This window comes from Muntiacus reevesi, chromosome 1 (assembly GCF_963930625.1).
Source record: "Muntiacus reevesi chromosome 1, mMunRee1.1, whole genome shotgun sequence".
NCBI classification, from domain to species: domain Eukaryota; kingdom Metazoa; phylum Chordata; class Mammalia; order Artiodactyla; family Cervidae; genus Muntiacus; species Muntiacus reevesi.
The window spans coordinates 270,732,997-270,946,193 of NC_089249.1; the positions used below are offsets into that span (position 1 = coordinate 270,732,997).

The 213,197-nt window shown below is 39.0% G+C and overlaps 4 protein-coding genes and 1 pseudogene across 5 annotated transcripts in view; 3 read left to right on the forward strand and 2 right to left on the reverse strand.

The window, feature by feature from the left end:
- FAM81B (family with sequence similarity 81 member B) overlaps positions 1 to 1,212 on the forward strand; it is a 52,882-nt gene extending 51,670 nt beyond the window's left edge. The window contains exon 10 of the mRNA XM_065936810.1: positions 1,079 to 1,212. Within this exon, the coding sequence (XP_065792882.1) occupies positions 1,079 to 1,212 (134 nt within the window). The remainder of the gene's footprint in view (positions 1 to 1,078) is intronic.
- Positions 1,213 to 12,085: 10,873 nt separating this feature from the next.
- On the reverse strand, positions 12,086 to 111,563 carry SKIC3 (SKI3 subunit of superkiller complex). 2 transcript variants are annotated; one of them, XM_065913319.1, is made up of 43 exons: positions 111,494 to 111,563; positions 106,385 to 106,457; positions 102,825 to 102,972; positions 101,229 to 101,319; positions 97,758 to 97,901; positions 96,615 to 96,706; positions 96,152 to 96,227; positions 95,494 to 95,634; positions 91,952 to 92,050; positions 91,733 to 91,841; positions 84,498 to 84,638; positions 83,449 to 83,550; positions 82,473 to 82,612; positions 80,449 to 80,535; positions 80,262 to 80,365; positions 79,370 to 79,496; positions 78,559 to 78,738; positions 78,120 to 78,244; positions 76,969 to 77,222; positions 75,509 to 75,611; positions 73,139 to 73,315; positions 72,906 to 73,050; positions 72,657 to 72,735; positions 72,513 to 72,574; positions 72,349 to 72,405; positions 70,100 to 70,168; positions 65,063 to 65,137; positions 64,304 to 64,445; positions 62,524 to 62,617; positions 59,276 to 59,353; positions 57,028 to 57,152; positions 55,715 to 55,838; positions 51,826 to 52,044; positions 50,826 to 50,898; positions 48,031 to 48,084; positions 47,743 to 47,854; positions 44,821 to 44,949; positions 40,638 to 40,759; positions 38,399 to 38,557; positions 30,717 to 30,869; positions 21,916 to 22,046; positions 19,761 to 19,884; positions 12,086 to 18,048 (listed from the first exon to the last, which is right to left on the reverse strand). In XM_065913319.1, exons 4-43 carry the CDS (start codon positions 101,316 to 101,318, stop codon positions 17,974 to 17,976), a joined length of 4,692 nt encoding a protein of 1,563 aa, XP_065769391.1. In that variant the 5' UTR covers position 101,319; positions 102,825 to 102,972; positions 106,385 to 106,457; positions 111,494 to 111,563; the 3' UTR covers positions 12,086 to 17,973. The 2 variants fall into 2 exon arrangements, with proteins under 2 accessions (XP_065769391.1, XP_065768608.1); XM_065912536.1 differs by lacking the exon at positions 102,825 to 102,972.
- Positions 111,564 to 111,763: 200 nt separating this feature from the next.
- Positions 111,764 to 171,156, forward strand: ARSK (arylsulfatase family member K). Its single transcript, XM_065936820.1, has 8 exons — positions 111,764 to 111,956; positions 120,130 to 120,259; positions 124,875 to 125,034; positions 144,983 to 145,265; positions 151,031 to 151,202; positions 154,679 to 154,903; positions 165,872 to 166,096; positions 168,286 to 171,156. Exons 1-8 carry the CDS (start codon positions 111,819 to 111,821, stop codon positions 168,573 to 168,575), a joined length of 1,623 nt encoding a protein of 540 aa, XP_065792892.1. The 5' UTR covers positions 111,764 to 111,818; the 3' UTR covers positions 168,576 to 171,156.
- On the reverse strand, positions 148,617 to 150,765 carry LOC136156363 (RNA N6-adenosine-methyltransferase METTL16-like; annotated as a pseudogene).
- Positions 171,157 to 189,751: 18,595 nt separating the features above from the next.
- On the forward strand, positions 189,752 to 191,059 carry GPR150 (G protein-coupled receptor 150). Its single transcript, XM_065936832.1, has one exon. The coding sequence runs from the start codon at positions 189,752 to 189,754 to the stop codon at positions 191,057 to 191,059; it is 1,308 nt and encodes a 435-aa protein (XP_065792904.1).
- Positions 191,060 to 213,197: the final 22,138 nt, after the last annotated feature.

Below are 213,197 nucleotides of genomic sequence, written 5' to 3' on the forward strand. Positions count from 1 at the left end.
GAGCCTGGACAGTTGTCAAACTGGAGAGAGACCTGACCTTTAGAAGTCAAGAGAGAGAAATGAAGGAGCAGAGTTCGGTATAATGACTGCTTTTCTTCTTAAGGAGGCTAATCTAATGGCAGCAGTGTCAAGCTGAGCTAACATCAAAGAGGATTAATTTGAAAGGCTCATCTAATTTGTCAGAAGGAAGGATGCGGGGATAGGTGTAGTGGAGCAGCCAACTGCCTCGAGTCACAATTTTGAGAATTACCAGAAATCAGAAGGTTCCTTTATGAGAAACAACCCCAATTTAACTGACCTAACTTTTAGGGTTCTGCTTGCTATTTACCCATTAAAAATGGAATTTACTCATTCTGTGAGTACAATCCCAGTATGAACTGAAGAGTAATTCGTAATCTATGTTTCTGCACTTTCCTAAGTGAGAGCCTAACAAATGGGGACTCCCAATTAATGGTTTGCTTTTATGCCTTTAACAAAAACGTGCTGAGAAATGACTGTGCGAAAGCCTCCAGTGAGTCAGCAATGGGCTGGACCCTGAGCAGCTTGAGGTCTGGTAGGCTGTGGTCCTGAGCGGCTGGGCTTGGATATCACAGACACAAAGTGCTCGGGGCAGGCGTGGGGGGACCACGTCCTTCAAACAGGTTGCTTTCAGAGAAGGGTTAAAGTCTCATCTGTGGCCTTTACCTTCAATTTTGTAACAAGAATAAAAAAAGAGATCATCCCAAATTTCTTGTCCAAGTGGACAGAAAGAAAATATTTTAACTTTCTATCTTCAAATATAGAATTATTTCATTATGCAATCTATGGGGATGGAGGGGAAGGACAGAATTGAAATTTTGCAATGGAGCCAGATACGAGTTGAAACACTGTTGCTAATGCATTCTGATGACATTATAAGAAAAAGATTATTATACATTTTTAGACCATTTTTATACCGGTCTTAATGGAATTTAATATGCTTTGTTAAACAATGATCGATTATGGCAGGACTGCTGACTAGTAACTTTCGTTAAAATTTTTTTTAAAGATCCAATGCCTTATTTAGCTTCAATATACCTATTTTCATATCCTCTTCCAGGATTTAAATCAATTCATGACTCTCTCAACTCCCTCCAACAAATACAGAAAACAAAGATGGATTTAGAAAAATATAAAGTACAGAAAGACCTAAAGAAATTGCAGCGTAAGATAGCGGAACTCCAGGAATCATAAACTTTCCAGTCATCTTCTCTTTCACCAGTCAGTGGAGTGGTTTCCTGGGAAATGTTGAGGGGAAAAATCTCTTTGAGATGTTTACTGCTTCTCTTTCTTACCACCTTTCTAAGGTGATGAATGTACCAGAAAACCCAATAAAGCAGGGAATTTTATGATGTCTTGATTAATTTATTAGTGAAAAAGTTAGGGAATTTCTTTCATACATGCCTTTATATTTTTATTTGTCCACAAATCTGCATGTTATTCCTATAGGCCTGGTGAAGTAGACCTGGTGTAATATATTAAAGAATGGCACAAACTATAGGAAATTAGAGACAACTTACTGGTCTAAAAAGAATAGCAACTATGCAGTTCCAGTCCATTTACATGCATGTAATCCTGCAGATGACACCACCCTTATGGCAGAAAGTGAAGAAGAACCAAAGAGCCTCATGATGGAAGTGAAAGAGGAGAGTAGAAAAGTTGGCTTAAAGCTTAACATTCAGAAAACTAAGATCATGGCATCCGGTCCCATCACTTCATGGCAAATAGATGGGGAAACAGTGGAAACAGTGGCTGACCTTATTTTTCTGGGCTCCAAAATCACTGCAGATGGTGATTGCAGCCATAAAATTAAAAGACACTTACTCCTTGAAAGGAAAGTTATGACCAACATAGACAGCATATTAAAAAGCAGATTTTACTTTGTTTACTTTGTCAACAAAGGTCCATCTAGTCAAGGCTATGGTTTTTCCAGTGGTCATGTATGGATGTGAGAATTGGACTGTAAAGAAAGCTGAGCACCAAAGAATTTATGCTTTTGAACTGTGGTGTTGGAGAAGACTCTTGAGAGTCCCTTGGACTGCAAGGAGATCCAACCAGTCCATCCTAAAGGAGATCAGTCCTGGGTGTTCATTTGAAGGACTGATGCTGAAGCTGAAACTCCAATACTTTGGCCACCTGATGCGAAGAGCTGACTCATTTGAAAAGATCCCGATGCTGGGAAAGATTGAGAGCAGGAGGAGAAGGGGATGACAGAGGATGAGATGGTTGGATGGCATCACTGAATCAATGGACGTGGGTTTGGGACTCCAGGAGTTGGTGGTGGACAGCCTGGCATGCTGCGCTTCATGGGGTTGCAAAGAGTCGGACATGACTGAATGACTGAACTGAATTGAACTGAATCCATTATTGGCCAAAATTTTATTTTTCAAAAAAACAGGAAATCTGGTTTTATATGAAACCATTTATAAGCATTAGCAACTAGTTCTTAAACTATGAGGGAAATGTCTCTGGGGCAGATACAGCCAAGTGAACTGTCAGACTGCAACTTCTAATTTAGAGATTTTAATTTTCTAACAGTCCCAATATCTATACCAAGTCTAACTTCTGTGTATTTAAAATACTGATTCATTGTACTCAATTTGTATCAGAATTATGAGCAAGTAAGAGTTAACCATCTAAAAAAAATTACAGTTTCCATGAAAATCATCCAACATAATTTTATCCTGCTGCTAAATTTAGAAGCACTGCAAAAATATGAATTCAGTTCAGTTCGGTTCAGTTGCTCAGTGGTGTCTGACTCTTTACAACCCCATGGACTGTATAGTTTATGGAATTCTCCAGACCAGAATATTGGAGTGGGTAGCCTTTCCCTTCTCCAGGGGATCTTCCCAACCCAGGCATCAAACCGGGTTCTCCTGCATTGCAGACAATTCTTTACCAACTGAGCTACCAGGGAAGCCTTAGGCAGAAGGTGCAGCCTAAGCAAAGGCCTGGAGGCCAAAAAAATGTGACCCAGGCCAGGAACTGAAGTTCAACACCGTCAGAACCTAAAGTGTGGAGGGGGGTGGAGGGGGAAGGGGGGTGAAGGTGAGCAGGAAAGAGCAAGTTGGAGGAGTTAGGGGAGTCGGGTGTCTGATCACAAAGGGTCATATAACTCATGCTGAGGAACTTGGGCCTTATCTTCAAAAAAAAGTCCTTTGAGGGATTTTGCATAGGAGAGTGACATGATAAGATTTGCATTTTAGTAAAACCCCTCTGGCTGTAGAGTACAGACTACAGACACAGTGGGAGAACAAATGTGGGTGAAAAGTAGGGAGATACTGCAGGAGAGTGAGAATGCTGAGCTCAGCTTTAAATTAACTGATTTGAAGATATGATGAGATGTCCCAAGGGCTTCCCTGATAGCTCGGTTGGTAAAGAATCCACCTGCAAAGCAGGAGACCCCAATTTGATTACCTGGGTCAGGAAGATCCGCTGGAGAAGGGATAGGCTACCCATTCCAGTATTCTTGGGCTTCCCTGGTGACTCAGCTGGCAAAGAATCCACCTGCAGTGCGGGAGACCTGGGTTTGATCCCTGGGTTGGGAAGATCCCCTGGAGAAGAGAAAGGCTCAGTTCAGTTCAGTTCAGTTGTTCAGTCATGTCCGACTCTTTGTGACTCCATGGACTGCAGCATGCCAGGCCTCCCTGTCCATCACCAACTCCCAGAGTTTACTCAAACTCATGTCCATTGAGTCAGTGATGCCATCCAACCATCTCATCCTCTGTGATCCCCTTCTCCTCCCACCTTCACTCTTTCCCAGCATCAGGGTCTTTTCAAATGAGTCAGTTCTTTGCATCAGGTGGCCAAAGTATTGGAGTTTCAGCTTCAGCATCAGTCCTTCCAATGAACACCCAGGACTGATCTTTTTTAGGATGGACTGGTTGGATCTCCTTACTGCCCAAGGGACTCTCAAGAGTCTTCTCCAACACCACAGTTCAAAAGCATCAATTCTTGGTGCTCAGCTTTCATTTTAGTCCAATTCTCACATCCATACATGACCACTGGAAAAACCATAGCCTTCACTAGATGGACCTTTGTTGGCAAAGTAATGTCTCTGCTTTTTAATATGCATTCTAGGGTGGTCATAACTTTTCTTCCAAGGAGTAAACGTCTTTTAATTTCATGACTGCAGTCACCATCTGCAGTGGTTTTGGAGCCAAATAAAGTAAAGTTGGCTCCCATTCTAGTATCTGGCCTGGAGAATTCCATGTACTGTATAGTCCATGGGGTAACAAAGAGTCCGACACAACTGAGTGACTTTCACTTTCACTTGAGTTGTCCTAAAGGAGGTGTCCAGTGATTAGTGAGACCTAAGGACCTGGAGCTTGAGACAAAGAATGGAACTGAGGATTTAACACAGAAATGGTTAGTGAAGATATGAGGGAGGAAGAAAGAGATTACCTAGTCTTGGGAGGGAGAGGTGGGCGTGGGAGGCGTGAAGATTACATGAGAAACTCAGATCATGAGAGAATCCAAGGACACCTCACACTTAAGGAACAGGCAGAAGAGGAAGCTTGGTGAGTGTAGGGAGCCAGCAGTGAGGTAGGAGAGGAAGCATCATAGTCTGAGGGTTTTGATCTTCCCTGGGAGTTCCTGCTAGCAGATGGTGCCAAGCATCAACTTGGGAGTTCTACTGGCAATGCTTCAGATCAGATCTCTCCTTGTCAATGAGGTCCCTGTCCTATGATGTAAATAGAAAGTTGGATGTATCACACAACTCAGTAGAGAAAGCATATACATGCTTTCCTGACTGCCCTTCCATATAAAATAAATGTGCTGCATCTTATCAGACACAAAGAGGGGGGTGAACCCTCCCACACGGAGGAAGGATTATCGTCTGGAAAAAAACAAGAGGCTGTTTCGGCCCCTACGCAGCTCGGCATTTCCCTCTTTAGGAGATTCGAGTCACACACATTTGTGGTAAAGTTCTGCTGTTTAAGATCTTCCCTTTATTATATAGTCATGAAACTTTCTAACTCTATAGACTAAATTTCCATAACCCCAGGTTCCCAGGTAGAGTTTTTCTTACCTCATTTTCAGATGATATTTATGAGATGTGAGGTAAAAATGATTGGTGTGCTCAGGCCCTCCTTTACAATCCCCAGAGATGGAAATGGAGAAAACAGGACAAAACAAAAATCCACACTTCTAATGCTGGGAAGTCTTGAGGGATCCTGAGGTCTGACACACCCGAGTTTAAAAGCAGCATCACAGCCACTATCTGTGCAGTGTTGGATATGCTCTCTAACTTTAGGGTCAGTTCACTCATCTTAACGTGGGAACAATACCACTGAGAATAAAAACAAACACACTGAGCCGTTACCAGGTATCAGAGATGGTTCCAAGCACTTTACCTGTATTAACTCATTTAATCCTCCAAACAGATGTGTGTTACTGAGGCATAGAGAGATGAAGCGATTTATGTTAAGTATGAAGTGCTGCCAGTATGAAGTCGAGCCAGAATTTGAACTCATCAGTGCAGAGAATTTGCTCTTAGACATCCTGCTATATTGTTTCTCTGAATATGTGTCTGCTCCATTGTAGGTATTACACGTGATAAAGGGAGTGATTAATAATAATGAACAGTCTTAAATCTTTATGGAAAAAAACAAGTTCCCAGTACTCTTTCAGGCAGCTCTGAATTGAATCAGTGTTGTTCCAAAAGGTCCCTATACTGCGTGCATTGCTTGTCCTCAGTCACTTCAGTCATGTCAGACTCTCCTGCGGGCCCATGGGCAATAGCCTGCCTGGCTCCTCTGTCCATGGGGTTTTCCAGGCAGGAGTACTGGGGTGGGTTGCCATGCCCTCCTCCAGGAGATCTTCCTGACCCAGGGATCAAACTCACATCTCCTGCATCACAGGCGGATTCTTTACCACTGAGCCACCAGTGAGACCCAGAGCCATATGCTATGTATATTGGTTTGCAATAAACCTAGCAGTGGACCAAAGCAGTAAGAAGTGCAAACTATAGATTTCTCCTGGAACAAAATTATACTGAGGAAGTTCTTCTACTTCAAAAGCACTTCTTATTGTTTCTGGGGATGGAGGCTAACAGCTACTTCTGTGGACACTACCTATAGGCGGGTAAGGTGCTGGTGCCAGTGAGCTGTGAAGCGTATTTCCTCCAGAAGTTCTGGCCATCAGAAGAAAACCCAAGAGCTATGAATGCCAGGTCAAAGTCATTAGTATCCAACTAACAGATGCTTCTCCAAAAACTGCCATGTACTATATTCACAGAGTGACATTCAGGGTTGGGCTTCAAGTGCCCAAGGCCTACACGGAAGGATAGGAATGATGCCGGATAAACCTACTCCTGCAGTCCAAAGCCACTCCTAAACCAAGGAACCTATCTAGTCTTTGTTCTTAAATTCCATTGCTTAGCACTTAAAGGCTTTTACATATTCACAACAGCACAGTCTTCACAACACAAAAGTCCTCAAAACAAACAAACACACACCCATGAGCCTTCACGGATACTTCTCGGCAAGGACTGGTTAATAACTAAGGAGAGCAAGGCTTTTCAAAGCCAAGGAGGTGCTAGGTACCTAAGACATACAAAGGTCAAAAGAAAGTTGATCAGTGTTCATAGCTATCCACCACTGCCTGAATTTGGGTCAAGTGAGTTAATAGGTCATTCTGAATAATAGTTCTTGGACAGAAAAGCCATCCAACCACATACAGAGCACTAACTCTGAGGCATTATAGGGCTGACCTCAGGCAATTTTGAAATATATTTGTTTCCACCTTACTGAAGCTGCTTTATGACAATATACATTTGATTTTTCAGCAGTGATTGTCTCTCCAATCTTCTTTCTACAACAAACTTCTGTTCCATCTGGCTTTTCCCTTATGCCTAGAGACCCTTGTGTCTCAAACATAAGAGAAATCAACACCACCAGGAATGTACATAAAAACAAACAAACAAACAAAAATCTCACATAACTCACTCTGCCAAGATATAACCTGCAGTTGTCTTTTTTCCATACCACCGAACTTCTTTACAGGCTAATCTCCAAACTTCTAAAAGCAGGAAATATTTTTAACATTAAAACTGTTTAGGGCTTCCCGAGTGGTCTAGTGGCTAAGAATCCACCTGCCAATGCGGGGACATGGGTTTGACCCTTAGTGGGGAAGATCCCACATGCTGCAGAGCAGCTAGGCCCAGGTGCCACAACTACTGAGTCCATACTCAGCAACTACTCAGTCCTCAGGCCTAGAGCCTCTGCTCTGCAACAAGAGAGGCCACCACAGGGAAAATCCATGCAACAAAAGGAGCTGCCACTCACTGCAAATGGAGGAACAAAGACCCAGTGCAGCCAAAAATAGATAAGTAAAAATAAATCTTAAAAAAAAAAAAAATAAAACATTTGTACACTATTTCCCCTTTCTTGAGCTATTAAATTAGACAAAACAATTAAGATTAAAACTTTTAAACCAGAACATAGTGGTTTTCCAAAATAACTCCCGATCTCCTGATACTAAAATATGCAGCATTTCTTCCCCACAGAGATTAAGCAATGGCCATATTTTATACAATCAAAGGGAAGGAAAGAGCATTAAAAAGGCAGGGTTGCAAACACTCTAGTTATTTAAGTCATCTGGAAGTCAGATGGACAATATCCTTGTTCTACTTAATGGGTGTCCATTGGAGTACAGAATGAAGCAGGGAAAAGGCTAACAGAGTTTTGCCAAGAAAATGCACTGGTCATAGCAAACACCCTCTTCCAACAATACAAGAGACGATTCCACACATGGACATCACCAGATGGTCAATACTGAAATCAGATTGATTATATTCTTTGCAGCCAAACATGGAGAAGCTCTATATAGTCAGCAAAAACAACACCAGAGGCTGACTGTGACTCAGATCATGAACTCTTTATGCAAAATTGAGACTTCAATTGAAGAAAGTAGGGAAAGCCACTAGGCCATTCAGGTATGGCCTAAATCAAATCCCTTATGATTTTACAGTGGAAGTGACTAATAGATTCAAGGGATTAGATTTGATAGAGTGCCTGAAGGACTATGGACAGGGATTTATGACATTATACAGGAGGCAGTGGTCAAGATCATCCCCAAGGGGAAAAAAATGCAAAAAGGCAAAATGGTTGTCTGAGGAGGCCTTACAAATAGCTGAGAAAAGAAGAGAAGTGAAAGGCAAAGGAGAAAAGGAAAGATATACCCATCTGGATGCAGAGTTCCAAAGAATAGCAAGGAGAGATAAGAGAGCCTTCCTCAGTGATCAATGCAAAAAATAGAGGAAAACAATAGAATGGGAAAGACTAGAGATCTCTTCAAGAAAATTAGATACCAAGTGAACATTTCATGCAAAGAGGGGAACAATAAAGGACAGAAATGGTACGGACCTAACAGAAACAGAATATATTAAGAACATGTGGCAAGAATACACAGAAGAACTATATAAAAAAGATCTTAATGACCCAGATAACTATGATGGCTTAAACTCACCATTCAAAAAACAAAGATCATGGCATCCGGTCCCATGACTTCATGGCAAATAGATGGGGAAACAATGGAAACAGTGACAGATTTCATTTTCTTGGGCTCCAAATTCACTGCAGATAGTGACCATAGCCATGAAATTAAAAGATGCTTGCTCCTTGGAAGAAAAGCTATGACCAACCTATATAGCATATTAAAAAGCAGAGACATTTCTTTGCCGACAAAGGTCCATCTAGTCAAAGCTATGGTTTTTCCAGTAGTCCTGTATGGATGTGAGAGCTGAGCACCGAAAAACTAATGCTTTTGAACTGTGGTGTTGGAGAAGACTCTTGAGAGTTCCTTGGACTGCAAGGAGATCCAACCAGTCCATTTCCTAAAGGAAACTGGCCCTGAATATTCACTGGAAGGACTGGTGCTGAAGCTGAAACTCTAATACTTTGGACACCTGATGGAAAGAACTGATCATTGGAAAAGACCCTGATGCTGGGAAAGATTGAAGGCGGGAGGAGAAAGAGAAGACAGAGTATGAGATGCTTGGATAGCATCACCGGCTCAATGGACATGAGTTTGAGCAAGCTCTGGGGGTTGGTGATGGACAGGGAAGCCTGGCGTGCTGCAGTCCATGGGGTTGCAAAGAGTCAGACATGACTGACTGAGAGACTTAACTGAACTGAACCACGATAGCGTGATCACTCACCCAGAGCCAGACATCCTGGAATGTGGTCAAGTGGGTCTTAGGAAGCATTACTATGAACAAAGCTAGTGGAGGGATGGAATTCCAACTAAGTTATTTTAAATCCTCAAAGATGATGTTGTTGAAGTGCTGCACTCAATATGCCAGCAAATTTGGAAAAATCAGCAGTGGAAAATCAGTAGTGGCTACAGGACTGGAAAAGGTCAGTTTTCATTCCAATCCTTAAGAAAGGCAATGCTAAAGAATGTTCAAACTACCGCACAGTTGCACTCATTTCACATGCTAGTAAAGTAATGCTAAAAATTCTCTGAGAGGCTTCAACAGTATGTGAACCATGAACTTCCAGATGTTCAAGCTGGTTTTAGAAAAGGCAGAGAAACCAGAGATCAAATTGCCAACATCCATTGGATCATAGAAAAAGCAAGAGAGTTACAGAAAAATATCCACTTCTGCTTTGGTGACTACACTAAAGCCTTTGACTGTATGAATCACAACAAATGGTGGAAAATTCTTCAACAGATGGGAATACCAAATCACCTTACCTGTCTCCTCTGAAATCTGTATGCAGGTTAAGAAGCAACAGTTAGAACCGGAAATGGAATGATGGACTTGTTCTAAATTGGGAAAGGAGTACACCAAGGCTGTATATTGTCACCCTGATTTTTTAACTTATATGTAGAGTACATCATGTGAAACGCCAGGCTGGATGAAGCAGAAGCTGGAATCAAGATTGCGGGGAGAAACATCAATAACCTCAGATATGCAGATGACACCACCCTTACGGCAGATAGCAAAGAGGAACTAAAGAGCCTCTTGATGAAAGTGAGAGAGAGAAAAAGTTGGCTTAAAACTCAACATTCAAAAAACGAAGATGATGGCATCCCGTCTCATCACTTCATGGCAAATAGATGGGGAGACAATGGAAACAGTAACAGAGTATTTTCTTGGGCTCCGAAACCACTGCAGATGGTGACTGCAGCCATGAAATTAAAAGATGCTTGCTCCTTCAAAGAGAAGTTATGACCAACCAAACAGCATATTAAAAAGCAGAGAGATTACTTAGCTGACAAAGGTCCATCTAGTCAAAGCTATGATTTTTCCAGTAAGGAGTGCAAAGAGATCCAACCAGTCAATCCTAAAGGAAACCATCCCTGAATATTCATTGGAAGGACTGATGCTGAAGCTGAAATTCCACTACTTTGGCCACCTGATGCGAAGAACTGACTCACTGGAAAAGACCCTGATGCTGGGGAAGACTGAAGGCAGAAAGAGAACAGGATGACAGAGGACGAGATTGTTGGATGGCATCGACTCAATGGCCATGAGTTTGAGCAAGCTCCGGGGGTTGGTGAGAAGACAGGGAACCTGGTATGTTGCAGTCCATGGGGCCACAAAGAGTTGGATATGACTGAGGGAGAGACTGAAAAACAAGTCGGAATAAAATATAACCTTTTTCGCCTGCACACACAATTCCATTCAAGTATTTATAGAAGCTGGCTTCCATTAAATCAAAGTAAAGATCTGCTCATGTACCTAGAACTGATTACCCAATTTTCTACAGTGAGGATCTTTGGAAAGGCTTCTACCTGAAGAAGGTTTGTAAGCGCTGGTGCCGGGGGTGTGGGGAGGGGCAGCAGGACCGCTCGCTGAACACCAGAGGTGCTGCTCGGCATGTGCTGCACGAAGCTGTTTACTTCAGTGTTCTGCTTTAGCTCACTCTGGACTTGGAAAACGTTGGTAGCCTTAGTATAATCGAATGCTTCCATTAGAAATCTAGCTCAAGGCCCTGAGCTAGATTAAAAATTAAAAGGTCAGGGACTTCCTTGGTGGTCCAGTGGTTAAGGCTCCATAGTTCCAATGCAGGGGGTGTGGGGTCGATCCTTTGATTAGGGAACTAAGATCCCACATGCCAAGTGATGTGGCCCAAAATAGAAATAAAATATCACTAATTGCTTAAAAAAATAAATAAAAGGTACAACTCAAGCTTTTGCATCACATGACCAGCCAAAAGTATTTCACTTCTCAAGGTCTGGAAGTAGGATATATAAAGCATTTTCTCAGACTTTCACTTTAAAAATAACAATAAAAAAAACTATCTCATGGAATGAATAAAACTGGGTTAGGAAGTTCTATAGATCTTCTTGGTGCTGAACTATGACATAAGCCTTACAGATTGTAAAATAGTTGGAACTAATGTACAGAACTAATTTTTTTATACTTTATTTGCTGCTGAATTCTGTGAAGTTTCAATTGTCGAAAATAAACTCACACAAATATGAAATGTAATGTTTCAGGTTGCAAGGTAATATGTAATGTAGTGTTTGTAAAATATATTAACTAGTGGTGTTTTGATTTGCATAATTTGTTAAAATGACTTCATTTTAACATCCACTGATGTAGATTAATAATCTAGGTTCAGATTTAAAGACTGATGGGAAAATGGCACATGTATACTTTTCAAGTTTTAGGAGTTTGCTATGTTTTAAAAAGAGTAATTTAACTTTAGGGGTTTTTAGAAAATGGGTTTTCTCACAGTCCATTGCTGGCAATTGGCAGTTCTAGTAACACCAGCACAGAGTATTAACTGTTAAACCTTTTTAACAGTGAGGTGAGTAACTGTGAATAAAGTTTTAGAGAGAAATTTAAAAAAAGAAATTTAAAAGAGAAATTAAAAAAAAAAAAAAAAGACTTATCCAGGCACATCCCTTCAACACTGAAACTGAGTTTGAAATATATTCCTTAGGTTTTGTGAGTATAATCCAGTGCAGTTTCTTTTAAAGAGAATTAAGAGAAGCATAATATGTAATCAGCTAGGTCGGTGACACTGTATTGTAAGTTGAATGTTGAGTGAGAATAGTTCAGATATTTATTACAGAAATAAACAGCCACACATTCCTAAGAGTCAAGTACTTTTCACAGTAACCATTTTTAATGACTCATTATCTTGTATCTGATGACCCCCCTTTTGGCAACAATTTAGATGATGATCCTCAACAGCAGTGACCTGGTGAAATTCCAATTCAAAGGTAGGAGTATTCCTTTTAACAGCAATCACAGTGAGCAATGTACTGATTTTCTACTGCTGCCCTAACAAACTACCACAAACTTGGCGACTGAAAAACATAAGTTTATTATCTTAGTTTTGTAAGTCAGAAGTCCATCATGGGTCTCACCAGGCTACAATCAAAGTATCAGCCGGGCCGCATCCCTTTCGGGAACTTGGCAGATAGCGTGTCCTGCCTTCCCCAGTTCCTGGAGGCTGCCCTTATTAACTTGGCTAGGGGACCCTTCTTCCGTCTTCACAGCGGCAATACTGAATCTCTCCAACCTCCCGCTGCCACGTCTCTCTGACAGGCTCTCTACTTTTAAGAACTCCTGTGAGTAAACTGGATTCACCAAGATAATCTAGGATAATCTCCCCATCTCAAGGTCCAAAACCTTAAGTCACCTCTGCGACGTATTCACAAATATCAGGGGTTGGGACACAGACACATTATTCTGCTGCCACAAACAGAAATAATAATAAGATAAACATTTTTTCATTACTTCTCTCCAGAATAAATATAACTTAAGGATTTTTGTCATAGAGATTATATATAGGGAAAGTATGTGGTAAATCATGAAGCCCAAATAAACCTGTGTACTTATTTCAAACTCATGATCATGACATAACAAATTATTTCAACAGTCCAGGGATATTATATATAATCCAACACCTTTTTTTCAGGGGACACTCCAGTTTCAATTATCCCTTTTCTGGCATCATTTCCCTTCATTAAAATAAACATATATTTCAATTCTAAGTTAAAATACAAGAAAAAAAGTTTTAACTATTTCATAACACTGTTAAAGAAATTCTAAATTTCTTCAAAACACTGTGAAATTTAAAAATAGCATTTATAAAAAATTAGAGTTGTATAAGTTGTTCAGGTAATCAGAATTTAAAATAAATACTGCTATTCAAAAAATTCCTAATCATCCAAAGAGAGGAAAAACTCATTATTATATACTATATAGACACCTAGACACTATGAATGGTCTTTAGGTCCAATAGTTCTAAGTGATCACATTTTCCAAACCAGAAGTTACGTGTATACTTTAAATAAAGGTATTTTCTGACTTTTTACTTTCATTGCTATTGTCCAGTCACTCAGTTGTGTCTGACTCTTTGCGACCCCATGGACTGCAGCACGCCAGGCCTCCCTATCCTTCACCATCCCCCGGAGTTTACTCAAACTCATGTCCATCGAGTTGGTGATGCCATCCAACCATCTCATCCTCTGTCACCCCCTTCTCCTCTTGCCCTCAATCTTTCCCATCATCAGGGTCTTTTCTAATGAAACAGCTCTTTACATCAGGTGGCCAAAGTATTGGAGCTTCAGCTTCAGCATCAGTCCTTCCAACGAGTATTCAAGATGGATTTCCTTTAGGATGGACTGGTTGGATCTCCTTGCAGTCCAAGGGACTCTCAAGAGTCTTCAACACCACAGTTTGAAAGCATCAATTCTTTGGTGCTCAGCCTTCTTTACGGACTTTCTAGTTTATCTGTATAAAAAGTACCAGGCTGGCTCGGTAGTGAAGAACCCACTTGCCAATGCAGGAGACGCAGGAGACACGCGTTTGATCCCTGGGTCGGGAAGATTCCCTGGAGAAGAGAATGGCTACCCACTTCAGTATTCTTGCCTGGAAAATTCCACAGACAGAGGAGCCTGGCGGGCTACAGTCCACGGGGCCACAAAGAGTTGGACAGGACTGAGCAGAGACTGAGCACACATGTAAAACAAATATATATCACTTAAAAGGAAAAGATCACTCTGCCTGTATCTGATACACAAATGTATCTTTCTAAAGTAAAAAAAAACAAAGGCAAAACAAAAACCTCTCCTGCAAATTGAAGGTCAGTTTATAATCTGCAGCTAAATGCTATGTCTTATAACAAGCAGTTTTGGAGTCTGAGAAGTTTTCTATCCAACAAAACTAAAGTTGGAAAAAGGAAGACCTGTCCAGAGACAAGGGTCAACTTTGCCAAAACAAAGTTTCCACATTTTTTAATGCACAAAAATTAAAATGAATCTGCAAGACACACTGATTCATAAATAAAATATGCTTCATTTTTGTTTTCCTATAAAATTTCCCTGAAGCAGATAACTAATTTTCTGTGGAGAAACCAAATATGTGTATCTTTTCATAGTTGTATATGACTTAATACTAAATATTTATTTACCTAACTAAAGTTTCATACTAGTTTAAATAACCACATCTATTAATTCCTGTAATATGCAATATGAATACTTTTGACCAATCCTTTTTTGTGTAGAGTCCCAGATTAAATGAAGCTTGTCAACTCATTTTGTAAAGTGAAAAAAGAGTAGAGTAAAACTAAGGTTGCTTTTTCAATCCTGATCAGAAATTAATGCAAGGGGCACTTTAAGAAATATGACAAGTGATCTCAAACAAACAGTCTGTGCTCCAAAAGTTTAGTCATAAGCTAAAATGACTTTCCAACCGGAAACGACTATCAGATGCCAAGCTAGTCTACATGCATCTAATCAATAATAATTAATAATTATTAATCAAGTTGACTAATAATAGCAAGTGGTAAATAAAAATTCACAGAAAATGCACTATACTTCCCAAAGAGATAAAAATAATGAAACACTTACTATGAATGCTAAATATTGATATGTCAGGAAATAGTTTTTAATGTACTCTAATTCAACTTACAAATAAACTCTGAAAAGAAATTTCAGCCACTTCTTTGAATCAGGTAACACCTGATTACCTCAAATTTTCTCTGCTTTAAGTATGCTGTTTAGCATCACTCTTCCTTACCAACTTGGATTAAGTAACAATGTTTAAAACACTTCACACAGGTCTGGCAAAAAGTTAGTTCTATAAATTATATGGTTAGGAATTATTTGAGGCTCACAGTAACTGGGGAGCAATTTGAAGAGAAGGCAACAAATAGAGAGGATGAATATACAGCTATGAAAAAAAGAGAGAGAGAGAGAGAGAATTACCTGAGATAGTATTAACTACAATACTTTCTTATTTTCTAAAAAATCTGAGCTTGAAGTTCCTGGAGGCCAGAACTAGGCAATGGAGTCAAAAGGTCACTCCTTGCTTATAGGCTTGGAGCAAAAGTTAGCCAAATCCACCCTGTAGGTGAAAGTGACCTTGTGGAGCAGTACCAGCCCAGAAAGCAAGTGGAAAACAAGAACTGACTCATCATGCTGCAATGAACACTGGGGTACACGTGTCTCTTTCAGATCTGGTTTCCTCGGTGTGTATGCCCAGAAGTGGGATTGCTGGGTCATATGGCAGTTCTTTTTCCAGTTTTTTAAGGAATCTCCACACTGTTCTCCATAGTGGCTGCACTATTTTGCATTCCCACCAGCAGTGTAAGAGGGTTCCCTTTTCTCCACAGCCTCTCCAGCATTTATTGCTTGTAGACTTTTGGATAGCAGCCATCCTGACTGGCGTGTAATGGTACCTCATTGTGGTTTTGATTTGCATTTCTCTGATAATGAGTGATGTTGAGCATCTTTTCACGTGTTTGTTAGCCATCTGTATGTCTTCACGCTGTTTACAATACCCAGGACAAGGCAGCAACCTAATGTCCATCGGCAGATGAATGGATAAGAAAGCTGTGGTACATATACACCATGGAGTATTACTCAGCTATTAAAAAGAATGCATTTGAATCAGTTCTAATGAGGTGGATGAAACTGGAGCCTATTTTACAGAATGAAGTAAGTCAGAAAGAAAAACACCAATATAGTATATTAACGCATATATATGGAATTTAGAAGGATGGTAACAATGACCCTATATGCAAGACAGCACAAGAGACACAGGTGTAAAGAACAGACTTTTGGACTCTGTGGGAGAAGGTGAGGGTGAGATGATTTGAGAGAACAGCATTGAAACATGTACATTATCATATGTGAAATAGATCGCCAGTCCAGGTTCGATGCATGACACAGGGTGTTCAGGGCCGGTGCACTGGGATGACCCGGGGGGATGGGATGGGGAGGGAGGTGGGTTCGGGATGGGGAACACATGTATACCCATGGCTGATTCATGTCAATGTATGGTAAAACCACTACAATATTGTAAAGTAATTAGCTTCCAATTAAAAAAAAAAAGAACTGACTCGTAAATGTGTAAGCAGACAGATGAGTCCACTGTGGGGGTGAAGGCTAATGTGCCCGGCCTGGGGCTGCACGGGCAGCCTCTCTAGCACAGCCCTGCCAAGCCTGAGGACCAGGCTGTTAAAAGGACGAATCAGTTTCACAGCTGTGAGGACAGGAAGACTTGGGCAGAGAACGGCAAGTGCTTGGTCTTATGAAAGAAGGAAGTAAAGGGCAGGATCATGGTTGCATTAATCTGGTGGTTCACGAGTGTCAATGGCCCAAGATTAGCATGTCTTAAGCATGCCTTTAAAATGCAGAGTCCTAGCCTCCATTGTTAAAATTCAGATTGAATAGGTCTCAATGATGATAATACTCAGCCAAATATAGGCAATCAACAGATTAACCTGTGGAGCAAAATTTAATTACAGAATATTATCAATTTGTACTATCTTACAAAGTAACACTGTGAAGCTGATGGTTCAGAAAAGCTACATATATAAATTATACCACCCATTTTCACACAATAAATAATTTATGTAAATAGATGAAACACTTTAAAACCACAGATCCAAAGCAAGTCACATACAGCTTCTTCAAATTAATATAAATGGTTTTTTGAAAAAATAAAATAGGAAACTGTACTTTCAAGTCTCCAAATTTGGAATTCTGAAATTATATCTGAATTGATACTATAAAGAAAACAAGACACCATTTTTGTTTTTATTTAAGAAAAGTTCATCTTTTTAGCATAAATGAAGGAATTGCATGATCGATTAAATATTGTCAGCATTGTTTTTGAAAAATTTCCACTCAGTTTTTAAATGCAGTCTTCCACTTGAGAGTTTTGAATTCTACAGACATATCCATTAGCAGTCTGTGCTGTGCTTAGTCACTCGGTCGTGTCCAGCTCTTTGCAACCCCAGGGACTGTAGCCCACCAGGCCCCTCTGTCTATGGAGGTTCTCCAGGCAAGAGTACTGCAGTGGGCGGCCATGCCCTCCTCTAGGGGATGTTCCCAACCCAGGGTGATCCCCTGGGTCTCCCACACTGCAGGCGGATTCTTTACTGTCTGAGCAACCAAGGAAGCCCAATTAGCAGTCCACGACTCACCTAACATTTATATTATGCTTCTTCAACAGAATCCAAGATGAACCACTAGTAAAACAGATGATAAGATTATCTGGATATTGGATGAATTGGTCTGCTGAACTCTAGAATTCACAGAAGGAATTAAAACTTTTAATTTGTTTTTTAACAAATAAAACTCTGCACTGTGCTAATCTCATTTTGCATATAATTTAGCAAATGGCTATTAAGGCTTTATTGTAAGGGATTACAAAAAAAAAGTCCTATTGTGCACCATGCAAGATACAGAAAATAATGATTCACAAATAACTAACGAACTACTGAGAGAATCATGGTTTTTCCTTTCATTATAGACTTCTTAAAATAAAAAATGTTTTCAAATTAAAGTTATATTAAGAGTTTATGGAAAATTACATCCCTAGCTTAAGAACTTAAACGTCTTTAGATTTTAAAAAGAAATGGATGATTGTAACTATAGCTTTTTAAACTGTTGCTTTGGGGGAAAGTCTTGATTCTTCCTTTCTCTATTTCTAATAGCTTTTTCTTTGCCTGCTTACTATAAAATGAAGCACTGCTATTGTGAGGACAATTTCTGATTCAGTTCCAACGCTCTTGCATCCCCGTGAGTTTTGGCATTGTTTACCAGCACCTGTGGGAAATCAGACAAGAACATTAGTATTCTCTTTATTAACAATACCTATATCTAGATTCATAGAAACGAAGTAAGCCATAGGGCAGTAGGCAACATCAAACTACACAAGAAGAACTGACTCTGTGCAACCTTTCAGTCATTTTTGCTGAAATAAATTTCAAAGCTAACATCACATAAACAGTATTTATTCAAATACTCAATAGAAGAGATGTCAACATTCTGACTGTTACCACTGACAGTGGTGCATAAAGTTAAAGGTTTTGATTGGAGGCTTCTTTTTTTTCACAACACTGTCACCTCTGAACCCATACCCCAAAGACCATTTTATGCACAGGGCTGTCCAAATGATACTGCTCTCCTTTAAAACCACAGCTTAAGATCAAGGCTTGAGGTTCTAAGTTAAATTAAGAACCTTTCCATAATTTTCACCAATGCCACAAACTAGAAGCTTTGATTTCTGTTGCTCATTCGATTACTAAAACATTTTTTGGTTGTTCATTTTCAAACACTGAGAAGGGTCTGAGATGTTGCTCTGTTTGCAAAGTAACAAGTTAGCCTGCCATACTTTCATAAATACTGCCGGACAGGGGACACGTGGGTCAGAGACAAATGTCTTTATCACTCAGGGTGTAGCAAACGACATAAGTATCATTATACCTGCCTCCATTCCCCTCACCCTCTAAGTCTCACAGGGGTGACGTGGATGGATGCACATGGTTCCCCCCCGCACACAGTAAGCTGCATCACAAGAGGGGAACCCTTAGCCTAGCAGACGTGACTCTTCTATAACTGGCGGTAAGCATGCCTACTCTGTGCTCTAGAGGGAGACACGTATCTCTTCTCCCAAGGCTGTGGGTGTTAAAAAAAAAAAAAGAAAAAGCTTCTCATTAGTTTTCATTGTGTTTTTAAAACCGTTGGCTGAAGTTGTAAGAATTTAGACCCAATACATGTCTTACATACTCTATCTTTTCAAAAAGAACCCACACACGCAGCTGGGCCTTAAACAGCATGTGTACTGGGGATGAAGACCCTCTATATGCTCAAAACTTCACATACAACTCATAGTCAAGCCACCCATGTAGGCCCCTGGTATCCGTAGATTCAACTAATCAAGGAACATGGAGTACTGTAGTATTCACTACTGAAAAAAATTCGAGTATAAGGGGAACCACACCATTTAACTGTGCATTCTTCAAGAGTCAACTGTGTATGTTTACATACTTAGAAACCAGAGCCGTCCTGTGACAACTGGAGCAGAAACTGCCAAGTGCATTTTATTGCAGAGACAACAAGAAGCAAACTAATTTTTCCAAAGATTGTATGAAAATCCCATTAACTTCTGCTACTTCCAAACCTCTCTATTGCCTCCTCTGCATTGGTTATAAGAAATACTACAACGAGAACCCAGAACCTTTGTCTATCTTTTCTTATGCTACCTAGCACTTCAGAAGAGTGTATTTCCTACACGTTAAATCGGTGGTTCTCAACTAGGGGTGATGACACCTGAGGTATTATTTGGCAATGTCTAGAAGACATTTTCAGCTGCTGCAAGCTGGGTGGAGGACACTGCTACTGGCAACCTGTGGTTAGGGATGCTGGATAGGCAAGCCGACCACTGGAGGCAACCTACAAAGCACAGGACAGCAACACTCGGCCCTCACACGACAAAGGGCCACGATGAAATCTTTTTAACAAAATCGGGGTCTTACATCAATGAGCTCGTAGTCATTTTTGGCATGTAAGTGTCTCAGAAGGTACCAACGTGCTGTTGAAACAATTGATTTGGGATACCCAGGCTGATACACAACTCTCTCCAAAAGTCGCCGTGTCTCTCTAGGAAAAAGATACTCACTTTTAGTCCAAAGCATATAAGCTAAGACACTTTATCTACTAGTCTCATACACACATTTATCTTCCTCATTCTCTTGCAGACGACCTGCTGATTACTTCATGAAAGTTTTATATGTGTAACAAAAAGGGTAATAATAAAGGCTAACATTTATTAACTATTTATTATGTGCTATGCGGGAGTACGCCAAGTGTTTTACACATGTGGTCACACTTGACATTTACATCCTTGTAAGGATGGGCGCTGCTATTACTCTCATTCTGCAGACAAATAGGCTCTTTTCAAAAAGAATGGGAAAATGACCTGTTTTATGAGCACTTCTGAGTGCTCTATTTCTAATCCTTCTTGAAAGCAGGCAGAGAAAAAATGATACAAATATAATATACACTGGAATAATTAGAAATACTTGACATCTACAATAGAGGCTAAGTGTCCAATATAAGGTTTTTAGCATATGCTTTCATGTACTAAACCTGTACAGTATGTGAACTTTTGTAATAACAGGCTGATTTAGAGTTGTGTTCTAATTTCTTCTTTCCAATTTTACTAATATTTATGACTCCAAAGATTTCTGTAAGGGTAGAAATAACACAAATTGTGGTAACTTCAGAACTGCTGAACAAGAAAATTTTGTAAGTAGCAAATGGTTAGAAGGAAGAGCTGAAGAACTTGTTCTTAATATGTGTTTACATAGGAATCAATAGTAAAGCAGTATGTTTATTTGAGCTGATTTTGGCTGATGCTCACAGAGATTACAAGGGGCTGGGGGTTAAGGCTCTCTAAGTCAGGACATCCAACCAGTTCACCCTAAAGGAAATCAGTCCGGAATATTCATTGGAAGGACTGATGCTGAAGCTGAAACTCCAATATCTTGGCCACCTGATGTGAACAACTGACTCATTTGAAAAGACCCCAATGCTGGGAAAGATTGAAGGCAGGAGAAGGGGACAACAGAGGATGAGATGGTTGGATGGCATCACCAACTCAATGGACATGAGTTTGAGTAAACTCTGGGAGTTGGTGATGCACAGGGAGGCCTGGCGTGCTGCAGTCCATGGGGTCGCAAAGAGTCGGACACGACTGAGTGACTGAACTGAACTGAAGTCATGTATACTGAGCTTCAGCAGAAAGAGTTCATTAGGAACTTCAAATTATAGCCTAAAACATTTCTTGGTGAAACTAGTCATATAAAAAAAACCAGCAAAATAAATATATAACAGAAATGAAGATGGGACTGTTAATTAGTCATAAGTCTTTAACTCTTCTTTCACTCCTACTTTGTGGTGTTGATGTGACCTTTGCCACATATTTGTGTGTTAAACTCTATGTCTACAATACCTATTTCTGTTCTAGTAATATATGCTCCTAAACAACTGTTTTACTTATGCTGTGTATTATGTGTGATATCCATTAGATATTACTCTCAGAATTTCAAAATATTCTTGCCTGTTTTTTCATCCATACAACGCTTAAGTGATTGTCTTCAAATTTATTTCTGACCTCATCCCCCCCTTCCAAAGAAAAGATCGCTAAAATTTCTACATTTAATTCTGTGAAGCTTCTGGATTTTCTAGGTATAAAAAACACATTATTTACAAGGTCTTTGCCTTTTCAATATTTATTACTTTTTTCATAGCTTATTGTGCTCTGCAAGAACTTATGTCAATCTAGCTTTGAACTTGAGCCTTTTGGATTTTGCTTGTTACTAGAATCCACATTTACACTGTTATCTCATCCTAAAACACTTAAGACCAAAAATACCAAGGCCTTCTTCACTTGAAAAGCTATCATGCAAATTTCTCATATTCTATATCTGTGTACCAAATTACTTTTTAAAAAAAATTGTAAGACTTTATTTTCTTCCTTATTGGGTTACTAGAATCAGCCTTTCCAAAGTAGAAATATATATATGAATAACATCAAAGTTTGTTAAATTCATTTTGAACTCTTGTTTCCTAGAAGGGGTAAAACTGAAGAAACATTTTAAGAAAAAGAGGAACAAAGATTCTTTATACCTTGCTCCCATTTTGCGTTTGAATTGTAACAAAGCTTGTAAAAGGACAGCCAGTGGACAAAAGCAAAGTTTCAAGGCCTCAGCTGTAGCCTCTTGAACCAAGGATGGCCAGTGATCATTGGAAACATTAGCCTATAAAAATAAAACACAAATATTAAATCATTGCACTCATTTAACATGCTAGGAAGGTAATGCTCAAAATCCTTCAAGTTAGGCTTCAGCAGTACACCCAGAACTTCCAGATGTAAAAGCTTGGTTTAGAAAAGGCCAGCGATCAAACAGCCACCATCCGCTGGATCACAGAGAAAGCAAGGGAATTCCAGAAAAACATCTACTTCATTGACTAAAATTTTTGACTCTGTGGATCACAACAAACTATGGGAAATTCTTAAAGAGATGGGAATACTAGACCACCATACCTGCCTCCTAAGAAACCTGTATGCAGGTCAAGAAGCATCAGTTACAACTGGACATGCAGCAATGGACTGGTTCAAAATTGGGAAAGGAGTACGTCAAGGCTGTATACTGTCATCTTGCTTATTAACTTATATGCAGAGTACATTATGCGAAATGCCAGGCTGGATGAGTCACAAATTAGAATCAAAATTGCCAGGAGAAATATCAGTAACTTCAAATATGCAGGGGCTTCCCTGGTGGCTCAGAGGGTAAAGTGTCTGCACAATGCGGGAGACCTAGGTTCAATACCTGAGTCAGGAAGATCCCCTGGACAAGGAAATGGCAACCCACTCCAGTATTCTTGCTTGGAAAATCCCATGGACGGAGAAGCCTGGTGGGCTACAGTCCTTGGGGTCACAAAGAGTTGGACACGACTGAGTGACTTCACTTTCACTTTCAGATATGCAGATGTTACCACTCTAATGGTAGAAAGCAAAGAGGAACTAAAGAGCCTCTTCATGAAGGTGAAAGAGGAGAGTGAAAAAGCTGGCTTAAAACTCAACGTTCAAAAAACTAAGAACACAGCAACCAGTCCCATCATTTCAAGGCAAATAGATGGGGTAAAAGTAGAAACAGGGACAGATTTTATTTTCTTGGGCTCCAAAATCCTTGTGGGTGGTGACTGCAGTCATGAAATTCAAAGACACTTGCTCATAGAAAGGAAAGCTATGACAAACCTAAACAGCATATTAAAAAGCAGAGGCATTACTTTGCCAACAAAGGTCTGTACAGTCACAGTTATGGTTTCCCAATAGTTATGTACAGATGTGAGAGTTGAACCATAAAGAATGCTAAGTTCTGAAGAACTGATGCTTTCAAATTCTGAGATTGGAAAAGACTCTTGAGAGACCCTTGGACTGCAAGGAGATCAAACTAGTCAATCCTAAAGGAAATCAACCCTGAATATTCATTGGAAGGACTGATGCTGAAGCTGAAACTCCAATATTTTGGCCACCTGATGTGAAGAGTTGACTTACTGGAAAAGACCCTGATGCTGGGAAAGACCAAAGGCAGGAGGAGAAGGGGACCACAGAGGATGGTAAGGTTGGATGGCATCACCAACTCAATGGACATGAGTTTGAGCAAACTCTGGGAGGTAATGAAGGATAGGGATGCATGGCATCTCAAAGAGTCATACGAAACTTAGAGACTAGACAACAACATTAAACCATTAGACATTTGACATGTTTACCTTAAAAAATACAATCAGCTCTTGCTTGTTGAGTGTCCAAGTTGCCACATAAATGCAACAGGGAATGAAATTCTACAAAATTATTAAGACCTGATTCCTGACCTTAGGGAACTACAAAACAAGGCCGACAGGGATTAAGGGAGGATTCAAGAAGGAGATACCATTTTTAAAACACTAAAATATTTGCTAAAAGAAAACACAGTATTCTATGGGTGAATGAAATCTATCAATTACTAAGCCTCTGGTCTACCAAATATACAAAACTTAATTATTTAACTGGTAATGATAAAGTTCTACATTTCAAAAATTACCTAAGGAAAGAAGAAAGCCTAAAGTGAAATACGTTAATAAAATCTCAATATAGGAAAAAAAAGTGCAAAGCCAATTAGAGATAAATAAAAGTCAGCAATTTTGAAAATTTTATTTAGAATTTCGTTATATGGGGAAAATGATAAGATTACTTCAGTTGCAAACTTTAGTTTCTTATAGTATGTACTGAGTCAGAAATAACATAGATAAGTATTTCCTAAGAAACAGTAACTAAAAATAAAACGGTGAACACTCTACTAAATTATACAAGAAGAAAATGCATTTAAAATCTTTTATTAAAAACCTCTGTAGTTCAGTCGCCCCATCATGTCTGACTTTTTGCAACCCCATGCACTATAGTTCCTTTCAAATGCTAAATTATTCTTTTCAAATGTTACAGCAATAAACTCTGAGTTCATACAGCCAATAGTAATTTGTGCAATCAAGGAAGGGGAAGTCATAGGGATAATGAATGTGAAAATAGAGACCAGAGGTTGTGAGACATTTTCCATAAAGATGGGACCAATGACAACTTGCCTCCATCTGGCAAAAAATGTAAGGCAAAGCCCATACTAATAAAATTATTCCTAGTACATTTTTTAAAAAACCAATAGCACAAAACTCTCACTGGGTGGTTTTACAATGCACTGTCTAAATTCCAAGAATTTATATAAAGTATTGTGTAAAGTTAGTGCATGTATGGGTTGCCCAAAAAATTCATTTGAGGTTTTCTATGCTATAAAATGAAAGCTAAGCACCGAAGAATTGATGCTTTTGAACTGTGGTGTTGGAGAAGACTCTCGAGAGTCCCTTGGACTGCAAGGAGATCCAACCAGTCCATCCTAAAGGAGATCAGTCCTGAGTGTTCACTGGAAGGACTGATGCTGAAGCTGAAACTCCAATACTTTGACCACCTGATGAGAAGAGCTGACTCATTTGAAAAGACCCTGATGCTGGGAAAGATTGAAGGCAGGCGGAGAAGGGGATGACAGAGGATGAGATGGTTGGATGGCATCACCAACTCAATGGGCATGAGTGAGTAAACTCTAGTAGCTGGTGATGGACAGGGAGGCCTGGTGTGCTGCAGTTCATGGGGTCGCAAAGAGTCGGACACAACTGAGCGACTGAACTGAACTGAACTGATGTTATGAAAAAATTCAAATGAACTTTTAGGTCAACCCAATGTTATTATATAATAGTTTCTGTATGTGCATACCATCTGTGATTAGTCGCTCAGTTGTGTCTGATTCTTTATTTTAATTTGTGTGTGTGTGCGTGCCTGACTCTTTTTAAGACCCTATGGATTGTAGCCCACCAGATTCCTCTGTCTGTGGGTTTTCCCAGCAAGGATACTGGAGTGGGTTGCCATTTCCTTCTCCAGGGGATCTTCCTGACTCAGGGATCGAACCTGCATCTCCTGCATTGGCAGGCATATTCTTTACTGCTAAATAACTAGGGAAGCCCTTCTATATGTAACCAGTATATTAAAGAATGTGATTGGAATAAACTTTTTAAAAAATATACAGAAATATTTCCCTGCACCAGATCTTAACTGCCACAGGCAGGATCTCTGATCTTTAGCTGTGGCATGTAAACTTAGTTGCAGCGTGTGGGATCTGGTTCCCTGACCAGGGATGCAACCCAGATCCCCTGCTTTGGGAGCATGAAGTCTTCACCACCGGATCACCAGGGAAGTCCCTAGGATGCACTTACTTATGTTTCCCATTATGGTTTTAAAAGTTATTATATGAGGGAAACTTTTCCTTATACATTAAGGATGTAAATTACAGTAGGTAATTTATTACCATGACTCTGAAGAACTATACACAGAAAAAGTGAAAGTGAAAGTGAAGTCACTCAGTTGTGTCCAAATCCTTTCAACCCCATGGACTGGCTCCTCTGTCCATGAGATACACAGAAGACCTATATCTTAATGGCCCAGATAACCACGATGGTTTGATCATTCACCTAGAGCCAGACATCATGGAGTGCGAAGTCAAGTGGACCTTAGGAAGCATCACAAAGAACAAAGCTAGTGGAGGTGATGGAATTCCAACTGAGCTATTTCAAATCCTCAAAGATGATGCTGTGTAAGTGCTGCACTCAATATGCCAGCAAATTTGGAAAATCAGAAGTGGCTACAGGACTGGAAATGGTCAGTTTTCATTCCAATCCCAAAGAAAGGCAATGCCAAAGAATGTTCAACCTACCACACAACTGCACTTGTTTCACACGCTAACAAAGTAATGTTGAAAATTCTCCAGAGAGGCTTCAACAGTATGTGAACCAAGAACTTCCAGATGTTTAAGCTGGATTTAGAAAAGGCAGAGGAGCCAGAGATCAAATTGCCAACATCCACTGGGTCATAGAAAAAGCAAGAGAATTACAGAAAAATATCCACTTCTGCTTCATTGACTACACTAAAGCCGTTGACCATTTGGATCACAACAAACTGTGGAAAATTCTTAAAGAGATGGGAATACCAGATCACCTTACCTGTCTCCTCTGAAATCTGTATGAAGGTCAAGAAGCAACAGTTAGAACTGGACATGGAACAATGGACTGGGGTTCCAATTTGGGGAAGGAGTACATCAAGGCTGTATATTGTCACCCTGATTTTTTAACTTATATGCAGAGTACATCATGCGAAATGCCAGACTGGATGAAGTGCAAGCTAGAATCAAGACTGCAGGGAGAAATATCAATAACCTCAGATATGCAGATGATACCACCCTTATGGCAGAAAGCAAAGAAGAACTAAAGAGCCTCTTGATGAAAGTGAAAGAGGAGAATGAAAAAGTTGGCTTAAAACTCAACATTCAAAAATCAAAGATCATGGCATCTAGTCCCATCACTTCATGGCAAACAGATGGGGAAAACAATGGAAACAGTGACAGACTTTATTGACTTGGGCTCCAAAATCACTGCAGATGGTGACTGCAGCTATGAAATTAAAAGACGCTTGCTCCTTGGAAGAATTGCTATGACAAACCTAGACAGCATATTAAAGAGCAGAGACATTATTTTGCCAACAGAGGTCTGTCTGGTCAAAGCTATGGTTTTTCCAGGGGTCATTTTCAACTCCATATAGAGCTGGACCATAAAGAAGGCTGAGCGCCGAAGAATTGATGCTTTTGAACTGTGGTGCTGGAGAAGGTGCTTGAGAGTCCCTTGGACTGCAAGGAGATCCAATCAGTGTATCCTAAAGGAGATCAGTCCTTTAGGATCAGTGTGTTCATTGGAAGGACTGATGCTGAAGGTGAAGCCCTAATACTGTGGCCACTTGATCCAAAGAATTGACTCACTGGGAAAGACCCTGATGCTGGTAAAGACTTAAGGCAGGAGAAGGGGATGACAGAGGATGGGATGGTTGGATGGCATCACTGACTCAATGGACACGGGTTTAAGCAAGCTCCGGGAGATGGTGAAGGACAAGGATGCCTGGCATGCTGGAGTTCATGGGGTCACAAAGAGCTGGACATGACTGAGGGACTGAAAAAGAAACATGACTCTGACATCCATTCACAGTCTTAATTAGAAAGTTCTCTTCTTTTCAAAACTTCAATTTTCATTTAAAGATAATATTTACACCCTACTCCCATTTCCTCAGCTCCTAGCTAGCGTGTGCGTACAGGCAGCAGCACATGGCTTGTTGCTCTGCCCAGCACTCCCACCTTTTCTTGCTAAATGTAGTTTCCGGCCTCAACTGAAATGTCAAAAGTTTGACGGGTATCATTGTAAGGTGAGGGCTTCCCTGGTGGCTCAGATGGTAATGAACCTGCCTGCAATGGAGACCAGGGTTTGATCCCTGGGTTGGGAAGATCCTCTGGAGAAGGAAATGGCAACCCACTCCAGTATTCTTGTCTGGAGAATCCCATGGACAGAGGAGATTGGAAGGCTATAAACCATGGGGTCACAAAGAGCTGGACAGGACTGAGTGGCTTTAAGAGTTCCTCCTCAATTGTAAGGTGATGTCTGATTCCTTAGGCGTGATAGACACTTAAAGATCTTTGCCTCTTCAACTGAATTTTCCTGGTTTTATCAGAGACTCCCCGCTTTGTGGGTAGTCTCTTACTGCAGAGCCAGCTCTGTAATCTGTGGGGTTCAATGCAAAAAATACAACATGCAGGGCCCTTTGTTAAAAAATGATTAAACATGTCAACATGGTGACTACAGAGCACTAAACCCAGCGGGAGGCCCGTGCACAGGACAGGACGCTCAGCTCCAGGACACTGGGCGAGTAGACTCTGCTCCACTCCCTCTCCTCACATGCTCCGGCAATCTGGAGACCTCCAGCTTCCTCTCTGCTGAGATTCCATCACTCCTCTAGGTGGCTCTGCACGTCAGGACCTAAGATAATTCCCGTCCAGTCCACCAGCTCAGGTGGCATCACCCATTCCTGGATCGAATGAACTCCAGGAGTGCTGCCCACCTCACATTGCAGCAACTCTTTCGTAAGACGGAGGGCATCTTGTAGCCAAGCATGCAATCCTAACTACCTTTGGGATTCACCCACTGCTGACCACTCTCTCCGAGAAGCAGGCAGTTTCCGAACCATGAGCAACTCTCTTCCCAGCAGGTGGAGAGCTGCAGTTTTCAAGGCACACATCAGACACCTATCCACATGCTTCTGAACACGTGCCTGCAGGACCTCCGAGGCCACACATCACAGCCTCCCTCTCTCTGGCGGCACCCCCTTCCTCGCCTGGGGGGCACCTGTGTGTGTGTGGAAATGTGCCAGGGAGATGATGGGAGAGGCAACAGCTTTCTCCAGGAAGATTTCTTCACAGTCCTCCAACTCTACTCCCCTAATCTTTGTACAGCTTCCCTATGGGTTAAGTCTTCTACCTGCTTCAGAAATCTGTATCTTGATTTGCTATCTCTCTTTGGAATCTAAAATATTTAATATCTTAGCAGAACCTTTCAGTTTAATAATCTATTCATATATTATCACACATAAAACAGCCTAATTTTCACATACACATCCTCCGTACACTGCCAGCTATTTACCAGGGAAATACAACATCTCCTTACAATAACTGTTGTGTATCAAATCTTATAACAAGCAAATCAAATGTGGACAGCACCTTGAAGTTTACAAAGGCATTTGTGTTACTTCGTTTGATATTCCTAACAAACCTAGGCAAAGTAGTTATTACCATCTCCACTATTACCAAAAAAGTTAGGAGGGGAGTTCTAGACAGCTTAATTGGCTGAAGTTTTCACAGGCAGAACCAAAGCTCCTAGAGAAAGCACTTTTTGTGGCGGCAGCAGTGGGGGGGTGGATGGAGGCAGGTACACATGGGTATTACTAAACTGTAATCTAATCTCACCATCTGAAAAATAGGATTCTTATGAATATTAATGAAGTTAATACATATAGAGCACTAGAACAGAACCCAGCACAGGCTAAGTGTTCTGTATGTTTGCTATTATTATTGCTGTTTTTATTTTATTCCAGGTCAGATTTAATTTCCCAGCTTGAACAACACACAAACAAAAAAAAAACCCACATCACTAAATAATTCTTATTAACAAAAAAATGATAAGTTAGACTAAAAGCGCTAAAGAATAAGTTAGACTAAAAGGGCTAAAAAAGAGTAAAAGGGTTACAACAAAGAATAAGTTAGACTTCTCCCCACGTTCCTGAATGTGCCACATGTTGCTTCCACAGCCCACCAGCTACCAATATCACAAAGACTTTTGTTAAATATAAATATGGGACAAACAAAACATCATCTTTAGTGGCCCACAATTACCATTAACCACCATTTCTTTCCAGCCAAATTATCTCAAATTTGACCACCACTATTACCTGCCCATTCATTCAAAACTACTGGTGCAAGAGCTCCTATGTGTAAGGCAGAGCATAAAGCAAAACACAAAGAAGAACAAAACATGGCCCCAACCTAAGGAGCTTTAAAATGTGCTCTAATAGTAATAGCACCAAAGCTAAACACACTTCCTAAATCGTGTATTTTTTTTGCCAAAATGCCCAGTGAAAGCAAGTAAATAAAGTTGGCAATGGACTACTATGGCATAAGCAACAGTTCATTCAGTCCTGTCTAGGAAAATTTAATTTTAAAAAAATGACAAATTAAATTTATCTTTTAATTACAGAAGCAATATGCGTATGATAAAAAATTCAAACACTAGCAAGGATAGAAAATGAAAAATTCTCCTCCACGATTCCTTAAAGATCCCCTAATACCATTCTCCAAAGTAACTACCATTAAGTTTCTTTTGTATCTTTCCATATCTATGTGCCTTTTAACATGCACATGTACACAGTCTTTACAGAAACATTCTCGAAACTATATACTACACAAATATACCCTCAAATAGGATAACATATACACTGTTCTAGAGTTTGCTCCTCCAGACACCCACTTAAATATTTACCTTAAAGAGTTTATATGATCTCTAGATTAATACACCTAACTTGGTATCAAGTCAAAAATTACTAGGAATCCCTCTTACAGAACATCAAATTGAACAGAGAAATAACTGAAATGCTAATTATTGGCATCTTTGTCACTAACGGGTAGCTGGGTGAATTCTAACTTAAGTCACCAAGAAACAAAAATGTATATAATGTCATAATTCAGGTTTTTAAGTTGCAATCTTTGTTTTCTCTTCCTAAATGATGGCAATGTCCTGCCAGAGTCTATGAGTTTATGTTTTGCTACTCTTATGCCCATTAAAACCCCAAAGTCTACAAGGAGCCCACAGCAGAAGGTGATGAAACGACAGGAACTGAATGGAATATCACTACGTAAAAAGCTTTTATCTTAAAGAAAAATAAAAGAAGCAGTTTTCCACAACATAACATAACGAGATCTTACCATGCAGACTTCCAGCGCGAGCAGCGCTAGCCGCAACAGGCTCGAGAGCTTCCCGCTCCAGCTGCCCTGCTGGGATGCCACTTGCAGACTCTTCCTGTAGCACATTTCTGCAGCGCCCATCATTCCCTGGGACTGATATATGTGCGCCAGCCACTGAGGAGCAGCAAGGGAGAAGGACCCAAAAGATTTTAGTTTTCTGCACAGTCCACTTCCAACAAATTCAATAAACTTTGATGGAGTTAAAAAGTTTAATTACTGACAAATTCTGTGCCCCCAAAACAAAAATCACAGGTTAAGAAAGGGGATGGCCCCATATAACCCAGCAATCCCACTCCTGGGCATATACCCTGAGAAAACATAATTCAAACAGACACATGTACCCCCATGTTCACTGCAGCACTATTTACAGTATCCAGGACACGGAAGCTACCTAGACGTCCATCAGCAGATGAACTGATAAAGAAGTTGTACACATACACAATGGGATATTACTCGGCCATAAAAGGGAACATATGTGAGTCAGTTCTAGTGAGGTAGATGAACCTACAGTCTGTCAGAGTGAAATAAGTCAGAAAGAGAAAAACAAATATCGTATTAATATATTAACACAGAAATATGGAATCGAGAAAAATGGTACTGTTGAACCACTTTGCAGGGCAGGAACAGAGAACAGACTTATGAACACGGTGGGGCAGAGGGAAGGAGATGGGGGATGAACTGAGAGAGTAGCACTGCAACATGTTTATTACAACATGTAAAACAGATAGCGAGTGGAAGTTGCCGTGTAACACAGGAAGCTCAACCTGGTGCTCTGTGACAATCGAGAAGGCTGGGAAGAGTTGGGAAGTGGGAGGGGGTTCAAGGGGGAGAGCACACATGGATGGCCATCTTGCCCATTCCATTAGCAACAGCTTGCTGGTCACATCTAGTCTGAAGGATTAAAAAGTTTCCCAAGATGGCAAGTCAGGAACAAAATCAAAACACAAAATGGTTGCTCACATGTGACAGATGCATCATGTAAACACGAACCAAAAGTTCGCATAACTGTATTAATTCCCAACAAGTAGACTTCAAGACAAGAGAGGTTAAGAGATAAACTGAGCTGTTTCATAATGATGAAAGAGTCAAAGGAAGATATAACACTTCTACATTTGTATATCCCAATCACATAGAATTTATGAAGCAAAAATAGACAGAAATTTAAGAAGAAATAGACAAATCCAAAATCAGAATCAGAGATTTGAACACACCTATCTCAGCAATGATAACAGAAACAGACAAAAAATAATAATAACTAAAGATATAGAAGATTTAAATATTTAACTAACCAGTTTGACTTAAATGACATGTTTAAGAAATTGAGATACTCTGTACAAATTTCTTGCAACTCACAAATGCTAAGGAAACAAGAAATCTTAAAAGTCCTCTACGTATTAAAGAAATTTAACATGGAATTTAAAAGACACAAACTTTCCCATAAAGGAAATTCTTGGTCTGAATAGCTTCAATAGTGAATTCTTCCAAACATTAAGGAAATAAATGTCCTTACATTTATTTTTATAATTATATATAATAATTTCTATATAATAATAATTTATATGTAATAATATATTATTGTATAATAATCATTTATTACATTTATTTATTATTATAACACAAGCTCTTTCAGAAAAATAAAGAAAAATGGAATAATAACAGAGATAGCAAAACCTAACAATGACCTTATGAGACTGAAAAATTACAGGCCAATCTCTCTCATGAATATAGGTGTACACATTATAAACAAACGTATTAACAAGCTGACTCCAGCAATATATAAAAGGAACAATACATCATGACCAAGTAGGGCTTCTTCTAAGAACGAAAGGTTGGTTTAATATTTTAAAATCCATGCAATCTACCATATTGACAGAATAAAGAAAAAGAACCATTCTCATAGATGGCCCCCCAAATCCACTCATTCACGATAAAAAACAAATCTCTCTTGACAAACTCAGAAAAGGAGTTCCTTAATCTGCAAGATAAATTGGACAGCCAATTTAGAATCATTGCATGCACGAATGCTGAGTTGCTTCAGTGGTGTCCAACTCTTTGCAATCCCATGGACTGCAGCCCACCAGGCCCCTCTGTCCACAGGGCTCTCCAGGCAAGAATACTGGAGTGGGTTGCCATGCTTCTCTCCAGGGGACCTTTCCAAGCCCAGGATTGAACCTGCATCTCTTACAACTTGTGCATTGGCAAGCAGGTTCTTTACCCTAGCACCACCTGGGAAGCCCTGAGAATCTGTTAAATGCCTATTAAAACCTAAAGCAAATATTGTAACTGAAATTATAAATGCTTTCTATCTGAGGTAGAGAATAAGATAAGTATGTTCCCTTATTACCACTTCTGTTTAACATTGTATATGAGACTCTAGACAGTGCAATGAGGCAAGAAAAATTTTAACTTAAAATTATTAGAAAAAGTAAAAATTATTCACAAAGGAAATATTGGTGTATACAGAAAACCCAAAAGCATTTCAAAAGAATAAGCTAGCAAGGCTGCTAGAAGGTCAAAATATAAAAAATAACTGTATTTCTATGATCTTTTTAAAATTTTAAAACACTGCTGAGAGAAATTCAGAACTTAAGTAATAAGGACTATAACAGCTCAGTTGGTAAAGAATCCACCTGCAATAAAGGAGACCTGGCTTCGATCCCTGGGTTGGGAAGATCCCCTGGAGAAGGAAATAGCAACCCACTCTAGCATTCGTGCGTGGAGAATCCTATGAACAGAAGAGCCTGGCAGGCTACAGTCCATGGGTTCGCAGGAATTGGACACAAATTAGCAACTACACCACCACCCCCATAACACGTGATGAATAGAGAAACTCAATAGTAATACTTTGTTAATTTTCCCAAATTAAACTATAGATTTATTTAAACTACAAATTTATTATTTATTTATTTAAACTATAGATTGTAATTCCAATCTAGACCTCAGTTGGACTTTTGTTTGGTGGGAGAGTAAGGGTAACTGGCAATTTACAGGTAAATGCAAAAGACCTAAAATGACTGAGATAAACTTGAAGGAAAACAAAAAAGTTGGAGGTCTTAATATTCCCTCCACACATCAAAACTAATTATAAAGCTACAAGCAACAGTAAACAAATAGATCAATGAAAAAGGAGAAAAAGAATAAAGAGCCCTAAAAACCACACACACCCAGTCACCTGATTTATGACAAAAGCATTATGACAATTCAGTGGATATAATGGTTTTTTCAAAGGATGGTACTAGGACAATTACACATCCATATAGGAAAAAAATGAACCTTGACTCTGCAACACTCACAAAATTAATCCACGATGGACCATAGACCTGTATGTGAAAGACAGAACAACAGTTTCTAAAGAAAAACAGAAAAAAATCTTCATGAACTAAAGTAGAACACCCCAGTAAAACACTAACCATTAAAAACTAATAAATTAGACTTCACTGAGATTAAGAACTACTCATCAAAAAATAACATTATAAAAATATTTGCAATACAGATATCCAAAAATGTGCTTGTAGCCAGAAAATATAATGAATTTCAACAATTCAGCAAGATAACAGCCCATTAAAAACTACAGTAAAGAAATGGTACTTTAAAAATAAGATACTCAAAGATCCAATAAACATATCAAAAGTGGCTCAACGGCATTTGTCATCAGGTAAATTCCACTTAGCTACCAGGGCTTCCCTGGTAACTCAGCTGGGAAGAATCCACGTGCAATGCAGGAGACCCTGGTTCAATTCCTGGGTCAGGAAGAACCAGAATAAGCTACCCACTCCAGTATTCTTGGGGTTCCCTGGTGGCTCAGACGGTAAAGAATCCACCTGGAATATAGGAGATCTGGGTTCGATCCCTGGGTTGGAAAGATTCCCTGGAGGAGTGCATGGCAACCCACTCCAGTATTCTTGCCTGGAGAATCCCCATGGACAGAAGAGCCTGGCAGACTACCATCCATAGGGTCACAAAGAGTCGGACACAACTGAGTGACTAAGCACACAAATTCCACTTAAAACCACTATAAGATGCTATTAATATTACCGACATATACACTGAAAAGGGAAAATAATAATCACCATCTAGCAATAGCAATATCAGCAATTGGAAGGTTTGTTATTTGCATGTGGAAACATACATTGCCAACTCATTTTAAAAAACACTGGACAGGATCTACTAAAGTGAATACATATTCACTATGAAAAGAAAAAGGGAAAGTGCTAGTAGCTCAGTCGTCTGACTCTCTGCAATCCCATGGACTATATAGCCTGCCAGGCTTCTCTGTTCATGAAATTATCACCCAACAAAAGGCATATCCCAGCAGTGATATAACAGCCAAAACCTGGAAGCACAGTTGACCTTTGAACAACATGGATGTAACTTACAGTCAGCCTCTGTATTTATGGTTGCAAGGACTGAACGAACCACGGACTACTGAAAAATAGCCATGTATAACTGGACCCATGCAGTTCAGACCCATGCTGTTCAAGGGTGAACTGTAATCCACATGTCTATCAACAGTAAAAGGGATCTTACAGTATATTATTATATTATATCTTACAGTATATTATTCATAAAAATAAGTGAAAAAAACTATGGCTACATGAAACAACTAAATGAATTTCAAGGACATGATGTTGAATGAAAGTAACCACATACAAAAGGATATTCCATATATATCAAGTTTGAAAACAGGCAAAGTTAGATAGAAGTGATATAAGTCATAATAGTGGCTCTGCTGCCCTCTTTTTTTGACATAGGGAGAGTCACAAAGGGAGAGGCATGGGGGAAGGCGCTAGACTGCAGAAGTCACAGAAATTATGATGCCCAAAGATGACAGAGGGCCAAACAGGATAGCAGTCAGATCTTAAATGGTCTGAAGTTATGGAGAAGCGGTAGCTAGGAGATCATGAACCGGAACTATTTCAACATGGAACAGAAACCTCAACTGAGGTTTCAGTTTTGTCTGGATCTAGCACAGGAGATAGTGGAGAACAGACAAGCCTGGCGCGCTACAGTCCACAGGGCTGCAGTGAGTCGGACACGACCTAGTGACGGAACAACAGAGCACAGGCTCTGAAGACAGCAGCTCACGAGCCATCGGACGGAACAGTTAGAGGGAGAGTTTGGCCATGGAATTTGGCATATTCTATAAAGCACGCATAGAAGTCTAATAGTGTGGAGGTGAACAGTATGTAAAGTAAGGACTGTGCTTAAGATCAATCAGTGATCTTCAGCATGATCTTATTTCAACAATGTACCGTTGCTTATATGGTACTTCCATTAAACTGCTGAACAGTGAATATTTACTGATAATTTTTTAAAAGACTTCTATAGTAATTATATTATCTAAAATTCCTCTCTCATGTTTCAGATGAAGACTCTGGAGCCTAAGTGGGTGTACCTGGACTAAAATCACATAACTAATTAGTAGTAGATTCAAGTTCAAAACTTTTTGTTATCGATTTGTGTTAATACCAGCAACCATGTCTAATCTTTGGCAGTAGAATACACATAAATGAAGACTCTGCAGATACAGCTATACACCTGGCCTTCATGCAAGGTACACTCCAAAACGGAAGTGTAATTGAGGTGCCTACTCAGTAGGGATGTGGGGCAGAATTTTGTTTCTAGAATCCCATTAATTCCTGTTGCCTTTTATGGTTTCCTGCAGGGGCTTTATATGTACAGGATTTAACGGCCAGTTAGAAATACCCAACCTTAAATCCAAGGCGTCTTCAGTCCTGTATTGCTAGAGAATAAAGCGAACACCATGTTTATCGTGTCTTGCAATATTCCTTTTCTCCCCAAAATCATACAGAATTGTGAAACTAATACATTTCTGGGTCAGATTAATTCAGAAACCAAGACAATTTGCCTTCAATTGTCAACAGAAGAAAACACCAGAGCATCTTAAGATATAACCTGACATTTGCTCAATATTCCACTATATCTAAAGCTAAGTTTGTTCAAACCTTGGTGAGGTAAAATCTTACCTTTAAAAGCATAAAGGTAAGGTCTAAAGTAGTGGCAGTGACCTCTAATAAATAATTATGTGGCTCTCTGTCCTTGTCTTTAGTTTATCCTGACAATCATTCTTCCTAGAATTAATTTATACGGGCTTTCCTGGTGGCTCAGTGGTAAAGAATCCACACGCCAATGCAGGAGACGTGGGTTTGATCCCAGGTCAGGAAGACCCCACAGAGAAGGAAATGGCAACCCACTCCAGTATTCTTGCCTGGGAACCCATGGACAGAGGAGATTGGCGGGCTACAGTTCATGGGGTCACAAGAGTTGGATACACTGAGCAACTAAACAACAATGGAGGATGTCACTAGGTTGCAGGAACTACTCTATACCTTGACATGCATGTGTACTCAGTTCCTAAGTTGGGCCCAACTCTTTACGACCCCACTGACCGTGGGCTCCTCTGTCCATGGGATTTCCCAGGCAAGGACACTAGAGTGGGTTGTCATTTCCTTCTCCAGGGGAACTTCTCAATCCAGGAATCAAACCCAAGTTTCCGGCATTGCCTGCATTGGCAAGGCCGATTCTTTACCACTGAGCTACCTGGGAAATCCCTACATTTTGATACAAGTAGTGGTTAAAAAGGTAAATATATATATAGAGAGAGAGAGTAAGATTTTTACACTCTAATCTTTGTGAATCATATCATAGTATAAAAGAATATTCTATCTCTTTAGACTTTACTTACTGCATAATTTATCCTTTAATTTTTCCCTTTTAGTTTGAACAAAGTGTTTTTCCCCTTGATAAAGAACATGAGATCATCAATATCCAGTTGACCTTAGAATTAAAGTATCTTAAGTCTCAAGGCAAATTTACTCTAAGAGGGGAAAAAAGCACCATCTTTCTTCAAGGATTAGAGTAAAAAGGAAGCTTAATGTGCATAATCCAACTATTTTACACCATTAGATAATCTTTTTAAGCAGGACATCAAAACATTCACAGAACAAAAGATCAAATGAAGAACTGTAGTAAAATAAACTTCTGTAAAACCTGTGTCAAAAAGTCCCTTTGATACCATCTCAGGGCACAGAAAGAACTGCTGAGTAATTATATATGCTTTTTGTATTTTAGTATCAATAAGAATAAAGTACATAATCATTATGTATTTGTCATTGTGGTAAGCAGAGCCACCTAAAAGGGCTGACAATTTATTGATTCAGGCATCAATCCTGAAAATAACTATTTCTGAAGGCACTGAAAACCCATTAAAATCTTAGATACAGGTTACCTTAGGAGCTAAGGAAAAACTACACACATCCCCCCTAAAGGGAGAGTTAAGCACCACAATGGCAACCTTACTATGTTTGTAACACTTAGCTCTCTTATATCAACTCCTTATAAAAGACAGTGTTTTCAACACTGTTTCAAACGGAGAATATTTATAACCAACGATTGTAAACGCTTTAAAGCCATGCAGCGGCAGATCCTTAATGAATAATCAACTTCTTGAGTTTCTCTAACTACTGTGGTTAATGAGAGATGTTAACCACATATTAACTATTGTGTGAAAATGGGAGAAACAGTGGGTTTAAAGGCAAGACAAAAACGGGGCACACCGCTGACCTCACTGAACATCACACAGCATTTTAATCAGGACTCACACAACAAAAGAGAAAATTTACCTGCCAAGCTGGAACAGAGGTTGAGTTGGACATGACTGTTTTTTGCAGCTCTTCAAGTACAGCATCTGGGAGAGGTTTTCGCGACTCCAGGAGTGGTTTACATTGAACTTGTCTCAAGAGTAAGATAACAGCTGGTTGATCAGGGTTACTTTTTAAATTCTAAAAATCAAACCCCAAACAGAAATACATGAGACAGGTTCTGAAATGTTAAATGTAAAAGGCAATTAAGCTATTCTCCATACTGGGGGGAAAAAAAAAACCACACCTGAATTTAACCTTTTCTTATTAAAAAATAACAGCAAAAGTTAAAAAAGAACACTGACCACCTTGGGAATATCAAACTCTATACTTAAACTCTAAACTCAGTAAAACTACAACTATAGTTTATAAATCATTTCAGTTAGAATGTCCCTTTGACTCGGTTTATTCTTAGGTGACAGCCTGAAAAATTTAGGTTCTGCATATAAATAGCTGAACTAAGAAAATATAAAATTAACAGTGAAGGTGAATATTATCCCTTATTTGGAAGAAACTGCATTATGTAAGAGGGGCTTCCCTGGTGACTCAACAGTAAATAATTCACCTGCAATGCCGGAGATTCAGGAGAAATGTGTTTGATCCCTGGGTCAGGGATCACATGTTTGATGCCCTGGAGGGCATGGCAACCCACTCCAGTATTCTTGCCTGGAGAATGCCGTGGACAGAGGAGCCTGGCGGGCTGCAGTCCATGGGGTTGCACAGACCTGAACATGACTGAAGCCACTGAGCATGCACCAACTACATACTATGTAAGAAGGAAAAAGCTATAATTTTTTCCTTTCTCAACATCTTAATAAAAATACACATTGTCCTTCCTCCAGGCACAGACTTCTTATACATATTTCCCTAAGCCATTTATTTACACCTTAAAACACATACATACAGACATAAAAGTATCATATGTGTGTATATATATTTTTATAAATGTATATGTTGTGTATGTATTATAATTAAATATAAAATAATTAATGTATATGTTGTGTATATTATAACTAAATATACAATACGTAATATATATCCACAATATACACATACAAGAAGTTAAGGGTAGTTCTCTAAGCAAGTTCTTCCACCATTGTTTTAGACATTTCTTTCTTTATTGTCTGTCTCTCAATAACCTAATTCTTTATCTTCTATTATTAGGTCATAGTTCTAAATGTCCTTATTTCTGAAAGGTAAGTGATTGCTTTCTTCTAAGTAAGAGACTGGAACCTTAAAATGACGAGGAAAGGTTCATAAAAGTATCCCTTACTCTGTCAGAGAGAGTACGAAGCAACTGCCAATTTACGCTCACTAAACATTCACTGTATTATACAGAGCTGTCCTGAACCTAGATGGAATTTCTTAAATAAAACAGATAATGTATGATTCTGCTCTTCAGAGAGTTCAAGGACCAAAGGGGTCTTCAAAGATCCATTCCTCTCTCTCTGTAAAATTCATAGTGATCTTTCAAAAAACATTTCTAGAAAGACAACACAATCTCCCAAGTAAGTATTTATGAAAAAAAAAAAGGTGTTTTCAGGAAAAGTGATGTCTAAAACTCTCCTTATTAAGTTATTTCTGAGTAGGTTTATAAAATTGATTTGTTCATTCAATAAGTATTTATTGAGCCTCTACTACGGGTCAGGCAAGGTCTAAGAAATTACTAACAGACACTACCATCCAGGTAGGTAAAAACTGACTACTCGATAATTTCAGTTTCTCACTTAACAACCCCCGCAGTCATTCTATGTGATGCAGAACTTTGGGAAAACGCAGGGATGCTGGAAAACATAGCATTCTAAGGAGAGTAACTAGAAATCAAAGAAAAATACTACTTCCATAAGAAATACCCCAAATAAATAAATTCAACTTTGAGTCTCAAGAGTCAGACACATGTGAGTTTAAACAGCAAGTCTATCAATTTCTACCTGTGAACTCTTATGCAAATTAGTTACCCTCTTTAAACCTTAGTTTTCTCTTTTGTATAAATGGGGATAATAATAAATACCTGCATCACAGGATTGTTGTGAAGGTCAAATACAAATTGCTAAATGTATTAACTAGCCTATAGTAAGTACTCAGTTAATACTGGGTATTATCTTCATCATCACCAGCTCCACCATCACAACCAAATGCTCTTTGAATAATGTGCACTCTATTTTTGAAGTTATTTTCCAAGTAGGATAAAAATGCATGAATCTCAATTCCATAAAAATACCTTTGTGCAGAGGGCTTCAGCTTCAGATATTCTTCCTGTGTCTATTAGACCAGTGACAGCTTGAGAGAGAGACCACCTTTCAAGAGACTGGTTGTAATTTTCATAGAATCCTTTGTCTTTAACTACAATAAAACAAGTCAATGTTACAATTTTTTTATGCAGTTTATAATGTGTTCTCTGAGAAGTAATTAATTATTAAGAATGATAATTAAACATACCATGCAATACAACTTTTACACATACCACTGGAATATCATAGACTATCTCAACATGAGACAGGTTTCTGAAAAATTTCATAGTAGGAATATTTGTGGCTGAATAACTTAAGACTTTTTATATTTCTGACTTATGTGTTAAAAAAAATCAGTCTTCAGTAAAACGGAAAATAATTCAATGAAAAAAGCAAAGATTTATTGCAGTATAATTGACATATGATAAACTGCACATATGCAAACTATAAATCTGATAACTTTTGACATAAGCATCCATCTGTGAACTATCACGACTATCAAGATAATAAACGCATCCACCATCATGAATAGCTTCCTCCTACTCCTTGGTAATCCTTCCTGTCCCCAAACCACCTCTCCTCCTTCCCTCTGCCCCCAGACAATCACTCATTATTTTCACTCACAATAGATCAGTTTGTATTATCTGAAATTTCATATAAATGAAATCATAAAGTATAAACTCTTTGGCATGTTTCATAGCATTTAACATGGTAAATTTTACATTCATTTTCAAATATTAAAGCAATTTGCATTCCTAGAATAAACCTCACTTGATCATGATGTAGCACTATCTTTTTTGTGTGTTACTGGATTTGAATTGTGAAAGTTTTGTTATAAATGTCTGCATCTGTTGTTCTGTAGTTTTCTTCTAATGCCTTTTTCTAGTTTCGGTATTCATGTAATGGTGACCTCATAGCAGAAGTGTCACCACCTTTTCAATTTTATGGAAGAGTTTGTATAGAACTGGTATTATTTTTTACTTCAACGTTTGGTAGAATTCTAACTGGCCCTGGAGTTTTCTATATAAGAAGATTTTTAACTATAAATTCAGTCTCTTTAATAGATATAAAGCTATTCAGTTTATTTCTTCTTAAGTGAGCTCTCTTGTCTTTTAAGGAATTTATCCATTTCATCAGCATTGCCAAATTTAGGGGCATAAAATTGTTCTTAAGACTCTCTTAAGAGCCTTTTTGGGCTTCCCCTGTGGCTCAGTTGGTAAAAGAATCTGCCTGCAATGTGGGAGACCTGGGTTCAATCCCTAGGTTAGGAAGATCCCCTGGAGAAGAGAAAGGCTACCCACTCCAGTGTTCTGGCCTGGAGAATTCCGTAGACTACAGTCCATGGGGTCGCAAAGAGTCAGACACAACTGAGCCACTTTCACTTTCACTATGAGCCTTTTAATAGCTACAGAGATGTATCCTCTCTCATTCCTGACAATTTTTTCCTGACACCTGGCTAGAGGTTTATCAATTTCATTGATCTTCTCAAAGAACTAGGTTGTGCTTTTGTTGATTTTCTGTTTTCTATTTCATAGATCGCTACTTTTTATTTTCCTTTATTCTGCTTACTTTGGTTTAATTTCCCTTTCTTCTTCCTACTTTCTCAAGGGAGAAGTTGATCATCAATTTGAGGCCCTTCTTATTTCCTCATGCAGACATTTAATGCTAAAGTGTTCACATAAGCAGTACTTTAGAAGCATCACAGAATTTTATGTATTGATTTTTCACTTTCATTCAGTTCAAAGTACTTTCTAAATTCCCTACTGCTTCATTCTTTGACTTGGATTATTTAGAAGTCTATCATTAAATTTTTGAATATTTGAGAATTTTCCAGATTATTATTGATTTTTAAATTAATTCAATTGTATTAAGATAACATACTCTGTATGATTTGAATTTTTTAAAATTCATTTATATTTGTTTAATGGCTCATAATACGATGTCGTGGTGAAAGTTGCTCAGTCATGTCTGATTCTTTGCAAATCCATGGACTACTATACAGTCCATGGAATTCTCCAGGCCACAATACTGGGAAGTGTAGCCGTTTCCTTCTTAAGGGGATCTTCCCAACCCAGGGATCGAACCCAAGTCTCCAGCATTGCAGGCAGATTCTTTACCAACTGAGCCACGAGGGAAGCCCCCATAATATGATATACACAGGCAAATCGTCTGTGTATAAAATACACCTTCTGCTATTGTTAGGAGTGCTTTCCTATAAATGACAACTGGGTCAAGCTGATTGATATTGTTCAAGCTTTTACTGTATCTTTACTAATTTCCTGTCCAATTTTTCTATCATTTATCAAAATTGTTGAATCTCTATAATTATGAATTTACTGATCTCTCTTTTCAGTTCTACAAGTTTATTTCAGTTCCATAAGTGTATTTTTCCATAATTTTTCACTTTTTTCTACCTATTTTATTGGGAAAAACCACATGGATTTTATGTGTTTTGAAGGTTTGTTACTTGGTGCCTAAACTGTCCTCTTGATAAACTGATTCTAATGTGAAATGTCCCTCCTTATTATCGGAAATATTCTTTACTCTGAAACCTTAATTTGTTTGAAATTTCTCCTTTCTTAAATATTTATTTACTTACTTGGCTGCATTGGGTCTTCGTTGCGACACTCCAGCTTTCTTCTGATTAGTGTTGGCATAGTGTACCTTTTACCATTCTCTAATTTGTTAGATCATTTTTGTCTTTTTCAAAAATCTTTTTTTAAATAGATATAGAGCTGATTTACAATGTTTCAGGTATACAAAGAAGTGATTCAGTTATACATATCTACATATGTGTGTATATACACACACACACACACACATAGGTGTGTATATATATATATAACATATATATTCTTTTTCAGATTCTTTTCCCTTATAGGTTATCACAAGATATTAAAGGGCTTCGTGGTGGCTCAGTGGTAAAGAACCTGTGTGCGATGCAGAAGATGCAGAGGACCCACGTCCGATCCCTGGGTGGGGAAGATCCCCCAGAGAAGGGCATGGCAGCCCACTCCAGTATTCTCGCCTGGAGAGTCCCATGGACAGAGGAGCCTGGTGGGCTACAGTCAACAGGGTCGCAAAAGGTCAGACATGACCGAGGTGACTGAGCACACACGCACAAGATATTAAATACAGCTAGCCTGTGTTATAAGGCAGGTCCTTGTTGCTTATCTGTTTTACAGATATTTTATAGACAGCATGAGCTTACTTTTGTCTTAAAATACAGGTCTATATTTTGCTATGTTTCCTTTAAGCAGTACATAGTTAGCTCTTGCTTTTTTATCCAATCTCTCAATCTGTGCATTTTAACGGGGGTACTTAGACCATTTATACTTAACTTGATTATTGATACAGTTGGGTTTAACTCTATTGTGCTGCTGTTTTCTCTGTATTCAATGTTCTCTTTTCTTCCTTTCTTGGATTATTTTTTATACCCCATTTTTTTGTACTTCGGTGGCTTATTACAAAGTTATAACTCTATATTTTTTAGTATCTGCTTTTAGGTTTTAGAGTATTTATTGTCAACCTGTCACCATCTAACTTTAAGTACACTTGGCCCTCTGTATCTGTAGATATGGAACCCATGGACAAGCAGAGTCAACTATTATACATCATTTTATATAAGAATTGCATATCAGTGGATTTTGATATCTGAGGGGAGTCATAGAACAAACCCCCCATGAATACGTACAGATGACTGCAATATTTTACCACTTATAGTATAAAACCTTTACAACAAAATACTTCTATTTTCTCCTCCTGGCCTCTGTGCTATTGTCACATGTGCTTTGAACAGCTAATTACATGTTAAAGAGATTTCCATCTTGTCTTTTGTGGATCTGTTTCACTGATTGATTTTTCTCCTCATCATGGGTAGTATTTGTCCGCCTGTTTGCATGCTTATCAAGTCTTATCTGGATACCAGACATTGTGAATTTTACCTTGCTGGATGCTGGATATTTCTGTTCCTATAAAATTCTTGAGCTTTGTTCTATATGCAGATAAACTCCTTAAAAATGATTTGATCATTTTGTCTTATTTTTAAGCTTTGTTAAATGAGAATATAATAGCCTTTCATGCAGGGCTAATTCTGCCTATTACCTTTTGGCAACATCCTTCTGAATACTTTACCTTAAATGTATCATGTATTAAATGCTTTTTCAAACTTACTTGAAGCAGAAACAGCAGATAACAGTGCCAAGTATAAATCCATCCTCTTTGGCTGAGTGCTGCTCACCAGGGCCAGTATATCATCGGCATGGCAAGCTGCCATCAGTCCAGCCCAGACGGCAGGATCACCTAGACATAGGAAATACAATCAGGAGGCTTGTTGATATCAACATGCTGCTGAAATCTACCAAACTGAAAGTAAGAGTTTATAAACACCAAAAAATAAAATAAGAAAATGTTATCTACAGAAAAGTTCTATTTTCTTAAAGAAAAACTAACTCATAAGACACATTACTATATTCATCCTTCAAGATCTTACGTTTTTTCCAAACACATCAGAGGGTAAGAAATATTCTATTAAACTCTTCTTCCACTGCTGGTTACATGAGCAGTGCCTAGAGTACTATGCTGTTGGGGAAAGGTTAGTTACAGTCACATTCACTGAATTCCAAGGACAAGTCTCAGTTGTGTTCATCACTCTGTACCTATACCAAAGGCTCAGTCATACGAAAAACAAGCTAACACAATTTCTCAGTTCTTAAGAAAAGTTTGAAGCAAAGGAAAACCTCAAGACAACTCCATTTTACCTATGTTCTAAAACCCAAACATGAAAGTAACTTTATCATTCCAAGTGAAGTAATTTTGATTATATATCCCTTCATTTATTTCATCTTTTTTTCCTTCCTTCACACCTTGATAGGAGTTTCAGGGCAGTGAGTTGAGAGGTAATAAAAGAGATTATGAGTACAGACTCTTTTCAAGAGTTAATTGTGAAAAGAGAAAGCTGAACTCAGATTTGGAATTTAGGTTTTTTAATTTGCTTGGTCTTTTATTTCACAAATCATATTTTACAGGTTAATATTTTCAGTTTGTTTAACTTTAAAGAAAGAACAGATAATTTTAAAATCCTACAAGAGGTTCGAGTTAACAATATAGTCATTTAAACATACTCTTTAGCTCTATATTTCAATTTTTTCTTATCTAACTGCCCCATCTAACATATACCTTCTATCAAATGTCTGAAGTAGATCTATTTCATTTATAGATGGTCAGTATTACTGTTAATTATACAAGAATCATTAGAAATGTTATGCAGACCAAAAATTTTTTTTAAAAATTAAGTAGTTACCTTGGTATTTCAAAATAGTTTCTGCCCAGATAATGACTACCTGATTTTAAATACATGGAACATATTCAAATCTCGAATAAGAAAATGGGGACCATTTCCTAGAATTGATGATGTGATCTGAATACTACACAATGAAAGGCCCATGACTGAGTCCTAGGCCTGGGTTTTAGGTCTAATGATGCCACTAATTAACAGTGCAGCCACCTTTCCTTGGAACACATACTCTTATAGAACAAGGCATCTAAATTAAAGGATGGCTCAGGTGCCCTCAGCTGTAATATTCTGCAATTTCAACTGAAGTGGACTCAATTTCTATATTGCTAAGATTAAATGAACAACTCATTTAAGGATCTCAGGGTATTCTATAGTTTAGATTTTGGGGGGAGGGATAGATATTAGTTGGAAGCAATTTCTCTTGCCACAATTCAGAATTGTTGTTTTCTCTTCTAGAAATAACCAGCAACTCAAATTCCTTATGAAACAAAGTGATATATATACATACAAATACGCATACATATACACACATATATACATATATTATACTCGAAAGCTAAAGTTTTTCATATACTTGGCTAAACATATCTTTTAATATCACAGAATCATTAGTCTAACAGACATTGGATTTCCTTCCATTCAATTCTAAATTCTTGGGATTACATTAAAATTTCTGAAAAGATTCCTTGGAGTACCATCTATCAAAACTTTGTTTAACTAAAGATCAATAGAGCCTAGGTATACAGCCACTACACATAACTACAATTACATTCACTTTCCTGGGCAATCTCACCTTTCTTAAGTGTATCTCACTTACATAAGCAAAGATTTACATCAATCATTCTAGATCCACAGTAAGAATTCTTGAGAGCAATTCTGTACCTAACAACTTGCTTGAGAACACTTTTAAAAATCAGACACTTACCTAACATGTAACACACACAAAACCAAATATTTAGGTTTCTTTTTATTCTATTTCAAAAATGAAAGAAAAAATAAACAAGGACAGGTCTGTCTACTTATTTTATAAAATAATCTCTGAAGTTTAGTTACAAGTCTTATAATTTATTGTGAAGATGACATAAAATCTGTTCTTTGTACAATCTGTTTCCCCACAGTCCCTGGCCAAAAGCAATAGCATTCTGATCAAGCAAATGTTTGAAGTGCTTTGGTGGAATATATTGTTTAAAGCTATGTTTTATATTAAAAACAGTATTATGTAAAAATACACCCCATAACCCTACTTTGCCAGACTTTCCAGTCCTCTAGAGCATTTTTCCAGTAGTAGCAATGGAAGAATGCTGATGCCGTTTACAGCAGTTCCTTGGGCCTTTGGTGATCAATGGTACACATATAATTTTGGTTAGAACTGAGAAGATGTTAGTTCAGGTGCGGTCAGCACCCTGTCAGTTCTAACAGTTACTAAAAAATACATATCTCCACTCTTCAAGAAACTACACATACAAGTAACTAAATATGTTTATTAAATAATTTAGTAGATATAGATAAACCTCATTAAACCTGACTAATGGGAAAACAGAAATAAAACTACTTCTTGAAAGTATATAATTCAGATTTTCAATAATGGTTAATGACCTATCTTTAAAGAGATTTTCCTCTGAGCCTGCTTCAATAACTAATTAGCTCTCAAGTATCAGTAACTGAATGCAGATAATCAACTAATATGCAAGATCTTAAAATATTTTAAAATTCTCTCATTTCATAAAAGTACAAACTTTGCTTCACAAATGCAAGATGGACAGTATCCTATGCAATGAAATGGATTATATTATATTCACCTGGAGAAAGGAAAGCTGCCTTCTGAATGGTCTTTAGTGCAGTATTTTTCTCATCTTCTGCTGAATTGCTTCCCATAGCCAACTGATTTACTGCAGTGTACAGTAATGCCTTCTACATAAGAGAAGAGTGTTAACCAATTCTCTTTACAGCTCCTTGACTTTCAAAGTGATGAAAAATAGTATTATACTGAATATGATGTGACTCCTGAGCTTAAGAAAAAAATTTACTCATTCATCAATAATATTATTTAACAAGTAAAACAGTCCCCTGAATTGGGGCAAACTAACCTTTCCATGATTTGAGTCCAGAATATGCGCCACATTTCCTGCCACTGCACCTCCCTATAATAGTAAACAAATGATTACTTAGATAAATGCATAAACTTTCATGAAAAAGTAAAAATTAAGACTGATAAAATCTTTACATTAAATCATTTGAAAGGTCTGGTTTTATCACATTTATATTAACTTTTAAACTTCCTGACAGTCGTATCCAACTCTTTGTGACCCCATGGACTGTAGCCCTCCAGGCTCCTCTGTCCATGGGATTCTCCAGGCAAGAATACTGGAGTGGGTTGCCATTTCTTTTTCTAGAGGATCTTTCCGACCCAGGGAGCAAACCCAGGTCTCCCGCATTGCAGGCAGACTCTTTACCCACTGAGCCACCAGGGAAGCCTTTAAGCTCCCTAAGTACCAACTTAATACCACTGTTTCAAAAAAACAGTTTAATATTTTTATAAAAGAAAATTTTTTCTACTGTGAGAATTTCAACTCTGCTCTTTTACAATTCTCATTAAAGGTCCAAGAATTACATGATTTCACAGGGGTAACAATTTTCTAATATATAAGACTGTGAAACAAAGATTCAGTGGAGATTCCACAAAACTTATTCTAAGATAAACTAATATAACTTCACTCCAAGAAAATATAGTATTTTTAAAACATCTACAGACCCTAGCAAAATGAGTAATTAAAAGTTCAGAGTATCATGAAACTCATCACTGCCTCAATAATCTACTCAATACTAAACATAAGGAAAATCTATGCAGCATCCTATGTTTCATAAAATTGGCTTGAAATTCTTAATTTTTAAAAATTCAATTTGATGTTTCACCTGGTAAAGAAAGTAAGTTGTAAGAATTATCTCATTTTAAATAAGAAGTATACTTCTAATGTATACTTCATTTTACATCATTAAGTATATCAAAAATATTTTTAAAACCATATTTAGCAAATAAAGAAAGCTAAAAATAAACTTTTAAAAAACATGTCAATATAAAACAAATAGAAGATGAATTAAAAAGAAGGTTGGTTCACATGTAAGGTCTGAAATGATCCATCACCACAACTACTAACTGTGATTTTGCTCAAGTTATTGAATCTTTATGTCTCAAGTACCCTCCTCTACAAAATGAACTTAATTCTAGCTACTTCATAATGCTGTTGAGATTAAATGACAAGACAGATAAAAATGCCAAGCACAGTAGTTGGCACATAAATGCTTCATTCCAGAGTCTAATAATGATGGTCTTTCAGGTTCTTGGAACAAAACATTCACTGAAAATAACAAACTGTAGGATAAAACTTTGCTACTCAAAGTGTGGCTTGTATACCAGCAGAACTGACATTCTCTGGGAGGCTGTCAGAAATGCAGAATATCAGGCCCCACCCCACAGCTACTCAATAAGGTTTAAACAAAATTATGGGGTAATTTAATTTCATGTTAAAGTTTAATAAGCATTTAAATAAAATATAAGAATCCTGTATTATTAAAAGCACTGGCTAGTTGACAAGATATTAAGGACTTTTCAAGCCAAAACTATAAGGGAAAACTGAAATCCACAGAGGCATAAGTGAAGGAAGTCAGTTTGCAGTTCCTAAGAACTTTTAATTTCCAGCTTGAAGGACTTGTGGGTGAGAAATCAGAGTCCAGGACTCACACAAGAAGCAAGTATATAGGAGGCCTGCATCAAAGTAAGCTGAGATTCCCCAACTCCTGGCCAAGGGGATACACATTCAGATTTACGGTGAATCAGAACTAGACCAGGATTCAAATGACCCTGAAAACCCAGGCACACAGTAGCCTGTACGGTCCAGAAAGTTCAAGCTATAAACTTCCTTTAAGGTGGTTCCAGATTGGTGGAGCTCCCAAGTAATGGCATTAAAAAGTACAACTTCTTTCTGTAGCAAGTTACCTTAATACTAGGCCTCAAATTATTTTCACAAACAATCTTCAAGTTTACACAGTCAATCAACAAACAAGGCCAGTATGGAAACCAATAAAAATAACAAACAAAAACAGATGTACATAGACTTCAGATGCTGGAATTACTAGATGTAGTAAGTGATCAAAAAATAGTAGCTACTACCAATATGTTTACTACCTAGTTATGTAAAGCATCAAAGGCCGTATTAACCACAGAAATTAACAAAATACTTTACTGACTCCTGAAAATATCTTGCTGTTACTAACTAACAGCAGTGAAAATCCCTTTTAAGGAACATCAATGATTTCATATTTAGACTTACATTTTTAAGACATAAGCACTGTTCTAGTTGTTATTTTCTTATCTTTAAGAAACTTTTAAATAAAACTATCCTGGGGTATTCCGAAACACAACAGCTAATGCTTCCAAACTAGGCACTGTGCTTAGTCGCTCAGTCGTGTCCGACTCTTCAAGACCCCGTGGACTGTAGCCCACCAGGCTCCTCTGTCCACGGGGATTCTCCAGGCAAGAATACGCCCTCTTCCAGGGGATCTTCCCAGCCCAGGGATCAAACCCAGGTCTCCCTCACTGCAGGTGGATTCTTTACTGTCTGAGCCACCAGGAACCCAACTTAATCTGTATATATTCAAACAGTCCACCTCCTTCTTTGTATGTTCCGTAACACCCCAGCAGCACAACAGTACGTGGAAGAAACTCAGTGTACTACTTGTTGAATAACTAGTGAAAAACTTCATTAAATAACAGAACTCCCTCGCTGTATTAATTATTTTCCAGAATGATAATAGTAATACTTTAAAATTACATACTACAGAATAAGCTACTTTACCTTTGGTCAGAATTTAGAACGTTACTCACCTTTGCATTTCGCTGAGTATACTGGGCAACCACTCGGGACAACAGGGACCAAAGAGCAGGGTCAGCTGGGTTACTGTAACGATCATCAAAAGCAGAGGGCTTAGAGACGGGAGTTACTTTAACCACCAAAAGTACCAAAAAAAAAAAAATCAACATCTTATTTAGTACCTAAGTTAAAAATCTTTTAAACATCTAAAACAAGTTCAAATTAATTGTCCACATGTAGTTGGAAGTGTCTGAATTTTTAGAAAGAATATTTTATCTCTTTATTAAAATAAGAAAGAAAAATCAGCAATGTGATGAATACAGAGCCATGAGATCCAATCAGGAAAGGTTAAAGAAATTTAATATGTCAAGTTCAAAGAAAACACAGAGATCAGAAAAATGGAAGGAAAATAAACTACAGATATAACACTTTACTGTTGAAAATAAAACAAATAACCACTATGACTAATGACAACAGTTTTCTAATTTCCAAATGTTGAATATATTACTGAATGCTGAGTGGCCAAAAAATTCCTAAAACCATTAAACTGAACAGAATCAAATAACAAACTGACAATATCACAAACTTGAGAGTTTGTAAGAATTTTCATGCAAAAAAGATTTGGGCTTTAATCTGAATAAAGGAAAATTTTCTGTTCTTTTTTTTATCAACTGAATTTTGTATTTAAATCACTAGACGTGAAAAAACTGTCAATTACCTGGTCCTATGTACAGTTTCATAAAATCACAACCTGGTTTCCAAATATACACAGTTACCTCACTGTATAATCTTAATCGGTAAGATCCCCTGGAGAAGGGCATGGCAACCCACTCCAGTGTTCTTGCCTGGAGAATGCCACGGACAGAGGCGCCTGGTGGGCTACAGTCTGTGGGGTCGCAGAGAGACACGACTGAAGCGACTTAGCACGCATGCACATAATCGTAATAAGGTCCAAAAGCAAAGACAATCTCATCGAGGACAACTGGACCCCAAGTCCACAAGTACAGAATTTACCTATGAACAGCTCTGGATGCTTGTCTCTGCACTGCCACGCTGCGGCCTTGCAGGGCATAGATGGCTGAAGTAAGAAGGCTCCTCTGATAAGCACTGTTCTGTCTGCTGTGCTTCAGCAGCTCATTGAGTGCAGCTTTTGACAGTGTAGCATCCTGCATTGCCAGTCCCAGAGCACACAGGGCCTGAAGGCTTTCCACTGTTGGTTCCTTTAAGATAGAGCTGTAAACATATTTTTAATTGCCTATTAGCCATGAGTACAATAGTCTGTAACTATTAGAACACACTCAACAGCAGGAAAAACAGTGTACTTAATAGATTCACCAAACTGGCCCAGCTTTATGATAAATATAAAACTAAGTTCCATGGTTTCTAGGAACCGTAATTTCCCTGAATTTCTGAAGCAGTTAGAAGGTACCAAGGGCCTTCACAGAGCATCAGTAGCCACATTTCTTTTCTGGTCTTTTCTTATCTACATTTAGAAACAAATACACAGTACAGTCCCTTTGGGTCCCACAGTTCTAGGTAAATAATTAAAATAATTTTGCTAAAATCTTTTGGTTTCAGTAAAATCCTAAAAGGTATGAATAATAAAGAAAAATCTTTAATTAAGATCTGATTTTTATCATTTGCAAAAACATTCTGTCTTACTGCTCTGTGGTATTTGAAACCAGAGCTAGTATATGTAAGTACAACTACAATCTATATCCGCCATATTCCAAGCGAGCATATTTATAATTGAAGGAGAATTTAAATTTTGTATGTAAGCATCCAATTTTTTTTTCCCTTCTTTAACTGTGAAATTTTATGGAGGTAAAAGTCACTAATGTTAGGAATCTTCATTAATTTACATGAAGAAAACGAGCTCTTTACAAACTCAATAGAACTTCTAATAATAATTATGAATATGTACGATAATAAAACAAAAGAATTTTGAAAACTCTGTTAAACAAAATTCATTAAAATATAATAGAAATACTTATAACATTACGAAATAACACACACCTACCACTATGTCTTTCTATTATTGGGGGTGGGAGGATAAATTGTTTAGAATCTGACTTTGACAAACAGGTACAAAATCATGAATTTTCATGGGAAGCTCTGGTGTAAACTTAAGCATCCACAGGAACTCTTTTTACCATAAGGGTTAATGGAGGCACCCGAATATGGAATAGTATCAATTAGTAAGTCATTTCCATCTATACAAATAATCCACACTGTAAGTTGGACAGCAAGGAGATCAAACCAGTCAATCTCAAAGGAAACCAATCCTGAATATTCATTGGAAGGACGGATGCTGAAGCTGAAACTCCAATACTTTAGCCACCCAATACAAAGAGCCGACTCATTGGAAAAGACCCTGATGCTGGGAAAGACTGAAGGCGGGAGGAGAAGGGGACGACAGAGGATGAGATGGTTGGATGACATCACCAATGCAATGGACATGGACTTGGGCAAACTCCGGGAGATGGTAAGGGACAGAGAGGACAGGTGTGCTGCAGTCCACGGGGTCACAAAGAGTCAGACTCAACTAGGCGACAGAACAACTAACAACAAAAGAAGACTTTCTAATCTGTGCCTTGGTTCAAAAGGGAAAATCCCTACCTATTCTAATATTTATTAATATACAAAATCTAAATTATTACTGGAATGACTACATCCCATTAGGCTCACATGTGCTGAATGCACAGTACCCACAAGCCGTCCTGTACCACATGCTATGGATTTTACATGTAAGTATTTATATCATAAATTCTATGATGCTGGTAATCACATTTTCCCCCCTTATATATTGAATTTATTCCTATTCCCCTTAAGCACCTAGGACACTGCTTAGTTCCCAACATATGAATGCCAAACAAGATCAACAAAGAAATGGAATCCTAATTTTTCACGGAATGGAAGTCAGAGAACAGAATCCAAGGGGCAAGAAAGGGAGCAATTTAAAAGATGACATGGAGAGAACCAAAAACAAAGAAAGAAACATAGATCATATAAACTACTTAGCCGTGGATTCAGTAACACACAAAAAGGGAGGTAAAGGCCTTCCCTCATAATAGAAGGAGAAAAGAATAAGATAATATTCTATTATTTTTCTCTACTTCCTCCAATGTTCAAAATGGTTTGGTTACTGTTTTAAACAGTAACCCAAGATTAATCTGAGTGACAGTCACTAAGTCATGTCCAACTCTTTGCAACCCCATGGACTATAGTCCATGGGATTCTCCAGGCCAAAATACTGGAGTGGGTAGCCATTCCCTTCTCCAGGGTATCTTCTCAACCCAGGGTTTGAACCCAGGTCTTCCGCATTGCGGGGAGATTCTTTACTGGCTGAGCCACCAGGGAAGCTCAAGATTAATCTAATCATATCTAATTTGGGGTTAATTTTGCTCTTGATAATTTGCAGTAATATATTAGCATCTATGATTCTTTTGGGGGCTTCTCAGGTGGCATTGGTGGTAAAGAACACACCTGCCAGTGCAGGAGACATAAGAGATGTGGGTTCAATCCCTGGGTCGGGAAAATCCCCTGGAGGGAGGGCATGGCAACCCATTCCAGTATTCTTGCCTGGACAATCCCACAGACAGAGGAGCCTGGTGAGCTACAGTCCATGGGGTCACGATGAGTTGGACATGACTGAAGCAACTTAGCATGCACATAATTCTTTCTCCTAAGCTATTTGCAAATTTGGGTCTTCTGAACATGAGTGTATCCGTGTAAAGTGACAAGATTTTTAAAATTCTGACTGGTTTTCTCAAGAGAAGCTAAGAGAAGAATGAATTGCTTACTTATTATACAAGAAAATTACTTTAATCAGGATGAGACAGAGGTATGACAATGAATAAACAAACAAAGCTTATCCTATAAGAAGTCATTCTGAACTAGTGACCATCTGATCAACTCTGTCCTCCTACTTGGCCACTTGATGTGAAGAACTGACTCATCTGAAAAGACCCTGATGCTAGGAAGGCTGGAGGAGAAGGGGACGACAGAGGATGAGATGATTGGATGGCATCACCGACTCAATGGACATGAGTTTGAGTAAACTCCGGGAGTTGGTGATGGACAGGGAAGCTTGGCATGGTGTGGTCCATGGAGTCGCAAAGAGTCGGACACGACTGAGCGACTAAACTGAGCTAAACTGAATCTTTGTAGGGAAGCATAATTTGAAGATGCATGGAGGCACTTTTTTGGTTTTCACAACAAATGAAGAGAGCAATTAGTGTGATGGGAAACAAGGATGTGACCTTCCTGCAAGGGGTGGAAGATTTCTGTACTATGAAGATCTGTACCACTAAAAACGCCAATAGAGCACTCACTGATAACCACTGTCTAATAGCATACATTAATCATCTACTGCTTTTTAAGGAATTAAGGTCAACTTTCTCAAAAGAATTTTCCAAAAGTCAAAAGTACCATATAAACAACCACAGATATCAGAGACTACTATTTTATTAAACTATCCCCAAAATACAGAAATAGTTACAAGTTATACTGGTATATATACTTTCTTTAGACTCAACTTTAAATTAACTTTATCAGGCTAACCTGAAAAGGGAAGAGGAAAAAAAATTTCTTTGGGAACCCACTGGGCTGAAAACAAGCCAGTTATGACTGCCTTCACTAAAATTTTATAATCCTAAGAGGACAGCTGATCAATTACTGTTTTAAGAAAATAAATGACACACACAGAGTACACGATGGTTTTGAAGAACTGAATGAATTCAGAATTAAGAATGAAGCCATGATCTCTACCTAACCAGACAGGTCAGATCCCTTTTGTTCACCAAAAAGTAACTAAAACATTAAAAACTTCACACTACTTCCAATTTTAACCCAGTACTTTTAAGTATCTGGTCATTTGAGTGTTGATGTCGTCGATACATACCATTTGAACAGCAATGTCTTGGCTACATCCATTTTTCCTTGTTTATATTCCGCTATTGCCAGAGCTGTCAGGATATGAGCTTTGTCTTGTTCTGATTCAACAATTGCCAAGGCTCTCTCATAGGCTGTTACACAGAATTGGAAACAAAAACAAAACAATATAAAAGCAATCCTGATTGACAAATGATGGGATTTTTCCTTTCCCAATCCTACTTTTTAAAAAGATCTAACTAAAATTACATCTTATTATTCCCTTGCTCTCAAGTGAGTAGGATAAAAATTTATAATAACCTAACTTGGTTTACCAACTGTTCCAAGGTGATTCTGGGAATACCATTAGGATTATTATGTGATATTTCTCAATTCTCATCTTTAGAATCTATAGACCAGTTTGAGTTACTATCTTCAAAAGAAATGGAGGCCTATAATCATTGAGATATCACCCAAATTCCCATGAAGAAACCAGTAACTCCATGAAGCAGCCCTTACAATGAGCTACGCACATGTAAACTGGGCCCATACAAAGGAAAAAGGACTCAAGGGACATTTTTGGGAGAAACCGAAATGATAATAAATTATCACTAACAATGGCTGAGGTCTTCATTTACCAGGAAAGTACACAGAAGCTCTGTGGAGTAGTAAATACTGGCTTTCAGTGAACGTGAAAGTCACTCAGTCGTATCCAACCCTTTGTGACCCCACGGACTATACAGTTCATGGAATTCTCCAGGCCAGAATACTGGAGTGGGTAGCCTTTCCTTTCTCCAGGGGATTTTCTCAACTTAGGGATCGAACCCCGGTCTCCTGAATTGCAGGCGGATTCTTTACTAGCTGAGCCACAAGGGAAGCCCAGGAATACTGGAGTGGGTAGCCTATCCCGACTCCAAGGGATCTCTCCGACCCAGGAATCAAACTGGGGTCTCCTGCATTGCAGACAGATTATTTACCAGCTGAGCTATCGGGGAAGGCCATTTACTTTCAAATGCTACCTTAAACATGTACCATAAGTGATCCTGGGTCTCAGTTTCCTCATCTAAATAATAAAGGTGACATTCAGTTCATAACACTATGAACTGAAAACTAGAAGGACTGAACTAAACTGAACTGAACTGAAAGGACTATTCATCATCATGTACTAAATGAAGGAACAGACAAAAAGTACCATTATCATGCCTCTTATCAGATTTTTAATGAACACTACAACTCTGACCACCATCTTAATATTACACCTTTCTGCGTATAAGCTCATTATGATTCAAATTCTCAGCTCTGGAAAAGTAGGACATATCCTTTAGCTTCACGCAACATACTTACCTTTGCTGCTCTCCTTGTACACACCCTTCATAAACAAAGCTAATGCGAAACCTATGATGTCTTCTAAATCCTCAAGGGGTGTTGACTTAAAAGCCTGGATAGCTTTATCATATTCACCAATGGAACTAAGAAGCAAAACATAACTTACTTTTAATATAAAAAATAATTTTGGCTTATATCATCAAAATTCAGAAATATAACTAAAGTTCTTTTAACAACTTAACCTACTTCATCTCTCAATGTTAAAGCTGCATAAAAGACTTACATTGAAATAGAAGGCATATCACTTATCTCAAACAGGATATACCAGAGGGATTTAACTTCACGCTTTACTTCTTTTAAATTATATGTGAAAATGAACAGTGCTGCTGAACTACAAATGGTCTTTTTTTTAAACAAACTTGAATTAAACTCTTAAGTTATAAAAATAATTTCCAGCTGACTTTTATAATAATTTTTAAGCTTAATACATTAGCTAAAAACTACCCTGTGACCATGGGTATACCATCTTTGAGAAGCTTACCAAGTCATAATTAAGCCTAACCTTTGTGTAAACTGGTTATCTACACATCTATTTTTTTTTGAAGGGCATACAGATATACTAAAATTCCACAGACAAAATGATACATTATCTTCTCTGTATTTAAAATGAATTAAAGTAAAAACTGCAATATATAATATTAAAGTAGAATGCCTTTTAATAATAACAACAACAAAAAAAAACCTTTTGTTTATTTAAAAATGAAGACATGTTGCCACCACCTGGAATAGACACACTGTACCTTTGAGACTCTTATTTCTGGTATCTATCACTATATTCAGAAGCTTGCTTCTATTTTTAACGTGTTTTTGGAAATCTTTTCATAAAATCCTTTTAATCTTGGAGGAGTGGCTGGGAGCTAAAAATATGGGCAATATTTGCTTCTAAAATTAATTTCATGAACATAAAAGAATTTAAAAATCAAACTCAAATTTTGACAAATATTTAATGAAGGGAAGCAGACTACCTTAGGTGTTTACGGATATACACATGTATTTTTAAAGTATTTTTTTAATGAACACTATCTTCAAATATTTGATTACTTTTGTAGAGAAAAGAATGAAATTAGAGAAAGACACAAGGGCTTCAACTTTATTTGTAACTTTTTTTCTTTTTAAGGAAATCTGAAGCCTATTAACAGAATTTTAAGATCTGTTAAATCTGAAGGGTAACTATTCACCAAATTATGCTCCATATTCTTACTGTATTTTGCATGTTTAATATATTTCATAATAAAAACAAAGTAAAAAGAAATCAGATGACCTAATTTTAATGGGAGGTATAAATTTTCTTCTAAAATAGTTACATTATATGAAACATCTAAGGAAAAAAAAACAGACACTTTGTTCCATACAGTTTCTAACAACAAAAATCTTGGAAGTGACTGAGTTCTATCAACTCCTGAACACAGTTTAAAGGAATTAAAAGGAAAAACAATCAAAACAGGGAAAATTTTCTATCTATAGATATGACTCAGTTACATGGTTATAAAATAACTGGCTACCTCTGATTTCTACTGTGTAGTTCCTTAAAAAGATGTAGATACTAATTCCAAAATACCCAACTATAATTCTAATAAATAACATGTTTCAAACAGGAACATTCAATTTTGGAGGCAGCTCTCAATTTGAGGTGAGCTCCTTAACTTGAGCCCAAAACCGTCCTGCCATTAACACTCCTATTGTCCAGACCTAGTTCTATCCACTGAAACAACTGGTTTCCCACCTTTTTAAAAAAACTTTTTTGAAGTCAGAAGTCACTGAGAATCTAAACAAAGTTATATTGCTCCCTCCCCAACCCCAAAATGCACGCACAAAAATTTTTGTGTACTATCTCAAAAGGGTTTCTGGACCCTTAATCCTACCCCAGTTTAAGAACAGACATCAAATCAGAATAAATCTAATCCACTTCCAATTAACTAGGCTCCTGCTATCAGAAAGAGTAACTACCTCTTCTGTCTAGTTCATAACCCTCAGCTCTGAACCTGCTCCTCACAAAGGACACCAAGGCTGGGTAATCATCACAGGAACAGGAAACTGTTAACACAGCCTGGGATAGCAGGAATGATGCACCCTGGGCAGATGTCATCACTGTACTCATGCACATTCGTCCCACTCTTCCGGAAACTGGTCATCACTCCATAGTTCCACAGCCGCCGCCAGAAAAATCTGACAGATTCACAAGATCAATGGGGAAAAATATGCTTACCATAACAATCTGCCATAATTTCTTACTGTAACATTATAAGCATCTCGGTCTTCTGCAGTCTGTAACAACAAAATTGCCCTTTAAAAAAAGGACAAAGCATTTAAAATTACCTATGTGCAATAGCATTCTTTCACTCTTCTTCCTTAACAACCTACAGATTTTTGTTTTCATTTAATTATTTAACTAGTTCCATAGTAGCTTATTTATATTTTATTAAATTGGTACCACAAAAGCACTTAATAGATTTTAGACGGTTAAGAAAATAATAAAGTGGCCTCTTAATATGTGAAATCACTTATCATACTTGAGTTTTATATATTCCAAAAAATTTAATCTAAATGTGGGAAACAACTGAGTTGATATTTTAAAGTTTTGACATGTTTGAAGTACATAGAATTTGATGTACATGGTACACTCTTAAAATTATTTATATACTAGTAGTTTGAGGTAGGGACTTAGGAAATTGAGTGCTTTCATGTGCCTTTACCTGTTACATACAGAAAGACATTCAGACAATCCTGAACTCAGAGAAGGGAATGAGTCATCAGGAGTCCTGAGAGGTTTAGAATAAATACGACGACGTGCTGACAGCCCACTTACCTTCTCATGCTCAGTCTCCTCTGGGCAAGCAGGAAAATGTCTCAACAACTAAAGGAGTTGGATACTTAATAATACTTTTTGTTTTTCTGTTTAAAGATTAGCCAGGGAGAAATATCCAAGAAAAGCTTTTAATGCCTCTGATACTACATGAAAAACACACAGTATTATAGAAATAGTAATAGTAAACTACCTGTCACAGTAAAAACTATACCTGAAGTTAAATTAATACCTAATTTGTAAGTTCAAGTCGCAAATACTTGTTTAAGGCAGAAAACAAAAATAAGTCAAAATGAGTGGTGTATATCCAGGTGATTGTGAAGTGAAGTGAAAGTCACTCAGTCGTGTCCAACTCTTTGTGATCCCATGGACTATACAGTCCATGGAATTCTTCCTTTTTTTTTTTTTATTTTTATTTTTATTAGTTGGAGGCTAATTACTTTACAATATTGTAGTGGTTTTTGCCATACATTGACATGAATCAGCCATGGAGTTACGTGTGTTCCCCATCCTGATTCCCCCCTCATCCCATCCCATCCCTCTGGGTCTTCCCAGTGCACCAGCCCTGAGCAATTGTCTCATGCACAGTCCATGGAATTCTCCAGGCCAGAATATTAGAGTGTAGCCTTTCCCTTCTCCAGAGGATCTTCCCAACCCTGGGATTGAACCCAGGCCTCCCAAATTGCAGGCGGATTTTTACCAACTGAGCTCTCGGGAAAGCCTAGGTGACTGTGGAGTTGCCATTTTAGGCGAAGATATAACCAGTGTCAGACTCGCAGTATTTGTAATTAAAACGTACACCAGAAACAGGAGCAAGCATTCTAAAGCTTCCTGGTTTCTCTGTTTTGGCTTCCCTGGTGGCTCTGACGGTAAAGAATTGACCTGCAATGCAGGAGACCCAGGGTCGATCCCTGGGTCAGGAAGATCCCCTGAAGAAGGGAATGGTTACCCCTCCATTTATGAGGGGCTTCCCAGGCGGCACTAGTGGTAAAGAACCCGCCTGCTAATGCAGGAGACCTAATGAGACGAGGGTTCCATCCCTAGGTCAGGAAAATCCCCTAGAGAAGGGCATGGCAACCCCCTCCAGTATTCTTGCCAGGATAATCCCATGGACAGAGAAGCCTGGTGGGCTTCAGTCCACAGGATGGCAAAGAGTTGGACATGACTGAAGCGACATAGCATTGCATATTTCTCTGTTTAAAAATCCTGCTCGTTGTATTCTATCAAATTTCCAGTTTCTTTATTGGTAAGTTACTGCAGTGGTGAAAGAAATAGTATTGTGGGTTTTCATACACCTCTCCTCCACACATACACCTCCCCCCACACACACACACGCTTCTCCCCACACACACGCCTCTCCCACACACACACACCTCCCCCCCACGCACACACCTCTCCCCACACACGCCTCTCTCCCACACACACGCCTTTCCCCCACACACCCCCCCACGCCTTTCCCCCACACATAACACACCTCCCCCCACACACATGCCTCTCCCCCACACACACCTTCCCCCACACATACACCTCCCCCCATACACACCTCCCCCCCATACACCTCTCCCCACACACACCTGGCAAAATAACTACAGCCTTCAGTACCATCTAGTGACCACTTCTGTGAACTACAGAGACAGCCACACAAGGATGGCAAAGCATTTGGGATACTTTGATTATTTTTTATATGACAGGTTTCTATTGATTTAGGGCAATGATATACCTCAGAAGTTAGGCATTCAGGTTTTTTCTTTAACTTTTCATCTAGTACCCACGAGATCAGCAGTTTTCTCATTCACAGATCAATGAATTTGTGGAGAAGAAAAACCTCAGGTTGATTTCCCTTCCCATCACTCTCCCTCGTGCACACTGTCCTGGTCCCCCCAACGTCAAGGCCGCTCCCACTTCAGAACACTTGCTCTTGCTGTTCCCTCTGCCTGGAATGCTCTTTCCCTGAGGACCAAATGACTTACGGCCACCTTCAACTAGGCCAGGCCTCCACTGCCTGCTCAGGAAACCTACCTTTTACACCTGTCTCAGACTCACTGTCTGCCCTCCACTGTCTGGCCTGTCACTCCTCTCTGGTTTTCTTTCTTAGCGATTGTTACTATCACAGATGTCCATTAGCTGACCATGTACCTCCGCCCACCAGAACGCGAGGTCCACGAGGACTGAGCCTGCGTTTAACTCACTGCCAAGTTGCCAGGGCCAAGGACGCTGCGTGACACGCGGCAGCAGTTCAGCAAATACTTACTGAATGAATAAATGCTACACAGTCAACATGAAGGTGCCTCAAACACACACAGAATTTCTTCTCATTTCTGAAACCTCACTTCTTATCTGAATAAATACATGTATTTAATAAAGCAAGACAAACTATAAATGGACAGACTTTTCTAAAACAAATCTGAGAGGGTTTTTTGTTTGGTTTTATTTTTTTTTCTTCTCTCTCAGGTTGAGCAACAGAAACCAAAACACAGTTGAAAATTTAGAATGGTAATTTTTCACCTTCAAAATGTAGTAATAATAAATAATGAAAGGTCAGGAAAGGAATCGGAATATTTTATTTGTACCTTCTTCAGGAAAGTGAGGCTGTATTTTAAAAAGGCCAGCGGACCGAGAACGACCACATTTAAATCTAAGGGAGCCTTTACCTTTGGTACGCGTTTGCTGCTTCCTTCTTCAGCTGCAGATGTTCATTTAAGTAACCCAACATTGTGAAAGCTGGAGCATAATTCTGAATTCTCTCTGGAAATCCAAAAACATCTTTTCTCAATATGTGCATAATGGTTGTATTTGTAAAAACATTACTTTTGTTTTTCAAGTTTTTCGATACTTTAAACAGTAGATTATTTCCTGAGGTCATGGGCATTGCTAGGAATAGAAGTTGAGTTTATCTTGACTGTAAAATACCAGTAATCATTCTATAACTCTTTTAAATTATTGAGTAATACCTATAGTTACACATAGCTTCTATTCATGCTTCAAAGTTTAAATACATTTTTATTCCCAAAGGTATAACAATTTGAAATCAGAGCTCATGTTAAAACTAATCATCTGAATTATAAGGAAATTCAGTTCTTTGGCTAATCGCATAAACCTTCCTTGATTAGATTTAGCAACAATTTATCTCGGTGGTTCTGTTCCAGTTTCTATGCACTTAAGAAAAAAAAAATCAGTGTTGTGCACTAGAAAGAGAGGATGATATGGGCACTTTCAATGCAGCATTTTGAAATTCCAATGGCAAAAAACATCATGTAACTATAAGGGAAGTGTACAAAGGAAAAAGAAATGCACCTGAACTATTAACTACTTAACTTGTGCTGGGAAGCAAGTCTTCAAATCTCTTATTGAACTGTTTAACAAAGTGGAGCACAATCACATCTTATGTGATAGATAGGTTCACAGTATAAGATGAAAATCACACAAAGTGATTCCTGAAAACTTTTTAAGTCATCTCACAAGAAGAAAGTAACCAAACTGAGTCAAAGTCAATGAGGAGATTCAGGCTCTTCATCCACACTCACGCTGAAGCCAACAGTCAGCGACAGATGATATCTCCATTTTTCTTATCCCCGCTTTCTCATCTTTCTGTTTCTAAATTAATATACTTTTTGGCCAAGCACATATAGTTGAATTTGCTAAATGAGTATATGACACAGCTCCATCAGAACTCAAAAACCTATCTATGTACAACTGTCAGAGAAAGTTCGTTGTTATAGGCATCTGAATTTTGCAGAAAGCTAAATGTTTCAGTTCAGTTCAGTCGCTCAGTCGTGTCCCACTCTCTGTGACCCCATGGACTGCAGCACGCCAGGCCTTCTTATTCATCGCCAACTCCCGGAGCTGACTCAAACTCATGTTCACTGAGTCGGTAATGCCATCTTCCAACCATCTCATCCTTTGTTGTCCCCTTCTCCTCCCACCTTCAATCTTTCCCAGCATCAGGGTCTTTTCAAACGAGTCAGTTCTTTGCATCAGGTGGCCAAAGTTTTGGAGTTTCAGCTTCAGCATCAGTTTACCTCTATTTGTAAATCTTTCACAAATGTTTCCCATTCTGTGAGGAAACCTATCAATAAAATTTCTGATCCTGCACTCTCTCAGAAAGGCTCTAAGAGGTATTCATTCAAGTCACTCATTTGGGCACACTGCTTAACACGCTCAGGTCTCAAAGGGCTGACGTTTACAAACAAACCGCCTACTCTTCAAGTGCCCCAGGCTCAGTGCAGGAAGGGTATTACCAGCCTGCGGATTACAATGACGACGCATTTCTTCTGGTTTTCAGTTTATCTGATTTCTTCATACTTGTTCATGGGAAGAAAAGGGTAAATTCATGTCTTAAGAACTAACATTTAATTTGGAATTAACTTTAAATTCTTTAAATTATCTCCACAATTATTCCTATATCTTGCCACTGTATAACAGGTGCCATACCCACGTATTTGCTCAAGACCACTTGTGCTGCTGGAACGGCATTCATCTGCAGGATGTTGTACTGGTACAGCTCCGTGTCTCTGTTGCTCTTATCCTGCAGTGTTGTGCAGACCCAATACGCATAACCTATTGCTCCCTCGGTCTGTAAGAAAAGCTAAAGTTAACCAGCAGGCACAGAGTAATAAATCTGCCAAGAAAAATTAAGAAACAAAACAATGTACTTCAATACAGTAAATATCAGATCTTCCTCTTCTAAGTCAGCTATTTAGTGCCTTTAAATAAAAGGTCACTATGATACAACACAACTAAGAATATATTTAAATCACTTGCCTCAAACCTAAGTAGAGGAAACAAGTGGGATAAATAAAGAGGAGAAAACAGGGTCCCTCCTGATGGTTTGGTGTGATTCTCAACATCATTCCCATAGGTCAAACAAATAATGACCAATCAAAAGATTTCCAAACGCTTTCATAAATAATCTAGAAATGTCAACTAAGTCTAGTGTTTATCTCAGTTTATTTTTTTTTTTTTGAGTCTGTTTCTATTCTGCCTGACTTACTGCATCTATTAGATCCCAAAGTCATTTTTTCATCATCTTTTGAAGTTCTTTAATGAGAGTTTATCTGTTTTTTTAAGAAAGAATGAAGAGTAGAGAAAACTGCTATCATCAACATCTGACATCACCATGTACTTGTTTTCTCAACAAGGGTAGTTAAAAGTTACTCATCAATGGATCCTGAAGAACATTCAAGTTCTTACGTGCATACTGAGTTCTGTGGTGTGCCTGAAGAGATCCATGGTGTCATAGCTTCCCACTGTCTCTGCAATTAGAGCCTATAAAAGAAAAGAGCAGGGCCTTAATACGTTCAAAAGGAATACTACTACTACTAATAAATGAGTTTTTGGAGGAACCAAACGTTTTTCTAGCTGTGCTTAAAAGCAAAGTTAATTTCTTTTTCAATCTTGACTACCACAGTCCATGCCTCAGAGGACCAGAATGACTTGTTAAGTGAGCCTTTAAGCTGATAGACGCTTGAAGAACTCCATCTGCAATCAGCCAGTGGTGGAATAATGCACATGAAATTCCTCAGAATCCTGATAACACGGTGCTACCTTCTCCCTTCACTACCCAGCGCACCCCTGCACCGGCCCATCTATTCACACAGGTACTTGGTTAATCACAGGGTCACCTCAGATTCAACTGAAAAGTATTTTAAAAAGGAGATTTCACCCCTAGAAATCTAGCTCCCATAGATCTGGGTAGAGTCTCAACATGTTTATTTTTAAAACTGCCTCAGGATTTCAAATAGTAAGATTCTTGACAGTTAAAATTACTTTCAAGCTCATCTATCTTTTATAAGAAAGCAGGGTTTTTTTAATTATCATGCATTAATAATCAAGAAATTAAAATTAAGCTTCACTTTATCAGTATCATTTTAATTAAATCTACTAGTTACCTCCTGAAACAAATTATTTGTAAGGCCAAAAATAATTTAAAGATAAAAATAAAATACTCAAGTGACTCTGATGAACAGCTAAGATCTACTGACCTCCATCAGTGCTACTCCAAGTGAAGTCCCTGGGCCGGCAGCATTGTCCTCACTTTGGGTAGTTAGAAATGCAAATTCTCGGGCCCCCAGGGCCCAAAATCTTACACAGAGATTACTGTGGTAATGCCACTGTTCTTAAATGCTACCACAGCTAATGGGAATAGGAATTTGCCTTTTCTAACTCTGGGAGCTTCACCCATTCAATTAACTAGAATCAGACCCAAAAGCCAAAGTACAATAGAAGATGCCTAATCACTGACTATGTATCACTGCTATGAATGAACGTAAAATTAAAGATATACATGCGTTAAACTATCCAGAATGTTTACCTTCTTCACGCTCTTCCTTGGGTTTTGAGTTTTAGGAATATGAGGCATAATAAAGGACAGAAATGGTGTGGACCTAACAGAAGCAGACAAAATGTGGTCCACTGGAGAAGGGAATGGCAAACCACTTCAGTATTCTTACCTTGAGAACCCCATGAACAGTATGAAAAGGCAAAAAGATACGACACTGAAGATGAACTCCCCAGGTCGGTAGGTGCCCAATATACTAATGGAGATCCGTGGAGAAATCAGAAAGAATGAAGGGATGGAGTCAAAGCAAAAACAACACCCACACCTAGTGGTGGGTGTGACTGATGATAAAAGCAAGGTCTGATGTTATAAAGAGCAATATTGCACAGGAACCTGGAATGTTAGGTTCATGAATCAAGGCAAATTGGAGGTGGTCAAACAGGAGACGGCAAGAGTGAACATCAACATTTTAGGAATCAGTGAACTAAAATGTACTGGAATGGGTGAATCTAACTCAGATGACCTTTGTATCTACTACTGTGGGCAAGAATCCCTTAGAAGAAATGGAGTAGCCATCACAGTCAACAGAAGAGTTCAAAATGTGGTACTTGGATGCAATCTCATAAACAACAGAATGATCTCTGTTCATTTCCAAGGCAAACCATTCAGTATCATGATAATCCAAGTCTATGCCCCAACCAGTAATGCTGAAGAAGCTGAACTTGAACAGTTTTATGAAGACTTACAAGACCTTTTAGAACTAACACCCAAAAAAGATGTGCTTTTCATTATATGGGACTGGAATGCAAAAGTAGGAAGTCAAGAAACACCTGAAGTAACAGGCAAATTTGACCTTGGAGTACAGAATGAAGCGGGACAAAGGCTAAAAGATTTGCCAAGAGAACACACTGGTCATAGCAAACACCCTTTTCCAACAACACAAGAGAAGACTCTACACATGGACATCATCAGTAGACCAACACCAAAATCAGATTGATTACATTCTTTGCAGCCAAAGATGGAGAAACTCTATACAATCAGCAAAAACAAGACTGGGAGCTGACTGTGGGAACTCCTTATTGCCAAATTCAGACTTAAATTGAAGAAAGTAGGGAAAACCACTAGACCATTCAGGTATGACCTATATCAAATTCATTATGATTATACAGTGGAAGTGACAAATAGATTTAAGGGACTAGATCTGATAGACAGAGAGCCTGATGAACTATGGTCGGAAGTTCATGACACTGTACAGGAGACAGGGAGTAAGACCATCTCCAACAAAAAGAAGTGCAAAAAAGCAACATGGCTGTCTGAGGAGGCCTTACAAATAGCTGTGAAGAGAAGAGAAGCGAAAAGCAAAGGAGAAAAGGAAAGATATTCCCATCTGAATGCAGAGTTCCAAAGAATAGTAAGGAGAGATAACAAAGCCTTCCTCAGTGATCAGTGCAAAGAAATAGAGGAAAACAATAGAATGGGAAAGACTAAATATCTCTTCAAGAAAATTAGAGATACCAAGGGAACATTTCATGCAAAGATGGGCTCAATAAAGGACAGAAATGGACCTAACAGAAGCAGAGATACTAAGAAGAGGTGGCAAGAATACACGGAACTGTACAAAAAAGACCTTAATGGCCCAGATAACCACAATAGCGTGATCACTCACCTAGAGCCAGACATCCTGGAATGTGAAGTCAAGCGGGCCTGAGGAAGCTATGAATAAAGTTAGTGGAGGTGACAGAATTCCAGTTGAGCTATTTCAGAGGTGACAGAATTCCAGTTGAGCTATTTCAAATCCTAAAAGATGATGTTGTGAAAGTGTGTTGCACTCAACATGCCAGCAAATCTGGAAAACTCAGAAGTGGCCACAGCACTGGAAAAGGTCACTTTTCATTCCAATTCCAATGAAAGGCAATGCCAAAGAATGCTCAAACTACCACACAATTGTATTCATCTCACATGCTAGTAAAATAATGCTCAAAATTCTCCAAGCCAGGCTTCAACTATACATGAACTATGAACTTCCAGATGTTCAAGCTGGTTTTAGAAAAGGCAAAGGAACCAGAGATCAAATTGCCAACATCCAATGGATCACTGAAAGAGCAAGAATGTTCCAGAAAAACATCTACTTCTGCTTTATTGACTTTCAAAACCTTTAACTGTGTGGATCACAATAAACTGTGGAAAATTCTAAAAGAGATGGGAATACCAGACCACCTGATCTGCCTCTTGAGAAATCTGTATACAGGTCAGGAAGCAACAGTTAGAACTGGACATGGAACAACAGGCTGGTTCCAAATAGGAAAAGGAGTATGTCAAGGCTGTATATTGTCACCCTGCTTATTTAATTTATATGCAGAGTACATCATGAGAAACGCTGGGCTGGATGAAGCACAAGCTGGAATCAAGACTGCTGGGAGAAATATCAATAACCTCAGATATGTAGATGACACTACCCTTATGGCAGAAAGTGAAGAAGAACTAAAAAGCCTCTTGATGAAACTGAAAGAGGAGAGTGAAAAAGTTGGCTTAAAGCTCAACATTCAGAAAACTAAGATCATGGCATCTGGTCCCATCACTTCATGGGAAATACATGGGGAAACAGTGGAAAACAGTGGCTGACTTTATTTTGGGGGGTTCCAAAATCACTGTAGATGGTGACTGCAGCCATGAAATTAAAAGACACTTACTCCTTGGAAGGAAACTTATAATCAACCTAGACAGAATATTAAAAAGCAGAAACATTACTTTGCCAACAAAGGTCCATATAGCCAAGGCTACGGTTTTTCCAGTAGTCATATATGGACGTGAGAGTTGGACTAAAAAGAAAGCTGAGCACTGAAGAATTGATGCTTTTGAACTGTGGTGTTGGAGAGGACTCTTGAGAGTCCCTCGGACTGCAAGGAGATCCAACCAGTCCATCCTAAAGGAGATCAGTCAGTCCTGAGTGTTTATTGGAAGGACTGATGTTGAAGCTAAATCTCCAATACTTTGGCTACCTGATGGGAAGAGCTGACTCATTTGAAAAGACTCTGATGCTGGGAAAGATTGAAGACAGGAGGAGAAGGGGTCGACAGAGGATGAGATGATTGGATGGCATCACCGACTCAACGGACATGAGTTTGGGTAAACTGGGAGTTGGTGATGGACAGGGAGGCCTGGCATGCTGTGGTTCATGAGGTCACAAAGAGTTGGACATGACTGAGCAACTGAACTAAATCACTGATTACTGATTTTATAATATGGGTGATGCTCCCATTCTTCCCTCAACTGAAAGACACAAAACCCAGGAGGCCACTCAGACCAATCCCCTTCTTCTCCAAGTAAGAAAAGGGAAATCCAGCAGTTGATAAGATAAACAATTAGTCAATGACAGACTCAGCCTAGTAACTTGATTCCCATTTGCAAGTACAAGGTGGGGAGGGACATTCATAAACAAGTAACAAATTAAATAGGAAGATTTTATATAAAATGAGAAAATCAAGATGATCTTTGCAAATGTTCATTTTTTTGGTAAATGTATGTTAACAGGATCCCAGATTTATTTTTTAGATATAATAATGTAAGAGTGACGGTGTTCAAAGCTTAATCATTATAAGCTGTATGACCTGGGGTATGATACTCAGAATCTGAGCTTCATATTCCACATACAAGGAGTCTAGCACGGTGACTGGCACAAAGTAAGCCCCCAAATGCTCTCATTATCAGTGTTGTTTATATTAACAGATATTTATACCACTTTCTGAAGGTTGGATGGCATCACTGACTCAATGGACATGAGTTTGAGTAAACTCCGGGAGTTGGTGATGGAAAGGGAGGCCTGGCGTGCTGCAGTCCATGGGGTAGCAAAGACATGACTGAGCAACTAAACTGAACTGAACTGATACCACTTTCTATTAAAAGGTTATTTGTATCACAGGTTATTAATAACTATATGTTATGTATCTTACTTGTCCAATCCAGCACATTAAATAAGATGGATCAAGGGATTGAGCCATTTTGAAAGCTTCATGAGCTTGCTAGAAAAAAAAGACAAAAGCAGTCAATTTATAAGTCTAATATTAAATCACTTATATTAAAAAAGCATAAGAGAATAAGAAAAGTCAGACTTGTAAACACAAATACAAATGAAACAGTGAACTAAAACTTCACGGTTTAAGCACAATCGGCACTTGCATGTGCAGCAACACTTAAAACAATGTCTTAAATACCCAGTCCTAAAAGAGTTCTGGAGGCTTCCCAGGTGGCTCAGTGGTAAAGAATCTGGATGCCAATGCAAGAGACATGGGTTTGATCCCTGGGTCAGGAAGATCCCCTGGAAGAGGAAGCAGCAACCCACTCCAGTACTCTTGTCTGGAGAATTACATGGACAGAGGAGTCAGGCACTCTGCAATCCATGGGGTTGCAAAGACTTGGACACAATTCAGCAACTGAGCATGCGCAAAACAGTTCTGGATACAACGGATTTCTCTACAGGCTTGGGAGTTCTGGTCCTCAATGAAAGGGCACCACAGGTGTCTACCTCTTGGTCTGCAAAATTTTCAGTCAATCACCCAACTATTTGCTAAGCCACAGGTTTAATGCAGGGCCTCCCAGGTGACTCAGACGGTAAAGTGTCTGCCTGCAGTGCAGGAGACCTGGATTCAATCCTTGGGTTGGGAAGATCCCCTGGAGAAGGAAATGGCAACCCACTGCAGTATTCTTGGTTAGAGAATCCTATGGACAGAGGAGCCTGGAGGGCTACAGTCCATGGGTCACAAAGACTCAGACACGACTGAGTGATTACCACAAAACAGGTTTAATGGAAATACTTAGAGAAGACTGTATCTATTCCCCTTGCCTTGAACTTAACTGGGAAGATAAAAACTATTACTAACAGCCAGTGAGGTCAGAGAACTGCTAGTGGGTGAAAAGGAATGGTCAACATAAATCTGCACTAAGCATTTAGGAAACTTTCAAGACACCCCACTTAGACACTTAAAATCACATCACATGTTTTTTTCTTCTTTCTGCTATGAAGAATAGATTATTATATGTTGCTTTACACTGTTTTCCCCATAATCTCTGCACGGCTGGATATCGCCTTTTCTTCCTTATGAGACTGTAGGCTCACAGGCAACACTACCATAAAACCACAGTCATAGCTTATTGACTAAAACTTTGCTTTGCTTAAATTTTTAAAAAATATTTTCACATATTTTAAGATTCAAATTAGTATTTTTCTTCACTTTATTTACAATCTTCCAAAGTAGTCTTTGCAGAGACTTCATGTATCCCTGAGAATATCATTGAAGCTATTTTAAAAGGATGATATTCAATATACTGGCTGAAACACAAAACAGTATAGGTGTGCTATTATCTACAGATTCATGGAAATTTCTGAAAGTGCAAGTCACTCAGTCATGTCCGACTCTTTGTGACCCCATGGCCTGTATAGCCCATGGAATTCTCCAGGCCAGAACACTGGAGTGGGTAGCCTTTCCCTTCTCCAGGGGAATCTTCCCAAGGTGGGGATCAAACCCAGGCCTCCCACATTGCAGGTGGATTCTTTACCGGCTGAGCCACCAGGGACGCCCAAGAAAACTGGAGTGTATAGCCTGTCCCTTCTCGAGCAGATCTTCCCGACCCAGGGATCGAACTGCAGTCTCCTGCACTGCAGGCGGATCCTTTACCAACTGAGCCGCCGGGGGAGCAAACGAGACCCGCAGACAGGCTCCTCATCACTGTAGCTCCAATTTCTCTAACATACAACTGTTTGAGTATAAACACCGTACATATAAAGGGATCAGTATGTTAAAGGTGAATCTAAATCACCAAAGCAAAGGTTAAATTTAAGTTTCTAGAGAGTACTAATCATTGCCCTTACTTCATCATCCCACCCTTAAGACATGTATGAAAGATAAAAAGAAAAACACCCAAATAATTCATAATAAAATTGTTTTAATCTCTAAATGAAAATACAATGTAATTATAAAACCAGAACTTTCTTGGGACATGGAAAGGAAAACAAATTTTACACATTCAATGTTCAATATAGTAAAGTAAATGCTATCCAACATCTAGCATATCAAGGAGAATGCTTCATAGATTAACAATGTGCAAAGTATTTCTCCACAAGAAGCTGAGTTATTATGAAGAGATCACACACAGAAAACATTCTTTACTTAGAATACAACAAAGCAGACAATATAGTATTTACCTCAATTTTTTCATTTGCAAGGTATAACACTCCCAAGTTGGTCCATGCAACTGCATTCTAAAAAACAAATAAAATTAGGTCCTTTATCTACATGGCAGTCTCAGAAAATTATTAACACTAAATTTCGATGTTCTTTTTCATAGACAGAGACACAGAACACTCACAATTTGTTCTGACTGGATTGATTTGATGAAACAGTGCTGAGCAAGGGCATAATTTCTAATACCTGAAAAATATAGACTTTGATAAAACTGAACTTTATTGTCTAAAACAATATAAAAATATTGAAGTGTTAATTCAATTCTTACCACTGTAACAGGAAACTACACCAAGAGCATTCCAGTATAAGTGATTATTACTGTCAAGTCTCACAGCTTTTTTCAGACACTGAAAAGTAAAATTAGATACATTTTTATTTCTTGAAATATCAGCATTTATGTACAGATGAATGTGAATTTATGTGAAAACATTCTGGTATCTACTTTATCAAAAGCACCTTTCAGAAAAGATCTTAATTTTTTTTTAAAAAGTTTATAAAAAATTTCTCAAAATCATACATGCATAGATTTCTCCAACAACTCTTGAAGGTCATCTGAGTTGCTGCCTGTGTCTGCTAGATGTTGTGCTTGGCGATAATAATTAACTCCAAGGTCACACCATGTATTAGATGTAGACATCAGTTTTAATGCACGACCGTAACATCTATGGAAATATAAAAGTGAATGTTATATTTTGTTATGACGTTTTAATTAAATTTGAATGTCATCAAATGACCATCTTTGTAAATTACCTTCCTCCAAGATGGAGGAGCTCCTTTTTCTTTAATACTTGTTTTCCTTCTTTCTGACCTAGAAGGACTCCTAAGACACTGACATTCACTTTAGATGGTGAGACAGCAGACAGACTGGTACAAGCGTCCCCAACTAGCTTCCAAAGGCAAGACACATCAGCTCGATGCTGCAGAGCCCTAAAAAAAGAAACTATGATGCTTAAAAATTATTTCCAAAAAGTATGGCATTTATCTCTTTCACTGCTACATACAATTAAAATAGGAAAAGTGTACATGGTTCCTTAATTAAATGCAGCAAATGCTTTACTGAATTTACTAACCATCTTATATCTTATTAGCTCCTTTTTAAGAAGAAAGGAAGAGGGGAAGGAGAATGAATTGTTTTAAGTGACAGAAACTGTGCAAACATTTCTTTGGTACTCTTTATCATTTTTCTTAGAAGCAGCAGAAATCCCATAAATAAATCAATAAATTATCCAGGACCAATTTACCTTTAATACTGGATCTTTTAAATTATGCTTTTTGTGTTTGTCTATTTAAACAAAAACCAAACCAGTAAAGTCCCTAACTCTCTCTTAGTTGATTATCATAAACTTAGGTTTTGCTTGATTGCCCTCAAATTTAAAAAAAAAGAACTAGCAAATGTATAACATAGCAAATATATTTGGTGATCCAAAGGAGTTTTACTTTCTGAGTTCAAGAATACCAAAAATCTAAATATGAAAGTGTGAAAAATCCCTATTTATTGAGGGAAGTTAAGACTCAGTGGACAAGCTCAAAAAATAAATAAAGATATTAATTATGGTGGCAAAGGGCACTTCTTTTTAAGAATAAGAAAATCTCAGCTATTCATTTCTCTGCACTTTTCTCAAATCTTATAAATAAAACACAGCAATTGCACAATTAAGCCAAGTCTCAGTAATCAGCCATCACAAACAGCTATGTTACTGGCAGATGGACAAGCAGATGAAACATTGTTCATAGCCTTTTCTACTCATGGAGTCCAGCCAAAAATCATTTTCCAATGTCTTTCTGAGAAACAAGATTAATTATTGCAGTCATCACTGAAAGCTCAATGTGAGGATCAGGAGGAAGGGCAACACTATTTGTAGCTCCTCTGCCTAAGCATCTTAGTGCAGTTTCCAAAATTGACAGCATGAAAGGTGAAAACAGAGAGGAAAAAAAAGAAGAGAATCACTGCAGTTTTAACAACCCAAACTCTTATCTCCTTTTAAGTTCAGTAAAAAATAAAATATCTGTAAAGTGAAATAACTTCTATTACCCTTACACAAGAATTGAAGTCATGTGAACATTCAAGTATAGAAGTAAATACAAACTCGGGGCTATCTATCACTTTAAAAGTTCTATATACCAAAACAAAACAAAACAAAAACCTTCTATATACCTACTTGTAATTAGTTGTGAGTGCTACATGGTATCCAGAACAAAATTCTCCACTCAGAAAGGCAGTATTTGGAGCTGAAGCATCACCACTCAAAGGCTCACATTTACCCTTAAACGCTAGTTCAAACAAATTACACCCTCTTCACAATACCATCCTCTATGGAAAGAGTTTTAAGTGTTATGAAAGACTTGAAAAGAAACTGCACAAATCAGAGGGAGAAAAAACAGTGAAGCTTTCACTTCAAATTTGGTTCATATTCAAAGCAAATCAATTCGAGAGCAAGGAAATCAATCAGACACAGAGAAGGCAAGTAGGAAAAGAAAGTGAAGCACACTAAAGATGTTTAAGAGCAACAAAACATAATTCTGCGTCTAACTTGTGTACCTTTTACAGCCATCTATTACAAATAACATTCCATTTAAATACTGACTATAGTTCCATAAAATAACCAGATTTGCTGAAACGTTTCTTCTTTCTTGTTATTAGATGCCACCTTTTTTCCTACACAGATTCTCTTCAGGAACAATCAGACTGCTACTTCACCTTTCGTCCTACCCACAAGTCTAACACAGGCTCTAACTACTGAACGTAAAGCCAGCTGTACACCTAAAGTGCCATTTACCAACCAGTTCTAATTAGATACTTGTACCTCTAGGTCTCCTGAAAGAGAACACGAACACAGTGGTACCCAAGCTGCTGCTCCACTAGCTGACTACTTCTTCCTTCCCACTCTTCTCTATGCATCCAGCATTCCAGCTGCTTAAAAGCAAGAAACTGTAGCTGATCCCCAGTGCAAAATCAATACAATATGCATGTTGCAGAATTAATTGGTTAGTCTGTCATTCTTTATGTTTGAGATTCTGAATAATGACTGCTATAGCTAATAGGATAAACAGAGAATGATTTTCTAAATTTGGCTTTATTATAATACTAAGAAAATAAACACAATAAATAATAATACTAACCGAGTAAAATATTCCAGTGCTTTCTCTATGTAGTCTACAGCTTTCCCATCAAGATAATCAACTAGAGCTGCTTTTGCCAATAGGAGGTGGCATTCACCCAAACCTAAAATCAGGTAAGTTTGCAGTTGTTAAAATAAGTAAAAGAAATACTGAAAATGAACATCAAATAAATTTATTGGTGTACTGTAACAGTCGCCCTCCAGAAGACAAAATTTAATGGCATTTTATAAAAAGTATCTTTAAGCATGGTCTTGCATACATTTATTGAAAAATTCAAATGGCAGGGTTCTGTTGGAGTAAACATGTGTCGAAAGGTAGTATCTATGGAACCTACAAATTTTCATGATTTTGAACAAATTACTTACCTCTTAAAATCTTATCTTTGAAAATGGGGATATCACTTAATAATATCTAATATGATGCTACTACCTGCTGTCACGTTATTATCATCTGGTGTCGTGAAACAAGATTTGATCTCTCTACATTCAAAACATTCATTGGGCTTCCCTTGTGGCTCGGCTGGTAAAGAATCCACTTGCAATGCGGGAGACCTGGGTTCAATCCCGTGGCTGGGAAGATCCCATAGAGAAGGGAAAGGCTACCCACTCCAGTATTCTGGCCTGGAGAATTCCATGGACTGTATAGTCCATGGGGTCACAAAGAGTCAGACATGAGTGAGCAACTTTCACGTTCATACTATAAAAATTAAATGAAATAGTAATTTCCTAAATTGCCTAGAAAACATTTAATAAATGTGAATTCTCCTTCTGTTAAGGAATTTCATTAAAAATTTTTTTTAAGGGTTTCATGGTCTAAGTTGCATGTCACTTATAACATACAGTACTTCTGAATTAAACTCCCCACTGATTCTTTAAAAAGGAAAAGGAAACGGAGGAAAGCAAATACAATGAACTCCAGTGCTTTTTTAATGGTTAGAAATAATCATTTAAAAAGTAATTAAATATGGGTGGTGGTGTTTTACTTGAAATTACAAAAAGAAGGAATAGATACCTATAAAGGAACTAAAATTAATTTAGATAATTACAAACAATGAAAATTGCCTCTAAAGTTCAAAAACTGAAAAAAATGAGGTTCTATAACTTACAAAGTAACTAAAACCTATTATGATATTCTGAGGGTATAGTGTACGAATTATCAAAATACAAGAGTAGGAAAATTCCTGTTTTAGAGATCTAATTTTTAGATCCAGTACCTATCATGCTATTTATCTAAAAGCTGTTATCTGTATCATATTATTATTTGTTAACTGTCACAAAACAAAATCTGACCTTTCTAGATTCAGACCTGTGTAACAAGCTATCCTATAAAAGGCTCTTACTGGACACATGTGACTGACCAAAGAAGTTCTTTTCAAGTTACTCAATACATTTAGAAATTTATTCAAGGATTTTATACTTTGGCATCACAAAAAGTCAAAGGAGCTATTAAAAAGCAATTACCTTTCAGAGCAGGCACATAATCTTCTTTCTTGTTAATGATCAGCTGGTACTGAGCTACCGCCTCCTTATATTTGCCAAGGGTTTGCTGTATTGCCGCCACCTTAAACACACTGTAGATGGACTCTGGGTTCAGCTCACTGGCTTTTGTGAAGGATTTCAAGGCTGTTGTATAGCCACCTCTGCTTAGGTATGCCTCTCCTAATGACTCCCAGCAATTGAAGTCCTTCGGGTCTGCCCTTAATGCTGCCTGTAAACTAAGAATTTCAAGCAAGAGTAAGAGAAGTAATAGTGATAAAACTACTTCCACACCTGAAAGGAAAATACGAAGTAATTTAGCTGAATCACACATATCCATGGTTTCCCTGATGGATAAAAGGGAAAACCTGTATTTATTTAAAGCAGGTATACCTGTTCCTTTTATGATGTGAATTTTTTAACAGTATGAAATTTTATTGTAATTTTGGAATGAATAAAAATATTTTTTTGAAGAAATGTCCACCAAAATTTCTTTTCCTTGACTGTGTGGGAAAACTCCAATTTCCTATCCTACCAGAACAGGTATACATCTCAACATCACAGTCTGTAAGCCCTCACCAAGAAATATGAGAGTTGAAAATGGGAATAACAGGCATACTTTTAATTTCAGATCAAATTCCATATCCATGAAAACTTTAAACGCCTGTATTCTAGGTACTAACATAAACCAGAAACAACCTTGATTCAAACACATTTTCTTTACACAGTTCAAACCAAACGACTACAAATGAGCTGCCCCAAATGCCCTTCGAGCTACTAATATCTCTCCTGCCCCAAAACAATGCTTGTCGGTGCGAGAAAAATAAAGATACTGACCTTGGCTTATTATCACTCCTTAAATTTATACTGAGAACCTACTATATACATGATACTATTAAGACTTTACTTGTGTGGACATCTCTCTCTCCTTAACACGAGGACATCAGTTAATCCAGTTTTGTAATTCCAGTGCATGCAGATAATAACAGCCAATAAATCATAAATAAATTTTGCTACTTCTTCGATTAAAATACAGTCTGGTGGACAGCAACTTGTCAGTTCATTTTGGATACAAATGGAATTTAATTTAAGGAAGCATTAGGCTAACAGAAGTTAAATATAGAAAGGTGCCTTACTCAGCCACTGCTTGGGAATGCTGACCAGCTTTCAGATAGTATAGGCCTCGCCTAAGCCAGGCCCACTTTGCCGTCCCAGCACTTGCCTTTTGAGTGACTGTTGTCAAGATAGCTAAAGCAGTTTCCTAACAAAAAGAAAAGACTAATGTTAGAGATATTAAATATTATAAAAAAGACTGAACATTTATGTAAACAGATATATTTTCATTTACCACTTCTGATTTTTTAAACTTAAACTGGTATATACTGAAACCACACTTTCAACATTAAGCAACTCAGTATCTGCCAAGAAAAATTTACTCAATTTATAAGCAGTGGCACAAAGACTTCTATAGCATCTAAAAATAAAAAATGACTTTCAAATACACATATAAAAATATTTCTACTTCTATACTCAGAATAAAATAAAAGACAAAAGTGTTTAAATTATTAGACATACCATCTCTTCAAGCTCAACACTTAAGTCAACTGCTGCAGCTCCAGATTCAGCATCGGTGTCATCTAATTCAAAAGCTTTCCTATAACATCCACGGGCCCTATTTTTATCACCTACTACATCTTTGTAATAATGACCTAAATAGCAGAAAACTTTGCCCATGTATGTATCCAGTTTGGCAGCCTTTGGGAAAAAAAAATTGATAATTACAGAATATTGAAGTTTGTTAGGATGGGTCCCTTTAAAAACACACACACACAAATACACAGATTAAAGCAAAATTAAATATACAATATGCCAAAACATCCTTTAACATAAGATTAAAAGCAGACATGAAGGCTAGCCATCACTACTTATAGAAAAGTAAGCACAAAAATACTATTTCTTTGCTTTAAAAAATGTGAAATTTAGTTATTATTTCATCAATTTGACTATATGAATCAAGACAGGGATGCAAAACTTGTAGATGTTACACACCTAAAATATAAGTTAAACATGAAGCAGTATGTAAGACTCATAAGCTGATAAAAGTAGACTAGGATTACCTAAAAGCAATATTGTTCTCCAAAGGTAATTATGTTTCATTTTCTATAACATGTGTTTCTTAAATAAGCAACTGTTACGTTTTTATGGTTTAATTTTCTCCTTGAAAACCCATACAACATTCTCACAAACCCGTAAGCGTGAGAGATGGAACACAAAACAAACAATTCAGTAAAGATGAATCTTAAGGAGCTAACTTATTTGATTATCAATATTCATGATTTTATAATGAATCCATTTCAACTAAGAACTAAATAATAGAATGTGCTACCTTTAAAAAGTGGGTAAGAGCCTTTGTTTTATCTTTTCTTGTTTCTTCACCCATGGACCAATATGTTAACCCAAGTTGGTAATGATATTCAGCAACTTCAGCATCTTTCTCAAGAGCTCGCTGAAAACTAAGTCACAAAAGGGAAAGATGGAATATTTAGACAGGGAGGTAGGTAGGTAGATAATTTAAAAAATTAGGAGACCCCTAACTGGAACACTGAAAGTGTGAGTGATTCAAGGATGCCAAATTTGAAAAAAAGCTGTGGCTTCCTTGGTGGCTCAGTCGGTAAAGAATCTGCCTGCAGTGCAAGAAATCAAGGTTCGATCCCTGGGTCCAGAAGGTCCCCTGGAGAAGAGAATGGCTACCCACTCCAGGATTCCTGCCTGGGAAATTCAATGGACAGGGGAGCCTGTGCATTGCTTCCTTAAGGAGTCCATGGGGTCACAATGAGTCAGACATGACTAAGCAATTAACACTGGGATTTAGGATTTAGATCATGAAGAAAAAAAAAAAAGATTTAAAGAACTTAAAACCAGTTATACATACTTATTGACCATTATGATTAGCTAATAAGATTTCAAAAATCCACCATGAAATTTTCCATAGTTACTGTGCTATATAAAAAAAAATACATTTTTTAAAAATAGTAAAGCTTACAAAGATCAAATTTATGCAAAACTAGATCTTTATCTGGACATGAATTTGAGCAAACTCCAGGAGAGAGTAGAGAAAAGAGGAGCCAACAATCCACGGGGTAACAGAGAGTTGGACACAGCTTAGCAACAACAAAAACAACAATGAAAAACTTTATCAAACTCCTTCAGTTTGAATTTTCAAGAAATAATAAATTAAGACATGTCTAGATTTATGGGCAATCTAAATATATCCTCACCATTTTTCTGCTTGTAGATAGTCCTTTTTGGTAAAATGAATCAAAGCCTCCAGGGCATGAGCTTCAGTTAAGTCAGGGTAAGAAGAGAGAAGGTCTTCCATAATCTATAAAGTATACATCTATCAATTCCATATCCAGACAAAAATAATTTTTAACTTAAAAACTCAGCTCAAATGAAAACACCAACCTTTGAAGCTTCATCTAATGAGCCCTTGTTCAGATAGGCCAAGCCTTTGAGAACCAAAAGTCCTGGGATATTATTTGCATCAGAAACCTAGAAAATAACTTAAAGAATTGATGTAAATCTCCCACAACACAATGCAGCAGAGTTTGCTTTAACTAAAGAATGACCAATATATAAAGACTCGGATAGAAGTCCTGATTTCTATCACTATTAACACTTTCATTCTTTGTAACCTTCTCATTAAAGAAAATTAGAGAATAGCATAATAAACCCACATCTACTTATCATTCAGTTTCAAAATTATTAACTCAAAGTCAATCCTTTACCATCTGTATGTCTACCCATTTTATCAAACTCCTGCTTAGATTACCCCCAAATTATAAATTTTCACCTGATACTTCAGTATCTGTATCTAATAAATAAGTTTATTTTTAATAACATACTACCATCATAACCATGTATGCAAAACCAACAATACATCTTTAACACCATCAAATAATTAGCCAGTGTTCAAATTTATCATTTGTCTCATAAAATATTTAAACAATTTGTTTTAATCAAATCTAAATAAGGTGCATACATTTCAACTGGTTGATATGTCTAAGACTCTTCTAATTTACAGAGTTCTCTTCCATCTCTTTTTTTTCTCCCTTACTATCGAAAATACAGGCCACTGTCATTGTTTCTCAGATATGGCATTTGATGAATGTATTCTCATGGTATTGACATGTTACCTGATCCCCTGTATCTTCTATAAATCAGTAGGTCTAGAAGATTGATCTGGTTAGGTTTGATGCTCTGGCAAGAATACTTCGTTGTGTACCTGCGCCTGATTATGTCTAGTTGTCTTTTTTCTCATGATGTTTTAATCCATTTCAGACTGCAAAATAGTAATTTTCCGATTCTATCATTCCTTCTTTACTTACTCAATGGCATAATTCAACAAAGAGAAGATTTTCCTCCTCTCATTATCTCTTTGATTATTCTGAGAACATTTCATAAGGGACACACAGGGTACTTCTTTCTTTCTAACTGGTTCCTTAGCATCCTTCAAAGATTCTCTTTATTGAGGATGTTTCATTGATTTTTTTTGCTATCAAAATTAACATAAGGATTTAAATATAAATGATATCTTTTAATCTACTGCAGTTACTAGTTCCCAAAGCATCCCCTCTTTAGTCAGCAAAAGTCAGTTCATGCTAGCTCCTGAACCCTTCTGAGATAATTCTAACAGCCTTTTATAGTTTCTTTGATTTCCTGCATTATAAGATGTTCTGGGCTCTTCTTGTTCATTTTCTGTCTCAGACTTGGATTCTACCAGTTCTCCCAGAAACTCGTTTTTTATTGTAAAAAAAAAAAAAGAAAAACTATGGAAAGACATTTCCAAAGCATTCACACAAAACACACTGTTGATGGAAGACAAGAAGACAAGTAGAAAACAAGAAAATAAGATACTAGGTCTTGAAGGATTCTGACAGCTGTTCTGATTTTAAAGAAATACTATGAAATGCAAAGCCCTTTGAAATATACAAAACAAGGAGTTTTTTTAATAAAAATTCAAAACTCTGCAATATACTGAGTGATATAATGTCAATTTTACAAAAAAACAGCCTTTATCTCAAAAATATCTTTAAAGGCACCATGAAGCTACTAGTGAGTGTCTTTAATAATTCTTGTCAATAATCTATGAAATATTATCTGAAGGGCAAAATTTAGAATTTCAAACTAATAATAATCAAGTAGTGACAACCCCAGAGGGCAAAAAGTGAAAAGGAGAATAAGAGCAAGAACGAGAAAGAAGCTGCACCATGTGAAAAACATTGTAAGCACTTAACCAAAAAGCAAACGAATAACCTGAGGCGTTTCCAAGCATGCAAATAACCTAGAGAACTGCAGATTCAGTGGATTCATACCTCTAACACAAAATTTTTCTAAGTAGCTATTTGTGGCAAGGAGAGAATCGTTGATGCCTGGTTGACCAGAAACTAAATGTTAATGACAAAAGGAGAATTCGATGATAAGACTACCTGATCGAGAGTACGAATTGCTTCCTCTGAAGATTCATAATCTGAGAGTTTAATCAAAGCCTCTGCTTTCAAACGAAGACAAAGATTCTTCTGATGCAGTCTGCCACCAGATACACCAAGGTTATCTATATTCTTCAGAGCTGACAAAAGGAAGGACATCTGAATGAAGACAACCAAACCACTTCACTTTTTTTTTTTCTTTTTAAGGGTAACATAACAGATTACAGATATAGTAAGAATAAAATGTTGAAACAATATACATGAAGAACAATTCAAAGCTAAATATGAATTCTTCCCTGAACTCTTTATGAAAATACCTGAATTTAAAACAGAACAGATCAGAATTTAAAACCTCTAGCTTCACATAACATATAATAAAACTGAACATCCTGAAACACAACAATGGCTGTCTATAACTGCTACATAACAGAGGTTAACCCTTAGCCAAAGCATCTATCACAAAAATAGCCCATTAAAGATAAGGGAAGGGTAAAGAAGCTGAATTAGGATGAACCATGGTAAATTATTTCTTAGCTGCAGAAGCAAGGTCACCAACTAGGTCAAGAGCAGTGAATCACTTCGCTGATTTCTGACACCCACACCTGACCTATGTGAACATATTCAAATAAGCTCTAAGATATCTCTCTCCTTGTCTATTATCCGCATTAGAGGAATCAAGAATCTACCCTGGAGTGAAAGTTGTAGGACACACCAGAAAATTCCCTATTGCAAAGAGAGAGCATCACCACACAAGCCTAAACTGACTTTATCAAAATTCCAAGTAACCTTGGAAAAATACTGTCAGTTTAAAAATAAATATAATAGTAGACATGCATACAGACTTGATGGGCTTTTTGTGACCTCCCCAATAAAATTTAAATTAGCTGTCAACTTAGAATACAAAATAAAGCACCACCATCGTTCTTTTAAGATGAGAAGCAGCAGGGCTGGCCACCCTTAAAGATGGCAGGAATACCTTGATTGCATGAAAGAACAGCTTCCTTAGGTTTATGCATTCTGACTTGGGCTTCTGCCAGATGATACCACCCAGTTGTGCAGAGGGGGCTTTCCTTTATCCCTAGGAAGAAAACAGCAATCACAAAGTCCAAGGTTTCCATTACTACTGAGGTGAAGAACCCCACCACCCACTCCCCACATCAGTCTCCTCCCCTCTCCCTTGTCACCCATATCTAACCAGTCACAAAGTCACACTGATTCCATGCCCATCACTTCAGTTAGGATCTCCATCACCCAGCCCAGATCAGTGCAAGTGCTTGCCTCTACTCAGATTCATTCTCTACACTGCAGCCAGAATATTTCTAAAACTACATATGGGATTATGAAATCCCTATACCTAAGAACTTCCAATGGCTCCCAGCTGGATAACACACAAACTCCTTAATGAGGTTTGCAAGGCCCCTTTCCAGCCTCAATTGTTGTTTTCATACTGCCTTTTCAAATCTCGCTGAATGACCAGGAGTTCCAGGAATACCAGCTCTTCTCTCACCTCAGCCTATTTCAACTCTTGGCCTAAAACACCCTTCCTACTGCCAGGTTTTTCACTTGTCACTCAGATTTCAATTTGAATGAAAGTTCACCCAGAAACATCATACTGGGTAAGACTAAATTAAAGCCTCCTAATGGCATCACCGACTCAATGGACATGAGTTTGAATAAACTCCGGGAGCTGGTGATGGACAGGGTGGCCTGGCGTGCTGCGATTCATGGGGTCACAAAGAGTTGGACACGACTGAGCGACTGAACTGCACTGAACTGAAGGATGGAGATAGTATGTTTCTTTTACAGATAAAAACAATAAGACACAAAGAGTTTAATGAACTTTCCTAAGGTCTTAAAATTTGTGAATGGCAGAGTTGGAATTCAAACTTAAGCAGACTCCAGAATATGTATGTACATTTTTTTTTTGCTTCTATCCTAAATATATATATTCCTTAAAGAAAGGCCCAAAGATAAATAGCTGCTGACACCTACACCGCACGTTTTACGCTGCAGCCATAAACTTACCTTCTGTTAAGTGCCTAACAGCATCTTCGTACTTTTTGTCTTGTAATGCTTTAATGCCTAAACCAATGAGACCTGCACCACTTTGGGGATCCATTTCCACTAGTCTACAACAATACTGTTCTCCCTCGTCAGTAAGACTTCCTGGAATTAAAAGAAAAAGTTATTAGCATACATATACCAATATGTGCCAAAACCTACGCACCATAAATCTTTTTAAGTTTTTGAAACCTTAAATCTCAAAAGCTGGCTTCTACATACATCTCCACATTCTGATTCCAGGAATTCAAAACTTAAATAGATCAACAAATCTAGAAAATATTAACATTTCATTTTTAAAAAATCATGTTCCTTCTTCTTCTTAAATATCAGAAGTAGAAACCACTTTATTCACAGCAGTATCAGTAAACCAAACGTGCTGTCATACTCAAGGGTTTCAAACAAGAAACCTACGGCTACTTGTCACAATGCTAAGACTCAGCCACCTGCCACCAGGTCTCCCTTTTCTATTCAGCAGTAACAATTTCGGTTGTTAGATGAAGGAATTCTTGTCAAAGGACAGACTCTTCACTAATTTCTCCTGGACAATGTGCTGCCAGAGACGTGACGCCCAAGGTGCTGGAAGCAATGGACTTGTCCAGCACACGGTACCCGGTACAAAGACTGAGTCACATTCTTCTCAGGCTTACAAGTTCAGCACTACATTTGTGCATTCTTTCAAAACTTCCTTCTCCTATGTAAGTTAACAGTTAAGCTTATGTAGTAATCATTCAATGTCTGCATTTTGAATTTATTTTGGTAAAAAAATTAGCTTAGAAAACATTGTAGGTTCTGTTATATTTCCATTTTCTCCAACCACAATCAATCTCAAGATTCCTGTTCCCAGAAAAGCAGAAAAACAGGGGGAAAAGATGGCTTGTTTTGAGAATAAATTGTGTATACCATTCACCACTTTAATAAATTGTTTAATCACATAAGAAAATTCTTAAAAAGTAATTTAGACAGTAATTTACAACTTGAAGCAATAAACAAGGGAATAAATAAAAACAGGTTAACTGAAAAAAGACCTGACGCCTATATATCTATGTAAAACAGACAGTCACAAACCCCATATGAAACCACAGTTTCAGCAACAGATATTAAAGGTGAATTCTTTGCATGATACCATTTAGCTTACATATTTACACAAAATTTTTAAAACCAAACATACAACAATGCATAACCCCTAAATATTTTACATATTAACTTAGAAGTCCAAGTTAGCGCCAAAGATTCACAGAATTCATAAAGGCTAAAAAATTAAAACTTCAATATTGTTTAGTGAAATGTGAGAACTGTGAGAAATGTGAGAATTAGAAGAAATATTACTTTGGTTAATAAGCCAGAAAAAAGAAGCCTGCTTCTAGACAAGAACTCCCCTTCTTTCAACATGTTCTATCGCTTCTATAAATATGAATTCCAAGAATAGACATGCCTACTTTCAAAAACCCTACATCCTCTAAAAGTAAACCACTGGGGTTCCCCACCCCCCCACTATTTTATCCACTGGTATTGTCTAAACTAGACATCAGAAGAACCAGCAGGACTTTTTAAAACCAAAAATGCTGAGCTCCACTCTCAAAGTTTCTGATTCAGTAGGTCTGCTATTCGATCTGAGAATCTGCATTTCAAACAAGTTCTCAGGTGATACTGATACTCCTGGTCCAGAGATCATACTTTAAGAACCATCAGTCTACAGTATTTGCCAGTACCATATGCCAACTGTATGATTAGCTTTTTGACAGGCATACCCTGCCTTTGCTGTCTCTGTAGCTAAACAGTCATTTCTGGAAGATAGGGACGAGTATGGTATCTTGCACATGGCAGACACTCATTAAACACTGTAATGATCTTTGTAAAATACCGTTATGGGGCTTTACTAGGGGCTCAGCGGTGAGGACTCCACCGGCCAGTGCTGGAGAGAGGAGTTCAGTCCTCGGGCTGGAAGATCCCCCGTGCCGCGGAGCAACGGGGCCCACAAGTCACAACTACTAAGCCTCTGCTCTAGGGCCCGGGAGACGCAACTGCTAAGCCCACAAGCCACAGCTGCTGAAGCCCAGGTGTCCTGGGGCCCATGCTCCGCAACAGGAGATGCCACCACCACGAGAGGCCCTCACACCGCGGCCGCGAAGAGGTCCCCACCCGCTGCAACCAGAGAAAAGCCCACACGGCAGCGAAAACCCAGCACAGCTAAACTAAAAGCCTTTCAAAAAATTAATACCGTTACAAACAGATATCCCAAAACGCTGAGTCTATGAATAGGTAAATGGCTGAGAACTACTATGGAAAATTAAAAACAGTCACCATGCTAAAAAAAGAAAATAAAATGGCTACTAAAATTTTATCTTCAATTTCTACTCAACTGAGTCAAAACTCTCTTACTCCATGAGAACACAATTCATGACAGGCTATCCTGGCTATTAAAACTGCCCTGATTACAGAAAACACACCTAGGATGAAAAGAAGACAAGCCAGTCAGGCATCTTTTCAACAATCATCCACATTTAGGGTAAATAAAAACTGCACACATATGAGTCAAGTGTGACTAGCAGATGAAAACAGTTTCCAAAAGGTCCAGGAACAACACGAAAACCTTTTAAAACAAGGTAAATTTGTCTAACGTATTCCCTTTGTTAACATCTGGGAGCACAATTATAGAAACAAAATGAGATTTGAGGAAACTATATTCATGTCAAGTCCTAAAGAACATACTCTCTACCTGTGATCAAGTGGCACTTAGAGGACTTCTCTACAGTGTTCACAAAAACCATCAACAGTAATAACACTAGTGATCCTGTGTAAAGAGACAAGGAATATTTCAGCTTCAACTCTCAATCCACTTCTCCACACTAATAATTATTACTGAAAATACTACCTAAACAAATGTTGAAGACAAAACCAGAGAGGACAGACTTCATTAATCTGAAGAAAAAATCATTTATTTAACTTACTTGCTCTTTTTAACATTTAAAAGATTCTAAGATTCCAGATTCAGTGTCTTTAAAAGTTTGGCAATACTACCTTTATTTATCAACAAGGCAAGCAAGAGGCACTCCCCTAGTGGTCCAGAGGTTAAGACTCCATGCCTTCAATGCAGGTGACCTGGGTTCAATCCCTGGTCAGAGAACTAGATCCCACATGCCACAACTAGAGATCCCTTACATTGCAACAAAACCCCCACACAGCCAAATAAAAAAGTAAACAGGGCAAGCTAGACATGGAGCTGATAAAAAATGTTCTGAAAGTGTTCAGAGCAGGTGCTAAGTAATAGCTATAAGAATTCTGTTTCCTAAAGTCTATCACAAAAAAAGGCAAGAGGTGTTTTTTTAATAACTATTTTATTTCTGACATCCCAAAGAAATCCATCAGTGCTATAAAACTTTTTTTTTTTTTTAAATAACCTAGCTTGGGAGGGAGAAAAACAGCATGTACTCATTTCTTTATTTCTACCTGGATTTTCTAATATTTCTAGAACACAAAATCTTAAACTCTCTTCTGTTTGAAGAACCAAATCTTTCTTATCTTCACGCATTTCAGCAATAAAGCAAAACAAAATAAATCAAAAAAGGTCATTTAGCATGAAATAACATTTCATCAGATGACGACTGTGAAAGCTATTCACTACTTGTTATGTGAAGCTTTATAAACGGAGTCATTTTGAAAACACATCTTCAAGCCTCGACATGCAAAGGAGCACAAAAGAGAATGGAATCTATTTGTCCTCAGTGGAAAAGAACCCAGTGATTAACTGCTGTGAAGTAGCAAATTCTGCAGGCACTGAAGTACTCTGGGGGAGGATAGATCAGCCTTTAGGCGGCCTTCCAGATTTTCAAAAGTTTTTAATATACAGAAAGTTTGGCTTTAAGGAGCAATGAAAATATGAAAAAGAAAGAAAGAAACCATTAAGCACAGCTTCCTACTGTCCTGCCTTAACTATTGAGCTCTCACCCCAGAATAATGCTGCACCTCCTGGATCTAGTGTCCAAGTCTGCACTGCTCCATTCCGCAAACCCTCACAACTAACATTCCAGCAGGAAAAGCAGCTGTCCCACGTGGGTAAATATCCACCAACCCACTCCCCTTTGCCAGGATATAGATTTCTCTTTCAATTCTGCAAATTACCCATCCTCAAAACCTCTTTGAGAATGATTTTTTTTCACATAAACCAACACCCTTTCTAATCAAACAGCATAACCCCTTTGCTGTCTCTTTACTAAAACACTTTGTCAAGTATTGAATTTATAGGCAAAAGTCTGCAGACTACTTTTTTTTAATTTTTTTTTTTTTTTAGTTTGTTTTAATTGAAGGATAATTGCTTTACATGCAAACTACCTGTTGATCCTACTTCTATAATTTTGGCTTTTGGAGATATAAAGGCATATTTACTCGACAAATCCACATTAGAGGGTTATATGGGCCTATTGAGAAAGCATTTAATCAGTCTTCAAAAAGAAATGTCAGAGTATCTTCACGTAAGCAGGGCAAGAATGAGGGAATGGCATAAGCCATTAATAGCCGAACAACAACAGAAACAAAAGGGTAAACTCCAGCCATGAATTTATCAATTACAATTGTAATTGCAGAAAAGTGGCTGGAGAGATGGACACCAGAGGCTACACAAGAAAGAAAACCAGTCTGCTTATCTTAGGAACACACTGGTCTCAAGTCAAAATTTGAAGAAACTGGGTGATTTAGAACTATGCTTCCTATTAGAGGAAAACAAAACAAAACAAAAAACCACACACACAATCTCTAAGCATGCTTCTTGTACTGAAAGTCTCTCAGCAGGCATCCTCCTCCTTGACCGCAAGGCAACGTCCAAGACAGTAACTAGCTCTTTCTTCTTGAAACTCTCCTTCCAGGTGACACCACTGAAATTCCCCTTCTCCTCTAAAAGTCTATTATCCCCTTCTCACGCTTCCTCCTCCCCTCCCTTAAATGAAGTCAGTAAGTCCCTGGATTGCTTCTCTTTATAACTGCTCACCACTCTTCCTACTCTTTTCCCATCATGTATTCTAAGTTTCAATTTGCTCACACTGATTAAAAGACAGCCCTACTAAAGGCCTCTTAATCATAAAACTAGTTGCTCTATCTCTCAAGACAGATCTCCCTTCTGAAATGCCTTCCTTGCCTTCTGGGCTGCTTTTTATCGAGGTCCCCCACCTTCCTCTCTGACCTCTTCACTTCTCTGTCCTCCATTTCCTTCTTCCCCTTCTTCCTCCCTTTCTATACAAGGCGCAGTTTACACCTTTCTGCCTTCAGGCATCCTCTGAAGTCGACCACTCCATTCCCTTTCATGTACAAGCAAATGGTGTCCAAGCCTTCAAACTAGCCTTTGTACTGATCTCTCATGGGCAAACCTTGATGAGCATTCCCCTCTGAACGCGCGTTAACCCCTCCTCTCATCAACTTACCTTTGTACAAACCATCATTCCATATTAGTGCAACTTTTCAGGAGAGCCGAAAATTAAAATTGATTTCTCCCTCCCTTCACCTCTAAAGAATCTCTTTTATCTTTTTCATTCACCTGTTACTTTCAGTTGCTATCATATTCCCAGTTCATTCATTCCTATAGTTAATTCGGTCTTAGTTGCACTTATTCCATCCAATCTAGACTATCTCCTGTACAGTAGATCCTGCATACCATGTTAAAGACTTTAACTTCATAAAGCTACTCACTACAACACTTCTGTGCTTTCCAGGTGGCACTAGCAGTAAAGAATTCGCCTGCCAATGTGGGGATGCAAGACATGCAGGTTTGATCCCTGGGTCAGGAAGATCCCCTGCAGGAGGAAATGGCAACCCACTCCAGTATTCTCACCTGAAAAACTCCACAGACAGAGGAGTCTGGCGAGCTACCATCCATGGTGTCACAAAGAGTCGACCACAACTGAGCATGCACAACACTTAACAACGTTTGCTTTTCTCACTCTAGAGGAAAGTGCTCTTCCATGTCTATCTTGGACTCAGTTAGGGTAAGGAAGAGGGGATCCATTTACTTCTCACCATAAAAAATCAAAGACTGAAGGTAAGAGTTCAGGACTTCAACTCAGACACGAGGGGGAAAAAATACAAGTTGCACTTATAAGGGGAAGTCAGAGTAGGAAGAGTCAAGAGAGGTGTAATGAGATCTCTGTAACAGGAATTTTCCCTCAGTTACCTTTAGCGGTAGTTTTCAACCATTTTTCAATTGTGGAACATGTGATGGTCAGTAATATACAACGCATTCCTAAGTATATACTCACTTAGCAACAATGTGAAAAAACTTAGCTTAGGAAAGCTCTGCGCTAACTCCCAATCACTACCACACTGGTGCTGGTACTGTTAACTCCATCCCAATGACTGACTTGGATGAACTTTATTTGTATCAGGTCAATACAGATATGGACAGGGGTGATATTCTATTTTTAAAGCACCTGTTCAGCACAGACCCTGGCAAAAAAGGACAGCAGCTGCTGTGAAGACCAATATAGTCAACACCCTGTAAACTGACAGGCACAAGACATCTGCAGCTTCAAGCTGTGGCAACTCCCAGCAGGCTAGCAGTCATCACCTCTCTCTTCCCCCAAAGAAAGTACACAACGAAGCAAGGGCGTGCAGCACACACTAAGACACACTCTCTGACTTGAATTTGCCCTGTTTTATTGACAAAGCAGATCATTCACAAGCTCCATTACTTTATCACATTTAACAATGTACGTGTGTGACACTGACATACGACATACCATCAACACTGAGAAAGCTCATCATTAACAAAACCTTCGGCAGGACATTCTTATCTACACCCTGTGTAATACAGCCTAAACTACTTAACCAAAACAGACCTTAGTCAGTCTTTCTACTACTGCAAATAAAACTACTCTTCCCCCAAACTGCACCTAGCTCCATACCTCTGCTCATCCCATGAGGAGTATCTTTCACCTCCTCCTGTTCGTCTAATTTCTACAGAAAATTCAAGACCTTCCAAAAGACCTTACTAATCAACACTGAACTCAGTGGCTCACAATTCCCTGGGTCACTGCACTTTCCTGTATTTCTCAGCCCTTTCATGTGCATAAACACTATGTACCACACTTCCTCTCATGTCCAGAAATACTGAATCAATACTTTACACATGACAGACAACAAAGCAATTTCTGATTGACAGCAACATTACTCTCACATCTCTAGGACACACAATATAATAAAGAAGAAATTACCTGATTCAATTAAATGTAAACAAAGCACTTCTAATGGATACTGCACAGTGGGGTAGATGTTTATCATTCCTTCACAGGCTTTCTTCAACCTAGCAGTCTCATGAGGAAACTTGAAAATAAAAAAAAGTAAAATAAACTGAGTAGCAGCAAAATATATTTATGAGTACTTTCCTAATTAGAATAGAAAAGTCATGCTAGAGACTTTAAAAATCAACTTACTTTGGATAAACACTGAATGAAATGTTTATAAAGCACTTGGTGATCTTCACTAGGAATCTTATCTGATAAGCTGAGTGCATTCTCAAAGGCAGTTAAAAGCTGAAACAAAGAAACAAAAAGGCTATCATCTGTAGTTTACTTAAGTGACAAATGTAACAAACAGTTGAACACAGAAGACTCACTTATACAAAGGACACCCTCAACTAGTAACTGCAAATATGTTTATTGTCTGGCCCTGACAATTTCGATGAGGGGAAAAAATGTATAATTAAGCGTGGAATACATTCCAACTTCAACTGGCCAGCAGACTGCACTGAACTAATAAGGGACAATTATAAATTGCTTAACAGCATTAATGAAACATTCTCATAAATGCCTGCCGCTCTCTACTAAGTAGCTGAGAGGTATAGTCTCATATGTCAGTGTAGCTTCTACTGCTCAGATCACTTTTAAAACATCTCTTCTGAAATCACCAGTACAGTCTTTGGAACATCTTTATAATAGCAAATTTTGAATCTCAAAAAAACAGTTTTTATGAAGTCATACTTTTGGTAAAAGAAAATCAGAGACACAACTGAACTATAATGAGATCACTTCTTTTATACAGTATTATTCACTGACTTTGAATAAAATTCCAAAAGAAGCCTTCTAAATGTTTCCTCAGCAAAAAGAGCAATACCTGAGTCCAAGGCAAGCACTTTTAAAGTGCTTCATTTGGTTACATAAGTTCTGCATTTTTCAAAATGAATTTCCATGACTGTATAATGAAAATTCGCAATACAGTTCACCATCTCAAATTCTCTTTGTAAAGCATGATATAAAGTCTATATAAATAAGTAAAATTTTACTGCTCTGATAAAGTTAACGATCTTAAAGAAAGAATAAAAAGCCTAAAAAATTCTAGCACACACAACAGGTTCAAACACATAGTAAAGAAATTAATACACATGTAAAATATATGACAAATATTTTTTCTGAACACAAATAAAGCAGAGTATCACTAGCATTCAGGGTGAAAAATAACTGTCCCCCCCCCCAATACTTTTATCCTATTTTTAACAGTTAGAAATTCTTAAAATGATAAGTATAATTAGTTCTCTTTCATGGAAGAGTACAATATGGATTTTTTTAAATTTTACTTATTTCAGCATGTCTCTGATACTCTGGTAACCTACACTATTTTAAAGAAATAATGAAGTCAAATATGAAGACATGGTTTAAGAGAAATCAATAAATCACCTAATTTTGTCACCATTCAATTTCTTTCTACAAGTAAATCTATACACCAATAAATCAATATATGCAGTGGAGATAAGATAGTCCCTTCAACAAGTGGTGCTGGGAAATCTGGACAGCTATGCACAAAATAATGAAATTAGAGTACTTCCTATACCATATACAAAAATAAACTCAAAAGGGATTAAAGACCTTAATGTAAGACCAGAAACTATAAACTCTTAGAGGAAAGCATAGGCAGAAGACTCTCTGACATAAATCACAGCAAAATACTTTATGACCCAGCTCCTAGAGTAATGGAAATAAAACAAAAATAAACAAATGGAACTTAATTAAACTTAAAAGCTTTTGCACAGCAAAGCAAACTATAAACAAGGTGAAAAGACAACCCTCAGAATTGGAGAAAATAATAGCAAATGAAACAACAACTGACAAAGGATTAATCTCCAATATACAAATGAATGAAAATCTTAATCTCATATTTTCATTCTTAGCACTTAGGACATTGCCTGACATAAAGTAATAGTCTCGCCATAAATACTTTCTGATTTAAAGGAACAAATGAGTGAGTGAACAAAAGAAGAAACATACAAAGAAATGAGCTTCCAACCTTAGGTAGACTCTATAATTGTTAACATTTTAAAATTCTATTCAATTTAACAAGTATACAATGAGTGCTTATTTACTATAAGAAATTAAGTTTACCTTTAAACTTATAAAAAATAGAATGATGAAAATATTTTTCATTTACAGTTCAAAACCAATGGTTGTTTTAGTCTTTTAAAAATTGTTTTCAATTACTTGAAAAGCTGCAGTTTAAAAAGGAATATTGCTAGGCATAAGTAATCTAAATACTAAATATAAAGTCTAAATATAATAGTCTATGACGGACAAGGGATTAGTCTCCAAAATACATTTAATACAAACACTTCATGCAGCTCAATAACAACAACAACAGAAAAAAACAAATAATCCCAGCAAAAACTGAGTGCAAGATCTAAACAGACATTTCTCCAAAGAAGACATATAAACAAGATGGCCAAGAGGCACATGAAAAGATGCTCAACATCACTAATTATTAGAAAAATGTAAATCAAAACTACGGTGAGGTATCACCTTACACCAGTCACAGCAGTCATCATCTAAAAGACTACAAACAATAAATGCTGGAGATGGTGTGGAGGAAAAGAAACCCTCCTACACTGTTGGTGGGAATGTAAAATGGTACAACCATATGGAAAACAGCATGGAGGTTCCTTAAAGAAATAAATACAGAACAAACATGTGATCTAGCAATCCCACTCCTGGGCATATACCTGGAGAAAACCATAATTCAAAAAGATACATGCACCCCAATGCTCAATACAGCACTATTTACAACAGCCAAAACACAGAAGCAACCTAAGCGTCCTTCGACAGAGGAGTGGATAAGGAAGATGCGTTATGCACATACACACAATGGACTATTACTCAGCCATGAAAAAGAATGAAATAATCCCATTTGCAACAACATGGATGGGTCCAAAGACTGCCATACTGAGTAGTCAGACACAGAAAGACAAATATCATATGATATCACTTATACGCTGAATCTATAAGAAACGGTACAGAAAAAGAGACAGATGTAGAAAACCACCTCACAGTTACGGGGGGGGCAATGTAGCAGGGGAGGGATAAATTGGGAAATTGGGACTGACATATACACAGTACTGTATATAAAATGACCTGCTGTATATAGCACAGGGAACTCTACTCAATGCTCTTTAATCACCTGTATGGGAAAAGAATCTAAGAGTAGGTACATGTCTATGAATAACTGATCCACGTAGCTATACACCTGAAACTAACACAACACTGTAAACTAATAATACTTCAATAAAAATTAAATATATAAATAAATAAAACACTCTAATTTTTAAACCTGAAAGCAATTTAGTACTCTTAGTTCAGAAATATGAAGAAAACATACCTTTAAGGTACAACTTTTTAGAAACAGCAGTTTTGTAAAAGTCAATTTCACAGTTTCTTTCTCAGTTATTAAGTAACTGATAAAGCGTGAATGCTTGTGAATACAAGGATACCCTGAATACCATTTTGATACCCTGAATACCATTTCCACTCTGTTCAGACTTAATTTGAAACTGCAGGCCTGTAATTCTGACTTTATCAGGAAGAGCCTCTATGAATCTAAGATGTCCAGTCTGACATACAGTGTTTTTCTATATTATATCATGTTTCCATTTTCTAAATTCAACTGAATGACCGATTTTCATGACACAAGCTGTGGGGAGCACATGGCTCAGTACCAATTGCTGGGTCTCATTATTCTGATCCTCAGTGCACTCAGCCAGCAACTGAGTCAACCTCCGCCACAGCTGATGAAGCTCCTGGCAGTCTGCTCCTTCTTCCTGCCGTGTCTTTATCAATTTGTGCCATGTCCGGGCCACCTATAAGGGAGATTTAAAATGGTTACTATACCTAAAATACTGAAACGCCATTAAAAACACTTATATCTAAAATAAAAACATTTTTATTCACTAATACATAAAAATTGCAAAAGCAGAGAGCTCCATCTATTATGAATTCCATGAAAAAACAGGGTGATTGGGCAAACCCACATAGTCCTTATATTAGAAGTACAACTGAGACACCAGAGTATATACAGGGATGACTGCGTGCCCCAGTCCTCATAACTTAAGGCATCAGCAAGGGGGACACTGCTAACGCATCACTAAATCCCTCGGATGATGCACTTTTACTTATTTTATTGATCCCTGACCAGTTTTGAAAAAGTTTGGAAATTCTGATACCTGAATTCCAAGTTAGTTTTCAAAGCACTGTCATTTGTTTTGATGCCGTACCATATGTTACTTTTTTAAATGTTTCCTTAAGCTAAATGACAGCTTCTTTTTAGTAATGGTTTTATTAAAAGAAATTTACTACCCAAGCAAATCATTAACCGACCTCTACGTGTTTCTTTTCTTGGTAATACAGATCCACCAGCTTCTTACAGACATCACACCACTTCTGTTTGTCAACACTTAGAACAGAAAAAGAGGATTTTGAATCTGATTAATGGAAAAAACTGAAGACTTAAAACAAAAAAAATTAAAATATCCCCAAAATAATACTAGGCACCGGAACATATCCTCTATTACACTACAGCAAAATTTCATAAAATGAGCCTCTCATAAAAAAAAAGGTTTAAGAAATATTATTGACTAAAAATAACATCAAAGTTCTCAAATTAGTCAACCCCCCTACTATTACTGTTTCAATCACAATTTAAGAGATTCTGCAACAATAGTTTGAAAGAAAAATGATTTCCAATTCCCAGTAAATGTCTGGAGTACTTCTATATCATTTTAATCACTTTCTTCTACTTCAAGCCTTTAAAGGAATGAGCCTTTCCCCACACATTGATTACCTTTCATACAGATCCAGGAGCTTTTGGTAAACACCAGGTAAGTCATCCTTAGCATTGATGTGATTACATTTCTCATACAAACTTGCTAACCCCTAAAAGAGGAAACAGCAGTGATTACTCTTCCAAAGACACCCACTGTGCTCACATTTATTTTGCTAAGTAAAGTGACAATCTGTAAAGATTATTTATGATAGAGATTATTATAGTTTATAAATGAAATAAGATGCCTGGGATTTGCCTCCAAATAATTGGAGGTAGGAGGGAGTGGGTGAAAGTACAGATGAAAAAACACTGGCCATGAGTAGGTTTTTATTGAAACTGGATGATGGGCATAGAGTGGTTCATGTCATCGTTCTCTTTACTTCTGAAAATATATTTCACAATAAAAACTAATTTTTTAATAATTACTATGCAATTTTAACCCCTAAGATGTTACCACACACTATTTTCACATGGTCAAAAGAAAGAAATCCAAGTACTCTGTGGAAACTACCATTTTTGCTTCAAATAAAGATAGACATCCTAAACCAAACAGTACACAATAAAAGCTGGCATCAGAGAGATGTTACCAGATAACCTACTCATGTTCTTGTTCATGTGAACCTGAGACAAATAGGTTCATGTTCTCCAGAGTCTTCTACCTCCTATTAATCACAGTTTCTAAGATGTGATTGAGATACAAAACAAAGTCATTAAACATGAAAAAGCTGGAGAAGCCAAGTAAAAAACAGAGACCATTAAATAAGAAAAAAGAATGTAACTCATATTCATAGATACAGAATTCAAATTTTTTCATATTATTTTTTTTAAAACACATTAATATACCATCTCCTCCCTCAGATAAGCATAAAGAATATTCTTGGTAAGTCTCTCATATGTATACATAATTAAGTTAGAGATTTATATAATCATGTTTCAATTTCTGTCCTAACATTTGGAAATAATCCTTTGGATTTAGACGTTAAATAGTAGCAAACAGCATCCTTGGCACCAACTAACTTTCAAGTTTACTGGATCAATAAATTTAATTTCTTCTCTCTTATACTGGGGAAATGGAGATCTAAGTGCTTATTGTAAAGCTGTCACCTGTATTTTGAAAAAAGTTATTTCCTATAACATAGTTTAAAAAAAATGTCTACATACCTGCCAAGCTAGTAGCTGGTCTGGCTCTAATTCAGCAGCTTTCTTGTAGGCACCCTGGGCCTGATCAGGCTGTTCTAGCTCGGCTGCAGCAACGCCAATAAAAACCCAGGCATTATAGTTATTCTTCTCTTGTTTTAACACTGTCTGGTTGAAAAAGTTAAAGGAGATGGTCGTTATGTTTTGGAAGCTCATGGACAAAGAATAATCAAAGACAGTCTACCTAATAGTCAGGAAATCTGGATCCACCACTAACTGGATGATCTTAAGAATACCACTTCACCACTCTGGTCCCCAGTTTCCTCAAGGGGAGGGGGAGTTGGACTGAACCAGTGACTGGGGGGGGCCTGAAATATGAGGCATGTTTTACAAAGATGCCCAAGTAATCCTCATGCCTCAGCCAAATGCCTCCCTCTGCCCCTTGAGAATAACACTAAGTATAAAAAGCACAGTTAAGACTATTCTTACCACCTCCACAGCACACTGCTACTAATCACTTACAAAATTATTTTCCATATTGTTTCACCTTATCCAACTCCTGTATTTTCCTTCCCTACAATAGCATCACCCCATATTAAACAGATAGATATTTTCATTGATATTATATGCTAGGAAAGTATTTTGACTCCAACGTGACTGCACCAAATATGTTCAAAAGTAATACTGGCGATGAATGTTTAAACAACACCTGTCAACTAGAATAAAAATTATATACAGAGTTACTCCTTACAGAAGTAACAACTATTTGCTAAGGTAAAACAGTTTGAAATAGAAAGCAAAGATGTTCCAGTGAAAGGAACACAAAACTACTAGCTAAAATGAAATTAGCTCTTAAGGTTTTACATACTCTAGAGAAAAGAGGAACACTTCTGAGTTGAAGCAGGCAGATTATTAGTCCTATGTGCGACCACATGACACTTCTAGCAATGTCACCAATATACAGCACAAGGTCCCTTCTCTCTCATAATGCTACCTCCCAGAAAACCAGCACCAATGAGGTAAGCGCCAAAGGTAAGCTCCACACGCTGAAGTCATATTAAACGCTCGTGTTCCCAACACCAAGGTCAACGACTGGCATACAACTGTGAGGCAAACGATAAATGCCATAGTCAACCCATAGTCAGTAAGGACCTGCTGTCTGCCTAATCACCGGGTTTTTCAAGATTGGAAACAGACTTTTTAATGAAAGAATTATAACAGTGCCGTGAAAGCAGGTATGGAATTCTGAGATAAGGAAAAAAGTACCTGACTCCAAACTCCATCGCACAAGTCAGACAAGGCTGCCTAAAGGCATGCTTATCCTGAGTTACAGGAGCACCAGCAGAGGTGATGAATCAGACCAAACACAGCAAATACACTAAGGGGCAACTTCTCTTAAAATTTCAACTTTCTAGGTTACTACAAGTTAAGTCATCACACATTTGCCACTGACTAGTTCCCCATCTTTGGCTTTCCAGCTGAGTCTCTGGTATAAATTATGAACTGCTTGGTGGAATTCATATGGGAATCAGAAAGAAGGTGGCTGTGGTACTTCTGTATATATTAACGGATTCACACCTGTGTTAGATCAGTCTAGTGCTGAAGGAAACAACCTCTCCCAGCCCCTCGCCACCTCCTCCTCCTTCTTACTGTGAGTCTGAACAGCCCATTCACCTTCTTCAATATGAGGGCGAGTTATGCTATGACCTCCACTCTGCTGAGCTCACTAGAAACCTAACCTCTCAAGGGCATTCTTCACCTCTTTAGACTCTCATTCTATATTGCTATCTATTTCCCCCAGGCTTACTCATTTCTCTCCCTCCCACTGTCCTGAACTCTTTTTCTCTTTTTCCATTTATTTTTATTAGTTGGAGGCTAATTACTTGACAATATTGTAGTGGTTTTTGCCATACACTGACATGACTCAGCCATGGATTTCCACGTGTTCCCCGTCCTGAACTCTTTAGTGCAATCGCTGAAACTCCCGATCTGAACAGTCAAGGTCCCTATGTTCAATCTTGCTTTGAACTGCGCCAAGTTCTGTTCCAACGAAACTGGGCTTCGGCCCCACAGATCTTACATGCTGCAGCTGATTTCTTTTCACGTACATCTCACATATCACAGGCCAGGAGATAAGACAAGGGTTTCCGTTGCTCACACTTGTCACCTGTAATATATTCGTCTTCTGCTCCCCGATTCCTTCAAAAATCCCAGGACCTTTGAAGATCAAACCAACAGCTATACTCTAGAAAATATCCTTCTTGTTGCTACCATCTACCAACCTTCTAGGTATCCTCTTTCCTTCAGTGAAAATAGAGTAATCCCTCCTCTCCATTTCAATTCCAGTAATCACTCTATCAATCATGCAGATGACCCAATGAATGTCAAGGCCTCTCAGTTACTTCGCCTCAGTACTCAGCCATCCAAAACCTGGGTTTCCAGCTTGTACCTCTCCTATCCTCCCAGTTCAATTACTGTAATGGTAACAATTCTCTAACCTCTATAATGACCAACTTTATTTTAACCTCCCCTCCTTCCAACTATCACCCTACTTCTCAGTTCTCACCTCTCAAGTCCCGGCTTACACTGTACTGCCCATCACTGTCATCACTCCCTTGCAAACATCCTCCACCCTTTGCCTCTCTTTCCCCTCAACTTTCTTACTACCTATATATAGAATTCATCATGTCCATCTCCAAGCCTAAGAAGGGTAACACGAAGGAAGAAACTACATAGCTCAGTACACCAATTTCACTTTAATAACATGAAATTTCAAAAGGACATTCATTAGTCTGGTAATCCTGCTAATCCTTACTAATAAATTTCTTCTCTCATGGCAAATGACAACTGTATCATACCTTCTTTTGTCTCAAACCTCCTACACAACTCCTCTTTCAGCCTCAGCTTATACCTAAGAAGACAGGAGCCATCAGAGGGGGACATTTATCTTCCCACCACCACCCCCCAATCTACAAACCTGATGGCTATGGATCTGCATCTATCTTCCCTCCTGTTTAGACAGAGGTGTCAAAGGCCCTCCTCTCAAGCTCTGAATCCCATCCTCACTCACTCCTGCTACCAGCCTGCATCTCTCCTGCACCTTCAGTTCCTGCTTCTGGACTCGAACATTTCCATCAGCACAGAAAGGAGCTTTAGAATCCTAATGCTCACAACCACACACCAAGCTGATTCTCCTGTCAACACACCATTAAAGAAGGAAAACTTTAAGATGCAACAGTGTTCCATAGGACAACCCATCAAAAGACAGCAGAGAGACATTCAGGTTTTGGGAACCTGCCTTTGATAAGTTACCAATACAGAGAAAGATGAAGTTAAGTGGCAGAAGCAGCTTATCCGGGCCCAACCACGCTAATGGTTCTACTAAACGGCCTGACCACTTTTGTATTTAGACAGGAATGATCCACATATTACAAATCAGTGATGCTGCCAGATGTGAACATTTCTATTGTGGAAGGGAAAAAAAGTATTAATTACCTTACAATGTTTCAAAGCTTCCTTGTATTCTTTGTTTCTGATCGCATCTCTAGCACTTTTCAGAGCAGTCTTTACTTCCTTGCTAGACATTCTGTCAAAACAAAAAACCTGTTTATACTTAAATGAAGGCAAAGGACTATGCAAAAGGACTATATACTAATTTCAGCCTGAATGAAACTACAATGATACCCGTCTAACTGTAACAGTTCCAACAAACTGAAGAAACTGAACCTCTGAAAAAGGCACATGTAATTCCTTCCACATGGAACATTCTTTCCTGTTAAAATAAACATATTTTATGATCAAAAAACAGAAAGTCAGATCATCTCTTCAGATTTTTACTCAAATGTCACTTCCTTAATGAAACCTTCCTTGGCCACACTATTTAAAATTTTAACACTTCCAACTCCCAACCACTCAAAACTCCCTTTTTCTTTAATACTGCATTTACTTTTCTTCAAAGCACTCATTACCATCTAATATATTATATACTTATTTATTATGTTTCCCAATCCCATCACAATATAAGCTCCATGTAGACAGGGAATTTTAATCTGTTGTTGTTGTTGTTTAACTGCAGTATCCTCAATACTTAGTATCTGACGAACTGTGTATATTAACAAATATTTGCTGAAATTGCACTGTATTTGAATTACATGCATTCTCCACATAGTAGGCTAAAACACAGATGATCTTATGGGCCAGAACCCAAAGCACACACCAATCTCAACAGAATTCTACACAAAGCAAGTACTAAAATAAAGCCAAGTCACAGAGTAAAAACATTAACAACACAAATAAATTTCAGTAACTATGATGTAAGTTTAAGAAAGCATTCTGTTTTGATGTTAATTTCTATAAAATATAAATCGGGATTTTAACTTTTTTCACAGTAAGGATTTCTTTAGGATGACAGCAGTATGGTATTCCTTATAATATAGTATTCTTTGAAGAGAAGTAAACGTAATGTTTATACTTAAATGAAGGCAAGGAATATTCAAGAAGACTGTATACTAATTACAGCAATAGATATTTCAATTTGTAGGCAAAATAGTCACTGAAGATATATTAGTTTACTCTTAAATAAACTAACATATCTTAAGATGTCACAATTTATTCCATTTACCAGTAAACCAGGCAAATTCAATCACAACTCAATCTTGAAAAAAGAAACATTTGTATTTTTTTTTTTGCCAACTCCATTGAACTCTAACCTCAAGAACGTAAAACAAAGCTATGTACATATTAGGTCATTATAGATCACTGATGCTCAAAGTAGCAAAATGAACCAAGAAGATGGCTCACTGACATGGTAGCTGACAGTTCTTTATGTCCAAACAGGCTGAGGCACAAGCTAAGATGAAAGAAATTTAAGAAGCCAGAGAAATAAAAAAAAAAAAAAAATTAAAAAAAAGAAATGTCTTTTAAATTTTAGATTAAATAATACAAAAATTAAAATGCTAAAATATCAATTTATCTACAGCCAAAATGAGATTCCCTAAATAGACAGAAAAGGGGCTTTTTGGGTAGTTACAATAATTAGACAATTAAAGCAACATATTTCATATGCTCTTACTTTGGATGCTGCTCTATTACCTGAAATTATATTGGCATAAATTTACAGATGTAAAACAGAAGGATTTTTATACAATCTGCAAATCTTGCTTGAAGCAACCAAGTCTCTATGCTGATGCTACAGTGTATTTCTCGCACCAAAGTTATCTCTGGTAGGTAAACCTGCAGACTGAACGAAGAGAATGACAGTGATGATGACAGCTGATCTGGACCAACAGAAAGGGATACAGAGACACCCAAGAAGAAAAAAACCAAGAGATACCCAGGTTAAAAAAGAACAAAAACAGTTCCAAGATAAGACCAAGCAAAGGCAAACAGAAGAAGGCAGCCTGCCCAGGACAAAGGTCACCATCCTCTCTATCTCCCCACATATGAGCAAAAGCACTCCTGAACAAAGCAGAAGCAGCCAGCACCGGCCCAACATGCAGCTCCCAAGCTACATCTGCATGTGACAGAAGACACAGAAAGGGGGGCCCTGCTCTAAAGAAAATCATCTCAGTCTAGAGAGACCTAAGGCATGTGAGTCACTGAGGAATCCAATTCTAAGCTAAGGCTAATGAGTGCAAGGACAACACGAGTGTAGAAGGCAGAAGTGTGATGTGAAGCAATCAACAGCTACGAGGTAGAGAAAGCATCTGAGAATGGAGGGAAGAAGGAAACTTACTCCAGTCAGAGGCACTGCGTTAGCAAAGTCGGAGGGATGGGAAGGAGTGCGGAACGTGCAGGAAACAATAAGGAAGCCAGACTGAAAGGAGGAGGAAGGACTTGCTGAAGAACAGAAGAAAATGAGGCTGGGTAGGTAGACCACCGGTTTACATAAGACTTTGAAAACGAGACAAATCTGGACTTAAATGGAGGAGCCAACATGGAGCTGTCAAATGCCTCGAAGTGGGTTATTTTTAAAAACCATATGAGACAAATTCTATTCTTCTCTTGGTTGCCAATTCAAATGTTCAATACCCTTCTATAGCCTGACATGTTTCCACAGGTAACAACGTCTACTCTTGCTGTACAAAAAAGGTATTGATGACCCAGATAACCATGATAGTGTGATCACTCACCTAGAGCCAGACATCCTGGAGTATGAAGTCAAGTGGGCTTTAGGAAGCATTACCACGAACAAAGCTAGTGGAGGTGATGGAATTCTAGTTGAGCTATTTCAAATCCTAGAAAGATGATGCTGTGAAAGCGCTGCCCTCAATATGCCAGCAAATTTGGAAAATTCAGCAGTGGCCACAGGACTGGAAAAGGTTAGTTTTCATTCCAATCCCAAAGAAGGGCAATACCAAAGAACATTCAAACTACCGCACAATTGCAGTCATCTCACATGCTAGCAAAGTAATGCTCAAAATTCTCCAAGCCAGGCTTCAATAGTATGTCAACCGTGAATCTCCAGATGTACAAGCTGGATTTAGAAAAGGCAGAGAAAACAGATCAAATTGCCAACATCTGTTGGATTATAGAAAAAACAAAGAAATTCCAGAAAAACATCTACTTCGTCTTCACTGACTACACTAAATCCTTTGACTGTGTGGATCACAACAAACAACGGAAAATTCTGAAAAAGATAGGAATACCAGACCACCTTACCTGTCTCCTGAAAAACCGGTAGGCAGGTCAAGAAACATCAGTTACAACTGGACATGCAACAATGAACTGGTTCCAAACTGGCAAAGGAGTACATCAAGGCTGTATATTGTCAATCTGCTTATTGAACTTACATGCAAAGTACATCATGCGAAATGCCAGGCTGGATGAAGCTCAAGTTGGAATTAAGATTGCCAGGAGAAATATCAATAACCTCAGATATGCAGATAATACCACCCTTATGGCAGAAAGTGAAGAGGAACTAAAGAGCCTATTGATGAAGGTAAAAGAGGAGAATGAAAAAGCTGGCTTAAAACTCAACATTCAAAAAACAAAGATCATGGCATCTGGTCCCATCACTTCATGGCAAATGATGAGGCAACAATGGAGACAGTGACAGACTTTATTTTCCTGAGCTCCAAAATCACTTTGGACAGTGACTGCAGTCATGAAATTAAAAGAGTCCTGGTCCTTGGAAGAAAAGCTATGATGAATCTAGACAGTGTATTAAAAAGCACAGACATCACTTTGCCGACAAAGGTCCATATAGTCAAAGCTATGGTTTTTCCAATAGTCCTGTATGGATGTGAGACTTGGACCATAAAGAAGGATGAGCACAGAAGAATTGATGCTTTCAAATTGTGGTGTTGGAGAAGACTCTTGGACAGTAAGGAGATCAAATTAGTCAATCCTAAAGGAAATCAATCCTGAATATTCACTGGAAGGACTGATGCTGAAGTTGAAGCTCCAATACATTGGCCATCTGATGTGAAAAGCTGACTCACTGGAAAAGACCCTGATGCTGGGAAAGACTGAGGGCAAAAGGAGAAGAGGGCGACAGAGGATGAGATGGTTGGATGGCATCATCAACTCAAAGGACATGAGTCTATGCAAATTCTGGGAGACAGTGAAGGACCGGGAAGCCTGGTGTGCTGCAGTCCATGGGGTCACAAAGTGCTGGACACAACTGAGCGACTGAACAACAAACTCGTTGCAGGGGAACCCTGTTCTCCTCCTATCCCTTGTTCATTCGATTTGGCATTTAGCATAACAAGCTAGCACTAACACCTTCTCTCTTCACCTAAAATATAGTGCATATATAAAAATAAATATTAGTTTCAGGAGATTATAATTTTCTGAAAGGCAAAATAATCTGCCTTTCTAGCCCTCTTTCTAGCCCTGAAAATGTCTTCCTCTTTTTTAGGAAGTGTTATGGAGAACAAAGAGGCTCATTCACTCATTTTCTTCACAAAGCTTTATACAGCACTAATCATCTACCCATTTCAGAGTAAAAACCTACTACTCACAAGGATTCCACATAACCTCATATTCCTCTGTTTGGGATACTTCCCTCTATTCCAAGCATTTCCAACACTTCAAAGAAAACCCCAGCCCTTTTGCAAGTGTCTTTAATATTTGTCCATAGCCCCACAAACTATCCTTATACCTCTCCTCCCATTTTTTATCCTCAATCTCAATGATAAGAAAAGTATTTATTTAGCACATTCTCACTCAAGGTTGTTTGTTTTTTTTTTTACTACCACTAAAATGGTTTTGATTCAACGTATCAAGCATAAAAAGCAACAACTGCACCTAATAAAAAGCTACAAAGTGACAACCATGCCAAAAGACAATGATATACCTCAAAACTAACATTTAGATAACACGTGGATGAACTGACATGTCCTACACACCCCAGTTAAAGCTATGGAAATTGAAGCCACATTCAGCTGTGCCAGATACAAACATTCCACAAAGCAAAAATAAGAAGAGAAAACAGTAACAATTAACAACAATGGAAGTTAAATACAAAAAGCAAAAAGAAATGATACCTTTAAATCTAACTGCAAAAGTCGAAAGGTGCTTTGTGATGACCTATAATCTGGGATAATAACCTGCATCATTTAATCTTCCTTCTCAAAATAATTGGTAGTATCAATCATTAAGCAAAAGTAGAGTACAACTATCTATGATTTAACATTCTAGATACTTACCTTTTACCTATTATCACTACCTCTATCTTCTTTGCAAACTGAGTTTCAGATTGCTCCTTAAATGTTTATCCATCTAGATTAAATAAAACATAAGACAGTTAGGCACATAAAAAAGATGACATACACCACCCACAACATGTTGAATTTTTTGACACATTAGATTGAGGTTAAATTTTCATAATTTATAATTTAAAACACGAGAATTATGTACAATTTTCCAATTTCTTTCTTTCCTAAAAAGACACTAATTACAATCTCCAAATTTCTGAAGTCATCTAAACTATGCCACCAGTAAGGTGCCAAAACAAACTTCCATAAGCAATCATATTTGGAAAAAAATACAGAAACTCAAAATACACTGACTTCAATGTAAAAAAACTCAGCCAGAAGAGAATATTATCTACGTCTACACTTTGTTTTAAATCTAGAACAATTAAGGGCACTTGTGTGTGTGTGTGTTAGTCACTCGGTCATGTGTGACTCTTTGCGACCCCATGGACTGCAGCCCACCAGGCTCCTCTGTCCACGAGATTCTCCAGGCCGGGACACTGGAGTGGTTGCCATTTCCTCCTCCATTAAAGGCACTTACTTACTCCCAATTTGCAGCCTAATTACACTGAAGTGAATCTTGTTCTAAGCCACATAAAGAATTTTAAATATGAAAAAAAGCTGCCACATCAGGCAACTAGTTTGTAAATTTAACTAAACAGACCAAACTTTTTTTAGGTATTAACAATCCATCTAACTAGCCATCTGAAATACTAACACAAATTCTACATTCTACTTAAGAGACTACAAACTCTTAAGTATCTTTTGATACTATCTCTGGAATGGATTCTGTCAAACAAAATTAATCTAGAATGCTTCCTGGCAAGAATAGAGGTGGTTTTGAAAAATGGAATAAAGGAAAAAAAAAAATGCCTCTTTAGAACTAGGAAACGAACAAAACTTAGGTGAAGCAGGTGGAGATGAAAAAGAAATAGTAAGTTTGCTAAACCATGCTCTAGTGATAAACCTATTTAAATAGAAGGGTTAGTTCCACAGAAGAAGGTCTGACTGGTAAGAAAACAAAGAATTGTGATCTTCACAATGTTTAGGAAAGTAAAATAAAAGTTAAACAAGAAGTGGGGAGGTAAAATAAATGTTAAAACCTGACTCTCCATGTAACTAACTTCCTTAAGCCCCTGCTGCTGCTAAGTCGCTTCAGTCGTGTCCGACTCTGTGCGACCCCATAGACGGCAGCCCACCAGGGTCCCCCGTCCCTGGGATTCTCCAGGCAAGGACACTGGAGTGGGTCTACAAATGATCACCCTCCTCACTCAACTTGATTTTATTGATTTACTCGGTCATTCCAACTCTGTTCTCAGAAAATATCCGAGATTTCGTCAGCCCCTTCATTCTGCCATATCCACCCACCAAGTCAACAAAGACGGATCTGGATTCAAGTCTCCACAGATCCTGGGCACCTTACTTCACCTCCAAGTCTATTTCCTCATTGGTAAAGTGAAGACAACATCACTTACCTGATATGTACATAGATGGAGTAGCAGAACACAGTATCTGCTAGTTCTGCAGGCCTTATCCCCTACCACTCTCTCAATCAACTTCACCACTTTCTTCCCATTCCTAACTCAACAGTGGTTATTATATACTTTTTAGACACATTTAAAACCCCCAATCCTATCTTCCTTGATCCCTCAAGAAGTAACCTTCTTGTCTATGTTCCTCAAAAAATGGCTACCATCAAACACAAGCATTCTCTTCAAATTAGTTACAACTTAACAGATTGGGGGAGAAAATGGCAACCAACTCCAGTATCTTGCCTGGAAAATTCCATGGACAGAGGAGGCTGGCAGGCAAAGAATCAGACATGAGCATGCATGTATGTTCTAAACAAATGTATCCTGTCTCTCAGGTCAAAGAATCCCTATAAAAATGTAATGTATTTTTGGAGTTCCTCGTATATCCAACATCTATCAAGTATTATGACCTTTCAGCATCCAAACCCTATTCAACTACATTTTGTTTTCAGTTTCCCTACATTCAAAATGCAGTGATTTTCAATTAGCTAAAGTGAGAAAGGAAGAATCCCCTTTTCAGTATTACCTCACATTTACTTTTTTCACCATTCCCCAACGCTTTTCACATCACTGTCTTTTCTTCTCCCATTCAGCCTGTTCACATTTGCTTCTGTCTACGCAAATGCTACATGTAATTCAAGGCCAAATTCAACTGTCAAGCATAAAGTCTTCTCAGACAAATCTCACACGGGTCTGAACTTCTAACACTTACTGTCTAGACTAACATTTTCATAAATATATTTGGAACATTAACATGCTTAAAGGTGTTACTATATCTAGCAATTCTGTGAATACTGCAAACTATATATCACTTTCTTAAAGTCACAGTGGATTTTAAAGGCTCTGAGAAATTCTACAGTAGAGATCCAAATATAGTTTAACCTAGCAACTCTGAAACTTATATTACTATGGAACATTTATTTCAATGAACAGCAATTAACATTGTGAAACACACCAGCATGCTCCAAAACACTATTTGGGATTTTCTGGTTCGGGGCTTTGTTTGGCAGCTAGCTGTACTTTTTGACATCTTTTACATGGCTATTACATTTACAGGGGTGTGTGTGTTTACTTCTCACAACTAGAGTGGAAGTTTCTTAGGAACAAAGACTTTCCTATTCTCTCTTTTATTTCCCAGGGGTCTGGTAGACTTCAGATATTCAATAAATAGTCACAGAATCACAGCAGGTGAAGACTTAATTTATTCCACACAGTCACTAACTGCACACTTAGCTTCCTTTTCTTAGGGCAGAATATAGTGCTGTTGGTATTTTGGACACTAAAAGACTATGAAGAACCAAAACCTATATCCAGACTTTAAAGTGAAGAATTTTTTGAACTGCAAAGTTAAGTATTTCACTAAAGCAATTAACCCTAACAGGTATCTTAAACTGATGACTTAAACATACACATAATGGAGCCCTTTCCTCAGTGCAACACACCAAATACACACAGGGATACACAGAGAGGTGTGTACACAGAGAGGTGTACACACGCCGCTCAAGAGTACCTTTTCTGACATGGTAAGTTCCTGGCTAGCAAATATGTTTTATGTCCAGAATAGAGCGTTCAAAAAACAAACTGAAATTACAAGATAATTACCCAAAGAAACCCGGAAGGCCCGGGGGGTGGGGGTGGGGGGAGGCGGGGGGCGGGAAACCAGGAAACCTGGAGGGGAAGGTGAAAAGGGTCGCTGAAAAGGAGCGATTACTCATGTAAAAGTGAAGATAACTGGACTAATGAATGGTCAAAAGTATACACAGACTGACTTCAGCTCAAAACACGAGCTTTTAATAATCAGACCAATAAAAATATGGAATGGGCTCTTCAAAGAAGTGTGTATCCCATCACTGGAGATGAAAAGGCACAGACTGCACAATCCACTTGGTAGGGATACTGTAGAACAAACCGAATGTCAGAGGAGAAGGAAGATGAGAAGCCTCTTAAAGTGTTCCAGAGCTATACATCTGGGGCCCTAAAATATCCATCTTGCTCCAAACCACCACAGCACCTGCTCCTACTAACACTGCCAATGGAAGAACCAGGAAGAAAACGATGTGATTCACTCACCCTGACCAGCAACTCTGAATACACGTCCTGAGAAAACAAGGCCACAGAGAGTGAAGAATTCACAAAATCAATACTATCCCACAGATAAAGTTAAATATATTTTTAATGACTTTAAATGTCAGTCAACATTGGTTCTCTAACAAAAATGTATTCTATATTCTGAATTAACTCAAAACGAATATTTGAAACAGATCCTGTTTGTGAGGGAGCCTATGTGTATTACCTCTCACGCTGTACTATTATTTCAGTTTTTCCCTAGGGTGTAAGTTCTTTATGGTCTGGGACTATTGTTTCCGTGTCTGTCTGCTCCCACAGATGTTTAGTATGCTGCCTGACTAACAGCGCTGCTTCACTAACTAACATAGATTAAATTCATCAGAATGTCCTAACATCCTACAGTTAATTACAGACAGCAACGCGATGAGCCAGGACAGACTACTCAAATTCAAGTCCTACTCAGACTGTTGTTCCCTCTGTAACCTTGGGCAGGTCACTCAACTTGTCCAAGTCTCAGCTTTCTTTCCCATCTGAAAAACAGTGAAAGCGGGGCTAACAGAAAATACTCCACGTAAAAGGACTTGGCACACAACAGGTGCTGGGTAAATGCTTAGTAACGCTCAGCACATAATAAGTGCACTGTGTTAAATAAGTCAAGTCTGTCTCTTTTTGTAATTATTTTCTGCAAAAGGCACTGTCCGGTATGAAAAGTTTATTTCACAGAAAAAAAATACTACAACTCTTCCTTTTTCGTATCAAAAGATTAAAGCGACTAAAGTGATGCACAAATTATACACCTGAAACTATAATAACCACAATCGGAACTTGGCTCTGGGACCAGAAATTTGCTTCCCCCACCCCCCACCCCCCAGATTTCTCCAAAAGAGTTCAACAGTCAAGAGAACCAGAGATCTCTTAAAAATCACGGCAGCGGAACAATGGTATTCTGAACCTCTGTCGGTTATTCGAACAAGCCACACAGCCCCGCCTTTGCTCCTCCGAGGGCCCATCCAGGTCTTCTTTCCTTCGCACTCTGGAGGCAAAGGGCACCTAAGCTCATCCTCACCCCAAAAGATGAAACTTGTCTTACTAGGCCGCAACCCTCACCCCTCCGGAGCTCATCACTGCACGGGAAAAGCGGGGAACAGGGCAAGTCAGGCTGGAAATGCTCTTCGGGGGAAGGTGTTCCAGGCGCCTCACGGTACCCGCATCCCGCGTGAGGCGGTCCAGACAGACAGACAGACGCCCCACAAGCAACCGCCCGGTTCAGCTTCAGTGACAGACGGGCTGCCACCTCACCGCCTCCCGGTCCCGCCTGACACTCGGCCAGGCTCGCCCGGCGCCAAACCGGCAGCCCCCGGCACCCTATTCTTCCTCGATCTAGGTGACAATTCCACAGGCCGACCGACTTCAACTTCTGCAAAAACAGACAGCAACCCCCCGGCCCCCCACAAAAACCCACCTGGGGAAGGAGATGCTCCTCTACTACAAAACGCCCAAGCTCAAGGCACGGCGCATGCGCATTTCCTCACCCAGGCATCGATCACGTGACTTGAAGTGGCTTGGGGAGAGGTTTAGTTCGCTCGGTATTTGATTAAAAGGTCTTAACGAGACCTGAGAGACGGGCGCTCCTCCTGTGCGCATGCGCCTGTCTCGAGCCTCATGGGAGTTGTAGTTCTGTGGGTGAAAGCAATCCCCGCCCTCCTCTTCTCCCGAGGAACTTCCTAGAGAGAGAGGGAGGGGGAGGGGGGCTCAGCGTCCGGAGGCCAGGCTCCCAGTAAGCGGAGATGCTGCTGCTGTGGGTGTCGGTGGTTGCAGCCTCGGCGCTGGCAGCACCAGCTCCCGGGGCCGGTGGGCAGAGGCGGGGAGCAGTTCAGGCTTGGCCGGATGCTCCTAACGTGGTGCTAGTCGTCAGCGACTCCTTCGTAAGTATGGAAAGGCACGGGAGGGGGCGCCCTGCTGCACAGCCGCGATGCCTGCAGGCATCAGGGAGCAGAATCTGAAACTTTTAAACTGCTTTGTCCTGATGCAAAGCAAAAATGCATTTTACCTTGACGCGCCGTACTGACCTCCGTGCACCACATAGATATGCATGTAACACATATAAAAACATACTTTAGTACGATGCACTCCGATTCGCATCTTAGCAAATTTTTTTTCCTTTGCTAGCCCATTAAATTGCTAATAAACTTTCAGTCCATATCCCCGCTTGATTCAGTTGTGGGGAAAAATAACATTCTGCATCAACGTAAAAGCCTGTTAGCTTTCCAGCGATCAATGTACTTTTATTACCCAGTTGTCTGATAATCCTGTTAGTGCTGATTTATATTCATTAGTTGACATAATTTGACCCATTCTCCCGTATTCCGGATAAACTGTATGCGTGTATGTGTTGTTGTTAATCCCAAACTTAAACAGTTTCTGTAACTTTCCCAAACCATCAACTAAAAAGAATACAAATATTAACATTACCTGATAGTTTTAGTATTATCCATGATATTAAAACTACTGCTTGAACAAATGTTTGTTTGCTAACTATAATATTGTTTATTATGACAGGGTATCACTGTGGTCACGGAGATTGTTGGTATTAAGCATGTCTGGCAGCAAAGAGCACTTTCAATCATTACCTTGTATTGCCTTCCTCATAAAATAACCCCATGATGATTAAAGTTACATAATCTGGATATACCCCGAGAATTTATTGAGAATTTATTACTTAAAGTAATCTTTATGATTATCTAAACTTAGGATCCTAACAGGCAATCTTGGAGAGTAACAAGAAAGAGTTTATTTTCAGTGCTCTTGAGATTAAAAGGAAAGGAAGGAAGCAGGATTGTACAAAAAGAGAACTAACTGTTGTCACTGTCCCAGTGGAGGCCTCAGCTGATCTTGTGCGTAGTTCTCAAACTAGTATGATGCTTCAGAGCTGTTTCCAGTTTGGGGGAGGAGACCAGGTCTGTCTGCCTTCATGTTGGATGGCCATTATTTGTGGAATGCACCCAGAATGGGGCACCATTTGGAGCAAGACAACTATTGTCAACAGAGGCAATCTTTCACTCTAAAAGGGAATCTGCATGGTGTGTCACAACATCCTAGAAACTTCCGAAGATGACTGACATATTTGGGGTTTGTTTGTTTGTTTTTGGTATAGTATAAACACATAGATTTTTCTGTATATGTGTGTGTAAATTTTGATGCAGATTAGTATCTCTTATGAGTATAGAAGAAAAGGTCCTGAAAATACTAGCAAGTCAAATTCAGCAATATATAGAAAGGGTTATACACCATGAGTAAATGTGATTTATCCCTGAAATGTAAGGTGGGTTTAATGTTTGGAAATAGTCACTGTAATAGACCAGTGTGTTACCTAGTCAATGTTAATTAAGTAAAGGACAAAAAAACATGTGATCGTTTCAATAGACACAGAAAGAGCATCTGACAGAATTCAGTAACCCTTCATGATAAAAGCACTCAATCAAGTAGAATTTTCAACCTGATTAAGAACATCTGCAGAAAATCCACAGTTAATGTTATAGTTAACCATAAAAGACTGAATGTTTTCTCACAAAGACCAAGAACAAGACAAGGCTATCTATTCTCACTGTGTTTATTCAACAGTTAAGCTGGCGTTTTTCTAGGAAGGGAATTAGACAAGAAAATGAAATAGAAGTCGTCTAGATTGGAAAGGGAAAATGTCTCTATTTGCAGATAACATATAACCTTGTATAAAGAAAATCCCAGGGAATCTACTACAAAACTTTTAGAACTAATAAGTTAGTCTACAAGGCTGTAGGATATAAGATCAGTATATAAAAGTCAATTGTATTTTTATAGCCTTGATTGATGAACAAGCTAAAAATAAAATTAAGAAAATAATTCTATTTAAAATAGCATCCAAAATATAAAATACTTAGGATTAAATATAACCAAAGAAGTTCAATTCTTATACTCTGAAAAACTATAAACACTGTTGAAAGAAATTAATGAACACCTAGGTAAACATCTTATGTTTATGCAATCAGATTTAATATTGTTAATATAGTAATAATTATCAAATTGATCTACAAATTCTATGCAATCTCTGCAGAAATCCCTAAGACATTTTTGCAGAAACAGAAAAAAAAATCCTGAAATTCATATGGAAATTCAAGGGACCCCGAATACCCAAGGCAGTCTTGTAAAAGAAGAACAAAATTTGAGGACTTAAACTTTCTAACTCCAAAACTTACCTTAACTTCAAAACTATAGTCATCAAGATAGTGTGTCACCAGTATAAAGATAGACATATAAATCAATGGAATAGAATTGAACATAGAGAAATAAACTCTCAAACTCTCATTTGATTTTTCAGTAAAGGTGCAAAGACCATTTATAAGGGAAAGAATAGTGTTTTCAACAGATAATGCTGGAAAAACTGATTATTCACATGCAAATGTCTCACACCATTTTAAAAAAGTAACTCAAAGTGAACTGATGAATTAAACATAAAAGCTAAAACTATTAAACCCTTAGAAGAAAACATGGGTGCAAATCTGTGACTTTGGATTGGACAATTTGCATGCGTGCTATGTCGCTTCAGTCATGTCTGACTCTTTGTGACCCCATGGACTGTAGCCTGCCAGGCTTCTCTGTCCATGGGATTCTCCAGGCAGTGGGTTGCCATTTCCTGCTCCAGGGGATCTTCCTGACCCAGCGATAGAACCCACATCTCTTATGTCTCCTCCATTGGCAGGACGGTTCTTTACCACAAGCACCACCTGGCAAACCCTTAGGCAATTTAAAAATGGGCAAAAGTTCTGAATAGACAGTTCTCCAAAGAAGATATGCAAATAGCCAATAAACATATGAAAAGATACTCAACATTGTTAATCATTACAGAAATGCAAATCAAAACCACAATGAGATACCAGTTCACACCCACAAAGATGACTATAATCAGAGGCACACTAGAGCCATGAGAATATGAGAGAAATGTAACCTTCATATGCTACTGGTGGTAATGTAAAATGGTGCAGCCAGTTTTGAAAACAATCTAGCAATTCCAAAAATGTTAAACATGAGTTTAACATTGATCCAGCAATTCCACTTCAAGGTATATATCCAAGAGAAATAAAAACATATTTCCACACAAAAACTTGTACCTAGATATTAATACTTCCAAAAAGTAAAAGCAACCCACATATACACCAGATGATAAATGGACAAATAAAATTTAGTAATAATTCTCAACAATAAAAAAGAAATGCAGTATTTCTACATGCTGCAACGTGGATAAACCTAAAAGTCATTATGCTAAGTGAAAGAAGCTACTCAGAAGGGACGACATATTGTATGATTCCATTTGGCCAAAGAAAGCAAATCTACAGAGACAGTAGAGACAGACCAACAATTACCTAGATTTGGGAGAACAGGAGGATTAGTGGGTGACAGTTAAGGAATAGTAGGTTTCTTTTGGACATGATGAGGATGTTCTAAAATCGATGGTGATGATGCTTGAACAATTCTCTAAATATACTAAAAAACCACTGAATTGTATAAATTAAATGGGTTAGTTGTATGATGTGTGAATTATATCTTAATAAACCCATTTTTGAAAAGAGAAAATAGGCAACTCAGCCTGAGTCTTAAAGCTGTAAGGGCGTAAGCATCCTCTCTGCCTCCCTCCTTCACCCCTGCACCTATGCTCTTTGTAGTTTTCATGAGGTTTCAGGAGTGGGAGGTGGGCACAGAACTGGATAGCAGAGCATAGTGAAATTCTCATTCAGTGTGATGAACGGATCTGAAAACAATGCTCTAAACAGTCTTGATAAGATTACTATTATATTCTTTCATTAGAATGATGTCTTGAAATCTAAACTTCACTGGTTTTCCCTGGCCCAAAATGATAAGGAGTTGCATACCAAGTTTTGAATATTCATTGGAAGGACTGATGCTGGAGCTGGAGCTCCAATACTTTGACCACCTGATGCGAAGAACTGACTCATTGGAAAAGACCCTGATGCTGGGAAAGATTGAGGGCGGGAGGAGAAGGGGACAACAGAGGATGAGCTGGTTGGATGGCATCACTGATTCGATGGACATGAGTTTGGGCAAGCTCCAGGAGTTGGTGATGGACAGGGAAGCTTGGCGTGCTGCAGTCCATGGGGTTGCAAAGAGTCGGACACGACTGAGCAACTGAACTGAATCAAGTCATGGCTCTAAAAGGAGCAATCCAGATCACAAAATTATATCTACCAAAAAGCTTATCCATCCCAAGGTGGGGAAATGCCTGCCTCCCAAGAGAGGCATAATAGCAGAATAATAGCAGAATTCAAAACCTAAGGCAAAAGGTAATGAATATCATTTCTGGCACTTTAATGCAGAAAGCCAATTCAGTCCAGTCGCTCGGTTGTGTCCTACTCTTTGCGACCCCATGGACTGCAGCACACCAGGCCTCCCTGTCCATCACCAACTCCTGGAACTTTCCCAAACTCATGTCCGTCGAGTCAGTGATGCCATCCAACCGTCTCATCATCTGTTTTCCCTTCACCTCCTGCCTTTAGTCTTTCCCAGCATCAGAGTCTTTTCCAATGAGTCAGTTCTTCACATCAGGTGTCCAAAGTATTGCAGTTTCAGCTTCAGCATCAGTCCTTCCAATGAACACTCAGGATTGATTTCCTTTAGGATGGACTGTTTTGATCTCCTTGCAGTCCAAGGGACTCAAGAGTCTTCTCCAGCACCACAGTTCAGAAGCATCAGTTCTTCAGTGCTCAGAAAGCCAATTAGTGGGTCTCTTTCTCTTTTTTAAATGCCCAGTTTTAGAGTACTGTATTTGTTTGATCTGTAGGAATGACCTTAAGAAAACTAAAATAGGCTATTATTAAATTATGAAAGTTATTCTGAAAGCTATTTTATAAGATTGTCTCTCCCAACTAAGTGTACTAGAACTGTCCTTAGACCTATGACTGATTATCCATTGTGAACTACAGTACCACACTATGGAAAACTTGCTTGCTCTGTGGTTTTTATCAGCTAACTATGTTAAGATCCTTTTCAGTTCAGAATGAATTACTATGAACCACCTCCCATCGATACCATGAGCAGTGGTACCACTTTAGCCTATTTTTTAAAGTATTTGCTAGTGTGTAAAAACTACATGAAGTTAAAAAGCCAAAACTTCTAGAAATGTTCAGTATCTTCTCTAATAATATAGTTTTGATCTTCATTTAAAGTATTAGTATGCTTTTGACATTGAGAATATATGTAGCATAATTTAAATATTTTCTCAGAACCTAGTCAAATATAAATCTTTTCATTGATGCACATAATCCAGGTTTATTAAGTTTTGCAAAAACGCAGTGTTGAATTTTGAACATGTTGAATTTGTCTTTTGTAAATTATACAGCTCTGAATTAAAGACTTGTTTCATTTAGCTCACTGAATATTTATTGAGTGCCTTTATATCGTAGGCAGTAATCTTTACAGGGACCACCTTTTACATATGCTGTGTTAGAAACCTCCTGAAGTGAGGTAGTTATTCCCTCCCCCATTTGCCATCCTTGCTGTTCTGCTCTTTAAAGATACCTGCTTTCTAGCCTGCTTTCCATGGAAATGAGTCAAGAAATTGCTAATGTGAGTTATAGACACGCTACTGTAGCCATTTGCAGGGGCCGTTACACCCGACTGAAACTAGTCTGCAGGACTTGGGAGTCCAAGCCTCACTGAATTGTATGGCATCCCAGTGCTTCTGCTACAAGACCTCCTGCTCCACCCCTCCAAAAGGATGAACCTGGGTGGCTGGGTTGTCTAGAATCCAGTCAGTGGCCACAAATGGTTATTATCCCCCATGTCCAAAAGATTGGAGGAATAAGAACTGTAGGCATTTGGGTTTTATCAAGATAAGCTTCTGAGAGTTTGAATTTATGGATTTAGTGAAATTCTTACAAGGGTAGAGTGTGCACTTTTGTCTTGGGCTCCCTAGCTCATCATTCAGGAAATCAGGAGTTACTTGCTTCGTATTCAGTGATTACTTCTGCTAGAAGTGGTAGTTATTTCAACATATAAGCATGCTCTAACTTTCCCCATCTTTTAAAAAAATGACCTTAATCCCACATTTCTCCTGTATCTAACCCTCTATTAGCTAACATCCATCCCCCTCCCCTTTTTTTTGCTTTCCTTTGCAAAAAAACTACTTAGAAGTGGTTTCTTCACCTGTCATCTCACCTCCCATTCTCTCTTCCCTTTGTTTTAGGTGTCCATTCTTACAGCTCCATTGGAAGTGCTCCTGTCAGCGTCACCAGCCACCAATTCCAATGTGCATTTTCTGCCCTTGCTTACACACCCTCTGAACACAGCTGTTCCCTCTCTCTGACAGTCTTCTCTCAGCTTTCATGAGACTCAGTCTCCTGATATCTTCCTCCCTCACCAGTCATTCTTTCTCAGTTTCCCACTCTGCCTTCTCTTCTTACCTGGGACTCCTCAAGGCTTCTTTTTCCTTTCTTTTCACTCTATCCCTAAAAGATTTCACTGTCTCACAGTTTTCAATGCCATGAATATATTAAAGCCTTGTTTCACCAGGATAGACTTCTCCAGGCTCCAGATTCCTGTCTGTACCCTAATTTATATCTCCATTTGGAAATCTCAGACATCTCAAAGATTTATGAATATCCTATATTTTGGATAGCTCACTTTTAAACTATATTTTATTTACAAAACTACATTGAAAACATACAATAGATGTAACTCCAGGACTGGAACATTCTTTTTTCTCTTTTTTGCTCTTTACCAAGAAGAGTTCTTCAATTCCCAATTCAATTCCAAAATGGATATCTCCAACCCAAACATCTCTTCCTGTCTTCCAGCTCATTTGTCTAGCTGCCTAGTTGTTACCTCCACTTAAGTTCTGCAGGCGTCTCTACTTTATTTGAATGGGTAACTCTCCTCATTCTTTAGCTCTCACTTCCCGGAGAAGCCCTCCCTGTTCACTCTTATCAAGAAGGTTTCCTTTGTTATTCTGTATCTTAGATTTTTTTCAAGGCCATATCACAGTAATGGCAATTATTCTTGGTTTATTCTTGGTTTCCCTGATGCTGGAAAAGATTGAAGGCAGGAAGAGAAGGGAACGACAGAGGATGAGATGGTTGGATGGTATCACTGACTCAGTGGACATGAGTTTGAGTAAGCTCCAGGAGTTGGTGATGGACAGGGAAGCCTGGCGAGCTGCAGTCCACAGGGTCACAAAAGAGTTTCTCGGACCCAACTGAGTGACTGAACTGACTGATGTTTTTTGCCTCTCCCACTAGACTATAAGCTTCATGAGGCCAGGAACTCTGTTTTTATTCACTGTTGTACCTCCAGATCTTTCGTAGTGCCTGGCACATACCAATACTCAACAGACGTTGGTTCAGTCAGTCCATCCAACTTTCCTTTAATTTCCTTCATTTATTTTCTGTATTCAAATGGATCCAAGTGTCACACAACATGAATTTGCACTATTATGAGCCAGAGAATGATAACACTTTCTCTACTTGTTTTCATCATTTGAACGTTCTTAGCATCATATTGGGAGAAGGTAGTGGCACTCCACTCCAGTACTCTTGCCTGGGAAATCCCATGGATAGAGGAGTCTGGTAGGCTGCAGTCCATGGGGTCGCGAAGAGTTGGACATGACTGAGCGACTTCACTTTTCACTTTTCACTTTGATGCATTGGAGCAGGAAATGGTAACCCACTCCAGTGTTCTTGCCTGGAGAATCCCAGGGACGGGGGAGCCTGGTGGGCTGCCGTCTATGGGGTCGCACAGAGTCAGACACGACTGAAGCGACTTAGCAGCAGCAGCAGGATCATACTGAAGTTTTTTGCTCCTTGTGAATTTTTTGTAATATTTATTTATTTGGCTATACCGGCTCTTAGTTGCAGCAGGCAAACTCTTAGTTGTGGCATGTGGGATCTAGTTCCCAGAGCAGGGATCAAACCTGGGCCCTCTGCAGTCTTAGCCTCTGGACCACCAGGGAAGTCCCAACTACTTGTGAATTTTATGGTTAAAATTAAAGGAAACTATTTTCTTCTCTTGCGATGTAATCAATGCTTCATAAACAATTGAATTTCTCTATTCCAGGATGGAAGGCTAACATTTTATCCAGGAAGTCAGGTAGTGAAGCTTCCTTTTATCAACTTCATGAAAGCCCACGGCACTTCCTTTCTAAACGCCTACACGAACTCTCCCATCTGCTGCCCATCACGCGCAGGTACAGAAATGCTTAATATTACTGGAAATAGCCCCACCCTGAAAATGTTTTCACTCTTTAAAAGATTACACTCCAAAATAGGATAGTAAATCATATTTGGCATCTAATAAAAATTTTTTAATGTGTGTGAGGTGTGTTTGGGGGCTTCCCTGATGGCTCAGCAGTAAAGAATTGGTCTCCTAATGCAGAAAGTGTGAGTTTGATCCCTGGCTTGGGAAGATTCCCTGGAGAAGGAAATGGCAAGCCCTCCAGTATTCTTGCCTGGGAAATCACATGGACAGAGGAGCCTGGCAGGCTGCACTCCATGGGGTTGCAAAGAGTCAGGCATGAGTTAGTGACCAAACAACAACATGGGGTATTGGGCTTTTTTAAGAGTAGAAATTTTACCACCTAAAATAGTGTTTAGTTCAAGTGTTATTGTTTCATTTCCTTATGACTGGTGACTAAGAATCTCTTGACTCTCCAGGCAAATTCAGAAATGCTTATATTTCCTAGAAAAGTTCCGTTTAAATTTTTTAGTAAGAGATTAGTTGGAGAGGACTTTAAAGTAAACGAAGGAACTGAACTGAAGGAGTGTTAGTCATTCAGTCGTGTCCGACTCTTTGCGGCCCCATGGGCTGTAGCCCACCAGGCACCTCTGTCCATGGGATTCTCCAGAGAAGAATACTGGAGTGGGTTGCCGTTCCCTTTTCCAGGGGGTCTACCCAACCTGAGGATCGAAGCCAGGTCTCCTGTATTGCAGGAAGATTCTTTACCATCTGAGCTACAAAGTAGATAAAACTTCTCAGATATACCTGGATTTTTCTGTATTATTTCAGATTAGATATTTTTTCCTTCAGTCTCAATTCACTTCTATCCCAAATCTAACCGTTTACTTTTATTATAGTAATTTAAGAAGTAGGCAGTTTTAATAGCAAAATATTGGTGATATTAAGTCATGACTAACTGAAAAATAGAGGAAATTGATATTTTTATAAATTCTGTTCTCTGATAGAATTTTCTTTCTCTTCCACTTTATGACAATTTGCATTGGAACTCATAAATAGCACCCAATGATTTTCTTTTGTCTGTTGAGTGCCTGACATCATATTCTCTGTGATTTGAGTCACAAGTTCTTTTCTGTGACTACATGCTCAGCACTGTCAATTATATAATCACCGACGATTAAAAGAAACCTAAAGTGTGTTATAAATGACATTTCCATGATGAAGGACCAGGTACATTACAAACACTTTTGTTCGTTTTTTGCTCTTTATTGAGCAAGTGGAATGAGAGATGTGCTAGGGTGGGGTAAGGACTAGGTTCCAGCCCTCAATGAACTGTGTCAGGCGCATCCCTCAGTTTCCTAATCACAGAATGCTGTATGTGCTGTGTCCCTCGCAGGGCTGTTCCTAGCATCAGATGAGATGATGGATTTTAAAAGTGCTCAAGGAACTCTAAGGATTTCAAAAATGTTAGGTGTTGCTTTTCCTGGAGGAAGTACATTTTGAACAGTTTGAACAAAGAGAAGGAAATAATCGTAATAAGAACTCACATGTGTTGCATTCTTACTGTGTGCCTGGCCATATTCTAACTGTCTTGCGTGTCTTAATTTGTATAATTATCCACATTTTCACAAAGTGGAAATTGTTGTTATAACCATTTTGCAGATGAAAACTAAAATAATGGAAGGTTATATAACTTATCAAAGGTCCAGCAGTGTTAGGATTCAAAGTCAGGTGATATCCTATTCCACTTCTCATAAAGAAAGCATTTTGTTAAGTGAGAAAAGGATTCAACCCTACTACATGTGTACGCAGAAAAGAGAAAAGGCTTTTTTTTTTTTTTGCTTTACTGAGATATAATTGACATAAAATACTGTGTTAGTGCCGGGGTCCAGCCCCGGCAGGATCCAGGAGGCACCCTTGGGATGAACGGCGTCGGCAAGAGAGAGAAGACACGTGAGACCAGCCTTGATAAGGCCAAGTCTGCGAGGGAGAGAGAGAGAGAAAGAGAGAGAGTGACCAGACGGGGGGTGCAGCCGAGTCTGGCAGAGTCTGGCAATGCTTTATTTTTTACCGTAGCTTTTATACCCTAAGTTAGTACATTTCTAAGGGGAAGATAGTTTAACATTACATCAGCTTGTCCTTCACGAAACCAGGGTGTTTTCTGCATACTTCTTTGTTTATGAGGGTCTTCTACATTATCTTCTGGCCTTGGGGCCTATTAACAGGTGAATGTAAACCTATTTTCTGTTTCCATGGTGACCTTAACTGAAAGGTAGCAGTCTCATAGGGCAACAGTACGGAGTAGAACTATAACCTTGTTAACACAAAAATTAATCCTTCTGCAGAAGTTGTCAGTTGCATTTATCTAAGAAGCTTACCCCACACAGACTCTGTGACTTTGGTGAGGCAGCCTCTGCCTAGCACTCTTGGCTCACAATTAACAACCGTCTCATTGTTACCACACTAGGGCTAAGCTCTTACTTCTCTAGATCTTTAACTATATTAATGGTTTCTATAACACAACCTTTGCACATTAAAAGCAAAACACAGCAAGCAAATGTTAACCCAATAGCTACTTTTAGAATAATTTTTCTTGTGTTTTCTAATAGGGCTTCCTCACCCCCCGAAGGGCTCTATGTCTGTTAGGGCCTTTATATGATCAGGTTCTTTATGTTATTTTATGATTAGGGTATTATAAGCAATCATGCATATTAGTACCAAGGGCATAAATGCATTTGCCAAACAAACTAAAATACCAGCAAAGGAGTTTAAATTAAAACACTCTTTTCACCCTGAATAATCTCATAAAATACCACCACCCGGGAAACTTATTGATTAAAGTTCTAAATTGATTTTTATTTGGGAAGAGATCAGGGAAGGCCTTCTGCCTGTGTCACAGAAATTAGGGAGTAGTCTATTGAGGCAGGCATCAGAAAGACAGATATCATCTTTAAGGTGAGCAGCTTTTCGAAATCCCTGAAAACCTGATCTGCCTTGCCTGTCAGGCTTTCTCCTCGTGACCTTGTCATGGGTGGGATCTCGTGAGCTGGTCTTTTCGAAACCCCTGAAAACCTAATCTGCCTTGCCCATCAGGTTTTCTCCCTCATGACCCTGTCATGGGTAGGGTTTCGTGTGTTGGCTCCCGGCATGTTAGTTTAAGGTATATACCATATTCTAGAGAGAATAAGAACATTTTCATGAGTTGAATCAGTCAGATTAGGTTTATGTGCATCATACAACACTTCTAGCAATATACAGCCATAATGCTACCTCCAAAAAACCTGGCGACAATGAAGTAACTACCAAAGCTAAGCTCCGAACACTGGGGCCTTATTGACACTTGTGTCCCCAGGACCGAGGTCAATGGCTGGAACATAGCTACAGAGCAAATAATTGTAAAGAAAGAAGAAACTCAGCCCAACGGTAGTAGAAGAAAGAAAACAAACAAAGATCAAAGTGGAAGTAAATGAAGTAGAGGCTAAAAGCACAACAGAAAAGAGGAATAAAACTAAGTTTCTTTTTTAATAAAAGGGACAAATCCTTAGCTAGACTTTCCAAAAAAAAAAAAAGAGAGAACTGAGAAATTAAAGAGGAGACATTATGACCAATACCACAAAAAGGTATTTATAGCTATGACCTTCCCTCTTAGAAATGCTTTTTTCTGCATGCCATTTGTGTTGCTATGCTGTATTTCCATTTTCATTTGTCTTGAAATAAGTTTTTGATTTCTCTTTTCTTCTTTGGCCCATTGGTTGTTCCGGAGCATGTTGCTTAATCTCCACGTATTTGTGAATTTTTCAGTTTTCTGCTTCTAATTGATTCTAGTTTCATATCATTGTGGTCAGAAAAGATGCTTGATTGATTTCAGTCTTCTTAAATTTACTAAGACTTGCTGTATGACCTGACATACAATCTTCCTGGAGAATATTTCATTTGCACTTGAAAAGAATGTACTTTCTGTGTTTTGGGATGGAATGTTCTGAAAATGTTAAGTCCATCTGTTCTAACATGTAGTCTAGCGTTTCTTTTTTTATTTTCTGTCTGAAAGATTTACCTGCTGTTGAAAGCAGGGCTATTGAAATCCCCTAGTATTATTGTATTTGTGTCTGTTTCTCCCTTTAGTCCTGTTAATATTTGGGAAAAGATTTTTCGACTAAAAATCATAGCTGTAGAAAATAAGAGAGAAGACATAGTACACTTAACTTTTTTGTGGCAAGCCAGTAACAAGAAACAAGGAAAACCCTTGGGAATTTTGGGGAAATGAAATCTGTACTTCATTTGACCAACTTGGAAAGTTGACCAATAGATACATAGTGATTATTCTTATGACTGAAAGAAACTCAAGTAAGATAGGATTTATATTTAATTCCATCTATTTACCTTAAACAACCTGACCTGCAAACCTTAGAGAGTCACCTGTAAAGTGGAAATAGGAACTCATTTCAGTTTTCCCCTTAATAAAACGAGGTAACAATCAAAAATGTCAGGTAAAACACCTAATGCAGGTATATCTTATTGCAGAGCCTGAGCTCTAAACTAGTAATCTCTTTTCTCTCGGTATAATTGTCTCAGTCATTAAAACAAATTGTTAAGCTTTATTTACACTGATCCCATTTTTTTTCCACCAGCAATGTGGAGTGGGCTTTTCACTCACTTAACAGAATCTTGGAATAACTTTAAGGGCTTAGATCCAAATTATACAACATGGATGGATGTCATGGAGAAGCATGGCTACCAAACACAAAAATTTGGAAAACTGGACTATACTTCAGGACATCACTCCATCAGGTAAAAAATAAAAGTGATTCTCTTTGGCAGAGAATGGATATGTATACATATGACTGATTCCCTTTCCTGTCCACCTGAAACTACCTTTACATCACTGATCAGCTATATGTCAGTCTAAAATAAAAAGTTTAAAACTTTTAAAGTTTAAAAATGATTTTCATAGACAGCCCACTACTGTAATACATACATTTACCCTTTTTGACTTCTTTTATTTCTCTGCAAAGCTGAAAGTAAATCTCTTAATCCCTAGATTGTGTTAATTTTGCTAAATCTTTAGCTTTCTTTAACCTTCTTAAAATATTGAAATTACTTATATGCTAGTAATTTTGTTTTCCTTAAACATTAAAGGTCTATAAAATTGTGTAGTCCATGAGTTATTTTGATTTATATATACAATGGCTGCTTTATTTACTTTAAAATTTGTTTCATAGGCTATAATCTTCTTGTTACTTGCTTTTGTCAGTTCTCTCCAACTTTATTTTTTTTTTTTCATTTTACTCAGTCCTCAAAATTAGGCAACCAAACATAGGTGATAAGAGTAGAAATCTAGAATCAGATTGCCTACTTTTGAATCCTAGCTTCTCGGTTTACTGCTAACCTGCAGTATAATCTTAGGGCTATTACTTAAGCTAATTTCTTTAAGTAATTTTTTAAATAAAATTTAGATATTAATTAATATTATTTAAGTTTCTTTGTTGTGAATACTAAATGAAATAGTATGTGCTCATTTCATGGAGTTTTACAGTTTCTCTTTAAAATCCTTCTACTTTTTAGAGAGTAAGGTTAATCAAAGTCAGATACAACCATTCACATTATCCTATTTGAAACGGTTCTTTTGTTGTTGTCGCTTCCTGAGTCAGTCCAGCAATGAAAAAAACAATCTAAGATTGAATGCCATGTACTCCATATCACTGTCACTCTCTGTGTGAGATGGTTAAACCTTGATCTAAATTTTATTCCTCAGTGGGATAATAATTCGCAGAGTGCACAGAGCCTGTTTCTCCTTTGTACTACTTTATTCCCATCGCCACCATAGTGCCTGTACATTGTAGGTACACAGTTAAATGTTTTAATGGATAAGTGAATGGAATAAAGAGTTATAGCTTATCATTTGATAAACAATGATATTCTGTTTTGCTGCTGCTGCTAAGTCGCTTCAGTCGTGTCCGACTCTGTGCGACCCCATAGACGGCAGCCCACCAGGCTCCCCCGTCCCTGGGATTCTCCAGGCAAGAACACTGGAGTGGGTTGCCATTTCCTTCTCCAATGCAGGAAAGTGAAAAGTGAGAGTGAAGTCACTCAGTCGTGTCTGACTCTTCGCAACCCCATGGACTGTAGCCCACCAGGCTCCTCTGTCCATGGAATTTCCCAGGCAAGAGTACTGGAGTGGGTTGCCATATAAACAATGATATTCTATTTTACCTAGGGTTAAAATCAATAAAAGGAAAAGAGCCACTTAAACATTGATATTTGGGAAATCAAAGATGGTTTTCAGTGTAATAATTGCTTATAGCATATTTTCATTTACTCATCCTCTCACCAGAGCTTAGGAAACTTAAATAAACTGTCAAGAGTATTTGTATTACAGCTTATGTGCCCACATACAGCACTTCACTGACACATAGGTCAAGGCTGCTGTTGATGGCATGTCTGCATGAGTTACAGCACAGTCCCTTTCAGAGTTTTCTGTGCAAGTTTAAAGATGAGTTTCAGGTGGTATAAAAAGGTCTCTCACTATCAAACATCATAAATAGGTGCATTCAGTGTTTTTTGATAGACTGACTCTCAAAACTAGTTTTTGTAACATTGTGCTACCTTTACCACTGAAAGTAGCGATTTTTGAACTTGTTTGTATTTTCAACCAGGATTACAAGTCCCTTAAGTTTATTGCTCCAGTTCTCTGTCTTTTCTCAACATCATGTGATGCTTTCTTCTTGTACCAGTTTAGGGATATTAGTCCAGCTAAGTGTCCCTCCCAGTAAATACTATACTACATCAGACTGGGAACTTTAAAGGCTACATGCTTGTTTCTTCCAAACAACTATTAAAGTGTTGGTGGTACCATTCGTTAAGATGCCACTTATTAACTATGAGACCAGGGCTGGTTATTTATCTATTCAGGATGCCAGCTGAATGAGCGTACACTAGATGACTCTAAAAAATTCTTCCTTTCTGAAGTTCTATGACTTCACTGGAGTACAGTTACATGGTTTATAAAATCCTGATATTAATCTGCCCCCTCACATTATAGGTGTTGTGCTCATAATAAGTCTAATTCGGTTCAAATTTTCTGTTTCTTCTTAGCAATTGAAAGGAAACGTGTACTTAATTCTTAAGGTGTTTTGATCACTTTCTCTCTGGGGTAAAGCTTTTGTCATCACATCCCCAAAGTCTCAAAACAGTGGTCTCAATCAAGGGCAATTTTTGACACCCCCCCCCCCAAGACTTTTGACACTTTTGGTTGACAGCACAGGGGCAATGCTGCTGCCATCTAGATGGCAGAGGCCAGGGCGGCTGCCAAACAATCCACAATGCACTGGACAGCGCCCACTTCCCCAAACAAAAAGTTAACAAGCCTAAAACTTCAGTGGTGCAAAGGGAGAGGAACCATGATCACAAGCTAAATACTTTATACTCATCATCATGGCCTTAGGAATGTCACACTGCAAGGCATCACTAGCATTTTCAGTTCAGTTTAGCCGCTCAGTCATGTCCGACTTTCTGCCACCCCGTGGACGGCAGCATGCCGGGCCTCCCTGTCCATCACCAGCTCCCGGAGCTTGCTCAAACTCATGTCCATCGAGTCGGTGATGCCATCCAACCATCTCATCCTCTGTCATCCCCTTCTCTTCCTACCTTCTATCCTTCCCAGCGTCAGGGGCTTTTCCAATGAGTCAGCTCTTCGTATCAAGTGGCCAAAGTATTGGAGCTTCTGCTTCAGCATCAGTCCTTCCAAAGAATATTCAGGACTGATTTCCTTTTGGGTTGACTGGTTTGATCTGCTTGCAGTTCAAGGGACTCACAAGCGTCTTCACCACAGTTCAAAAGCATCAGTTCTTCGGCACTCAGCTTTCTTTATAGTCCAACTCTCACATCTGTACATGATTACTGGAAAAACCATAGCTTTGACTAGACAAACTTTTGTCACTAAAGTAATGTCTCTGCTTTTTAATATGCTGTCTAGGTTGATCATAGCTTTTCCTTCAAGAAGCAAGCATCTTTTAATTCCATGGCTGCAGTCACCAACTGGCATTTTGAATTTTATTTATTCTCCCATATTCTAAGGGATAAGATTCACTTAACACTAGTATTTCAATTTTTTTAGAATCAACAAAATCAAAGAAAATGTTAATTTGGAAGGGTATAGAATTAGAAGGTCTTGGGTAATTAATTTTTATAGACATTTTAAAAACTAGATTTCTAAGATCAGTACATTGAAGAAGATAAACATTAACATTCCTTCAAATACTAAGATGATCCTTACTAAAGTTAACAAGGGTAAAATCATGTATGGAACACCCATTCAGAAAATACCTATTTACCCACCTACAGAGTCCAGGATGCTATTTTTAAGTGATGGCAATATTGTAGTGATCAAAACACAAACACAAACACTCGAGCCTCATGGAACTTACACTCCAGTGGCAAATTTAAGCAAATCAGGAGCAAATTTAAGCAAACTGCTGTCTTATCTTTCCTAGCTAAAAGTTCGAAACCTAAAATCAGATGGTCTGGCACTTCATCTTACTCCTCTTGTTCTCATCTTACTGCGTAAATGTTCTCAATTCATGTATCTTAATGTGTTTCTGAAACCATGTCACAACAGGCCATACTTAATCCCATGAAACAAATGAAAAATTAGAAGCCTCCTTCCCAGATGAGAGAATTGCTATGGGAAACTCTTTAGCTCGAGCTTCTTGGCAAGTGGCCAAGGGCAGCAAACCATGGGCTGCTCTCACATCTCATCCCCTTGGCCTCCAGACCAGAAGTACAGGCTTTCTAACTAGGACCTAAGTGACCAGAGGGAAGCAGCAGAACTCAAACAGCAACCACAGAGTCCCTTTCAGTCCTGCAGCCTAATGAATAAGTCTGTGTTATCTCATCCATTTCTACTTTTATTTTAATTGTATAATCTAAGATCGTACATGGGGCTTCCCAGGTGGCTCAGTGGTAAAGAATCTGCCTGCCAATGTAGGAGACCTGGATTTGATCCCAGGTCAGGAAGATCTCCTGGAGAAGGAAATGGCAACCCACTCCCATATTCTTGCCTGAAAAATCCCATGGACAGAGGAGCCTGGTGGGCTACAGTCCATGGGGTCGCAAAGAGTCAGACATGACTTAGGAACTAAACAATAACAACAGGATCCTACATGCCTTAGATCAGATTTATCCATACTAAAGAGGAGTGTATTTTATTCTTTTCCTTATAATGGAAAAAGATATGCATTCCTTTGGTCATTTTAGAAGCTTTTTTAGAACCCCACAGCTTCATATCTTGTTGTTTTTAATGAAATTCAGTATCTAAAACACCTTGCGTTTATTCTGAGTACATTCCCAGAATGACTGCTGATAGTGAAAAAGTCTGCTATTGTTTTATTTTATTGCTCCAGAACCCTCGCTTCTGATGACTAGCAAATTCTGGCTGAAGCAGCTGCTGGGGCTATCTTCAGAATGCTGCCTACAATAACTCCTATGTCAATTTCTTGGGATACCAGTGATAGTTCTAAGTCTACAATTTCATTACAATTCTTGGATTTTTTCCCATTTAATTACTCAAGTTTAAGGTGCTATGTGTAGTTTCCCTCAATGAAGTGTATCTCCTCCTTTTGCCAGTGCTGATCATCCGTGGAATTTATTCCAATCTACTTTTTGAAGAACCTGAAATATCTAATAATGTGGAGATTTCACTTTTTAATTTAACATTAGCATTAGCCAGATGTGACCTGGCTAAAGTGACTTATGGTTTAAAACAGATTTTTTTTAAGTCTAAAAAAATTACAGTTTAGGACAAAATATGGTGAGTTCTGTTTAAAGGAAGAAGCAAACACATCCAGATTTTTTTCAAGGAGTGGGAGAAAAAGCTGTAAAGTACTACATTTTATCTATTCTAAGGTGCACAATTTTCCCCCCCCACAATTTAACATCTCTGAAGTTGCAGTGCATCTTACAATTGATGATTACAAAATTCTGTTATAGTCTTCTTGATAGTGTTTTCTCTTAATAGTATATATTTTTCGAAAGAGTACATTTCATATTAATAACCTTTTAGATTTGATAAACTTGCAGAAGTAGAACATCAATAGGCTTAGGTGGAGGACAGGAAGAAGACTTCTGAACAAATGCAGCCAAGTAGGAAACTGAAAACCTTTTGGAAGACACTGGGTAAACCAGAATTCCTCTAAGGAAACCATGAAAGGTAAAACTTTAACCTGTGAGAAGGACGAACTACAAGCTGAGGCACTGGCAGAAAACAACCTGCCTGTTTCATCAGAGAAGTTGAATATGAGAATCTCCATAAAATTTGTGTTCTGTTAAAAAAAAAAAAAAAAAAAACTTGGAGTAGTTCTGTTCTATTCTTTCCATCCTTGAACATATTTCTTGCCCTCTGATCAAGTCCCATGATTTTAGATCCATTTTTTGGAGTTCATGCAATTACTTTCACAGTTTCACTTGTTTTCTAAGCAGTCTTTCCATCCTGCCAGTTGGCTCTTTCACTGACTACACCCTATTGCAGTTAGCTGTGAAGCATCTGGCTCTTTTTCTTGTATGATGCCAGAATGCAGAATCTCAAAATGAAGGTATTAAAAAAAAAGTAGAAAGAAAAAACAAGATACTTACTCTATAAGGAATATATTAAAAATTGAACCCATCCTACAGCTTCTAAAGAATATTAAAATGTCTGGAAGTACATAGGTAAATCAGCACTCTTAACATTAAAAATAAAGTAACAACCACAGTATCTACCGTATTCTTTTGACTCAAGCAAGACAAGAATGTGTTTTTAAAAAATTACGTGAAAAAATATTGCTCAAGGAGATGAGGAATTAAAAGTTGTTATCTGTCAACACAGGAAGAACAAAACTCATTAATGGCAGACAAAAGAACTAAAAAAATGGAGATCTAATTTAGTCTAAGGGCAAATATTATAAACCAGAATAATAGCTTCTTTTCATCATGATAATCCTTAGTTATTAAAGTAGTTAGGAAGCAAAACACAGTACTAACCCAAATGATTAACTGTGTGAGGGAGTTTGTGTGTTAAAGAACCTAAGCTGCAGGAAAATTTAGCTTTCTAAAAATGATTGGCCACACATGACCTCCATAGAACTAATTTTATAATCAGTGGCAAAGGATATTTTTTATTTCTGTCATATGCTTTTATAAAACATTTTGAAGAAATGTGTTTATTTTCAAAAATTACTTATTATTTTCATTATTTCATTAAAAGCACCCAAATCTTAAGTGTCAAATACTTAATACATGTTTACAAAATTATTGAGTATTTAATTCATTAAATAAACTGAGGTAGATATATACACAGTAAAATATTAGAAAGCAATTAGGTATTCTCTAATACCTAATGGCATTTGACACAAAGGTATTCCAAAAACATATAACTTAATTTAAAAATTATGAAACGGTATGTTGCATGTCCTTTTTTGAAATATATATTGAACATACACACGCTATATAAAACTGGGAAGGGACATGCCAAAATACTACAGTGGTTGTCCCTCTGTAGTAGAATTAGTGATTTTTATTTGCTTTTTGTTAATCAGTTTTTTTTTCTAAATTTCCTAATGAATTTTTTAAAAAAATTATTGCAGAAAGAGATCTGGGAGAAGGAAGATTGTGGGAATTATCCTACCATGACTTTATAAAGAGATCTGGTTTGGAAAGTTGGAAGCTCTATGGCTGATTCATGTCAATGTATGACAAAACCCACTGAAATGTTGTGAAGTAAAAAAAAATAATAAAAAAATAAAATTTTAAATTAAAAAAAAAAAGAATTAGAAGATGCATTTAGACTTTTAGAACTGACCTGAAAATAAACCAAAAAGTGACTATTTCAAGGACAATTTTTTGTAATCAAATGTTGGAGATATTTGAATTTTGAGAGAATAACAACAGATATTATTTATCTTTGTAAAATTTGCAAAGTAATAAAGAGTTGTGGGAAATAAAAGCCAAAGTGAGAACGCTGAATATTGAGAAATTTAATATTTAGCATATGAAATATCCATGTCTGAATTATTGAAAATTAAAATTTCTTTACTTGCAGAAAAAAAAAACCTTCAAGCAGCAATTCCTGAAATGTTTTTCAGTCTGAGATCACTTGTAGCTTTTTTCTATAAGAACTCTCAGAATTCTCATTGTTATATGCAGTCCTTTTTTTTTTGCATACAAAAGCTCCAATTAGAATCTCTTCTTTTCAAGCTCTGAAAGTATGCCTTTCAGAGGACAGTATGTCCAGTCCTTCCCCTGACATCTCTTACAGACTCTTAAAAGTACCTTTTGCACTACAGAAAATGTCAATCCTATTTTGTAATAGTTTTGTAAAGTTATTTATAGGTATCAAGCTTTATAAGAAGTGGAGGATTACAACAGCAAAACTGTCTCAGAATATCTACACAAAGTTGCTGGATCCTCCAAAGTTTAGCAACTATTTCTGTATTGATCTTGACTGTTGTTTCTATAAATTGATTTTTTAAGTAGTTTTGGAAACACACACACACACACACACACACACACACACACACACACACACACATATGTAGATGCAAAGATAAAAATACTGATCCACTTTAAAGTATAAAACTATGAACTTTGGGACTTCCCTGGTGGGCCAGTGGCTGATGCTCTGCACTCCTAATGTAGGGGCCCAGGTTCCATCCCTGGTCAGGGAACTAGATCTCACATGCCACAACTAAGACCTAGAAGAGCCAAATAAACAAATTAATTTAAAAAAACTACTTTATTGAATGAGTGATAGTTTTGTGCTGACACTTTAACCCAAATGACAAGATGTCTAAGGTAGTATTCATGTTAGAAACTGCCCACTAAGATCCTAGGTTACCCTCTACTGAGTCCTGAGCAAGAAATGAAAAAACCACAAAGAATCCTTAGGTCACTCATAGAATCAACAAGGCTGGAGACCTAGACTCAGAAAACAGGAATCAGATGAGGCTCCAGGTCTGAGAGCGCCCCAAAGTCTCGCCCAGAAACAGGCCGGCCAGAACACTGCTGCTGTGGCCCTGCTGCCGTCACGCATCTCTAGCTGATCCTGTGTCTTTGTCACTCTCTGAAGGTTCAGAATCCCAGGACCCCAGTGTCAAATGTGCAGCCTAGGTCACTAGCCTACTCCCCCAGTGCCTGGGGTCAGAGCGCGAGGGCTTATCACCTACACTTCAGCTTGTGTAATGGACAATGGCATTTCCCGTTCCATTAGAACCCACATAATAGGAAATTCTGCCCGCACAAGGGCAGGTGGTTTGGAAAACATATCACAGCAACAACTTGGCTGTCTTAGTATACCATGTCCAGTAACTCACTGAGCTAACCTGCCAAGTTTTAGTTACCTAAGAGATTTTAAATAATTCCCACAGTGATGTCATTCATACCCCCATTACCATGAAAGTTACCCAGTTTAAATGAATTTCTTTGATCAGAGTGACCTAGAGAATAGTGATCTCAATCATGATTAAGCTCTTCCTACCTTCTAGGCACTGCGTTAGCTTTAAGATAAAGTATTTCCAAAAAAGGTCACTGTGTATCTTCATAGGCTTAGTAAATCACATATTCAGAAACATAGATTGAAGATTTGCAAACAGATAAAAAGATTAATTATGCAGTGAAAAGGAATTTGGATTATCAGCCTAAGAACAGGGACTGTAGTTACACTAAAACCTCAAGAGATGGAATGAATGAATGTGCTAGTCACTCAGTCGTGTCCAACTCTTTGTGAACCCATGGACAGTAGCCCACCAGGCTCCTCTGTCCGTGGAATTCTCCAGGAAAGGATACTGGAGTGGGTTGCCATTTCCTTCTCCAGGGAATCTTCCTGACCCAGGGATCTAACCCAGGCGTCCTGTATTGCAGGCGGATTCTTTACTGTCTGAGCTACCAGGGAAGCTTCAAAAGATGGAACTGAGAATAATTCTGATTCTAATACAGCTTTAAGGACCTCAGTAAGCAGGAGTCAGAACTTTATCCTGGTTCTCTGTCGTTAACTTATGACTTCTTTGTCTCCTCAGCTCTGGGTCTTTTCTCAGCTACATCACTTCCAACTAGAACTCTGAGCTGCATGATGCTTTTTGATTCAAGCTCCATCTCCTTTTAGTGACTTTCTCAACCTCATAGCTGCATTCTAGAGACTCACCAGTTACCTGTTTTTCTCTCCAAATTCAAATTCTATAAACAAGGATGATGGGCTCAACACATGTTTCCTCCCAGACTCCATCATAATCACTGACCAGGTTAAGGACCCAAGGGTCTGGTCCTCAGGTCACGTGCCCAACCCTGGCCAGTCGACAAGAGAGGAGAACCTTAAATCCTACACAGCATAGTCATCTGGGTCACCTCTTCAGCAAGGGTTATGGACATGGTAATATGTTCAATGCAGTGACTGCTTAGTTAATTATTAATGAAAGATTTACTGGGGGATAATCCACCCATTTTATCTTTCATAAATGATGACATTTTGTCCAGGTTGTATCTTCTATATAATACTGAAAGACAAAGGCTTACAAAAATTTTAAATGTTAGTCACTTAAGTTGCGATGTTAAATTACTCTAAAAAGTATAATGAAAATCTTCTCCTTATCTGATGTAAGTAGTCAATGCTATCTAAAGCATTAGAGGTGTAATCAAAACCTAACTATTTTATCCCAGTAGCTTTCTCCACAAGGTAGCAAATCGTCTTTTAATTTTTTGAAGTATAGTAGTAGAAGGAGTTTATGCTTGAGTAGATATGAGGTGGTAATATTATTTTGACTGCTAAGGGAGTTACCTCAAGTTCTAGCCTAGCACAATGCCTTGCACATGGTAGACATTCAGTAACTATTTCTTGAATTAAATAAAAAAGCCTGCCTTTATTTAAAACCAAATTGCAGCAAATATTCTGTTAAGGGCTACAGTCACTGTCACCTAGGAATTCAAAGTTCTAAAAATTGATGCTTCCACAGTGATGAATTCACTAACAGACTAGAAAATAATTATATAAAAGTTCACAACCTCAAGTCCATGAAACCCCTGAGTACCCACCCCCACATCAAGCGAAACAAACCTTTTGTTTGAAATTTATTTACTAGTATACAATTGTATAATACAATTGTATAATTATACATTATAATTGCATAATTGTATAATTATGTATAATTATGCAATTGTATAATTGCATAAATGTATTTACAATAAATATATAATAAAATATCACAGAATTAATAACTATTGTTATTCATTCAACTAAAACAGATTGTTTTGTGAGTGATCATAAATATATGCAAAGATAGATGACAGCCTTGTGAGTCCCTTTAAAAAAAATGGTGTGTTTCTCAACTCTGAGAGAAGAACATTTAATGGGAATGAATATGAATTCCATTTTCTCTCCCTGAATTTATTAGGTTGATAGTGAAATTTGCGAGGACATGATTCAGAATTGTAATTTTTCCATGCAAGAGACTTATTCAACTAGTCCTGTCAACAACAATGATTCTTTGTGTGAGAGAAAGAGATCCATTTCCATATAATTCTTAAAGTCTGAGACACTTTAAGTATTTAGTAATCTTAGGAAGCTAAAGGTTTATGTCTAGACTTCTAATTCATTTTGAAAGAAAACTGTTATGTTCTCATCAATTTTAATGTGTGATATTTTTTCAAAGGTTATTGTTGCTATGTAAATTGACCCAGCACTACCTGTGGGCTGACTGTATCCAGTACTGCAGCAGTAGAATTTGGCACATTGGCACAGAATACCCACACAGCAATGGCATAAATACAGAGTTATGCAATAATTAGTTGCTAATATGTTAGTTTTATTTTCCATCCACATTAGGAGATTTTTCTGTTAAAAAGAATTAATAAAATTGGACAGGGCTGATCATTGGACAGTGCATTTAGCCATCACCTTATTTTTTGGAGTAGATCCTGTTCTTATTCATGGGCTACTATGGAAACTATTTTAATTATCTCATCTAAAAATTGAGGCTCTTAAGCATAAAAATTCGTACATTGTTATGTGGAACAATGCATCTCAAAATGTGACATGCATGCAGAGCCACTGGGCATCTCATTAAATGCCCTTTCCAGATCAGTGGGTCGGGTCTGGGATGGGGCTTGAAATTCTGCTTATTTAACAAGATGATGCTGATGCTGCTTGAAGCAGCAAAAATGTAAGGAACTGGACCTCAGAGGGAGGTAAGCCCAGGTATAGTCAGCTGTGAATGCCTTTATCAGAAACATGTGGTTACTTTTGTATCCCCTTGAGAAGCCTCACTTGCATTTCCTCAAAGAGGTAAAATAAACTTTGGACCACTTAGGAGGGGCACTTGGTATATATGCACAAAATGACAGATTGAAGCCTAAGTTTATAGAGAACAGTTTCCTTTGAGGTAGGTGTACTCCACATCCAAGCTCCCACATGAGGCTTCATTACAGTGGTCTCTGCTACTGTACACTCAGGAGAGTGAAAAAAGGCAAAAAAAAAAAAAAAAAATGTCTTACTGTCATGACAATAGTTATGACCTCATGAACCTCCTGAAAGCCTCTCAGGGACCTCCCAGAGATGGCTGGGCCACACTCTGAGAAATGCTGGCATGTAGGAAACTGTACACTATATGATTGTGCCTATTTTTCAAGTAAGAGTGTAAATTTATAATGAGAGGAGTCAATGAATCAAAGTCTCTAAACCAGGGATCCCTAAGCTCCAGGCTGCAGCCCAGTACCTCCTGTCAGATCAGCAGCAGCATGAGATTGGAAATAAAGTGCAAAATGTAATGTGCTTGAATCATCCTGAAACCATCCCCTTGCCCCCACCCCTGGTCTCTATAAAAACTGTCTTCCATGAAATCAGTCCCTGGTGCCAAAAAAGGCTTAGGGACCGCTGATCTAAACCACAGGTAGTTTTCATTCCTCACCGTGAATTCAAGCCTTTTTTATATTGTCCTGATTGAAACCACACTCTTAATATTCCAGACAAAGTACATAGAAATGGAATGAAAATAAATCTGTCCAAAATACCCCCAGTGACCAACTAATTAGAAAGTTTTTTATTTGGAGGAGGTTATAGCAAGTAATGGTGAGTAGGAGGTTAGGGGAGGCATCACTGAACAGTAAAACAAAGTAGGTCTAAGCACTTGGTCAAATGATAGTTTCCTGGTGCAGCAGTTTGACCTGGTTAAAAAGGGATGAAAACATTGGCTGTTCAGTAGAGAGAATTATAACTTTAAGAGTTATCTTTCCGTCACAGTGAAAGTGAAAGTCACTCACTCATGTCCACCTCTTTGTGACCCCATGGACTATACAGTCCATGGAATTCTCCAGGCCAGAATACTGGAATGGGTAGCCTTTCCCTTCTGCAGGGGGTCTTCCCAACCCAGGGATCAAACCCAGGTCTCCCACATTGCAGGCCGATTCTTTACTAGCTGAACCACAAGGGAAGCCCAAGAATACTGGCATGGGTAGCCTATCCCTTCTCCAACAGATCTTCCCAACCCAGGAATTGAACCAGAGTCTCCTGCATTGCAGGTGGATTCTTTACCTCCTGAGCTTTTAGGTATTGATGGCAATTCTGTCACAGTAATTGCCATCAATTATGCGGCTGTATATTCACGTTGTCTTTCCCTATTTTCCTCATTAGTCTTACTTGCCAGGGAAACTTTGGGCTGTGAAAGGGGACTCTGAACTGAGAGGTGCTGCTCCTGGAGCACCTACTGCTTATACTGCAGTAGGTCCCACGTAACAGGGGCCCAGGCTGGCCCAAGGAGCGCTGAGAGAACCGTCAATCAACATGATTATAACCTAATCAACATGATTAGGATGTATTGGGCTTCCCTGGTGGCTCAGCGGTGAAGAATCGCTGGCAGTGTAGGAGCTGCAGGAGGCAACATGTTCGATCCCAGGGTTGAGAAGATTCCCCTGGAGAAGGAAATGGCAACACACTTTAGTATTCTTGCCTGGGAAATCCCATGGACAGAGGAGCCTGGTGAGCTACAGTCCATAGGGTCGCAAAGAGTTGGATGCAACTGAAGTGATTTAGCGTGCACACGTGCATTGATATGTATTAAATATATAAAAAGTACTAAATGTTTTCAATCTATAAAAATGTTGTTGCTTTATACTTAGGCACAATGCTTGAACATGGGTCAACTAACCAATCAAAGTATTACCCTCTTGATCAGCTAGATTACTCAGGAATCTTGGGATAGCCTGAAAGAGGAAAAAGGGAAAATTAGGAGAGAGGAACCTTTACCTTCAACCATAATCCTGTCTCTGCTGCCCTGGTAGTGCTGAAAGCATTTGTTATACTCCACTTCCAGCAGTTACAGGAATCATGCCAAAAGCCCACACATTCAGAAACAGACAAAAGAAGATGCCACTAAGATAGGAACGTAAATCACATATTATTTAGAAAAGATGGCAGAAATGGAGCTAAATTTGAAATTAGTTGTAATAGTAAGAGTGGGCCAATATTAAGTTGATTTGAGACTTTTTATCCTTAAGGGGACCAACCTGGGCCAAAAAGAACCTCAGAAACAAAGAACTATTTAAAAAAAAAAAGAAAGGAAAGGGGCATAACTTTGCCATAAAGATGAAAGAAATCACACTTACTCATTGCTGTGGCAAAAGATGGTAATCTGGGTTCAATGTAGCCATCTTTCAAGCATGATCTTTCCTTGAGACATTCTAGGCTCACTCATGACTGCCTTGTAAGGTCGACTGAGGAGTCTGGTTAGCCCAACCAGAGCAACAGTCTACCCCTGTGTCAATCCAAAGCCAAGTAAAGGCTCTGATCACCATTTAGGGCTCTGCACCTAACTCCAGAGTGTCCTAAAATTTAACTCAATTCTGCAAGTTGAAGGTTCAGTGTACAAGACGGCCCCCACTACCCCATTTCAGACGCAAATCACAAGTCCGGGTTTGTCACCTATGACTGTGACTTGACCAACTATAAAGTCAGAGGGACCCATGACCTCTTCCTTGGGTTAATTTGCTACGGTGGCTCACAGAACTCAGAGAAACATTTTACTTACTAGATTACCAGTTTATTATTAACCAGTGAAGTCGCTCAGTCATGTCCGACTCTGCAATCCCATGGATTGTAGCCCACCAGGCTCCTCCATCCATGGAATTTTTCAGGCAAGAGTACTGGAGTGGGTTGCCATTTCCATCTCCAGGGGATCTTCCCAACCCAGGTATTGAACCCAGGTCTCCCACGTTGCAGGCAGATGCTTTACCGTCTGAGCCACCAGGGAAGCCCAGTTTATTATGAAAGGATATAATTCAGGAACAGCCAAATGTAAAAGATACCTAGGGAAAGGGCACGATGCTTCCGTGTCTAAGCCCACCCCTCTTCCAGCCCTCCCTCAGCCCTCTCCTTTTTTGGATTTTATAGGGAGAGGGGTGTGCGATGCCATGGACTGTGGCCTGCCAGGCTCCTCTGTCCATGTGATTCTCTAAGCAAAAATACTGGTGTGGGTTGCCATACCCTCCTCCAGCGGATCTTCCCAGCCCAGGGATTGAACCTGTGTCTCTTATATCTCCTGCTGACAGGCAGGTTCTTTACCCCAGCGCCACCTGGGAAGCCCTTATAGAGACATGATTGATTAGATCACTGGCCACTGGTGATTGAAATCAATTTCAATTCCCTTTCCAATCTCCTCCCTTCCTCAAGGTCAGAAGCAGGCAATAGGACTAAAAATGTCAACCCTCTAATCTCTTTGTTGTTTAGGACAACCAGGCCCCATCCTTAGGTAAGGTGAAAAAGTAACCCCATTAACATAACAGAAGACACTTTGGTTGCTTTCATCACTTAGAAAATTCTGAGGATTTTAGGAAATTTTATCAGAATCAGTGATGAAAACCAAATATATACTTTTCATTATAAATCACAATATCACACTGGACAACTAATTAGGTTGCATTACAAGGTTTCCTGTAATTTCCTTGTAATCATTTCTCAACCATTTGTTCCATATAATACTCCTTGGTTGAAAAGAAAGCACTTTGGTTCCTAAACATTTTGTATGAATCTCAGTGAGCTATTTCTGCTTACCACAAAATCGTAGAGCTCTACCACAAGTATTGCTGATGTGATAAACCCCTAGCATCCCACGCTTCTGCAATAATAATGATCACACAGGGTTTTCTCATTCAGCAATGATCTAAGTGAAAGACTGAGAAACTGTTACATTGCTTGGTAGTATGACGACTTTTACCATACTCACTATTTTAGGGATTTCCATTTGCTATACAGAATTAGCTAGAATCTCTTAGATGTAATTCTGCTAACATTCTGGATTTCATTACTTTCATCAAACTATATTGAATATCTGCTTCCCTGGTGGCTCAGTAACAAAGAATCCACATGCCAGTGCAGGAGATGTGGGTTTGATCCCTGGGTGGGGAAGATCCCCTGGAGAAGGACATGGCAACCCACTCCAATATGCTTGCCTGGAGAATCCCACGGACAGAGGAGCCTGGCGGACTGCAGTCCATGGGGTCTCAGAGAGTCATACACAACTGAAGTGACTGACCATGATACTGAGTGTCAACTGTGAAAAATTATATTTTTATTATGGCTGCTTAAACTTATCTGTCTTCAAGAGGCAGGTAAAAATTTTATTTAGTTCACCTACGAACCATTAGCCACTTTGTGTGGTTTGAAATTTCCCTTATGTGGAGTATTATGTTTTAATATAAAAAAGTCTTTATTTCTATGTTGGTATTTGAGTTTATTAAGCTCTTTTCTTAATTGATAGGGTATTTCAGAGGTGTTTGCCTTAACAAAAATTTATAAAAACAGGCTTCTTAGAAATTGCTTCCTAAACAGTTATGCCATTCAGTATCACAGTAATCCAAGTCTGTGCCCCAACCAGTAAAGATAAAGAAGCTGAAGTTGAACAGTTCTATGAAGACTTACAAGACCTTCTGGAACTAACACCCAAAAAAGATGTCCTTTTCATCATAGGGGACTAGAATGCAGAAGTAGTAAGTCAAGAGATACCTGAAGTAACAGGCAAATTTGGCCTTGGAGTACAGAATGAAGCAGGCCAAAAGCCAACAGAATTTTGCCAAGAGAACCGGTCATAGCAAGCACCCTCTTCCAACAACACAAGAGAAGACTCTACATGGACATCACCAGATGATCAATACAAAAATCATATTGATTATATTCTTTGCAGCCAAAGATGAAGAAGTTCTATACAGTCAGCAAAAACAAGACCAGGAACTGACTGTGGCTCAGATCATGAACTCCTTATTGCCAAATTCAGACTTACATTGAAGAAAGTAGGGGAAACCACTAGATCATTTGGGTATGACCTAAATCAAATCTCTTATGATTATATAATGGAAGTGACAAATAGATTCAAGAAACTATATCTGATAGACAGAGTGCCTGAAGAACTATGACTGGGGGTTCATGACGTTGTATAGGAGGCAGTGATCAAGATCATCCCCAAGAAACAAAAATGCAAAAAGGCAAAATGGTTGTCTGAGGAGGCCTTACAAATAGCTGAGAAAGAAGAGAAGCTAAAGGCAAAGGAGAAAAGGAAAGAATACCCATTTGAAGGCAGAGTTCCAAAGAATAGCAAGGAGAGATAAGAAAGTCTTCCTCAGTGATCATTACAAAGAAATAGAGGAAAATAATAGAATGGGAAAGACTAGAGAACTCTCCAAGAAAATTAGAGATACCAAGGGAACATTTCATACAAAGATGGGCACAATAAAGGAAAGAAATGGTATGGACCTAACAGAAGCAGAAAATATTAAGAAGAGGTGGCAAGAATACACAGAACTATTAAAAAGATCTTAATGACCCAGATAATCATGATTGTGTGATCACTCACCTAGCCAGACATTCTGGAATGTGAAGTCAAATGGGCCTTAGGAAGCATCACTACAAACAAAGCTAGTGAAGGTGACAGAATTCCAGCTGAGCTATTTCAAAATCTAAAAGATGATGCTGTGAAAGTGCTGCATTCAATATGCCAGCAAATTTGGAAAACTCAGCAGGGGCCACAGGACTGGAAAAAGTCACTTTTTATTCCAAATCCCAAAGAAAGGCAATGCCAAAGAATGTTCAAACTACCACACAATTGCACTCAGCTCACATGCTAGCAAAGTAATGCCCAAAATTCTCCAAGTGATGCTTTAACAGTACATGAACCATGAACTTCCAGATGTTCAAGCTGGATTTAGAAAAGGCAGAGGAACCAGAGATCAAATTGCCAACATCTGTTGGATCATCAAAAAAGAGAGTTCCAGAGAAATATCTACATCTGCTTTATTGACTACACCAAAGCCTTTGACTGTGTGGATCACAACAAACTGTGGGAGAATCTTCAAGAGATGGGAATACCAGACCACCTGACCTGCCTCCTGAGAAATCTGTATGCAGGTCAAGAAGCAACAGTTAGAACTGGACATGGAACAACAGACTGGTTCCAAATTGAGAAAGGAGTATGTCAAGGCTGTATACTGTCACCATGCTTATTTAACTTATATGCAGAGTACATCATGAGAAACGCTGGGCTGGAGGAAGCACAAGCTGGAATCAATATTCCTGGGAGAAATATCAATAGCCTCAGATATGCAGATGACACCACCCTTTTGGCAGAAACTGAAGAAGAACTAAAGAGCCTCTTGATGGAAGTAAAAGAGGAGAGTAAAAAATCTTGGCTTAAAACATTCAGAAAACTGAGATCATGGCATCTGGTCCCATCACTTCATGGCAAATAAATGGGAAAACAATGGAACAGTGAGAGACTTTATTTTTGGGGTCTCCAAAATCACTGCAGATGGTACCCATGAAATTAAAAGACGCTTGCTTCTCGGAAGAAAAGCTTTGAAAAAGCAGAGACATGACTTTACCAACAAAGGTCCGTCTAGTCAAAGCTATGGCTTTTCCAGTAGTCATGTATAGATGTGAGAGTTGGACTATAAAGAAAGCTGAACACCAAAGAATTGATGCTTTTGATCTGTAGTGTTGGAGAAGACTCTTGAGAGTCCCTTGGACTCCAAGGAGATCCAACCAGTCAATCCTTAAGGAAATCAGTCCTGAATATTCATTGGAAGGACTGATGCTGAAGCTAAAGCCCTATACTTTGGCCACCTGATGCGAAGAACCGACTCATTGGAAAAGACCCTGATGCTGGGAAGGATAGAAGGCAGGAGGAGAAGGGGACGACAGAGGATGAGATGGTTGGATGTCATCACCAACTCGATGGACATGAGTTTGAGCAAGCTCCAGGAGCTGGTGATGGACAGGGAAGCCTGGTGTGCTGCAGTCCATGGGGTTGCAAAGAGTTGGACATAACTAAGCAACTGAACTGAACTAGCTACTCTTTGGAAGAAAAGCTATGACCAACCTAGACAGCAAATTAAAACGCAGAGACGTTACTTTGCCGACAAAGGTCCGTCTAGTCAAAGCCATGGTTTTTCCAGTAGTTAGGTATGGATGTGAGAGTTGGACTATAAAGAAAGATGAGCATGGAAGAATCGATGCTTTTGAACTGTGGTGTTGGAGAAGACTCTTGAGAGTCCCTTGGACTGCAAGGAGATCCAACCAGTCCATCCTAAAGGAGATCAGTCCTGAATATTCATTGGAAAGACTGATGCTGAAATTGAAATTCCAATACTTTCACCACCTGATTCAAAGAACCAACTCATTGGAAAAGACCCTGATGCTGGGAAAGATTGAAGGCAGGAGGAGAAGGGGACGACAGAGGATGAGATGGTTGGGTAGCATCACTGACTCAATGGACATGAGTTTGAGCAAGCTTCAGGAGTTGGTGATGGACAGGGAAGCCTGGTGTGCTGCAGTCCATGGGATCGCAAAGAGTCAGACACGACTGAGCAACTAACTTCACTGAAACAGTTATCCCAACTAAAAATATATATTGATTGAGAAAAAGTAGTAGTACTACTACTTTCTTATCAAGTGGTAAGATAAAATGTTTGAAGAAATTTAATTGATCAAATCATTTAGCTTTTCAAGTACCAGCTAAAGAAAACATATCTAGTTTATCATGGACAAGAAATCTGCAGAACTTTTTAGCTTAGTTAGCTTTGTTGTTGTTTAGTCACTAAGTCATGTCCAACCCTTTGTAGACCCCGTGGACTATAGCCCCCAAGCTCCTCTGTCCGTGTGATTCTCCAGGCAAGAATACTGGAGTGGGCTGCCATTTCCTTCCCTATAGTTAGCTTTAGTCATAGTCAAAATTGTTCTCTCATAATAAGAAAAGATATAGCTGGAAACAATGTAAGACATGAGACTTGAGAAGCACATAATGTACCCGTGGGAGGTAAGAATTTTTTAAATATAAAGATTTGGTGATAGGAGGAAATTATAGTAGCTTTCGTTAGAAATACTACCCCTCTTATTCTAACAGGAAAAAAAAATGTTAAAGTTCCAAAGAAATACTAGGAGTTTGAAGTATTTTTTTATTTTCCTAAATATTATGTTAGGAGAAAAAGTAACCTTCATAAATAATCTGTCTTAGTTTTGAAGGACACATAAGGTAATATTTGATTCTTCTTATTTTTTCTTGGTTTTTGAATTTGCAATGCTCAGGATCTTTCTTAATGAGATCTCATACAGTCAGTCCGAACATTTACATGACTGAGTCTAAAAATTCTTTCCCGTATTGCTCTCTTATATTTATGCTTAGTCAGGTTTTAAAACTTTTCAAACACCTCACAGTACATCTGTCCTGTCTCGGCCCCTCAGCAATCGTGTGGAAGCCTGGACAAGAGACGTTGCTTTCCTCCTCAGACAGGAAGGCAGGCCTGTGGTTAATCTTGCCCCTAAAAAGACTAAAGTAAGAGTGATGGAGGCGGACTGGAAGAACACAGACAGAGCAGTAAACTGGTTAAGAAAGGAGGCAAGCAATTCCACTCAACCGTTTGTTCTGTACTTGGGATTAAATTTACCACACCCGTATCCTTCACCATCTTCAGGAGAAAATTTTGGATCTTCAACTTTTCACACATCTCTTTATTGGCTTAAAAAGGTAGGTGTATACTGTGTGTCCTCAAAAGTAAAAGCTAACATTTTATCCGTATGCTGTTGTTACTTGCCCACTGTTTCTTTTATTATCATTGTAAAGAAAATTTTGAAAATTGTATAATCACCTTGAATTGAACTTGACAAAAACTAAAGGGACCATTTTACAAAAATGTAATGTGTTAAAACTCAGAAACTGCTTCTAAGTTGACTACATAGAACATAATATGTCTGTTATATGCATTGCATATATATATGTTTAAAAGACATTCTCTAAGAAGTCCAGGTAGTCTTCACTTACACAGCTAAGGAGCGTAATAATGACTGTGCAAGCTGAAATTGTACAAAGAGATCTTAATAGTCAACTAGGAAAATGACCATTTTTCCAGGACACTAAAAAACATTTGTCAAAACATTTAAAACTCTTCTTTTGGATTGTAAATGTATAGGGAAATGACAAAATAGTAACACTCATGTTTATTTAATGCACTGCAATGGAAAACACTGGAAACATTAAGAATTAAAATGTTTTGTAAAAAACCCAAATCAAGAGTAGTTTGAACAGTGCTTGCCTTCCCATTGTGTAACTTAAGATATAGAGCAAGCGTCGTCTCTGTGTCTCGGGAATTTGTCATATTTCTTTCTAAATCTGGGTCACCCTCCACATTTGACCCTTTGCACTTTCAGATTTCGGAGAGTTCCTTTAATGTGAAGATTTCTGCTAGTGTCCCTGCCTCAAGGTCATGTTCATCCTTCTCTCCATAAACACCTTCCTCATCGATGCCAGTCTTTTCGCTGAGTCCCTCTGGCTGTGTATCTTGACGCACCAAGTGGTGGCCGAGTCAGCCTTCCCAGCTGTATTGTCTATAACTCCAGTTAACGTTTGATTAGAATTTCGCTTCCAGTGTTACTGCTTATCGCTTTACTATGTATTCATCTTTGTTGACCAATTTCCTCTTTTGATTATCCATTTTAATGTCACATGGATGTATCAGTGGGAGACAAGGAGGCAGGCCACCTACATACTTTGCAGTCTGTGTATGGAATAAAAGATGTGCAATAACCAATCACTGACAAATGTCAAAAGAAATGACATGATTAATCACTGATAACATAGATGTAATCTACATCATGATTTGTAGACTAAAGAACTAGCAGCATATGAATGTGAGTTTTTTTTTATGCAGTAACTCACAGTTAATACACCTTGGTAATCATGCTGCTGCTGCTGCTAAGTCGCTTCAGTCGTGTCCAACTCTGTGCGACCCCATAGACGGCAGCCCATCAGGCTCCCCCGTCCCTGGGATTCTCCAGGCAAGAACACTGGAGTGGGTTGCCATTTCCTTCTCCAATGCATGAGAGTGAAAAGCAAAAGTGAAGTCGCTCAGTTGTGTCCGACTCTTAGCAACCCCATGGACTGCAGCCTACCAGGCTCCTCCATCCATGGGATTTTCCAGGCAAGAGTACTGGAGTGGGGTGCCATTGCCTTCTCCGTGGTAATGATGACAAATTGACATTATAATAGAGTAGTCAAATCAGAGTCAGGCATACAAACTGGAGTCAAGTGGCCATTGAGGATCTGGTCTCAGACATGTCTCTGCACCACTGAAAACTTGAACTGTCTTTGAACTGTACTAGGTCTAAGATACCACCAGCCATATTCAGAACAACACGTGCCAGCTGCAGTCTTCTGCTCTCAAGGTCTCCCCTTGTAATTATGCAATCAGTTCAAACCCTAAACAACCTAAGTGTCCTCACTGCTCACCAAATTCAATTACAGTTCTTGATAAACAGCTTATGTAACTGACCGTGGCCTTGCAGCTTTTTGCCTTTATAAGCCTCCCCTGTTTTGTAATCCTGTGAAACTCTGGAAAGTGCAAACCCCAAATAAACACATTTTTATTTTAGTCAGGTCTCCATTCCTGAAATTCTGGTTCACATTAGCTAAAATTTGAACCCTGCTATAGGGGACCTGGTATTATTAATATTTAAACTGTGGTAATGAGTATATGTGCATACCTGAGTTATGTAAAGTGAGGACTGCCTGTGCTTTGAAATGTGTCACCTTAAATCAAATTTAAGTTACTTTAAAACCTCTATCCAGAAACTATGTAGTGCATCCTATTTTAAAGGAAATAATGTTAAAGTTTTAAATACTTTGTGCCTTCTTAAAAAGTTCCAACTGACTCTATCTTGAAAAACTTGTCAGAGGTCAGTACTAGCCTAATGAAATGAGTCAAATAGTTTTTAAGTAAACAGTTAAGTAGATATTTGAATTTTTTAAAGCTATCTAACTAAAAGATATATATGACTTAAGTCTAGTCTTAATGATTTTCACCCAAACTGTAAGCATTTACACATATTAAAAAGTTGTATTTGTTAAGAACAAATATTTGACTATCTCACTAGATATTGGCATTTTTACTAGTGAACTACTGGGGAAAAAAAGAGCCTGGATTCTTAGGTTATTGATTCTGAAGTTTTGAATTGATCACACAACTATAGTAAAGTGATTTAGACATTTATTATGGATTAGAATACTGTCTAATATAGCTCATGTTTTTCACTGATACGTATATTTTTTAACTGCTACAAAATTAAACAGGTTGGAGGTAAGGGTACGGCTTCCTTCTGCTATATCTCAATCACATTTGGCAGCTTTGCTTACCTAATTCTGTTTCTGAAATAAGCAGTGTCAAAACAGACAAGAGTCAGGAATGTGGTGACGTCTCCAACGTTTCCAGGCGCTCCCTAACATCAGCCCTTCTTCCTGGCATTTCTGGGCTTTCTCTTCCTGATTCTCCCATCATTAGGTGGGCCAGTTCCTTTCTCTGAACTGACACAGGGGTCATCAATCATTTGTACCCAAAGTCTTCAGTCTTAAGAATGACTTTAGAAGAGGGTGCAGGGTATTCACCCTGGTATACCACCTCCATGGGGGGCAGGAGTGAGAGAGTCACCCCTCCTCAGGAAGCAACCAAGGCTGACATAGAGGGTGTGATGCTCTGTGAGTTCTGACCAGGATCAGACTATAAAAATTATCCTTCTGGTCTCAGAAAATCAATCTGAAGTCAAGGTGATCAGCTTAAGACAGATTCAAATCCCTTATGAGTTTACCGATGGCTTTTTGTTGATAATCACAATTTTTCCACTGAACTACCATACAACAATGCCCGTAACTTAAAAAAAAAGGAAAGGGATATTTAAAAATGGACCAATTTTTTTTTTTTTTAAAGATAATTCCACATAGTGCTACCAGTGGGCTAATGATGGAATTCAGCTTGCCACCCCACAGGCCACACTCCAAAGCAAGCTGCCTTATAGAACTTTCCCAACTGTGCAAGAAAATATTTCAGAGTTAACTAGCAACAAGCCTGAAAATTTAGCTACATATATAAGTACAAAGCTGGTTCATCAGATCCCTGTTCTGGCCCTGGACCCAATGCATTTCAACTAAGGTATCATCTACCTCCTTCTTAATGTTTGTCAGACACTTGAATAGGTGATGTCTAGCCACTCCTTGGAGATGGTTCCCCTTTTCGGACCCCGGCTTGCTGAACTGCTCAGAAGCCTTGTGGTCCTGGGCTCCATTGCTAGAGCCTTTACAACTTTCCAGAACCTCGATCTCTCCCTTTTCCTCCCTCCTTTTATCCTCCGTGGGTTCTGCGTTTTCTTTCAGGGAGAGTCTGCCGTGGCCCTGCACAGTGGCAGTCTCCTTCTGCTGGAACAAGCGCTCCAGGGCACTCTTTTGGGGGCCCTGAGTCACATCTTGGCTACTGCTGGGCTTTTTGAGGGGGGACTTTTTCTCTTCCAAGGCTTCAGTGACGTTCTTGGGAGCTAGGGGAACCTCTCAGTTATCTTACTCAGTCTCTTTTCTTCCTCCTTAAGTGAATTCAGGAGTTATCTATGGCTGTTAGAAGCAAAGGGCTAATTTCCTCCTTTTCACAGGGAACTCATTTATGCTGAACCTTTGGATCGTGAGAAGTTTTTCAATCCATGTCATCACAGCCACTATGCCTTCCACTGTCTCAGAGCCCAGAGATGATGCTTGAGGGCTAGTTCTTTCATCACAGACTCCAGTATGGCAAACGTAATGGGTTTCCTTGGCTTCTCTGATGTTCTTCTCTTACTTGGTGGTGATGTTACTGTTACATCATCATAAAAACTCCAAGCCAAAGCCCATCTCATTGTCTGGCCTTGGCAGAATTCATGGTAAGTGACTTTAGGAACCCCTTATATGCAAAATTCTCCCTTCAGAGGAGACAGGCAGCATTTCTTTCTCAGCATACAGTTATACCACCTTAATCTCTTTTTAAGTTGTAAACTGTCATGGATGATCTTTCTAACAAACTCTAATTCACCTCCTTCTGCCATAATATCTGTGATACGTCCTGTATTTACAGAACTTGGTGGGCATCTTCAACGATTCCAAGAGTTTACTCCCTGAGAATAGACATAACCAAGGGCCAGGTCAGAGCCAAGGGGAACCTGGAAAAAACAGTCTCAGCCTTGATATTATGATCAACACCTTGATCCAACTATTCTCGAAGTCCATATATTGCAGGATTTCTCAGATACATAAACCAGTAAAATTTCTTGATACATAAATCAGTAAACATTGACCAGTAAACCAGAAGTCAATCTGGAATTGGATTTTCAGGTGCTTGGGGAATTGGATTTTCAGGTGCTTGATACCAGAAGCACACTAATTGATACAACTTCCAAAATAAAAGCTGCTCTTATTTTTGCAAACAAGGAAAACTTAAATATTCAACTACTTTAAAGGAGAAGATATTTATCTTGGCTTCCAACTGACTGGCAAAAAATAGAGGGTTGCACATGCAAAAGTCACAGATTATCTCAGATTCTTCCTTAAGAGCATCCATCAGGAGTGTCTCCTGTGATACTTTTACCACCTTTATAAAATCAGATAAGTTATTCTGTTCCACACTCTTCTTTGCATAGTTGAAGCACATAGCATCTACTTCTGTTGCATGAAATACCAGGCATTTAAAGTTGTTCCAAGTAAAGGATAGATGCAGGATGTCCCAGTACGGATGTCAGTTCCTCTTCAGAGACTACTTTTGTAGAGTCCTGATGACCAACCAGATCCTCTACCCAGTGAATATAGTTGAGTCTCAAGGAAACTGAAGAAGTTATTCTTTCCAGCAGAATATCAATAGAAAGTCCAAAATCTTCCTTTAGGAGAGTACAAGTCAGAGCTCTCACTGCTTTAGCATCTTTAAAATTACGACTCACTCTTCCATTCAGATTATCTGAACATACTGCTTAAAATCTGGATATTTGGTTGCCAGATATGCAAAGTCAGGAGGTTTTGTCTTTGTATCTATTTCTTGCATGCATTGATTTACTCAGAGCCACCTCTGAGGTCAAAGTTCCTGCCAGACGACCAGTCTAGTGTGGGGTTCTACAACCCCAGAGTCATAAGCCACCCGCAATGCAACGACCTTGGAAACGAAGATGTTACACGCCCAGTGTGCCACCATCTTGGGCCTCCATTCAGCCTCCACACATATAATCTTTAAAATAATTTCACAGCTGTCTTACCGTGTATATAGATTGATATATTGATATTTGTTGTTACTGGGAATCTTAAAAATCTGTTCCTAACTTATGTATTTGATTTGCTGTTTGCTTTACATAATTCATAACCATTCTTTTCTGCTAACGTAATTAATGAAACGTTGTCTGGTATAGCTTACATTCTAGCTGGAAGGGAGGAATATTACAACTTGTTTCCCCCCCCTTTAGGTGTCATATGATGCCATCAAAATCCCAAAGTGGTCACCTCTGTCAGAAATGCACCCTGTAGATTACTACTCTTCTTATACCAAAAACTGCACTGGGACATTTACAGACGAAGAAATTAAGAATATTAGAGCATTCTATTATGCTATGTGTGCTGAGACAGATGCTATGCTCGGTAAGTAGTATAATTAAAATGCAATTACATGAGGAAAAAGTGTAATATTTTTCCAACAAACAGTGATCATGCTGGTTAGTGACTTGTATGAATATCCTCAGATAATTCTTACTTACAACAGTTGCTGAGATACTTCAGACTTAGAATTATAAGATTCCTGACACATATAAAAATTAGATAATTTGTATTATTAATAGAATAAAAGTCTTTTCTATTTTAATTATTCATAAATTCACAGATGCTTAGATTTGCTCATATATTTTTAAAAGGTCATAAAAAATTATCATCTGCTGGAAACAAAACATCTTACTGGGTTTAATCAGGAGTCAGTATTCAGCCAAACACTGTTAATTATAAGGCAACTTCAGTTCTAGGAGATGAAACAGATTAGACATAGAATCTTGTGACTTCTCTCAGACTTGTAATAATTTCAAAACACATCCATTCTCCCTATGCCAGTTAGAGCAAGACTTAAACTGAAATTAGTTTCCCCATGTACATTATGGTCCAGAATTATATTGAATTTCCTTCCCTAACTCAGCTCAAAACCAAACCTGCATCCATGAGATAACCATCAAGATGGTGTTTTACTTGTCTTTACTTATAGAGTTATGGAAATTTCCCACTCAGATGTGGAAAAACCCTGGTTTAAAAAAATCTCCATTTTTAGGACAAATTATTTTTATAAAACCATATCATTAACTTTGCTGCACTTTGGAGTAGAGAATAATTATAATTAGTGAAGTGTGGGTAGCACTTCTTCTGAACAAAGTAAACCTTGGGAGTGAACAAGTAAATGGCTACTTCTTAAAAAGCATTCACTGGGCAAAAATAGAAAGTATAAAACAGAAAGCAAAAAAAGCCGTATGGATAAACTATAATAAAGCAAGTATAATGTGTATTAAAATCCTAAGCACTTTCCAAGTACTCAATCTTAAACTCAAATTAGATTTTAAGTGAATTTCTTCAATCCTAAATTCATAGTTACTGAACTGTATTTCAATATTTTCTAATATTAATGAATATTCACTCATTTGCTCCCTGGAAATCACTTTTGAAAGTTTGCAGCTATCCATTCATCCAGATCAACAAAAGTGAAATATTATATATACATAAAATATTGCTGCAAGCAGTGTGGGAATACCTCTTGAAGTCTCTTAGGAGAAAAAAGTGCAGCAGGTCACCTCATGTTACACAATTTATGGAATATATTGTATCTCTTTGTTACATCTATAGTAGTCTGGTCCCTGAATAATATTCATTACTATTCACATGGAGCTTCCCAGGTGGCACCAGTGGTAAAGAACCTGCCTGCCAATGCAGGAGACACAAGAGACACGGGTTCAGTCCCTGGGTCAGGAAGATCTCCTGGAGGAGGGCATGGCAACCCACTCCAGTACTCTTGCCTGGGGAATTCCATGGACAGAGGAGCCTTGTGGGCTGCAGTCCATGGGGTTGCAAAGAGTTGGATACAACTGAAGTGACTTACCAAGTCCTGTTCACATTACTCTGGGCACTGTTAGTATTAAGCTGAACATTATTAAGAAATTAAAAGCACTCTAACCTCTTACCCCACCTCAGGCCTTTATATTTGCTGCTCCTTCTGCTTGGGATTGGAGAAGGAAATGGCAACCTACTCCAGTATTCTTGCCTGGAAAATTCCATGGACAGAGGAGCCTGGCAGGCAATAGTCCATCAGGTCGCAAAGAGTCGGACGTGACTAAGCAACTGAGCACTGCTTGGGATGCCCTTCCCTTTGCTTTTTTATGTGGCTGACTTTTTTTTTTTTTTTGGCCCCACAAAACTGTTTGCAGGATCTTAGTTTCCTGACCAGACACTGAACCCAGGCCCCTGGCAGTGGAAGTGTGGAGTCCCAACCACTGTACTGCCAGGGAATTCCTGGAGTATTCTCAGTCTTTAACTGTCAGCTCAGATCTTACCTCCTCAGAGCTATCTTCCCAGCCACTCTAAATTAGTATAGCAGCTCCGTCATCGTACTTACTCTATTCCATATCATCTTGTTTGTTTACATCATAATCTTTAATGATTTTGTCTATTTACTTGTTTACTGTCCATTTCTCTTGAAGAATGTGGACATTCCTTCTCATTCATCATTGCATCCTAGGTGTCTAACTTTGCATCCATGGTGCCTGGCACATGGGTAAAAGGTCAGTAAACATTTACTGAATGAGTATAAACACCAGAGGTTATAACATAGTGTTGTAACTACAGGAGTATACAAGTTACAGGGTCCTGGGGACAGAGGACTTCACTCTACCTGGAGGAACAGGGAATGCTTCACCAGGGAGGTGATGCTTGAACTGGGTCATAAAGAAAGAATGGGGATTTGTCATGTAGACTGTGGAAGAAAGGGTATCCAACACAGAAGGCAGAGAGTGTATACAAAAGCAAGGAAGTCCAAACTAATTATTATTAGTTCAGGGAGTTGTAAGTCATTCAGGATTGTAAAAGGTAAAGATTTAGGGGGTAACTAGCTGAAGGTGCTAAACTTACTCAAGAATTAGACAGTGGGAAGCTGTGGAAAAGTTTTAAGCTGGGGTGACATGATCAGATAGTTTAGAAAGATTATGAAGGGGAAAAAGGAGTACAGGCAAGCAAAGCAATTAGGAAGCAAGTACAGTTGTCCAGTTGAAAGATTCTGATGGTCTGAACCCCATAAATAACTCCTCAGAGACTGGGTCTCAGATCCGACTGGACCTCAGAATTGCCTATGGGTTTTGTATATATATTTTTAAAATAATACAGACCCTGCAGGCCAGATTCAGAAGCTGCCAAAATAGAAACGATGCTTCTCTCTAGACTTGTGTCTTACTGTGTTCTTTTAATTAAAATGATGAGGAAGTTTCATGTCCCTTAGAGACAGGACTGGTCAGAGGAATTTTACTGTCCAAGAATATGCCACATGACATTCATATATCATCTGTACTGCTACCAGCCTTTTTTCCAAAGGTGGAATTTCCAGAAGACTCAGCCAGCTTCATGGGCATGATCTAGTGATGGGGAATTTGAGAGAAAGGGTATCAGGAGGAGGATTTCTGACCCCTTTTATCCCCTCCCTTTGGGCAGCAATTGTGGGTCAATGGTGACACCAGTCCTTCCCTGAGATGTGCACAGCGCTGATACCCAGGCATGCCTTTCTTTTCTCATTAGAGTCCCTGGAGGTAATGTTTTCCCCTACTCCCTGACAGAAACACAGAAAGCAAGCCAGGACAATCTCCAAATAAAGAAACTTATCCTTAGGTACTGCATTTTCTCCTTCCTCTCTCTAGTCCATTCACTGGGAAGCAAGCACATGAAATCTGGCATAAGTTATTTACTGAAGAACAGTAAATAATGTTCAGATGTTAAGAAGCATCATGACAAATTCTTAGAGGGTAGAATCATTTTGAGCTTATTATGATAGGAAAACAAGTGAGCTAAAAGCTAATTAAGATTTACTTCGATATATATTGCAGGTGAAATTATTTTGGCTCTTCGCCAGTTAGGTCTTCTTCAGAAGACTATTGTCATATACACCTCAGACCACGGGGAGTTGGCCATGGAACACCGACAGTTTTATAAGATGAGTATGTACGAAGCTAGCTCGCATGTCCCACTCTTGATCATGGGGCCGGGAATTCAGGTCAACCTACAAGTATCAAGTGTGGTTTCTCTTGTGGATATTTACCCTACTATGCTTGGTAAGTAATGCCATTCTGTGTATATTTATTTGTAATAATGCTAGGAAATGAATAAGCAAAAGAGTTAAGGGCCCCTGCTGACTTGTTCATAACTTTGAACAACTTTAATGTGAGTCAAATCTATATCTGAAAAATGAGGATAATATTACTCAGGTTCCTTTGGCCTTCACTTCTTCTAGTCCTTCTTGCTCCAAAAGATTCACAACCAGAATATGACAATAAAGTAAGCCACATAAGATATTCAGTTCTATAACTTTACAGATATGACTTGTGTATTCATTTGATTCTCTATCATCCCCAACGTAAAATGTAAGCATTTCCCTTCTGGATTATTCCATCTACTTTGAAACTACTAATTTTCTCACAATGTTACATATGTCTGTTAATGTTAATGCTATGTGCCTGTTTCTCCTCAGAATCTTTAGATTGTTCTGTATGATTTATTTTACCAGCTTCTTAATGTCTATAAGCATAACCATAGGTCTAGAACAGCAACATTTGGATGTGGGTATTTAGCAATTTTTGTTAAAGATACTAGAATAAAGCCATCATAAATTTAGAAGAAATTATATAGAACTGTTATCTTCTAATTTAGAGGGGACTTTAAATTCAATAACATCAGATACTCTGTTCTAAGGCACCATAAATTGCAAAAAGTACCGTCAATTTATAAATAGATTTTGGTGAAAGAAAAATGTAACATAGCATAAGATATATGTGTTTAATATATATACATTAAAATGTGAAACAAACATATTTGGAAATTAAAGAAAGAAGAAAAATCTTATTACCTCCTTTTTTTCTGCTACAAAGTCTTCACTTTCATTTAATTAAAGACTGTTACAGGGTCTTAAATTTCTTTATTGTGCATTTAAATCAGTGCTGGGAATTCCCTGGTGGTCCAGTGGTTAGGACTCTGCACTCCTTGTCATTGCCAAGGTCCCAGGTTGAGTCCCTGGCTGGGGAACTAAACTCCCACAAGCCTCACAGCCAAATTAAAAAAAAAATCAGTGCCCTCCTTTTCTCTTTCACATCACTTGCATATTTGACCACACTTCTTTGTTGTTCTTTTGTCTGGTATGTATTTTTAATCTCTTCATTTTCTTGCTCGTCATTTGCTGGTTCCCTTTTGTCCCAAAGCAATTATCACACAGTCATATCTTTGCCACTTTCTGGCTCCATCAATTTCCAGGCAATACCTATTACTTTTCCTCACTTCTGTTTTTCATTCAAAAATGTGTTGTGTGATTATGTATATTTTAAGTGTCTCCCTTATTATCATCTTTGTAGCTGTATGAAGATGTAGCTATATGAGTGATTCTTTACAGTGGCATTTCCTTTGTTTCCTCCCCTAGTTTTTTCTCATATGGAACTTTCCCCACCCAAATTTGCTGAACTTTTTACCCTTGTTCTGCTTTCTTGAGGTACAGTGATCAGAATTGCAAAAGATTATTAAAGGTTGGGATGATTTTTTCTCAGTTTTCCTTCAGTGTATTTCATAGTGATAATTTGGCATTTTGTCTTTTTTGACTTAGCAGCTAAATAGTCCAGTATCTGTAGGAAGCTGTCTGTGATGAGTTCTCATCTCTTTCTAGTCATTCTATCACTTTATGTGTTAGTTAATTAATAGGCACTGTTTAAATCATTTTTCTTTGAATATGGTTTTATATTTACCTATAATGCAAATTTTCTCTACAATCTTGATACACCATTATCACTACTTGCCAACCTCATGAAAGTTAAAAATCATCTGCAAACTGGAAGATTTCCTAATGTATGTATCTTAATAGCTTATTTAAGAAAATACTAAATTAAGTTGTTTGGAATGAGAGAATTATCATTTATCCACCTAGGGGGACACCTTCCTATCCCTGCCTATTTTATGTTACGTGACAATAAACATTTCTTTAGCCAAACAAAATGTTTCCAAAAACCCCTTTGCATTTATTCCATACTCTTCTGGAAATTATGTAAGTTCCCTGAAATTGTAGATTTTTTTTTCCTATAATTTGTCACTTATTACAGTCTTTAAAAATTCATAGGTCTACATAGGTTTTTGTTGTTTTTATCTTTGGCGTTTGTTAATAGACTCCTTCTGAGTCACATTTCCCAGCAGAATATGTTATATTAACAGTATTTACATCATGTGTTGATTAGACCTGCCCTACTCAAGTAAGTAAAGCCAAAGATCAGTGTCTCTCCAGTTCTAAACAGGAAATTAACATTTTCAAGGCTTAATGTGTTTCATAATGAATATTTTTATTATGAAAAGGGAAAAATTACAGTTATATGGTTGGCAGAGGAGAATGAAGAGAATATCTAGGCATGGAACTTTATAAACACTGAAGCATCCTATTAACCAGATGTTAATCATAGATAAGGTAGAAACAGAAAGATGCAAGGGGGAGCCTTAGGGGACTTCCCTAGACGTCCACTGGTTAAGACTCTACTTCCACTGCAGGGGGTTTGGGTTTGATCCCTGGTCCAGAAACTAAGATCCTACACATGCCACACATCAAGGCCAAAAAATAAAAAAACAAGAACCTTTGCTGGAGCTGGGAAACAACATGTAAAATTATTTATCTAAAATTAACCTTTTTATAAGTGATAAAAGGTTAATATTAATAGAATTCTCACAAATCTATGAAAAAGAGACATACCCTATTAACAGACTGACCACAATATATAAATAAGCAATTCACAACAGAAGACATACAAATGGCCAAGATATTTTTAGAACTTCAAACTCAGTAGTCAGAAAAATATTAAAACAAGAAGACACCATTTTTCTTTCACACATAAAGTTTGCAAAGATTCTTTTAAAAAGCCGAAAAGCTCATGTTGGAAATATGCTTTCTCATGTTCTGCTGCTGGGAGTAAACTGGCACAGATTTCCTGGAGGCAAATGTGGCATTATGTTCCAAATTACTTAGAAATAGGCATATATTTTGACCTAGAAATTTCCAATTTTAAGAATTAACCTATTCAGTTCAGCTCAGTTCTCAGTCGTGTCCCACTCTTTGAGACCCCATGAACCGCAGCATGCCAGGCCTCCCTGTCCATCACCAACTCCCGGAGTTTACCCAAACTCATGTCCATTGAGTCACTGATGCCATCCAACTATCTCATCCTCTGTTGTTGCCTTCTCCTCCTGCCTTCAATCTTTCCCAGCATCATAGTCTTTTCCAATGAGTCAGTTCTTCCCATCAAGTGGCCAAGGTATTGGAGTTTCAGCTTCAGCATCAGTCCTTCCAGTGATTATTCAGGACTGATCTCCTTTAGCATGGACTGGTTGGATCTCCTTGTAGTCCAAGGGACTCTCAAGAGTCCTCTCCAACACCACAGTTCAAAAGCATCAATTCTTTGGCCCTCAGCTTTCTTTATGGTCCAACTCTCACATCCATACCTGACTACTGGAAAAACCATAGCTTTGACTAGACAGACCTTTGTTGGCAAAGTAATGTCTCTGCTTTTTAATATGCTGTCTAGGTTGGTCATAACTTTTCTTCCAAGGAGCAAATGTCTTTTAATTTCATGGCTGCAGTCACCATCTGCAGTGATTTTGGAGCCCAAAGAAATAAAGTCTGACACTGTTTCCACTGTCTCCCCATCTATTTGCCATGAAGTGATGGGACCAGATGCCATGATCTTAGTTTTCTGAATGATGAGTTTTAAGCCAACTTTTTCACTCTCCTCTTTCACTTTCATCAAGAGGCTCTTTAGTTCTTCTTTGCTTTCTGCCATAAGAGTGGTGTCATCTGCATATCTGAGGTTATTGATATTTCTCCCAGCAATCTTGATTCCAGCTTGTGCTTCATCCAGTCCAGCATTTCTCATGATGTACTCTGCATATAAGTTAAATAAGCAGGCTGACAATATACAGCCTTGACATACTCCTTTCCTGATTTGGAACCAGTCTGTTGTTCCATGTCCAAATTAACCTATAGATGCACACAAAGATTTATCTCCATGGATAATATTACATTATATTAAAGAATTAGGAACAGTATGAATATCTAGTAGTGATGAACTGGGTAAAAAATAGTCAATTTTATTTTAAAAAGTGAAATGATAAATGACAATGGCCCCCTTGTATTATTGAAAAGAAAACTGTAGACTTTTAAAGTATATAAATGATTTTTTGTTTTGGTGTGGTTTGTTGGTTATTGAGATAAAGTATCTACCTAATTTATTGTCCAAATCAGCACATTTTTTTAGAGTAAAAGGATTCTATTAACAATTAAACCAGGATTAGCATAAACTGAGTCTGTTGCCTTGTTTAAACAGCCTTACCAGTCAGCAAGGCAAAGACAATTCTGATGGTCTGGGTTTAATCTGAAGTTTAATTCAGCCTTTTAAAATGAAAGTATTTAGAGTTTAAAGCTACTTTTAGTAGTGATTAATAAGTCTAAAATTAGACCTGTGAGACAGTGTATTCTATCTAAGCTTAATAAACATACAGATTTTGATAAAGTGTCTATAAAGGACTTCTTATTTTGTGATTCTTCCTAACCAGTTAGAAGCTTAAAACAGACATAATCTATTCTGAGACTTCCAAAGGTCCTTTCTATATTACCTTAGCCATACATAGCTGTATTGTTTTGTATGAATCCAATTTATACAGAATATGGGATCAAATTTCTCAGATCAAAACCTCAAGCCAGACTTCCTCTTCCCTTCCATTCTTTGAACGTTAGAAATATATAAAAGATGGTGACTCAAAAACCTTAAGTAGAAAGATATTAAATAGGAAAAACCAATTGGTATGCCTGTTTTTAGTAAAGTAACTCACTGTAAAAAACCTGTTGAAATTTAAGATGGTACATGATTTTATTAAAAACATTGAATTTACGAACAGTTTTTAAAGATATTTTGGAAGAGTGTTTATTTTCTATAAAATGATATTTGATGATAAAGTAGGAAGAGTTCTTTTAGTCTAAGTATCTTTGTAGGCCCTATCCCATTGTCATTTTTCTAGGACTGGCAGAAAAGTGCCATTTCTCTGAACAGAAATTCTTTATATTGTTAATATCACTAATTCAGAGATTATGCTTTAAAAAGTACTCCCCAACCTGTGATAAACCATAATGGAAAGGAATATGAAAAAAGAATGTGTAAGTATATGTATAAGAGAATCACTTGGCTATACAGCAGAAATTAACACAACATTGTAAGTCAGCTATACTTCAATAAAATGGTTTTTTTTTAAATAATTACCTTCCAAAATATTTTCTTCTCTAATAATCTAGTAGTAGCATCCTTTAGCTCAGTTAGAAATAATATCATTTTTAAATTAAAATTGTCTTGACATTCTCTTTTAAACTTCTTATGTTCATGTGAATTTTTTTTCATTTAATAGTTGGCCTTTTTTAAAATAAAGTTGGCCTTTTCACATAAAGGATAAATCCAGGATCTGTTTAAACTGTGAAAATGTAATTGTATAGAAATGCAGTTGTGCTTAAAAGAATGCTTCAATACTAATTATTTAAATTGCAAAACTTTCCTTGTTACAGGATCTTAGTGAAGGGTTGGAAGGGTCATTCTACATAGATTGTTTTGTCTTAATTGGCTGAAAAATACTGTAAAGTTGAATAACTACAGTAGATGCAGACTTGTGGAGCAGTATTGAAGACCCCAGAGATCCTGGAGTCAGACTGCCTAAATTCAAATACCTCCTTCAGCATTTACCAACTGTATACCCTTGAGACAGAAACTTAACTAACATGTCTTGGTCTTCAGTTTTCTTATCAATAAAATGGAAATAACAGTGACTGTTCCATAGCCTAGAACAATGACTGGAACATGGTAAATGGGTAAATGTGAGATATTATTAACATTAATATTTTTATATTAATTGTATTTAATATTTTATGTTATTTAATATTTTTATATTAATGTCACTAAGCTGTGTCTGACTCTTTGTGACTCTGGACTGCAGCCACCAGGCTCATCTGTCCATGGGATTCTCCGGGCAAGAATACTGGAGTGAGTTTGCCATTTCCTCCTCCAGGGGATCTTCCTGACCCAGGGATGGAACCCATGTCTCCTGCATCACCATGCAGTAGTTACCATATTAACCATGATATGGTTCTGCTCAAAATCACTTAGAGTAAAATCCAGAATCTCTGATTAGCCCTGTGAGTCCAACATGATTTCTTCCTCCTCCAACTCATCTCAAACAACTTTACCCTCAGGTACTCTGCTCCAGCCATGCAGGACTCCTTAGTGTTTGGGGAGCAGATAGGATGAAGCAGCTTCCTGTCTCATTGTTTACACGTGCTGTTCCCTGGGGAAAGGCCCTTCCTCTCCACTTCCAGAGATCTACTGGGCTCACCGTAGCCCTTTCTCCCCAGGTCTCTGTTCACGTCGCCGCAGCAGAGAGGCTTCCCCTGACCACCTGTATAAACACGGCGCACACACACATTCTTTCCATCACTCTCTAGCCCTCTTACACGTCTTTATTTTTCTCCATTGCACTGATCGCCATCTGGCATGCATGTCTGCCTCCCCATGTTAGCATGTAAGCTCCTAGAGTCTGAGGGAGCATGCCTGCTTTGTCCACTGTTGCTTCCCTACATCTGGAATAGCAACTAGCTTGTTAGTAGTGTACTATGCTCAGTAGCTCAGTCGTGTCTGACTCTTTGCAACCTCATGGACTGTAGCCTGCCAGGCTCCTCTGTCCATGGGATTTTCCAGGCAAGAATACTGGAGTGGGTTGCCATTTCCTGCTCCAGGGGATATTCCCAACCCGGGGATCGAACTTGCCTCTCTTGTGTCTCCTGCATTGGCAGCTGGATTCTTTACCACTGCGCTACCTGGGAAGCCCCTTGTTCGATGAGTTAAAAAAAAAAAATTAATACTTAAATAGATTCTTATCCCAGTTTAACACAAACTGGGATAACAGAAACTGTTATCCCAGTTTAAACACAGAATTATTTAAATTTTATTGGTCTAACAAGTTTCTTTAGGAAAATTAGGCTAAGATTAGATCTGAAATAAGGCATTTCTAAGTATTAAAGTTGATTAAGATGCTAAATACAGGAAACTTCCCAGTCGGTCCCTGTTTTCCAGCCATCTCCAAAGCACTTCTCCCCTTCCCCAGCCTCCCAGTGGTGCGCGCTGAAGGCTGATACACTGACCAGCCGGACCCAGCCTGTTCCCGGGCCACTTTCTTCTTCCAGTGAAAGGGAAGTCGCTCAGTCGTGTCTGACTCTTTGCGACCCTATGGACTGTAGCCCCCCCAGGCCACTCCGTCCATGGGAGTTTCCAGGCAAGAATCCTGGAGTGGGCTGTCATTTCCTTTTCCACGTCTTACAGTAGACCTAGAGCCAGACATCCTGGAAACTGAAGTCAGGTGGGCCTTAGAAAGCATCACTATCAACAAAGCTAGTGGAGGTGATGGAATTCCAGTTGAGCTATTTCAAATCCTGAAAATTGATGCTGTGAAAGTGCTACACTCAATATGCCAGCAAATCTGGAAAACTCAGCAGTGGCCACAGGGCTGGAAACGGTCACTTTTCATTCCAATCCCAAAGAAAGGCAATGCCAAAGAATGCTCAAACTACCACACAATTGCACTCATCTCACACACTAGTAAAGTAATGCTCAAAATTCTCCAAGCCAGGCTTCAGCAATACGTGAACCGAGAACTTCCAGATGTTCAAGCTGGTTTTAGAAAAGGCAGAGGAACCAAAGATCATATTGCCAACATCCCCTGGATCATCAAAAAAGCAAGAGAGTTCCAGAAAAACATCTATTTCTGCTTTATTGACTATGCCAAAGCCTTTGACTGTGTGGATCACAATAAACTGTGGAAAATTCTGAAAGAGATGGGTATATCAGACCACCTGACCTGCCTCTTGAGAAACCTATATGCAGGTCAGGTAGCAACAGTTAGAACTGGACATGGAACAACAGACTGGTTCCAAATAGGAAAAGGAGTATGTCAAGACTGTATCTTGTCACCCTGCTTATTTAATTTATATGCAGAGTACATCATGAGAAACGCTGGGCTGGAAGAAGCACAAGCTGGAATCAAGATTGCCGGGAGAAATATCAATAACCTCAGATATACAGATGACACCACCCTTACAGCAGAAAATGAAGAGGAACTAAAAAGCCTCTTGATGAAAGTGAAAGAGGAGAGTGAAAAAGTTGGCTTAAAGCTCAACATTCAGAAAACTAAGATCATGGCATCTGGTCCCATCACTTCATGGCAAATAGATGGGGAAACAGTGGAAGCAGTGTCAGACTATTTTGGGGGGCTCCAAAATCACTGCAGGTGGCGACTGCAGCCGTGAAATTAAAAGACATTTGCTCCTTGGAAGAAAAGTTATGACCAAGCTAGACAGCATATTAAAAAGCAGAGACATTACTTTGCCAACAAAGGTCCATCTAGTCAAGGTTATGGTTTTTCCATTGGTCATGTATGGATGTGAGAGCTGGACTGTGAAGAAAGCTGAGGGCCGAAGAATTGATGCTTTTGAACTGTGGTGTTGGAGAACTCTTGAGAGTCCTTTGGACTGCAAGGAGATCCAACCAGTCCATCCTAAAGGAGATAGTCCTGGGTGTTCATTGGATGGACTGATGCTGTTGCTGAAACTCCAATACTTTGGCCACCTCATGAGAAGAGTTGACTCACTGGAAAAGACCCTGATGCTAGGAGGGATTGGGGGTAGAAGGAGAAGGGGACGACAAAGGATGAGATGGCTGGATGGCATCACCGACTCGATGGACATGAGTTTGAGTAAACTCCAGGAGTCGGTGATGGACAGGGAGGCCTGGCATGCTGCGATTCATGGGGTCGCAAAGAATCAGACATGACTGAGCGACTGAACTGAACTGAACTGTCTTGCAGCTCAATTGGTTTCATCTTGGGCCATCTTTTTTTAAAATCATTATTTTTTAATTATTTAATTAAGCTTTGGCCACTATTGGGTCTTGCTTGCTGTGCATGGGCTTTCTCTAGTTGCGGTGAGCAGGGGCTACTCTCTAGTTGCAGTGAGCACGTGGGGTTCTCGTTGCCTTGGCTTCTCTTGTTGCAGGGAACAGACTCTAGAATGCGGGCTCAGTAGTTGTGGTACAGGGGCTCAGTTGCCATGTGGCATGTGGAATCTTCCCCCACCCGGGAAGGAACGCAGATCCCCTGATTGGCAGGCAGATTTTTAACCGTTGGACCTCCAGGGAAGTCCTGGGCCATCTTTTCTCTTGTGCATCTTGTGCGTTTTCTCTCTTTAACATCTTTGCTCTTTCTTCTTCTTTTGTTTTTAACCAGTTATTTCAAATATTTCTCTTTCTTTCCTTCTTTTACTTGTCCTTTCATTCTTTCTCAGAAAAAAGTCCCTGAGGGTTGATGGTTGGCAGAAGATTAGGATTTGTATTATGCCCCTTACAAGGAAATAGAAGATACAATTTTTTTAATTAAGTTATATGTAAAACAATTCCCTTTAGAAGGTTCATAGAGGCCTTTGTCTACTTCCTTATTCTCTTTTAATTAATCTGGTTTGCATCACATACCTTTATGTGTGTGCTCAGTTGTGGCCAACTCTTTGCAACCCCATGCACTGTGGCCCGCCTGTCTCCTCTGTCCATGGAATTTTCCACCCAAGAATACTGGAGTGGCTTGCCATTTCCTTCTCCAGGAGATCTTCCCAACCCAGGGATCAAACCTGGGTCTCCTGCACTGACAGGTGAATTCTTTATACCACTGAGCCACCTGGGAAGCTCACTCAAATATGTACAATCAAGCTAAAATATTTTTTTTATTCAATTTTGTTTAATTTCTAGCATTGCAGTTATATTACTTTCTACTTTTCATTGGAAATATAATTATTTCTGAGTTAATGTTTCTAAAAACATGGAACATTGAAACCAGAGAAACTGTGGGGGAGGCAACTGCAGACTCCTTTTGGAACTACCCCAAGTCCCCAGCCATAATTAACAGTAATTTTTTTTTTCATGGCCTGCGAGATCTTAGTTTTCCTACTAGAATTGAACCTGGCTGCATGGCAGTGAAATCACAAGAGTCCTAACCACTGGACTCCCAGTCAATTCCCTATTTTTCTATAGGAAATTCCAAGCAAATACTTTTAAACCACTTTTAAAAAATACTGCCTCTTTTTTAAGTTAGACATTTCTTATGCTTTGTTTTTTGTATCTATATTTGATACAGAAAAAATAGATTATTTTTCTCTAAATCAGTATGATCCAGGATTTCCCAACATATGTTCTGCAAAATATTAGTCCCTCAAGATGCTACTTAGAAATAAACAGAAATTCTGTCATCAAATAACTTTGGGATACATGGCACACCATATACCTTGAAGATTTATGATACACATCAGCAATAAATTTACATCTACAATAAATTTATCTACTTAATTTTAACCATTGTTTGCAAACATATGTAACTACTAGACTCCTTTTTCATATACATTTTGTTAATATTCTGTGGAGCAAATCTGTGAGATACCTGTGATCTCTTAATCATTCAGAAATGAAGGACTTATGATATTAACTAATATTTGTTGAGGGTTTCCTATGTGTCAGGCCCTATGCTCAGAATTTTACATAAGTTATCAGATTTAAACCTAAAATAGACCTGTGAAATACAGGCACTATTATTACTTCCCTTTTACAGATGAAGAAACTGAGGTTAAGAATGGTTAACAACATGCCCAAAGTCACAGGCTGGGAAGTGAGCATTTGCGTCTAGGCAGTCTATTTACAAAATCTATATATGATCTTTAGCCTGTGTGACCTTTACTGATGTCACTTATCAATGTTCAACAAATGAAAGAATGACTTATTTTAAAATCCTGTGTTATTTTGGGACTTCCCTGGCTACCCAGTGGTTAAGACTCCACAATTCCAATGTAGGGGGCACAGGTTCCACTCCTAGATCATCCCACATGCTATGGGATGCAGCCGGAAAAAAAAAAAAAAAAAAGTCTTATTTTTGTCATGTAGATGTTGCTGGAATTCCTCTGCCTCAGAACCTGAGCGGATACTCTCTGCTGCCATCAGCGTCAGAAATGTTTAAGAATGAACAAAACTTCAAAAACCTACATCCACCCTGGATTCTGAGTGAATTCCATGGATGCAATGTAAATGCTTCCACCTACATGCTTCGAACTAACCAATGGAAGTATATAGCCTACTCTGATGGTGCTTCAGTATTGCCTCAACTCTTCGGTAAGTTTGCTGATATTATTTTTTAGGTAGAGATTAGTTGTAATGAGTTTACCTATACAGTATTTACCCAAGGGAGCCAATAATCTTTGTTCAGATGGTTGGATGGCTTCACCGACTCGATGGACATACATTTGAGTAAGCTCCGGGAGTTGGTGATGGGCAGGGAAGCCTGGCGTGCTGCAGTCCATGGGGTCGCAGAGTCTGACACGACTGAACGACTGAACCAAATCTTTGTTAAAGTAAATAAATACCTGCAGTTTTTCACACTAGGTCAGTTTACAAAATGTTGCCCTGGAGAGAAGCCGCTTCTTTGAAAATCAGCATCTGAATTCCAAAGCAAGTGCCCTAAAGCTTTTGATGTGGGTCTCAAGACTGAGACTGCTGTATTCTCTGATCAAGGTGTCTTCTGATATTCATGGTTATCTTCCCCAATCAGTAGTCAGCGCCCTCTCGTTGTACCTCGGATTCAGTTGTTCTGGAAAATTAATTCCTCTATCTTATGGAGGCTGACATCCTACATTTATTATTTAACGTTCCCCTCAACCCTGCAAGATGATGTGCTATGTGCTCAGTCACTTCAGTTGTGTCTGACTCTTTGCGACCCATGGACCATAGCCCGCCAGGCTCCTCTGTCCAGGGGACTTTCCCGGCAAGAATACTGGGGTGGGTTACCATGACCTCTTCTGGGGGATCTTCCCAACCCAGGAATTGAACCTGCATCTCTTGCATCGTAGGTGGATTCTTTACCTGCTGAACCATTGGGGAATCCCCTCCAAGATGATATTATAATCCTTATTTTATAGAGAAGCTTAGGGCTTGAAGACTAGGGTTCAGATAGCTATGCAAAGTCTCACAGTTAAGAAGTGGAAAAGCTTGGGATTTTCAACCCAGGTCTGACTTTCAAATTCATGCTTCTTCTCCCCTACAGATTCTCCCCTGGCAGAATCACTACTCTGAATTTATTTTCAAGCAGTAATATTAGATTTATGGTTTTACTTATTCTTTACCACCTTTTTGCACATAAAATATGTGCTAAAGCTATTTTTAATATTCCTTTTTCCCTAAGTTTTTTTCCCAGTTATAAATGCCAAAATTATTAATTCAAAATAATTCTTTAGAGGCTGAACTGATTGACTGCTCCTTCTCTAAAAGGAGGAGATTCTTGGCTTCAAAAATGTACTGAAGTTTTCATTGTGTTGAATAATGGGCATCTCTTGTTCATTCATTATTTATGTTCTGCAGAAAGCAGATGTGACTATCAAAGAATCAGTGGGGGAGCCTGCCGTTCCTGTATTCTCTAGGGTTTATTCACTGATTTCCCTTTCTCAGAGAGGTGCCATCTGAAATCACCCAGCAAAATCATGAGTGTCATCAGCAATCTTCTGGCTCATGCACTCAAATAAGCCTGTAGGTCTGGCTCATGCACTCAAATAAGCCTGTAGGGGTTTTCCCCTCACTGTGCGTTCATTGTTCATTTACTGTCTTAGGCTAATTGTCATAAGAGCTTCAATTTGCTATTTTTCCAACTAGGTTGGCATTCTGTCTGTCAGAGGTTGGCATATCCTGTCTTCCTACATTGTAGTTCAAAGGAGTGTTTATGTTATCTGAAATGTTTATCATTATTTTCTCGATGGTAGTGATTGAGAGTTCTTATTTCCATGACTATTTGCTCAAATAGTATCACTGAATGTAATTTTCAAAAATCCAAGCACAGGTTGCAAATGTATTTAAAAACAAACAAAAAACCTAGGAGTAAGGGAAGTTGCAAGAACATGACTCGGCTATATAAAGAATTCCTACAGCTGGAACATTTGGGCCTGTTGAAATGGGACAATATAAGCATTAATATATATATTTTTTGCACATCAAAGTAAGCAACATATCAAAAACAGAAAGAACTGAGGCTAAGCCAACCTACTAGTTTGACTGTTTCTGCCATCTAAGAATAGGTAAAGGGAAAAATGTTATAGTAGGATGATGATAAGAAGGAAGAGACATACATTTAGAAAGGCATTTAACTTCTGGTATATTAAGTTTCCACTTATACCATCCTTCAGCTTACTACACTAAGAAGAACTGAAAATAAAAATAAACTATACTGCATTATCTGTTACAGAGTAATGACATTCTAAAAAATATTTTTTAAGCTGGAAACTGTCTTGACAGTTATTCAATTTTTTTTCTTTCAGATCTTTCCTCGGATCCAGATGAATTAACAAATATTGCTGCAAAATTTCCAGAAGTTACTTCTTCTTTGGATCAGAAGCTTCGTTCCATTATTAACTACCCTAAGGTTTCGGCTTCTGTCCACCAATACAATAAAAAGCAGTTTATCAAGTGGAAACAAAGTATAGGGCAAAACTATTCAAATGTCATAGCAAACCTTAGGTGGCATCAGGACTGGCTGAAAGAACCAAAGAAGTATGAAAATGCCATCGATCAGTGGCTTAAATCCCACTCTGATCCAAAAACAATTTGAACAACAAAAAAGAAAAGAATGTTTAAGAGTTATATAGAAATATGCTACAAAATCATGATTCATTATGCATTTTAAATGTTACTTTTAATAATTACTGATTTTAAATTAAAGAATGTACTCTTTTAAAATAAGATACCAATCATTATAGAATAATATATTTTCAAAATGATTACTATCAAGACCTTATTCTTACCAACTTCTAACAACTTAATGGGAGTATTAAAAGGATGGAAACAAATACTAGAACATAAAGTTGTGTTCCTCTGAATATTATGGAATGTAGAATATTTTAACCATTACTAAAATTATTACTTATGAACCATAAAATAGTTAGTTTTGAGTATTTGATGGTGTATGATGAGTTATTTTTATCTGATTGGACATAGATCATTTGAAGGCATTTGATGGGAGAATTTGGAGTATTTTATGGGATACAGACCATGGATATGACTGATCTTATTTAATTTTTTTTAACAGGCAAAATATATGCACAAGGTTTAAATTTCAAAAAGGTACTAAAGGGTTAACAATGAGTGTGAAGTCTCTTTTCTTTTCCAATCCCTCAACCATCCAGTTCTCCTTTTTTGGAGATAACTACTGTAACCACCTTCCTATGTATCCTGTGAGAGACAGCACTCCCCCACCCCCAACAAATGGTAGCATACCATGCAAAATACCTTGCCCTCTTTTTCTCCACTTTAACAAAAACATCTAGAAGTGAAATTGCTGGGGCAAGACTATATCTAGCAAAATTACTCTAGACACTCCTATATTAACCCTACAAAAGTTATACCAATTTATATTCTCACTGGAAATATGTGTCCTCACATTTATTGCCGATTGGGCAGATATAAAATATCTTGTTATTTTCCTTATTATGTGTAAGGTAAATCATATTTTCATATTTTAAATGGCCACTGGAATTTTCTTTACCATGACCTTTTCCTTTTTTATACTTTTCCTATTTTCTGTTGGTTATTTGTCTTTGTTATTACAGGCATACTTTAGATATTAGCTCTCTGTCTGTTAGAGAAGCTGCAGATATTTTTTTCCTTTTCATAATTTGTATTTTGACTAGTGCCCTAGTGTTTGTTGACATGTAGAAATTGGTATTTTCATGCAGTCTGATTTATGAATCTTTGCTTTTGTGGCTTTGGGATTTTGTGTCATATTTAGAATGGCTTTTCCTACCTATCTTCATTTAGAGTTTTATTTTTCACTCTTAGATTTTTAACCCATGGGAATGTATTACATATTAGAGACCTAACTTTAGCTTTTTTTTTTTTAAGATGGCCACCCAATTGACCTCTTATTGAGAAAAGTAATATTTATTCCATCGGTTAGAAAATGCCACTTTGCTATATAACAACTTTTATTGAATAAATGATCTTTTCCTCTATTGATCTGAAATGACATTTTTATTATATACAAGTCGCACTGACATTTGGGTCCTTTCAAAACATTTCTTACTTTGCAGTGGACCATTCTATTTTGTTTATAGATGGGGTAGGCAATATCTGGTAGGACTGTTTCCCGTGAATCAGTTTTCTTTTTCAGAATTGTCCGGGCTATTCTTGCTTATTTATTTTTCTTATATAAATCTAGAATCAACCTGTCTAGTTGCAAAAATGAAAAATCTTGGTAGTCTTTTTATGATATCATACTAAGTGTATAGCCTAATTTAGGGAGAACTGAATTTTTTATGATATTCAGTTATTCTAAAGAATATAGTATACTTTCCCCTTTCTTTAAGACTTCTTTATATCACTCAATAGTATGCTAAGTTTTCTTCATATAGATCAGTATCTTCATAGACATTTTTAGGAAGTAGGGACCTTTAAAAAATGCCACCTAGGCCTCATCCCTGTGCTTCCCAGTGGCACCAGTGGTAAAGAACCAGCCTGCCAAAGCAGGAGACATAAGAGACATGGGTTCAACCCCTGGGTCAGGAAGATCCCCTGGAGAAGGACGTGGGAACCCACTCCCGTATTCTTGCGTGGAGAATCCCATGGACAGAGGGGCTTGGTGGGCTCCAGTCCATGGGGCCGCAAAGAGTCAGACATGACGGAAGCGGCTTAACTCAGACCCCACCCCACAGCAGTGGGATTAGAATTCCAGGGATGGCATCTGGGCAGTTTTGTTCTTGCTACTGTTTTGTTTGTTAAGCCGCCAGGCAGATGATCCTAGTGTGTAGCCAGAGGTGACTTTATTCCTAGCTATTTTATCATTTGATGGTATTTTATCATCTGTGCCATTTTAAATAAATGCTTCTTCTATTGTATCTTCTAACCAGTTATTTATATATGCAAACTCTATGTCTATATATTTACTTTATGCCAATAATACATTTTTGTACCAGTAATTTTCCAGTTGGTATCTTATAGTCTCAGGTAAAAAGTCTATCAGCAAATAACAGTTTTACCTAATTCCTTTTTAACCTAACTTCCCTTTTCAAACTGTCTTAGAAGTTTTCTTCATGAACCAGTTCATCTCCTTTGTTTATTGTTCTTCAGTGAATTTGTATGAGCTTATCTTTCCATTTATGTATGAATTTCTCAGAAATAAATTTCACTTCATATGTATTCTGAAGTAAAACTATTAAGAGAAAGATTTCAGTACTAGATTATTGAGATTAAAATTAAAATATACAAATCTACCTCCTATCTCCTAACTGAACCTAAGGGATATAAAAATATCTAATGTGTGATATATATGTTATTATAGGGAAAAATAAAGCAATAATAATAGAAATGTGATTCTGAAAACATGGGCATATCAAGATAAATATAATCCACCTCATTCTATTCAAACCCTTTAAGATGCATTTACTGTTAGAATTTACCAAGCATCGACAATGTTCTAATCATATCCAACATAGCTTCTCCGGTGGCTCAGTTGGTAAAGAATCCGCTTTCAATGCAGGAAACTGCCTGCAACGTAGGAAACCCAAGTTCAATCCCTGTGTTGGGAAGATCCCCAGAGAAGAAAATGGCAACCACTCCAGTATTCTTGCCTGGAAAATCCCACAGACAGAGGAACCTGATGAACTACATGGAGTCACAAGAGTCAGACACGACTTAGCAACTAAACCACCACCACCAATATAGGATCATAATTAGGTAAAATTATGTTTTAGGACTGTATCTAATCCAAAATGGTATCTCAACAACCAAGAAAGCCAAAAAAAAAAAAAAAAAGAAAGAAAGAAGAAGAAGAAAAACTTACAAAACCAAGACAAATCATCTAATGCCAGAGTCTAAGAGGACCTGACACTAATTAATAGCTGGATTTAGGCTTTGTCTTTTACTGCTACCACCCTCTTCCAGTTCACCATAATCTGTTGTTTGGAATTTTGCAATAGCCTCTTAGGAGGTCTCCCTGGATCTGCCCTTGGCTTTTCTCAGTCTCTTCTCAACATAGCAGTCAGAGTGATTCTGTTAAGATATAGCAGATCACACTGATGGATACTCAAACCTTCCACTGGTTTCTCACTTTACTCTGTAAAAACCTGTTGACTGAAAGAAAAAAAAAAAAAGAAGCACAACCTAGAAGTTGAGAATTATATTTTATCGGCAGACTTGCTGAGGACCTAAGCCCAGCAAGCAGCCTTTCAGATAGCTCTGAGGGAGAGACTGCCCCAAAGAGGTAAGGGAAGAGCCAGGTTATACAGGAGTTTTTGCAACAAAGAAGCAGGCAGTAAGAACATCAAAAGACTGTGTTAATTAGAGAAAAACAGACGTTTCAAGTTTATAAATTTAGCACTTGTCTATGTACTATTGTTGTTCGGTTGCTCAGCTGTGTCCAACTCTGCAACCCCATTGATTACAGCACGCCACGCTTCCCTGTCTGTCACCATCTCCCAGAGGTTGCTCAAACCCATGTCCATTGAATCGGTGATGCCATCCAACCATCTCATCCTCTGTCACCCCCTTCTCCTCCTGCCCTCAGTCTTTCCCAGCATCAGGGTCTTTTGCAGTGAGTCAGTTCTTTGCATCAGGTGGCCAAAGCATTGGAGTTTCAGCTTCAGCATCAGTCCTTCCAATGACTATTCAGGACTGATCTCCTCCTTTAGGACGGCCTGGCTGGCTACAGGGCCCTAAGTGACCTGGCCTCACGCCGCACCTCTCCTTCCACACTCCACTTTGAAGCTCTGCTCCAGCCCCACCGGCCTCCCTGTCCTCGTCCAGGCACGTCAGACAAGCATGAACTCAAGGCCTTTGTGCCTGTCAACTCTTTTGGCCTAGAATGCGGTTCTTCTCTCAGATTTCAAAAGGGCTCACTTTTGTTATCTCCTCCAGGTCATGGCTAAAATGTTAACCTCCTCACAAGGGCTTACCTGCTTTATTGTTCTGCATATAAATCATTACTCTTCAGCTTAGTGTATGTTTTACAGACCTAATTTGTTGATACTGTCTCCCACCCCTCCTGCCCCACTAGGAGGGTCTGTACAGGAACTGCCTTTGGTCCTTTTTTGTTTCCTAAAGTACCCCAAGGACCTTACATGCAGTAGAAGCTCAGTAAATATTTGTTCAATTAGTATTTTTGAGTTTTTCAGATAATACATTGTATTAGAAAACCAACCCATTTGTCCATAACGGGGCAAGGGGTGAAAAGAAGTCGCTTGCTCAATAAAGCTGAGCCTTCTAGAAAGAGTAAATTCTCGCAAAAGCCTGCGGAGGAGAGTGTGACAAAGGAACTCTATCCCTCTTTATCTTTCCTTTTTCTATGAAAAAGGCCGGATACTAAGTATTTTACGCCTGTGAGCCATATGGTCTCTTTCACAACTGCTCAGTCCTGCCGCAGCAGCATGAAAGCAGACGATACGTGAACAGATGAGCCTGGCTGTGTTCCAGTGAAGCCCTGTTTACAGAAACACAGGGTCTGGCCTGTGGGCCACAGATTGCTAACTACTAGTCTAGAACAACGGTTCACAGCTTGCTGCAATTTGGGATCACCGGAGGATGTTTAAAAAGTATTAATGCCTGGCTCCCACCTCCAAGCACTGAGAGTCTTTAAAGCTCTCCAGGTGATTCTGATATGCAGAAATGTGCAGGAACCATGGGTCTGGAACCTTGTTATTCAAACTATGGTCTTGAACCAGAAGCATCCACTGGGGGAGCCTTATATGTTTTTATTTCTCTTTGTAAAAAGGAAAAAAAAAGTAGATCTGTATTCTTTCTACTGTTGGTGGTTTTCCATTTCATAAAACCCAAGGGATCCTACTAAAAGCTTTATAATTGATGAGATTTGTTAAATAGTTGAGATAAGATTTGTTAAATAAATACAAAAATCAATAGCTATCTGTAAGAATGTTAATTATCTGTAAGAACAATCACTAGATAAAAATAGAAATTAGGAAAAATATTCCACTCACAATATGACATTCTATAAAACAGTTTAAAGTTTAACAGGAGGCATGAACCTAGATGAAAAAAATTATAAAGTTCTATTAAGTTTACAAACAAGATACGAACATGGAATGACAGCATGTTCTGGGATAGTAGGGTCTAATACTAAAATGCTCTTTTCCAGAATTAAAACATACATTTCACACAATACAGCTTTTAATTCCAATAAGGTTTTTCTTTCATTGGACTAAATGACCTTAAGGTTTTCAAGGAACATTGAATGTCTGAAGTATCTAACAAATTAAGGAGAGAGAACATTGAGATTCGACAATCCTTACTGGCTATTAAAGCATATTGTAAATCACTGAATGAAACTAGAATTTGGTGATGAGGGACCATGAGCAAAAAGAGAGATAATTACAAAGTAGGTGAAAGAAGCTCAATGTGGAAAACAGATTGATCCCTTCTATACGGGTTGATAATCACAATGGTGTGATCACTCACCTAGAGCCAGACATCCTGGAATGTGAAGTCAAGTAGGCCTTAGAAAGCATCGCTAAGGGATCCAGAGCCAAGATGGCGGAGGAGTAGGACGGAGAGACCACTTTCTCTCCTAGAAATTCATCAAAAAAATAACTGAACGCAGAGCAAACTTCACAAAACAACTTCTGATCGCTAGCTGAGGTCATCAGGCGCCCAGAAAAGCAGCCCATTGTCTTCGAAAGAAGTGCTGTATAGTTGGAGAAGTCCTGAGACTACAGGAAGAATAAAACTGAAATCCAGAAGCAGGAGACTTAAGCCCAAAACCTGAGAACACCAGAAAACTCCTGACTACATGGATCTTTAAGTAATAAGTGACCGTACAAAAGCCTCCATACCTGCACCGAAACCAACCACCACCCAAGAGCCAATAAGTTTTAGAGCACGACATACCACGCAAATTCTCCAGCAACGCAGGAACATTGCCCTGAACGTCAACATACAGACAGCCCAAGGTCACACCTAACACATAGACCCATCTCAAAACTCATTACTGGGCACTCCATTGCTATCCAAAGAGAAGAAATCAAGATCCGCACACCAGAACACTGACGCAAGCTTCGCTAATCAGGAAACCTTGACAAGCCAATCGTCTAACCCCACCCACTAGGTAAAACCTCCACAATAAAAGGAACCACAGACCTGCAGAATACAGAAAGCCCACTCCAGACACAGCAATCTAAACAAGATGAAAAGGCAGAGAAATACCCAACAGGTAAAGGAACATGAAAAAAGCCCACCAAGTCAAACAAAAGAGGAGGAGATAGGGAATCTACCTGAAAAAGAATTTAGAATAATGATAATAAAAATGATCCAAAATCTTGAAAGCAAAATGGAGGTACAGATAAATAGCCTGGAGACAAAGATTGAAAAGATGCAAGAAATGTTTAATAAAGATCTAGAAGAAATAAAAAAGAGTCAATTAAAAATGAATAATGCAATGAATGAGATCAAAAACACTCTGGAGGGAACCAAGAGTAGAATAACGGAGACAGAAGATAGGATAAGTGAGGTAGAAGATAAAATGGTGGAAATAAATGAAGCAGAGAGGAAAAAAGAAAAAAGGATCAAAAGAAATGAGGACAACCTCAGGGACCTCTGGGACAATGTGAAACGCCCCAACATTCGAATCATAGGAGTCCCAGAAGAAGAAGACAAAAAGAAAGGCCATGAGAAAATACTCGAGGAGATAATAGCTGAGAACTTCCCTAAAATGGGGAAGGAAATAGCCACCCAAGTCCAAGAAACCCAGAGAGTCCCAAACAGGATAAACCCAAGGCGAAACACCCCAAGACACATATTAATCAAATTAACAAAGATCAAACACAAAGAACAAATACTAAAAGCAGCAAGGGAGAAACAACAAATAACACACAAAGGGATTCCTATAAGGATAACAGCTGATCTATCAATAGAAACCCTCCAGGCCAGAAGGGAATGGCAGGACATACTGAAAGTAATGAAAGAGAATAACCTACAACCTAGATTACTGTACCCAGCAAGGATCTCATTCAGATATGAAGGAGAATTCAAAAGCTTTACAGACAAGCAAAAGCTGAGAGAATTCAGCACCACCAAACCAGCTCTTCAACAAATGCTAAAGGATCTTCTCTAGACAGGAAATGCAGAAAGGTTGTATAAACGTGAACCCAAAACAACAAAGTAAATGACAACGGGACCACACCTATCAATAATTACCTTAAATGTAAATGGGTTGAATGCCCCAACCAAAAGACAAAGATTGGCTGAATGGATAAAAAAACAAGACCCCTATATATGCTGTCTACAAGAGACCCACCTCAAAACAAGGGACACATACAGACTGAAAGTGAAGGGCTGGAAAAAAATATTTCACGCAAACGGAGACCAAAAGAAAGCAGGAGTCGCAATACTCATATCAGATAAAATAGACTTCCAAATAAAGGATGTGAAAAGAGACAAAGAAGGACACTACATAATGATCAAAGGATCAATCCAAGAAGAAGATATAACAATTATAAATATATATGCACCCAACATAGGAGCACCGCAATATGTACGGCAAACACTAACGAGTATGAAAGAGGAAATTAATAGTAACACAATAATAGTGGGAGACTTTAATACCCCACTCACAACCATGGATAGATCAACTAAACAGAAAATCAACAAGGAAACACAAACCTTAAATGATACAATGGACCAGCTAGACCTAATTGATATCTATAGGACATTTCACCCCAAAACAATCAACTTCACCTTTTTCTCAAGTGCACACGGAACCTTCTCCAGAATAGATCACATCCTGGGCCATAAATCTGGTCTTGGAAAATTCAAAAAAATTGAAATCATTCCAGTCATCTTTTCTGACCACAGTGCAGTAAGATTAGATCTCAATTACAGGAAAAAAATTGTTAAAAATTCTAACATATGGAGGCTAAATAACACGCTTCTGAATAACCAACAAATCATAGAAGAAATCAAAAAAGAAATCAAAGTATGTATAGAAATAAATGGAAATGAAAACACAACAACCCAAAACCTATGGGACACTGTAAAAGCAGTGCTAAGGGGAAGGTTCATAGCATTACAGGCTTACATCAAGAAACAAGAAAAAAGCCAAATAAATAACCTAACTCTACACCTAAAGCAATTAGAGAAGGAAGAAATGAAGAACCCCAGGGTTAGCAGAAGGAAAGAAATCTTAAAAATTAGGGCAGAAATAAATGCGAAAGAAACTAAAGAGACCATAGCAAAAATCAACAAAGCTAAAAGCTGGTTTTTTGAAAAAATAAACAAAATTGACAAACCATTAGCAAGACTCATTAAGAAACAAAGAGAGAAGAACCAAATTAACAAAATAAGAAATGAAAAGGGTGAGATCACAACAGACAACACTGAAATACAAAGGATCATAAGAGACTACTACCAGCAGCTCTATGCCAATAAAATGGACAACTTGGATGAAATGGACAAATTCTTAGAAAAGTATAACTTTCCAAAACTGAACCAGGAAGAAATAGAAGATCTTAACAGAGTCATCACAAGCAAGGAAATCGAAACTGTAATCAGAAATCTTCCAGCAAACAAAAGCCCAGGACCAGATGGCTTCACAGCTGAATTCTACCAAAAATTTAGAGAAGAGCTAACACCTATCTTACTCAAACTCTTCCAGAAAATTGCAGAAGAAGGTAAACTTCCAAACTCATTCTATGAGGCCACCATCACCCTAATTCCAAAACCAGACAAAGATGCCACAAAAAAAGAAAACTACAGGCCAATATCACTGATGAACATAGATGCAAAAATCCTTAACAAAATTCTAGCAAACAGAATCCAACAACATATTAAAAAAATCATACACCATGACCAAGTGGGCTTTATCCCAGGAATGCAAGGATTCTTTAATATCCGCAAATCAATCAACGTAATACACCACATTAACAAATTGAAAGATAAAAACCATATGATTATCTCAATAGATGCAGAGAAAGCCTTTGACAAAATTCAACACTCATTTATGATTAAAACTCTCCAGAAAGCAGGAATAGAAGGAACATACCTCAACATAATAAAAGCTATATATGACAAACCCACAGCAAGCATCACCCTCAATGGTGAAAAATTGAAAGCATTTCCTCTGAAATCAGGAACAAGACAAGGATGCCCACTCTCACCACTACTATTCAACATAGTGTTGGAAGTTTTGGCCACAGCAATCAGAGCAGAAAAAGACATAAAAGGAATCCAGATAGGAAAAGAAGAAGTGAAACTCTCGCTGTTTGCAGATGACATGATCCTCTACATAGAAAACCCTAAAGACTCTTCCAGAAAATTACTAGAGCTAATCAATGAATATAGTAAAGTTGCAGGATATAAAATTAACACACAGAAATCCCTTGCATTCCTATACACTAACAATGAAAAAACAGAAAGAGAAATTAAGGAAACAATACCATTCACCATTGCAACAAAAAGAATAAAATACTTAGGAGTATATCTACCTAAAGAAACAAAAGACCTATACATAGAAAACTATAAAACACTGATGAAAGAAATCAAAGAGGACACAAACAGATGGAGAAACATACCGTGTTCATGGATTGGAAGAATCAATATTGTCAAAATGGCTATTCTACCCAAAGCAATCTATAGATTCAATGCAATCCCTATCAAGCTACCAACGGTATTTTTCACAGAACTAGAACAAATAATTTCACAATTTGTATGGAAATACAAAAAACCTCGAATAGCCAAAGTAATCTTGAGAAAGAAGAATGGAACTGGAGGAATCAACCTGCCTGACTTCAGACTCTACTACAAAGCCACAGTCATCAAGACAGTATGGTACTGGCACAAAGACAGAAATATAGATCAATGGAACAGAATAGAAAGCCCAGAGATAAATCCACGAACCTATGGACACCTCATCTTTGACAAAGGAGGCAAGGATATACAATGGAAAAAAGATAATCTCTTTAACAAGTGGTGCTGGGAAAACTGGTCAACCACTTGTAAAAGAATGAAACTAGAACACTTTCTAACACCATACACAAAAATAAACTCAAAATGGATTAAAGATCTAAATGTAAGACCAGAAACTATAAAACTCCTAGAGGAGAACATAGGCAAAACACTCTCCGACATAAATCACAGCAAGATCTTCTATGACCCACCTCCCAGAATATTGGAAATAAAAGCAAAAATAAACAAATGGGACCTAATGAAAATTAAAAGCTTTTGCACAACAAAGGAAACTATAAGTAAGGTGAAAAGACAGCCCTCAGATTGGGAGAAAATAATAACAAATTAGGAAACAGACAAAGGATTAATCTCAAAAATATACAAGCAACTCCTGAAGCTCAATTCCAGAAAAATAAACGACCCAATCAAAAAATGGGCCAAAGAACTAAACAGACATTTCTCCAAAGAAGACATACAGATGGCTAACAAACACATGAAAAGATGCTCAACATCACTCATCATCAGAGAAATGCAAATCAAAACCACAATGAGGTACCATTACACGCCAGTCAGGATGGCTGCTATCCAAAAGTCTACAAGCAATAAATGCTGGAGAGGGTGTGGAGAAAAGGGAACCCTCTTACACTGTTGGTGGGAATGCAAACTAGTACAGCCACTATGGAAAACAGTGTGGAGATTTCTTAAAAAACTGGAAATAGAACTGCCATATGACCCAGCAATACCACTTCTAGGCATACACACTGAGGAATCCAGATCTGAAAGAGACACGTGCACCCCAATGTTCATCGCAGCACTGTTTATAATAGCCAGGACATGGAAGCAACCCAGATGCCCATCAACAGATGAATGGATAAGGAAGCTGTGGTACATATACACCATGGAATATTACTCAGCCGTTAAAAAGAATTCATTTGAATCAGTTCTAATGAGATGGATGAAACTGGAGCCCATTATACAGAGTGAAGTAAGCCAGAAAGATAAAGAACATTACAGTATACTAACACATATATACGGAATTTAGATAGATGGTGGTGATAACCCTATATGCAAAACAGAAAAAGAGACACAGAAGTACAGAACAGACTTTTGAACTCTGGGGGAGAACGTGAGGGTGGGATGTTTTGAAAGAACAGCATGTATACTATCTATGGTGAAACGGACCACCAGCCCAGGTGGGATACATGAGTCAGGTGCTCAGGCCTGGTGCACTGGGAGGACCCTGAGGAGTCGGGTGGGGAGGGAGGTGGGAGGGGGGATCGGGATGGGGAATACGTGTAACTATATGGCTGATTCATGTCAATGTATGACAAAACCCACTGAAATGTTGTAAAGTGATTGGCCTCCAACTAATAAAATAATATTTAAAAAAAAAAAAAAGAAAGCATCGCTAAGAACAAAGCTAGTGGAGGTGATGGAATTCCACTTGAGCTATTTCAAATCGTGAAAGATGATGCTGTGAAAGTGCTACACTCAATATGCCAGCAAATTTGGAAAACTCAGCAGTGGCCACAGGACTGGAAAAGTTCAGTTTTCATTCCAATCCCTAAGAAAGGCAATCCCAAAGAATGCTCAAACTAACACACAATTGCACTCATCTCACACGCTAGTAAAGTAATGCTCAAAATTCTCCAAGCCAGGCTTCAGCAATACGTGAACCGAGAACTTCCAGATGTTCAAGCTGGTTTTAGAAAAAGCAGAGGAACCAGAGATCAAATTGCCAATATCTGCTGGATCATCAAAAAAGCAAGAGAGTTCCAAAAAAAATCTATTTCTGCTTTACTGACTACGCCAAAGCCTTTGACTGTGTGGATCACAATAAACTGTGGAAAATTCTGAAAGAGATGGGAATACCAGACCACCTACCTGCCTCTTGAGAAACCTGTATGTAGGTCAGGAAGCAACAGTTAGAACTGGACATGGAATAACAGACTGATTCCAAATAGGAAAAGGAGTACATCAAGGCTGTATCTTGTCACCCTGCTTATTTAATTTATATGCAGAGTACATCATGAGAAACGCTGGGCTGGAATCAAGCTGGAATCAAGATTGCCGGGAGAAATATCAATAACCTCAGATATGCAGATGACACCACCCTTATGGCAGAAAGTGAAGAGAAACTAAAAAGCCTCTTGATGAAAGTGAAAGAGGAGAGTGAAAAAGTTGGCTTAAAGCTTAACATTCAGAAAACTAAGATCATGGCATCTGGTCCCATCACCTCATGGGAAACAGATGGGGAGACAGTGGAAACAGTGTCAGACTTTATTTTTTGGGGGCTCCAATATCATTGCAGATGGTGACTGCAGCCATGAAATTAAAAGGCGCTTACTCCTTGGAAGGAAAGTTATGACCAAGCTAGACAGCATATTAAAAAGCAGAGACATTACTTTGCCAACAAAGGTCCGTCTGGTCAAGGCTATGGTTTTTACAGTGGTCATGTGTGGATGTGAGTTGGACTGTGAAGAAAGCTGAGTGCCAAAAAATTGATGCTTTTGAACTGTGGTGTTGGAGAAGACTCTTGAGAGTCCCTTGGACTGCAAGGAGATCCAACCAGTCCATCTTGAAGGAGATAAGTCCTGAGTGTTCATTGGAAGGACTGATGCTGAAGCTGAAAGTCCGGTACTTGGGCCACCTCACGCAAAGAGTTGACTCATTGGAAAAGACCCTGATGCTGGGAGGGATTGGGGACAGGAGGAGAAGGGGACGACAGAGGATGAGATGGCTGGATGGCATCACCGACTTGATGGGCATGAGTTTGAGTAAACTCTGGGAGTTGGTGATGGACAGGGAGGCCTGGCATGCTGCGATTCATGAGGTTGCAAAGAGTCGGACACGACTAAGCGACTGAACTGAACTGAACTGAACTGATTCTGGTTAGATATTCTGGGTTTGTGTGTGTGATGCTTACAATTATATACATTAAACTCTCAGTAAAGATTTTTAGCCCCCTTTCTTCTCTTAATTTTAAAGTTAAAAAACAGAATCTTAAATTCCTGGGTCAAAAAAATTAAAGTTATAGGCTACTTTTTAAATAATGAAAATGAGACAACTTAGAAGAACATGACACAACCACAGCTATACTCAGCCCTAAACTTTTTATTATTAAGAGGAAATAAAAATAAATATTCAAGACATTAGAAAACAAAACAATCATAAATGTTGTAACATTGATGGTAAAAGATTGGTGTCCTTAAATAATGTCTGCTTCCACATAGGATGGGGAATATTGCTCCCACAATAACAGAAATCAAAGGGAAAAGAAAAAAGCTAGATAATCTGCAAAATTAAAACTCTTCTGAGTCTCTCATAGGACATGGGAACTGAACTGAAAAGTGAAGCAAGCCCTTCTGAGAAGAGATGAGACACCCAAACTGTCCTACATTTCGCAGAAGACGGGACAAAAAACCACCAGCCGAAAGAACAGGTAAGAAAACAAAACTATTTTGACAAACTCATCGGAGCCAAATACGTCTGAAAATAACAGCAAGAATTAAGAGCTGCACATACAAGGGAGACCACCTCCAGTGATGAGATTTCTTTCCACAGACCTCCACCGGCACTCATGAGAAAGATGGGGAGCAGGGCAGGGACTAGATGGAGTCTCTTCAGTGGGACAGACATACAGATGGGGAGAGACTGCCTCTGGAGGAGAAGCATAAAACCCAGAACCTTCTCTCATACAAAGCAGAACTCATCTGCCACTGAGGCAGAAGAGGAAACACTCTCAGCCCCAGTCCTCTGCAAAAGGTCAGCTATCACTGGGAAGGGACAGATTGTAGTAAAAGATCTGTGCCATTGAGGGGACACAGAGCCCCAGTCATGTCCAGGATCCTGCACTGAGAGAAACCAAAGATCTCTTGCAACAGGGGTAGGGACGAGAAACTGGCTCTTTTGCACATTATAAGACAAAGTTCAGCTGCCAGAGGGGAAAGTGACAGAAATGTGGATACGCCCTACTCTTGAGGCTCAGGCCCCCAGGGCCTACAAAGACTGAAGCTAGAATAAGGGAATTTCTTTAAAAAATCAGCCTGCCCCCACAATGAACAACAGCACACTACTTCTGTTCAGTTCAGTACAGTCGCTCTGTCGTGTCGGACTCTTTGTGACCCCATGGGCTGCAGGACACCAGGCCTTCCTGTCCATCACCAACTCCCGGAGCTTACTCAAGCTCATGTCCATTGAGTCGGTGATGCCATCCAACCATCTCATCCTCTGTCGTCCCCTTCTGCTCCTGCCTTCAATCTTTCCCAGCATCAGGGTCTTTTCCAAGGAGTCAGTTCTTCGCATCAGGTGGCCAAAGTATTGGGAGTTTCAGCTTCAGCATCAGTCCTTCCAATGAATATTCAGGACTGATCACCTTTAGGATGGACTGGTTTGATCTCCTTGCAGTCCAAGGGACCCTCAAAAGTCTTCTCCAACACCACAGTTCAAAAGCATTGATTCTTCAGCACTCAGCTTTCTTTATAGTCCAACTCTCACATCCATGTATGACTACTGGATAAACCATAGCTTTGACTAGATGCACCCTTGTTGGCAAAGTAATGTCTCTGCTTTTTAATATGCTATCTAGGTGTCACTACTTCTAAGAGAAGGGTAAGAGGCACGGAGAGAGAAACCTCCCATCCTGCCCCATATGGCCATGAGGGTGGAGCAGGAACACTGAGAAAAACCTTCCAGCATTCCAGACCTCTCACTAAAGCAGAACAGCAGCAGGATGGAGGGGTCTGAAGTCTGTAGTAGAATAAGGATAACTTCAGCAACATCGAAACCCAAAGTTAGCTCAGCTACTACCTACATTTAGTCAACCCTCACACTAAGCCTGACGGCTGAAGAGGCATGCCCATTTTCAGGAGTAAATACTATTTACATCAGTCACTTATGTCTGGCATGTGGTCAGACTGACATGGCAAAGAAGTAAGAAAAGACCCATTTTGAAGAAATAAGTCAGAACCAGACTGAGAGATGGCCCAGAAATTGGATCTATGAGAAAAATGACTCAAAAATTCAATGATTAATCTATTGAAGGATCTGGGGAGAAATGTGGGTAACATCATGAACAGATAGGGAGTTTCAGCGGTGAAGTGGAAACTATATTTTTTTTTAAAAAAAGGAATAAAATTGATTTACCAGGAATGAAAAACATGCTGTCATGGATGAAGAAGTCCTTCAAATAACTTAGCAACCGCCTAAACACAAAACAAAAAATTAGTAAACTTGAAAAAAAGAATTAGTAAACTTAAATACAGGCCAAAATAAATTGTTCAGAATAAACTTCTGAATTTCATAGGATAACAAACTCCTCTGAGGAGACATGGGATAGGAAAAAAAGAAAAGAATGAAAAAAAGAAAGAAAAAATGAGGGAAAATAGAGCAGAGCATCCAAGAACTGTGGGACAATATGAAAAGATATGAGTACAATTGAAATAATAGAAGGCGAATAGAGGAAAAACGTCACAAGAAATAGAAAAGATAATTTCTGAGAATTTTCTGAAACTAATGAAAGATAACAAATCAACCTAAATGTTTACAGAAGCCCAAAAAGAATATAGACAAAAATACACATAAGCACATCCTACTCAAACTGCTGAAAAACAGACAAGGAGAAAAATCTTGGAGGCAACCAGAGGAAAAAAACACATTCTGTATGAGGGAACAAAGATAAGAATTAAAGCAGATTTCTCATCAAAAACTGCAAACTAGTAGACAATGGTGCAGCTTCTTCAAAGACAAACTGTCATCCTAGAATTTTGTATACCTAGTAAAAAATTTTCAAAAATGAAGCTGAGAGAATTTGTTGCCAGCAGACCTGAACTATTTAGAAACATTAAAGGATCTTATTTAAGCAGAAGGAGTATGGCATCAATTGGAAATCTGTATCTACACAAAGCAAGAAATAGAAACACTCATATATTACTGGTGGGAATGTAAAGTGGTATACTCTGGAAAATGGTTTGGAATTTCCTCAAAAAGTTAAACATAGAATTACCATATTACCCAGCAATTCCACCCCTGGGTTTTTATCCTGGAAAATGGAAGTGAGATGTTCACAGAAAAAGCTGCACACAAATATTCACACTAGCATTGTGCACAATATTCAACAAGTGGAAACAGTCCAACAGCTGCTAAGAGATAAATGGTTTTGTGTAATTCAAAATGTATCATCTGTACAATGGGATCGTATTTAGCCATAAAGAGGAATGAAGTACTGTTACATGCTACAATATAGATGAACCTTAAAAACATGTTGGTAAGTGAAAAAAGTCAGACACAAAGACCACATACTATTATTATTGCATTTATATGAGATGTCTAGAATAGACAACTCCGTAGAGACAGCAAGCAGATTAATGATTGCCAGGAGATCTGGGATGAAGGGACTGTGTGGAGGGTTTCTTCTGGGAGCGGCAAAAACGTTCTAGAATTAGATAGCACTATGGTTACACAAAGTTCTGAGTATGTAATACTGAAAAGCACCAAACTGTACACTTTTAAAAGCTAAATTTTATGGTTTGTGAATTGTATCTGAAGTTTAAAATGATTAACTATGAAACATTATTTTTTCATCCAAGAGCATGACAAAAACTTAAAACAATAATTAGGCTCATTATTGCAAAGACTATGGGGAAGAAGTCTTAAGCATTATCCATTGCTTGTGCCCTCTGTCAAGGGCATTTCAGCACCATGTATTAAAATGCTTCAAAAATGCACGTGCTTTGCCTTAGCAATTCCAGTCCTAGGATTTTACCTTAAAGAATAATTGAATATGTGTGCAAGGATGTATGTGAAGAGATATTCTTCACAGAACTATTTATAAAGTGACAATTGGAAAACTTTTGTCCCAAAATAAGGGGTTATTTAAATAATTGTAATTCACTTCATGTTAAACAGATAGTTATATCACATTTTTTACTGACTGCCATGGAAAACTGTCCAAATAAAATGTTAACTGGAAAAAGAAGCATGATATAAAATACTGTATATAGTATGACATATTTCTGTAAATAAACAGACCTGGCCACTATAGTCTGAAGGATATATATCTAAGTATTATATGTGGGTGATGTTTAGTGATTGTTACTGTCTAATTTTTATGCAATATGTGCTATTTATATAATAAAAATATTTCAAAAACAGATTATGTCAAGTTTAACATCACCAATATTAAGACAAACTAACACCACATGCCCCCAAAATAATGCACTGATGACACAGCACTACACATGTACGCATTTCAGTCCCAAAAGTCTAATCAAAATTCAATTTTATGGAAACAAACACAACTTTACAGACATTCTGCAAAACATGTGTCATGAGCCCTTCAGACCCCTGTGTGTCATAAAATGAAAAAGAAAGTCTGGGAAACTGTTCTGGATAAACGGCCACTAAAGCAATATTACAATCAAATACAATTCATGGTTTTTGGCTGTGCCAAGCACAGAGAATGAAAATAAACTCATTGCAAACCACATCTTTGTGAATTTCATCAGTGACAAAGAGAAGAATCAAGAAGCTTCTAGAATGGAAAAAGCAATCACATCCAAACCAAGACTCAGAATGACTTTAGGCTTTTACACACAAACACTTAGGAGACAGAAGGCAATTGAGAAATGCCATCAAAATTTAGAAGGAAAATATTTCCTGTATAAAATTGCAAACACAAGTCACCAGAGAAGCATGAAGGTTAAAGAGAAATTTTCAGACATGCGAGGTCCCAAAAAGTTACCCTTTTTCAGGAAGCCACTGAGGGACGCTTTCTACCCAAGCAAAGAAATAAACCAATAAGAAGAAAACACGTGAAATTAGAAAGCAGGAGAACTAACCAAAGCTAAGTGAAAGGAGTCTCCAGGGTGATGGTTAAGGAGGTGCCCAGATGCATCTGGGCCAGAAGGCAACCTGTCTAGATTGAATCCACGTGACTGTACCAGTAACAGGTACAGTGAGGGCTCTCTCTGCTCTCTCCCCAGCCTCTGTCCAGTCCTTTAACTTTATGACACATTGGATGCTGTGTTCTACCAAAGGGCAAGAAATCAAGGAAAAAGAAAGGAGACCCAAGAAATAGGAACTCCAACTGAAGAGAAAGGCAGAGAGTTTCTCTGATGACAACAGAGTGACATTTCTGGGATGCTCATCAGGCAGCAGGCCTAGAGAGAACCCAGCCCATGCTGGGAGGAAACGGAGGTCTTTGGTAAGAAGGTTTCCAAAAAACAACGGGGAGGTGCTATATCATGTTATGAACTCACCTTGTGGAAATTATACACAAGGGACTAGCTTGTGAGGGAATCCTTAAGGCACAGGAAGACCTACCTATTGTAATAAATTTAAGAAAAAGTAGCAATTAATGTAAAGGGAAAATGATGATACCCATAGTACATTACAACATTCATTATTTTCATTTCAAAATAACATGAAAACTGAATGTATATCTAACCCAAAATTACAATATTACTGTATTAACAGTACAGGAAAAGAGAAAACATGGGAAAAGGGTGTGAGAGCTAAATCCTTACCTAATGAGAAACCAACAGAGAATATCTAAAATCAATGAAGCAATAAATAGTATTATACATTTACTATTTAGAATTATGAAATTAAGTAAATGTCAGAAGAGAAATAGAACTAAATTGGCTCCTCTGTAGAAGAGGGGAAGGAGACATGAGGATGTGTGGATGAGAAACCTCACATTGTTACCAGCCATCTAGTTCTAGCTGATTTTCCAGCTATGTGCAGGTATTACTTTGAGAAAAATCTATGTTTTTAATTTTTCTTTAAAAGCTTTTGGCCATGCCACATGGCTTGCAGGATCTTACTTTCCTGACCAGGGATCGAACCCAGGCCCTCAGCAGTGAAAGCACAAAGTCCTAACCACTGGACCACCAGGGAATTCCCTGAAGAATTTCCTGAAGAATTGGTTTTTTTTCATATCAATGTTTTATCAGGTCTTAGCAAAGTTCTATAAAATGTAATTTTGCTGGTAGAGTCTTGTTTTGCTGTATGAAAGCATTTCAACAAATTTGAGACAAACTATAGAATTATCTTGAGAAAGATTAAGGTGATATTGGCTAGAAGAATCACTGAGTTATGAGTATTGCTCAGAGATAGCTCCCTGGAAGAAGTGGCTCATAAGCCAAAATGATGTATGTGATACAGAGAAAGGCCATGGGCATAATCCTCTGAGGGGAGAATGTGAAAATTAAACCAGGAGTTTCATTTCCCAAGGCTATCACCCTACCTCTTAAATGTTCCAACAATAATGGCTATTCCTATACCTCCCCAGAGCTTCCCTGAGAGCTTCTGGATCATACTGGCATAGGAATAAAAGGCATTTTTCCCCCTTAGGTTGATGGATTTATAATCAAGGTAGAAACATTGCTCAAAATTTTCTGAAATGCATCACATATCCATTAATTCATCAACTCAAAAAGAAATTTACTGATACCTACCATGTGTCAGGTCCAGTGATAGGCACTGGGGACATAATAAAAATGGCAAAGTTCTCTGGTCAAAGGACAACGGCTTGGGAAATGAGATTCCCACTGCAACTGGCAGAGACATCTGCTGCACCCACCAAACCCACCTATCCTGCACATCTCAGTCTGGGAACGTGAACCCCAACAGACACCCAGACCAGGAAGCACAAGAAGTCTCCTTTCACCATTATTAATGTGGAGAGTGCATAAAAGACAAATTGATGCTTCCAACAGGAAAACTAAAATTTGTGAGGAGGTAGGGCTGAAATAAAAAGAGATAGCATTTAATCTAAACCATTTCCTGGGAATTGGATGTCTTTTTTAAAAATTGGCCGCCTTATCATTTTCTTAGTCACCTTTTCTCTAGGCTTATTGGAGGCGTAGTCACTCCTAGCAACCTCCCATCTGCTGAAAAATAGAATCAAGAGAATGAAGAGCCATGATGATACATCCAGCACTGAGTGAAAATATTAGGAGAAAAGCAATAAATGTACTACTCCATTTGCATAAAACCTATTAACGCCCTCTTCAGACTAATGACATGAATTTTACATCAAGGAGAACAACTGTGATCTGCTGTTTCTAGTAATGGGGAGTATTTGAAACAATCTGCAAACCACTGCTACTCCTAATTGCCAGCCAATACCCTCGACTTGAGCCCTCTCCAAATAAAACACTGGTTGTTGGCCAGAGGAAGATTTATCTGTTGGGCTCCTCGGCTCAAAACACTGTTCGGTTTCCTGTGTTCCTGTTTTTCCCACGTTAGTGCAGATCCATTGCATTTCAAATCTTTCTCTTTTCATTTTAATCAAAACCAGTACCTTTTCTATTTTTTTTTTTTTTTCTACTGCCATTCTGATACCATTTTGAGGGGTACAGCCTCAATCAGGACCTCAGGACCTTCCTCCCCAGTGTGCTGGTCCGGGTTAACGATGGAAGGGCAAAGCGCCCTTCTATCTGGCTGTTCCGTTGTTCGGTCTCTAAGTCGGGTCTGGCTGAGTTCTATGTAAACAGCCAACGGGAGAGGTTCCTAGAGCCCAGGGGTTTGCGACTCCTGCGAGGGCAGCGCGGGGCTGCGGCAGAGACTGGAAGGAGATCTACCCGGATTGGGAGGGGAGACGCGCAGAGGAAGGTGGAGAAGAGGGATCATGTGTGTTCCTCCAGTGTACAACCCCCCATTTGAGTGACAAATGACGAGGACAACCTATAAAAACTAAGCGCAAAGCTACCCGCATCCATCTCCCTCTTCGCGCGTGTGCGTTTTCAACTAACTTTGGGAACTCCGCGCAGCCTCGCCTCTACCTCGGTTTCCCGCGCCCTGCCTGCCCTTTTCGGTACCTCCTCTTCCTCCAGGCAAAGGATGGAGGCTCCCTTCAGCCCCTCAACTCCGTCGCCGGCGCCCAACCTCTCCGTATCCATCTCGCTGGGCTGGGGTCTCAACCTGACTTCCGGACAGGGAGCCCCAGTCCCGGGGCCCCCGCCTCCGCCGCCGTCCGGGCCGCCCAGCCGCCGCGTACGCCTGGTCTGCCTGGGGGTCATCCTGGTGGTGACGGTGGCTGGCAACGCCACAGTTCTGTGTCGCCTGTGCGGCGGCGGCGGGCCCTGGGCGGGTCCCAAGCGTCGCAAGATGGACTTCCTGCTGGTGCAGCTGGCCCTGGCCGACCTGTACGCGGGCGGGGGCACCGCGCTGTCGCAACTGGCTTGGGAACTGCTGGGCGAGCCGCGCCGGGCCGCGGGCGACCTGGCGTGCCGCTGCGTGCACCTCCTGCGGGCGTCCGGCCGCGCCGCCTCGGCCCACCTCGTGGCGCTCATAGCCCTCGAGCGCCAGCGCGCCGTGCGCCGTCCGCAGGGCCCGCCGCTGCCCGCGCGCGCCCTCGCCGCCCTAGGCTGGCTGCTGGCGCTGCTGCTGGCACTGCCCGCCGCCTTCGTGGTGCGCGGGGGCGCCCCCTCCCCGCCGCCTCCCGCGGCGCCCCCGCCCGCCCGCGCCTGGCCGGGGGAGCGCCGCTGCCAAGACATCTTCGCGCCGCTGCCGCGCTGGCACCTGATGCTCTACGCGCTCTACGAGGCCTTGGCGGGCTTCGTGGCGCCGGCCGCGGTCATGAGCGTCGCGGGCGGCCGCCTGCTCCGCGCCTGGCGGCTGCGCCCGCCCCAAGCCCCATCGGTGGCGGCGGCGGCACCCAGGTCAGCCAGTCCCGGTCAGGGCCCCGTGCCCAACGTGCTGCCCCGTGCCAAGGTGCAGAGCCTCAAGATGAGCCTGGTGCTGGCCCTGCTGTTCGTGGGGTGCGAGCTGCCCTACTTTGCGGCCCGGCTGGCGGCCACGTGGTCGTCTGGACCGGTGGGGGACTGGGAGACCGACGACCTAGCGGTGGCGCTGCGCCTCGTGGGGGTGGCCAACAGCGCCCTCGATCCCTTCGTCTACCTATTCTTCCAGGCCGGCGGCTGTCGGCTCCGGCAGCGCCTGCGGAGGCGCCTGGGCGCGCTGTGCTGCCCGCCAGAGGGGGTCGCGGAGGACGAGGAAGGGGCCCGGGGCCACCAGGCGCTCCACCGCCACCGCTGGCCCCATCCGCATTATCACCACGCCCGGCGGGAGCAGCCCGAGCAGGGTTACCTGCGCCCACCCCCGCCGCGCCCCCGGCCGCCGCCCTGCTCCTGCGAAAGCGTCTTCTAGGCTTTGCGACTTCGATGGCCGGGGACGGGTCATCTGTCGCTGCGGCGCCACCTCCGCGCAACACGAGGCCGGCCGGGGTCTTTCTAGCTCACAGCCACCAGGACGGTCTCTGAGAGCCTCACCCTGAAGCTGCCCCTGCCCTCCACTCCCCTATGGTAATTTCTTTATAATGTTTACATTTTACACTCTTCCCGGTTTTCTCCTTTTCTTGTCACATGTCCCGCATTTGGAGACGAGAGAGTGACCCGTTGGGAATTTGGAAAATTGAAGTTAAGAGTTATTTTTGCAGTTCTTTTTTGCTCCCATAGTCTTCTGGCTAAGATCATTGGTTTTAGCTGAAGTGCCGAGCTCTCATTCTTTTATGTGCAACCCCGTTTTCACTTATTTGGGATAGTGTTTAACTGTACCTTCGGACCAGAGAAGGTGCCTCTCAGTTCCGGGAGGAATAGCCTCACATTGTTCTCCCTGGGGAGCCTGGAAACTGTACCGGTGATTCTATCAGAAATGTAATCTTGCTGTCACTTCAGAGCCACAGAGTATTTGTGAAATAAAAACATTTCCCACAGAGCAATTAGGACTTTAAAAATGTATATATGGTACTGTGTTTTCTCAGAATAAAAAAAAAAAGTCAGTGTGGTCTTTATTTTCAGTCCAGCTTCCACTTCAGGAGAAGCTGGGATTGTAGGAGGGAGACATAAAAGCTTCCCTTGGAACCTTTCATAAATGCCCAGTTTTCGTAGGAAATGGTTGCTGTGTCCAGACCAGCCTCTACAGCTGCGATGCTGTGAACAGGTGGAGCCTCTCAGCACAAAAGCCCCAGCAGACTAGAGAAGGGAAGTACCTGGGTGCTGCAGAGGGGAGAGGCTCAGTACAAGGTGAAGCCTTAGGGAGACTGGCAGCTAGGAAGAAAGCTGCAACCTCCCAATGCTGCACGGATATATAAAACATTAGTAGGCAGTGTCTACTAATGTGGGCTGCTGAGAACAAAGTCGAGGAGCAGATTTAGTCAGTGACCTCCTCCTCCTAACTGTCCTTGGTTCTAGAGAGAAGTAGCAGCACTGATGAACAAATATCCATGTGTTTACCAATGTCTTTCATCTAAGAGTCTGCAAGCTTTCCATTACAGTGTTTTGGGTTCCTGCACAAATGCAGGACTAAGCTTCAGAAAGAGGAAATGACTGGTAAAAGTTCACTGGCGGAGCTAATGCTCTTTGAGGTCCTTCTTTGTTTTGATCACTGATGTATCTCACACTCTTAAACAATATTTGATACATAGTAGGCACCCAAAACACATTTGTTGATTAATCATCATATGAGTCAGGCAAAGATAGACTGGAATAAAAGATTTACAAAAAGATATCTTCATTAAACTCGGCTTACCTCCCTCCAAAATCTTGTCCAAAAATGTTAGAGAGTTACAGATTTTCCTTCCTCTCTTTAATCCTTCTTATCCTGCTGAGGCATGCAATATACCAAGAATAAGACACCTAAAGAGAAAAGAACACAATTGTCTTCATGAACCTAAATCTGGGTTATAGCATTACTTTTATTCATTAATAAACACTTACTACTTGCTTATTTTGTGTGGAGATGCTAAGGTGAATAAGATACACCTTTCCCTCAAAGACTTTGTAATCATATGTAGGAGACAATATGACAAGTAAGCACAAGTACAGTCAGATGAGATTTAACAGGGGTTCCAGGCAGGGTGTCAGGGCACTGAAGAACCTCTGACTGCTTTGAGGGGGGTGGCCCATCAGATGTGCATGCTAAGTTGCTTCAGTCCTGTCTGAGTCTTTGTGACCCTATGGACTACAGCCCACCAGGATTCTCTGAACATGGGATTCTCCAGGCAAGAATACTGGAGTGGGATGCCATGCCCTCCTCCAGGGGATCTGCTCAACCCAGGGATCATTTCCTGCGGCCCCTGCATTGCAGGCAGATTCTTTATCACTGAGCCACTGGGGAATAGGGAAAGGTATTCTATGCAGTTAAAAAGAGCTAGCCACACAGTAACATACAGCTAAAATAAGTAAACAAGACCTATTACATAATTTGAAGCAGAAAGTATGTAGCAAACAGCCAGGAGTATAACTAAAACCACAACTGGCTATAAATCATTTACTAAAAATACAACAGTCTAGCTCATTTGTGAAAGAGAAGATAGATTTAAAACATGTTTTTATCTAAGCCACTTCCTAGGAAACACTAAAGGAAGTAGAAAATTTGAGGAGTTTCTCTCTCATTCCTAAAATGTTCTGACTCAACCAAAAGGAAGGTATTAATAAAATACTAATACAAATGAATAGTTTAATTAAGTGAAACATGTTTTGCAAAGTTGAGAGGCAATGTAACATAATGAAAAGAACAGAGTCTTTGGAGCCTAAAGATTTGGACTTGTTTCATCTCTACGACATAGTAGCTTGTGACTTTGGTCTGTTTGTTGAATCTTTTTGAGTCTTAGTTTTCCCATCAATACAATGATATTTTCATTACCTTACTTCTTAGGACTCATGTATGTAAAACACTTGATCGGTGGGTAGGGGGATTGTACTGTCAGCTTGTCTTCTTAGATTCACCCTAGTATTCAGTATACAATAACTGGAGGAATAAAAGCCAGTCAAGTAATATTACCTGAAAGGAAGCAAGAGATCTTGGAGAATCTATGTAAGATGAATGCACTCAATGCTGCTACACGGTAATAGAAAAATCAGGCCTTTCAGCAGGTAGTATGCTCACAGTAATTGTCAGTTGCCTTCCTTGAATCCATTTTTTCTTTTCTAGCAGTTTTCAGGTTCTTATTATCTATGCCTCTTATGAACAGTCATGTTTTGAGGGAAGCTGATTCCTCTCCCACTCCAAGACTTGGCCTTAATGAGTCTAAGCACATCAAAATTAGTCCACCCCCGCTTACCACCATGTCCTGCTCAGAAGTGGTCATGTGATCCAGTTAAGATCACAGACTTGGGGGAAAGGTTGAGGGACATCTAGGAAGGGGGTCCTTAACTCTTCTGAGAGAGCCAAGGAAGCCAGCAAGCTCTCCCCATCTCTCTCCCACTGACATTAAATGAGGGAGCATGATGTGTGGCTGGCGGCTGGCAGTCCACCTCTCACCATGAGAGGCACCAGCCGTAAGATGAAACCAATACTGGATACAGCAGGGTGACGAGATGAAAAGAACTTAAGATTCTTAATAACTTCACTGAGTTGTCATGTTAAACACCATTGAGGCATACCTGCTGGAGGTCCTGTTAAATAAACCTATACATTTTCTTATTGTTCAAGGCAGTTAAACTAAATTTTCTGTTATTTGTAGCAGCAGGCAGCCTCTAAGTGAAGAAGTGTGGCAAGAAAACATATCTTATTTGATTCTCTTACTGCGTGTTCTTTATCAAAGAAATAGGAACATTCCAAGTGCAATTTTATTTAGTTCATTAGCCAGTAGGTATTGAGGGACTTGTATGGGGCATAGTGAGACAGATGTAAGAAAATCAAAGATGTAACTCTTGTATTTTAAAAATTTATATTCTATGAAGAATTATAATCTTTATGTTAAGAACTTTATTGAGACATCTCAACATGTAACTATTAATGTTATAGAACATTATTTGCCAATTCTTGCCATTGGTAATTTTACTGATTTATTCGTTCATTCATTTTGGTATTTACTAATTAAAGATCTATCTTGTGCAAGGTACTGTATCACTCATGACAGACATATATGTTATTTAAAGTTTAAGTTTTGGGTGGGAACTTAGGTCAACTGTTACTGTATTTTCTTTGACCAGATCTGGAAGTGATGACCCTACAGTGTGCTGAGGTAGGGCTTCCCAGGTGACTCAAGGGATAAAGAAGCCACCTGCCAATGCAGGAGATGTGGGTTCAATTCCTGGATCCGGAAGATCCCCTGGAGTAAGAACCTGGTCCAGTATTCTTGCCTGAAAAATTGCATGAACAGAGGAGACTGGAGGGTTATAGTCCATGGGGTCTCAAAGAGTCAGACACGACTGAGTGACTGAGCGTGCACACACACAGACACACATTACTGTACATTGGCCCCTGGAGAGTCACTCTTCTTGATATCCATCCCTTGTGTAATCTTCTCCCACAGAGTCTGGGTTTGGCCATGTGTCCTGCTTTGGCAATGAACGTCAGCAGATGTTTCACAGACAAGCTCTTGATAAGCATTTATGCACAGGGCTTGCCTTCTCAGAAAAGCTGCATTGAGAAGCCCTGCCATGAAACAGTCCGGAATGAAACATCACAGGGAGAGCAGAAGCCAGCTACTCAGCCACTCTAACGGGGCCCAGTTCTAGCTAACTGCACTCACATTAGTAAGTCCAGGGGACAGCAAAGGGAGAGTTGGTGTGCTAACCCACAGACTTGTGAGAAATAACAAATCATAGTGTTAGGGTGTTGTGCTTTGCAGCAACTGATAACTGAAACCCGGGTGGAGTAGTAAAGTGGTGTTGAATGCATTAAAAATGAAAGTCAAAAGACCCAGATATCGTAAGACCTGGGTTCTAGTCTCCTACCACGTGTCAAATTGGGATATTTAACTGCTTACCATATAATCTGATGAGGCCTCACACAAGCTTGAAGTGAGAGAACCCGAAGCTCAGGGAACAGAATTAGAGCCCCAGCTCTAATCCCTTTTCCAAAAGGTGAAATCTTCTCTGGTCAAACCCTGGCAGTTCTGGGTATGGTTTTACTAGGCAAGGGACTATTGCCTGCCTTCAACATGCTCATAGATAAATAATGGGGACTGCAACAATAATAACAGCTAAAATTTATTAAAGCTTCCATGAAGCTTGGCATTTTACAAGCATCAATTCATTTAATCCTCATAACAACTAAAAGGAAAGTATCATAACCACCTTCAATTTACAGATAAGGAAATTGGGGCTAAAAAGGATAACTTGCGTGGGATCAAAGAGCTAGTAAGTGGCAGAGCTGTGGGGATTTGTTTGTTTGTTTTGGGTTTTTTCCCTCATCATCTAAACGGGTAATAGCCAAGAAGTTTATCTTGAGCCTCAGACACAGGTCTTGCTTTACAGACTTAGGTGTCTGTTAGAGACACAGCCTAGATATATACAAGTTGTGGACAGGGGTGAGGGATGTAGGATATAAAAAAATGGCTACCAGAAGAGTGAAGTGCATTTTAGAAAAAACAGTATATGATTATTTCAAAGAGTTTCATCATTTCAGCCTTTGAACTATCCAAGTGAAGAACTCACTTGCTAGGTGTGGAGGAGACTGCCAGCTCTTCACTAAAATCTATTCTCCCCTTCTTAAGTGGCTATCCTTCCAGAGATTCCATTTCCCAGTCTCCCTTGCATCTAGGTACAGCTATGTGACATGCTGTCGGCAATGAAACATGAGCAAAAGTGACGTGTATGGCTTCCAGACTTGGCCTTAGGACATAGGGCTTGTGCTCCTCCATGCTCTCTTCCCTCTTCCTATTGGCTAGAAGACGAGGTGACAGTCACATGAAGTGACAATGGTCAGGTTCATCCATTTGGATGAGAACAACATCCCAGAGATTCTTTCAGGATCTTGTGGGGCACACACAACCTAAACTGGCCAGCAGATTATGTGAGAGATACATTTCTGTCTTCTTTAAGCCACTGAACTGTTTATTATGGCAACTAATGTTTTGAGCTTGTACTAAATTAGACAGCAACTAATATTTTGAGCTTCTACTAAATGAGGCTAGGAGATGGTTTTGCTCGTCAGTTTTCTGTTCCCTAGGCCCTGTGTTTCCAGGGGAGTTTGGTGTGAATTTAAGCGGAACCAAGTCTAGAATGTGAAATCCTCAGAGATCTAAGACATCTGAGCCAAATCATGCCTGTGGGATACATCTTATATTTTCCCCAAAAGAAGTCATTAACCTCAGGCAACACTTCTGTTTTTCTAATCTAAAAACTGAAAGTGTTACAGAAACCTCATGTCTCTGGACATCAGTCCAGAAGCAGGAATTAACAATGTAGCAGGCCTTCTGGTTGCCCATGTTAACATTTCTTTTTCTCTTTCCTTGCTAGAAGAATCTTGATTGTGTTCACAAGGCTGGAAATCATCTGGGTGCTTCCTCTTTACTTATATGTCTGATGCCTTGGCTGGGATATTCAAAACTGGACTCATCAGGAACATCACCCAAAGTGCCTGCATACTGCTCCCCATGTGGCTTTGGCTTTCCCATTGCATGATGGCCATAGAGTAGTCAAACTTCTCCTAAGGCAGGTCAAGTTTCCAAGAGCAAGGGTTCTAGTGAATAAGCCACATGGCTCTGTAACTCTTGTCTCAAAAGTCTCCAGAAGCATATCATCTGTACTCTACTAGTCAAAGCAGCCCCAATCTGCCCATATTCAAAGGCGGAGAACATAAACCCTGCCTTCTAAGGAATGAAGTGTCAAAGAATTTTCAGTCATATTTTAAAACTGCCACACCATCCACCAAGATAATGTTATCCCTAGCTCTGGGATATATATCCAAGAGAACCATGGTAATTGCAGTCCTCCTAGCAGGAGGACTAGTCCTCCTAGCAGTTGATTGATTTTGGACAATGAAACTAGAGGTAAGAGCTTCTGGGGGCTACTAGATCATCTGCTATACTCTACCAATTCAAATGCTAATTTCATCCAGAAACGTCCTCATAGGCACACAAAGAAATAATGTTTAACCAAATATCTGGGCAGTCACAAGAAACTATGGGGTCTCCTTATAACTTAATCCCTACTAAGAATCATCAATTATGCTTGCAAATTTGTTCTTCTTCCTTAAGGTGCTCTAATAGATCTATCACTTCATCTAATTCTTTAAGCACAGAAGAATACAGACGATTGACAATCTAGCCTGTGCTATCATCAGTGAAGTTACCCTAAGACAAAGGATTTGAGTAACACATACTGGATATTAAAGAATCACTGTGCAAGTTGTAACCCTCATTCCTCTGGCTAGTGAAGTCATACCACTGCTGAGAGCATTGGAATGGCCCCACTGTAAGTGATATAGCAAGCATTTCCTCAGCTAGCTGGATGGAGCTTTTAACACATTTTGAAAATTTTAAAAGATTTTTACTCTTTACTGAGCATTTATCAGAGTATATTTTTAAAATGAGAGCCTGCCCTAGGCCAACGTGTCCAAGTGTACTTTGTGAAGCACCAGATGCTTCCATATTAATCTATTTTAAAGGAAAAGAGTTTCCTAGTTAAATGTTTGGAACACTAGGTTAAATAGGTTTCCCTCTTCTTCTTTTCCTTTTTTTTTATTATAAAATAGAAAACTTGAAAAATAACACAAAAGAACACCCACATATGCACCACCGAGATTCAATAGTTGTTAACATTTTGCCTTCTTTGCTTTGATACATACTTTTTGTTGTTGATTTTGAATAACTTGAGACTTAGTTGCAGACATATGATATCATTACACCTCACCTTTGAATACTTGAGTGTGCACCTCCTAAGACATTCTTGTATAACCACAAAAGCATCATCAAAAAGTAACCATAATTCCCTAGTATCACCTAATATTCAGTCCAAATTCAAAATTTCCCTTTTGTTGTCCTCAATATACTTAAACAGATTTTTTTTCTTATGAAGCAAAATATAATTATATTTGATCATTATGTTTCTTTAGTCTCTTTTATTCTAAAATATTCTCACTGACCTGTAAAAAAGAAAAAAGATCCTGTGTTTTTGAAGAAACCAAGCCAGTTGACTCACAAGATATCACGCATTCTTAATTTTTCTGAGTATTTCCTCACAATACCTTCTAATACATTCCTCTCTTCCCAACCAGGTTTCTTTACAGTGGTACCTTTCAGAATCCTCAACATGTTAATGAGCAAAATGACTTTCTTAGTGGGCACCTTTTCTGAGCCTCTGTCATCACAGTATCTCTTTGTCTGGGAAATGGCCCCATCTCCAACACAAACACGCAAACACACACACACACTAAGGCCTTCAGCAGTCACATAGGGACTTCATAATTCCATCTTCAGGGCTATTCCATCAGAATCACCTCCTGAAAGACTAGGGTAGGTATGAGAAGAAGTTACAGAAATTTTGACAGATTTAAGGAGGGGAAAACTAGGAAAATTAGGGTGCATTAAGGGTGAGTTTGAAAGAAATATAGTTGCTGTAGCGGTTCAGTTTAGTCACTCAGTCGTGTCCAACTCTGCAACCCCATGGACTGCAGCACACCAGGCCTCCCTGTCCATCACCAGCTCCCAGAGCTTACTCAAACTCATGTCCATTGAGTTGGTAAGGGCACCCAACCATCTCATCCTGTCATCCCCTTCTGCTCCTGCCTTCAATCTTTCCCAGCATCAGGGTATTTTCAAATGAGTCAGCTCTTCACATCAGGTGGCCAAGATATTGGAGTTTCAACTTCAACATCAGTCCCTCCAATGAATATTCAGCACTGATTTCCTTTAGGATGGACTGGTTGGATCTCCTTGCAGTCCAAGGGACTCTCAAGAGTCTTCTCCAACACCACAGTTCAAAAGCATCAATTCTTTGGTGCTCAGTTTTCTTTATAGTCCAACTCTCACATCCATACATGACCACTGGAAAAACCATAGCCTTGACTAGACAGACTTTTGATGGAAAAGCAATGTCTCTGTATTTTAATATGCTGTCTAGGTTGGTCATAACTTTTCTTCCAAGGAGCAAGTGTCTTTTAATTTCATGGTTGCAGTCACCATCTGCAGTGATCTTGGAGCCCCCCAAAATAAAGTCTCTTACTGTTTCCACAGTTTCCCCATCTATTTACCATGAAGTAATGTGACCAGATGCCATGATCTTAGTTTTCTGAATGATGAGTTTTAAGTCAACTTTTTCACCCTCCTCTTTCACTTTCATCAAGAGAGTCTTTAGTTGTTCTTTGCTTTCTGCCATAAGGGTGGTGTCATCTGCATATCTGAGGTTATTGATATTTTTCCTGGCAACCTTGATTCCAGCTTGTGCTTCTTCCAGCCCAGCGTTTCTCATGATGTACTCTGCATATAAGTTAAATAAGCAGGGTGACAATATACAGTCTTGACTTACTTCTTTCCCTATTTGGAACCAGTCTGTTGTTCCACATCTGGTTCTAACTGTAGCTTCCTGACCTGCATACAGATTTCTCAAGAGGCAGGTCAGGTGGTCTGGTATTCCCATCTCTTTCAGAATTTTCCAGTTTGTTGTGATCCACACAAAGGCTTTGGCATAGTCAATAAAGCAGAAAGATGTTTTTCTGGAACTCTCTTGCTTTTTCAATGATCCAGCAGATGTTGGCAATTTGATTTCTGGTTCCTCTGCCTTTTCTAAATCCAGCTTGAACATTTGGAAGTTCATGCTTCATGTATTATTGAAGCCTGGCTTGGAGAATTTTGAGCATTACTTTACTAGCATGTGAGATGAGTGCAATTGTGCAGTAGTTTGAACATTCTTTGGCATTGCCTTTCTTAGAGATTGGAATGAAAAGTGACCTTTTCCAGTCCTGTGGCCACTGCTGAGTTTTCCAAATTTGCTGGCATATTGAGTGCAGCAGTATCACAGCCTCATCATTTAGGATTCGAAATAGCTCAAGTGGAATTCCATCACCTCCACTAGCTTTGTTCATAGTGATACTTCCTAAGACCCACTTGACTTTGCATTCCAGGATGTCTGGCTCTAGGTGAGTGATCATACCATTGTGATCTTCTGGGTCATGATGATCTTTTTTGTACAGTTCTTCTGTGTATTCTTGCCATCTTTTCTTAATATCTTCTGCTTCTGTTAGGTCCATAGCATTTCTTTCCTTTATTGTGCCCATCTTTGTATGATATGTTCCCTTGGTATCTGTAATTTTCTTGAAGAGATCTCTAGTCTTTCCCATTCTATTGTTTCCTTTATTACTTTGCACTGATTGCTGAGAAAGGCTTTCTTATCTCTCCTGGCTATTCTTTGGAACTCTGCATTCAAATGGGTATATATTTCCTATTCTCCTTTGCTTTTCGCTTCTCTTCTTTTCACAGCTATTTGTAAGGCCTCCTCAAACAGCCAGTTTGCTCTTTTTCATTTCTTTTTGTTGGGATGATCTTGATCCCTGTCGCCCTGTCTCTTGATCCCTGATTCATGTACAAGGACATGAACCTCCATCCATAGTTCTTCAGTCATTCTGTCTATCAGATCTAATCCCTTGAATCTATTTCTCACTTACACTGTATAATAGTAAGGGATTTGATTTAGGTCATCCCTGAATGGTCTAGTGGTTTTCCCTACTTTCTCTAAGTCTGAATTTGGCAATAAGGAGTTCATGATCTGAGCCATAGTCAGCTCCTAGTCTTGCTTTTGTTGACTGTATAGAGCTTCTCCATCTTTGCTGTAAAGAATATAATCAATCTGATTTTGGTGTTGACCATCTGGTGATGTCCATGTGTAGAATCTTCTCTTGTATTGCTGGAAGAGGCTGTTCGCTATGACCAGTGCGTTCTCTTGGCAAATCTCTATTAGTCTTTTCCCTGCTTCATTCTGTACTCCAAGGTCAAATTTGCCTGTTAATCCAGGTGTATCTTGATTTCCTACTTTTGCATTGCAGTCCCCTATAATGAAGAGGACAATCCTTTTTTGGGAATCAGTTCTAGAATGTCTTGTAGGTCTTCACAGAACCATTCAACTTCAGCTTCTTCAGCATTACTGATCAGGGCATAGACTTGGATTACTGTGATACTGAATGGTTTGCCTTGAAAACGAACAGAGCTCATTCTGTCATTTTTGAGATTGCATCCAAGTACTGCATTTCAGACTCTTCTGATGACTATGATGACTACTCCATTTCTTCTAAGGGATTCCTGCCCACAGTAGTACATATAACAGTCATCTGAGTTAAATTCACCCTTTCCAGTCCATTTTAGTTCGCTGATTCCTAAAATGTTGACATTCACTCTTGCCATCTCCAGTTTGACCACTTTCAATTTGCCTTGATTCACGGACCTAACATTCCAGGTTCCTATGCAATATTGCTCTTTTAGCATCGGACCTTGTTTCTATCACCAGTCCCATCCACAATGGGGTGTTTTTTTGCTTTGGCTCCATCTCTTCATTATTTCTGGAGTTATTTCTCCACTGATCTCCAGTAGCATATTATGGGCACCTACCAACCTGGGAGTTCATTTTTCAGTGTCCTATCTTTTTGCCTTTTCATACTGTTTATGGGGTTCTCAAGGCAAGAATACTGAAGTGGTTTGCCATTCTCTTCACCAGTGGACCACATTTTGTTAGAACTCTCCACCATGACCCGTCCATCTTGGGTGACCCTACACAGCATGGCACATAGTTTCATTGAGTTAGACAAGGCTGTGGTCCAGTTGTAACTGTAGATATTGGTAATGCCCACACCTTAAGGAAACAGGTAAGAGAAATGTGTTGAGTTAGAACCCTAGAGAAGACACGGCCAAGATGACACAAAGATAAAGCCAGGCTGAACACAGCACAGCAGGGCAAGTATAGGTCTGGCTTATATGTTGATATGATGGAAAGTTATTTCTTGTTGGTATCAGTCAACTATAGAAAAGTTTGCTTTTGCACAGAAGATCATTATTTGTATGGACTCAGAAAAAAACAGTCTGGGCTAGAAAACAGAAGAAAGTAAAAGGAAGCAAGGAAGGCACTCAGTTTGGCACATATGTGGCAAAGAGAAAGAGGTAAATGCAAGAAGTAAGCTAAACTGCCAGAAAGTCAGCCAAGCCTTCCTCGAAGGAATAGGACACAGCAGAGGGGACTGAAGCACTGAAGGCATAGCCCACCATGCAAAGCCCTGAGGATGGCAGTGTCTTGAAAAGCAGATGGCAGAGGCAGTCTGGCTCCCAAAGACCTGAGGAAGCCACGTTCAGAAGCAACAGCAGAGTCAGAAACGTGGACAGGTGATATTCCAGGTGGAAAGAAGGTGAGCAATACTTGGTTATCATTCCTAGAAGCAAGTTGCATAAACCTAACCAATTCCCTAACAAGAAATGGTGAAGTCAGCCACTGTTCAAGACTTAAAACGTTGCTCACAAGTGATGTGGAGACTGTGACACTATACAGAGCCCCCACACCCCCAAGCAGCACACGCATGACAGGAACTGTGGGCTTGACGGGGTGTTAGTAGGGAACACACAGGCCCTAAGCTATGCGTCTCATGTGAAGGGATTTCAATTAGACTAACACTCTTGGACTCTCTCCCCTGTTGGAGTTGTGTGAGTGTGTGTGTGTGTGCACGCACATTCAGTCATGTCTGACTCTTTGCAACCCCATGGACTGTAGCCCACCAGGCTCCTGTGTCCACGGAATTTTCCAGGCAAGAATATCGGAGTGGGTTGCCATTTCCTTTTCCAGAGAATCTGCTTGACCCAGGGATAGAACCCACATCTCTTGCATCTCCTACACTGGCAGGCAAACTCTTTACCACTAGTGCCACTCGGGAAGCCTGTTGGGGTTAGAGGGGTCCAATTGATAGCAAACAAACAAACAACCTTTTCCATATCTGTGTTCTAAACCAATATCTTGGGAGAAATGAAGTTCAGAGATGAAACCCTCTTGCAAGGTAAAGCCCAAAGATAACAAAATCCAAAGAATTGTAAGTGCATATGTCAAAATGCCCTGTCCTTTTTTGAAAAAAATTAAAGACATCCTTGAATGTTAACTCCGTGTAGTCTCTTCTGGGGGGTGTTACCGAGCCAGGGAGAGCTGTATGTCCCTCAGCAGAGTCAGCTGCAGCTCCTCTCTCCTTGGAATAAGTCAGTTCTTTAGGATTTCTTTGGTTCCATCTGTTCAGTTCCCATATTTTGATGAGTCTCATTCTTTTAAAGAGTTTGAAGTGTTAAGAGGAAGAAGATGATTGCAGCATGGTCCCTCACGTACCTATCAACATTAGGAAACAAGGCACTTCCCACCCATAGAATAATAGCTAAACAAAATGATTTTCCCAGAATCAAGTACTTGGTGTCCTCAGAGATTTTCAACAGAGACTTAGGATCGAAAAAAGGAAAGATCTTGGTCTCAGCTTCCCAGACTGGCTGTCAGTTTGTCAATGCAGATGGTTCAACTGTGGAGGTAAACTCAATTGGGAGAAATCTTTTCATTAGAGGTTTACTTGGCATCATGTTTAAAAAACCTCAGGTGAGAGGAAGATCCATCTATGCATTTATGCAGTTATCTGAGACAGAAGGAACTGAATCACTCCTGCCTTCATGCAAGTTTAGAAATGTATGAAAGTACTGTAGAGGCCTCAGTCTCCCTCTTAGCGATTAAAGACCTCAAGGCCATTTCCACTCTGAGCCCTCCTAGTGGATTGAGCAGGGCCTCCATCATGTCATTCGACCTTCTTAGAACATATGTTTTCAATCCTTTGCCTCAGCAGCTGTTTTCAGTGACTTTGGCAAAGCAATCTGCTTCTAGGCAGGCTTTCTCCAGAGGCACCTTGACTCTGCATGGTAGGAGTGACTGAGCATGTGACATCCTAGAGGAATCCAAGAAATCCCTTCATGCTTCCCTCTCTGGGCCAGAATGCAAAATGGCATTTGGAGCAGCCCACACAGTGCCACCTTACGCATGCCTGTCATGGTCAATTTCCTATTAAATGCTCTTTGGTGGTCTTCAGCAGGTGAAGGCCAGCTGCCTTCTAGATTAAATGCAGTTAAGGAGAGATCCACATCATAATTGGGTACACAAAATAATTAAAAATTAGGTATGAAAGTGAATATTTATTTAGAGTTGGCAGATAATCATAAAAACATAAAATTAAAACATGAAAATAGCAAACATTCATTAACAATTGCCAGACATACCTCTATAATACTTTTATCCTACATTTTCTGTCTACCTATTCTTTAGCCATTGCTTCACATTTTATGATAGTATTTTCTATAAAAAAGGATAACTAAATCTTTCTTATAGTGTAATCTTTAAAAATTGTTTTAGTTGAAGTATAATTGACTTACAAATTATATTAGTTTCAGGTGTACAACATAGTAATTCAAAATTTTTATAGATTATACTCCATTTAAAATCATTACAAAACATTGGCTGTATTTCCTGTGCTGTACAACTTATCTTTGTAGCTTATTTATTTTATATGTAGTTATTTGCGCTTCCTAATCCCCTACCACCAACTTGGCTCTCTTCCCTTCCCTCTCTTCACTAGTAACCACTAGTTTGTTCTCTGTATCTGTGAACCTGTTTCTGTTTTGTTATATTCATTCATTGTTTTCTTCCACATAAAGGAGATAACATACAGTATTTGTCTTCTTCTGCCATTTCACTAAGCATAATACCCTCTAGGTTCATCCATGTTGTTGCAAGACAGAATTTCATTCTTTTTTATGACTGAGAGTATACCACTGTGTGTGGGGTATACCATTCTTTATCCTTTCATCTGTCAATGGGACACTGGTTGCTTCCATGTTTTGGCTATTGTAGATAACACAATTATGAACACTGGGATGCATATATCTATTCAAATTAGTGTTTTCATTTTTCTTCAGATATATACCCAGGAGTGGAACTGCTAGATCTTATGGTAATTCTATTTCTAGCTTTTTGAGGAACCTCCATGCTGTTTTCCATAATGGCCGCACCAATTTGTATTTCTACCAACAGTACACAAGGGTTCACATCTTCGCCAACATTTGTTACTTGTAAACTTTCTAATGATAGCCATTCTGACAGGTATAAGGTGACAGTACACTGAGGTTCTGATTTGCATTAAGCATTTTTCAATTGACAGGAAGCATAAAACAGTTTGTAGTGCTAATGCAGGTTTGTATATTCATAGGAATTCTGATAAATTCTGTTTCCTATGATTCCCATCAAGAGAGGTATATGGTGAAAATTTACAATTTAAATGCTGTATTACTGAGCATATCCTATGTGTACTCTGTCTATGAGAACAGAACCCTGTGCTGATGACAGAATTTTCCGTAGAGTAGTTTTTGGCTCTATCATTTCCAACCTAGTTTTTTCCTCCAGGACTCCCATGCTTTCTGAGCCAGACAGCACAGCACATACTGACATTTTGATAGGACCCTAGCCCTGACCTCCACGTCAGCAAATGAGAAGAGTCATCACAGCGGACTGTGAGAGCCATTTTGGGGAGCCATTGCTACACTAGGACAACCAGCAAAAACACAGTAATACACAGAATTGGGTGCAAATCTTATAAATAGATCCCACAAAACCCATGTATTTCCAACTCAACTACCTCTAAGACAAATCCCTGAAATGCCTGAGCGATTGAAGGGAAAGAGACAATGACCTCAACCCACTGAAATCACCTTACTTTCGTACGTTTTACAGAAGCATATGACCACTATTCCTTTCCCTCTTCTCTTTCCTTCCTGAGCAGCATATTCCTAAAGCCAGCAAGTAGGACCACGTAGAGACATGCTGGCTGGCTGGAGGAGTGGGGTGACGCCTGGTGGCTCAGAGCGGTGTAGATAGCAACATGGTGGTGGGGTGAGTCTCGCCTGTGCTGAGAGAGAAGGGAGTGGACGGGCGGCCCTGGAGTGGCTTAGAGCTCAGCCTCTCTGACGTTCCTGCCACAAACGCATAATCTGAATCTAATCACCAGGAAACACCAGACAAACCTCAATGGAGAGACATTCCACGGAATCAATGTCAATGTCATGAACATTAAGGGAAGCCTGAGGAACTACCCCAGACAAAGAAGCAAAAGAGACAACTAAACACAACACTGTAAAGCAACTACACGCCAATAAAAGTTAAAAAAACAGACATCTGACAATTAAAGTCAACTTAATTCTGAACTAGATTTGTAGGTTAGACAGGAGATTTGAGGGTTAGTAGTGTTAAGGCTGTTGCTGAACACCCACAAAAAGACGCTGGGATTCTTGGCCTCCGGAGGAGAATTCAATCCGGGGCCAGAGACAAGGCTTGATCGCTCAGAGCTTTTGTGCAACAGAGTTTATTAAAGTATAAACGGGATAGAGAAAGCTTCTGACACAGACATCAGAAGGGGACAGAAAGAGTACCCCCTTGCTAGCATTAGCAATGGAGTTATACACTCTCAAATTAGTTACTACAGTGGATCAGAAGAATGTCTGGAGGTGGTAAAGACCTCAGCAGACCCACTCCCTCCCATAACTTACATTCTGAGATGACAGGATGAGCCAGAGGGTTTTTTCCAGAGGCTGTCCTCAAGCAGGATACATCATTGCTATATAATCCTAAGGAATGTAGAGGGGAAAAGGTTGTCCTTTCCTCCTCCTTGAGCATTCCAGACCCCTCTCTCCCTGGGGACCCCTAGGCTTCCTATCAACCTGCCTAGGAAAGGACTCTCTTTAAGTAGTTTTACTTAGACAGTGTTTACTTCCTGATTTTGAGGGCTGTGTTGTGGTTCTGTAGAAAAATATCCCCTTTTGGAAGAAACACACACTAAAGCACTAGGAGCTGATGGAGCATCAGATTGGCACTATAACCTCAGTGGATGATGGGGGACATAATTCCCTGTATTACTTTCCTGTAACTTTGTATGTTTCCAAATTACATTAAAATGATACAAAAGATGACCATGTGAACACATTACCAGGGTCCCTTAGAACCTTGGCAAGGGCCCACAAATGTGAGGGGATCTGAAGGTTAAGTTTCATTAACTTCACTGCCTCTTTAACTTCAGGCAATGTTCTATCCAGTGTTATCTGAAAAGCCAACGCAGCAAAAGATAGCTTTCCTATAATTTAGTCCTTATCTTAGGTAAGGATTTCTGAGGTCTCTGCGGCCTCCCTACCTCTGCTGAGACCCAATGTGGTAGAATGAATATGTTCTGAATAAGGTTCAAAATCAAGGAGCAACACTCTGTACTCTGGCCCAAATGACCTAAGACCCTCTGGGTTGTGCCTTTGCTGGGCCCACATAGCTCTGTGTATATTTGCTAAGCCCATCATGTGTGTGTTAGTCACTCAATCATGCCGGACTCTTTATACCCCATGGACTATATAGGCCATAAGGCTCCTCTATCCATGAAATTCTCCAGGTAAGAATACTGGAGTGGGTTACCATTCCCTTCTCCAGGGGATCTTCCCAACCCAGGGATCGAACTCAGGTCTGCTGCATTGCAGGCAGATTCTTAACTGGCTCACCTACCACAGAAGCCCAAGAATACTGGAGTGGATAGCCTATCCCTTCCCCAGGGGATTTTCCCAAGCCAGGGATTGAACCAAGGTCCCCTGCATTGCAGGCAGATTCTTTACCAGCTGAGCTACCAGCGAAGCCCAGGTCATGGTTAGCATAAAGCATATTGTCTCTACAGTTTAGGCACAGTGAGTCACCTTTATTTCTTAGGGAAATTTTTATATCAGTGTAGGGGATATTTACCAGCCAAGTTCCCAGACACCAGCCAAGGACCAGTCTTGCAAGCAGAGCTTTTTAAGGACAGTAGTCTCAGGTCAGATGTGTTAACTGTTCTGCACAGGAAAATGAGGAGAAGGGAGATCTCAAGTATGGTATTCTACCTTAAGCATGTCAATATACAGTGCTGTCACTTCCAGAGATGGATAAAGGAAGCACAGATTTATGGGAGAATTTTAATATTTCAATTTTGAGCATATAAAATTGAAGACCACTGTATACGGGATATCAGGTCAAACTATGCTGTTGCAATCGTAAACAACCTTAAAATTTCAGTGGCTTAACAAAAGTTCACCTCTGACATAAGTTACATGTCTTTTATGGCTTGATGAGAGTGTGTGGGGGTGGTGACTGATGGAGGCTCCACCATATAGAAATTCAGTTGTTATAGAAAAAGACACAACTGCTTACCTATGCTTCGGTCAGGGAGTGACACTCTGCATTTTCACCCACAGCACCGTGGCTGAAACTAGACACACAGCCTCAACTGACTGTACGAGGGGCTGGGCAATGCGGGCTAGGAGATGGGATGTTTGAGGGACACCACTGTTTCTGGCACAATATCCAGGTGGGAAAAGTGTGCAGACACCCACAGAAGTGAATGTTGTGTAAACTTTCATTTTGGAGTTGTCAGCAGATAGGTGGTATATAAAGTCATCGTCACTTTCTCATGATCGTAATCCCAATGGCCAAATACAGGCTGTGTTATCACCCTTTTCTGGTTTGAAGAGGTAGCAAATCCAGATTGGAGGATACTCTTCAAACTTTCCTGTAGTGATACTAGCAACATACAAAGGTTCTCACTAGCTCACAAGATGAACTTTGGCTTAGTACTGAAGGCAGTTTTTGAACCTCTCAGAAGGAAGGGTTTGGTCTCAGAAAAGCTTGCCTAATAACAGCTTGATCCTAGGAGTAGAGTAGGAGATGAGTTCCCTGGTGGTCCAATGGTTAAGACCCTGTGTTTCCAATACAAGGTGAGGGGGGTGGGGCAAGGGGCACCAGGTTCGATCCCTGGTCAGGGAACTGGATTCCATGTGTCACAACCAAGAGCCTGCATGGCCTAACTGAGAAAAAAAATATCCTACATGCCACAATGCTGGGAAAGATTGAAGGTGGGAGGAGAAGGGAATGGCAGAGGACGAGATGGCTGGATGGCATCACCGATTCAATGGACATGAGGTTGAGTAAACTCTGGGAGTTGGTGATGGACAGGGAGGCCTGACGTGCTGCAGTCCATAGCGTCGCAAAGAGTCAGACAGGACTGAGCAACTGAACTGACATGCCACAGTGAAGATGCAAGACCCAATGTACCACAAATAAGACCCAGCACAGCCAAATAAATAAATTAATTTTATAAAAAAGAGCAGGGGGTTCACAAAGGTAGGAGGGGACATTTGTAAGTGTTTATAGACAAAGATATTGAAGGGCAAGATCACAGAGGAATAGATGTTTTTGGTGATTGGGAACAAAACTCCTTGCCAGGGTTACCACTAGGTGTCACTAGTAGGAAAGGGAAGGCTGAAAGAACAAATGGAGGAAGGCACAGACATAAAAATTAGTTCCAAGAAGAGAAGTAGAAACTACCCCCAAATGTCCTCAGGTAGAATTTTGTGGAAGTGTTGCCTACACTGACTGGAACTGTTCTATTGCAACAAAAGGGGTGGGGGGGAGGAAGGGGAGAGGGAGGAAGAGAAGGAGAAAGGAAGGAAAGGAGGGAGTGAGGAAAGGAAAAGGAAATGACAGTAGAAATCATGAATTTTATTCTGCATGTAATGACTCTGGGGCTTCCCTGGTGGCTCAGATGGTAATGTATCTGCCTGCAATGCAGGAGACTCAGGTTCGATCCCTGGGTCGGGAAGATCCCCTGGAGAAAGGAATGGCAACCCACTCCAGCATTCTTGCCTGGAGAATCCCATGGACAGAGATGCCTGGTACGTTACAGTCCGTGGAGTCACAAAGAGACACAACTCAGAGACTAACACATTTTCCTAATGACTTTCAAATGGGCTTTATGGGTTCCCGCTGTTAGCTCACGCCCTGTGCCAGGTAGGCTGGGCACGTACCTTTGTGCGTGTCTCAGAAGCTGAGAGAGATAGTTTATTCTGCCACCCACTACAGTTTTCTAAGCATTTAATATTTTCATGTGACCAACCATACTAATACTTTAGGTAAAGGTATAAGAAACTTTTTCAAGTCTTTCAAGTCTTTTCTTGTGTAGCCATGAGTACATATCTGCTGTGATACCAACCTGACCACATATCTGTGAGAGCTTCAATTAATTCAAAATCAGATTTAAGATCAGTGGATCTAAGATGTGTTTTATTTTAATGCCCCTGCGTGCATGCTAAGTTGCTTCAATCACGTGCAACTCTTTGCAACTCCATGGATGGTAGTCCTCCAGGCTCCTCTTGAGGTCCATGAAATTCTCCAGGCAAGAATACTGGAGTGGGTAGCCATTCCCTTCACCAGAGGATCTTCCAAACTCAGGAATCAAACCCGTGGTTCTTACGTCTCCTGCATTGGCAGGAGGGTTCTTTACCACTAGATCCACCTGGGAAGCTCCTTAATGCCAAACTGTAACAAAGCAAGAAAGAACTTTTCATTAAAAGTTCTTACATAGTTCTTCAATGACACAAGATGAGTACTGCTAACACACTCCATGTGCTGGTAAAATAATTTGAGACAGTTAACAGATAATTTAAATTATAATAAATCCAAATATATTTTATTATCACTTTGGTAAGATGATTCATCAAAATTAGATGGTTAGGAAGTTCCCTAGTGGTCCAGTGTCTAAAACTTTGCATTCCCAAAGCAGGGGGACCTTGTTTGATATCTGACCAGGGAACTAGTTTCCCAGTGCTTCAGGGTGTGGCCCACTAAAAAAATAGCTAGGTACACAAATTCATTATTCTGAGCTTCTCAATCTTTTACACGTTTTGGCTTATAGAGGGGGAAAAAAAGGCATTTATATGGCATACTGTGGTCAATGAACGGGGTCCCAGGGTTTCAGCTGCCCCTGACCTCTCTAGGATCTGAGATCAGTATGTCAGCATGTTAAATGCAGACTGTGGCTTTCAACCTTAAAGTTGCACTGGAGTCACTGAGGAACTTAGAGAAAAAAAAAATGTTGATTCCCTCTCCTCCCATGACCCCTAGAGATTTATTTCATTGGTCGAGAATCATGACTCCCAGGTGACTAAAGTGTGACCAAGGAACCACTGCATTAGAAGATAGCCAAGGAAACTTTAAAAACCTATCAGACTCACACATGTTCCCCAATATTCACAGCAGTATTAATGTGCTGCTGCTGCTAAGTTGCTTCAGTCATGTCCGACTCTGTGTGACCCCATAGACGGCAGCCCACCAGGCTCCCCCATCCCTGGGATTCTCCAGGCAAGAACACTAGAGTGGGTTGCCATTTCCTTCTCCAACACATGAAAATGAAAAGTTAAAGTGAAGTTGCTCAGTCATGTCCGATTATTAGCAACCCCATGGACTGCAGCCTACCAGGCTCCTCCGTCCATGGGATTTTCCAAGCAAGAGTACTGGAGTGGGGGTGTCATTGCCTTCTCCAAGTATTAATGTGAGAGTTGGACTATAAAGAAAATCAAGCACTGAAGAATTGATGCTTTTGAGCTGCGGTATTGGAGAAGACTCTTGAGAGTCCCTTGGACTGCAAGGAGATCCAACCAGTCCATCCTAAAGGAAAGCAGTCCTGAATGTTCATTGGAAGGACTGATGTTGAAGCTGAAACTCCAATACTTTGGCCACCTGATCCGAAGAGCTGACTCATTTGAAAAGACCCTGATGCTGGGAAAGACTGAAGGTGGGAGAAGAAGGGGACAACAGAAGATGAGATGGTTGGATGGCATCACCGACTCAGTGGACGTGACTTTGAGCAAGCTCCATGAGTTGGTGATGGACAGGGAGGCCAGGCGTGCAATAGTCCATTGGGGTTGCAGAGTCAGACACAACTGAGCGACTGAACTGAGGACATGGAAGCAACCTAGAAATCCATCAACAGATGAATGGATAAAGAAGATGTGGAACACATATACAATGGAATATTAGCAATAAAAAAGAACAAATTTGAGACAGTTCTAGTAAGGGGGATGAACCTAGAGCCTGTACTACAGAGTGAGGTAATTCAGAAGAACAAATATAGTCTATTAACGCATACATATGGAATTTAGAAAAATGATACTGATGAACCTATTCACAGGGAAGGAATGGAGACACAGGTATACAGAAGGGACTCATGGACACAGTGGAAGGAAAGACTGGGAGAAAAGGAGAAAGTTACACTGACACATGCACTACCACATGTAAAAGAGATAACTGGTGAAAAATTGCTATATTACACAGGGAGCCCGGCTTGACGCTCTGTGAAGACCTAGAGGGGTGGAAAGTGGGGATGGGTGGCATGCTCAAGCTCGGGATATATGTATAATACCGGCTGATTTTTATAAAGCAATTTTCCTCCAGTTAAAAAAATAAAAACCTATCAGACTCATCTAGCTTCCAACTTGAACACATGTATGTGTGCAGGGTTTTTGGGGTTTTTTTTTTCTCACAGAAATATAAACAGAAAAAAACAAAGTCACAAAGTTCAAAACATGAAAGTGAAACCCATCTTCCCCCAAGTTTAAAGACCCAATTTTTTAAGCTTATGTGCATATGTCTGCATTATTTGTATCTAGAGAAATAACTTTCATTTACACCAAAGAAAGCATACTGCACAGTATTCCACACTTTGTAGCAAATTC

Excerpts from the sequence above, each read along its gene's own strand:
- SKIC3 (XM_065912536.1), bottom strand. The coding sequence starts at position 101,318 with ATGTCTAGCAAGGAAGTAAAGACTGCTCTGAAAAGTGCTAGAGATGCG. Across the intron at positions 97,902-101,228 it reads AAGCTTTGAAACATTGTAAG|ACAGTGTTAAAACAAGAGAA; the intron begins GTAATTAATACT and ends TTTTTCAACCAG. Across the intron at positions 64,446-65,062 it reads CCACAGAACTCAGTATGCAC|ACCGAGGGAGCAATAGGTTA; the intron begins GTAAGAACTTGA and ends CTTTTCTTACAG.
- ARSK (XM_065936820.1), top strand. The coding sequence starts at position 111,819 with ATGCTGCTGCTGTGGGTGTCGGTGGTTGCAGCCTCGGCGCTGGCAGCA. Across the intron at positions 111,957-120,129 it reads TAGTCGTCAGCGACTCCTTC|GATGGAAGGCTAACATTTTA; the intron begins GTAAGTATGGAA and ends TCTCTATTCCAG. Across the intron at positions 125,035-144,982 it reads TCAGGACATCACTCCATCAG|CAATCGTGTGGAAGCCTGGA; the intron begins GTAAAAAATAAA and ends TCGGCCCCTCAG.
- GPR150 (XM_065936832.1), top strand. The coding sequence starts at position 189,752 with ATGGAGGCTCCCTTCAGCCCCTCAACTCCGTCGCCGGCGCCCAACCTC.